General features: G+C 41.6%; 3 protein-coding genes across 4 annotated transcripts in view; all 3 read right to left on the bottom strand.

The window, feature by feature from the left end:
- On the bottom strand, window positions 6226-83772 carry C6H4orf19 (chromosome 6 C4orf19 homolog). Of its 2 annotated transcripts, none has more exons than XM_018049362.1 (4): window positions 83674-83772; window positions 27193-27248; window positions 9135-9188; window positions 6226-7975 (listed from the first exon to the last, which is right to left on the bottom strand). In XM_018049362.1, exons 3-4 carry the CDS (start codon window positions 9164-9166, stop codon window positions 7042-7044), a joined length of 966 nt encoding a protein of 321 aa, XP_017904851.1. In that variant the 5' UTR covers window positions 9167-9188; window positions 27193-27248; window positions 83674-83772; the 3' UTR covers window positions 6226-7041. The 2 variants fall into 2 exon arrangements, with proteins under 2 accessions (XP_017904851.1, XP_005681553.2); XM_005681496.3 differs by lacking the exon at window positions 83674-83772 and adding an exon at window positions 48626-48708.
- LOC102173650 (NACHT and WD repeat domain-containing protein 2) lies at window positions 91783-190864 on the bottom strand. Its single transcript, XM_018049918.1, has 5 exons — window positions 190499-190864; window positions 112786-112989; window positions 106604-106748; window positions 100747-101336; window positions 91783-95927 (listed from the first exon to the last, which is right to left on the bottom strand). The coding sequence occupies exons 1-5, from the start codon at window positions 190862-190864 to the stop codon at window positions 91995-91997; spliced, it is 5238 nt and encodes a 1745-aa protein (XP_017905407.1). The 3' UTR covers window positions 91783-91994.
- The window catches only part of LOC108636265 (NACHT and WD repeat domain-containing protein 2-like), a 123368-nt gene continuing 120913 nt past the window's right edge, over window positions 201615-204069 (bottom strand). The window contains exon 3 of the mRNA XM_018049917.1: window positions 201615-201770. Within this exon, the coding sequence (XP_017905406.1) occupies window positions 201615-201770 (156 nt within the window). The remainder of the gene's footprint in view (window positions 201771-204069) is intronic.

The raw sequence follows: 204069 nt of genomic DNA, 5'->3' as shown, positions 1-204069 counted from the left end.
GGTAAATGAACCTAGAGCCTGTTATACCGAGTTAAGTAAATCAAAAAGAAAAACAAATATCGTGTGTTAACCCGAATATACGGAATCTAGAAAAACGGTACTGATGAATCTATTTTTTAGGGCAGCAATACAGATGCAGAAATAGAGAACAGACTTGCACACAGTGGAGGAAGGGGAGGGTGGATGAATTGAGAGAGTAGCTCTGAAACATATCCATTACCATATGTAAAATAGAGAGCCAGTGGGAATTTGTTGTATGATGCGTGGAGCTCAACCCAGGGCTCTGTGACAACCTAGAGGGGTGGGATGCAGTGGGAGAGATGGGAGGAAAGTTTAAGAGGGAGGGGACATATGTATACCTATGGCTGATTCACGTTGATGTATGGCAGAAACCAGCACAACATTGTAAAGCAATTATCCTCCAGTTAAAAATACATTTAGAAAATCACCTGGTGGCTCAGTGGTAAAGAATCCTGCCATCGGAGGAGATGTGGGTTTGATCCCTGGGTCGGGAAGATCCCCTGGAGAAGGAAATGACAACTCACTTTAGTATTCTTGCCTGGGAGATCCTATGGACAGAGGACCCTGGTGGGGTACAGTCCAAGGGGTCACAAAAGAGTCAGACATGACTTAGTGACTAAACAACAACAAGAACAATAAATTAAGAAAAGAAAAAACTTAAGAAAATTGGAAAGCAAAAAACCAAAAATCATAACTTGATGGCTCTCAGAAATTCTTACTGAATAAAATTTTTGTATCAATAATTGTATGATTTGGCAAATTATTTTGAAAGTGTCTTTGCAGATACTTTTTTTGTTATAAAATTTTCACCTATAACTTTTAAATTAAATGCTGTAATAGTCTTTGGTTTGTCTCCTGCCCAATGATTGATGTCATGAAGATCTTGGAACATATGATCACATTGCTTCATAAATGGGTGATTAAAAACTTTTAATCCTGTTCTAGGGATCAACATTTAAGATAGGGAGAGTACAGTAGTTAATGAGAAGAGACCAGCAACTCTCTTTGGCCTGTAAAAATCTTCACTTGTTTATATAAGAACCAAGGTTTATATGTGCCAGTCTTGATGACTTTAGGACTATTTTGGAGAATTAAAAAGGGATAGAGTAGGACCTGGAAATGAAATTATTTTTGTGGGATTTTTTTTTAAGGTTGGTAACTGATGCCAAGAGAAAACTTCATGGTTTTGTGTTTAAAATAGCAAGATCCTCACTTAACAAATACTCTAATCAGCTTGGTCAGTCATGTGAATTGGGAATGTGTAATTCTGATAAGGCATATGAGCAAAATTCTTCGTCTATCTTCTGGTCTCTGGGTCATATTTTATCCTTGCTTTATATTAACTATTCCAAAATGGTTAAAAGCAGAAAATACAGAAGTCTTCCAAAAAAAACTAAGCTCAGAGTGGTATTGGGGTGTGCGTTCACATTTGATTGTATTCTGTTCTAAGTGTATGGTGACATGCATGTGTAGGCTATGTATCTTGTCAAAAATCTTAGTCCAGTTTTGTCTATTTAGAGTGTTTTTATACATAGTTCATTTGGGCTTCTAAATCAGGGGTTTTCAAAGTAGGTTTCACATAACCCAGGGGTGTGAGATGAATGGATTGATATTTGTTACCTTAATGTTGTTCTTGTGGTTCAGTTGCTAAGTCATGCCCGACTCATTGCAACCCCATGGACTGCAGCCTTCCAGGCTCCTCTGTCCTCCAATATCTCCCAGCTCTACAAAGTGTATGACACAGTTCAAGAGGACAGAACATTTTTTTGTAAACATACTTATATTAGGGGTAGGAGTGTGACTTTTTTTTATTGATAGCTGGTGCAAGATCAAAAAGATGAAGCAAGTCCTGCTATGGTCTCCGTGTGTCTCCAAGTGTGGCTGGAGAAATATCCGCATCTGCTGCAGATGCCGGGGCTTCACCCAAGACCTGCTGAATCCAAGTCTCTGAGAGCTGGGACCCAGAAACTTGCTTTCGTAAAACAAGCACACTCAAATTTGAGAATGTCTGCTTTCCACTGGACATGTAGTAGTGATCCCCATCTCACAGATGAGGAAACTGAGGTGCACAAAGGTTAAGAAACTTAAACCCAAGGTCATACAATGAGCAAGAGGCACAGGCTAATTCTACCCTAGGTTGATTAAAAAAGAAGTGGACGAGTGTGAGTGCCCAGCCTGGGCTGTGTGGTCAGAACCTTTGAACCCCTGGAGGTCATCACCCAAGGCTGAAGGGGTTTTAACTGTAGAGTCAACCCATTTGTGCTTTTTCTAACATGAGCCAAGAGAAAAGTGACATCAGAGTCTCGAGTCACAAACATATATCCTTTCTTTTCTTGCCCCTCCAGGATTTGAAAGATTGAATTCAAGATGACTGAAAAGTGTGGTCAGCCAAGTTTCCTACTGCTTGGCCCCAAACATTGGTTTTCTTAAGGTTTTTGTTGCAATCTGGGTGTAAGTTCCTCAGGGTAACCTGCTCTCGGGATGGAGACCAAACTTCCACTGGATACTCAGTTCCGCTCCATGCCCATCTTCCCAATGACCGCCAAGCAGCCTCCTTATTCAAATGGAGAAGGGCCATCTGAGTGAGGAAGTGAAAATGTTCGTTGCCCAGTCGTGTCTGACTCTTTGTGATCCCATGGACTATAGCCTCTGCCAGGCTCCTCCATCCATGGGATTCTCCAGGCAAGAATACTGGAGTGGGTTGCTATGCCCTCCTCCAGGGGATCTTCCCAACCCAGGGATTGAACCCAGGTCTCCTGCATTGCAGGCGGATTCTTTAAAATCTGAGCCACCAGGGAAGACCCCGAGTGAAGAGGGTGAATAATAAACATAATTTTTTTTCGTTATATTCATAGAGACAGTGCTTCCACAGCCCTGCCTTCATACCTTGATCACAACATATCCCAATCAAATAATTAGCATTCAGAATCTTAATCAGCTGCATGATGTCTCTTCCACTATATGTGAAGAGCTTTTAGTCTTTTACTCAACAAATAATGTCCTGAGTACTCACTTTGTGCCCACACTATCCTAGATCTAGGCAAAAGGTATTTACTATAGTCACTTTAGTTGGGAAAAAATGCTAATAGTCAATGCCAAGCAACTAGCTTGAACGTGTTGATAAGAATCATTCATAATGGGCATATTTAATAGATTTGCCTAAAATGTTGTTTCTTAGAGTGCTTGAGGGTATTTCAAAAGTTAGCCTGTTACATGTCTACTGTAAACTAACACATTGGGGGAACTTACAAGCTTAGTAAACAAATGAATGAGTAATTTATCTCCATAAATTAACAGAGAGTGTCTACCATCAAAAATAAATGCCAGCTTGTCTCTTTAATCATCACCAACTCTAAAATAGCAGGTTTTTAAATGGATGAGGTTTAATCTGGGAAAAAAAAAAAAAAACAAACCAGAAAGCAAGAATTCCCACATTTTCATCATATAGACTCATTGGACAAATAGGAGTCCCATTGGTGAATAAAGTTCAAGTTCAAGGCCAGGGGCCACATTCCTATGTCTGCACACAGATGACAAAACTAAGGAAATCAGATCTATACTCACGTACTTGCATTTGGTGCCTCCTTCATTCTTCCTAAGGCCTCCCACTGGGGGATACTGATGAAGAGTTAAGATGAGACGGGGTAAGGGAGAGGGCAGGCAAGATAGAAACAGGGAATTGAGCAGGACAAACTACTCTATAAAATAAGCTACAAGGACATAATGAAGAACACAGGGAATATAGCCAATCTTTTATAATAGTCATAACTATGAATGGAGTATACCCTTTAAATTTTCTAAATAACTTTGTACATCTGAAACATATATTATTGTATATCAAATATACTTCAGTTTAAAAAAGCCTGACTTTCCTGTGGTCCAGTGGTTAAGACTCTGCACTTCCATTGCAGGGGGCCCAGGATCCATCCTTGGTTGAGGAACTATGATCCCACAAACATGTGATGTAGCCAAAATAAAGAAAAAGAGATAATCTTGCCCTTAGGGTCAGGGCAGAGGAAGAGCTAAAGAGGAAAATGGTGAGTGGCTAACAGTTACTGAGTGTGGACAAATGGGTGTGTGCTAAGGACTCAAATTCTCTTCATTCCTTTCCAAGTCTGGCTTGACAACTATGACAATGTGCTACCATCTGTCTTGGAAACTGGGGGAAAACATCTAAATTCACATTTATATGATAGTTAAACTTCCCCTAGTAAAAAGTGAAATGTAACTTCTCAGCTCAAGAAAACTGCATGTAATATAGAAATAACCTTATATCAAAATCAAGATTTATCATGGTAGGTACCCACGTGATGCAGTTTCCTAGGATCCTGGGGACTGTGATGTCCATTTCTACTCACAGCCAGTGCCTGACATTCAGCGTGCATCGGTGCTGCCATGCTGTTGAGAACGTTTGAAAAGAATCAGCATCATCAGCATCACTTTTGATAAGGGGCGCCACCAGGCTGCAGAAAGATGTTACACAGAGCAGGAGTCTCAGCTGCTAGACAAGCTGGGGGTTGAAGCTAAAATCTGGGGTTTCTTCTCAACCTAAAGACTCTGGCTTTTCCTCTGACATCCTTTGGTGGAGCCTGGATGTTGGGGTAGAGGTAAAGGGGCCCAGCCTGCTTTTAAAAAAGCACTTGAAAATCTTGGTCATCTGTTAACCTTTTTGAAGCAGTTGTTCACATAAAAAGAATCTTAAAAACTTTAGTTATTAATCATGATGAACTCTGCCGCAGTCCTAAAATGTAAAATTAGGTCCACATGTAAATGTAAACACAGAAGTGTGTTTCTGTGCCCAGAAAAAAGACTTATTTGCAGAAATACCTCATCTTACCTTTTCCTTGTCAGATTTTTCTTTTTCATCCTTCTGTTTTGGAGATACCAGTGGGAAGTTGGTATGCAGCTGTCCAGTTCTCCTTTCCCCTTGGACCAAAGGTTTAGACCTTTTCCGTGTCGCACTAAATGAAAACAGTTATCTTTCAATCTCTTGCAAAGTGGCTTTTTGTGTTTTGAGGACCAGGCTTTAGTGTTTTGAGGATCTGATGTGGCAGATTGTAACCAGACAATCTCAAAACTCAATGTCCATTCTCTCCCTTCTCAGTAACTGAATCCTGAATTTATTTGGGAAAGCCATGCTCATAGCTAGAAAGGTAAGTTTTCCAGCCTCTCTGGCAGTTGAATGTGTCCAAGTAACCAGATGTTGGTCAGTGAGGTAAAAGTGGAAGGCTGAATTACACCTCTAGAAGGTCCTTACTAGAGCAGGAGTGAGATCTTCTGACTTGTTATTCTTTTTTCATGGAAAGCAAATGTAATGACTGGAACCCCGCAGTCACTGTGGACCAGGAAGTTACCTTGAGAAGGAAGCCAAATGATAGAAGGAACAGAAGTCACTGATACCATGGAGTCCTCTGCCAGGCTGGATTTCCATCTCCAGACTTCTTTTACATAAAAGATAAGTAAATCTCTGCTTTTATAAGACACTTTATCCTAAAAAGCTGGACCTAATCACAACAGATACCCTTGGGAAATTGTTGAAGGAACCACTTTGAAACATTAAGCTTTTGGTATACTAAATAGCAAACTCATCTACAATCCAATTAGCAATGCCAACAGTTTAGTCTTTAAAAGCTCGGAGTGACATTGTATGTAGACATGGCTTGTTATCAAGCAAATCCAGGGAAATGTGTCTGTTAGGCTCAGAAATCATGTTTTATGTTAAATAACATCATAATGGAGCAATGACATTATGACAATCTCAATAAATATATATTATTATTGTCGTCACTTAACCGATGGGCAAATAGAAAGGATATATTACTTGTCCCAGGTTACATGGCAAAGCTGGAAATCCAACCAAAGTGAGTCAGATTTCAGAGTCTGTGTTATGAAACACTATAATAAGGAATCCTCCATATTTATATTTTTCTAGATAGTCTTAACCATCCCCTAAATTCTCCATTGAGCCATGTCAAAATGACTGAAACCCAGGAAGGGCTATTCATCCTTAAAGTAAGAGCTGAACAGGTAGTCATGGCATCAAGAGTTCGACCTACAGGGACAGAGTTAAAGTCATTCTTGGCAAATCAATCTAGTCTCTTCTTCAGCTGTAATAGTCTAGCTCTTTAAATTGGGAGAAACATCAAGGGTCACTAACAGTCTGGGAAAATCAGAAGCACTATTGAGTTAAGACACTCAGACACATATGTTGTTATTGTTTAATCACGATCAGACATTACATGGCACAAAACACTCCATCTCTCTCTTTGCTGTTCCAAATCTCACAAACTTAAAAACCTGAATTTTAAACAAAGAAGTCTTTTGACCAAACTCCCCAATCCCAAAGGAGATGAAAAAGTAATAATGTAAAAAAGTTAAGGTCAAGGTGGCCTGATATCACAGCTAATGACTAACCATTTGTTTGCAGGCGGCTCCTGCTCCACCCTGAAAGCTGCCAAGCTCCACTCTCTGTCCAACAAGTGGTTAGTGATTGGTTCCCTGGGTGACTGTCCCTGAAGGTAAGCCATGCTCTGGGGGGTACATTAGGCACTTTAAGTGGGGGTAGTTACCTTTCCCTGACTGGGTATAATGTTTGGCTCTCAAAAGCAAGGTAAGGAATTTTACACTCCAACAGAATGTCCTGTGAATCTCTTTCCCTGGGATTCTCACTGGGATTCCAGGACGTTCTCGCAAACACCTGCACCACATGTTGCGCAGGAGTTGTGCGGGTTGGCCAGCTGGGTGTTTAAGGTCTGCATGTTCTGTGGATGCCAGCACCGCGGTCCACTCTGACTTATAGTCTCTTATCTTGAGTTTCAGCCCATCTAGACGGTGGTACTCTTCGTAGTGAACAAGCAGCATGGCACTAAAGCTCACATCCATCAGAACTGGCGCTGGGTGTCAACCTCCTGTAAGGCTGCAGCCGTATATGCTGCATTTATCAGCTCTGGGTTTTAGGAGCAAACCCAGCCCCGTGCGACCAGATCGTCACTAGCTTATTTGCCCGGAGAATCCCCTCCCCTACTCGGCCTCATCCACATCTTCCCCCGCAGTAGCTGCTTCTAAGGCCGCGAGGGCTTCAGCCACCTCCGCATCCTCATCCGCCGTCTCCCAGCTCCGGTCTCCGGGGGAGCCAGGGGCCTCCTCCCACCCGTTTCTGGAATCGACCACAGGCACGTCCTGAGCAGGATCGTCTTTGTCAAAGTAGACACTTGGGATTTCAGTTGTCACGGCCTCGTTTAATGAATCCCAGCTTCTCTTTGCAGAGAAGGGCATATTCAAACCACACTCCCCTGCCGGCGGGTGAGCACCCTCCTGGGGCTCCTTCTCAGAGTGGATCTTGAAAAGATGGTCCTTCTCTTGGTGATCAACGTGGTCAGCGTTGTCTTCAGCTGAGCCGCAAAGCGGAGGGTAGTCCGGGGTGGGTATCTGGAGGACATGGGCTGGGACGTCCCAGGCGGCAAGCCCGGCCGTGGATGGCGCGCCGGAGCCCCCGTTCCCGATGACCTGCGTCTCTCCCGAGGCCAGCTGCCTGCAGTCCAGCTCCCTGGCACTCCCTCCTTCAAGGAAGGGCTGAGTCGGGTGACCTTTGTTTGCAGCACTGGCCCAGGAGTCTCTGGCTCCCTGAGGGGGCCCCGGCTCACCACTGAGCTGCAGGACAGCATTGGGGCCGACGCCATTGACGGCCCCGCTAGTCTTCTCGGCACAGGGTCCCCCCACAGCATCCCCCAAGAGGCGTGGTCCTCGGGGCGGCCCGCAGGGCTCCTGTGGAGAGGCTGTTCCGCTCCCGCTCGCGGTCCTCTTGGCGCCCTCACTAGGAGGGTCACCCGTGTGCACCAGGATTTCGCTGCTCTGTTTGTCTTTCAGTTTAAGAGTGTCCTCTTCATCTAACTTGCAGCTGTTCACTTCGTTAACGTAACCAGGGGAGGGCACGTGAACTGGATCGAAGAGATAGCTAGGGTGAGAAGACGGAAGATCAGTCAAGTATTAACTTTATTAATTACTAACTTTCATTATTAATATTTCTACTACAGGCTCTGCTGCTGGTCTATGGTTCCTGTTAACTTAATTTCCATGATTACTCTTTTAAGCCTATATGTGTACCTAATTAAATAGATATTGGACATGAATCTGAGCAAACTCTGGAAGATAGTGAAGGACAGGGAAGCCTGGCGTCCTGCAGTCCATGGGGTCGCAAAGAGTCTGACAGGACTCAGCGACTAAACAGCAACAATTAAATAGATACAGTTGGTATAAAAGTGGTCTACCAACTGGAAACAGATCTTAAGAAGGAGTTAAAAAAAGGGCAGGAAGAAGGTAAAGAACAAAGTGGGTCATGAAATTTAAATACAAACAAAAACAAATAAAACAAATGTTCAACAATAGGAAATAAGTGGTTAAGAACTGAAGGCACAACACCTCAATGGAATATTATGTAGTCACTAACATTACTGGGGTGATTTATTTTCAGTGATGCCATTTCAGGCATAACAACTGTGAACTCTGGACTAGCATCGAAGTTATTCACAATAAATACTTTTGAATGGCACCTAACATTAAATTATAACTACAGTGGAAAAAATGATATATGTATATAGGTATGTGTATATATATATATACATAGATACAGATATGGAATAGAGCTAACATAATAAAGATAGTTTTGTTACAGAAGCAAAATGATCAGCTACTTTTCCCCCTTTATTTTATATAGAATTATATTCATGTTGCCCAAATTTTTATGAAATAGAATCTGGACAAAATTAAAAGCACATACATGACTGGGGTGATTTATTTTCAGTGATACCATTTCAGGCATCTTCTAAAACCCAAGCTTTTCTTTGCACTGAAACTCTCTGGAGAAATGTAAATTCAACCCAAACCAAATTCAGCCTCAGAGAATGACAGTGTTCCCAACATGCTCGGAGAACTGCACAAAAATTTTTTGAAAATCCAGCCCCTGTGTTCTTTTAAATAATATTCATGTGGTTCCAAACTCTTAACTTCCTGGCAATGCTAGTCATGCCCCAAGCTGGAAAATGGCAATGAATCCATGCAGGATGTTTAAAAGTGCCTTCATGGTAATCACAAATTTCCCATTTTTTCAACTTTACCTTTGTATCATTTTACAGCACCTGCACCCCATCTGGATTGCTTTTTGTTATCATCTGGGAAAAAAGAGAGAAGAGTGAATGGCATTGTATTTTTTTTTAGTAAAGATTGTTGGTTTCATTGTAGGAAGACATTGGTTTCTTTGCAGTCAGAATGAAGGAGCTGCACACTTTAATTCTATATAAATGACTGAATATATAAAGTATCAAATATAACCAGCAGTGTAACAAGAAAATAAATTGACAGAAATAATCATTCAACTACTAGCAATAATTAAGACTACCATTTGAAAGATCTATAAACAAAGAATGAGAAAATCCTGTCATAAGGTTTTGTCACACAATTGTATCCCATCCTAATTCATTACTATTTAGCTCCTTCTTCTTCAGTATTAGAGAACCTATCATAGCCTGTCAATTCACTGTGTTTATTATGTGACCATCACAGGTAAAAAATGTCTTAGATGCCAACACCTACAATAAGCTGCTTCAGTAAGACAAAAATTTTCAATGTTTATTTCATTCACCACTTTGGGATTTTCCTTTTGTATTTTAAGATGAATCAAGCTATTCCTCTTTCCTTTTTCTTCAGGAGGAATGGACAAACTGTAAGGTAGCCAAGTAGTCAAAGCACACCAAGGAAAGGCCATCATCAAAGACACTCTGAAACTGTGAGCCCGGGGAACCAGGTACTGCTCTCAGGGCTGAGAGCTGTTTAAGATATCAGGGAAGCTGAGCCTTCACAGAGGCTTCCCAGGTGGCTCAGTGGTAAAGAATCCGTCTGTCAATGCAGGAGATGGCAGTCCCAGCCCTGGGTCGGGAAGATCTGCTTTTGGACGAAATGGCAACCCCCTCTAGTATTCTGGCCTGGAGAATCCCATAGACAGAGGAGCCTGGCAGGCTATAGGGTTGCAGAGTCGACACAACTGAGCACATCTGCAGGCAGGCAGGCACCTCCACCACGCGGGCTGTGCTCTCCAGCCCCGTCCTGGCCAGAGACTTCCGCTCCTCTCTGGGTGAGGGGCCTCACCTGCACAGAGAGTGGAAGCGGCTACTGCAGGCGCTTGCAGTCTGGACTGGGCCCAGGCAGCTGAATGAGATTTCAATAGGAATTGTTTGCTTTTTCCTTCCTAGATACTCAAAATCAGTAGAGTTACAGTTTTTTTGGAAAAGGATAACATGTGAGAAGGGAGGACACTGGTTACCTGGAATACCTTCACATATCTAAAATCACCGATTCAGTATTTGCAAACATTTATTGCCACTTGTCTCTGTGCCAGACCTTTCCCTGACTCTGGGAGTTATATATGTCATCTCCATTTTGTAAATGAGGGAAAACAGCTTAACCAATGCCAGAGAGAGAAAGGTGGGATTGAAAAGGACCTGTGTGTTTTCTTCCATTGCCTTCTCCATGGGACTTGGACTTAACCAGGGTGTTAAGCCCTGGTGCAGCAGTAGGCGGTATAAGAGAGCAGAGAGGCTTCCTTGCCCAGGGGTTTCAGTACTAGAGGATGTCCTGGGCTTCCCAGGTGGCACTAGTGGTAAAGAACCAGCCTACCAATGCAGGAGATGCAAGAGATGTGGGTTTGATCCCCTGGGTCAGGGAAATCCCCTGGAGGAGGGCATGGCAACCCACTCCAGTATTCTTGCCCGGAGAATCCCATGGACAGGGGAGCCTGGTGGGCTATGGCCCATGGTGTTGCAAAGAGTAGAACAGTACTGAAGTGACTTAGCACAGCACTAGAGGACGTCAGGATAAGGCAGTGGATCCCGGTTACAGATCCATGTTCCATGTTACAGACCCATGGAGGTTACAGTGGAGTCATCATCACAAGCTTTATGTGGACTAAACTCCTGTTTTGCCTTTCCCATCACAAGGCATGGACTCCACTCTCTGGCAGCTCAGAGACACGCCCCTTCGGGCTTCCTGGTGACGGATAGATTTCCTTCTGCGTTGTTCTCATTTCCCACCTGCCTTCTGTCCCCTTCCCATTCCCAAGTTACATTTTTCAAGATTGCCCTTTGAATGAAACCTTCTCTTCATAAAAACCAACCATGCTGTTCTGGTCTTTTCTCTGAAAATCCTAGAAATTAGCCTGGAAGAATCTTTAAGTCATCCTCCATATCTAACAGTTACCAACTTGAAGAAGCCAAGCCAGTGACAGAATTAAAAGCCCCTGCCCCCGTCCCTTTGTCTCCATAATGCGTGTGCTAGAGAGAGAGAGGGATCACTTATTGTTTTTATTTTGTGGGTTTTTTTTTTTTTTTTTTTTCCCCCTCTATTTTTTGACCTTGCCGCTCAGCATGCAGGATCTTAGCTCCTTGACCAGGTATCAAACCTGTGCCCCTGCAGTAGAAGCCTGCCTGGTGTCTTCACCACCTGACTTCAGGGAAGTCTCAGGGATCACTCATTGTTGGCTGTGTGCCTGCCTTCTCTGTTCTCTCCCCTTCCTTCTTTCAATCATGAATGGATGTCCAAGGATTCTACTTCATCAGCCTTTAACCACAGAGAAAATGACCAGTACCATTTAAGATGTATAGATTAGCTGGTTGATAAATCTAGAGGGAAGTAGTTTTACACCACCTCCCTCCCCAAAGATATCCAGTATCCACCTCCTAATCTCTGAAACTTGTGACTGCTACCTCATATGAACAACAACAAAAAAAGTCTTTGCATATGTAATTACAGATTTGAGATGAGGAGATTGTCTGAATGATATGGTTCTGGCCCCAGCTCTGCCCTGTAACTCTGGGCCTCAGCTATTTCATCTATAAATGGGGATAATGATGTATCTACCACACAGCACTGTTGGGGATTATATGAGTTAACATTCGTAATAAGCATCTACTTATTACTCAGCTCTGTCTGGATACAGCATGTTTTGTTTTTTTTTTTAAAAAAAGCTTTTCACCTAAGGAAGAAGTACTCTAGTTGCCGTGACATATGCATACAAACAAGAGCGCTGACAGTACCAAGTTATACCTGTTTGCAGAATAAGGACCAAATGGTATATTTCTAACTGTGGCACCAACTGAAAGACACATACCTCAAGTGCAACAAAAGTCCCACAAGACAGAAATCACAGCAGGCTTAGCCAGCAGTATGTGTACCACCTTTTCCTTTTGCAAAGCACTCTCAATGGAATTACTCCATTTTCCAAGCCCAGGGTTTTGTTTCCAGCCTCCGCTCCCCACTTATGTCCATTTTCTGTGAATAATTCGTATGCCAGCTTGATAAATCTGTTCAAGAGCCCCATGCACCCCTCCTCCCTCCATCTTCACAACCTACTCTAAAATCCTGCCCCTTTCCACACTGGCAGTATCTTTGTTTATCTTGGAATCTGTTTTTAAAAAGTCAAGAGGATAGGAGGCAAGAAAAAGTCAAAAGAAAAAAAAAAAACAACAATGGGCTTTGAAGTGTTTGAGAAAGGGCAGACAGCGGTCATAACAATGTAACTGAAGCAACTGCGGGGTATGAATCATTGAAAAATGTCAGGTAGGTCAACTTTAGGATCATGGGTTCAAGTGTCGTAGGTGTGGAAGGTTTCCTTCTGAACAGAAGAAAGAACTAAAGAGGCTGGTCTTGAGCAACACCTTGCTTTCCCAGTGTCTCCCAGGCTGACCAAGGTTGACCTGACCCCACCCTCTGCCCCTGTGGCTTTGGCCACACTCTCAGCCATGCTGGGAACTGAGCTGACTGCTGAGATTTAACTTCTGTTTCTTAGGGAACTGACAAGTCACCTGTGCCTTTCACATTACCCGTCCCTCCCCGCCCATCTCCCTGCAAAACCACAGGATCTATATTTTTCTTCAAAGCCATGTAATTATAAAAGGTGTTTTGATGATCCTCCCCAGCCCCCTCCCCCTTTCACTGCCTCCCTTTAGGGTATACTCTTGGGTTTCCTGCAGACCTAGTCCTGTACCCGAGGGCCATGCTCTGCACCTCTCCCCAGCCCAGTGCCTCTTCCTGGTTAGAGGTCCTGCCCTCGCTCACACACCGCCATCCTGTGTTTCCTTCCCCAGTGACATTCCTTCTCTCAGTGAGACAGGCTCTAAGGTCCAAGGCTGAGTGACTGCTGACGAAAAGGGTGGGGACTGACCCAGCCCCTGCCTGCCTGTGTCTACAATGATTCTTCCATATACGATGATTCCTAACATCAAATCTGACTTATTTCTCTTTTCACGTGTCACTCCCACACCTATATCTTGCTTTTAGTGAGGTCTCGCATTTCCAGGTGCAAAAAGGAAATATTCCATGTCCATTTCCCATGGAAACGGAAAAAAAAAAAATGCTCTTTTGAAGTAAAACTAAGTTCAAAACGGGCAGTTTGTCTTCTTTCTCTTCCCCATCACTGTGACAATAGCTGGGTCAGAGGTGAGAACTCAGTTGTCCAGTGCCCTTTATTATGGAGCAGAATCAGAATTTGCTTTGTCTTTAGAGTATAAAAGAGCAACAGAGAAGCAAAGGGCAAAGCAACCGTCATCTGGTTTCCATAGGAGAAAAGCAAACACCATTAGGATGAATTAGGGTGGTGAGTCCACCCACTTCGGCGCCTGCCCCTCCTGGAGTCCTGTGTTGGAGGTTGACTCTTGTCCTGTGTTTAGGGTTGAAATTAAACAGTCCTGTATTTGAAGATGGTCATGCTAAGACCCCATCAGTTACTAGTCAAGTATTCTTGCTGGAAAATCCAGTTTCACAAGGGGGTTGGTGTGGAGGTGGGGAGAAATGAGGAGGCCAGGGGTGGGAGGGTAAGGGGCACAGAAGTTGTGCAACCAGGCAGAGAAATTAATTGAGCATTCATCAGGAAGTCAAGGAATACAGAAAAAGGCTCAACTCAGCTGGAAAGGGCTGCCTTTGAATAGTGATGATCTTAAAGAATGACACGCACAGGTCAAACTGACACAGGACCAGCTTGTAGGCATCCTACTGGCCCAATCTGGAACAACGGGAGCATCACAGTAAGCACAAACATAAAGGAGTATAATACACTGACTAAAACAAGGATCTGTGAATCCTCAGGATATAAATCTAAAAAGGGAGAGCTCCGACTTACAAGTAGAAAGCCTGCTAACAAACAGAATTATAGAAATCACCATTAGACAACCAGCACCGTAATAACCGACTCAAGCAAGAATCATCAACAGATGTTTAGACCAGTGGGTAAAAACCTGAAGAGAATGGGATATTTAATCTCAAAGTATTGGCACTGGCCAAAAAGTTTGTTTAGGTTTTTCATAACATCATACCAACGAACTCGTTTGGCCAACCCCAAGAGCTCCCCTATACATGTTTGGGGTAAAATAGTATCCTTACCGTGGAGAGACCTGGGTCACAGCACCAAAACCAAATAACCAAGGGTAATACTGCGAGTCAGAGTAATACCTTGAGACTAGTCAATAGCCTCAGAGGTGGCGCACCGGGAACTCGGCATCACTTCTGTGATTTTTTTGTCAAAGAGTATTATCTGGATTGAAGCAGGAGGCAACATCAGTCAAACACAACTTAAAGGGTATTTTGCAAAACAATTGGTCTGTACTCTTTCCAAAATGCAACTTTAGGAAAAAAAAAAACACAGACAGACTGTGGGACTATTACAGATTAAAGAAGACAAAAGAGGCATGACAGCGAAGGCAACGCACGATCTTTTGGTAGCAGGTCATTATTGCCACAACTGATGAAATCTGAATAAGGCCTGTAGATAGGTGGCAGCATTAAATCAGTGTTAATGTCCTGCTTGTGATCGTTGTACTGGGGCTCTATGAGAGCATGCCTTTTTTCTTAGGAAGTATTTCACAGTGATGTATTTAGCAGTAGAGGGACATGGTGGTATCTGTAACTTATTAAAATAATTCAGGAAAAAAATGTGTGTATATGTGTGCACAGAGAAAGAGAGAAGAATGAAGCAAATGTAGTAAAGGTTAACATCTGGGGACTCTGAGTAACGGAGGGTCCTTTGTACTTTCCTTGCAACTTTTCATTGTCTGATATGACGTCAACATCAAAAGTTAAAAGGAAAAAAAAGCACTAATCTGATGCCGGTTTCTGTTCTGCTTGTTCCTGGGCTAGGACCTAATACCAACAGAAAACCATTGCTATTAAGCTATTTCCTCTAAAGAAGCACATGGGGAAAGGTCTTGGAAAGGAGCTCATCGAAAGCCCATCAACCTTTCTGGATTTAGCTGTCATTCTGTGTATGTGCTGAAGACCTTTCCTCAATAGCCAGCCCCAGGCACTGGAACTCTGAAGGCAAAGAAGGTGTTTCCAGTCTTTGGGCTGGCCGACCTCAGAGGGGATTTGGTGTTTGTTTGTCAGCTGCCTGCCTAACCTAGGACAGCATCTACCTGCATGGAGCACGTCACATCTGTTTTTCAAATAAAGGGATGACTGGTGAGAGACAGAAGTGAGTGAATGAATGGTGAGTATGAGATTTTAGAAATTATCCCAGTAGGTGGTCTGCCGCTTTCCACAATCAAATCTCAACTCTACCCAGGGTCCAAAATCAAAAGTCAAGTGCATGGCACAAGCTAAGAGAGATAGGAGGGACAGTGGTTCCCCCTCCCAGCTTGGGAATTGCAGTTTATGTAATCCCAAGGCTTAAGGGAGTCCTGCTTTGAGGGCTCTAGTCAATGGGCTTTCATAGCAGCTGCTGGCAAAGTGGGTTGAGTTGATAGAAGTTGAAGTGCTTGGAAGAGACACAGTAAAATCAAACACTTAAATTTCAACTGTGTCGTGATAAACTAAGTTGCCAATGTTTAGAAAACAGTCCAGGATTTCATCTTAACCTGGCTAGCAGGTGAAGCTGAAAAATACTTAGTCACTTACTTCTGGGTACTGACCACTTAGACTCAAGAGGAATGGATAAAAATAACTAGCAGGCCTTGAAGAAATCACGAGGTGCCTTATAAAAGAAATTAAAAGACTGCCTGCCCAGCTTCATAGACAGTATTGAATTTATGGTGGAAAAAGGACAAGAAGATAATTCTTGACTACTAAATCAATCTGTTTTCTCAGCAGAACCATATTCTCCTTTCTGAGCAGGCTTTGCAAACTCTCTGGGACAACATTTTTTTCGTTTTTCCTTTTCTCCTAAAGAGGTTGAGCTTCAGTAATTTTGGAGAAAGACTATAAGACTTTATTATCAGCACTATCAAACAGTCCATTTGATGCACTCCTAATAGTCAGTGTGCTACCATATACGAGTCAGCATCACCTAGAACTGGGCTTGATGGGACATCTGTGCAGAGGTGTGTTCAAATGTCTGTCCCCAACTCCTGCCAAAGGGTTCCCTCAAACAGGTTTCGGAATGGGAACAGCAGAGATTAAAGATGAACACATTCACAATTATGAAAAAGAATGATTTCACCCTGTTTAACTCAGTATTTCCCAAAATTATTTGACCACAGAACTTCCCCCCCCCATAAAAGATATTAATAACAAATAGAATTTATGTTTTATGAAACTTTGGGAAAAACAATTGTCATGGCAGTCCTAATTGTCAGGAAGGGTGTTGTGCCCCAAACTAATAATGTCAGGAGGGGTTGGTGTTTGTGAACTCAACCAGGCAAAGTCCACGCTGGGTATAAGAAATCCACCTTCCAGCAGCAGCTTCATCATCAACTGTGCAGATGTGGGAAAGTGGTGTAACCTCTTGATCCCTCAGGTTCTTTATCTCCCCAGTGAGTCCCTGACATCAAAGGTCTCTTCCAAACTCAACAGTCGAGCTGGTGAATCAGTGAAGGAAGTGTCCTCAACTCATGACCTCTGACTTGGCTCACACACTGTTAGCACTGAACACCCAGACAAGGCAGGCACCGATATGACCCTTCTGTAGGCGGGAGCCCTGCTCAGTGGTTTGTGAACTACCCCATCCCTATCCTGACGGGGCTGTTTGGGTCCCAAGCCCACACTCACCTAAACCCGTGATCCTAACTGAATGTACAAAGCTTCTCTTCCTGTTTCCTCCCTTCAGGCCCCAAGTTCTCATCTCATTCCCTCAGGTCTGCAGCTCTTTGAAGAGGTCTTCTTGGCTTCTTTGCCAGAGAATAGTAAGCGACTGAGCGTACACACACACACACATAACGGATCAACGCCCTGGAGCCTTGAGACAGAGTCAGTGAGTGTAACTGCAACTTCCCTGGGAAGGGTGAGGACTCAGGTCAGGAGGACGAAGGAGCATGTGCTGGAGCTCTTCACTGGAATGGGCTGCGGAAGTGTGTAAGAGTGTGCATGTGTGTGTGTGTGTGTGTGGCAGGGCTGGGGTATGTGTGAGGCAGGATGGAATTTGTAAGCTTTTGAGAAAATCCATCGAATCAGCAATTCAGCTCTATGGTTAAATGAGTAATTTAGGGTCTGAGTTTGGGTTCCAACACTGCCTCTACCACTTATTAGCTCTGTGACCTCTACGCAAATTTCTTAGCCTCTGCAAACTCTACCTGTCTAATCAGCAAAATAGGAAAGGTAACAATTCCTGTTTATCAGGACTGTTTCAAAAATTAGTGAGATAAAAGTATGTATGGCATTTATTATGTCTGGTACCCTGCCAGTGCTTATTAATGATTATAAATAATCAACATTCTATTGTTTGATATGCACCAAGTACTGTTTTAAAAAATTTCATGTATTCATTTCAACTCCACAATAACCCTTTAAGGAAGAAGCCAGCATTTTATTTGTTTGTTTGTTTATTATTGGCTGCACCATGTGGCTTGAAGGATCTTGTTTCCTGACCAGGGAATGAATGTGGGCCATGGCAGTAAAAGCAGAGAGTCCTAATCACTGGACTGCCAGAAAAATCCCTATTATTATTTTAACTGAAGGATAGTTGATTTACAATATTATATTAGTTTCAGGTGTACAGCACAGTGATTCAGTATTTTGTAAGTTATTTAAAGTTATCACAAAATACTGGTTACATTTCCCTGTGCTATACAATATATCCTTATTGCTTATCTATTTTGTACATAATAGTTTTAATCACCTGCCACTGTCTGGCCCCTCCTCTCCTCCTTCTCCCCACTGTTAACACTACTGGCTTGTTTTCTGTGTCTGTGAGTCTGTTTCTGTTCTGCTGTATTCTTTTGTTTCATTTTTTAGACTCTACATATGCATAAAATCATTCAGTATTTGTCTTTCTCTGTCTGACTTCTTTCACTAAATGTCATACTCTAGGTCCATCCATGTTGTTGTGATGGCAGAATTTAATTTGTTTTTATGGCTGAATCATATTCCATCATATTACATATATCACACCTTTATTATCTATCCATCTGTTTATGGACATTTAGGTTGCTTCCATATCTTGGCTTCTATACACAGTGTCGCTATGAACGTTGGGGTGCCTGGATCTTTTTGTATCAGTGTTTTAGTTTTTTTGGATATATGCCTTGGAATGGAATTGCTGAGTCATATGGTGGTCTATTTTTAGTTTTCTGAAGATCTTCCATACTGGTTTCCATAGTGGTTGCATCATTACATTCCTACCAACTGTGTACAGAGGTTGGAAGCCAGGATTTTACGGATAAGTAAATGGATATATAAATTAGAGCGTGGTTCCCAGGTGGCACTAGTCATAAAGAAGCCACCTGCCAATTCAGGAGACATAAGAAACTCGGGTTCAATCCCGGGGACAAGAAGAAATCCTGGAAGAGGGCATGGCAATCCACACCAGTGTTCTTGCCTGGAGAATCCCATGGACAGAGAAGCCTGGTGGGCTACAGTCCATGGGGTCGCACAGAGCTGTACATGACTGAAGCGATTTAGCACACACAGGCACAGTGTACCTATTATTAATGCTGCTGTTACTGTTTTCATTATTAACATTTCCTGATTATACATTAACTATATAATATTTGTATATTATCACTTTCTTATTACATTAATATAATTGATTATTAATTGAGAGATATTATTACTAATATCTCTTACTAGGTTCTGTTCTTTTCTGAGTCCACAGAATTTCACAATAAGAAGCAGCTTGTGATCCAGTATGTTTTGCAAAAGGGAACTGGATCCTCTTGATTTGGGTTCTGATAGAATAGCAAGGAGAGTTAAGAAAGTCTTAAGTGAACGGTGCAAAGAAACAGAGGAAAACAACAGAATGGGGAAGACTAGAGATCTGTTCAAGAAAATTAGAGATACCCAGGAGTCATTTCATGCAAGGATGGGCACAATAAAGGGCAGAAATGGTATGGACTTAACAGAAGCAGAAAAGATTACGAAGAGGTGGTATAAATATACAGAAAAACTATACAAAAAAGGTCTTAATGATCTGAATAACCATGATGGTGTGGTTACTCACCTAGAGCTAGACATTCTGGAGTGTGAAGTCAAGTGGGTCTTAGGAAGCATTACTGCAAACAAAGCTAGTGGAGGTGATGGAACTCTAGCTGAGCTATTTCAAATCCTAAAAGATGATGGCATTAAAGTGCTACACTCATTATGTCAGCAAATTTGGAAGACTCAGCAGTGGCCACAGAATTAGAAAAGGTCAGTTTTCATTCCAATCCCAAAGGACAATGTTAAAGAATGTTCAAATTACTGTACAATTGCACTCATTTCACATGCCAGAAAGATTATGCTCACAGTTCAAGCTAGGCTTCAGCAGTACCTGAACTGAAGACTTCCAGATGTATAAGTTGGATTTAGAAAAAGCAGAAGAACCAGAGATCAAATTGCGAACATCCTCTAGATCATAGAAAAAGCAAGGGAATTCCAAAAAAAATCTCCTTCTGCTTCATTGACTATGCTAAAGCCTTTCACTGTGTGGATCACAATAAACTGGAAAATTCTTAAAGAGATGGGAATACCAGACCACCTGACCTGTCTCCTGAGAAACCTGTATGCAGAACAAGAAGTAACAATTAGAATGAGACATGGAACAATGAACTGGTTCCAAACTGGGAAAGGAGTCCATCACGGCTGTATATTGTCACCCTGCTTATTTAACTTCTATGCAGAGTACATCATGAGAAATACCAGGCTGAATGACTTACAAGCTGGACTCAAGATTGCAGGAAGAAACAACAACAACCTCACATATGCAGATGATACCACTCTAATTGCAGAGAGTGAAGAGGAACTAAAGAGCCTCTGATGAAGGTGAAAGAGGAGAGCGAAAAAATTGGCTTAAAACTCAACATTCAAAAAGTAAGATCATGGCATCCAGTCCCATCACTTCATGGCAAATAGATGGGAAAAATTGGAAACAGTTACAGATTTTATCTTCTTGGACTCCAAAATCACTGAGAACGGTGACTGCAGCCATGAAAGTAAATGACACTTGCTCCTTGGAAGAAAAGCTATGACTAATCTACACAGGGTATTAGAAAGGAAATCAACTCTGAATACTGACTGGAAGGACTGATGCTGAAGCTCCAATGCTTTCGCCAAGAGCAAATGCACTGGAAAAAGACCCTGCTGCTGGGAAAGACTGAGGGCAGGAAGAGAAGGGGAAAACAGAGGAAAAGATGGTTGGATGGCATCACCGACTCAATGGACATGAGTCTGAGCAGATTCTGGGAGATAGTGAAAGACAAGGAAGCCTGGCGTGTTGCGGTCCACGGGGGTGGCAAAGTGCCTAACACCACTTAGGGACTGAACAGTATTTCATACATGTGGTTTCATCTATTCGCCACCAGATGGCAGTATATATTGGTTATTTAATTTCAAGGGAGGGACTTAGTATGGGAAAGGCCTTAAATACAGGAGAATAAGGGCATAAACAGTGTAGGTGCTTTGCCATGTGGCGAAGTTACGGAGTAGGTGATTTCGTAAACATTCCGATAATTATTGTGTTAAGTTCTGGTAGCCACAGTACCACCTTATGGCAGAGTTTCCTCCAGCTCTGGCTGGGCATGGGATTTACTCTGTAGCCTGGCCAGACAATGGATGGGTCAAAAGACTCCTAGAATTCTATAGACACCTCTCTTCACACAAATGGGATCTGATGCCTGGATGAAAGTTTTGGGGAAGGGACTAGGGGAGGCAGGATAGGGTGTGGAGGGGTTCACTCCCTCCTCTGGGTTAGATCTGCTGCAGCTGGACCTGTCCATTTCACCGTTCCTTCCCTAGGGCCATCCTTGTGCTCGCCCCAGACCCTGTGGGCTGCCCATGGTGTGAGCTGGTCTTAGGGCCCCATCTTCTGGATGAGGGTACATAACCATATTCTAGGAGGTAAAGATAAGCTATAAACTAAATTTGGCCCAGTTCGAAGGTTTTCGGAGAAGAAGCCCATTGCTGCTGCTGCTGCTAAGTCGCTTCAGTCGTGTCCAACTCTGCGACCCCATAGACGGCAGCCCATCAGGCTCCGCTGTCCCTGGAATTCTCCAGGCAAGAACACTGGAGTGGGCTGCCATTTCCTTCTCCATTACTTTTTTAAAAAAGTTCAGAATATTGTGTTTCAAAAGGCAAATTGGGCCTCAATTATTAGAATTAAACAAAGGTATGCAGAAAATTACAAGTTCTGTTGGTAACTTGTGGTCAGCCCTCTAGACCAGGTCCTTCTTCCTGTACCCCCAGGGAGAAAGGTTATAGGGAAAAAGTTTGAGAAGCTATTCCCCTATTGTCTGGACTGTAAATTCCTGGGAGTAGGTTCCTATTTAGGTCAGGAGTGCAATTCATTACTGAACAAAGACCAAGGTGTGCAGGTGACAGGGGTGGGATCCTGGGGACATTGAAAGGCAGAGGGCACCAGGGCCACAGGCACCCTCCTGGGTCTATGTGGGGCCTGATAGCCTGCATGTCCAACAAGCTCCCAGGTGGTGCTAACACTGCTGTCTAAGGACCACACTCTGAGAACTACTGCTTTATGGTGTTAGGGAAATAAAGGCAGGCAGGATTCTTTGTTTTGCCAATGTTACTGGTTGGTCTAGGTGAGCTCTACTTAAAGGGAGCTCTAAGAACTCTGTGTCTTGGGGAATTTCTGGCAAAAGTGAGGTGGTTACCATTACCACTGGCCCCTTTCGGTGACAGATGGCATGGCCCAAACCAAGTTGGCCAAAACATAACTTTATGTTGGTCAGAAATGACTGTGGTCAGAGACTAATACTAGTAGTCATTGCTTCCAATTCCACTGCCAATGGGCGCAGCTTACAATCCTGTTAAGTTTCTAAAAATTCTGTTCTTCAGAATTTGCTTTTTAACAGTTTTTAACTTATGTTCTTCTATCCTTCTCTATGGGTGTTATAACAGGAGAAAGTGAAAATAAACCAAGTGTCCAATAATAAAGGGATCAGTTTGGACAACCTAAATGTTTACTAATTGAGGAACAGTTGAAACAAACCCAGCTGATAGTTGAAACAATGCCAGCATTGGGCCGGGCCACTGCCTGTCTGCTCTTGGATCGGTCTCTGCCTCCTTGCCCGCTCAGTTTTTCAGGGCAACCTAATGCTGAGGAACCCTTGTCTGGATGTGGGTGAGTCCCGCCAGTAGAAGGTACTGGTGGAAGAAGGAGAGGATGAGGGAAGTCAGGGTCTGGTTCCCTTCCTCTCTCTGCTTCGGACGGCATCCTGTTCATCCTGGTAGTGGCCAGCTCTCCTCCACAGCAAGAGATGTGCAAGAGCCCCACCCGCTATGGTGCCTTACCACGCTCCAGCCACTGGCTCAGCATCTGGTTCTGGGCCTCCCCTGAGGCTGGTTATGTCTTCCTGCCTTGACCATATCTGTGTTTATCTCAGCATTTGGTTTCCCAGATCTTCCAATACCCACATAACCCACTGACTATAATGTCCTTCTGTTTGAAAGGAAGAGCTCTCATTCTTGACTGGACCTTCCCTAATACAAATAATATCCTGACTAAAGGCTTCCTAGCTAGTTATTAAGTGATATACAACAAGAGTGTTGGACCCTGTATAGATGGGTAGCATCTAATGTACGTGTTTCTAATTGCTGATGTAGGACAAGTCACGGTGGTGGGGGTCAGTGGTGGTTGGGGAAGGGACTTTAGCCCCTCTGTCATCTCCGTCAATTTCTCTTGCCTTTCCCACCCCAGATCAGTCTGTTTACTGTGCAAAACAACTTCTAGACAAGTCTCCTGTTTTCCCTTCTAAGCTCTGAAACCCTTCTAGTATATAGATATTCTAACTGCCACTGGAGATAGTATAGGGAACACATGGGCCTTCACACTATTTTCAGTAATCTCATGAAAATACTCAACATCATTAACACATAGGGGTGACTGTGGTTAATCCATAAGTTTAGGTGTCTCTTATGTCTGCTGAAATATGAAGGGCGTTCTCTATTACTCATGTGGGTGCTATTAATCTATTCCCCATTATCAATGTAGTGGCAGGAAGTTTATTTTTAATACACCCCTAAATCCTTCAGGGAGTCTCTAACTCAACAGTTGAAGACAGTATCTATAACTCTTAGAGCTGGGAATGCCAGATATCACCATACGCTTATCAGTTGCTTTTGAAATATGTTTTGAGGAAGTCTTGCAAATGACCACAGACAGCTCTGAAGTGAAAGAGATGTCACAGAGAGCTCAGCTAATCACATATACGTGCGTGCATGCTCAGTTGCTCAGCTGTGTCTGATTCTTTGCAACCTCATGGACTGTAGCCCACCAGGTTCCTCTGTCCAAGGAATTTCCCAGGCAAGAGTGCTGGAGTGGGAGGTCATTTCCTACCTCAGAGGATCTTCCCGACCCAGGGGTCACATACACAATCTCACTTAACATGACAGACGACCATCAATGATATGGGATTAGGTGTTTACCCTGAATTCTGCTACTTGGGTAGAATCTTGTTCACTGATGAACTAATAGACCATGTCACTGGTAACCAAACCAAACCACATGTGTTCAGGGGTAATGTCCACAGCACAAAGACTCAGGCTCAGCTGAAGATGGGGATAGGCCATCACCTTCTGGGTGGCTTTTAGTTTCTAAGAATATGAACAAGTACACTTTGGAGACTCTTCAGATAATACAATTTGAGAAGATTTTTAAAATTTGAAGTGAAGATGATGTGTTTTCACTTAACATGTGCAGTTCTATGTCTTTTTCATGTGGGATTTGGTGGCCCCCGTCCCATCACACTCTTGACCACCCATAATCACAGTATCATCTGACATGACTCATCTCAACTCAGCTTGTTGGGCTGATCCTCTTGACTTTGACTCAAGTTATATAGGAAGCTCAGCATCACCAATCTTTAGTAGGGTATCTGCTTAAACACATCAGAGATACCCTTGCATTAAGTTCATAATTGATTTCATTTTTATAGCCACCTCCATAGAAGGACTGGTCAAAGAACATGTGTAAAAATCATATCTGGTTCTAGAAGAAGAGGACGAAGAATTTTAAGACCCAGTAGATAGAAGATAGTCTGTCTATCATAATTAAGGGAGTGGGCTCTGGAGTCAAAATCTGGATTGGCCTGTTCTAAGCTGGATGATCTTGAGTAGCTTAACCTCTCAGAGCCTAAGCTTTGCCAGCCACTAGATAGGGAAACAGTGACACCGAATTGTGAAGGGTTCCTCTGAGAACGGCTTGCGTACATGTGATGGACCTGGCAGAATGTGACTAGCAAGTAGCAGGTTCTTAATAGATGTGGGCTGCTCTCACCTTCATGGCCATCGTCTATGAGAAAATTTTTTAACTCTGGCCTAGTGACTTTTAGACACTGAGAATAGAAATGGGTTATGTTCTGACCCAATCCTCCCTGGAACCCCATAAGAATCAGGCGTGTCTCCAACACAGGGTATGTCACTAACATTGATAAGTAGCCTTATCTGGAAGGTGGGGGACGTCTGGAAGATAACTGAAGCATTTAGAAAAAAATGAAGTTCTGGAAATGCAGAAGTTGCAGAAGAGGCGATGTGGACAGAAGTTTATAAACTTCTACAGTTTACAAATGCTACAGTCTTGTAAAGCTACAAAGAATGACGACTTTAAAAGCAACACAGCTCAAGGCTAGATGCTTGGAATGGACTAGTTCTGGTTAATCCCCAGTATTCTAGATGCCAAGACTTCAGCGACTCTTAAAGAACATCCCCCTACACGATCGCTGTATTTTATAATACAGGCTTCCCACTCAAGGTGGGAAGTGTGGACTGGTCAGAGGACAAGAAAAAACAGGCTCCCGCATGTCTGTAGATGACACTGCACGTGCAGGATTTGGACGCGGACGCTCCTTTGGTTGCTGCTCAGGCACTCTTTGTGACCCCATGGGCTGCAGCACGCCAGGTTTCGCCGGCCTTCACTATCTCCCAGAGTTTGCTCAAACTCATGTCCCTTATTTCTTTGAAGTTTGCACTTGAAAAGAATAAGCATGGTTTCAAGGCCTTGAATGTCCTTGAGAATCTGAGGATAAAACACTGCTAGTGACCAGGACACAAGAGGCAGAGATCTCTGCTGTACGTTAAAGGGTTCATCACTTATTCACACATCAAATATTTCCTGAGCACCTATTTTGTGCAGGTACCAAATTCAGTTCCAGGGAGCTGAAAGGAATTCACAGTCTGGCAATGATGCATAAATACGTGACTAAGGGAGTGCTGAAAATAGGAATTTTAAACATGTGGACTCTCCTGGTGGTACAGTGGTTTCGCATCTGCCTGGCAATGCAGGGGATACAGGTTTGCTCCCTGGTTGGGAACTAAGATCCCACATGCTACAGAGCGACTAAGCCTGCTCGCTGCAAGTAGAGAGCCCATGTGCTGCAACTGCGGAAGCCCGTGCACTCTGCAGCCCGTGTGCTGTACCTACTGATACCGTGCACCACAACGGAAGAGCCTGTGTGACACAATGAAGATTTCCAGTGCCGCAACTAAGGCCCGATGCAGCCAAAGAAAGAAAGGAAGAATAAATATTAAAATAAAATAAAGTATGCATGCATTGTGTTCTATAAGGCAACAAGTGCCCAAGTAATCTTGGGAAAAGACTCGAGAAGACTTATGGCTGAAAGCGAGCAGATAAAGGGGTTGGTAGGGGTCTAGACCACATTCCGGAGGAAGGCGACCTCCGACACGCTCTGAGGCCCACTCTCATCTCTCCGTGTGCTCTACCCTGCCCCTGTCCTCAGACATTATCACTGGCTTCTTACCTGAGTTACTGCAAATCCTCTTGCCACTGCATCTCCCTGTGTCTTCTAAGACATTTGCCATACAGAAGTCATGGGATCTTTCTAGGTCACAAACCTGAATCTTATCAGTCCCCTTGCCGAAAACTTTTCATCCTAAAGGAGATCAGTCCTGAATATTCATTGGAAGGCCTGATGCTGAAGCTGAAACTCCAATACTTTGGCCACCTGATGCGAAGAGCTGACTCACTAGAAAAGACCCTGATGCTGGGAAAAATTGAAGGTGGGAGGAGAAGGGGACGACAGAGGATGAGATGGTTGGATGGCATCACCGACTCAATGGACATGAGTCTCCATCACAGGAGCTGGGAGGCCTGGGGTGCTGCAGTCCATGGGCTCGCAAAGAGTCAGACACGACTGAGCGACTGAACTGAACTGAACACTTTTCAAAGGTGTCCAAGAGCCTCAGGATTTAATAACATAGAATAACAAAGATGACAATAAAAATAGCAACCTTCCATAGAGTGTCCCATGCACCGGGTGTTCCATGCGCTTTATACGCGCAACTGCTCCTCATTATTTGTGGATTCCACAGCTGTGAATTATCGACTGTCTAAAATTAATTATAAGTCCCACATTAATACTTGCTGTGCTTTGGGGGTCATTTTTGGGCATGCACAGGGTGGCGAAATAACTGAGCTAACTGAGCTCAAACAAGGTAATACTCAGCCTTCTTGTTTCAGCCTCACATTGTACATTGTTCAATGTGAAGACTTAGATGGGTCATGTTGTATGTTACTTGTTTTAAACAAACAAACTTTGTTCTTTGTTGCCAAACAACAAAAGGAAAAAGAAAATAATAGCATTTTACTCAAACCTGAATGAATCTGAAAGAAATGGACTTTGGGGATTGCCCTGTCTACTGGCTTTAATGTTTTAGGTAATAAAAACTGCAGGGGGAGACCAAATAATAGAAAATTTAATGGAAAGTGGAAAGAACAGACCTTCTTCCCAAAACATAAGAAAGAGGAGAGCTTACCTGTTGTGGAGATTGTCCATTAGGTTTCCCTAGACATTTACTTTCTCTTCCTGTAACTGAAAAAACCAAAAAACAGTTAAAAACAGGCCTGCCAGTTGTCTCCTTTTCATAGCCAAGATGCATCTTAAAAATGACAGCAGAAAGCATTTCCCGAGAGAGACGTAGGTAGTGATGTCGGGGAAAGGATTCCTGGCCTGAACCAGTGACTCCAGGCAGACAAGGGCTTTGAAATTTACCAGGCCTGAGTTTGCAGCCCAGCTTCCGATACTGAATTAACAATCAATTAACGCCCAATTAATCATTTACCCAAATATCAGTGTTTCATCTATAAAATATGGTTGCAGTGAGATTTAAACAGCACAACAGGAAAGCTGTTGAGAAAAATTTACATAACTGAAGGAATGAGATTTTAGATAAAAGCACTCACCAAGTGACCAAAGTGATAAATAAAACTAAACCCAACATCAAGACACACCATTGTGATATTTCAGAAGTGCGGTAAAAGTAAAGCTCCTATAGGCTTCTACAAAGGAAAAGCTGACCATATACAGAGAGCTGGGGATCAGAACGGCTTTAGACTTCTTAACTACATTCATAGTGCTGGGCTGTGCTTAGTCGTGTCCGACTCTTTACGACCCCACGGACTAAAGCATGCCCGGCTGCCTTGTCCTTCACTATCTCCCAGAGTTTTCTCAAACTCATGTCCATTGAGTCGGTGATGCCATCAAACCATCTTATCCTGTCGCCCCCTTCTCCCCCTGCCCTCGATCTTTCTTTGCATCAGAGTCTTTTCCAATGGCTTGGCTCTTCACATCAGGTGGCCAAAGTTTTGGAGCTTCAGCTTCAGCATCAGTCCTTGCAAGGAATATTTAAGGTTGATTTCCTTTAGGATGGACTGGTTTGATCTCCTACACATTATTCTAAATTTGCCCAAATTACCAACGAAATGAGAAGGTACAATGAAGACATTTTCAGATAAGAAAAGTCTCAAAAGTTTTACCATCCCTTCTTGGAAACGAGTCTATTAGAAGATGTAATAAACAAATGAGGAAGTACACCAAGAGGGGAAGGCAAGGAATACAAGAAACAGGACATTAAACACAGGAGAGAGACCAAAGGAACCCCTAGGACAATCGCCATGGAGATTCCAGAATCCCAGCACTGTGCACAACCCGGAGGAAGCTCATTCCCATTGCAGAAGGTAAGAAGGCTCTGGGCAGTTTTCTTTTAAGAGAAAAAATTGACAGAATCACTGAAGTATCCTACAGAGAAAAATACACATGCTAGGGAAAGAATTTGGCGTCGAATTAGCGGTAAGGATGCAGAATACTGAACAAATGAAAAAAAATCATTTGTTACCTTCAGAGAAAAAACTGTGCAGGAAAGAAAATGTAGTTATTATTCTCTACTTGGCTTAGCTGTGAACAGCACTTATGTAGTTGTAATAAATATTAGTTATTTATCTAACGAAAACTGGAGGTGGGGTTTGATAGGGAGGGGGGACATTCCTTATTTGTGGTGGGGCAGGGGGTGGAAGTTGAACCATCTTCTTCCATAGTGGAAGATAATGTCTAAAACTGAAAAAAAAAAATCAAGAAATGGTAATAGAAACATTACTGAGCCAAATAACCAAAATAATCAGCTAAAGAAGTGATTCTCTGAGGAAAGAAAGATGTGCTCATAAGTGGGCAGTCTGGGCTTCATCTGGAAATTTGGGAACCAATCTAGTCCTAAGAGCAAAGTCAGGAGAAAATGTAAACTAGATGATATCAAGCAATAACAATGATGCTTTCAAATTAAAGCAGATTCCCATTCATTTATTTAGCCTACATTAATTATTTAATGCCTATTACTGTGGAGAGAAGAGGGTGGTAGAAGATGAGATGGTTGGATCCATCACTGATTCAATGGACGTGAGTTTGAGCAAACTCTGGGAGTTAGTGAAGGACTGGGAAGCCTGGAGTGGTGCAGTGGATGGGGTCACAAAGAGTTGGGACATGACTTGGCGACAGCTGTGGGCCAGGTCATGTGCTAATGACATGATCTAGCAAAATTAATTGCTTACAGCCTAGTGAGGTGGGCAAAACAAAAACAAGTAATTACGATCCAGTCCTATAATAGAGCTTATTGGCAAAGCATCATGAAAACATGGGGACCAGCAATCAACCTGCCAGAATATTCTAGAGCTGCACAGTCCAATCTGGTAACTACTAGCCATATGTGGCTATTTAAATTACTAAAAAATAAACACAGGAAAAGTTCAATTCCTGGGTTACACCAGCCAGCCACATTGCAACGCTTGAAAGCCACATGTGGCTGATGGCTGTCATATCAGACAGTGTGGACACAGAACATTTTTCTCTCTGCAGAAAGTTCTACTTGATGATGCTGGTCTACAGCTTCCTAAATGGTGATTTTTACAGTGTTTTCAAGTACATGGAACCCCTGAAGGGACTACATTCCATGGGTCTGTTAGTAAGTAGAGCCTTGGTGAGTTTGATATTTAACTAGTTATCTGTACATGGAGTAGAACTTTTACTCTTTTTCAATTGGAGCCACTGCTGGAAGTAGAAAGGAGTCTTTCTTACATGTCCTGATACTGTTTGGCCAAAGATGTTGAGGGCAAATACTGATGGTGACTAATAGTTTTTGAGTCTTTGGGAAAGCACTTTTGTGTAGCAAAAAGAGGGGAGCGTTCTGGGGAACTCAGAAACTCCTGAGTTGGAAACTTTGCCCCACTAATTAGCTGTGTGGCCTTAAGCAAACTTCTAAATCTCTGCACCTTTGTTTATTCGGACGTGAGGTATACAGATAATGCAAGAATCAGGATAAGCAGGTGCAGAAGAAGCACAGAAATGGCAGCTGCCATTCTTCTCACTGTTCTTAATCTACATGGGATGAGGGGCTCTCAGTACAGAAGAGGGTCTCCTCGTCTCTCATTTCTTCTCATCATCGCCCTGATTTCTGGCTTTTTCAAAAAGCTCTCTCATTGACCAGGAACTTTATTAACTGTATCAGGAATAGGAATGTAAGTTCAAGAAGGGCAAAGGGAAGAAAGAAGAGGGAAGGGCACTGGCAGCCACTCAAAGCCCAGGACATGCCAGCCTGGCCTGCCCATTGTTCTGTAAACCCTCCCAAGGTCGAGAAGCTCAAGCTGATGAGACGGTGGCTGGAGGGGGAAGAGGCTTGCAGCTGGTGGAAAAGGAAGCACGGTGACATGTAAACTCACAGGAGTCAGGTAGGGGGCGCTGTGGACGCCACGCTCAGGGCCTGACTTGATGGGATTCCCGTCATAACCAGTGGCCACATGTGGCACTCACAGTGGCCCAAGAGTAGAGGTGGCCGAGGCAACTGAACCAGCGTGTAACCTACCCAGACTGGCTTTTACTCAGCATTTATGCCATACAGCCCATCTCGGTGTACTTCTCTAACTTCCATGAGAAGAAAACCCAACTTTCTTCCCAAGTGGAGTTAAATTCTAAATATGATAAGCCTCAGTTGGCACCAACTCTGGTTGCCAGAATTAACTTTTCCTTATAATTTGTAAACGCATTCAGGCTTGTTTTGGGGTTTTCTTTTATGGGTTTGCCCCCACCCCCACCTCTAAGCAGGGCCAATATCTGAATAGAAAGAAAAGACCTCCAGCTGGGCTCCTTTCTCCCAACAAGCTTTGCAAGCTTTGCGGCATCTTCCTTGGATACGGTTCAGCTGGGGGCCTTCCCTGTATTCCAGGAGGAATTTCTGTGTGCTCACAGAGGGGCCCTTTGTTGTCTGAGGTTGTGAGAAGTTAACCACTACTTTGCACAAGGAAATATCTTTTCCCTCTGTGAAGCAATGATCAAAGAAGAATGCCATTTAAACCAAGGAAAAACAAAACTGTGATTTATCTCTAGAATCTCTATGGGAAAAAAGAAAGGCCCTAATTACTTTAGTAACACATGATCAGCTGCAGTAGAAAGTGTAAAATTCACTCATCTATTGATGGATTTTAAAGTTTAGTCCTTGGTGCAAAGTCTAAGTGCTTTTTTAAAAAGCATACAAACTTTTTTTTTCCCTTTTGCAGCTGCTCTGCTCACAAATACCTCCAATCTTTTTCAAATGCTTTAAGAATTTTTTCACTAAAAATATATTTGTATGTGTACATATTTATAAAATAGATATAATTACACAGACAGATGCACAAATACATATAAGCACACAAAGTTTAGGAAAAGTGTGGGAGGAAGCCTTAGTCAAGGAACCTAACCTGGGTTAGATGCTCAGTTTTTTCTCAGGATTTATTTTATGCCCATTTGCATATCCATTTTACACAATATATAACAGCTTCATGTATTGCTTTTTCCCCCTTTAACATTATATTTTGAGCCTTTTCCATGACAATCCATAATGTCCATAATGATTGTTTTAAATGGCTGCAAATTATTCCAATTAATTATGCCAGTTAACCATTTCTCTCTATGGCTTAACATTTCTGGAACTTTCCATTTTTGTTAAAGTCACCCTCCTTGCAGTTTCCAAGTTCCAAGTCTATGGTGCTTTATATAATTGTAACAAGTGACCTGATTTCGATTTTCTTTGCCTTTCATTTTCTTAATTTTCTTCTGACACAAAGTAAAGATCTATAGGGCCAAGCTGTTAAGAGACAGCCAGGAGGGTGTTTCTCCATTACAAACCAGGCAATGCTGCATCCACAAGGCATCACCGCCCTTCAGAGCTTTATCCAGGTGAAAGCAAAGGGAACCTGCCTGGCCATCACCCATCCAGGCAGAAATCCTCTCTTACCAAACAGTTAAAAACCCCACACAGTAGATGCCAGGGAATCAGACCTGGATCCTTATTGTTTAGTCGCTAAGTCGTATCTGACTCGTTGTGACCCCATGAACTGTAGCCTGCCAGGCACTTCTGTCCATGGGATTTCCCAGGCGAGAATACTAGCATGGGTTGTCATTTCCTTCTCCAGGGGCTCCTCCTGACCCAAGGACCCTCATCTCTTGCTTGGCAGGCAGTGGATTCTTTGCCACCAAGCCACCTGGGAAGTCTGACCTGTATTCTTAACCTCTATTAATTTTATCTTTTTTCTCTCTCTGCAGCACAAGCTCTTCCCAGGTGGAGGTCACAAGGTGTGTCCCTCTTAACAGCAGGGGCCCCAGGAGAAATGGCTGTAAACCATCCTGTAAACCTGTTTATGCCAATGCCCTTTGGATGTTACCTTTTTCTATTTATAAAGTCTGGTTCTGTCTCAGTTTTCTCACAGATGTGGCATAAGAGATGTGTCTCAGATGTACATGCTGACTCTCACACCTTCATTTACCAAGGGCAGGCGAGGGGGGATGGAACAGGAGGCAGGGCCCAGGGGCCAAGTCACCACAGTTGTAGGGCCAGCAGTTCATTTGTGAACGGGAGCTCAGGGAAATTGTGGGCACAGGACTCTTTACTAGGCCCAGGGATGGCAGTGTAATTACACTCAACAGATGTCCAAAACCCAAACTTGGGCTCCAGATTGGAGGCAAGACTGAGTGACTGTGTGTGTACGTGTGGTGATAGTGACGGTATCTGACGCTTGAACATCCAGTTCGGTGCTTGACATTCATTATTTCGTCTTCTTCCCATAACGTGGAAATACGCACTACTAGCTCCATCTCATGAATATAGAGAACGGTTTAGCAAGCTTAACTAACTCATATAAGGTTATACAACTAGCAAACGGTGGAGCTGGGCTTCAGAAAGCTTTTCATTTATATCATGGAGTCTTCCTTATGACAGGATTTCTGTCATAAAGCCTTTCATCATGGGGGCAGGTAGAAAGTATGGGATACAGGAGGTCAACTAACCCAGGCTTCCCATTCATGGAGGGCCTCAGTGTAGACTCTTAACCACTATCCCCAAATATACAGCCAGAGCTACATGGACAGGACTGCAAGAAGACAATGTTTATCACACAGCTTTGAACTTCAGCCCCGTGTTTTCATAGTAAATTTCCTGCAGTTCCCAATGAACTAATACTTTCCATATAAATAGGAAAATTTTATTACCTTTATGCATGTATGCAATATTGCAGATCTGTACATGAAAGCTTTTAAAATATTCTCTAATTTTTATTATCCCATTCTGTCATTATTTTACTACTTTAATATACCAAGAACCTTGAAGAGAACAACAAAAAAGTAATCCAGACCTCTTTCAACCTCTGAATGATTTGATCTGACATTACGGCTGTTCTAGAAAAATCAGGCTGTATATTCACCCTAAGTCAGACTTACGTGGAATTACTTCACAGGAAATTTTCAGAGCTGAAATTTTCAGCTCTCATGTATCTCTTGTAGGGACTTCACTGTTTGTGATTCTGTAAGTATCTGCATCTTAAGAACCTTAAGAGCTGTTAACCATGGATTATATACTTGGTACTGACACAGTGAAAAAGCCGGCTTAAAACTCAGTACTGAAAAAACTAAGATCACGGCATCCGATACTGTCACTTCATGGCAAATAGAAGGGGAAGAGGTCAAAGCAGTGATAGATTTCCTCTTCTTGGGCTCTATAATCACTGCGGATGGTGACCACAACCATGAAATTAGAAGATGACTTTTTCTTGGCAGGAAAGCTATGACAAACCTAGAGTGTGTTAAAAAGCAAAGACATCATTTTGCCAACAAAGGTCCATATAGTCAAGGCTATGGTCTTTCCAGCAGTCATGTATAGACGTGAGAGTTGGACAATAAAGGCAGAGCGCCAAAGAATTGATACTTTCAAACTGTGGTGCTGGAGAAGACTCTTGAGAGTCCGTTGGAAAGCAAGGAGATCAAACCAGTCAATAGTAAAGGAAACCAACCCTGAATACTCTTTGGAAGGACTGATGCTGAAGCTGAAGCTCTAATACTTTGGCCACCTGACGCGGACAGCTGACTCATTGGAAAAGACACCAATGCTTGGAAAGATTGAAGGCAGAAGGAGAAGAGAGTAAGAGAGGATGAGATAGTTGACTGGCATCACTGATTCAATGGACATGAATTTGGGCAAACTCTGGGAGATGGTGAGGGACAGGGAAGCCTGGCATGCTGCAGTCCACAGGGTCGAGAAGAGTCAGACATGACCTGGCGAATGAACAACAACATTGACATAGGTAAGCAATCAATCACCAGTAGCTGTTATAATGATGCTATTGATAAGGGCAAGGGCTCCTGGGCAGGAGCTCTGCTGCAAGAGCCCTGCTGCAAGAGCCCATCACTCTCTGCCCCAAACTGGCCAGCCATGCCATGACTAACTGAGACTCCATGTATTAGAAGAGGACTTGAACATATCAGTTAAGTTGTCCTGGGACTTCCCTGGTGGCCCAATGGTTAAGAATTCACCTTCCAATGCAGAGAACATGAGTTTGATTCCTGGTTGAGCAGATCCTCTGAAGTAGGAAATGGCAACCCACTCCAGTATCCCTGCCTGGAAAATTCCATGGACAGAGGAGCCTGGTGGGCTACAGCCTGTGGGGTCATAAAAGTCGGACACGATTGAGCATGTATGCCATCCATCCTTATGGAGAACTAAGATCCCACATGCTTCAGGTCTACTAAGCCCACGTGCTGCAACTACTGAGCCTGAGCTCCACAACTAGACAGAAGCCTCCATGCCACACCAAAGAGCCTGCATGCAGCAATGAAGATCTCATGTGCTGCAACTCAGACTCGAGGCAGCCAAATAATTACATAAATATTTAAAAAAATATTAACCGTCCCTGGCTAGTGAAAGTGAACGTTGCTCAGTCATGTTCAACTCTTTGAGACCGTCATGGATTGTCCATGGAGTTCTCCAGGACAGAATACTGGAGTGGGTAGCCTTTCCCTTCTCCAGGGGATCTTCCCAACCCAGAGATCGAACCCAGGTCTCCCAAGTTGCAGCGGATTCTTTACCAGCTGTCCCTGGGTAAGTGTCTCCCAGTTTACAGTGAGATTTGTGAAGTGTTACTGACACTCTGGTTAAGTTCTTAGACAGTAAGAACAAAGAAATGGCTATTAAACTGCTATGAATAAAGATTAAAGTTAGAATCACAGCATTTTGTGATGGGAAGCCCTGAGAAAAATTACTCTAGCCCACATGTACTATGGATTGGGACCTGCAGCCCTGAGAAGCTAAGTGATGCCCAGCAACAATTTTTCAAACCATGCTGCTGTCCTTGTAGAGGTCTAGAGTAAGGGTCAGGCTACCCGGTTTTGCTACATAAAGTTTCCTTGGAATGCAGGTATGCCCATTCATTGAGGAGTTGTCTGTGGCTGCTTTCAAGTTACACAGCAGTGTTGAGTAGTGGCGACAGACATTGTATGACCCACAAATCCTAAATTATTTACTTACTTTCTGGCCCTCTGCAAAGTGCTGACTCTAGCTCTAAAGGATGAACAAAGTATATGAGGAGGAACCAAAGCAGAATCATGTGAGTGAACCTGAAGTAGGTCTCTGGAGGCCTGCCACTGGGCACCTGAGTGAGCTTGGGAGCGGGCTCTCCAGCTCGCATGCAGCCTGGAGATGGCCCTGGCCAGGCCAGCAGCTGGACTATAACCCCAAGAGAGACCTTGAACCAGAGGTGCCCTGTTAAATGTGCTTGGGTTCCTGTGAGATAACAAATGTTTGTTGTTTTAAGCTACTAATTGGGGGGGGGGTGGATTACCATGTTACACAGCAATAGATCACTAATACAACTGTGGCACTGGTGGTAGGGAACCTGTCTGCCAATGCAGGAGACATCAGAGACACAGGTTTGATCCCTGGGTGGAGAAGACCCCCTGGAGGAGGGAATGGCAACCCACCCCAGTATTCCTGTCTGGAGATCTCATGGACAGAGGAGTCCGGTAGGTAACAGTCCAATACAGTTGCAAAGAGTTAGACATGACTAAAGTGACTTAGCATGCATACATGCATCTGGGCTCACCTTTTCAAGGTGAGTGAAATTCTGCCTCCCAGGTGAAAGGCCCACTGTGATCTGCTCTGTGGAGCTTTGTGAACTCTTGGTCCCCAACTCCTGTGGAAGTATCTGTGCCGATTCTTATGCAGACTCTACCCCTTGGTCTTGTGGTCAGTTACACAGATGTCTGTCTCTCTGGCTGGTGCTGTGGATTATTCAGTTTCGTAACCACAGACTCTAATTTACTACCTATTATTCATAACAGCATAATAATATTGTTAATGAATAATAATAATACTGATGCTTACTATGCATCATGCACTTTATGTGCATTATCTCATTTAACCCTCATAACAGCCCTCATGATATCTCCAAGAAGGAGATATTATTCTTCAGCCCACTTAATAGGGGAGAAAACAAAGGTTACGCAGCTGCCTTTTATCCTCTAATGAGCAAGCAGGAGAACCAAGATTTGAGCTCTGACTGGCCCTGAAGCTGCCACACTCTATCAGCTGAGACCCCAAATCCCAGGATATGGGGCTCCAGTGTAGGTAATGCCACATTTACCTGCCACACCTAAGAGCTGACATGCTGCAACTAAGACCCAGCACAGCCAAAGAAATAAGCACGGAAAAAAAAAAAAAAAGAAGAAAAACTACTGACTTTTAGTTCACAGCAGGTATAGAATCAAAATGAAATGACTTCCCAGTCTTTGTCCAAGCACCCATGGCAGACAGGAGGTCAGGAAAACAAGCAGAAGTGGACAGGGAAGGGCCTGAGGAAGGGGGAAAGGGACACTGGAATCTGCTCCCAACACCCCTTTCCCACTTCCTGTTCTTCCACCTCCGGCTCACGGCATCACTGTGGCTCCACACCCCCACCCCATCTGCAAAACCCCCCCCAAACAGTGGTGGGATAATGAGGAGAAATCCTCAATTCTTTCACACTTTGGGAGTTCTTACTGGACTGCCCTGAGCGCTCTCCTCCCTGGAAAGCCCTCTTCATGTTGTCCAGCTGACTACGACTTCTCACTCCATCTTGGCCTCTTCCAGAAAGGAGAGCACCCTGGATCCCCTGGGCTATGCTAGTTGTCCTGTATCTGAACTCCCACAGTACCCGCTGCACCTTTCATACGAGTCATAATTTTTCACACTTGCATCCTTGGTGTGTAGAAAAGTGCTTGACATATATTTGACTGATTTTAGATGAATAAAGGAAAGAATTTTTACGTCTTTCTAGGCTGTTCTGTGCTAGAATGTAAATTCCCTAAGAAAACTGTCTGGCGCTCAATCCAGCATCAGGCATGCAGTGGGAGCTCAATAATAGTTAACCAGCTGGCCCTAAATGTCTGGCCTTATACTACTAGATTCAGGGCAGTAGGTCTGATTAAAGGGAGCTCAGGTCACGAAACGGCTTCAGGGTTCAGAAGACACCCCAACTGTGACCACACCTGAATGGACGCCCAGGATCTTCCTGGACATGGGTTCTCATGATTTAAGTTCCTAGACTTCATGATGCCATTACATCAGTGCGTGCGCATCCTCTAGGAAAGTATTATCCTTCTGGTCTGCTCAGACTGCAGCCAAATGATTTAAATGGTATGTTTCTTGGAGCAATGGTTTTTCAAAAGTTAAAAAAAAAAAAGAGTACTTCTGTATGGGTTACCTATTACATCTTGCTTCCTTAAATGACACACACACACACACACACACCTATTTCATCTTGCTTCCTTAAATGACACACACATACACACCCACACACACCCACACCCACACCCCCCCACACACATACCCACACACACCAAAAACCAACAGAGCTTCCCTTCCAACCACTACAAAATCCCAGGAGACCAAAACTTTCTCAGGATTTCCTTTAAGTGTTATTTCTGGTGAGTTAGGTAAAATGGACACCACCTTTCCAAATAAAGAACTTGATGTATTTTTTATGTCAAAACGAGAAAAAAGAAGATGCTTGATAATCACTCAAAAAATGTGCACTATATTTCTCACCATTACTTAGCAATCCACTTACTTTTCTAAGGGAACTGAGAACTCTGCAGACATGGTCTGTCTCCATTAAGATGCCTGTCCAAACTTGAGTCAAATATATCTTGCTCAGTTATTATTTTTATCTTTTCATTTAAGCATTCCTAATCCTATGTGAGCAATTTTCCAGAAAATAATGGAAACTTCCCTGTTTTTTTTCTGCCTTCATTTCTTTCATTAACAAATATTAGATATCCATAAGACTAAGGTTAAAAGATTCTTCTTTCTTGGAAGAAAAGCTATGATAAAACTAGACAATGTATTAAAGAGCAGAGACATCACTTTGCTGTGATGTCAAAACCGACACTTTGGTTTTTCCAGTTTTTCCAGTGTCATGTACAGATGTGAAAATTGGACCATAAAGAAGGCTGAGCACTGAAGAATTGATGCTTTCGAACTGTAGCGCTGCAGAAGACTCTTGAGAGTCCCTTGGAAAGCAAGGAGATCAAACCAGTCAATCTTAAAGAAAATCAACCCTGAATATTCATTGGAAGGACTGGTGCTGAAGCTGAAGCTTCAATGCTTTGGCCACCTGATATGAAGAGCCAACTCATTGGAAAAGACCTTGATGCTGGGAAAGATTAAGGTCAGGAGGAGAAGGGGACGACAGAAGATGAGATGGTTGGATGGCATCATTCGTGACTCGATGGACATGAGTTTGAGTAAGCTTCGGGAGTTGGTGATGGACAGGGAAGCCTGGTGTGCTGCAGTACATGGGGTCGCAAAGAGTTGGACATGACTGAGCGACTGAACTGAAATGAACTGAACTGAACTGACAATGGGGATATTGCTGTTTCTAGAACGATTACGAGGTTTAGAAATAAGGCATACAAAGGCCCTAAAATACTACCTCAAACATAACTAAGTCTGAAGATGGTGGCAGAGTCACTGAAAAGACTCCTTTTCTGGACACACATGGACCCTTTAGGACACTGCTTCTTCTCTTAATAGAGATGTGCTTTGCAAATGCGACTGTAAGTGAGTCAGAGCAAGCCAGGTCACAACAAGATTTCTTAGGTATATGCAAGATGGTTACTTGGCTCCCTCAAAGCACTATTTCATCTCTTCTCAGAAAATTTAAAAAAAAAAGTGAAGGAAAACTTGTAATTGGGAGTGTTTTAGCAGACCCAAAGGGCAACTTCTATAGTAGATATTTCATGTTGAATCATGGGCCTGAGTTTTCTCCTGTGAAATCAGCATATATAATAGTCATGTGGGGAGGGTCTTCTTTAGATGAATGATAAACTCTCTTAAAGAGTATTTGAGACTTTCAAAAATATGTTGCCCTGGAACATCTACCAATACATTTGGGATTCCAAGCCTCTTTAGACCCTTTCTTTAAGTAGATATTTAAAAATTACAAATACAAAAAGGCTTATATATATATATATATATATTTTTTTTTTTAATTGTGGAATAGGAGTAATGAAAGGTGAAAAGTTAGAGTGTTAGTCGCTCAGTCATGTCAGACTTTTTGTGACTCCATGGACTGTAGCCTGCCAGCCTCCTCTGTTCATATTTCCCAGACAAGAATACTGGAGTGCTGGGTATTAGCTGCAGCATGAGAACTTTTAATTGAGGCATGTGCGATTTAGTTCCCTGACCAGGAATTGAACCTGGGCCCACTGCATTAGAAGCTTGGAGTCTTAGCCACTGGACCACTAGGGAAGGCCCCCCTCATGCCTTCTAATAGGAAGGTAAATAGGCTGAACTGATTCCATATTTCCCCTGCTAGAATATAGCATTTTCTTCTAGGAATAAAAAGAACAACCCATTTGTTATGCTTATTAATCAGGTCAAATCTAAAGGAAGTCAGGATTCCAAGACCTCACTTGTCTTTTTATTTTATATTCAGTTAGAAACCCTATTCTTTATTCTGAATTTCAGGGACACCAAGGATTAACTGTCAAGCCTCAGGCAATTTCAGCAAATGCTAAGCATTTCAAGCACAGAAGGGATAACAGAGCTACTGGGAGTTAGCTTAACTTAAGATATAAGGAAATTGTAACACAATAATACATGATCATATGGTTAAGGAGAAGATACAAAGGAAGGAATATATATGAATTTCAAAGCTAGGAATACTAAAAGAATAAAATTAATGGCTGTAATCTAAAGTACCTAGTTATATTTATGTAGCACATTACTGAAGACAATTTGATATGTGTTTCTGGGGAAATCACAGAATTTAGCCTAGAAATATTTTATGCATAAGGACTTTAGGTAATATACTGTTAAATTTAAACATCATTCAAATTCATAGATTTCAGTGAGAGCTGCTATATCATCATGCTTCATAAAATCTCAAGCTAGGTTCCTGGGTGGGAAACATTCTAAATGAGAAAAAAAAGCACAAAATATGATTAACCAAATATGACAAGCTGTCAGAATTAAAATGTCAAACTATAAGCATTGAACTGGATTACCTAAATTGAATTTTTAAGAAGAAGAATAATAAAATGTATGTGTGTGCACACACAAACTTGAGCTTGAACAAAGTGGGAAGTTTTTCTCTCCTGGTGGAGTTTACATAATGTATACTGGGCTAGAACTGTTAAGAATAGTTCCTTAAACTACAGTGTCTTTAAATTTGAGTACACACTGCTAAACCATATAATGTAAGTTTGGAAGGAATGCAAAGTAAATGTATCAGTTCAACTCAGTTCAGTCGCTCAGTCATGTCTGACTCTTTGCGACCCCATGGACTGCAGCACGCCAGGCTTCCCGGTCCATCACCAACTCCAGAAGCCTGCTCAAACTCATGTCCATCAAGTTGATGATGCCATCCAACCATCTCATCCTCTGTTGTCCCCTTCTCCTCCTGCCTTCAAACTTTCCCAGCATCACAGTCTTTTCCAATGAGTCAGTTCTTCGCATCAGGTGGCCAAAGTATTAGAGTTTTTAGCTTCAGCATCAGTCATTCCAATGAATATTCAGGATTGATTTCCTTTAGGATGGACTGGTTGGATCTCCTTGCAGTCCAAGGGACTCTCAACAGTCTTCTCCAATACCACAGTTCAAAAGCATCAATTCTTCAGTGCTCAGCTTTCTTTATAGTCCAACTCTCACATCCATACATGACTACTGGAAAAACCATAGCTTTGACTAGATGGACCTTTGTTGGCAAAGTAATGTCTCTGCTTTTTAATATGCTGTCTAGGTTTGACATAGCTTTTCTTTGAGCAAGTGTCTTTTAATTTTATGGCTGCAGTCACCATCGGCAGTGATTTTGGAGCCCCCCAAAATAAAGTTTGTCACTGTTTCCATTGTTTCCCCATCTATTTGCCATGAAGTGATGGGACCAGATGCCATGATCTTAGTTTTCTGAACGTTGAGTTTTAAGCCAACTTTTTCCCTCTCCTCTTTCACTTTCATCAAGAGGCTCTTTAGTTCTTCTTTGCTTTCTGCCATAAGGGTGGTGTCATCTGTGTATCTGAGGTTATGCTTTTCAAGTTAAATCCTTGACACCTTCCTTTCCCAGCCTGTAGGGGGCACACTTCCTGCCTAGGAGAACACTGTGGTCAATCCAAATAGGCTTCCTCTCTCTGGGCAACTGCAGAGGAACTGGGGATTTTGTGTGAAATTGTTTTTTCTGAAACATTTTTTCTTTCTTTCGTTGCTTCACCAGGGTTTTGAGCTCATCAGACCTATACCAGCACAGTTCTACTAGTTCTTTCTCTCCCTCTTCCCCAGAGAGGTGCTTTAAAAGCTTACATCTCAGGGTTAAAATCCTAGCATGTTCTTGGAACTTTACACACGTGTGCAATAGTTAAACGCCAAACAGAAAATCCAGCCTTGGGCCTTCTTGGCTGGGGTGTGGCCACAGGTTGGCTGTGTGGCTGATTGCTTTTGCTAAACAAACCCAAACTCGAAGCCCGAACTGCTGCCAAGGGGTAGTGATTACACAGTCAAGAGGAGGAGCGGTACGCCCCTCCTTGCTGACGACTCTAACGAAAGCATGAGGTTCCTTTAGTCAAAGCTCTTCAACTCCCACAGTGCTTTGCAACCATCAGTATTCAAGCAGTACCTGGAATAAAAACAAACCCAGTGCTCACTCTCCTGGAGTTGGGACTCGTTGTCATTAAATTCAGTAGAAACGGACAAACATTTAAAAAATTCTGAAGGAAGCCCAAAATCACCATTTCTATTTGTATATTATGATTCATAATTCAGGCCTAACTTCTGATGAAGCTTAACGTATGTTACAGCCAAGGCTGGGAATTGACATTGAAAAAAGAAATACTATATAAAATGCATACTATTTCCCTCACATGTTGCAAATTGCCTTGACTCATTTCAAGTGAGCTAGGCAGTTTTTTAATGTTGTTACGTCTTTAGTCTACTGAGGCACTTTAGAACTCTGATGGAAATACAAAATCCTCAGGCCCCAGTATTTCATAAAATATTGCCATGTGTGCTCACTCACTGTCATGTCAGATTCTTTGTGACCCCATGGACTGTGACCCACCAGGCTCCTCTGTCCATGGGATTCTCCAGGCAAGAATACTGGAGTGGATTGCCATTTCCTCCTCCAGGGGATCTTCCTGACTCAGGGATCGAACCCATGTCTCCTGAATCTCCTGCACTGCAGGGGGATTCTTTACTGTTGAGTCACTGGAGAAGCCAAATATTGTCATAAATTTAAACAATTAAAAAGTATGGTACATACGTAACTATATATATCTACAACTGTGCTGGGCATTGTGGAAAAATTAAAAACTATATGACTCACTCTTTCCAAGAATTTTATAATCTGATTAAGAAGCCAAATCCAGTACATGAAGCAATCTGATGGTAACTAAACATAAAACAACATGGAGTCCAGCGTGAAGTTGTTGCTGCTGCTGCTGCTGCTGCTGCTGCTAAGTCGCTTCAGTTGTGTCCGACTCTCTGCAACCCCATAGACAGCAGCCCACCAGGGTCCCCCGTCCCTGGGATTCTCCAGGCAGGAATACTAGAGTGGTTGCCATTTCCTTCTCCAATGCATGAAAGTGAAAAGTGAAAGTGAAGTTGTTCAGTCATGTCCGACTCTTAGCGACCCCATGCACTACAGCCTACCAGGCCCCTCCATCCATGGGATTTTCCAGGCAAGAGTACTGGAGTGGGGTGCCATTGCCTTCTCTGGTGAAGTTGCTGCCAGTCCTCAACTTAGCTCTGCCTGCGTCTACTCTCTGGGCTAAGAATTTACACATCCCCTTTGCTTTAGTGTCTACAACTTAATTTACTTCACCATACACAGTATGATATAAATGTTTCATTTATTAAACTTTAGGTGGTAGTGAGAAATTTACATTTCAGGGTGATCAATTAGTACCTAATCAGGAAGTCTAAACATAAAAGAAGTCATTAAATGTAAATCCACTGTCCATTTACTAAGATATGAATTGGTGAATGGCATAAACGGGTTTTCATTGGTGAAGTCACTGATATATTAACCAGGAAAATAAATGTTAGAAATAGACACTACTTGTGGGATTTAAGGGACACCGTCATGGCTTCCTTGGCCTTATGTAAACAGGGAGAAGAACCTAGAGTTTACACCCTTAGGCATGTGACCTGAAGTGGGTTCCCAGTCCTGTGATCTGCCATTGGATTACGTGGTTTCTGGCGCCTGATGCTGACTATAAGAGTAACAGAATCCTGTGTATGGAATATTGTCTGGTCCGACTCAAATCATTTTTGCAGGGTGGTGGCAGAACTTAGAAGGACAGAGGATTGGGGTTTCAAGTTTACAAAACAGATGCTACTCTGCTTTGTGTCTGCTTGCAAATAAAAATATGTATGTGAACTTGGTCTGAGACTTGCTTTCATTACATCCTAACAGGGGTGATGCTGGAGACTGGCTACTTCTCACCCACCTCAAAGTTTCCTCTGGCCGCTATTCTGTAAGCTGGATCCCATTTAGTTTGATTTTCAGATGCTTGAAAGAGCTGCTTTAAGGTCAAATGCAACTTTGGCCCTTACAGGTTATATGGCTGATTATACTGGTTCGGGCTTCCCAGGTGGCGCTAGTGGTAAAGAACCCGCCTGCCAATGCAGGAGAAATAGACTCGGGCTCAATCCCTGGGTCGGGAAGATCCCCTGGAGGAGGGAAACCACTCCAGTATTCTTGCCTGGAGAAACCCATGGACAGAGGAGCCTAGCGGGGTACAGTCCATAGGGTCACAAAGAGTCAGACACGACTGAAGCAACTTAGCACATATGCATGTATACTGGTTTACTCCCATTGAATTAGGATGGCAGCACCCACCTCTCAGGTGACACTAAATTTAAAACAATTATGTCTGGAGCCCTGTGGGGCTCATGCATTGCTAGTTCCCCTCCTCTGCACTAACGTCCCCTTGTTATTCTTTTCCCATCCCAGAGGAAACGCATGCATGTTTGTAGAACTGAAATGAGTAATCTCTTTCTCTCTGTTCTGTTTCAGTTTCTCTGGACTAACCGAATTTTGGAATTGTAAACTTGGCACCTATAATTACTCCAGCTTATATCTGGATTCCTCGAATCATCAGAGGCTAAAGTCCTTTGGCCTTTCCCTTTTTTAGCACGTGGGGCCCTACCTCACCCTCTACTGGAACCATGTGTGTGCCCATTCACCCCTCTTGGACTCTTCATGGGTGATGACTGCTTCGGCCTCTCTCCATATCACCTCAGTCATTTGCCTTAGACCACACTTCTGAAGAGGGTATCTATTTAACCTTCACTTCATTAAAAAAAAAGAAAAAGCCCCCTTCTTCACTGTAAAAGATGAGAAACTGTCAGAGAAAGGCTTTGGGTGGTGTAGCCAACCTCCTAGCTGGCTCCTGTGATCCCTGCCTCCTGCTATCAATCACATCTTCGTGAGGTCCTCTTCCCACACTGACGCAGGGCTGGCCTGTGTGTTCAATAAAACCAGGCGGAAATGATGACGAGTGATTACCAAGGTTGGGTTAGGGCAGGAAAAGCATAAGTGCTCCTGCAGTGGTCTTTCAAGTGGTTCACTCTGGGGGAAGCCAGCTGCCCTGCCGTGAGGACACTGATACAGGGGAGAGGAACCCGCTGAGCCTCCTTGGAAGTGCATCCTCCAGTGCCCGTCAAGCCTCAGTGACTGGAGCCCCAGCCAGGTGCCTGATAGCAACCTCACGGGAGACTCCACTCTGGAAAAGCACACCTGGCTGCTCGCAAATTCATGACCTCTGTTTTGCTCTCGCCATGAGAGAAATTTCCAGGCTTCTGCCGAGGTGGAGGAGGTGCTGCCACCCAGGTGCGTGCAGGAGGAAAAGGAGGGAGGGGTGTCACCTGCGTCTGAGACACAGTTCCTCCATCCTACCGTCCTGGCCTCAGAGGCCTCTCCCCCCAGCCCGAGGCCTGGAGCATCTGAGCACCTTGCCAGGCCTTCCCTGGCAGGCCAGCGGCTGAAACTCCGTGCTTCCAATTCCGGGGGCATGCGTTTGATCCTTGGTTGGGAAGTTAAGAGCCCACATGCTCTGTGGCCAAAAAAATAAGCGGGGGGCGGGGGGCGGGGGGCGGGGGTTGGGGGGGAGGGCATGAAAACTGATGGGATTCATCTGTCCCATTTCCAGCTTCTGGGTCAGCTTTCTCAGGTCCACTGAGTGCGTGGCTACTCATCCACCTACTTTCTGTTAATAGCCCCAGCAGGTGCCTTGGATCTCTGAATCAGGGAAGGTCCAGGTAATACTCGGGGTGCACACATGCATATGTGCTCAGTTGTTTCAGTCGCATCCGACTCTTTGCGACCCCATGGACTGCAGCCCGTCAGGCTTCTCTGTCCATGGAATTCTCTAGGCAAGAATACTGGAGTGGGTAGCCATGCCCTCCTCCAGGGGATCTTCTTGACCCAGGGATTGAACCTGGATCTCTTATGTCTCCTGCATTGGAAGGCGGGTTCCTTACCATTAGCACCACCTACTTTCTGGGAAGCCCAGTATTCAGGGTGGGTATCATATAAGGAGAGGAGAATGAAGTAAATGTGCATTCAGCATCCCGAGATTCCTCCAGTCTCCTTCTCACCCTCAGTCTCCCAAACAAACACTGGCAGCCAGACCCTCACCCTCAGGGCAAGAGTTTGCAGGCATTCTCTAAGGGGATCTGGCCAACACAAGAGGAAAGCCCTAAAGTGACTGACAGTGGCAGTTCCCTAACAACTAGCCCAGCCAGATCTTACAAGGAACCACCAATAAGTGCAGTCGATCTCTCACCCTCACAGTTTCATTTGGAACTTTAGTTAAACTCCCTCACTCGTATGTATAGGAACACTAATGATTATCAAATAGCTGAGGAAAACCAAAAAACAATACGGAGAGATCGGAAACTATGGAGTAAAAAGAAAATTTCAAAAAAGATTATTAAAGAATTCATGGAGATAAGAGAAATATATTGTCTCATGAAGCAAGAAAATGATACTGTTTAAAAAAAGAGAATTAAGAGAACAACAAAAAAGCCTCTTAGGAATTAAAAATACGACAGCATAAGTAAAAACTTGAAAGAATTTAAGTTAAAATTGAAGAAATTAAAGTGAAAAGACAAACAGACCACAGGAGAGCAAGAATAAGAAAAGCAGATAAATAATCCAGGAATTCCAGGAGATCTAGAGAATAAAAAGAAAGCACCCACAGGAGAAGAAAATATCAAATATTTTCCAAGAAAATTTCTCAAAACTGGAGGGTAGATTTTCTAGATTTAAAAGGCCCAGTGAGTTTCTAGCTGTTGATTAGTCACTAAGTTGTGTCCGACTCTTTTGTGACCCCACGGACGGTAGCCTGTCAGGCTTCTCTGTCCAGGGGCTTTCCCAGGCAAGAATACTGGAATGGGCTGCCATTTCCTTCTCCAGGGGATCTTCCCGACCCAGGGATCAAACCCATGTCTCCTACATTGGCAGTCAGATTCTGTACCTCTGAGCCACCACGGAAGCCCTTGAGTTTCCTGGACAATGGATTAAAAAAACAAAAACGAAAAACACAAAAACCTGCACTGAGGTGATATCACTGTGAAATTTCCCAACATATTCAACCAGCTTTCAGAGAAGAAAATACGTACACACACACACACACACACACACACACACACACACACACAACACAAAAAAAAAAAAAAAAAAAAAACAAAAAAACAAAAAAAAAAAAAAAAAAACACACACACACACACACACACACACACACACACACACACACACACACACGTGACTGGGAGCTGGAGTGGTGGCTGGAATTAGAACACTTATAGCAGCCATACCGTGAATAAGGAAACCGTAGAGCAAGGTCTTCAAAATTTGGAAGAAAAAAAAAAATCTGGGGGAAAATAATTTCCAACATTGAACTTTCTATGAAATCAGGCTATCAGTCCAGTGAGGTAGAATACAGGCCTTTTTAGACAGGCAGGTTCTTACAGAATTCTAAACTTCATATGCTTTCTGTCAGGGAACGACTGTAGGACGTAGTCCATGAAAATGAGGAACTAAAACAAGAAAAAAGAGGTGTATGAAATAGGAGCTCCAACAGAGCAGAGAAGTGAAGGGACCCTGTGGCGCTGCAATGACAGAAGATCCCAGCAATAACCAGGCGGAGGGGCAGCCGGTCCAGATGAGCCGGGGGGCAGTCTCTGGGAGAGATTTCTTCAAGAGCATGAAGTTGGCAGAACGGATACAATACCTGATATGAAGCTGATAGAATCACAGAACACCTTTGGAGGATGTTTATACAACTGGCAAATATTTCAGTACTCAGTGAATGTTTAAGTACATAAAACTCACACACACAAACCAGACAGACAAAAATAAATAAACAAATAAAAAGAAAATGATTAACTCTAGGAATAGGTTATGCTGATAAGAATAAAAATAGTATATGCTCCATTTCTGAACAGCACGGTCATAATAATGTAAACTTTGAATATTTTTCTAATCAAAACTGAGATGACACTACATTGTTAGGACAGCAACTGCGAATAGTATAGGAGAATAAAGAGCTAGATCCTCGTGTCTGTAGGGGAAAGTCAGCGTACAGTGATGTCTCTGAAAAAAGCAGGAGGTGGCGGTACTTACTTGCCATTAAGGTATATGGAGGCGGAGTGGAAAGTAGTTTCTCTGGGGAAGGGAAAAAGAGGAGCAGGAGCTTGGGACCTGTTCATTTCCTTGAGAAACCTTGTAGAACCAGCATGTCTTTTAAGCTGTACCCTGCTATATATGATTTTGATGAACATTTAAAACATAATTTAAAGTGTAATAGTATATAGACAGCTAATGTGTACTGCTTTTTCAAAATAACATCTATGTAATTCTGATAAATAATATTTTGGGTGTTTACTTTCCTTTTTCATAAATTGAAAGGGTTGGCCTAGACCTCTGCGTGTGTATGTTTTTTCTATCTCTTTGTACATGTGTCTGGACTTGTGAACATAAACACACACAAATCTGATAATCAACAGTGGAATTGCCCTGATTATTTGATCATTTAAAATTAATATGTATTATCCACATATTTACAAAGACATAATCCGATCCTACCGAATGAAGAGCAAGGTGGCGCAGCCATCTATCGATTTGTAGAGAAACCCCTGAGGCTGCATTTCTGTCTTCCTCTGTCCATGTGAGAGGGGACGCAGGAAGAGACTAAAGTTCCCTGCTGTTTAGACTCTGGCCTGTGACGCAAGTATGGCGATGTGGGCCTAAAAGTTAATATTTATCCATCTCAGGGAGTTAAACTTGGCTTGAGAACTTGGCTGGAGGTTGGGGGTAGAAGGAAAGCGCTACAAACTCTGGTAAAGTTAATGCGTTAGCATAAATTCGTGCTAAAGTCAGTGTTAATCCTGGTAGCACAGCCAAGTCACTCGCATCTTCTCTAGCATATGCCAAGGAAGTTGATGGTGAGCCCTTCAACTTTCACCTCACTTTCAACAAAAACAGCACTAAAATGGGGAGGGCCAGGTATGCAGCTCTGAATTAAAGAGAAATGTGAAGACTGTCCAGTTCAAATCTCCCATTTCTTCCTAGCTTGGTGACTGGTAATTCAGTCTCTCTAGGCCCTGAATTGTTCATCCATGAAGACCTATTTCATGTAGCTGTTAGGAGCAGTACGAGTGTTAATACCTATAGAGCACTAGAAACAGTGCCTACGTGCGTCTTCTCTAAAACATGCAAAGAACAGAGCTGATTTACTGGGGTCTTAGATTCACGGCTGGCGTGCACTTTCACGGGCTCTGGCGTGCTCTCTTTCCCTTTCTCTCTCTTTAACCTGGACTTTATTTATGTAACCTGGTCTTCAGAATAATGGAAGCTCTAAGAAGAGAGACTTTCCCATGACACATTTGGTCAAGTCAATCTCAAAAAGTCAAGGAACACATTGTTCACTGACCGTAGTAATCCTGTTTGGCAAAATCTCAGGTTACATTCATTTGCACCGACGTTTAGTATCTGACGCTAAAGCTTTCCTTTGGATGCCAGATGCATTTGGCATTCTTGGATGTGGTGGACAAACTCTGTACTAGTGCCAAGTCAAGGAGTCCAACGACTGGCTTAAGGACATGCTCTCATTCCTTTGTATTATTCCAGGTCCTCAACAATATCTGGCCTACAGAGAAGGAGATTGTTTGTTGAATTTAAAATGAAAAAAAAAAAAAATTAGTATGCTTCTCATAGTTGAAAATTATACAACCATACCTTAAAGTTACTCACAATTCTCTCATCTATGAATGCAATCTTATTTTTCTCATTTTTTGTTTATACTAAAATTTTTATAGGCTAAATCACTATATTAAATGGAATGTTACTATATCATTACAGCATGTGTAATTTACATTTAAAGAAATTCATAAAGAAGACTCATTGTAGGGAAGTAATACTGTTTAGTTGTGAACTATTTTTTTGTGTTAAAAAAATCCCCCAAAGAATATTAATTCCTTATCAGATATATGATTTCCAAATATTTTCTCTCATTTCACAGGTTGGCTTTTCACTCTACCATTTCCTTTGCTATATGCAGTTTTTTAGCTTGATGCAGTCCCACTTGTCTATTTTTGCTTTTGTTGCCTGTGGTCTTGGTCTAAGATCCTGGAAATCAATGCCAAGATCAATGTCATGAAGGTTTTCTGTCATATTTTCGGAGTTTTATAGTTTCAGGTCTTAGGTTTATATCTTCAGTCCACTGTGAGCTGATTTTTGTGTATGGTGTAAGATAAGTGTCTAATTTCCTTCTTTTGTATGTAGATATCCAGTTTTCCCAACTGTCTTTTCCTCATTGTGTATTCTTGGCATCCTTGTCAAAGATCATAAACTTATGCTACAGACTATAGGTCTGTGTGCCCGAAAGAATGGGATCGTGCATGTGTGTGTGTGCTCAGCTGCTTCAGTCGTGTCCGACTCTTTGCGACCCCATGGACTGTAGGCCCCCAGGTTCCACTGTCCATAGGATTCTCTAGGTAAAAATACTGGAGTGGGTTGCCATACCCTCCTTCAAGGGATCTACCCGACTCAGGGATTGAACCTGAGTCTCCTGTGTCTCCTGCATTGGCAGGAGGATTCTTTATCCATTGAGCTACCGGGGAAGCCCCCAAATGGGATTAGTGCTTTTATAAAAGAGACTCCAGAAAGCTCTTTTGTGCCTTATGCCACCTGAGGTTACAGCAAGAACATAGTTTTCTATGAACCAGGAAGTAAGATCTCACCAAATATTGAATCCCAACACCTTGATCTTGGATTTCCCAGCCTCCAGAACTGTGAGAAATACACTTCTGTCTTTTACAAGGCACCCATTCTATGGTATTCTGTTACAGCAGCTTCCATGTGTTTATAAACTTATTTCTGGGCTTTTTATTCTTCTCCACTAGTCTGTACATCTGTTTTCAGTATCAGACTGTTTGAGTTACTGCAGCTTTGTGATACATTTTGAAATCAGAAAGTGTGATATCTCATTCCTGTTCTTTCTCAGGTTTGCTTTGGCTTATTCTGGGTCTTTTGTGGCTCCATATGAATTTTAGAATTGTTTTTTCTTTTTCTGTAAAAACATTGAGATTTTGAGATTCTGACGGATGTTGCACTGAATCTGCAGATCACTTTGGTTAATATGGACACCTTAACAATATTAGGTCTTCCAATCCATGAACAGGAGATGTCTGTTTATTTCTGTCTTCTTTATTTCTTTTATCAATGTTTTATAGTTTGCAGTGTACAGTTCTTTCACTTCCTTGGTTAAACTTACTCCCATACAAATAAAGTATTATATTCTTTTTGATGCTACTTTAACTGGGATTGTTTTCTTAATTTTCTTTTTGGATAATCTATTTTCAGCACATAGAAATGTAGCTGGTTTTGTATGTTGATTCTGTATCCTGTGACTTTACTGAATTCCTTAATTAGTTTTAATTTGCGTTTGTGTGTGTGTGTGTGTGTAAAATCTTCAGGTTTTTCTACATGTAAAATCCTGTGGATTTTTATAATCATTTCATAAATGCTGTTAGACAACAAATTATTAGAGAAAACTTAGATCCTGAATTAAATGAGAATAAAAATATTTGCAGGGAAATACAAGTGAATATTTATCTAATTAAAGAATAAGGAAGGATTTTTTTTTTGATTACTAAAACTCTTGGAAAAACACAAATAAAAGATTAATAAGTTACATAAAGAGCAAACGTTTTTCACCTTAAAATGTGAAAAGCTGCAAAGATCAAATGAAACATTTGTGACACAGATGATAAAGGGTCCCTATCTTTAACTTTAAAATGGTACTTAATTCAGTAGGATATTTATTAACGATATCAGCAACAAAGGACATGACCAGCCAATTAAGAAGTGAAAAAATATTAAAGACAATGAACATGAAAAATTATTCAGTTAAAGAAAAGACTTAATCCTGATGAATACTGCTTAATGTAAAAAAAGCATCTATACCAATAAGTTGGTTTAGTAATAAATATGTGAGACCTCTTATTTGAAAAACAAAAAACGATCAATCAAATACATAAACAGAAGTGAGTGTGGTAATGAAGCAGGTAAAGAGTTTCAGGGAGCAAGGATTGCCCAGCAGTGTTAAATGACCCTCAAGGGTCAGGGAAGCAAAGGACTGTAATGCCTCCCAAGTTCAGCACCAAGAAGGTAACTGGTGACCTTGGCGAAGGCAGTTTTGGTGCAGGGGTGAATCTGGAAGCTAGACTGCTATGGGTTACCCAGCTTCCTCAGTAGGTGAAGAAGTGGAAACATTACCCATAAAAACTCTAGGAGGAAACCGGTTTTGAAAGGAAGGTGAGAGAGAATGAGAAAGAAGAAAGCAGGATTAAAGGAAGGTGTGCTTAAGCTGGGAGTTTTCAGGCTGTTTGGATATGCTGGTTGGAGACAGTGGCAAGAAAGGGAGGAGCTGAAGACAGAGGAAAGAGAGGATTATGGCTGGAATAAGGTCTGTTAGCAGGCGGAAGGGAATGATGGAGGATCAATCAGCCTCAGACAGGAGATGATGAGAAATGAGATGGACCTGTGCTGAGTGTCTTCATTTTATGTCTTCCTGTCCTGCAGAGGCTAGAGAGCAGAAAAGAGTTCCCAGCCTCACTCGCAGTAGGGTTCCCAGATCCACTTAGATTCAGGCAATCCTATGCAAGAAGGGGGGCTTCCCAGGTGGCACAGTGGTAAAGAATCCACCTGCATGCAGGAGACACAGGTTCAGTTCCTGGGTTGGGAAGGTTCCCTGGAGTAGAAAATGGCAACCCACTCCAGCATCCTTGCCTGGGAAATCCCAAGGATAGAGGAACCTGGTGGCTGCAGTCCATAATGCTGCAAGAGTCAGACACAACTGAGCAACTGCGCACCCGTGCATGCAAGATGAGACAGGGAGAAGGAAGGGAGGCAGAGGCTGTACTTCGGCTGCTTTGGCTTTTTCTGCCGGCAAACCCCACAGGGATGCACTGGGTTTTCCGTTAGCAGTGTCCCAGCAGCCTGGTGCTTTGTGGATGTCAAGAGGCAGAATGCGGGGCACTGGATTTTTGTCTGTGCAGACCCCTGAGTCATGGAGTACTTCTAGGGCCATCATTCACGGCAGCTCACGGGCTAACCCCAGCTAAGGCAGTGTTCCGCTGACCATTTCCAATTCCCCCTCTTTTTGGTTGTGTAAGAGGAGGCAGCTCCTTGGGAGGGTTAGTTGTATGGTGGTATTTTTGTTTTGGTGTTATTGAGCCTGCTACTCAAGCCTTTCTGGGGATATTGTAAGCATTCAATTCCTTGTATTAAATTTCCTTTTGCTTGAAATGGCTAAGTAATTTCTGTTTCTTGATTGAGAGGGACATCTCCTTCTCTATCGAGAGGGAAGGGAGAACGGATGTACGTGTAGATAAATGCGTGCATGCATGTGTGTGTGATGAAAATCTTCCCAAATGCAGGAGTTTTTAAGCTATGGTGTTACACAGCCTCAAGGAGTTCCTGGATAGGGTTCAAGGCATCAGTAAACGTAAATGAGTAAAAGTCATATCTCCTTCTTTCCGAATCTCTAACTTAAATTTAGTATTTTCTTCAGTTCTGAATGTAGGCACCACACTACAGCATTGCTGGCAGTTCCTGTGGTTCCACCCCTAACAGAAAGCAGGCATTTTCACAGTGCTTTAGAGCTGTTGTAGATCCCAAACGTTGTTTATGCTCATAACTACGGTATTTATTCGACTCCTGCTAGATCTTGTTCTGTAATACATTTATAAAGAAACACACACTGATGTTTTTCCAAAGAAGACATCAGATGACTAACAAGCACGTGCAAAGATGCTCAACAACACTAATTATTAGAGAAATGCAAGTCAAAACAACTATGAGATATCACCTTACACCTGTCAGAATGGTTATCATTAAAAAATCTACAGAAAACAAATGCTGGAGATGTGGGGAACAGGGAATCATCACACACTGTTGAGGGGAACGTAAATTGGTAGCGCACTATGGAAAAACAGTATAGAGGTTCCTCAAAAAATTGAAAATAGAATAATCATATGATCCAGCAATTCTACTCTTAGGTATGTATACAAAAACCCCCCAAAAACAAAAAACAAAGAGCAAAAAGAAAACACAAATTTGAAAAGATACGTGGCACCCCAATATTCATAGCAGCATTACTTACCATAGCCAAGATATGGAAGCAACCCAAGTGTCCATAAACAGATGAACAGAAAAAGATGTATATACATACATTCACACACACATATACACACAATGGGATATTACTCAGTCATAAAAAGAATGAAATTCCTTCATTTGCCACAATCTGGATGGACCTAGCGAATACTATACCTAGTGGAATAAGTCAGTTAGGAAATCCTATATGATACCATTTATATGTGGAATCTCAAAAATAATATAAATGGTCATATATGCAAAACAGAAACAGACTCACAGATATAGGATATGGGGATTAAGAGATACAAACTACTGTGTATAAAATAGATAAACAACAAGGATATATTGTATAGCACAGGGAATTACAGTCATTGTCTTATAGTAACTTTTAATGGAGAATATAATCTGTAAAAATTATCATTATTCTGTACACCTGAAACAAATATTATAAATCAACTGTACTTCAATTTTAAAAAAGGAATATAAAAAATAAAACACATTATAATATCACAATTTTTAATGTCTTCTGTTTTGCCTGTAGAGTTTCTAAACTTTGGCACTAGTGATATTTTAGGATGGCTAATTCTTTCTTTGGGGGGACTGGTTTTGCACTGCAGGGTGTCTGAAGGCCTCGACTATGCTAGTAGCACTCTTCCTGATCACATGACCATCAAAGACGCCGTCACCTGGGGGCAAAGGTGACCCTGGCTGGGAGCCATCACTCTGACTGGAGGAGAGAGGGCTTAAAAAAATGGATGCAACAGAGGATGGCAAACAGAAGTGACTAAGGAAACACACAATTGAGTGATGTTCGGGGACCAGATGAAATCAAATGTAGCCATCCTTTAGTATCCTTTGGGGGATCCAGGACCCCGTGGATATTAATATCCAAGGACACTCAAGTCCTTTACATAAAACGGTAGAATATTTGCATAAGCTATACGCACTCTCTCAATCATCTCTAGATTATAATATCTAATACAACATAAATACTATACAGATAATTGCAAATACAATGTAAATAGTTGCTAGTGTGTGGCAAATTCAAATTTTCCTTTTTGGAAATTTCTGGAACTTACTTTTCTCAATTTTTTTTTTTATCTGTAGCTGGTTAAGTCCATAGATGCAGAACTTGCCAATATAGAGGGCTGAATGAATAGAGGAGCATATGGGTGAGAGAAGAGGTTTTCAGGGTTTTATTTTTCCTACATGAATATTCAAATGATGGACAGTCTGCCACCAATAGCCTATGTGATATAGGTGCTGACTTACAAATGAGATGGGCTGGAATTACCTACAACGTCCAAAGCACTGTTTCTTCTGCTCATCCAAATGCTAACATGTCTTAACGTGCTGGTTGAAAAACACACTTTTTTAAGCAGAAGGATAATGGAGAACATTTAGAACCTAAAAATAACTGTTATTGCCCCTTGTTCTGCTACTGTCCAGAACAACAGCAACAAGGAGCAGGCTGGGTATATTCTGGACTTGAATGCATTTGGAGGTTGTTGCTCTAAGAAAATTGGGCCCAGCAGGCACGACTATGAAGAATATGGAGCAACCCTATTGTTTAGCAATGTGACTCCTAGGTATTTACCTAGGAGCAATGAAAATATATATCCGCATAAAATCTTGTCCAAGAGTATTGACAGCATCTTTATTCAGAGTAACCCCAAACTGGCAATAACATAAATGTCCATCAACAGTATACCTGTGGTGTGGTCATACAACGAAATACTACCAAGCAAGAAAAAAGAATGGACTGTTGATAGATGCAACATGGATGAAACTCAAAAACATGTTGAGTAAAAGCAGCCGTACACAAAAGAGGCAATACACTCATATGGACTGTGTGATTCATTTATATATAAGTTTTAAGTAGGCTACATTAATCCATGGCAATTAAAAAAATCAGAATATTGACTGGTTCCATCAGGGTGGGGACAAGAACTGGTTGCAAAGAAGCATGGGAAATTTTCCTGGGTGAGGATGTTCTCTCAATTTCTGAAGGAGGAGTTGGGTTATACAGTTGTATGCAGTCGCCCAAACTCACTAAACTGTACACTTGGATTTGTACATTTCACTACATGTAAATTACAAGAGGAGAAGGAAGAAGAGGGGGGAAAGTGAGGGAGAAGAAGAGAAAGAGAACAGTAAATAAAAACTGAACTTATAGTCAACAAAACACATACTGAAATGTTTGAAATGAAGTGAGGTCTGCAATATACTCTGAAGCATAGTCCCCCCGGCCCCACCCTGTGAAAAAAGGTTGGGGGATTGATAGATAGCCAGGTGGTTAGTATGTGAGTTTTAAAAAGACACAAAATGTGAATTGTAGATTCTAGATGGTGGGCTGTGCAATTCTTTAAACTTTTCTGTAACTTGAAAATTTTACACTAAAGAATGTGAGTGTATGGCAGAGCATCTCTTTTTGCCTTTTTGGATTATTTCTTTAACTGCTGGGCCAAAAAAGAGACTTGGAAATAAGGAAAGCGTCTCATATGGTTCTTGTTCTATTTTAATAAATGGAACCTAAAGTGTCACACACATCACCTCCGCCCTCTTAATAATAATCATCCATGAGTACATCGCCGCCACCACCACCTCTGGATCTTGGGGCTGTCCCAGCACGGCGCTAATTACCTTACACATTTCAGCCTCCCATAGAGAACTTCATGGTGTTCTTTATTGTTTAACAAAAAGCCCTAGGCTTAGCCACATCTTCAGAACTTCCAGACAGCCAGGAACTAGAACAGATGTTCTAAGAGGAAGATTCTGTCTGTGATGGTGGGTGTTTTTAGCAGAATGTATTATTCAAATATGAAGGTGTGGGAGTGTGTGTGTGTGTGTGGGTGGGAGTGTGTGTGTGTGTGTGTGTGTATCCGGGTAGTGAGCCGGAAGTAGGAAGAAGGAAAACACATTTTAGAAAAAGATACATTGTATAAATCATAAAGTAACAGTAACTTAAATCCAGTTTCTGCAGAGAGAGAAACCTTGTTCCTTTTCTCTTTTTCCTTAAGCTCCTTGTATCCAATGCCATTTGATACTGTCACCTGGCCAAAGGGTGTGACAAAGGCTGCCTGGATTCGGCACCCCCAGCTCTTTCCTAGCTTCCCTTTCTCAATAAACCTTTGACAAAGGCAGGGGTTTGAAAGGTCGGGTTTTTCCTTGTTTGATTCAAGTGTTTCTTGCTCAGTAGAATGATTAAATGTCTCTGAGTGTCAATAAATAAGTGGTTTCGGTGAAGCTTTTCGGAATCTGTTTCCCTGAAGGCTGCTTGGTGGCGTGCCTGGGATTGGTTTGGTTTTGTATGAAACTAGTAGGTAAACACTGTAATTAGCAGGCTGCCTAGTCCCTGCGGCTCCTGATACCTGTACAGCCATGCATTGAAGAAGAGGGCAGGGATAAAATATATTCACCTAAAACCAGGACTCAGGCTTTGATCTTCAACTCCGACTGACAAAATGCTAAGGTGCTAAAGAGGCAAAAGCCGGATTTGAACTAAAGGGATCTCAGGACCCCTGGCGCAGCTATGCTGGTGCTAGAAAGAATATATGAATTAGGTAAATACCTACCAGGAAAAAAATAAAAAAGACAATAAGCCAGCCTTAACAAAAACATATCAGTTTTCTGATTACCTTTACTCTGGATGGAGTCCATAATTCAAACCTGATTCATGAAACAGTGTCGGACAATTCTGGCTGTGTACAGGGGCAACATATCAGAACTGGATCAGCTACAGTAACGTACTGAACAAGTTCAGGATCTCTGGTTCATTTTGGGTGGATACCTCTGTGCTATTGTTAGGGAGAGACGGGTGGGTTCCTGTAAAGCCAGGTCAAACCATCTCTTCCTGAGAAGTAGCTGACTGATGTGCAAACCAAGCATCTTCTGCCTGTCCCAGTGGGAAAATATAGTAGACATGTTTCATACACAGACTCAGTTAGTGGTACCTAGGTTCCAGAAAGTAGCAGACAGACTTTGAAACTTAATTGGATTGAGGAGGGAAAAAAAATTCTGGCTCCTTTCCTAACATAAATTGTATACAATCAGCAAATCAGCAGGCAGTTTTCATTGAGTTGTGACTCATTTCACACTTAATTCCAATAAAGATTATGGGATGACATTTGAAAGCTTGTCTGAAATTAGAAATATAGGAAACCTGAAGGTGACTTTGGTAGAGAATATAGAATGTAAAATAGTGTGCAAAATAATAAAATATTCACTCTTTGGGTGGGTTTTATGAATTGCTGACATACAGCCATACTGTTTCAGCCTTCTGGTGGAGTGGGATGAGTGACAGCCTTACTTTTACATGCACAGAGTAGTTTTTGCTCTTTTTTTGAAAGATGGGATAATCTATCAACATAATCTTTTCAGCCATTCTCCCAGGATAAGAAACAGAGAAAAGCTGAATGGCTTGCTTTCTGAGCAGAGGGTGAAGTAAGAAGGGATAGTTAGGGAGTTTGGGATCGACATGTACACACTGCTATATTAAAAACAGATAACCAACAAGGACCTACTGCATAGCACAAGGAACTCTGCTCATTGTTATGTGGCAGCCTGGATGGGAGCCTTTGGGGGAGAATGGATACATGTATACGTATAGCTGAGCCCCTTCACTCTTCACCTGAAACTATGGGAACATTGTTGATTGGCTATACTCCAATATAAGATTAAAAAGTTAAAAATAAAATAAAGAATTTGAATTTTAGTCCCCATGTGTTGCACACACAGCTCGCTCCAACTCTGCATCTAAGAGACCTGGTCACACCAGTGCTGGGCAGTGGAACAAGGCAGACCTGGCTCAGCTCACCCAGCTCAGATGCTCTGCTGCTTCAAGCTGAAGCACTGGTCCCATCAAGTTATGAGAAAAATCGAGAAGCATTCTTCCTCCTCCACTAACATCTCATCTTCCATAACTTGGGCATGGGGTTGATCAGAGGGATACAACTGGTTGCCTTTTTCTTTTTCTTTATTGGTATTTTATAGGATTACTAATAAGAAATTTGAGTGAGTAACAGAAATCTTGCCCCAGCACTTACAGGGACTTCTCCATGGAGCGAGTTGAGGATGGAGAACCCTTCAAGACATGGGGCCTCCAGCCCTGGGATGTGGTGCAGGCTGGGAATACTCAGTGGTGGCACCAGCTCTGGCAGAAATACTTAACGCTTCTAGGGTTGATGTGGCTGATTTGTGCTCCTAACCCACAGCACCTCAGAAAGGGCCTGTGTTTAGAGAGAGGATCTTTAAAGAGGTAATTAAGGTAAAACGAGGTCATTAGGCTAGGTCCCAATCCAACCTAACTAGTGTCTTTATTAGGAGAGGAGATTAGGACACACAGGGGCTTCCCTGGTGGCTCAGAAAGTTAAGAATGCAGTGCAGGAGACCTGGGTTTGATCCCTGGGCTGGGAAGATCCCCTGGAGAAGGGAATGGTAACCCACTCCAGTATTCTTGCCTGGAGAATCCCATGGATAGAGGGTCCTGGCAGGCCCCAGTCCATGGGGTCCCAAAGAGCGGGACACGACTGAGTGACTGAGCACAAGCACTAGACGGGACCCACAGGCAACACAGACTGTTGGGAGGACCATGTGAAGAGTCCGCAAGGAGAGAGGCCTCAGGAGAAACCAAACCCGGGGACACTTGTCTCTACTGAAACTTACATGCATGTGATGTTTGGCTAACGTCTGAATCTTCCTCTTCTACACTGAAAACTCTTAGTAAAACATCTTTTGTGAATGATCCAGTTAATTTATTGATGAAGGTTTGGGGAGGTCCCCTCTAAAACACACTGTGAAGAATTTCTATGAAGACAGACAATGAACAGGGTTCAAGGAGAAAGGTTTTCAGTCCTTAGAAATAGGCAATTGTTTGCTGTAGCTTAGCATTCTTTGAAATAAATAACCCATCTGAGAAGGTGAATATGGAAAAATGTGACATTGGGACTAAGTTCTGGAAATAAATGTGGGTGTGTGATTAAAAAAAATACTTTTGGTTTTGGAAATTTTCAAACCTACTGAAGACTTGGAAGATGAGTGTATGAACAGCCACATACTTTAAGAAACCTGTGTAATGACTTGATTTTGCTCCCCAAAAGCTGTTCTTTTCTGCTTTACTGTAATCAATGTAATTGTAATAGTGCCCTCAGAAAGATATGACTATGTAATTAGATCACAAATGCTCATAGTTCAGGAGGGCTAGACATGCCTTTTGGTGAATAATTAACTGAGAAATATTTAGGGCTCAATCTTAAATAAGGCACTACAGGAAATAAAATGTTTAGAGGCCACACTTTAAAAGAAACTTACAGCCACTAGAGAAAACAAAACACAATTCAACTGCAAAAATAAACAGCAATAAAAATAACAGATAAGTGTTGGGGGCAGAGGGAAGGCAGAAACCACTGAGAATATGAAGAAGATAAAACTGTTTCTATTTATGTTTCTTCACACAAATGAATTTCTTATGGAAAGTAACACATCCTGTTATCAATTAATTTCCTGGGACTTAAAGGCCCATTTGGGAAACTAATTTTATAAGGCAAATTATAAATAAGTACATCTTTCTCTTGTGAACACACAGCAATATTTTACAATTATTTTATTCTTTACTAGAAGGACAATCCAAAGCTCAGGGAAGTATTTGTTCCTCTAAGGGTCAACCTTAGTTTGGTGGCCTTAAGCCAAGTAATTAATCCATTTTTTTCCCCTGACAAAGAATAGGCTACTATATTCACCTGACGTATTTAGTCAGCCTCACGCTAAGACCTGCCCTGGGGAGGGTGTGCCTCCCAGTGAACTGGACCCTAGGCCTAGAGATCCGGGGAGCATTTCCTTCTTAACCCATTATTTCCAGAAGTCCACATGTATGTCTAGAGAAATTGGAACCAGGCAAACAACGAATAAGACCACAACCTGGAACAAATGTGATGCAGAGGGGGAGATTACTCCTAACAGGGCAAAGTGAGTGGGGGTGTGTTTTTAAATTAATACAAGCTGTTAGTTGCATTTGGCCACTATCTAATCTGTTTGTTGCTGTTGTGTTCAGTCACTCAGTCATGTCCAGCTCTTTGCAACCTCATGAACTGCAGCAAGCCAGGCTCCCTTGTGCTTTACCATCTCCCAGAGCTTGCTCAGACTCATGTCCATTCAGTTGGTGATGCCATCCAACCATCTCATCCTCTGTCGTCCCCTTCTCCTCCTGCCTTCTATCTTCCCTAACACCAGTCTTTTCTAATGAGTCGGCTCTTCGCATCAGGTGGCCAAAGTACTGGAGCTTCAGCTTTAGCATCAGTCCTTCCAATGAATATCCAGGACAGATTTCCTTTAGGATGGACTGGTTTGATCTCCTTGCTATCCAAGGGACTCTGAACGGAGTTTTCTCCAGCACCACACTTTGAGAGCATCAGTTCTTCAGTGCTCAGCCTTCTTTATGGTCCAACTCTCACATCCATACATGACTACTAGAAAAACTATAGCTTTGACTATATAGACCTTCATCGGCAAAGTAATGCTTTTTAATATGCTGTCTAGGTTGTCATAGCCAATGCAGGAGACGCATGTTTAATCCCTGGGTTGGGAAGATCCCCTGGAGAAGGAAGCGGCAACCCAGTCCAGTATTCTTGCCTGGGAAATCCCACGGACAGAGGAGTCTGAAGGGCTACAGTCGACAGGGTTGAAAAGAATCGAACACGACTAAGTGACTTCACAGACACAATTACCCTAGGGCTATGGTGATAAATAGAACATATGCTAAGTACATTTACCTTTCAGTCTGTGCACTTAAGGGACCAAGCCCAGGTACTTTTGAGTCACTGCAGTTTCTGAATGAGGCCAGAGAGATGATTCAGTTTTGCGATTATTTTCCACCTTATGTAAAGTAGTTTTTTCCCTCTTTTTTAACTCCTTGTAGTTGAGGAAAACTGATTTTGCAGATTAGCCACAATCACAAGCCATTCCGGAAATTAAAATTCCTCAGGCTCTAGTTAAACATTGTTGGGAAAAAGTTCCTGCTCACTACCACCTAGAAATCTATTCCACGGCATGACATATATAATGATTATATCTTTATCTAGGCTCTTTACAATTTCCAAATTTATATACATGACTCAACTAAATAGAGGAGCTCAAGGAATTGATTTTCTAAATAATCAATTCACAAACACTTTTATACATTTCCTGCCAAGAAACTAGACAGAATTTCCTCCAACTTCAAGAACCTTATCCTTGGAGGGGGACATGGCAACCCACTCCAGTATTCTTGCCTGGAGAATTCCATGGACTGAGGAGCCTGGCGGGCTACAGTCCAGGGGGTTGCACAGAGCCAGACATGACTAAACAACGTTCACTTTCACATCAAAAATCTTAACCATTCCCCCAAAAAAGCACACTAGTTTTGGATGGGACAGAGTTAATTCGAAAATGAGAAATAGAGTCTAGAATGCTGTTTAAAAAATGTTTATTTTGAGCAAAGGATCCTTGTTATCTCAGTCTTTAACACGCATTTGGCAGCCTGTATTCAAATGGCTTATTCTCCAGAGGGTGAGGAGAGAGCAGGAAGAAATGTGAGAAGGATGATTTCTCAATTTTGCCTTTTAAAAGGCAGTCTCATGGCTGGATTTCCTCCTAAACCCAACACTGTGTGTCCAACTGGACTGAGACACATCCTTAGGTCTGGCAGTACATGGAAAGACCAAGAGAGAGTTTTCATTGATCAGCAGATGGTCAGGTAGCAAGGCTGGGAGAACTGCTTCTGCTGATGTATCTTCACTAAGTGACAAGGCTGACCTTTGAAATCATTAAGTGTTGGTATTTTGATCTGTCTAAAAAAGTAAAGTGAGTTCTTTCATAAGAAGTGGGAAAAAGCCAGACTAAATGATTATAAACTAATCAGTGCGGGTAGGGCAATGATGAACTCAGACTGGTCAGATGGGTTAAATGAAACGTGTCTGGGGATGTGCCAGTAGCTCTGCCCTGCAGAGCCTTTTCAGTAGATCTGTAGTTGGTGGGGAGAGCAGGCCTGGAGGGACGCATTTGAGCTCCGAGGGGTGCACAGGTGCTTACACGCTGACACTGCCAGAGGCTGGCCTGGCTTCTGAAGATCCACAGCGTGGGGAGGGAGCCTTGGCCACAACAATGCTTGGGAGTAGGAGATGGCAACAGGGCTTTCTGGGTGTCCCCTAGGAATCCATCTAAGAATGATGTAATATATTTGATTTTCTTTTTTTATTTTCAGGTTTCTGACCAGTAAACAAACACTTTCCTAGTGCTTAAGTCATTTTATAAATCTAACTCACAAATAAGGTGAATCTTCAGTTCTTAAAAGTTTCAACCTAGTATAAAACAGCAAATTATCTTAAATATTTCAACTTACAGGTCCACGGTCTGAATCAATTGCTCAGGGACATATTTTAAATTGGAGTCACAGGACTATTCATGTTAATCAACAAATTATCTGAAACATTGTGAATACTGTATTTAAAATAGTAAAGACAGACTTCCCCACAACTGTATATAAAAATCCAAATACATCGGGTTTTATTTAGTCCATCTCATTTGTACTTGACTCTAAACCTTCCCAGCATTAAAACACTACATCGTAAGGAAATAATTTGTTTTCAGATGGAACCCAAACCTGACAATGGGTGCCGTCTTCTCATCTCTGTCCCTAAGATTCTAATTACTAGCCACCTAATTCTCAAGACCTCTTTGATTCTTCCCACACAGGCTGAACTTGGCAACTGACCCAAACCAACACCTCTATTCACCATTTAACCCTGAATTCTGATTAAACTCTGAATTCTCTGTACACCCTTCCCTGACGACAATCATCACTCACAGATATAGCCTGCCAGGCTCTTCTGTCCATGAGATTCTCTGGGCAAGAATACTGGAGTGGGTTGCCATTTCCTTCTCCAGGGGATCTTCCAGACCTAGGATTCGAACCCAGGTCTCCTGCATTACAGGCAGATTCTTTACTGACTGGACTATGAGGGAAGCCCACAGGTGTGCACAGGACCTGCCGATAGACTCCGCGTCAACACCCTTCTGATGGATAATAGGTGGCAGGTGAATCGGGGCTGGTCACAGAAGTAGACCTAGAACCTGGAGAAAGAAATGCAAGGGTAGAATAGAAGTCAGAGGAAAGAGGAATCTCCTGAAGGAAGGTGCCATGAACATCAGTAGTTTGAAATGCAGCAGGGAAGTTTGTAAAGTAAAGGGATGAAACAGGACCATTAGATTAGATGGTCATATATTTAAATTTAAGATTCAGATCGCATCACTGAGATTTTCATGTCATTGTATGGGTAGAAAACAAAGAACGACATAGGAAGAGTGAGCTAGAAGTGAGAAATTTGGAATTGAATTTCAAGGCAGCAACAACTCAAGGATTAAGATCTTTTAACTTAATTTTGTATTTTAATAAGGGGTAGAGAGAGGCAGGGAAGAGGTAGATAGAGTGAGAGAGGGTGTGAAAGATACGGAGTGGTAACCAAAAAGTGGAAGAAAGAGGTTCACTGGGAAGAGATATTTATTCTATATTTTAATTTTAAAAATAGATCTGAGTGTGTCTGCTGAGGAGAGAGTTGATCCCTTCTGTGAGGGAGGGATGGAGAGCTTAGAATTTGAAGATCTGGGTTGGAGACGGGATTAACGGGTGAGGCAGTGTACCAGAGGATCTCAGCTAAAAGGTAAGGAGACCAGGTGAAAAGGTCGACCTTGAATAGGAAAAGGACCATCTTGTCCTCTAAGAATGGAGGGAATGTGGCAAGGGATCCCAAGGGAGACGGGTGTGGGTGTGGGTGTGGGTGGGCAGGAAGTGAAGTTAGCCCGGCTGAGCTGCCTGAATCTGGCTCCCTCTGGCCAGCCTGGCAGGACTCAACACACAGTTCCCGGGAACAGGAGGAATCTGGACTGGGATGATGACAGCTCCAGACATGGCCAAACGGAGTGATCAGAGGGCCTCCTGATCATGTAGTAATTCACATGGATCACAGGCCACAGGAGGAATCCAGAGCTTTCTCTTCAATTTTGATTTTTCAGGTAAAGAAAACCAGAGACATACTCAAGAGCAGTTACTGGTGACTCTCAAACTACAAACTCGGTTTCTTGGCTTCTGCCTCCCCACGCTATTATAAAAATATACACAATCAATTTTCTCTCTCTCTCTCCCTGGCTATCTTTCCCTCATTCTTCTGCTTTGAAGTACATCACTTTTTCTGAAAATTCCTCCCTGGCCTCTCCTCCCTCTTGTCAAGCAGATCCCATAAAAGCTTTGCAACGTTCCCTTTACTTTCCTTTGTTGCACCTCCTTGAACAATTTGAAATTCTAGTTTTATTTACATGATTATTTAATGTTCTTCTTTCCCAGTAGATATTATAAGCCACATGAGGACAAGGATTCTATTTGTTCACTTTTGTATACTGGTGAGCACGCAGCTCAAAGTCTAGATGGAGTTGGTGCTCAATAAACATGATGAATGAATTTATATTCCAAGCATATAGTGTAGGAGTATAGTATTCAAGAATTTTATTTGCAAATTAAATTTCTGCATTTGTGAAAAGAGTCTATTGTGGGGTGGCAAGAAGGCTGACCTATATATTCCCTGGGCATATAGGAAGTGCTCAATATATATCTGTTGAATGAATAAGTGAATTTCCACACCAGTTATTTTCATTCTCTTAAAAGGAACACCACCACACTGTGCCTCCAAGCCACTGAAAATAATTTAAAGATACTACCTAAACATGAAAACAAAAACAAAAACAAAAACTATTTAAACAATTAAGATTTTCCAGTGTGATTTAGAATAAATATTAGAGTTCATCAATACTTTGTTAATAATCAATTTATAATGAAAATACTGACTATATAATTAAGGTAGCTTCTGGGATAATTGGAAAACCTAACGTTTAATTCCTAAAGCTTTACACTTCGGAATGTCTCAGAGACACTTTCTCTCATGATACTAAGTGAACTTGAACTTACCAAGCTTTAGGACAAAAATTCATGCATGTGCAAACATTTAAAAATAAAAGTCATCCCCAGTGAATTGTCTACCACCTTTTCTAGGAAAGAAAATTCATGAACACATGCATGAAGATTAGTACCATAGTATAGGCAAATATTTTTCCATGTCCCACCTCAAAGCAAACAAATGAAAATAGAAACTTCAAGGACAATTATAAAATGTGTCCTAGCTTAAAGACACAGCATCCTCTTCTCCTTCGGTTTTCCTTTATACTCTTATCAGAAATAAATAATGCTAGCAGGAAAACATTTCTGCTCTTTTGACTGCGAGGTAATTAATTTTTGTCTTATATTTCTCTACTTTCAAAACTTTATAAAGAGACAAAAATAGAAAGCACCCAAATGTTTGTTGATTATGGATATTAAGAGACATTAGTGAATCTACCTGGCCTAGGTTATACCTACACACCCCAACATTCTAATTCTTTCATGGAACTTTTAATCCCCAAAAGAGGCTATTATTCTGGTTAATAATTAAAATGTTTCAGTGTTTAGGTATACACAATGTCGCAGTGTTGGCATAAAAATGCTTTGTCACAGTCCCTTGGGCAAGTTATGGGGAACACAGATGCTTTGTTATAGTATTTGGGGAAGTTGAGGAAAGTATGAATTCTTGAGTTTTCAGGGAAGTCTGATTTCAAATAGTCTATCGTGTTGTCCATACAAAGTGCTATGCATTTTACTAGAAGATTCGGTGCCTATATCTCACAGCAAAATTACCATCTGCCAGATAGATGATGGCTCGGACAGTTGAACAACGAGAAAGGTAACTTGTCCTAGGTATTTCTGACGGCACACACAGAGTCCAGGGCTGGCTTATGTGCTGTTAATAATCTTTCCCAGGCTCAACTGTCCTTTCATCTTGGAATTTTGACTCTTCAGATCTGAGTTCACTCACATTCCTTCCTATGCTATTTAGTGAAGGTCTATGGAAAGCTGTACATTCTCCCCTTGCCTATACATTCAGCCTCTGCACATATTCCCAGTATTCAGGAAGCTCAATTTCTGCGTTTTTAAAGATTTTTTTGACGTGGATTATTTGTAAGGTCTTATTGAATTTGTTACAACATGTCATCTGTTTAATGTTTTACTTTTCTGGCCATGAGACATGTGGGATCTTGGTTCCCTGACCACACCCCCTGCATTGGAAGGTGAAGTATTAAGTCCTGGACCACCAGGGAAGTCACAATTTCTGCATTTGTGAAAAGCAAAATGTGAGCTTCCTGAAAGGCAGACACATAGTTGACCAAGGGGAAATAACTATTTGTACTTTAAATTTATCCTTAGTTTCATTACATAAAAATACTAGCTTGCTCAATACAATTTAAAGGCATATCACGGTTTGGAAGGACTGTTGCTGAGGCTGAAGCTTCAATACTATGGCCATCTGATCTGAAGAGCTGACTTACTGGAATAGACCCTGATACTGGGAAACGTTGAGGGCAAAAGGAGAAGGAGGTGGCAGAAGATGAGATGGTTAGATAGCATCACTGATTCAGTGGACATGAATTTGAGCAAACTCTGAGAGACAGTGGAGGACAGAAGAGCCTGGCGTGCTGTGGTCCACGGGGTGGCCAAGAGTTGGACATGACTTAGCGACATAAGAACAACAACAGAGTTGTGACACTTAACTATTTTTGCTCTTTTCCCCCAATTTTAAGATAAAATGTACAAATGCATTATAAGGATACCTTAAATATTTAAAGCGCTGTAAATCCACATAAGAATAGCAACAAGATAAAGAAAAATTGCTTTGAAAGTGTTTAAAACTAAACTTTATATAAATGTGTGTGTGCAGAGTCTAAAAAAAATACACCATGGTAACTTAAAACATGGCAATGTTTAAGATATGGAAACTGTTGAGTTGAAATAAATTAATAGAACACTGCAAACAAGCTCATCAAATTTGCACAATGGGAGCAGAAGAATCTGAAAGGTAGAGGCCCATTTGGGTGATGAAAACCAGATGCCAAGGGTAGTTCATTACAAATAAAAGCATTCTGATTAGCTTCAGGGGAGAAGTAGAAAAGAACCAGGTACCAAAGGTAGGAAAGCCAAACAGCCCCTAGCAGATGGAGGCACATGACTCCCTAACTGCCCCTAGCTAACTCCTGGTTTAAGGACAAGGCAGACCTCTGTCGTCATTTCTGTCAGTGGATTGCCATCCACAAGTGTCCAGTTCTCTGGAGCACCACCACATGAGACCCGGCTCTGAGCCCACAATCAGATTGCCTTTCTCAACAGTCCCCAAAGCCCATGCTGTGAAGAGGGGCTATGAGAACGGTGGGAAGTAAGTGATGTGAAGACAGCTGCAAGGAATCATCACTGACTTCATCAAAAAATACAAGTGTCCTTCAAGAGCCATGCCATTTCCTCTAGGAAGCTCAAGATATGGGTGTGCTGTTGACCCTCACTTAAATCCAAAGTCCATTTCCCCAGCATAACCAATTAGGCAGTGTAGCCGAGAGCTGTCAACTTATTCTTACTGTGTGAAGGGGCTGGAGTGCTTGCTCTCTGTGTTGAGTGCAGCTGAGTGTGTGTCTTTCTCCTGCCCTAATCTTAATCCTGCCTCTAGGATCTTAAGTCTAACTAGTCCAACCATTGCTTTAAATGAGTGTTTTACACTCTGTTGAGCATGAAGCTAAACACTCTCTGAGCACATTGTTTATGGCAGGAAACAGGTTTATTCACTGCTGCTGCTAAGTCACGTCAATCGTGTCCGACTCTGTGAGACCCCACAGACAGCAGCCCACCAGGTTCCCCTGTCCCTGGGATTTTCCAGGCAAGAATACTGGGGTGGATTGCCATTTCCTTCTCCAGTGCATGTAAGTGAAAAGTGAAAGTGAAGTCGCTCAGTCATGTCCGACTCTTTGCGACCCCATGGACTGTAGCCTACCAGGCTCCTCCGCCCATGGGATTTCCCAGGCAAGAGTACTGGAGTGGGGTTCCATTGCCTTCTCCGGGTTTATTCACTGGACAGTTCAATAAAAGCCAAGGTACCCCCAGATGCAGTGAACGTTAGAGGAGACTTTGTTGCAGTATAAAGAATTCCAGACTCCGAGTTAGCACAAGCTGTGGGTTCTAGTTTTGGCCCTCTGAATAATTTAGGGTTATATGATTTTAGCTAGGCCATTAACCTCTCTGGGCCTGAGTTTCCTCATCTGCGTAATGGAGATGGTGAACTAAATGATGTCCAAGGCCCTTTTTGGATCCTCCATTCTGGAATAACTGTGGACTGAATGTTCAAAAGAAGGAGTAATCATGTTGGGATAGAATGATCAAGAGTTTTCAGGAAATAAATTAGGGTGGTTTGCTCATTTTCTGCAAAATCTGGTTCCTCAGTTGCAAAAAATCCAGCGGAGAGATTACAAATGGTTCTGGTAATCTCTGCCTCACAGATAACCACTGTTAGGAATTTTTTCTTCTGGATATTATACGTGTTAATTATAACTGTTACTGTTGCCATGTTAGGTGCCAAATATAATCATTACTAATTATATTAAAATGGAACATTACATACGTGTTTCTTTAACAAACTTTAAAAAATTTAAGATTATATCTTGGACATCTTTCCATGTCATCACATATACATCTCATTTTTTTTAAATCAACACAGAGTACTGCATTGTATCTGCAAGTTATAATTCATTTAACCAGCATATATTGACTACAGATACACTGTTCTTTGTGATCATAAACAATAGTGCAACCAAATTCCTTTGCATGCCCTGTCCAAATATTCACCTCCTCCCTCACTGTCCATTTCCAATCCATCACCAGGTCCTGGTGGTTTCACCTAATATCTCAGGAACCCACATACTTCTCTCCTCTGAATTCTCTCTACTTTATTCAACAATGTCTCACACAACAGCCCCTTACTTGAGGCTAGTCTCCTTTAGCCCCATGTGTTCCTTCTAGCTTCCTAACTTGCAACCAGAGATGCAAATCTTATTTCCCAGTTTACGACCTTCAGTAGCTTCTCTCTATTCCTAAGATAAAGCCCACTGCCTTGTAATGGTTTTATTGCCGATACTGTACTTTGAGGTCAGCATATAGTTTGGAATTTGTATGTGTTTTACCTGCATCCTGGGAGGTAGATTGAATTAGTATGTAGAGTAAATTAGTTACTCAGTCAGGACAACACATTTCTGAGATCGTTAGTAAGGATGTTATCAGATGCTTATAATTCAGAGGTGGTTTCTACAAGCAAGTTAGTTTCTTTATCTGCCATCAGCACAAAGGACTTGACTAGCAAATAACTGTTAGAAGTTATTTTTCCTTGGTGAAGTCAGTGTTGTACAGGATGTGTGGACAGGCCAGAAACAGTGTTGAGGTATCCCGACTCTTGCATCAAACGGTACCTGGTAGTGACTCAGCATCTGTCCTTCCCAGCGGTTCCCAGGACACGCTGGTGGATACTGCCTTGTCTAGTTCTTGCTGCTTAATTAAACCCTTCGGTTAGCTGAGCCCTGTCCCTAGAGGAGTGTTCCATTTGCCTCTAATGAACTTTCCATGAAAGATCTAATTGGAGAAACAAAAGGAACAGAAAGGGGAACTTCATCCAGATTACAAACAGGCTGCACGACTGTTTCAACTCCTGCTTACAAAGTCAGTATTACAACATGAGGCTAGATTGAGCCTGACATTTGCTCTGGGATCAGGTGTGAGGCTGTGGGGAAGAAGACTTGTACCCTCAGTCTATTACCCTCTAAATATTGAAGGTTTCAACATCCACCCCCCAAAATCCTAAACAAAATCTTAAACAAAGGTCGGATTGATTGAGGTCAGATTATAGTATGTAACCTAAAAGACCCAGCACAATACCTTCTGCCACCTCCCCTGGTCCTCCTCCTGCTCAGGAGACTTCCGGAACACTGTACCTTGGGGGATATCTGGGCCTACAGCCTGCCTTTGCACCTGAGGACCCACTTTGCCTGATCAGATTCCTCTTACCCTTCCCAGCTTGGCGGGACAGGCTTTCCTCAGAGAAGCCATTCTGGCCTCTCAGGCCAGGTCATGCCCCCACCTTCACAGAGCCCAGGGTAGCGCTCCCTGCATTCCCTAAGGTTACGCTAACTGCTCCGAGCCCTATGATACTGCCTCCAGGCCTGTGTTAATTACCTTTGTATTCCCACTGTCTGGCACAGTATGGACATTTGTTCAATAAAGAGCATTTAGATTTTAGGCCCCACAGCATCAGTATTTTTTTAAAAAGTGTTTATGGAACTAGGTTCACTAAGTGGAGTGAGCTTTCCATAATGAAAACACTTAACAGTATTAAAAAAAAAAATCCAACCAAACTCACAAAGTGAAGAGCAATGACCCTCTCTTTTAAACACTATCCACGCCAACTTAATTCTGTTGAAAACCCTTCACAGACAGGAGAGCCAGAAGAGAGCCACCCTCCTCACTCACTCTGCATATTTCATAGTTTCCTTTCCTTTCAACATTTACAGCAGGATCATTTCAGTGTGCAAACAAGTTCTGCTTTCTCAGAGAACTCCATTTTACTTTGTTTCCACACATCAAGTCCTTGGCATTCTCCCTACTTCCCACTAATACAAAATGGAATACACTTCACCCCAAACTTCTGTACATGTCGAGGTTCGGGGAGGATTTAAAACTACCCCTGGACAGCTATTTAAGGAGATTATTTTATGATACGGAGAGTTACATATCTAGTTAGAAATTCCGGGGAAATCCCGTGAGTTTCAGTTAGAAATTTCCTGTTATTTCGTGTGGCCTTTGTCCAAGGTAAAGATGAGGTGAGCTGGGAGGAGAAGTGCATTGTTTGAACACCTGCCCTACTTAGACCCTTCCTTGCATCTTGTATCCCATGGTGCTTCTCTGGTCCTAACTAACCTCTCATCTCACTTTCGAGAAAACTGTGGGCCACAGAGATTGAGAATCAGGTTGATTAAGTATTTATTAAATGCAGATAAATGCAGCTTTACAGATAAGGAAACTGAAACCCAGGGAGGTTCCAGGCAGAGTTAGGACGCAAACCTGATGGGGGTCCAGGCCTCACTCCTGTCTTTTCTGGGAGAGCCAGGCCTGACTCAAAGGGGGTCATGACCCTTGCTTCCTTGAGACTCACTTGGGAAGCATAGGTGACCCACTGGCTTAGTGAATGGAAGAAAGTACCTTGGTTTCTTTTGTTGTTAAGTCACGTCCGACTCTTTTGTGACCCCATGGACTATATATAGCCCACCAGGTTCCTCTGTCCATGGGACTGCCCAGGCAAGAATACTTCCATCTCCAGGAGATCTTTCCAACCCAGGAATCAAACCTGAGTCTCCTGCATGGCAGGTGGATTCTTTACCACTTGGGGAGCCTAACACAGTTTCTTTTGAGGGTTCCCATAAACTAAACAGACGGTAAGCACCTGCAGACAGAGTGAGTAAAGACATCGAGAGGGACTGAACACGCATACGATGCAGTCATCTGTGACTAAGAGCAGGATTCTGACTGTTTCTGAGTCTCACCCAGGCACACCTGTCATTGGAGCCCTTCAAGGTGCTGGGGCAGTGAATTCTGGAAATTTGTTTGTTTTACTTGTTTGGCTTTTTGTCTAATTAACTCTTACAGGACAACTGCCTGTCCAGGGTTGTAGTTTCAGTAACTTTTTTTCTCTGAAGCTACTTTAGCTTTAACTTTTTATTGATTTGTTTGACTAGATGCAGGTCACACTACTTTTGCCCCATTAAACCTTTGATTGCAGGTGAAAGTGAAAGTGAAGTCGCTCAGTCGTGTCCGACTCTTTGTGAGCCGTGAACTGTAGCCCACCAAGCTCCTCCGTCCGTGGGATTCTCCAGGCAAGAATACTGGAGTGGGTTGCCATTTAGGGAGTTATAAAAACAACCCTCCAACTCTCTCAGTTTGCTGTGACTTCTTCACACCCTCTTTTGTTTTCAGGCTCTCCCCCAGGTCCATAATTTTCATTTCAACCTGGGCTTCAGCACCACGAAACATTTGCCTTTTAGTAGCTCAGACAATAAAGAACCTGCCTCCAAAGCAGGAGACCCGAGATTGATCACTGGGTCAGGAAGATCCCCTGGGAAAGGCAATGACAACCCACTCCAGTATTCTTGTCTAGAGAATCCCAAGGCCAGACCACGGGGTCACAAAGAGTCACACAAGACTGAGCAACTAACACACTTTACCTTTGAAAGGAGAAAGCAAGCTCGGCATCAATAACAGAGACTGAACTCATTTTACAGAGCTGGGGGACCAGGCTTCCATGAGTGGTCTTCTGGGGCTGGACCTTGGCCTGGGTGGCGGTGACTCTCTGAAGCTTCTATCACATCCATTTCTAGAATACTTGGCTTCCTTCATCAAAACCAAATCCCAGTGAGGATCATAAAACGTGTCCCATCAAGTATAAAAGAGAATGCACAGAAATTGTATTTAGCAAGTTAAATCTTAATTCAAATCATATGAAATATAAAGCATGGTTTGTTGTTATTACAATTACCATATGGATTCAGTGAAATAAGAAAATCAGGCCAGGGAGGAAATCAGGTTTTAGGAGATATTTTCAAGTTTCCATGAAATACTTATTTGGAATCATCAGTATAAACAAGCATCTTTCAAGCATCTCTCTGAGTTTGGCACAGTATATATGGGAGGAAAAAGTAAACCCAAACTTAAAACTGGATAATTTGGATAATTTCTGCCAAAGACCAAATATAAAAGCTGCAGAGTACTTCAGTGGATAGAAGATTGGGCTTAGCATCAATAGAATGGGTTCAAACAAATAGGAAAAGGAGTACGTCAAGGCTGTATATTGTCACCCTGCTTATTTAACTTCTATGCAGAGTACATCATGAGAAATGCTGGACTGGAAGAAACACAAGCTGGAATCAAGATTGCCAGGAGAAATATCAATAACCTCAGATATGCAGATGACACCACCCTTATGGCAGAAAGTGATGAGGAACTAAAAAGCCTCTTGATGAAAGTGAAAGAGGAGAGTGAAAAAGTTGGCTTAAAGCTCAACATTCAGAAAACGAAGATCATGGCATCCAGTCCCATCACTTCATGGGAAATAGATGGGGAAACAGTGGAAACAGTGTCAGACTTTATTTTTTTGGGTCCAAAATCACTGCAGATGGTGACTGCAGCCATGAAATTAAAAGACGCTTACTTCTTGGAAGAAAAGTTATGAGCAACCTAGATAGCATATTGAAAAGCAGAGACATTACTTTGCCAACTAAGATCCGTCTAGTCAAGGCTATGGTTTTTCCAGTAGTCGTGTATGGATGTGAGAGTTGGACTGTGAAGAAGGCTGAGTGCCGAAGAATTGATGCTTTTGAACTGTGGTGTTGGAGAAGACTCTTGAGAGTCTCTTGCACTGCAAGGAGATCCAACCAGTCCATTCTGAAGGAGATCAGCCCTGGGATTTCTTTGGAAGGAATGATGCTAAAGCTGAAACTCCAGTACTTTGGCCACCTCATGCGAACAGTTGACTCATTGGAAAAGACTGATGCTGGGAGGGATTGAGGGCAGGAGGAGAAGGGGGCGACAGAGGATGAGATGGCTGGATGGCATCACTGACCCGATGGACGTGAGTCTGAGTGAACTCCGGGAGTTGGTGATGAACAGGGAGGACTGGTGTGCTGTGATTCATGGGGTCGCAAAGAGTCGGACATGACTGAACAACTGAACTGAACTGAAACATTGGCTGGGTGACAACTGTAAATCTCTCTATGAAAGTGGCATAATATTTAGGTTGGTGAAAAAGTAATTGTGGTTTCAGACCATGAATTTTAAATAATCATAACTAGGCTCAAACACACTTTTATTATTCAAAATAGGAACCATTACTATCAACCCATTTTTGCCAATGAGAAATAAGTTGATTTGTCTAGTGAACCCTTGGAAAGCATTTCTGCCTCCTGCTGATTGAGGAAGCATTTTCCCTGCAAAAAGGTGTCGAGATGCTTGAAAAAGTTGTAGTTCATGGATGACAGGTCAGGTGAATATGGCAGATGAGGCAAAACTGCATAGCCCAATTTGTTCAACTTTTGAAGCACTGGTTGTGTGACATGTGGTCAGGGGGTGTCCTGGAGAAGAACTGGGCCCTGTCTGTTGATCAATGCCAGCTGCAAGCGTTGCAGATCTCATCGATCTGCTGAGCTTACTTCTCAGATGTAATGGCTTCTCTGGGATTCAGAAAGCTGTAGTGGATCAGACAGACAGCAGGCCACACAGCGATCATGATCTTTTTTTGGTGTAAGTTAGCTTTGGGAAGTGTTTTGGAGCTTCTTCTTGGTCCAACCACTGAGCTGGTCATTGCTGGTTGTTGAATAAAATCCACTTTTCATCACATGCCACAATTCGATGGAGAAATGGTTCATTGTTGTATAGAATAGAAGACAACATTTCAAAATGACAATTTTTAAAAATTTTTGGTCAACTCATGAGGCACCCACTTATTGAGCTTTTTCACCTTTCCAATTTGCTTTGAATGCAGAATGATTGTAGAATGGTAGGCATTGAGTTCTTTAGCAACTTCTTGTGAAGCTGTAAGAGGATCCGTTTCGATGATCCTCTCAACTGGTCATGTCATCTTCCAATGGCTGGCCACTGCACTCCTCATCTTCAAGGCTCTTGTCTCCTTTGCAAAACCTCTTGAACCACCACTGCACTGTACATTCATTAGCAATTCCTTGGCCAAATGCATTGTTGAAACTGTTAGTTGTCTTTGCTGCTTTTTGCAACCCATTCTAAACCCAAATAAGAAAATCACTTGAATTTGCTTTTGATCTAACATTATTTCCCTAGTCTAAAATAAATATAAACAGCAAGTAATAAGTCATCAGCAAAAAAAAAACCCATAATAAAAGAAGAAATGTGCATTAAAATGATGTATAACATAACCAGATTTATTTAAGAATGCACCAATATCAAACAGCAAAGTTCAATAATGTAAAACCGCAATTACTTTTGCACCAGCCTAATAATTCTACCTATACAAACGTCACAGGACAGTTGGGAAGGTCTAATAAACTCAAGAACTATATAAAGAACTGCTTCATTATAACTAATTGCCTGCCAAAAAATTTATCTCATTATATATATATATATATATACACACACACACACACACACAAATATGAAATTTACATGAGCATGCTGATTTGGAACTTTAAAATTTGAATTGCCTCTTAGTAAAAGCTTAAAAACTGCTACAATTCAAAGGAATGGGGAAAGTTGCCTGAAAACAAAAACCTGAAACCATCATTACCACCAAAAAGTATCTTCTTTTTCAATAGCAAAGAATGCAAAGATAATACCTCAACCCAAAGTTTGCGATGCACAATTCAGAACCTGGCAGTCTAGAACCATCTTCACTTCCTCTCTTTCTTTCCTTAGAATCCAACTTGGCAACGAGTGTCGTGGGATAAGCTTTGCAAGGCCTCTCAGGTTGGACGGTTCTTTTATTTCTCCATCCGTGCCTCAGGCTGAGCCCTCCCCTCAGCACCCTCACAACAGGGTTCACTATTGCCAGGCTCTCTGGGCCATCCTTATAGTGCTGCCAGATCAGCCTTCCTAAAAAGCAGAATTCCTCAGGATCCACGGAGATTCTATCCGTCTCATCCTGTTTCCCTCTACCCCAAAAACATTCCCCTCCTCTAGTCTAGGAATTTCTTCACCCGTCCAGACGCCAGCCTCAGGGCCTTTTGCTCTTGCTGTTCTCTCTGCCTAGAATGTCCTTCCACCAGCCCATCTTATTACAAATCACTCTCCCACAGTCCCTTTAGAGCAGTGCTTCTCAGATTTTACCACACTTATGAATCGTCTGAACATCTTGTTCAAATGTAGGTTCTGATTCAACAGATCTCAGGTTGGGGGCAAGATTCTGCAAATTCTAATCACCTCCCAGCCAATGTTGCTGGCCCATGGACCCCACTTTGAGGAGCAAACCCATTGACTCAGTGGGGAAAAAAGGGAGGAGGGGTAGTTCTTGGAGACAAACAGACATGGATTTGAATGCAATCTTTCTCAGGCAAATATCTCCATCTGTATAGGGGGAATATTACCCATTTTATGGAAGTGATAGGAGGATCTTTCGACTATAAATAGACATCAGTCTTTTCAAATCTCTTTCACTTGGCTCCCCTAATCTTATCATCTTGTTCCTTACTATGCTTCTCTGATAATCCAGTTTATTTCTCTTTACTCTGGATCTTGTGTGTTGTGCTTAGTCGCTCAGTTGTGTCCGACTCTTTTCGACCCCCTGGACTGTAGCCCACCAGGCTCCTCTGTCCACGGAGATTCTCCAGGCAAGAATACTGAAGTGGGTTGCTATGCCCTCCTCCAGGGGATCTTCCCAACCCTGGGATAGAACCTAGGTCTCCTCTATTGCAGGCAGATTCTTTACCATCTGATCTACCAGGGAAGCCCACTCTGGATCTTACCTGACTTTATTTCTTTTAGCACATACATCAAGAAAAAGGAATTCTTAAAGTTAAGTTTTATTCTTACAAACTTTGAGCTTATGCAACTTAATACCATCCTCCCCTGCAGTTGAGCGGGGAGGGGTATATGGAAGTTCCAGTGCTGATTCTATCACTCATCAGCTGCATCCCCTGCTGAATGTGAATTAACACACCTGGGTTTCAATTACTTCCCCTGTAAAATTCGGCCTTTACCTTCCGTGTTGTTGTGAGAGTTAGGGATGTTACATAAAGTGCTCGGTCAATGCTGCAGACTGCAAAAATGGCCACACACTCTACCCCTTCCTGAATTCATGTCATTCTCCAACGACTCTGCAGTTCTTCCCATCAAAAGGTAAAGAGTCTGTTTCTTCATAAAGTAAATTGGAAAAGAAGCAATTTGTGTCCATTTCAGCCTAGGCCTCAAGGAGCCTTGCTCCCATGCTCCTGCTCTCACCCATGCTGAGCCAGTATGTCACCAAACACAGGGCAGCTTGTCATGTGACAGGAAGCAGGAGGCCCAGCTGCTCCAAAGGACTCAGCCAGCAGTCAGCGAACACCCAGGGACAGAGCCATCCTGGTGACCACAGACACATAAGGGAGACTGCACAAGACCAATAGATTCACCAGGTCCAGACTGCTAATCCACAAAGTCACAAACTAAATGAATGGTGGTTGTTTCAAGCCATTATGTTTTGGGGTGTCTGTCATGCAGCAATATATAACTTATACTGTATATATGGGGGCTTCCCTGGTGGCTCAGTGGTAAAGAATCCACCTGCTAAAGCAGGAGAGGCGAGTTCCATTCCTGGGTCAGGAAGGTCTCCTGGAGAAGGAAATGGCAACCCACTCCAGTATTCTTGCCTGGGAAATCCCATGGATGGAGGAGCCTGGTAGGGCTACAGTCCATGGGGTCACGAAAAACAGTCAGACACAACTTAGAGGCTAAACAACAACAGTATTTGGCAGAAAAAAGACACAATGTCAAAAAAATGAATTTTCCATATTGCTAAAAATTCTATTTCTGGGTCAGTATTTAGAAAGATGGCTGAGCTGGAAACTAGGGTTCATAGATTCTGATTCCAGTAGCTTTTCCAGTTGGCAGCCATATGACCTTGGAAACATCATTTAACTTATTTGAACCTCAGTTTCCTTATCTGTAAGGTAAAGTGGTTAGACCAAATGACTTTTAATTTTTTGTTTAAAAAGGACTGAGGATCCATTTTTACAAAATGTAACACTTATTTCCTTGCTAACAGATAGTTCTGAACCCAACTTTTCTTTCTTGTAGACTTAAGGATTTAATCACAGATAACCCTTCCTGTATTTCCATCACTGTTCAGCATTTGGTTGTGACTGAGTTTTACACTTATTCTAACAGTCATGCTCCAGACCTAGAAGGTGGCCCTCCTTGCTGTGGACCAGGAACCCAGATGGGCAAGCTCATTAGGAATCAAAAGATGAATAATGCCAGGTAAGTTCTAGAGAGAATCAAAGAAAATGGCTCTTAACTCTTTGGAGGTGCAGGTGGACTTCTTTTACTAACTTCTAGGTTGCAATAAGTATTTTGGAGGACTGAGTTGTGCAGTGTGATCGCCAGACAAGGAGGATACTATTTTATAGTCATAAAGTACAAATCAAATCTGCATTTATTGCATAGAAATGACCCAAGATACAAAATCAATTATGAAATAGGCGGAGAAAGACTTAACACCAAAATTTTAAGTTTTAAAATTCTCTCATGCAGCGATTACTCTGGGCTTCCCTTGTGGCTCAGCTGGTAAAGAATCTGCCTGCAATGCAGGAGACCTGGGTTCGATCCCTGAGTTGGGAAGATCCCCTGGAGAAAGAAAAGGCTACCCACTCCATTATTCTGGCCTGGAGAATTTCAGAGAGTGACTCTGGAATTAACAAGGAAACTGCAAATACATCCAAATACATGTTGTATTAAAGAGTTACGCATGTGGCAGTGACTAGGATGGTTTTTCTTTTCTCACAGGGATTCAGCACCTTTAACATACCACTAGCACATGCTCTAACACCGCCCTTAGCAAATACAATACAGTCTTCCCTGTGATATACGGCAGGCCATAAGGTGGCCAATTTATAAGGGAAAAAAAAGACTGTTACACCCACTTCCATTATGTTACACAGTCAAAAGTCAGGGTATTTTTATTTCTGGGAGGAATTAAGCTAAACTAGGAAATGTGTGTACAATAAAGGAGTAACTATTTTAATTTTGCCTTCAGATAGTTCTTTAGTTTGGAGAAGGCAATGGCACCCCACTCCAGTACTCTTGCCTGGAAAATCCCATGGACGGAGGAGCCTGGGGCTGCAGTCCATGGGGTCGCTAAGAGTAGGACACGACTGAGCGACTTCACTTTCACTTTTCACTTTCATGCATTGGAGAAGGAAAGGGCAACCCACTCCAGTGTTCTTGCCTGGAGAATCCCAGGGATGGGGGAGCCTGGTGGGCTGCCGTCGATGGGGTTGCATGGAGTTGGACACGACTGAAGTGACTTAGCAGCAGTGTCAGTTCTTTAGTTGCTAAGTTGTATCTGATTCTTTCCAATACCCTAAACTGTAGCCCACCAGGTTCCTCTGTCCATGGTATTTCACAGGCAAGAACACTGGAGTGGGTTGCCATTTTCTTCTCCAGTGGATCTTACTGAACCAGGGACCAAACCCATGTCTTCTGCATTAGCAGGCAAAGTTCTTTACCACTGAGCCACCAAGGAAGTCCCTATATGTATAGCTAAGTCTGCATAAAGACACACAAGGTTGCTGAAAGTGTGAGAAAAAATCGGCTCACTCTGTATCAAAACCTTTCTTTTGTGATAGAAATTAACTAGGTGGGGCCCCAGGGTAGCTCCATTCAATAGGTACAACATTGCAATGGCAAGTGACTTCTGCTTATATAGCTGGAACACATATATTTTGAAATGACATGTAAACTAACTTCAGAGACTTGAGTCATCTGGTATTTTTTGAGTTAATATCTTAAATATCTTTGCCCAAGTATCTTTTGAATCAATTCACCCTCTCTTCTGGTGGGATTTTCCTCAGCACCCACCTTGCTTGTATCTTCCCCATTTCATTCTCACTGCAGCGGAAGTGAACTTTCTCAAATATAGATCTGCTCTGCTTAAAATCCTCTAATGGCTTCTCTGAAGACTGGAAGACCCCTGAAGGCAAGGACTGTATTCTTAGTACCTGGTCGAGTGTCTACAAATATGCTGTCTCCAAGACCAGGTTGGGGTTTCATTCAATTTTCAAGAGCTGTTTGTACGTGGAGTTTTACTGCCCATGGGAAATGTGAGACATGATACCCTTTGACTTATGTTAATACTGTTCACTGCAGCTCAGAAAAGTCTTTTCGAAGATGCTTGATAACACTGAGTTAGTATTTGAGGTATTTAAGTCTTTGCTTGAGGATACACATTCACCTGATGGGTGTGTTGCAAACATACTTTAGGGTAGGGTCATTTTGGTGATATGTGTTCCTCTTAAAGATTCCAATCTCTGTGGGACCTTGATTTTCTCAGATTAGAAAGGGGAGAGTAGATAGAAGATTTCATTTTCATTTTATTTTCTTAAATAGCATTCAGGTAATAACCAGACTATGAAACTAACAGGATGACCCGTCTGACTGGCAGATGTGTGACAGCTCAGGTCTGCCCGAGGATGAATCTATTAATTCCTCTTTTCTAGATACCCAGTAAGTCTATCTGCCACCAATAATCAAAATGCGTGCTGTATATACGTTCTGAGTCACTTCAGTCGTGTCCAGCACTTTGCTATCCCAATGACTGTAGCCTGCCAGGCCCCATGGAATTCTCCAGGCAGGAACACTGGAGTGGGCTGCCATGCCCTTCTCCAGGGGATCTTCCCAACCCAGGGATCAAACCCGTGTCTCTTATGGCTCCTGTACTGGCAGGTGGGTTCTTTACCACTAATGCCACCTGGAAAGCCCAGTAATCAATACAATACCCCCAAAGAGAGACAGAGAGAAAAGGGCAGGAACTAGGTTCTGTTTTCTGAAGAGCCGAAAAGAGTTCAAGATTCTGAGTTACTAAAAAAAAAAGACTGTAGAACTAGGGGAATCTGACAGTTCAGGTGGAGGAAAGTCAGCTACCAAGAATTGATTGGTATTTAACTATTTGGAAATTGAAGTCCATTCCTGGAAGCACAATCAATGGCCTCCCAGGGCACCAAGGGCAGAGCAGTTCCTGAAGCAAGGAGGGTAGCCCCTGCTCTACCCTTGGGCAGATGCTGGATTCGGGCCAGAGCTTAGCTGGGTTGTTTCCAGGTTCAGACAGGGACTAGGTGGGAAGTTAGAGGGACTGTTGCATTCCTAGGCTAATGAACATATTTAGTTGATACACAAGCTACTGTTTTGTTTTAAATTCCAGATATGTAAACGCTCTTTAGAATCTAGCTAAGACTGGCCAACTTAATCTGTAGATGTCATTACACATCTAAATCTTCAGAACCTTCAAGGACCAGACCCCAGGGTCAGATGCCGTGAGATAGGTGCTTATTGCATACTTGCTGAATCAAAGAACAAGATCATGATGGGCACAGAGTGAGCCAAGAAGAAAAAGAAGCAGAACCCCGCCTCTGTCAGTGTCTGCTCCATTTCACCTCTGTGATCAAGGCAGTTTGCTATAACTAACTCTTCACACTTTAGTGAAACACAAACTACCCCAGAACTCTACTTGACCTTCAGAGCCTTGTAATTGTTTCGGTGGTCTGCCTCATGACTGTTAGGCTGTCCCAGAGACCTGAGCACTTAGCCTTAGAAGACTTTAACATTTCTCCTTAAAACAGTGTCAACTTGAGGATTCAGTGGGGGAATAACTGGCAAGTAACAGAATCTACTGTCTTTAAAAGAAGCGACAGCTTTCCACTTCTTTCTCATTCAGCTCTCAAACGTTTCTTAAATAGCCTGTTCACAACCACCCAGGAACATTCACAGGCCATGGTGAGACGTGCCATCAGTAATTCTCTCTGATATTGACAGAAAGAAAAGAAGCATCCTATTCTTCAATAATTTGAACCACCTCATGGAACACTGACTTCCTCTAAATTCACTGGGCAAACATCTATACCACAATGGAAAATAAAATGCACTAAATTACTAAAGGGAGTTATTGTTGTTTTTAAGGTTATTTGCAGTGCTTGAGGGAAAAAAAAGATTTTTGTCTTATATCATTGGAAAATTCGTTCAGTGGTGGTTTGTGAAAATCTCACCTCATCTGTACTGCCAAGGTCACTGAGACCCAAGTAACTGACCTGGGAGATATTTGCCTAATTATCAAATATTCAGCAAACCATGCGTGACCATTTAACCGTTTGCACTTGGGACCGGCCTTCAACACGCGTTGCTTCCTAGCACTGCCCTCCTCTCTTCCACCCCTACTCATCGCCACCCAGAGCGCCAGCACCCCTGAAACAGCAAAATCCTGGGACTCAAGGACATTTCAAAGAAACAGTGGCGGTCACCGTCCATTTCCGTTTTCCTTAAAAGAAAAAAACACCCAGATGCTTAAAAACGGGGGAAGAAGGGGGTTCTCAGAAACTGTGGGAAATCTTTTGCAGTTTTTCCAATCCAAGTTCTCAGGCACTCTTGAAAGTTCATTAATTAGAGATTTAAACACAAAAGTGCTTTTTGCACGCCAATTAGATGCCAAGTTTTGTAAGCTGTCTTGGTGTTCAGTTTGGGGGAGTTAGTAAAAGTCCCCCCACCTCACCCCATTCTGCATTTTGCCTCTTTCAGAGCCTTTTCTTGAATGACCTGACTTTTCCAAAGCAATCAAAGTGAGAATTGCCTCACTCCCACCCCCCACTTTTTCCCCGTGGCAAAAGGAAATAAAGACGTAAAAATCCCCGGCGAGAGAAGTGGGGGCAATTAAGCCACAAAGCCGAGCTCCGCGGAAGTCAAGCTCTGGTGCTGCTCGAGGCGAGGCAGGGAGCGCGGGGCGGGAGACGGTCCCTACCTGGGAATGCGGCGGCGGCGGCGGCGGGGTCCTGGCGCCCATGGCTTCGCCGGCCTCGGGCGGCCGCGCTGGGAAACGCCGGCGGCTCAGTGCCGCCGGGACCCGCGGCGCTCGCAGCTGCCGCCCCGGCGCCGTCATTGGGCCGGTGCGTCACGTGGCCTGGCCGGCGGGCGAGCCTCCAGGGCCCGCGTAACCCTTTACCTGCGCCGCCAGCGCCGCTCCAGAGGGCTCCCCGAGCCCGACTACCGACACCCCATACGCCCGCCCCGGAACCCAGGCTGGCCTGCGGGGCTCACCCAAGCAGAAAATCTCGGAGCTCGGCTTCTGATCGTCGACACTCAGGCTGCGTGCCAGCCGCCCGCTCGCTCGGGGAAACTTTTTGGTGCCTACTTTACCGTCATGCTGCGGGGGAGAGGGGAGCTTCCTAAGATGCGGGACGTAAGAGGGGAGATACATAAATGCACTCCCTGGCAAACTGATGTATCCCCCCTTCTTCCCGTGAACTTGTGGTTTTGTTTCCTCCCCCGTTCTGGCAAGTGCGTACCTGGCGTATGCACTGTCGCCTGCCTTTAAGGGATAAATATTCTGGGGAAGAGAGCAGACGCTACCAGGATGAGAATTCCCTGGGAAGCTGCATAGCCTCGCCGGCACCCTGGAGACTGCGGTGGGAGTTCAAAAGTCATGCTTCCCCCGTCCCCCACCTTCCCTCTCTGTTCCTGGGGTGTTGGAACCTCGGCTGCCACACTCCGTCTACCGTCCTAAGCTCCAAGCCTGAGCTTGTAGCCATCCATACACTTAAGGTGGGTTGATTTACCCTAAAATAGTACTTAACGTTGGAGATTCTTTTCACCTGTGCTTCAAAGTGCGTCGGTGTTGGCCTTAACAGGGAAATATGTTAAGCAAGGGCGCCACCTAGCTTGTCCTTTTCTCTCTTTCCCCTTCATTCGTTCATTCAGAGAGCGTCAGCTTGAAACAGTATGCTGGAGAAGCAACAGGGCAGAATACCGTTTAAAGATGTAATCTGTCCACTCCAGTGACTCCAGCGCTATTTACATGACAACGTTTGTCACACTTTAACTCCTTTTTTTTTTTTGAATCATTCCACTTATGTAGTGGCTGCATGTTTTAAAATGATAGATTATTAGGATGGGAAGATATTATGATTCAAGAGAATGAGAATGGTCTGGAATGTTTTGAAAAGAATGATCATTGTACAGCTTGTCTGACTGGAAAATACCCTGTGGAATTGGAATGGTAGCTGCCAGGGGCAGACATCATATTTCAGGACACAAAAGCTGGTGAAGATGTTGTAGTGGTTATACCTTCATTTACTGTTACTCAGTTGGTACAGTGTGAAATGCCACATGCTCGTAAGTTCTGAGATTTTTTTGTCTGAGAAGGATATCAAATTGCTATGATTTATTCAGTAATTCTGGATAAATACTTTGGTATTATGTAGGAACTTGGATGATCCTTTCAGTTTTATTCAGTACGGTTATTTTTTAGAGATCATGTACATTTCAGATCATCAGCAGTAATGTAGCAGATAGGTGAATTTCTGTTTTAGAGAGGATTGCCAGGTATTATACTCTCACAGGTTCTTAGGAAATTTTGTGGAATGTTTAAGAGTTACTGAAATTCATTTATGGAATATTTTCATGGAGAAGGAAATGGCAACCCACTCCAGTGTTCTTGCCTGGAGAATCCCAGGGTCGGGGGAGCCTGGTGGGCTGCCGTCTATGCGGTCGCACAGAGTCGGACACGACTAAAGTGACTTAGCTTATGTGCTGTTTTGGGCTTCCCAGGTGGCGCTAGTGGCGAAGAGTGTGCGTGCCAATGGCAGGAGACATAGGAGACACTGATTCTACCCTTGGATTGGGAAGTTCCCCTGGACGAGGAAGTGGCAACCCACTCCAGTATTCTCTCCTGGAGAATCCCATGGACAGAGGAGCCCGGCAAGCTACAATCCATGGGGTCGCATAAGAGTCAGACACGGCTGAGGGGACTTAGCACAGGTGCATGCTGTTTTACATTACTTCCTGATAAAACCCTTTGTCCGCGTAAAGAACCATCTTATCCAATTTCTAACCCATGCTTTAAACGTGTTCACAGGGTAATGGTAAGTTTTAGTTGGTTATTTTGACCAAAAAGACTTGGGTGTTTATTTTGGGTTTTAAAGTATGTTTCCCAGACTAGCAGAATCAGCATCATCTGGGGGAATTTAGTAAAACTGCAGATTCTTGGGCTCCATCCTAGACATATGGACGCAGAAATAATGGGGTCAGGGAGGGTGAAAAATTATGTGTTTTAACAAATGAGGCACCACTGCCCTCAGTCTGCTCAAGCTGCTGGCTAGGTTACCCTCATCTATTAAAGGCTGGGGGGATACTATAAACCACACATAGTGGTGTTAACCTCAAGTTACCAGTTTATGATGTTGATACCAGCTTGTCATGTTGATACACTAACCCAAACCCTCTGATGTGTCCGTACTATGTGTAATCTGTAGTTAATGCAGATCACATGGAATGCCAAATAGAGCTCAGAGGGGCCCCTCATAAAAACATACAGAAGAAAAACCTATGGTTTCTTCATGCATATGGGAATGAAACACCATGAATCACTTAGTTTTTAAGGTGTGCTTATGTTTTCATTGGCATATAAATTGTTCTCTGATGATAAGTCATGGAAGCTAAGAAAGCTATTGGGTTGGTCAAAAAGTTCATTCGGGCTTCCCGTAACAGCTTGCAGAACCTAAACAAACTTTTTGGCCAACCCAATAATTTGAGTGGATATGTATTTTTTTTTATTGGAGGATAATTGCTTTACAGTGTTATGATGGTTCAGTCATAATTATGCATATATTCCCTCCCTCTTGAGCCTTCCTGCCCCCCTCCTATCCCACCCTTCTGGGTTGTCACAGAGCACCAGGCTGGGTTCCTTGTGTTACATAGCAGCTTCCCACTAGTTATCTGTTTTACAAATGCCACTGTATATATGTCAGCACTACTTTCTCAATTTGTCCTTTCCTCTCCTTCCCCCACTGTGTCCACAAGTTGGTTCTCTACGTCTCTGTCTCCATTCTTTCCTGTCAAATATTTGTCAACATAGCTCTAAATGAAAGAAGAGACAAATTTTTTAAAAGGTTATGGTATTGGCTTTGGAGAAGGAAATGGCAACCCACTCCAGTATTCTTGCCTGGAAAATCCCATGGATGGAGGAACCTGGTAGGCTACAGTCCGTGGGATCTTGAAGAGCTGGACATGACTGAGCGACTTCACTTTCACGAATTGGAGAAGGAAATGGCAAACCCACTCCAGTGTTCTTGCCTGGAGAATCCCAGGGACGGGGGTGCCTGGTGGGCTGCCGTATATGGGGTAACACAGAGTTGGACGTGACTGAAGTGACTTAGCAGCAGCAGCAGCAGCAGTATTGGTTTTGGAGAAGGGAATGGCAACCCACTCCAGTATTCTTGCCTGGAGAATTTCATGGACAGAAGAACCTGAAGGGCTATAGTCCACGGGGTCAAAAAAAGTGTCCAACATGACTGAGTGACTAACACTGGTGGCTCAGTGGCAAAGAATCTGCCTGTAATGAAGGAGACTCTGGCAATGCAGGAGATGTGGGTTCAATCCTTGGGTTGGGAAGATCCCTTGGAGAAGGAAATGGCAACCTCTCCAGTATTCTTGTCTGGGAAATCCCATGGTCAGAAGAGCCTGGAGGACTACAGTCCATGGAGTCGAATAGAATCTAACCTGACTGAAGTGATTAACACAGCATAGTATTGGCTTTCGTTATAATCAAGCAAGTGCCATAGTAAGCATTTTAGACTTTTGAGAAAGAGATTACTGGTTAGATTCTATATTTTTAGCTCAGTTTTCTCCATTGGATGGATAGTGTATTTCCAATTGCCTGCATGGATGTCTTAACCTTTAAACTCTCTTGGTCCAACTTTATTATTTCCCTCATTTTCATCTCCTAACCTATTCATTTTACATTTGTAACTCTACTCTTCACTCAATTTTGGTTGGAACTGGAATTAGAATTTTCCTTCTTTTTCATCACCAACCTCTATCACTGTCTTCTCTATCAGTGATGTCCTGAAGTCACTCCTCTTAGCAAGTTCATTGCCACTGCCCTAAGATCAAGGTCTTATGCTTTCTATATCAGACCTTTGCAACAGTCTCTTTACTGGTCTCTCAGCTTATGGTCTCTTTCATCACTAATTCAGCTGACATAGTATTGCCCCAGGCATTCTAAAATACCATTTCACCCAGACTATTCCCCTTCTCAAAAACTTTTTAATGATTCCCTTTAGGTTATTATGGGCTTCCCCGGTGGCTCAGTAATAAAGAATCCACCTGCAGGAGACGCAGGAGACATAGGTTTGATTCCTGGGTGGGGAAGATCCCCTGGAGGAGGACACGGGTTCGATGCATGATACTGGATGCTTTGGGCTGGTGCACTGAGATGATCCACTCCAATATTCTTGCCTGGAGAATCCCATGGACAGAGGAGCCTCATGGGTCGCAAAAAGACACAACTGAAGTGACTTAGCACACATCTATTATCAGGTAAAGTTTAAAATCCCCACGTAGCATTTAAAGTCGTCTAAGTACTTTGGAGATATTTTGGCTCTCCCTGATTTTGCTCAGGCAGCTTCCTCCACCTCAAGTGTCATTCTGACATTCTGACAGCCAAGCGCTGCTTATCCTTGAAGCCCCTGCTCTCTGTCGCCCCCTCTTGGCCATCCTTTTTGATCCCCAGTTGGATTTATTTGTTCCTCTGCAGTGGCAACTCACTCCAGTACTCTTGCCTGGAAAACTCTATGGATGGAGGAGCCTGGTAGGCTGCAGTCCATGGGGTCACTAACAGTTGGACATGACTGAGTGACCTCACTTTCATGCATTGGAGAAGGAAATGGCAACCCACTCGTGTGCTTGCCTGGAGAATCCCAGGGGCAGGGGAGCCTGGTGGGCTGCCATCTGTGGGGTTGCACAGAGTCGGACACAACTGAAGCGACTTAGCAGCAGCAGCAGCTGCAGTATATCCTTAGCACCTGGCTTTCACGTCTAACAAAAAAAAAAATCATAGTCTGTCTTATATGTAATTTAGTTGCACCTCCCTTAGATTATAGGATTATGGCGGGCAGAGGTGTGCATGACTAATTTTTAAATCATTTTAGGCATAACATACGTTGGACATAGCAAGTACAGTGTTTGTTGTATTCTTGCTCCTAGGATGGAAGATATTTATATAAACAACAAAATTCATGTGTATTAAATGGTCTTATGCAAATAATAATGATCCACTCCTCTACATTTTCTCTGAGAGCTGAACTTCATGTACTACACATAGTACTTGCTTCCTGTTTTCCTATTAAGACTGAAATCAAAGAAGGTATAAACTATTTTACTCAAATTTGTCGTCCTGGCAAAATGCATACCCAAGTGAATATTTGCTGAGTGAATGCCTCAACTATTGTGGTTATGGTTATACGTGAAAATTCTGGGAGTTTGCAAAGACCTCCAGTAAACTTCAGAGCCTAGTCTGGTCTCTAATCTGGAAATTAGAAAATATTCTTCTAGGTTATTATTAGTAAGTGTCTGCTAGATACTCAATGCTTTATTTTTATGTGCTGTGAGAAGCTAACAAAAAGAAATTGATGATGTGCTGAAATCCTGTTCAGCGATTCCCTCTGGAGCTCTGTTTTTAGGTTTCATCTGTACCTTTGGAATGTTTCCAGTGCCTACTTCATACGGCTGTTGTGAAGATTACATGGCTTAGAACATGCAAAGCTCCAAAAAGTGTCTCGTGTACAGTAAGCACTTGGTAAGCATAAACAATTATTATTATTATTATTATTGAAGATACTGAACTGCACCTGCTAAAGTTGGGGGATAAAAACAAACACCATGCAAATCTAAGTAGTTTATCCTTTATTCATACAAACAATACATACACAAGACTATACCTTTTTTGAAGACTGCAATAATTTTCTAGTGTAACAACTCTGTAACAAAATTTAACTAAATGTAACATTTATGAAAATATAAATCTCTGATTGGGTAATTCTTCCCAACAATACAAAGTTTACATAAAAACATTCAATATGAGCTATCAGTTGCAAACAAGTTAGGAAAAATCATTCAAGTCACTTGTTAAAACTCTATTAGCTGTTACATAGAACATTCACACTACATTGAATCCATCTAGGCATTTAATTCTTAGAAAGGTGTAGCATGGAGGTCTAACTGATAATGACAGGAATAAGTATGTGTTACCTCCAAAGAGCTAAAAAAAAAAAGCATTGACTCATACAATCAACTCCAGGTAATCTGTACGTGGGCTGAAACTTCTCTGGGCTACCACCTCCCTGGTTGGTAGCTAGACCAGGAGGAACATACTGGAAAAAAATCTTTCACCGGGGTGTTTCATATCTGAACCTCATCTCTGTATGCTTATGTGTCAAACTGTTTTCCAAAGTGAAATACACCTATATTGGATTCCCTGTGGGTTAGATCATTTGTTTCTGCCATTAGCATTAACAATTAGGATGTAGCTCTCCTTTTTTCTCACATTTCTCCCCCACATCTCTGTGAGGGTAATAGAGGAGCTATCACTACCTTTATTTTTGCAGTTTAAGAAAACAATACATTTGGGACGTTAAAGATCTGTCTATAGATGAGTTCAAGGCAGAGCTGGCTGAAAGTCAGTGCCTTGCTCATTTTTCTGTCTTCTCAAGACACCATGGTCCCTTTCAAACCAAACCACTACTACTGATCACCATTGGAAAGTCATCCCAGGACATGCCATGAGGGGGATATGGAAGGAAGAAAATCATGTTACCCTACTGGGATGTAATATTTTCTTTTAAACAGGAGAAGTAGTTTTTAAAAAACATTGAATACCAATTTCATAGCTTCTGCTTTGAAATGGCTAAGACTATAAAAGACTCCAGAGAATCCTCAGGCAGAAAGGATAACGGATAAAGAATGATACATATAGTGTACAGAAGTAAGAAAGTGCTTACTTACAAACAGGACAGTAAAGAGCCTTTGGATGCCCTTAAGATTTATGCAATATTTTAGCACGAAGACAGGCATATTCAGTTTGTCCCAGAGTATTTGGTCAGCTATCTGCGTTTTACACAGGAAAGAAGAAGAATGAGAGTAAGTAAGGCAAATGTCGTCAGTATTCCACAGATGGCATGTCGAGAAAGCTTTCCTTCTAATAAGATTTACTGCAGGGGTTTAGGAAATAATCTATGTTTCCACACAACCAACTTCTATAGCACAGCCTTTTGTTGGTACAATGATAGAAATGAACAGGTGTTTGGACTGCGTTTATAATGCCCTTTCTGTAACATTTTTACACCCAGCACAAACAGGCATTTCAAAATGACACGAAAAGATTGTGGTTTCATATTAAATGTGTTCCTTTGCAGCCCAGAAAATAGTTTAAAAATTGTGTGTTCCATGATACAGAAACCCTTGCATGCAGTTGTAATGAAGACCGACTCTATGTGTGTTCAGTAGCCCTGTAATAGCGGTAGGCAGCTCTTGCCCCAGTCCAGTCTGTGGCCTCATACTAAACATCCTTTCTCTTGGGAAACTGGGAGTACCTCTGGGCACTTTTGTTACATTATTTTGCACCTTTAGACCTTCCATCTGCAGACTGGATTGACACAGTTGTCAGGATCGTAAAAGAGTAAGGGGAGATTAAGGCTGTGTTTAGTTATCCACAATCATTTGAAGTTCAACAGCAGTTTGTGTTCACAATTTCTACCTGTTGCTGTAGGACTAACTCCAGTCCAGATGGTCTGTGTGTAGCTCTAACCTCTCTCATCTGGACAACGGGATGAGTTAAGCTGCTTCTTCCAGTCCAGTTAATTTAAAAACTACTCTCAGCTGATATAGTCATGTAAATATGATTTCTGGAAATTCTGTCAAGACCGCAGTCTTGGATAAACTTTGTCAAAAAGACCGATTCTACGAATAGTTTCACATTTCTGTACATTTCATGTGTGTGTGTGAGTTGCTCTGTCGTGTTTGACTCTGTGACCTCATGGACTGTAGCCTGCCAGGCTCCTCTGTCCATGGTTTTCTCTAGGCAAGATACTGGAGTGGGTTGCCATTCCCTTCTCCAGGGGATTGTCTCAATGTATGAGAATGGCAATAATTAATACTAGAACTGCAGCATCGTTCCTTTTTTTTACCTATCTTTTAAGAAGAAATGTGTACCATTTGGGAAACAGAAGGTAGTTGTTTTTCCTTTTATGTGTGTATTATGCAGTTCTGCTAAGCAGGAAAAACATTTTGTTAGTTGTCAGGGGCATAGCTGTGGCCCCTGGATTCCAGGGCAGAGCACACCCGCTCGTAGCAGGAGTTGTGTTTCTTGGAGGGTGTTGACTCGTTCGGTTCTGAGGAGTCACTCACGGTGATGGGGCTGTCTCTTGCAAAAACCTCAGTCGACTCTCTCCATAGGCAATCCACAGACACTTTAAAACAGTAACTACTACACTTTGGCCTGGATGTCTGTGTCGCGTTGTTGAAAATTTGTCTGCTGTTTGAAGTGGCGATTTTAATTTTCAGCGCAGCATCTACACGGTCCACCACGGTGTATATCCCTATGCTGCCATCGTCAAAACCCACAATGATGTTCAGGTGACGCTGGGAAAGGGCAAGGAAAGTTGGTGTTTTATAAAGGGAACAAGCACCGATATTTTTGCCATCGGCCAGTCTCATGACAATCAAACTGGATATTGCACCATTTTCATCCTCTTCTTCCCCATTTCGGAAACAAATGTATACCAGGTAGCGCCCGTCTCGAGACAACCTCTGCCTCCAAATGACCCCAGAGGCATGCACCACCCGTAATTTGCCGCTGTGTAAATCCAGCACGTTGATATTCTCATCTCCCCTGGAAATAATGCCTAGCTTTCCATTGGGAGAGATTTCAAAATCCTCTAGGTTTTTCAGAAAGTTGTTTGGAAGTTGCACGCGGCGGCAGATCACTTCTTCTGTCAGACTCCAGATATTAACCGTCTCCGCCGACGTGATAAACACGATGATATCCGGGCAGTCGGGAATCAATTTAAAATTCACAATAGTGGTGCCATCTTCGCAGCAGAACTTCTTGGTGATGCTTCCTGTCCAAAGACTGACTGCCAGCACCTTGCTTTTGGTCATGCCCACCACGAAGGTGTTCGCAGAGGTGATGAAGGCGTTCTGCAGACTGGTCAGGATGTTGCACACCCTGTGGCCCGTGGCCAGTCTCCAAACCCTGGAGGCATTTTCCTCGCAGAGAGAGACCACAAACTGGTCATTGTGTGTAATCAGCAGCTGAGAGATTCTCTGCCCATTAATTCGAAAGAGGTTTTCACCACTGCTGGTGTGCCAGACATACTGGCTGCTCTTATCGTCTGACGTCACCATGACATCTCCGGAGGACGTCAGCACGCAGTGTTCAACCGTTCCTTCGTGCTTAAACACTGCTTCAAGGAACCCGCTGCTGAAGTTCCACTTGTGAACACAATCTGAGCCATCGAGGGAATAAATGATCTCCCCACGAGCAGGTAACACCAGACTTTGGATGGGTTTTCCAGTCTTATCTATGTTGGACATAGCTGTGATTATATCTATGTCCCAAATGGAAAGAACACCGCTGGTGGATAAGGATAGCAGCATGTTGTGGTGACTGGATTTTACCAGCTTGACTATGGTACCTGAGATTTCCTGTAAGCTCGCCATACACTGCCCCGTGTCCCGCCTCCAGAAGAACACGGCCGGGGTGTTTTCCATGGTCGCGATGATGCAGTCTCCGTTCTTGGACAGCACAGCTGATATAAAGCGTTCGTTGTGTTTTGCTCTGAACTTTTCTGCCACCTTCCACAGGCCAGTGTCTAAGAGCTCGATGCTGAGGGCCTTACAGATAAGAACTGCACTTTGGTCCTCTGAAAGTTCAATGCTGACCACCTCACTGTCTTCCCTGCGACAGTCAAAGTCATCAGTCAGCTGGGGGTTGGAGATGTCCTGTGTGTTCCAAACAGAAAGGCTGCCCTCACTGTCTACCATTACCATTTCCTGAGCTGTGTCCAAGATAAGAAGGAACTTCACAAACCCACCTGAAAATTCAGATGTCACTGTACATAACTTTTCTCCACTCCCTAGATGAAAGATGGTGGTGGTGTTCAGGTACTGTCCACAGAAGGCATACACGCCGTCTAGTGAGCACTGGACGCAGGTCACTTCGTACCAGCAGTGGAACTGGTAAAGGGGCCATCCATAGAGCAGATCGATGACAGTGACATCTTTGCTGGCTTCGAGCCAGGCCAGAGCATGTTTGACGGACAGTGTAAATCCATTGATGTAGGTGGAGCCACTTCCATGCTTGGTCCCTTTGATTTCTACTTCAGACAGGAGGCAAGAATTTACATTGTCGTAAACCAGCAGGGTGTTATTTGTTGTTGCCACCACAAGATACTTTTCATCGTTGGTGAGTTTCATGCCAAGGACGACAGACTGGGCTGTTGTGATTTGCCTGAGTAGCTGACGCGTTTCCACATCCCAAGTGCTGATGGAACCATTTTCTAAAGCCGTGAGGACCGTACTGGGGTTACAGGTGGGCAGAATCTCAGTGACATGCAGGTGACTAGATGACAAGGGAAGTCGCTCTGGGCTGTAGGTCACATCCATGGATGAGTGTAATGGCACAATGGAGCAGTATTTGGGCCCATCTTTGTCACATTCTAAGAGAAGATGTCTAAGTTTGGGCAGGGAGCTCACAACAGGCAGCAGCCTCTGCTGAAGCTCTGCAGAGAGGGAGCCGGGGAACGCAACGACCTTGGTTTTGATGCTGCGGAGGGTGCTCGCCAGGAACTTCAGCTCCTTCTCCTGCGAGCAGTTGTAAGCCAGCTCAATGTCTGCGAGCACTTTGTCGAACTGGCCGATTTTGATCATGGTGTAAAGCCAGCTGAAGTTCATGATGATGCCGTAGAGTAGGTCGTCAGTCTTCCCACACCTTGTCAGGTGGTACAGCAGCTCACACATTTTCCGATGGTTGACAAAAAAGATGTCAGGCTCCAGTGGATTGCACTGGAAGACCCAGGGCTGGTCAGGGGCCTGCCTGTCAAAGGAAGCCTGCTCAATGAAGTGTCTCTCCTCCTCCAGCAGGCTTTTGCTCTCCAAGTCAAGGCAGCCATTCAGGTAGGGGTCTTCCAGGCAGAAAGCTTTCCTCCTGCCCCCTGACCAGACTCCCAGGAAGTAATCTGCCAGTATGGTGTGCATTTCATGTAGGTCGCTCTTGTCCTGCAGATACAGCTTCTGGGCTATGAGCTGCAGGTGTCTGTTGGCCCAGACCAGCAGGGTGACATTTTTCACGTGTCTCTCGATTAGGTATCCACTGAGCCCCTCCTTGAGCTTTGCGATGTACAGATAAGGTACCCTCAGGGGATTGCTGGGCCTCACACTCTCATTGAGCTCATTCATCACACTGTTGTCCAGGGCCAGCACGTCCTCCAGCTCCATCTCACTCAAACCCATTTTGGCCATGGTGATGTAACCGAGAGCCCGGGAGACAAGTTTCTGCCCACACTTTTGCTCCAGGGACCAGAAGAGCTGCTCTATGCTTTCGTGCACAGTGACACAGAGGGAGGACTCATCGACGTCTCTGTGAGATCGCCAGTGTCTCACCTCCCTGAAGGTCAGGTTCACAAACATGGGCAGCGTGCACTTGGAGAAGGCGTTGTTCACATAAATCTGCTGGCCCGACGTGACCTTCCTTTTGACCCGCAGAAGCTGGTGTTTGAGCACCTGGCTGCACATCTTCCTGTCCCGGGGAATCAGCTCGATATAGTTGTCTTCTTCGTGGATAAGGCACCTCAGTTTCTGCAGGATCCCATGTTTGTTGGGCAGCGTGGAGAGGACGATCCGGACGAAGCGGGGAAGGTGCACGGGAAGCCACCAGAGCTTCCGGGCCTCATCGCTTTCTGAGAGCTGCTCCAGGGCATCGAATATGACCACGAGAGGTCTCTGCAATGAAGACTCATTCAAAAGGTTTATGAATAAGTCACGGAGGTCATGGATCTTCTTAGGGTAGCTCTGAACCAGGCACCGGTAGTTCACTGCCAACTGTTCACAAACACTTAGAAGGAGAGACTTAAGATCAGTACTCAAGTCTGTGGTTCCTAGAAACCTCACGACTACAACTGGGTCAGATTCTGGTCCTGTGTCTTCATGTAGCCAGCCATAAGCCTAAAACACAAAGGTGGCGTTTAGAATGGAGATACATATTCACATGGGCACATGCAACAACACTTCCTCTCTGCAGAGATCAGCCTTCTGTTAACCCCAACCAGGCAGAAAGTAACCTAGACCCAGGAGATGGAAAAGCCTGAGATGGTCAGAGAGCTGTCACAAAGCTGTGACATAGGTGAAATGCTCAGGATCACTCCACCAGAGGTAATAAAACAGTGGTAACAGTAGCAGTCAACCACAAGGCAGCATTTGGCTTGTATTCTAAAAGTTACAAAGCATTTCACCAACTGTAAATCTGAATATCTAGTATGCTTAGTTCCTCATCACTGAATTTCCATTTCTTAGCACAGTTGTTGGCACATGGGAGGTGCTTGGTAAATATTTAATGAATAGATTAAGTAATGACCTACACATTGTATGCTTAGTCTCTCAGTCGTGTCCGATTCTTTGTGACCCCATGAACCATAGCCCACCAGGCTTCTCTGTCAGTGGGGGTTCTCCAGGCAAGAATACTGGAGTGGGTTGCCATGTCCTCCTCCAGGGGATCTTCCCAACCCAGGAATCGAGCCAAGGATTGAACCCAGGTCTCCACATTGCAGGCAGATTCTTTATCGACTGAGCCACCAGGGACCTACACATTAGGTCAAGTCAATTATCTTCCTTAATTGAGGTTACATACGGCTGACCATGGTCTAGTTAACTTTTGTTGTATTTTAATCACTGAGTCGTGTCCAATTCTTTCGTGACCTTATGCACTATGTAGCCCGCCAGACTCCTCTGTCCATGGGATTTCCCAGGCAAGAATAGTGGAGTGGGTTGCCATTTCCTTCTTTAGGGGATCTCCCTGACCCCGGGATCAAACCTGTATCTTCTGCTTAGCAGGCAGATTCTTTACCACTGAGCCACCTGGGAAGACTTCTAGTTAATTAGAATGTAATAAAAATATTCAGCAATAAAATGATATTGAATATAATCTTTTATGACTCAGAGACTTTTACTCTATTGTGATGCTATAGGGTCATCATTATAATTATTTTTTATTATTATCATAAAAATCTGATAATGTGGGTTAAATGAGTTTGGCTGAATTTGTGCTTTATAACAGTTTACTATAGAAACAGGCAGTCATCAGACCTCACATTATCTCTGTAGGACACATAGGATTACATGGGACTACAGTATCATGTAACAGAAGAGGAAACTGAGGCCCAAGCCAGATAAATAGCTTGCTTGTAGTTAAATGATTACCAAGAGATGAAAATGGAATCGAAGTCATATCTGACTTTCATTCTAGTGTTCTCTCTCTCCCACTCTCTCTTTTTTAAATTGTACAGTTAAAGAGATAACATATATGAGATGGCTGCTAGGTTTAGTATTTTTCTGTCTGAAAAGGTAAGGAAAAAAAGGGATATGATCAAAGTATAAACACTCCAAAGCATATTTTTAGGGAGATAATGTTTTTCAGTAATCTGTGGAATTCACCAAGGATACTCCTTAGAAAAAGACATATATTCTAATACATTAAGAAGTAAGTTTATGAAACTTGGTTCCCCAATAGGTAGTTCAGATTAAAGTGTGAATAAGTTTAGAAGATTCATGGATGTCAGTTTCAAAACTAACTGCTAAGGAAAATAAGCAACTCGTTTTTGGTGTTTGGCCCCAACCTTTGAAGCTAATTTGGAGGAAGGTATAGTATTCTTGCCTGGAAAATCCCATGGATGAAGAGCCTAATGGGCTACAGTCCATGGGGTCACAGAGTCAGACATGGCTGAGCATGCGTACATGCACGCACACACACACACAATCCCTCCATTTTACCGCTGTCCTTCAGTGGCAAATCAGAAACAGAATACAATCTGTTTGTCCCTGTGTGGATGGCTTATGATGATTATATGCATCATCCTTCCCAATCCCGGGTTGGAGGATATGTGATGTCTATAAAGAATGGCCTTCTGATATGAGCTCATGTCCCAGGAAATGTTGGTTGCACAAGAGACGACCTGGAGACAAACGTGAGATGCCTGTCTGGATCCTTACAAGGGACACAAGGTCACGAGAGCACAAGTTGAGGTTGGTGGAGACGGGGAGGCGCTGGAGCAGATGTTCCTCAGGAGGGAGGGGAAGCAAGCAGAGTCTAGGCAGGGGACCTAGAACTGGGCAAGGCTCCTGTGAGAAGCTGGTGGTTGCACAGCATGCCCAGAGCAGCGAGCACTCAGAAGGTCATTCTTTGGCTGTCACCACACTCTGCCCATGGGGCCTGCATGTGTGTACAGGCATCACACACATCATATGACTACCGTGCTGGACACAGAGGGTTGCATCACATGTGCATTGTTCCTGCAGCAACTTTTATCCTCCCCTCTTCCACAAGGAAAAAGCCCTAGAGTGAGTGTGAAGTGCATGTTGCTGCTGCTGCTGCTGCTAAGTCGCTTCGGTCGTGTCCGACTCTATGTGATCCCATAGACGGCAGCCCACCAGGCTCCCCCGTCCCTGGGATTCTCCAGGCAAGAACACTGGAGTGGGTTGCCATTTCATCTCCAATGCAGGAAAGTGAAAAGTGAAAGTGAAGTTGCTCAGTCGTGTCCGACTCTTAGCGACCCCATGGACTGCCACCCACCAGGCTTCTCTGCCCATGGGATTTTCCAGGCAAGAGTACTGGAGTGGGGTGCCATCGCCTTCTCCAGTGAAGTGCATACACCGAGTGTTTTCTCATTTGATTTCAGTTCCCCTTGTAGCATTACTGTCTTGCTCGCTTGGAATAATTCTAAAGTTTGAAGACACACCTACAAAGAAGTGCGCAGACACAGGCAGACGGTCACACACATGCACACGCACACACCTAGTTTGAGACGACATGGCCTCTAAATATAAGCCTGCCGTTTCAGTTGAAGAAAGGGCTCATACCCTAACACAAGAAGGAAAACCAGTGGTTGGATGTGGCAGGTTGAGAAATGGTAAATGGGCCTCCCTAAGGACTTTGAATATAAGTCTGATATACCTGGTTGTCACCTGTGTGTGTCCTCACAATCCCCACATGAGGTGCAGCACAGTTGTCCCTCTTCTTGTCCTCATGTGATAGATCATGAGAATGTTCACAAAGTTAAGGACAGTTCTGCTTTTAAGACAGTAGTCACAAGAAAAGCAATACAAAGATTCTGAAGTAACACCAGGATAGTATAAACCATCAGACTTTGGTATCAAGTGTAACAGGAGGTTAAGCCTGGTACTAGTTTCACCCAGTTTAGACAATAGATACCACATTCCAGAGTGAAGCTCCAGCCCATCTTGCAAGACTTGAAAGGGAATTTCGAAAACTAGTTTTGCTACCTTTGGTGGACTACTTGCCTCCTGCCCGAAAAAGGCGCCAAGAAAAAAAAAATGGGAGAGGAGGATTTTATTGTTGTTGTTTAGTTGCTGAGTCATGTCTGACTCTTTGTGACCCCATAGACTGTAGCCTGCCAGGCCCCTCTGTTCATGGAATCTCTCAAGCAAGAATACTGGATGGCCATATCTTTCTCCAAAGGATTATCCCGACCCAGGGATCAAACTCGCGTTCCCTGTGTCTCCTGCATTAGCAGGCAGGTTCTTTACCATTGAGCCACCAGGGAAGTGGGGAGATGAGGATGCTGTGGGTTATATCTCTCACCACCCTACTCCCAAAGTAGAGGACTGATAGATGCCCACTTCTCACTTCTACCTTTGGGAAAGGGGCTGCAATGGACCACTTTCAGGATGTCCCCTAGGGCCTGAGAAACATAGCCATCTGGGTCTGATGACAGCTGAGGAATATGCAGGTTGAGTGACTGAGCCTGGCTAGCTGCTCCAGTGGAGAAGTGATAGAGAGATGCCCTTTTGGGACTGGAGTTTCTCAGGACAAAACAGTACCCACGTGTTTCCCATGTTTCAGATGTCAGCTACTGATAAGTGTGAGCGATGAGGGTTTCTGCTGGTTCTGTTTTTCCCAGTTCTTGTCTAAGGGAGCTTGCTGTGGAGAGGCTCTTGGCAGAAAGATACTAGAATATGGGTTGCTGGCTGTCTAGGAGCCATGAGGGTGACCAGATGGAAAAACAATGCGGTTCCCTGTGCCTAGGGAGCAGTAGGTGAGAGGTGCTCAGTGAGGACAGGTCGGGTAGTGTGAGAGGGAAAAGACCTTCCGGAAACCAGGAAAAGGCCTCAGAAGAAACAGGAGGAAGTGTTAAACACCTTCCAAGACCAGAGTGCAGAGCCCAGGTCAGAAGGGTACTGGTCTATAAGAATGTTCTGGCCACCTTACCTACATCCCCTAAATCACAACCTATAGAAGTCAGAGTGTGGTTGGGGTTGTGGAGGGGAAGAAGTGGTGTAAGAAAGGAGAAGCTGGTCATTTCCTACTTCCTGCAGGAGGGGCCTGGCATATGGTTGGCCTCAGTTGGGGGAAGAGATGTAGACTGAAGTATTAATTATCATCTACAACTGGACATATTAATTGCTGAACTGAGATGGATTTAGTATCCAGAAGCAATCAGAGGGCTTGTCTTTGCTGAGAGTGATGAGAAGAGTTGTGAGATCTGCCTTTGTTTCCAGCCAGATGAGAACTAGCTCCACAACATGAGTTTGAACAGTAAGAGACAAAAAAAAAAGCTGTTCTAGGATTGAACCTTGTGAGTCTTATCTCCCAGTATAATTGTTATACCAGCAAAAGAGAAACGCTAAAGTATCCATTCCAAAAGGACCCATTATAATTCATAGTAAACACAGAAAATGGAAGTGAATTGGGTGACTCGATCTTTTCCCCAAAGTTTTTTACAAATATACACGTAAAAGAATAGGTATTTACCTTCTTTGCTACTTCAGCTAGCAGAAGGGTCTTTCCAGTGCATGGTCCACCGTATATAATAAGTGGGTTGATGTGCCCGGTTTTGCTTGGAAGAATGTATTTATGCACGATGTTTAGAGATTCACATTTGTACTCGTAGAAGGAGGCATATGTTTTACATAAGGACGAATGCTGAAGGATTTCATCATAGAGCGTGTCAGTTTCTGTGTCAAAATTCTGTTGTACCGTGGCCTGAATTATGTCAATCATGTCCTCATAAAATTGTTTACCAAGTCCTTCTATGTAATGGTTTTCTATTTCTTGGGAATAGCCTAGTTTCATGTCACAATGAGTAACAGACGTGTACACTCTCAGATTAGATGAAGCAACAATGGTAGGAATAAATTCATCCCTGAGTTTTATCAGCTTCTCTTGGGCTTCAGGGTCCCGAATAATTCTTGGTTCTGTTCCAGTTATATCCATGTACTTTCCCATTTCTGGGATTTTCACGAAACGCTCAATGTTAGCAATTTTCCTAATATAGCAAACACACTTCTTCAGGAATGCTGGAGTTTGCTTTCCTAGAGCAAAGTCAAATTCATCCTCTATCGCTGAAAGAAAGTACAACAAGGAGTTTACTGTCTAGAACCAATAAGCAATGCATCCACGCTTCTAGCACGTGACTCTCAAGTCAGTAGTTGTAGTTTATTTTGCTTATAGTGTGTAGCTGAGTCATCTTTAGAATAATTTCTCAAGCCCTTAATTTCCTATTTGTCTTTTCCTAAACAGCCTGGATCCCAGAACAATGGATTCTAAATAAAATTGCTTAATTTCCTCCAAGACCTGAGGGAGAGGTTGAACATAATCATAAGAAAGCAAGCACACTAAGTTTATAGTTGCTTCTTCTAAGTTCCCACTTGTCTTTGCTCCCAGACTCCAGAGGTTCTAAGAGTGGAGAGCAGGAACTAACTGGGGCGAGGAGAGAACGAGAAAGAGGCCACATGACGTTTCTAGTCTATTTCTTCCTCGCCGGTCTTTCCTCCATTGTGGTTTCACCATTTTGTTTGAGATGCATATACCCCAGACATATATGTGTAAATATAAATGTAAAAGCGTGTTCAAAATATAATTACATGCTAATTTCATTTATCCATTATCCATGTCACTGTTAAATCCCATTACACCCATCAGAGCAGGAACAGGAAAATGACTCAGTATGTAACTTTATTTCTTTTGAGATAAACCATGTTAGGGCTTATAACACATATGCTCACATAAAAGTAAATATACTTTCTAAATCATTTGAGGCCCCATAAGAACATTTAAAATTGTATCAGTACTGATAAAAAGCAACAATTATGCACAATTTTAGGGAAAAAAATAAAATAATTAAACCGATGGACATGAATTTTAAAACAAGCAGTCTTTTAAAGCTTGTTTTCTCCCCTCTGCTTTTCTTTATCCAGTTGGTCTTAACTGAGCATCTGCTATGTACCAGGCATGCTGCTAGTTGCTTAGGATACAGTGGTGGGAGAAAACAGAATGCTGAGAGAAAAAGCTGTTAGTGAAGCTTATAGTCCAGTGGAGGATGGCAGACATGAATCACTGCTGCTGCTGCTAAGTCGCTTCAGTCGTGTCTGACTCTGTGTGACCCCCATAGACGGCAGCCCACCAGGCTCCCCCGTCCCTGGGATTCTCCAGGCAAGAACACTGGAGTGGGTTGCCATTTCCTTCTCCAATGCAAGAAAGTGAAAAGTGAAAGTGAAGTCACTGAGTCGTGTCCAACTCTCAGTGACCCCACAGACTGCAGCCCACCAGGCTCCTCCATCCATGGGATTTTCCAGGCAAGAGTACTGGAGTGGGGTGCCATTGCCTTCTCCGGATATGAATCACAGAGTCCCACAGATAAATGTATTATTTTTATGCCTGGGAAGTTGAATGACATGGTACCGTGAGAGTAAACAATTGGGAAATCTAATCCACTTGGAGAAGTCAGGGAAGATTTTCTTAAGGTGGTGACTGCTGGGCTGGGATCTGGTGGAAGCATGGGGGGTGGGGGATGGGGCTGGTTGTAACTTAGACCATCTCAATATACTGGCCACATCTGCAACATCAAGCAAAAACAAAACATAGGTATATTCTATAAAGTAACTATTAAGGGAGGTGGGAATTTTATTTAAAAATGGTACCTTTTAGCAGAACTGCTGTGATAATATTTTTTCAGTAATGATAGCAATTGATAAAGATTTGTGATTGAAGTAAAAGAGATGTATCTATATAAACCACCAGTGGTGAATAAGCTGTGCCATTCACATCAGGATAGTTTTTTTTTTTTTTGGCTGCGCTGGGTCTTCATTAGTTCACATGGGCTTTATTTAGTTGCAGTGTGTGAGCTTCTCATTGTGACGGCTTCTCTTGCTGCAGAGCCCAGGTTCTAGAGCGTGCGGGCTCCAGTACTTGTGGTGCATGGGCTCAGTAGCTATAGCACACGGGCTTAGTTGCCCTGAGGCATGTGAAATCTTCTTGAACCCATGTCCCCTGCAGTGGCATGTGGACCCTCAATCACTAGATCACCAGGAAAGTCCCAAATCAATATATTTTACCAAAGATTTTATTCAGGAAAATTGCATCAGGAGGCCAGATAAGGAAGCTTATATAACATATGTCTACTCTTCTGTTTGTAGAAGAGTACAAATTTGTTATAATATGTACAGGGGAAGATGCAAGAAATTTGGATATTCTGAACTCCTGCAGAAAGTAGCCTTTGGTCCATTTCTTGTCCAGCCACCTGTGCTCCACCAGGGAAATCCCTCTATCTGGTATTCTTATTTGAAGATTTATGAAAATATTAAAGTAATATTGTAGTGTAAACTCTGACAGTTTTTTTTTTTGCGGGGTGGGGGGCACTGTTTGTTTATAATGCAAATGTCTGACTTAAGCTTTGATTGCTGAGGCATCCACTTCAATGATACCTATCTTGAATAAACTCATTAACAGCCAAACATACAGAGCAGGCCAGCCCCCCTCACTGAGATGCCTTTGTTTAAGAGCTCTTGCTGGACTTCAGTAACTAACCTTTCCAGCTACTTGTTTTTCTCTCTCCCTGTGCTTTAAATTCCCACTTTTATGTTTAAAATTTACCAGTAAAGAGTGAGCCCAGTAAAAGCAAAGCCCTAGACATGTGTGCTCTGCCTCTCTTTCTCTCTCTGCTTCCGACCTTGCTGTGTGGCTTTAGACGTGCTCTGTAATTTCCAGGTCCTATAAGTAATGTGGATGTGTATTCAGTCATGTCAGACTTTTTGTGACCCTATGGACTGTAGCCCTCCAGGCTTCTCTGTCCATGGGATTCTCCACGCAAGAATACTGGAGTGGGTTGCCATTTCCTACTCCACTTATAAGTTATAAGCCTTTATTTTTTCAAAGTTATCTGATGGTGATTGCTGAAGAGTATCTTGCAGTCCTAACAAGAGACAGAAAGGCTGGTCTAACTACCACATTGGTTACTGATAGACTGGCACAAAACAAATATACTCAATCCATTTCAAAGAGCTGGCCCCTCTTCAGCAATTTTCACTGTGCAAACATGGTCTTAAAATGAGTTGGAATGTAAAATAAAATTTCTTGAGCATGCATATCTTTTATAGATGTAACCCCAAATAGAAAATAGTCCAGGTATAGTGTTTCATACGACCTAGTACAAAATTATTAATCTTCATATGGCTATCCATGTGGACCAAGTTCTTTATTGTGGAGAAAATTAAGAGAAAGTATTTGCCTATGAATTTTTTAAAACTTGGGCTGTCTAACGCTAAGTCAGAGGATGCTCTCCCCAACTGGTGTCTCTTATATCAAGAATAGGAGAGTGTTTGCTCTTGGTATTTTTTTTTCCTGATACAGCACTTTGTTTAGGAATAGGGTAGTTTTGCCCTTGATAAAGACAAAGAACCAGGGCTTCAAAAATGGATCAAAAAGATCCCAGAGGAATAAGGATATATGTTAACCTGTATATTCTAAAGATAGTACTTATTCCTGGTGATTTTAGCATTTTTAGGGAGAATTAAAATAAGACCCAATTTTTGACATCTTCTGGAGAATGAACTTGTTAAGATTCTTTCTCTGAGGTTAAAATACAGGCATATCCAGCGAGAATGGTATCAAGTGCTTCTTAGGTTTTCACAAACATTTTGGCACATCATTCACAAAACCCGTCTGAAAATGCAAATACTGTTGCTTTTTTCTTCAATGATTCTTTGCTATCACCTCTTAAAATAAATGCTACTTAACCAATTACTTTACCTAGGAGCGTTCATCCCCTGGAAACTATGACTGACATATTCCTTCAGATATGTTATTTCCTATGCAATTCCTAAAAATAAAACCTCTTTTCCACAGCTGAAAAAGGCCCGCAAGTGAGTCTCTGCTCAGCAGTTAGGGATATTTTTTATTTTAAGGCTAATCTAGATCCTGCCACTCCCTTACTTCCCAGCCTCTGATAGCTTCCCATCTTATACAGTGATGGAAGAAATTTTCACAGATTGAAATATGAGGGAGTCATTCTGGCTTATACCTGATTTGAGTTGAACTGTCTATTAAATAGAACAGCCTGTCTTCTGGCCCATCAAACATGCATTGTGCATCTGATTTAACCACTAAAGGAAAGAATACATCTAAAAATCAAAATGGAATATCTATGATTCAGGCATCCAAAATGCAACCAGTGGCCATTGTGTATGTGGTTTCAGACATTTTTCCTGCATTACTGAGAACTTGAATTCTCTGAACTCTATCAGATGGAAGAACACCACCAGTTTATTCTCAAAATGATATCTGCTAGCAGTTGCCTAGGTCTCAAGGTCTACCCTTGTAACTATGCGACCATTTCAGACCCCAACCAGTCCTTATTTAACATGCATCCTGACTTCTTGCCAGCTCTAATTATAATTCTTGATAAACAACTTGATACCTACTGTAACTTTGTGATTTTTGCCTCTATAAGCCTCCCTCATTTTGTAGTCAGGTAGAACACAATTCAAGTGCTTCTTGAAACTGTCTCTCAGGCTACAGTGCTCAGTTTGGCCTGAATAAAACTCTATTATATTCCTATTATAGATTGTTTATTGATTATTTCTGTTGTTATTATGGCCTGTGCCCACCTTCTAACCTCATCTCTCCTTCTCTGAGCTTGGCAACCTTTACTTGCTTCCTGCTCCTAGAACTTGCTTAGCACATTCCTGTCTCAGGAATCTTGAACCTGGCAATCCCTCTGCCTGGAATTCTCTATTTTAGATATGGCACTGCCAGCTCTGATTCATTCTGCCATTTAGCCCAGAAGTCATTTCCTTATCACCTGCCCTATCTAAATCTGGACCCCCACAGCCTTCATCAGGCCCTATTATCCTATTACTGTGTTTTATTCATAGCACTTATCCTTTCTGACACGATATTGTTCATTTATTTGATTACTTGCCTATCACTTATTTCCTCCTCACTAAACAGTAAGTTCCAGGAGAGCAGAAACCTTGCCTTCTTCATCATTGTTGTAGCCCCAGTGCCTGGCATATATATGCCCTGAATAAATGTTTGCTGAGCAAGTGAATTAATGAACAGGTCAACTGAGAAATACTGGCTGAGTCTGGTCTATTATATTCAGCCTCCTCTGACTTCTTTTAAAGTCATATTTTTGGAGAATTTCTCAAGTATGTAAAAGCTTATCTTTGAGTAAAAAGATTACTTGTCTCTCCAGGAGATAAAAACATTAAAAAAATTAAATTTCATCAGGCAATAAATACAATTAAATTTGCAGAACCATAAAAGGAAACAGTGAATACATCTATTAACGATCAATTCCTCAGTTTACTGAAGATGCATACAAAATTACCTGAGAACAGGTACCTCTTGGCTTGGCTGTGTTTCATTTTCCCCTTTTCATGTAGCAGTTTTACAGCAGTCTTAAATATCTTCTTGATCTCATCTGATATCTCTTGCCAGGTCTTCTCATTCTCGTCATTGGCAGAAGGCTGCATCTTTAGAAAGGTGAAAGTGAGATGTTAGTCTTAAATCATCAAGAAAACCCAATATTTAAGAGGAAGAGAACCATTGTTATTTGAAAGTCTACCGTGGGCCTTACCATGACAGGTGCTTAACGGATAGTATCTCATTTACTCTCCCTAGTACCCTGAAAGTGATGTGAACTCGCCCAAGGGACACAATGGTGTGAATCCAAACAGGATTTGTTAGTTTGATTTTCTCAATACATTGTGTGTTTCACTTGAGTTTTGATTCAAATGTTGTAACAAAATCATCTCTTCAATACAGTTAAAGGTCAGACTAGTCAAAAGGATGGTTTTTCCAGTAGTCACGTATGGATGTGAGAGTTGGACGATAAAGAAAGCTGAGCACCAAAGAATTAATGCTTTTGAACTGTGGTGTTGGAGAAGACTCTTGAGAGTCCCTTGGACTGCAAGGAGATCCAACCAGTCCATCCTAAAGGAGATGAGTCCTGAATATACATTGGAAGGACTGATGCTTAAGCTGAAACTTCAATACTTTGGCCACCTGATGCGAAGAGCTGACTCATTTGAAAAGACCCTGATGCTGGGAAAGATTGAAGGCAGGAGAAGAAGGGGAGGACAGAGGATGAGATGGTTGGATGGCATCACTGACTCGACAGACATGAGTTTGAGTAGGCTCTGGAGTGGTGATGGACATGGAAGCCTGGTGTGCTGCAAAGAGTCAGACACAACTGACCAGCTGAACTGACTCATATGTTACTATTTAATTGTCTTTAATTGTTTCTTCCTCATTTATTTTTTATTATCCTCTAGGAAATAAAATCAGAGAAGGCAATGGCACCTCACTCCAGTACTCTTGCCTGGAAAATCCCATGGACGAAGGAGCCTGGTGCTGCAGTCCCTGGGGTCGCTAAGAGTCAGACACTACTGAGCGGCTTCGCTTTCACTTTCACTATCATAATTGGAGAAGGAAATGGCAACCCACTCCAGTGTTCTTGCCTGGAGAATCCCAGGGACGGGGGAGCCTGGTGGGCTGCCGTCTATGGGGTCACACACAGTTGGACACGACTGAAGTGACTTAGCAGCACTTAGGAAACAAAATAGGAGTGCCTACCAAGAAAGTAACATTTATAGAGTCTTGCTGATAATCTTATTCAAACAGTCATTTACTTAACAACAATTTATGCAGAAACATGGTTCAGTCAATAATTTATATTTCCCTAGAGGCTCATACAGAGACAGCAATCGCAACCCACTCCAGTACTCTTGCCTGGAAAATCCTATCGACGGAGGAGCCTGGAAGGCTGCAGTCCATGGGGTCGCTGAGGGTCAGACAGGACTGACTGACTTCACTTTCACTTTTCACTTTCATGCATTGGAGAAGGAAATGGCAACCCACTCCAGTGTTCTTGCCTGGAGAATCCCAGGGGCAGGGGAGCCTGGTGGGCTGCCGTCTATGGGGTCGCACGGAGTCGGACACGACTGAAGCGACTTAGCAGCAGCAGAGGCTCATAGAATTAAACAAAGAAGGAACAGCTAAAGCCAATTAATACAGGTGTGAGTTCAGCTTTGTAAAACTGGTTTCTTGAGGTATCAAGTTTTTTGATATCTACTTTACCAGCTACTGTCTTTACTCCTGGCATATTTACCTGGTGAATGGTTTGGGATTTGCCCCAGTATTCTCCATATTCTTCCAGATAATAACTTCAAAAAATACATGTGAGGAAGAAGAAGAAGAATTGAGTAATCTGACATGATTTCATTTTTCATGGAGAAAATGCTTTCTGTTAAATGTCAGAATAGCCAAAACACAGGGATCTTAAATGAAGAGCTGTTGCTAACCCAGGGCTTTTCTCCTCTTGGAGCTGCTGGGTACTGCATTATCAAGGATATTTTCTTTGGAAGAGGAATGGATATCTATGCCTTCTTTTCTTTTTTAAATTTTTTTTTTTAATTTATTTGGCTGTGCAGTCTTTCTCTAGTTGTGGCAAGTGAGGGCTACTCTCTTATTTGCAATGGGTGGACCTCTCTTGTTGTGGAGCCTAGACTCTAGAATGTGGGCTCAGTAGTTGTGGTGCTTGGGCTTAGTTGCCCTGAAACATATGAAATCTTCCTGGGCCAGCAATCAAACCCATGTCCCCTGCATTGGCAGGAGGATTCTTAACCACCAGACCATCAGGGAAGTCCTGTGGCTTCTTTTCAACCTCTTTAAAAGGTCTAGGCAATAATTAGGGCCACCTGTTTTCTCCACCACCTTCATTTAGTTTCAGGGGACATATGATGGGTACATTTGGGAACAAAGTTGGAGAAGAGACGACTGTGTTTCTATCATACTCAGTTCAGTTCAGTCACTCAGTTGTGTCCAACTCTTTGTGACCCCATGAATCACAGCACGCCAGGCCTCCCTGTCCATCACCAATTCCCAGAGTTTGCCCAAACTCATGTCCATCGAGTCGGTGATGCCAACCAACCATCTCATCCTCTGTCTTCCCTTCTCCCCCTGCCCCCAATCCCTCCCAGTATCAGAGTCTTTTCCAGTGAGTCAACTCTTCGCATGAGGTGGCCAAAGTACTGGAGTTTCAGCTTTAGCATCAGTCCTTCCAATGAACACCCAGGACTGATCTCCTTTAGAATGGACTGGCTGGATCTCCTTGCAGTCCAAGGGACTCTCAAGAGTCTTCTCCAACACCACAGTTCAAAAGCATCAGTTCTTCAGTGCTCAGCTTTCTTCACAGTCCATCTCACATCCATACATGACTACTGGAAAAACCACAGCCTTGACTAGACGGACCTTTGTTGGCAAAGTAATGTCTCTGCTTTTGAATATGCTATCTAGGTTGGTCGTGACTTTCCTTCCAAGAAGTAAGCGTCTTTTAATTTCATGGCTGCAATCACCATCTGCAGTGGTTTTGGAGCCCAGAAAAATAAAGTCTGACACTGTTTCCACTGTTTCCCCATCTATTTCCCATGAAGTGATAGGACCAGATGCCATGATCTTAGTTTTCTGAATGTTGAGCTTTAAGCCAACTTTTTCATTCTCCTCTTTCACTTTTATCAAGAGGCTTTTTAGTTCCTTTTCACTCATGTATGCCACAACCTCTCTGCAAGGTTCTACATAAGACTCAAGAAAATAAATTAACAATGTATGAAATGTTAAAGAACATACTGAACTAAAAAGAAACAAACTAGAGACTATAAAAAATAACTTGTCAGATTTTTAAAATACTGCCCCCTCAAAAAAGAATCTTTTACAAATTAAAAATATAACTGTTGAACTTGAAAACTCAATGCACAGAGGAGACACAGCTGAAGAAGAAATTTGGTAAACTGGAAAAAAGATCTAAAGTGACTTTCCAGATAGTAGCACAGAAAGCTAAGGAAATTGATAACGTGAAAGACAATTAAGAGACATGGAGGATACAGATGCAAGCTATTATATATGGGATGGATAAGCAACAAGGTCCTACTGTATAGCACAGGGAACTATATTCAATACCCTGTGATAAACCAAAATGGAAAAGAATATGAAAAATAATGTACATATGTGTGTGTATATATTTGTATAGCAATCACTTTGCTGCTGCTGCTAAGCCGCTTCAGTCGTGTTAGACTCTGCGACCCCATAGACGGCAGCCCACCAGGCTCCCCCGTCCCTGGGATTCTCCAGGCAAGAACACTGGAGTGGGTTGCCATTTCCTTCTCCAATGCATGAGAGTGAAAAGTGAAAGTGAAGCCGCTCAGTCGTGTCCGACTCTTCGCGATCCCATGGACTGCAGCCCACCAGGCTCCTCTGCCCATGGGATTTTCCATGCAAGAGTACTGGAGTGGGTTGCTATTGTCTTCTCCAAATCACTTTGCTATACAGCAGAAATTAACACAACACTGTAAATCAACTATAGTTCAATAAAATTTGAAAAATAAAAGAGATATGGAGGATAGAGGGAGGCAATCTATTGTGCATGCAACTAAAGAGCTAAAAGGGAAGAAGGAACAGAGGAGAGACAGTATTTGATGAGATGATGGCTGAGAATTTTCTAAAACTGATAGAATATATGAATTCACAAATGTAGGAAGCACAACATATACCAATTGGAACATATACACATTACAGTGAGATGATAAAAATACACATATTAAATCACAGTAGGATCCTCTATGACCCACCTCCCAGAATTCTGGAAATAAAAGCAAAAGTAAACAAATGGGACCTAATTAAAATTAAATGCTTCTGTACAACAAAGGAAAATATAAGCAAGGTGAAAAGACAGCCTTCAGAATGGGAGAAAATAATAGCAAATGAAGCAACTGACAAACAACTAATCTCAAAAATATACAAGCAACTCCTGCAGCTCAATTCCAGAAAAATAAAGGACCCAATCAAAAAATGGGCCAAAGAACTAATTAGACATTTCTCCAAAGAAGACATACAGATGGCTAACAAACACATGAAAAGATGCTCAACATCACTCATTATCAGAGAAATGCAAATCAAAACCACAATGAGGTATCATTTCATGCCAGATAGAATGGCTGTGATCCAAAAGTTTACAAGCAGTAAATGCTGGAGAGGGTGTGGAGAAAAGGGAATGCAAGCTAGTACAGCCACTATGGAGAACAGTGTGGAGATTCCTTAAAAAACTGGAAATAGAACTGCCTTATGACCCAGCAATCCCACTGCTGGGCATACACACCAAGGAAACTAGAATTGAAAGAGACACATGTACCCCAATGTTCATCGCAGCACTGTTTATAATAGCCAGGACATGGAAACAACCTAGATGTCCATTGGCAGATGAATGGATAAGAAAGCTGTGGTACATATACACAGTGGAGTATTACTCAGCCATTAAAAAGAATACATTTGAATCAGTTCTAATGAGGTGGATGAACTGGAGCCTATTATAAAGAGTGAAGTAAGCCAGAAAGAAAAATACCAATACAGTATACTAACGCATATATATGGAATTTAGAAAGATGGTAATGATAACCCTGTATGCGAGACAACAAAAGAGACACAGATGTATAGAACAGTCTTTTGGACTCTGTGGGAGAAGGAGAGGGTGGGATGATTTGGGAGAATGGCACTGAAACATGTATAATATCATATGTGAAATGAATCGCCAGTCCAGGTTTGATGCAGGATACAGGATGCTTGGGGCTGGTGCACTGGGATGACCCAGAGGGATGGAATGGGGAGGGAGGAGGGAGGGGGGTTCAGGATGGGGAACACATGTACACCCGTGGTGGATTCATGTTGATGTATGGCAAAACCAATACAATATTGTAAAGTAATTAATCTCCAATTAAAATAAATAAATTTAAAAGAGAAGAAAAAGGGGGAAAAATATACTCAACTATATTGCATAGCTGAAAGTTGCTAAGAAAGTAGGTTTTAAACACTCATCACAAGGAAAAATGTTTTAAGTTTGTGTGACAGATTTTAACTAGACTTCTTGTGATTATCATTTCATAATATATACAAATATCAAATCATTATATTGTGCACCTGAAACTATTGTAATGTTATATGTCAGCTGTATCTCAATTTAAAAAGAAGAACCATTAAAAAAAATAAAGTAGGTTAGTTTAGCTTTTTTACTTTTTTCTTTTGTATATGATACAGAGAATGTTCTGATTTCATTCTTTTATATGTAGCTGTCCAGTTTTCCCAGCACCACTTATTAAAGAGAATGTCTTTTCTCCATTGTAAAAAAAAAAAAGTAAAAAGCAATAAAACATGACATTTGCATTAAAAAGAAATACACATATTTTCAGATATACAGAACTTATCACTCTTTTGGAACTTCCAAAAGATATATCTTAGGAAGAAGGAAATGACCCCAGAAGGAAAGTCTAAGATATCAAAAAAGAAAGGTGAATTTGGAAGATTTCTTAGCTTTGGATTTAGTTGTTAAAAGGAAATTTAGAATCCAGGGCAGAATAACCTTCTGTCTACTGTGCCTTTTCTGTGGAGAAAAACCACCCTTGCATGACGTAAGCAGTTTAAAAATGTAGGGAGAGACACACTCTGGAGAGAAAGATAACTTACTGCATTTTTATTGCTTTTCAGCATTTCTGATCTGGGTCTGAGGTAATATGCGGCTGGCACTGAGTTCTCATCCCGACAGTACCAGTCTTCCAGTAGCTTGGTGTCCAGCTTCGCCTCTATGGCAGCATCCAAGATCATTTCAAACTCTGAGGCTTCAACTTCTCCGGGGATTCGGATGTTCCCATATTTTTCACCTAATAGGCCCTGTGTGTCACCAAGAAAATTCAGTTTAGTGTGTCACCAAGAAAGTCGGCTTTAGTGTTCACATGATATGACCACTCAATAAATATTAAAGAATAGATAACAAGATACTTTATTCCATCAATTGCCTCTTTTAATCACAGTGGATATGTTTTCACATGGATTATTTTGTAAGTAAAATTAGACCATTTATATTGTAGTATAATAAATTCACATACTGGGATTGCATATTGGACAAATCCAAACTACAGAATTTCATAACAAAGAAATTTCCCCACAGTTTACATAATATAACAAAAGTTACCTATTTTGAGAATTTTGGTTGGTTCATGCAAAAAAAAAAATGATGTGTTGGACTCTATGAAATATCAAACATATAAACTCACAAACAAACAAAAATTGCTTTGTATAGAGTTAATAGTTTGATTCTAAGCCCCAGCTTTACACAGCTACAAATGAAAGAAGTATGAAATCACTGAGTACGACAGATCCCTCTGGTAACTGAAAAAATTAAAAATATAAACAAGATATCATTTTTTTCCTATTAAACTGGCAAAGGAAAATGTGCTCAGCGTTATGTGGACATATGAGAAAATGCCTCTGTAGAGCTGATGGGCGTGTAAATTGATCTAATATTTCTTTGAAGGGTATTCTGATAATATATATGAAATGACTTAAAATACATGAGTTTTGGCAATTTTTCTTCTGGAAATCTGTCTTTAGAAAATAAGGATGTACATAACAACTTATCAGCATATTTATGCTGAACCTGTTTGAACAGAAAAGAGTTGAACCTAAGTGTCCAGCAAGTGGGAACACTTGAATACATTTAAACATAATTTGGTATCTCTATTCAAAGGATGTGCCAAATTATGTTTCAGAACTCTATGGCTGCAGAAAGATTTTTATAATATACTATTAAGTAAAAAGTGTGTATAAGATGAATCTGATATTGTATATACATTATATATATATGAGAAAGAGATCATATATATGTACACACATAAACATAACATATACACATAGAGATTTTATAAGAATACACAGCAAGGTTACCAAGGGCTACTTTTCACCGAATGGTTTTAAATTTATTTTGGTTGTTTTATGAACTTACTGCTTTTGTATTAAAATTTTTTTTACAATGGAAATGTATTATTTTGTAGTGAGAAAAACTACAGATATTTAAATTTTTTATGCCTGATGATGCTGTGTATACTCCTCATGGAGCAACACTTTCAAAGGCTCCTCTAAGTGTTTGCTTAAGCCCATGCTTCTCAAAATGTCCTCAGACCAGTACCATCTGTGTTACCTGAGAATGTGTTAGGCATGCAAGTTCTCAAGGCCCATCTCAGACCTCCTGAATCAGAAACTCTGCTGATATGGCTGAGTTAAATCTGTGTTTTAGCAAGCCCTCCAGGTGTCTGAACCACTGGTGTAAGCTGTCAAAAATATTAGCTTATATAGCTAGTACCTGATGTTTCAGTTAATCTTTAGTGTCTTATCTGGTAGAAATAGAAGGAACATACAGAACTCTAACACAGATCGATACTATCCAAGGCGTGTTGGTCTGCTTTATAATATCCATGGGAAGATTTCTGTTTAATTTGTGGTCATCTTCATCCTTTCTTCCTGTTGACTAGCACCTTTGCCATAAGCTTCCACTGCTGGAAGTCGACCCACTAGAAGGTGAATTGTGGTTTGGCTTCCTTGGGAGCATTTTTTACTATCTCTGCAACTCAGAATGTTCTTTTCATCTCAGACAGGCAGGTGGGAGAAGAAAAGTCCTGGATAGACCTGTTTCCTACATAAATTCATGACCTAAACTGTAATATAAGATGATAAACCTCATGGGGGCAGAGACCAGAGCTTTTTATTCCTGGCACATAGAAAGTATTAAAAAGCATATTTATTGACTACTTGAACGAACCAAGACAGAGAAAGATATCCTTGGAGTTTGTTCTATTCTTATTTGAAACTTCATCTTTTGTGTAAAGATAGTATTTCAGCTCTCAGCAGGTAAAGTAACAATTTGGGAAAGTACCAGTTTTGTCAGCAACCTTCACTTCAATCCTGAACACCAATTAAGAGCACTTTTATTTGAATCTGCATTTGTTTAGGGCTATTCATGACAACAGGCTGTATGTAACAAAAATAATACCATTTAGACTTGTTTTTCACTTAACAATTCTTCTTCTAAAATCTCTTGTGTTAAACTTGTCTAAATGAGCAAGCATGACCTCTCATTCTACCAGAGATACAGGCAGAGATGATCCTTTTATGGGGAGCCAGCCTGGTGAATGGGCTACCCTGGTGGCTCAGATACCCGCCTGCAATGCTGGTTCAATCCCTGGGTTGGGAAGATCCCCTGGAGGAGGGCGTGGCAACTCACTGCAGTATTCTTGCCTGGAGAATCTCCATGGACAGAGGAGCCTGGTGGGCTGCAGGCTATGGGGTCACAAAGAGGCGGACATGACTGAGGGACTAAGGGCAGCACAGCACAGTCTGGTGAGTATCCTATTCCTCTTGGGTAATTCTGGATAAGGATAGTCAGGATCTTCAGTCAGAAATATCTGTTGTGAAGAGTGAGGTTTTTGTGCTGGGAGAATTAGCTGCAAACTTACCTGGGCAAGGGAGGGGCTAAGTGGACTTCTAAACGGTAGGGGTAGGACTTTTTGGAGGAATTCCCAAAGCAAACAATGGAGTTTGGTCATTGGATGAAAGACTTGGTAAACAGCCAGAACATTAAATATGGGGTTTAGTAACTGACAATTCTTTAGCCAGCAACCAATGAAGCCTAAGAATGTGATGGACTCAGCAACCAAGATCCAGGGAAATACCAGCTGGATTTCAGGCATGAAGTAGGAAAGAGGACATAATAGTGACTAGTGAAACAAGATCATGTCCCAGGGAAGGACCATCATCTCTATATTATCAATTTATTGTTGGTTCTTCATCTTCTCTCTGCTCTAAATAAGGCTGGTCACAGAGTCTAGGCCAGGATCAAATCTATGGATCAGTTTCTGAAATATGCGTCATGATGACAAGCACCACATCACCCAGGGTGTTTGTTAGCAGGTTACAAGATGCCTTCTCAGACCTAAGGACCACTGGGCTTGGGGAACCTAGAAATCTGGATTTTAAAATGTGGTTACAAATGAATCTATTGATTCCTCAATAGACTTTAAGGACCACTTGCTATGGGCAATGCATATGTGGTCTCATGAGTAATGGTTCGCAAGCACCAAAGGGACAAGACAGGGAACACAGCAGATCATTACAAAATAAATAGAAGGCTATTTAAAAGTAATTATTTGAGTTGAACAGCTGGCACCAAATAATAACATTATTTGATCAATATAGTAAGGTAAAATATTCCTTAGGGTGGAGATTACTAAAGAATAAAAAATATCCTTATCCCATTCAAATAGCAAATTATATTGAGCGCCTGCTATATATAAAGTGCTAACACAGAACTTCAGAAAAGTAATAACGTGAGATAGGCTTGAAGTTACTTATTGGATTGTTCTCCCCAAGTCTTTGCCTTCTCTCTATTGATTCTTCCTTTGGGTCGAATGCTCATAAATCATGCAGGAGTCCCAGATAGGATTCTGTCTTATCTCACTGTTTGAAAAATGGCAAAAAGAGAAACTGTAAGAAGGGAGCTTGCTACCACACTTTTCAGGAAGATTTTTTGGGGTTCTGTGTGGCTACAGTTACAAGGTAACACACACAGCATACCTGTATCTGCCAGGAACGGCAACGTCAATTTAGAGGAAGATACAGTGCAACTCAGTGACAAAGTCCAGCTTCCACGGTCAATGGTTCAGAGCAGGGAGAGATTCAGGGCTACGTCTAAAATGCTGACAATAAAAGTGCCAGTGGCAAGACGGAGGTCCAGTCTTGGTTTCCTAATCCGTATTCCTTAGGCCTGTAGCCAGGGAGAGCAGACATGCCGTAGGGATGACCCTGCGGCAGCTATAGAAACTATGCCCAAGAAAGCATTATTTTCTGTTCACTGTCAGTAGACTATTCACCCCCAGAAGAGAAGAAGAGTCAGATTTTCTGCATCCTTCTGACTCCGATTTTCAAGAAGGTAATTTTTAGCTTGGTTAAACCAGTCTTGAGAGAACTGAGAACTTAAATGCAAAAGGGCCCTCTACTCTTTGCGTCATCCTTGCCTTCTTATGTGCTGAAATGGATACATCTAAGCCACTGCTTAGAGGGTTTCTCTGTTCCTTTGCACAAGGAACTTGGTTAAACCAGTTTTTGGAGAAACCTGATGAAGAGTTGAGGGACTATATTTGATTTTGCATTGAGGTCCATATATATTAGTTATATCACTGCTCTGTCTGCCTGCATGACCCTGAATTAAAGAAATGCATATGGCTGAAATAATTTTCAAGTTTTCATTGAGTTGTCTGAATATTTTGTCAATATACACATGAACATAAGTCTATGGGATTTCTCCTGAGTCTGGAAATTCATAATTGCCTCTCCCATTCACCTAATCAAATGGCCCATCTTGAAACACTGAAGATGTCTAATATTAGTTAGGTAGGAAGCAACAATCCAAATGAGGGCTTAAATACAATCTGGGAGTTAAGCCCAAATGATTGCAAAGTCTAAGAAAAATTTCTAGTGTAGTTTCTGTATATAAAATTCTAGAATAAGAAATACTTCTAGAGGCTTTGGAACTAGACAGAGATGTTTGCACGATATTGTAAATGTACCAATGGCACAGAATTGTTCACTTTATAGTGGTTAATTCTATGTGATATGAATTTCACCTCAATTAAAAAAAAAGAAATAGTTTTTTAGCTATTGATTTCCTTGCAACTGAGAACTTAAGTGTAAAAGGACTCTCTATGTATCATCTTTTCCTTCCTTATGCTGATATGGATATGTCTAAGCCACTGCTTCAAAGGCTTAGGGGTAACATTTTCTTTCCCCTCAATTGATTTTTCTTTTCCTTTGCACAAGCATTGATTTCTTTTTTTGTTTGTCCTTGTCCTCTCCCATTCCCCCCTCAAGTTCTTTATGTGCGGTTAGTTCTGCCTGGGTGTGCAGTTGAGAATCTTTGAAGTCTGAGTCTGATGCCATGCAGTTTTTCTTGCAGCAAACAGAAAAGAGAGGTTGATTTATTCTCCATGGTGTTGGGAGCTCAGTATGTCTTTGCTTTTACTCTGTTGTGGGATATCAGGAAAGACTGGTGAGGATAGTCTTTCTGGGGTTATGGAAGCTAGGCTTCAAAGGCAGGTGGGCAATTGCTCCCTGGGCTGCTGTTGATGAGCCATCACTCATGGGAAAGCTGCAAGAGAAAGGCGAGATTCCATCACCTGCGTCCCCTCCCCCCATTGAGGCCATAACAAACTGAAGCACGTACTCTTCAAATGCCCCATTCCCTTCAACCCAGTCACTAATGCAAGGTAGGTGGAACTATTCCTTCCTTTCGTTAAGCTTCTCTATTCTTTCTTAAGGGGCTTTCCTGGTAGTTCAGCTGGTAAAGAATCTGCTGAAATGCAGGAGACCCTGGTTCAATTCCTGTGTCGGGAAGATCCCCTGTAGAAGGGATAAAATTCACGTTAATATATACAATTTGCTGTTGTACTTGATTTCATTTAATGTTCACGATTCTTTGAAATAGGGAGTGGCAGCAGAGGACACCAAGGCTCACAGACCTCACCTGGCTTGTCCAAACCACCTCTCTAAGAAGATGTGGAGATACTAATGCTTGAATATAGGGCTTTCAGTAATCTCATTCTTTCTACTTCATCAAGTTATACGGTGCTGTGCTCCCTCCTGAGAGTACCTGCAGATGGCTTACATCCTCGTGATGACCGTTCTAATCAGGCCATTACACATGTCTGTGCAAGCATGCTCCGCACACTTCCAGGGGCCACTGTTCACAAGGACTGCAGGATGGTCAGTGTTGTGGCCTCGGGTGTTGCATTCGATTTATCTGCCATTGGGTGGAGAGACGAAGATGATTGTGATGTAGTCCTTGGAGCTCACAGCCAACATTTATAGTCAGTACTCTGTTGCCGAATGAGACAACTAAACCATTCCAAGAATCATCTGAACCTGCTTCACACACTTTTTCTCAATGTTTTTCCAAAGTCAAGAAACACCTTCACAACTGACTTAAGATTTTCTAAATATAAACATAAGGTAATTTAGTTAGCAGTGGATTGCAACTTGATTACTCATACTTTGTGTCCTGTGTCACAGGGAATGAAAGAAGCTGGAGAAAGGGGGATATGATGCTTGGTTTTATGTATCACCTTGAGCATGGGGTGCCCAGATATTTGGCAGAACATTATTTGGGGTGTGTCTGTGAGGGTGTTTCTGGATGAGATTAGCGTTTGAATCAGCAGACTGAGTGAAGTGTTAATAGACTGCCTTCTCGAGTATGAGTGGACATCATCCAGTTCACTGAGGGCCTGAAGAGAATAAAAAGATGGAAGATGGAAAAAGTCCCTTTCTGTTCGCCTGTGTTGAGCTGGGGCATTGGTCTTTCCCAGCACTTGGACTGGGACTTCTACCACAAGCACTGGTGGGTCTCAGGTCTTTGGACTCAGGCTGGAACTACACAACTGGTTTCCTGAGGCTCTAGCTTGCAGAGGGAAGATCATGGAACCGCTTGGCCTCCATGATCATATGAGCTAATTTCTTATAATCATAAATATATATACCCCTTTATATTATAATCTCCTATTGGTTTTGTTTTTCTGGAGAACTGTGACTAATACACAGGTTGAATTGGAGATAATAATGACAAATGACTAAAACGTTATTTGTTAGGACTACATAATGTCTATACTAAGGATGATCTAGATAAGATCTTTAAGAAAGATATGTTTAGCACCAACAGACAAAAGGGTAATCAGTTCAGTTCAATTCAGTTGCTTCGTTGTGTCTGACTCTTTGCGACCCCCTGAATTGCAGCATGCCAGGCCTCCCTGTCCATCACCAATTCCCAGAGTTCACTCAGACTCACGTCCATTGAGTTGGTGATGCCATCTAGCCATCTCATCCTCTGTCATCCCCTTTTCCTCCTGCCCCCAATCCCTCCAAGCATCAGAGTCTTTTCCAGTGAGTCAACTCTTTGCATGAGGTGGCCAAAGTACTAGAGTTTCAGCTTTAGCATCAGTCCTTCCAATGAACACCCAGGACTGATCTCCTTCAGGATGGACTGGTTGGATCTCCTTGCAGTCCAAGGGACTCTCAACAGTCTTCTCCAACACCACACTTCAAAAGCATCAATTCTTTGGCGCTCAGCTTTCTTCACAGTCCAACTCTCACATCCATACATGACCACAGGAAAAACCAGAGCCTTGACTAGACGGACCTTTGTTGGCAAAATAATGTCTCTGCTTTTGAATATGCTATCTAGGTTGGTCACAACTTTTCTTCCATGGAGTAAGAGTCTTTTAATTTCATGGCTGCATTCACCACCTGCAGTGATTTTGGAGACCCCCAAAATAAAGTCTGACACTGTTTCCACTGTTTCCCCATCTATTTCCCATGAAGTCATGGGACCGGATGCCATGATTTTCGTTTTCTGAATATTGAGCTTTAAGCCAACTTTTTCACTCTCCACTTTCACTTTCATCAAGAGGCTTTTTAGTTCCTCTTCATTTTCTGCCATAAGGGTGGTGTCATCTGCATATCTGAGGTTATTGATAATTCTCCCGGCAATCTTGATTCCAGCTTGTGCTTCTTCAAGACCAGCATTTCTCATGATGTACTCTGCATGTAAGTTAAATAAGCAGGGTGACAATATATAGCCTTGACGTACTCCTTTTCCTATTTGGAACCAGTCTGTTGTTCCATGTCCAGTTCTAACTGTTGCTTCCTGACCTGCATACAGGTTTCTCAAGAGGCAGGTCAGGTGGTCTGGTATTCCCATCTCTTTCAGAATTTTCTACAGTTTATTGTGATCCACACAGTCAAAGGCTTTGGCACAGTCAACAAAGCAGCAATAGATGTTTTTCTGGACCTCTCTTGCTTTTTCGATGATCCAGTGGATGGCGATTTGATCTCTGGTTCCTCTGCCTTTTCTAACTGGTCATCTCTCAGTCATTAGAGGTACACTCTTGCATTCATGATTGCCAAGACTGGATGTGAGCAGATATGCTTAGCACATAATGTTTAGCATTCTTCATGTCATTCAATCATCCAGATACTCATGATGAAATTGTCAGTATATAATGATTATTTACATCTTGCATCTTTCTGGGCAAAAAATATCCATTCCAAAAAATATCCAGTGAGTCTGTGTTTCATGTACTACAAACAAGAGTTTCTGAAATAGGATATATAGACAGAGACATTAATGCATGCAAAAAATGTATTTTGAGGTTAGAAAAAGGCAAACTGTTAGGAGTAACCTTAGAAAGTCACTTAACCTCCTTGGGTCTCAGCTTTTACATCTGTAAGTAGAGATAAAATTTTACCTTTGGTCATATATCTGGTCTGGTTTCTTTTGAGAATCGAATAGTTACTCCAGGTAAAAGCACTCTGTAAAATGTAAATACTTGGCAATATTTAAGACACCATTACTTTAAACAGTTTATAGAGAAACATACATACTCAGTGCACTCAAACGTACATACATGTAATAGAGATATACAGCTGGATAGATTGAGAAGGGAAAGAAATGGCTCTTGATTAAAGGAAGACAGAAAGGCGGAAAAATGCGTAAATGGTTGTTTACAGGTGGCGTGAAGGTGAGACAATACATGGTGAGACAAGAACAAACTCCTCCACTCTTCAGGGTGGAGAAAAAGAGGCTTAAAAGTATGACCCTGGGTTAACTGTGTTAGTGCGTAGAACAGCAACAGATGTGTCGAATTAACTTTACAGAGAACACAGGCAATACTTCAAGGGGAGCTGACAATCCACACGCAAAATATAAATTAAAAAAAAATTGAAGACCTAACCCTCCATGTGAATGAGATAGGGTCTTTTAGGAGGTAATTAAGGTTATTTGAGGTCATAAAGGTAGAGCCTTACTCCACTCTGGTGCCCTTCTAAGACAAGGGAGTAACATGAAAACCCTTTTTTTTTTTTTTGTCAAACTAGAACACAGAGAGGAGGCAGCCATCTTCAAGCCAAGGAGAGCTTTATCATCACAGTCCCACCAATGCTGTACCTTGATCCAGACTTCCAAATTCCAGAACTCTGAGAAAGTAAGTTTCTGTTGTTTAAGCCACCCCTTCTCTGGTATTTTGTTATGGCAGTCTGAGCTAATATAGGCATAAAGATGAAAAAAATGAAGCAGTTTTTGTTAACATAATATTCGGTATCTTTGGCAATTCATCCTAAAATGTATTGAGAGGGCAAAGTTGTAGATTAAGTGATTTACCTAACAGAATAACTAAGTTAATGCTATGATTTAGTTTTTTTGAGTTTCAGCTCATATAAAATTATAATTTACCTTTTTTTCTTAGAATTTATATTCATAGTTTAACTATAGTTATCAACTTTTTACATTGAAACCCATCACTGAACTTAACTGATACAAATATTTACTTATATCCATGTAATTCTGCTACCTTTTACTTAGTACAATGTGCTTTTCTCTGTAACAAAGTTTCATTACCTGAAAAATAACTATTATTCTGTAAAAGAATTTCAGTCTAAAATGGAACTATAGAGGATATATATATCCTTAGGAAAGCAAATCTTAAGGTCTGAGAAACTGATTTCTTGTAAAAGCCTGATTTACAGAAAACTGATAATATTGGAATTTTCTTAAATTAGTCAGGGATTGTCTCATATTAACCTTGGAAAAGTAGGCTGATGGTTTCCAGAAGCATGAGCAAGAAATGACCAGGGTGGGGTTGGTCTCACAAAATAAGCTGAGTTGAGCTTTGTTTGTATGACTGGACTGGTTTTATCTGCTTGAGGAATTTTCAAGGTTGGCCTCTGTTTATTTTTGACTTTAAGAGACTCTCCCTGAACTCTCTCCTCTTTACATCTCCTGCCCATAAAGACAGCCTCCCTCAAAGGCTCATCAGACTCCATACAGTTTGCATATTTCAAACTGCAGTTCTTCCGCTACTCCTGAACAAACTCAGCTTTTTGTACTTTCAAGCTTGCCTTATTTTACCCTTTTAGTTAAGTTGACAATTCCTAAAAAACACTGGAGCAAAGGAAACAGCCAAAAGGGTAAAAAGGGTTGGGCAATAGTACCATGTTGGAGTTTGTAGTTAATTTAAATCAGTTCAAAGTTCAGGTTACAACCCTAACTGCAAACAGTTGCCTTATAAAACCAAGAAATGTGTAAAGATTACTGAGATTCTAAAATGCTAGAGAAAGAATTCATTGAGAATGTGAATACAGAAGAGCAGGGTTTTATTGTTGTTTTGCTTGCTTGTTTTTTACAGGGGGTAGTGGGTAAAGAATCTGCCTGCAATGCAGGAGACTCTGGTTCAATTCCTGGGTTGGGAAGATCTGCTGGAGAAGGGATAGGCCACCCACTCCAGTATTCTTGGGCTTCTCTTGTAGCTCAGCTGGTAAAGAATCCACTTGTAATGTGGGAGTCCTGGGTTCAGTCCCTGGATTGGAAAGATCCTCTGGAGTAAGGGAAAGGCTACCCACTCCAGTATTCTGGCCTGGAGAATCCCATGGACTGTATAGCCCATGGGGTCACAAAAAGCTGGACACGACTGAGTGACTTTCACTTCAGTGGGGATAGAGTTTGGACATATTCGATGTGAGATGCTATTATTTAAGTGGTACTGTTCATGAAGCAATTAGAAATGGATCTATAAAGTCAAAAGAGCAATTTGGCTGGAAAAGTAATCCTGGGAATCATCATGCATTCATTCAGCAAATATTTATGGGGCACTTGACTCACAGGGTGACCGATCATTTCAGTTTGCTCATGATTATCCCAGCTTGAGGAGCTTCCCTGGTGGCTCAGATGGTAAAAAAAAATCCACCTGCAATACGGGAGACCTGGATTCAATCCCTGGGTTGGGAAGATCCCCTGGAGGAGGGCACGGCAACCCACTCCAGTATTCTTGCCTGGAGAATTCCATGAACAGGGGAGCCTGGTGGGCTATGGTTCATGGGGTCACAAAGAGTCAGACTGAGCGACTAAGCACAGCACATCCCAGTTTGAGCACTGAACATCTGTGAAAAAAAGTGAAGTCGCTCAGTCGTGTCCAACTCTTTGCAACCCCATGGACTGTAGCCTACCAGGCTTCTCCGTCCATGGGGTTCTCCAGGCAAGAATACTGGAGTGGGTTACCATTTCCTTCTCCAGGGGATCTTCCCAACCCAGGGATCAAACCCGGGTCTCCCACATTGGAGTCAGACGCTTTAACCTCTGAGCCACCAGGGAACATCCCTGGAGCCCCCTTATTCCCAGGGAAGGCAGGAAGGTTGATGATACTAACAAGACCATGATGGTCTCCCACTCCTTTTGGGCTTTCCTTCTGGGAGAGCAGTCAGAGATCTGTATGCATTAAATAGTTCAGGAAGGAATTAGAAAAGAGCACAAGGTTGAAGATCACCAGCCTTTGAGTGGTAACAGAAGCAGGAGGTGGAAGAGTAGAATGGTGTGGTAAAAGAGCAGAGAGGAGAGAATGGTAACATTCAAAACTTTTGTACAGAGTTCTTATATAGCAATGGGAAAACGGACAAGCACATGAACAGGTTCTCAGAAGCAGAAGAACCAACACCAGTAAGCACAGAAGATAGTAATGATACTTTATTAATACTCAGAGGATGGCAAATGAAAACACATATGATCAGATCTTTTTGCTTATCAAACAGAAAAAAATAATACTTAGTGGTGTCCAGGCAATAAGCAAATGGGCACTCAAGACAATGAGTGCCAGTAAAAGTAGGTAGAACTTTGCTGAGAATGTAATTTGGCAGTAGGTATAAAATTCCACTTTTAGAAATCCATCTTACTATTTATATCAAGATTTGTGTACAAAGAAGTTCAGCAATTTTTAGCTTATATCTTCGCATTATTCCATAAGAGACTTAATGACATTCTAACATGTATACTATCATGTAAGAATTGAATCGCCAGTCTATGTCTGATGCAGGATACAGCATGCTTGGAGCTGGTGCATGGGGATGACCCAGAGAGATGTTATGGGGAGGGAGGTGGGAGGGGGGTTCATGTTTGGGAACGCATGTAAGAATTAAAGATTTTAAAATTTAAAAAATAAAAAAATAAATAAAATTAAAAAAAAAAGAAAAAAAAGAAAAAAAATCAGTGTTAATATAAACAAAACAGTAAAATCACTCACCATATTACTAATTTACATAATGGGAGAGACAGAATTCTGCTTAAGTTTCTATATTCTAACTCTGAGAAATTGATAAATAGAGAAACATACAAAGGATAAAATAATTGCCCCCACAGCCTGGCTTGAAAACTCAACATTTGATCATATTTTCAAGTGATATTTAGAAAATTAGCAGACTCTTTTTTAGAAGTTTTAGACTTACAGAAAACTTAAGCAGAGAGTACTGAAGTTCCCACATATCACCCTTCTCCCCAAATTTTCCCTCTTTTTAACATCTCCTATTAGTATAGTACATTTGCTATAATTATGGAACCAATATTGGCACATTTTATGAGTTAAGACACAGTTTATTCAGATTTCCTTGTTGATCAGTCGCTACGTCATGTCCGACTATTTGCGACCCCATGAACTGCAGCACACCAGGCTTTCCTGTCCTTCACTATCTCCCTGAGTTTGCTCAAACTCATATCCATTGAGTCAGTGATGCCATACAGCCATCTCATCCTCTGACACCCTCTTCTCCAACCTGCCCTCAATCTTTTCCAGCATCAGGGTCTTTTCCAACAAGTCAGCTCTGTACATCAGGGCCAAAGTGTTGGAGTTTCAGCATCAGTTCTTCAAGTGAATATTCAGAGTTGATTTTGTTTAGAATTGACTGGTTTGATCTCTTTGCAGTCCAAGGGACTCTCAAGTCTTCTCCAGTACCACAATTCAAAAGCATCAATTCTTTGGAGCCCAGACTTCTTTATGGTCCAACTCTCACTTCTCTCATCAGATTTCTTTAGTTTTTACTTAATATTTTTCTTGTTTCAGGATGTTATACTACTTTTAGCTGTCATTTCTCCTTGAAAGTGAAAGTTGCTCAGTTATGTCCAACTGTTTGTGACTCCAAGGACTGACTATACAGTCCATGGAATTCTCCAGGGCATAATACTGGAGTGGGTAGCCTTTCCCTTCTCCAGGGGATCTTCCCAACCAGTGATTTAACCCAGGTCTCCTGCACTGCAAGCAGATTCTTTACCATCTCCTTAGGCTCCTGTCGAATGTGACACTTTCTTGTTGTTGTTCAGTCACTAAGTTGTGTGTGACTCTGTGACCCAATGGACTGTAGCACGACAGGCTTCGCTGTCCTTCACCATCTTCCTGGAATTTGCTCAAACTCATGTCCATTTCCTTAGGTTTTATTCCTGATTACCTTGATTATTTAGAGGAATATTAGTCACATATTTTGCAGGATGCCCATTACTGGAATTTACTTCATGTTTTTCTCATTATTAGACTTGAATTATGGGTTCTGGGAAAAATTTTCCCCATAAAAATGGTACTTACTCTTATATGAATAGTAACCTTGGTCACCTGACTGAAGTAGTGTTAGCTGGGTTTCTCTACTGTAAAATTGCCCCCCAGGCCCAACATCATAGTGTACGCTCTGGAAGGAAGTCACTATATGTAGCCCACTCTTAAGGGGTGGGAGTTGTATTCCCCTCCTTTAGGGTGGAATATCTACATAATTTACATAATCTACATAATTTGGAATTGTGCACAGAATTCATTAATTTTTCCAATTTTAAAAGTTATTTTTGAGACGTACACACTGGTTTATTTATTTATCAGTGGCTGTGCTCGGTCATTGCTGCTACACACAGGCTTTCTCTAGCTGCAGTGACTGGGCGCTCCTCTCTAGTTGTGGTGTGCGGGCTTCTCATTGCAGTGGCTTCTCTTGTTATGGAGCACAGGCTCTCGGGTGAGCAGGCTTCAGCAGCTGCAGCACAGGGGCTCACTTGTTGTGGCCTGAGAGCCCTAGAGCGTGCAGGCTTCGGCGGTTGTACTTGGGCTCAGTAGTTGTGGTGCATGGCTTAGTTGCTCCGCAGTATATGGAATCTTCCTGGACCAGGGATTGATCCCATGTCCTCTGCGTTGGCCGGCAGATTCTTATCCACTGCACCAGCAGGGAGGTCTTCCAATTACATTTTTATGTCAGTAGGGACTTGTGGCTATTTTATATTTTGGGTTATAATCCAATGTTACTTTATTTTGTTGCTCAAATTATTCCAGCTTTGGCCATTGGAAGTTCTTTCACTTCTGGGTCCCTTTAACATACCACCAAGATTGTGGCAGTTTTTGTTTTCTAAGAACTACTTATATTCTGGCATAAGATGCTCCAGGCTTATCTTGTGTATTTCCTGCTCCAGTCTCAGAATCTCCTGTTTCTCCAAAGAGCTCCTGTTCTTTTTATTGGAGAATGGAATTAGAAAGCAAGATCTGGGTGCTACATGTGTTTGTTATTACTGCAGTTCATTTATTTTAGGCCCTCTCAGAATGATATATGTGTATACTAACCTGTATATATACACATATCAAAAAATATTTCCATAGGTAACCATCTGTGCTCCATATTGAGTTGTTAGTCATACACTTAAATTATCTTAAATGTGAGCTCTCCATCAACTTCATAACTAATTTCTCCAACTCTAACTTCTTTCACATGGATCATTCTAGGTACCTCCCCTTGCTGATCTTTACATTTTGACTCCAGCTATAAGAAATCTGGATCCCACCATTTGCCATTCATTTACTTAGTTCAGTTCCAATATACACGACAGCAGTATCAGGATTACAAGCCTCCATCCTTGTAGGAAATGGTCTTATTGATATGAGTACTGTTCTTAAGTGTAGCTCCTTTTGCTTTTAGTCTTACAGACTCCATTTCCAACAGACATTTTTAAAATAAAAGAAATAAAATATAGGAGATAAAATTGAATTTTCCCTTGATCTGCAGATCCAAGAGGATTCTCCTCTTCCTTCCCAAGGAGCACAAACTATAAGTCTTCACATATTACACATTCTTTGAGTCTATTTTTATATTTTTTATGTATAAATATAATTTATTTTTATATTTTATACATACATAATATTTATGGGCATTCTATTTTAAAACAAATTATATAGGAGGCATATTCTACTCTTTTTTATGCTTTTTTTTGTGATGACTCTATGTTGATAAATTTAGATTTAGTCCATTTCTGTGTCTAGCCAACATCCCATCATAAGAATATTAAACATTTTCTTCACCACTTTCCTGGTGATGAGTATTTCGATTCTTCTAGTTTGTTTTTTGCTTTTGTAAACAATACTGTGGTAAATATCCTATTGGTTCAGTTCAGTTGCTCAGTCGTGTCCGACTCTTTGCGACCCCATGAATCGCAGCACGCCAGGCCTCCCCATCCACCACCAACTCCCGGAGTTCACTCAGACTCGCGTCCATCGAGTCAGTGATGCCATCCAGCCATTGAGGGGATTATGTCAGGAGAAATGACATTAATTTGTGTTAACATATAAAAAGTCCCATGCTCAGATTTGCTATCTGACTCCTTACTTAAAGATATGGATTCTAGCAGTGTTTTCGCGCCTATGAAGCCTGGTGCTGACAGCCACTGTCCGGCTGGCTAGTCCTTGTCCTGGCCTGGACACATTGTCCAATGCCTGGCCCACAGCAGGCTCTCATTGCTCCTCCTGCTGCCTCGCAGGGGTCAACCCAGGTCTGTGTGTCTAAGGGTTCTTTCAGAGCTGCCTCTGTGTGTGTAGATCCTGCTGAGGCCTTTCAGTGCTGCTTTGAAAGCCTTACAAAAGAAGTTGAATTGCCCGTGCATGTACTGCTGGCCCACAGTTCCAAGCAAAGTTTCTTTTTTGAATTAAGGACAGAGCAGACGGGCCTAGGAGAAAGCCTGGCATGTGCACCATGGGCCCAAGAACGGAACAGAAGAAAGCTGGGCTCATTAAGTGTTAACTATTTGAATGACAAGAGCAGGGTTTTATTTTGTTTGTTGGTTTGTTTCTTGGCTGCACTTTGGGACTTGTAGGTTCCTAGTTCCCCAATCAGGGACCAAACTTGTGCCCTCAGCACTGAAAATGCAGAGTCCTAGCCACAGACCACCAGGGAATTCCCAAGAGCAGTGTTATTAATGCCTGGACTCATGAAGGCCTACTGTAACTTACAAGTGTCCCCCTGCAGTATATGTCTAATCTGTAACTGGAATTTCACATTTATGAGTCCTTCTAAAAACTCTAATTTGAAAAGATATATGCACCCCAGTGTTCACAGCAGCACTATTTACAATAGTCAAGACAAGAAAACAACCTGAGTATCCATCAACAACCAACTGGCTTAAGAAGATATGGTGTATGTATGTGTGTGTATATATATATATATATTTGGTCTAGATGTATATATATATATATATAAAAAATGGAATATTACTCAGCTACAAAAAAAATGAAATATTGCCATTTGCAGCTACATGGATGAACATAGAGAATATCACTTTTATGTGGAATCTTAAAAAACAATGAATCTATGCACAAAACAGAAACAGACTCACAGATATAGAAAACAAACTTAGGGTTACCAAAGGGGAAAGAGACTAATTAGGAGTATCAGATTAATGGATAAAAAGCATTACATATAAAATGAATATACAGTAAAATCCTCTGGAGAAGGGAATGGTAATGCATTCCAGTATCCTTGCCTGGAGAAGCCTATGGACAGAGAAGCCTGGTGAGTTACAGTTCGTGGGCTTGCAAAGAGTTGGACATGACTGAGCAACTAACACTTACCTCACCTCACTTCACTCTGTGAAAAAAAAAAACAAACTGAATTTCTACACTGTACACCTGAAGCTGGTGCAATATTATAAATCAACTATACTTCAATTTAAAAAGTACTTCTGATATCTTACATAATAGTTTCTCTCCTTAGATGGTAGGAAATTGACCCAGTATTTTAAAATACATTAAAATGGTTTTATTTAAAAGGAATATTGAAATATCACCCCTTTTCTGATAGAAAATATTGAGTTACACATGAAAATATTTATATCATCCATAATTTGTAGGCTCTAGCAATTGGGTAAACTAGGGCCAAAATCATGACCACAATATAGGATTTACTGACTTTGCATCTATCCTCCATGGAGCTCAGAATGCCTTGAATTCCTCCAAAAGGGTTCTGGGAGGTGTTGAGGGGATTTCAGGTGCTCTCTGGCGGCTTGTGGTCTCAGCGTTGTTGCTCTGCCATTTTACCTTTGTAAAGCTTTCTATGTCTAAGTCAGTGTCTCCAGAAGCAGTGGCCAAAAGCAGCGGCTGGGTTCAGTTTAGTTCAGTTGCTCAGTCGTGTCTGACTCTTTGCGACCCCATGAACCGCAGCACGCCAGGCCTCCCTGTCCATCACTGACTCCTGGAGTTCACCCAAACCCATGTCCTTTGAGTCAGTGATGCCATCTAACCGTCTCATCCTGTTGTCCCCTTCTCCTCCTGTTCAATCTTTCCCAGCATCAGGGTCTTTTCAAATGAGTCAGCTCTTAGCATCAGGTGGCCAAAGTACTGGAGTTTCAGCTGCAACATCAGTCCTTCCAATGAACACTCAGGACTGATCTCCTTTAGGATGGACTGGTTGGAGCTCTTCGCAGTCCGAGGGACTCTCAAGAGTCTTCTCCAATACCACAGTTCAAAAGCATCAATTCTTTGGCACTCAGCTTTCTTTACAGTCCAACTCTCACATCCATACATGATTACTGGAAAAAACAGAGCCTTGACTAGATGGACCTTTGTTGACAAAGTAATGTCTTTGCTTTTTAATATGCTGTCTAGGCTAGTCATAACCTTCCTTCCAAGAAGCAAGCATCTTTTAATTTTATGGCTGCAATCACCATCTGCAGTGATTTTGGAGCCCCCAAAATAAAGTCTGACACTGTTTCCACTGTTTCCATATTCGCCATGAAGTGATGGGACCAGATGCCATGATCTTCGTTTTCTGAATGTTGAGCTTTAAGCCAACTTTTTCACTCTCCTCTTTCACTTTCATTAAGAGGCTTTTTAGTTCTTCATTTTCTGCCATAAGGGTGGTGTCATCTGCATATCTGAGGTTATTGATATTTCTCCTGGCAATCTTGATTCCAGCTGTGCTTCTTCCAGCCCAGCGTTTCTTGTGATGTACTCTGCATAGAAGTTAAATAAGCAGAGTGACTATATACAGCCTTGAGGTACTCCTTTTCCTATTTGGAACCAGTCTGTTGTTTCATGTCCAGTTCTAACTGTTGCTTCCTGTCCTGCATACAGGTTTCTCAAGAGGCAGGTCAGGTGGTCTGGTATTCCCATCTCCTTCAGAATTTTCCAGAGTTTGTTGTGATCCACACAGTCAAAGGCTTTGGCATAGTCAATAAAGCACAAATAGATGTTTTTATGGAACTCTCTTGCTTTATCGATGACCCAGCGGATATTGGTAATTTGCTCTCTGGTTCCTCGGCCTTTCCTAAACCCAGCTTGAACATCTGGAAGTTCATGGTTCACGTATTGCTGAAGCCTGCCTTGGAGAATTTTGAGCATTACTTTACTAGCATGTGAGACGAGTGCAGTGTGCCGTAGTGTGAGCATTCTTTGGCATTGCCTTTCTTTGGGACTGGAATGAAAACTGACCTTTTCCAATCCTGTGGCCACTGCTGAGTTTTCCAAATTTGCTGACCTGTTAAGTGCAGCACTTTCACAGCATCATCTTTTAGGGTTTGAAACAGCTCAACTGGAATTCCATCACCTCCACTAGCTTTGTTTGTAGTGATGCTCCCTAAGTAAGGTCCACTTGACTTCATATTCCAGGATGTCTGGCTCTAGGTGAGTGTGAGTGATCACACCATCACGATTATCTGGGTTGTGAAGATCTGTTTTGTACAGTTCTTCTGTGTATTCTTGCCACCTCTTCTTAATATCTTCTGCTTCTGTTAGGTCCATACCATTTCTGTCCTTTATTGAGCCCATCTTTGCATGAAATGTTCCCTTGGTATCTCTAATTTTCTTGAAGAGATCTCTAGTCTTTCCCACTCTATTGTTTCCTCTATTTCTTTGCATTGATCGCTGATGAAGGCTTTCTTATCTCTCCTTGCTATTCTTTGGAACTCGCATTCAAATGGGTATATCTTTCCTTTTCTCCTTTGCTTTTCATTTCTCCTCTTTTCACAGCTATTTGTAAGGCCTCCTCAGCCAGCCATTTTGCTTTTTTGCATTTCTTTTTTTTGGGGATGGTCTTGATTCCTGTCTCCTGTACAATGTCACGAACCTCTGTCCATAGTTCATCAGGCCCTCTGTCTTGTTAAAGTCTCGAATGTGCAATAGCCACCATCAGTACCCACCATGGACCATGATGCTAGAGCCAATGCCTGATGACATTTATGCCAAGGTTCCTGGTGACTGATGACAAAGTCAGGTGTGTTGACACAGCAGGTTGTCCCTCTCTCCCACCCTCCTGCCCCCAACTCCCCAATGCTTCTCTCTCTGGTCACTATAGAGGCACCAGCTCCCATACTATTGAGGTCCCCAGGCCTTCACTGTCCACAGCTCCATTTGCCCTGAGCCCCTCCCTTTCCCATTTCCCAATCTGAGCACATCCACTCCTTTCCATGCTGGCTCATTTCCATAATGACCAAGCTCGTCTGTCTTGATTTCCCTTTCCTGGAGAGAAGACATTTCTGTGGGCTTTTCATGTACCACCTTTTGAGGAGGCCCTCTACCAGTCCTTTCATCTCTGCTAGCTTGTCTGAATTCTGGATAAGGGCAGTTTATTTAGGATCATTCTACGATGTATCTTCTAGTAATTTCACTAATTGTGTCTATTATAAAGTAACAAGTCACTTATCAAGCAGCACTATGAATTAATTATATGTGATTAGCTCTTTTGAGCCTTGTGATAGTGTTGTATATTACTGCTTCCACTCTAAAAGCTGGGAAATCTAAGGAACAGAGAGGTCAAGTAAGTTGCCTAATATCCCACAGCTAGTTAAAGATGGAGCTCAACTCTGAGCCCAGGTATCTCTAACTTCAGAGTCCATGATCTTACTACCATATCATACTTTCTTCAGAAAGACCTCCAAATAGATAGTTAATCCCTTTAGACACCTTAAAAGCTCTTTAAAGAACTTTCAGTAGAAGAAAATATCTAAGTAGTCTTTTATAATTTCATTTCACCTAGATATGTGTTAAACTTTACCCATTGTCTTGTGTTTAACTATTATTAATGAACTGGACCTAAAAGTGGTTAAAAGCACAGGTCCTCTGCTGTGTGACTTTAGGCAAGTTATCTAACCTCTCTGTGCTCAATTTCTTTATATGTCAACTGCAGATTATAGCAGTGCCAATTTCTATGGGTTGTCATTTGGATAAAAGCATTAATATAAGTAAGGGAATTAGAATGGTAACTGATAAATACATGCTCATATTTTTATTATTGATGAATTAGTTTATGCTCTATCACTGTATAATATGTTGATTCAACTCATTATATACTTCTCTTTTTTATTTATTTATTTTATTTATTTAAAAAAATTGTTTTATTTTTACTTTATTTTACTTTACAATACTGTATTGGTTTTGCCATACATTAACATGAATCCACCACGGGTGTACATGCGATCCCAAACATGAACCCCCCTCCCACCTCCCTCCCCACAACATCCCTCTGGGTCATCCCCGTGCACCAGCCCCAAGCATGCTGTATCCTGCATTGGACATAGACTGGTGATTCGATTCTTACATGATAATATATATGTTTCAATGCCATTCCCCCAAATCATCCCACCCTCTCCCTCTCCCTCTGAGTCCAAAAGTCCGCTATACACATCTGTGTCTTTTTTGCTGTCTTGCATACAGGGTCGTCATTGCCATCTTTCTAAATTCCATATATATGTGTTAGTACACTGTATTGGTGCTTTTCTTTCTGGCTTACTTCACTCTGTATAATCAGCTCCAGTTTCATCCATCTCATCAGAACTGATTCAAATGTATTCTTTTTAACAGCTGAGTAATACTCCATTGTGTATATGTACCACAGCTTTCTTATCCATTCATCTGCTGATGGGCATCTAGGTTGTTTCCATGTCCTGGCTATTACACACTGAGGAAACCAGAATTGAAAGAGACACATGTACCCCAATGTTCTCTTGCTTTTTAAAAAATTTTATATTAGAGTATAGCCAACTAACAATCTTGGGATAGTATCAGGTGGACAGCAAAGGGTCTTAGCCCTACATATACTTGTATCCATTCTCCCTCCAACTCCACCCTCACCCAGGCTGCCACATAACATTGAACAGAATTCCCTATGTTACACAGTAGGACCTTGTTGGTTATTCATTTCAAATATAACAGTGTGTACATGTTGATCCCAAACTCCCTATCTCTTCCTATCATTCTTTCCCCCCGGCAACCATAAGATCATTCTCTTAAGTCTGTGGGTCTGTTTTTTATACACTTCCTTTTGTTCTATAAATGTCAGACTATGAGCTATGACTTTTCCTGATGTCACTGTATACTTATTTTTGGCAGTCTTCTTTTACTAGATCTAATGCGGAATCAGAGACTAGACCAACCAATTCTTGTAGAACTGTATGTTAAGTCTGAATGACATCTGAAGATTTTTCATGGCTTTAGTATAGTTTCTTTACAGTGAGTTCTGGAGCATAAAAGGTAATTTATCTTTATTTCTGAGTGTTAGATTTTTATTTTTGAAGTGTTGAGGGCACTGGAAGGCTGACCTCTAGATGAGGAAAATGTAATTCTTTATAATGTGGAGAAGTTCAGTGTAAACAATGACCTTTAAAAACTCATGAAAACTTTCAAACAATGCATAGAGTGTCTAATAATACGTCCCTAGATACCTATTAAGTTTCAACAATATTTTGGTAATCTTGTTTCATCCATCCTTAGGAATCCTACCATTTTATCAAAATACAAAAGATAAAGAAATTTCAGCATATATCTTTAACTTTAAAAATGTTTTTAATCATCATGCTATTATTCTCAAAACAATTAAGTGTAACTTATTAACTTAATCTTATCTTCAGTCCATCTTTAGATTTCACCAGTTGTTCCACAATTTTTTTTGGTAGTTGCAGCTTTTTTAAAAAATCAAGATCCAGAGAAAGTCCACATAATGCACTGGATTTAAATATATTTTATTCTGTAACATCACCACTATCTCTCGTGTCACTGACTGGTTAATAGTGAGTTATTTGTCCTGTAGGCAAGTAGTTTTCAAGTGTGGACCACCAGCTTCAGCATCTCCTGGAAACAAGTAAGAAATGCAAATTTCTTTTCAAGTCCCATTCAGGCCTACTGAAACAGACATTGGGAATGCAGGCCAGCAAGTTGTGTTTTAACAAACTCTCCAGGATCCAACCTGGTACCACTGTTGTTGACTAGCCCCACAAGATAAATTTGGGTCATTGTGCCTCCTGTTGGCATTTATCTTCTCCAATAAGTCTCCATATTTCCTATAGATTCACAATTAAATTTAGAGCCTTGCAGGTTCAATCTATTTTTTTTTTTTTAAGGCAAGACTACTTCACAGATGATGCTATGCTCTCATATTGCATCAACTATGAGGCACATAAGCGCTGTCTGACCCAATGATAGTGATGCTGAGATTTCCAGTGCTTGGGTGGTGTCCACCTGGTACCTGCTGTACTGAAGGGTTTCACTAACTACTGATGATTATTGCCCAGTCTTATTATTTCCTTTGGGATCATGAGATAAAGATTTCTAATATCATCCATTCTGTATTCATTAATCATTTTCAGCATTTTTTCCTTCTTATTGCTTATTTGGGACCATGGCAACTCTCATGGAACTGTTTAGTTGCTAAGTCATGTCCAACTCTTTGAAACCCCATGAACTGCAGCACACCAGGTTCCCCTGTCCTTCAGTGTCTCCCTGAGTTTGCTCAAGCTCATGTCCATTTGAGTCAGTGATGCCATCCAACCATCTTGTCCTCTGTCGGCCCCTTCTCCTCCCACCCCCAATCTTTGCCAGTATCAGGGTCTTTTCCAATGAGTCAGCTCTTCACATCAGGTGGCCAGAGTATTGGAGCTTTAGCATCAGTCCTTCCAATGGATACTCAGTCTTGATTTCTTTTAGGATTGACTAGTTTGATCTCCTTGCAGTCCTAGGGACTCTTAAGAGTCTTCTCCAGCACCACAGTTCAAAAGCATCAATTCTTTGGCACTCAGCCTTCTTTATGGTCCAGCCCTCACATCCATACATGACTACTGGAAAAACCATAGCTTTGACTATACAGACCTTTGTCGGCAAAGTGATGTCTCTGCTTTTTAATACTCTATCTAGGTTTGTCATAGCTTTTCCTCCAAGGAGCAAGCGTCTTTTAATTTCATGACTGCACTTACTATCTGTAATCATTCTGGGGCCCAAGAAAATAAAATCTGTTACTGTTTCACTTTTTCCCCCTTCTATTTGTCATGGAGTGATGGGACCAGATGCCATGATCTATGTTTTTTGAATGTTGAGTTTTAAGCCAGCATTTTCATTCTCCTGTTTCACCTTTATCAAGACGCTCGTTAGTTCCTCTTCACTTTCTGCTATTAGAGTGGTATCATCTGCATATCTGAGGTTGTTAATATTTCTCCCAACATCTTGATTTCAGCTTCTGATTCATCCAATCTAGCATTTTGCATGATGTGCTCTGCATAGAAGTTAAATAAGCAGGGTGATAATATACAGCCTTGATGTACTCCTTTCCCAATTTTGAACCAGTCCTTTGTTCCATGTCTGGTTCTAACTGTTGCTTCTTGAGTTGCATACAGGAGTTTCTCAGGAGGCAGGTAAGGTGGTCTGGCATTCCCATCTCTTTAAGAATTTTCTACAGTTTGTTGTGATCCACACAGTCAAAATCTTTAGCATAGTCAATGAAGCAGAAGTGGATGTTTTTGGAATTTCCATGCTTTTTCTAATGTCCAACAGATGTTGGCAATTTGATCTCTGGTTTCTCTGCCTTTTCTAAATCCAGCTTGAGCATCTGGAAGTTCTTGGTTCACTTATAGTTGAAGCTTAGCTTGAAGGATTCTGAGCATTACTTTGCTAGTATGTGAAATGAGTGCAAATGTCTGGTAGTTTGAGCATTCTTTGGTGTTGCCTTTCTTTGGGACTAGAATGAAAACTGACCTTTTCTGGTCCTGTGGCCACCAGTGAGTTTTCCAAATTTGCTGACATATTGAGTGCAGCACTTTAACAGCATTATCTTTTAGGATTAGAAATAGCTCAGCTGGAATTCCATCACCTCCACTAGCTTTGTTCTTAGTAATGGTTCCTAAGGCCCACTTGACTTCACACTCCAAGATGTCTGGCTGAGTGATCACACCATTGTGGTTATTTGGGTAATTAAGGCCTTTTTTATATAGTTCTTCTGTGTATTCTTGCTATCTCTTCTTGATCTCTTCTGCTTCTCTTAGGTCCTTGCTGTTTCCATTGAATATGTGTAGTTTGAAAGCAGTATGATTAACAAGACTTTTTGTTTACAAATTAAAAACAACTTTACAGAATTTCTTTAAAGCCCTTATGATAAGCACAGACCCCGTTTTGCATTGGCTTAGAAAGCATTCATTTAAGTAGTGAAGAATTTTACAATCTAACTGGATTTGAATTTGGATTCTGATTTTGAATCAGTTACTGTCTATCTTTATGCCTGTGTTAAGCCAAAAAGGCTCCTCAACCAAGATCTGTCCCTTAGATCTATGTTTAAATGTCTTGGTCTCCTTACTCTATAATGACAGTAATATGTATTCTTATCTGCATGAAGATTTTTAACATATTCTGAGATAATGTATGTCAGAGTACTTTGGGGTAAATTATGAAAATGTGTCTCTCAGACCTGACTCTTCTATGAGATAGAGCAATGTTTCTCAAACATTGACAGTGACCTACAGAAAAATGTTTTATGCTGTGATCCTGTTCTCTCTCTCTCTCTCACACACACACAGATTTACATTTCTTAGAAGTGGAAAATCTTGGTCTCTATCTTAGACCTATGGAATCAGACATTCTGTGGGTAGGTCCATAAGGTGTTTCACCAGTAACTGTTAGCTCCACTGTCTGCAGTCTATCTTGATGCTTTTCATTTTGCTCTTTTCAGTTCTATTCCACTAAGAATGGTTCGTGGTAACCTACTGGATTAGAATGATTCCCTGATGCCCTGTTAGACGGCAGTCCACATTTTCACAAAATGGTCTTCTGCATGGTTCTAACTCACTCTCCATGAGATCGTGTCATTCTTTTTCTTTTTTCATATTCTTTTCCATTATGGTTGATTACAAGATATTGAATACAGTCCCTTGTGTTATACAATAGGATCTTGCTGTTTATCCATTCTATACATAATAGTTTGCGTCTGCTAATTCCAAACTCCTGAACTATCCCTTCCCTGTTCTTCCCTCCCTCTTGGCAACCACAAGTCTGTTCTCCATGTCTGTGAGTCTGTTTTGTAAAGTTCATTTGTATCCTGTTTCAGATTCCACATATAAAAGATGTCATGTGGTGTTTCTCTGATTTACTTCACTCAGTATGATAATCTCTAGGTCCATCCATGTTGCTGCATGGCATCATTTCATTTTTTTTTTAATGGTTTAGTAGTATTCCATTGTGTGTGTGTCTGTGTGTGTGATATGTATATATGTACAAATGGTATATTTCGGTTTGTTTAGGTTTAGGTTGTTTCCATGTCTTGCCTATTGTAAACAGTGCTGTTATGAGCATAGAGGTGTGTGCATCTTTTCAAATTATAGTTTTGTTCAGATATATACCCAGGAGTGGGATTGCTGGATCATATGGCGACTCTAGTTTTAGCTTTTTGAGGAACCTCCACACTGTTCTCTGGAGAAGGCACTGGCACCCCACTCCAGACCTCTTGCCTGGAAAATCCCATGGACGGAGGAGCCTGGTGGGCTGCGGCCCATGGGGTCGCTAAGAGTCAGACATGACTGAGCGACTTCACTTTCACTTTTCACTTTCATACACTGGAGAAGGAAATGGCAACCCACTCCAGTGTTCTTGCCTGGAGAATCCCAGGGACGGGGGAGCCTGGTGGGCTGCCATCTATGGGGTCGCACAGAGTCAGACACGACTGAAGCGACTTAGCAGCAGCAGCATACTGGTCTCCATAGTGACTGCACCAATTTACATTCCCATCAACAGTGTAGGAGGTTTTTCCCTTTTCTCCACACTCTCTCCAATATTTGTTATTTGTAGATGTTTTAATGATGACCATTCTGACTGGTGTAAGGTGGTACCTCACTGTAGTTTTGACTTGCATTTCTTTAATAATTAGCAATGTTGAACATCTCATGTGCCTGTTGGCCATCTGTTTGTCTTTGGAGAAATGTCTGTTTAGGTCTTTTGCCCATTTTTTTGATTAGGTTGTTTTGCTTGTTTGTTATTGAGTTATATAAGTAATTGTTTCATTCTTATCATTTGGTTGCCTGAATACTAGTGCCCCTGATCTCAGGCATACACAACCAATTGTAATGCAAGGTGGTGGTGTTAAAAAAGAAAAAATGAAACAGGTTCAAAGAGGTGGGTGCCTTTGATCTGAATTATAGGCTCAAGGGAGGGCTTCACATTAAGAATAAGAATTCATTTATTTATTCATTACATAAGTGAAGAGGAAGGCACAATAAATGAAGGGCAATATTCTTGCTCTTCCTGAGGTTATAGGCTAGATGGGATGGGAAAGAAGGCTGGACACAAAGGGACAAAGAGCCTGGTAATGTTAGTTGGAGCTCACAGACTTCCAGAGAAGATAAAACTAATCAGAAGTTTTACTGGATGGGGAAGGAAGCTAAACTTGAACTGGCACTTGATGGTTAAATAGGATTTAAATTAACAAATTGGGGTGAGGTTGGGAAAGGACCCTCCACATGGAGTTAGTAGCTTCCTTCTATAGTGCTTGCAATTATAAATGAAAAGGGTGCTTTTAAGAGGCAACTCTCAATAACAACAAAGGTGTAATTTTTTATCTATAATCATAGCACTTACAAGGAGAAGACAATGGCAACCCACTCTTGCCTGGAAAATCCCATGGATGGAGGAGCCTGGTGGGCTGCAGTCCATGGGGTCACTAAGAGTCGGACATGACTGATCAACTTCACTTTACTTTTCACTTTCATGCATTGGAGAAGGAAATGGCAACCCACTCCAGTATTCTTGCCTGGAGAATCCCAGGGATGGGGGAGCCTGGTGGGCTGCCGTCTATGGGGTTGCACAGAGTCGGACACGACTGAAGTGACTTAGCAGCAGCATAGCACTTACATGGAGGAAATGGCAACCCACTCCAATATTTTTGCCTGGGAAATCCCATGGACAGAGGAACCTGGCATGCTACTGTCCATAGTGTCACAAAGAGTTGGACATGACTCAGTGACTAAATAACATAGCACTTACAATGAAGTTACGATTGAGGTACTATTGTTCCCAAGGCTGAGAATGCAAGCTTATGGGAGAACAAAGATCCAAGCTTGGGTCTACAGAACTTCAAATTCACTGTGCTATCCATTATGTTCCAGAGAATGACTGGGACAGAGGTCACCTTAATAGTTTGCTGGCAACGGTACACAATGGTATTGAAGGACGGTTGACTCAAGTGCAGACTGACTGGGGAACAGGGACCTAATTCTGCAGACTGATTACTATGACTCAATCTGCCACTAGATGTCACATGTTACTGAAAAGGAATTACTAAAGTTGGTGAATGAAAAATTATTAGGGCTATTAACAGTAACATTCTCTTTTTAATTGAAATCAGTTGACTTAAACATTAGTTTCAGGGGTACAATATAGTGATTCAATATTTCTGTACCTTACACATCATTCAAAGTTGTTACAGTATTATTTGACTATATTCCTCTTAATGCCCTTTGCCTATTTTGCCCATTCCCCCAACTTCCTCCCCTCTGGCAACCACTAGTTCTAACAGTGGCATTCTTACTTACTTTGTTTTTGATGTATGTTTCTGAATGGGACTAAAAGGGGCAGAGTTCCACAAGTTGCTCATGACCCAGATCTATCTTATTGTGTCACAGGCCATAAAAATCCTGGGTCTGCCCATAGTAGTGTTCTACAAATATGAGCCCCATCTTATGGGTTTATAGGAAAAACAAGTGTGAGTAGCTGCTATAGAATGTGAAAGATGATCAATGCACTTGAGCTTGCCTTAGAGAGATTTTGAACTTTGAATTGGGTCTCAACTTTGAAGTCATCTCTATAGGAGACAATGGATAACTTCTTGTTTCCTCTTGGCATAGGCCCACTAAAATCCTCACTAACAGTTGGGTAGCTTTCCTAGTGTTTCTAGATTTTTCAGGTATGACTGATCCAGTCATTCTAAATTCAACCATCAGCTCAGATGTCACCTCCTCAACTAGACTTTTAAGCTAAATTAGCCACTGAAGTACCTATTGTCATATTGTTTCTAATTGTATCTTATTGCCAACTAAAATTACCTTTTAAAAATTAATTTATTTCCACCAACAGGACAAGAGGGTTCCCTTTTCTCCACCTCTGCTCCAGCATTTACTACTTGTAGACTTTTTGATGATGGCCATTTTGACTGGTGTGAGGTGACACCTCACTGTAGTTCTGATCTGCATTTCTCTAATAATTAGTGATGCTGAGCATCTTTCATGTGCTTCTTGGCTATCTGTATGTCTTTGGAGAAATGTCTTTATTTAGTCTTCTGCCTGTTTTTTAATGTTTTTTTTTTTTCTTATATTGAGCTGCATGGACTATATATTTTGTAGCTTAATTCCATGTCAACTGCTTTGTTTGCAAATATTTTCCTCTTACGTGTAAAAAAGATAGTAGCTAGTGGGAACCTGCTGTGTAGCTCAAGGAGCTCAGCTCAGTGCTGTGGTGACCTAGATGGGTAGGGGGCTGGGGTAGGAGGGAGGTCCAAGAGGGAGGGGATATGTGTATACATATAACTGATTCACTTCATTGCACAGCAGAAACTAACACAACATTGTAAACAACTATACCCCTATACAGAGTGAAGTAAGCCAGAAAGAAAAACACCAATACAGTATACTAACACATATATATGGAATTTAGGAAGATGGCAATGACGACCCTGTATGCAAGACAGGAAAAAAGACACAGATGTGTATAACGGACTTTTGGACTCAGAGGGAGAGGGAGAGGGTGGGATGATTTGGGAGAATGGGAATTCTAACTTGTATACTGTCATGTAAGAATTGAATTGCCAGTCCATGTCTGACGTAGGGTGCAGCTTGCTTGGGGCAGGTGCATGGGGATGACCCAGAGAGATGTTGTGGGGAGGGAGGTGGGAGGGGGGTTCATGTTTGGGAAAGCATGTAAGAATTAAAGATTTTAAAATTTAAAAAAAAATAAAAAAATTAAAATTGAAAAAAAAAAAAAAAAAAAAGAAAGTCATTATTTTCTTGTTCATTATCTTTCCCCTCTACTATAAGCTGCAAGAAAGCAAGGTCTTTGTCCTGTTTATCATCATATTTTCATGCCTAGACAGTGTTTGGCTCATAACAGGTTCAGTAGATACTGTTGGATGAATAGATGGCAGCTCATGTGAGTGGCGTGCTGTGGGTTTAGCACTCTTCCCGATACTTTTTCTTCCAGTGAGCTTTGTTCTTGGTTATTCCATGGAAAGACTGGAAAGAAGCCTCATCTTCTCTCTCAGGGGGTTAATTACTTGACTGAGATTGGATTGAGACCTTTCAGCCATCAAGAAAACCTTATAACATTTAACATATAATTAACCTATGGTAGGAAAAATGGTTCATCAGACTGAACAACTTGTAGATTTTATATAGCAAAAGGTAATAAACGATGGTGATGGCTAAAAGGATAAAATCTAGACATGATAGACACCTTGGGGAGAATATAGTACCAACTTTTCATTCTACCTATGAGGAAACTGTCTTCACCAAAGATTAAACAACATGCCTGAACTCATGCAGCTAGGTTAGTGGAGAAAGCCCTAGGAGGCGCTAGTGGTGAAGAACCTGCCTGCCAGTTCAGGAGACACAACAGACACAGGTTTGATTCCTGGGATGGGAAGATTACCCCGGAGGAGGGCATGGCAACCCACTCCAGTATTCTTGCCTGGAGAATCCCATGGACAGAGGAGCCTGGCAGGCTATAGTCCATAGGGTCACAAAGAGTTGGACATGACGGTAGTGACTTAGCATGCATGAACCCATGCAGCTAGGTTAGTGGAGACAGCCAGGGCTAGGACTTTGAATTTCTATTCGCAGCCTTATCTTTCTACTTTAAACAAGGGCTTCCATTATGCTTTCTTCAAATGAAAATTTAACTGTGTGTCAACAGAACATATTCTAGACATTTTTAAAGCAACATTATAGAAGAAAATGATAAAAGTGAGTTAACATTCTTTGCTTCCCTGTAATACCTCTGTGATTAACCACTTGGTTAACAGCACACAATCTAATTCAGTGCCTAAACATCTAATTTCGGTAAATTAACATATTTGTCATTGCAAAAGATAAAAAAACGAAAAGGCCATTGTTCCTGTTCTCAGGCACAAACAACTGGCTATAATGGAAGGCAGTGTTGTGATAAATGTGTAAAATGGGGGCACAGAAGTAGGTGCCACTGATTGGAACTGAAACACACTGAGGACGAGCATTTCAACAAGCAGCGAGATAAGACACTGTAGAAGGGAAAATTGGCAAGAGGTCTGAAGGTGGGCAGTGATGCTCAGAGAACAGCAGGCAGCTTTATGAGCGGGAAATAGAAGTATAAAGAAGACAGTTATTCTGAAAAGGAAGGCAGAGGGTCTTGAGGTGGGTTGTGGAGGACCTCGAGATTCAAACTCAATAATGTTTCTAATTCTTTTTAGATAATACTGAGTTTTTGAGTAGGGGACCAACATAGTAATATGTCTTATAACAAGGTAATTCTTACCTTGTAAACAGGTGTAAAGTGTTGAGAAGAAAAAGGCTGCAGTTGGAGGGACTAGTTAAGAGTGCAGGTGAGAGAAAATGAGGGTCTGCTTGGTGTTCCGAGGGGAGAGACTCTGACTTTGCAATAACACCTGAGGCAGCTGAGGCTGAGCAGTATCTTTGGACAGCAGTCTTTCCTGCTGAGATACTTTACAGACTGGGTCAGAGGGAGGTGAGGAGACATTCTGAGATGGAGACGAGCAGGGGTGATCAAGGGTTTTTGGTGGATGTCCTCTGTTCCTCAGTAAAGAGGAAAAGGTAATCTTTTGTCAAGGAAGAGAGAGAGCGGACAGATTTTGTGACTGGCTCAGTGAAAAAGAGAGGCTACACAAAATTCACATCATGGGCTCTTTGAGAAGACGTGGTCCCTAATTTGAAGAGTAATTTACTGATCCATTGTCTTCCCCATCTATTTGCTATGAAGTGATGGGATCAGATGCCATGATCTTCATTTTTTTTTTGAACATTGAGTTTTAAGCCAGCTTTTTCACTCTCCTCTTTCACCTTCATCAATGAAGTTGCTAAGCCATGTCTGACTCTTTGCAACCCCATGGACTATAGCTTGCAAGTCTCCTCTGTCCATGGGATTTTCCAGGCAAGGATACTGGAGTGGGTTGCCATTTCCTTCTCCAGGGTATCTTCCCAACCCAGGGAAGATTTATTGATAGTTATCTATATATATATTAAAATGAATGTTGTTCTCACTTGCTCTGCTTGGCAATATCAGTGCCTTGGACAAAAGGACTATATAACATCAATGAATGATAACACAGGTTTCTGAATCCTAAATATTCCTTCTTACCAAATTTTGTTGTTGTTTAGTTGCTAAGTCCTGTCTGACTATTTTGTGACCCCATGGACTGTAGCCAGCCAGGCTCCTCTGTACATGGATTTTCCAGGCAAGAATACTGGAGTGGATTGCCATTTCCTTCTCCAGGGAATCTTCCCAATCCAGGTATCAAACCCGTGTCTCCTATTTTGGCAAGCAAATTCTTAACCACTGAGCCACCAGGGAAGCTCTCTTGTCAATTTAATCCTGTTTAAGTTAACTTCTAAGTATAGCTGCCGGAACCATAACTATATATATAAATATTTATATACAGTAATATGCAAAAAACTACATATATATATTATAGACGTTGTTTTTGGGAAAAGGTAGGGAAAGGTTATCTGGCTTTTCCAAGCCTCATTTCAAGAAATGCAAATTCACTGACATTAAAATTTGCACAAATTTAAAATTTAAAATGACATTAAAATTGCACACAATGCACTTTGCATTCTGTTTATAATGCGCTAGGAGCCACAATAAAGCAGACACCCCATCATGACTTTCATAAAATGCCCGTTTGTCAGTCAGCTGTCAAGAGCAGTATACAACACAATTAGTCACAAAGTTAAAGTGAAGTCTCTGAGAATTTTTGGTCTGCTTTCTAAAACTTGGCAAGACTGAGGACTATTTTTATTTTGAGAATGGCCCTTCTAAGTGCATTGATGGTGACTAGGAACGCTGTCTCAGGAGAAGGAATATACATGCCATCACTCCAATTTTCTGACTAAGGCTGGACAACTTTTTACTGAGGTTTGGTTAACAGCCAGAGGCAAATGAAAAATACATGCTGAAGAGCAAGCCTTAAGCTCCAAAACACAATTCAGGAAGGTAATTTCTCTTTATTTGCCCACTGGAAAGACTGTCAAGGGAAACTGACCTGTAAACTCGGTGCTTCTTCATTACCTAAGATCTGTAGGACAGATGAGAACATTTGGACACTAACAGCAGGAATCTTAGAGTGGATGGAAAACCGAACTGATGAGAAGGGATTTAAAAGAAGCGATTTACCTAGGTCTGTCTGTTTAGATTTGGCTGGCTTCCAAGGCTATTGAAACTCCCAAGTTTTAAGATGGGAATGAGGTCTACAGTCTAGCTTAGCTCCGGTTACCTGCTGCTTACTGATCAGGGAAAACAAAAAGCTTGAGAAAGGAAAGGCTGGTGCATTGGTGCTCAATTTAAGCAAGTGTCAGAATCACCTGGCGGTTTGTTCAAACACAATATGCGGAACCCCACCCCAGTGTTTCTGATTCTGTAGGTCTAGGGTAGGGTCAGGTGGCGCTAGTGGGAAACTGCCTGCCAATGCAAGAGACATAAAAGATGCGTGTTTAATCTCTGGGTCAGGAAGATCCCCTGGAGGAGGGCATGGCAATCTACTCCAGGATTCTTGCCTGGAGAATCCCATGGGCACAGGAGCCTAGTTGGTTACAGTCCACAGAATCACAGAGTCAGACACCACTGAAGTGACTTCACACACACCACAGGGTAGGGCCAGAGGACCATTTCTAGGCAGCTCCCGGGTGATACAGTTGCTGCTGGTATGGGACTATAATTGAAGAATAAGTTGCAATCCTGAGTGGAGACTGGACTTTAGTGAAAGAATAAGGAACCGATTTTATTCTGGACAAAGAGGATGAAGAAGCAAACTATCTTACTCACAGGAAGGACTGAGTCAGAAATTCATTTGAAATCAATAACCTGCAGAATTGGAGAAAGTGGCCTTAAGTGGCAAGGAGAGCTATTGTAAGGTTAGATATAAGGGAAATATTTAGCCAGCAAAGTTAAAGGCTGGATTCTTCAAATGAGTGATTTAAAAGGGAAATCTTTCATCATTTTAGTTCCAAAGTATTAACTTTAAGACTTACAGCTCATAAAAGAAGTACATTCGAAATGAGCAAAAAATAGAAACTTATTTGAAATATTTTAAACTAAGGCTTCTGGAATTAAAAAAAAAAAGAATCTGGCTTAAGGAGTTTATGTTGGCTGAATTCCGGTCTTTTCCTACTGTATTCCTGGAGCCAGGTGACAGTCAGAGAGGCTCAAACAAGTAAGTCCCAGGGCCTGAGCTACTCATTTAATGAAAATATGATTGGCCCTGCCTGTAAGAAAAACTTGATCTGAATTTTTCTTGAGGGGACTGGGTGGGAAAACTGCAAAGACATAAATTTCTCATTGACCTTTATATGTGGACATCTGCTTTGTCTTGAAAATGTAGTTGGAAGATCCAACAGCCATTAAAAAAAACAAAACCAAAGACAGGGTAAGTTCCCTTCACAATTCAGTATGAAAAAATTGGCTTTCTCCATTAACTGACTTTTTTAAAAAATTAAAATTAATTATTATTTATTTTTGTCTGCCCTGCGTCTTTGCTATGTGGGCTTTCCTCTAGTTGCAGGGGGTAGGGGCGACTCTCTAGCTGTTGTGCTCAGGCTTCTCAGCAACATGGCTTCTCCAGTTTCAGGGCACGGGCTACAGGGTTCGTGAGTTTAAGGAGTTGCCACACGTGTGCTCAGTAGTTGTGGCTTCTGGGCTCTAGCGCACTAGCTCAGTCATGGAGGGGCATGAGTTTAGTTGCTCTGAGGCATGTGGAATCTTACCAGACCAGGGATTGAACCCATGCATCTTGCATTGGCGGGTGGATTCTTTACCACTGAACCACCAGAGAAGCCCCATAAACTGTCTTGATTTCTTTTTATCACGTGATGAAAGACATTAAATTTATTCTGTTCCTGTTTTGCTCACGACAGCCAGGAATCCAAGAGCTAAGTTTTCTGTTCAAGTCTGGCAGCTTCCTTTGAAATGCTTTTCTGATAGTTGTCTCTCCCTTGTCCCCGGAGGGCTTCTCCAGTTGACACCAGTGTCCATCTGCCAATGCAGGAGACACAAGAGATGAGGGTTTGATTCTTGGGTTGGGGAGATCCCCTGTAGGTGGAAACAGCAACCCACTCCAGTACTCTTGCCTGGAAAAGTCCACGGACAGAGGAGCCTGGTGGGCTACAGTCCACGGGGGTTGCAAAGAGTCAGACATAACTGAGCACACACACAGAGAACAGAGCCCATTATTTCTTAGACTTTTTTTTTGGTCTCATGTAAATGTTCTTCCTATCAAAAGTTCTTCTGGTGTAGACACTGTCACATATAATCAATTTTACAAATTATATACAGAATCCTATTTTGTTGTTGCTTAGTTGCTAGGTCTTGTCTGACTCTTTTGTGACCACTGTGGACTGTAGCCACCAGGCTCTTCTGTCTATGGGATTTCCAAGGCAAAAATACTCAAGTGGGTTGCCATTTCCTTCTCCAGGGGATCTTCCCGACCCAGGGATTGAACCCATGTCTCCTGTACTGGCAGGCTGATTCTTTACCACTTAGCCATCAGGGAAGCCCTAAATACATAAATGTCTCTCTGTCTATAAAGATAAGGCTGACCCTCAGGCAGGATATTCTTTCTGGGGACCATAACATTTTAGTAAAGAACATGGGCTTTGAAGCCCATTCCTGCCCCACTGGCTGTGTGGATTCTTTATTTAACCTCTGTGGACCTCAGTAAAATGGCCTAATTACAATGCAAGCTTCAAAGATGCTTGGGAGGACTAATTAGTGCTTTGAATAAAGTGCTTTGAATGGTGCCTGGACCACAGGAAATATTTAGTAAATGTTAGCTCTGTCGGTTAGAAACAGTGGTGATGGGATTTTGTGACCCACTCAGCTGTGGAGTTAAGCAGTACCATTTCAACCACAGGATCACATTTCTGGGTGATGGGAGCTCTGGTTTTAATTTGGACTTAATTTGCAAGAATGAGTGCTCATGATGAGAAGCTTCTATGGCCATGGTGTGGCCAATACAGAACCCCGGGGCAGCAGACAGAGAGCAGCAGAAAAATGCAGCACTGCAGGGAGGGGGAGAGCCCGTTCCCAGGGAAACAGGTTGCTAGGGGCAAGCATTTGGCAGAGGGAGCCAGAGAAATACAATTTCCCTGAACTACATCTAATGAAAGTGCTTACACTGAACTTTAAGCAAGTGTGACTTGAACCTGAGCATGTTGATGAATTAGAAATAAGGCATCTGAAATTACCCTCACTGCAGCATGGGCTGCTTTATGGCAAGAACAATATGGTCACACAAGACTAGACAGTAAGCGTGTGCAAGTGAAAGTCGCTCAGTCCTGTCCGACTCTGCGACCCCATGGACTATACAGTCCATGGAATTCTCCAGGCCAGAATACTGGAGTGGGTAGCCTTTCCCTTCTCCAGCAGATCTTCCCAACCCAGGGATCGAACCCAGGTCTTCCGCATTGCAGGCAGATTCTTTACCAGGTGAGCCACAAGGAAGCCCAAGACAATGAGTGTGGGTGACACAAAGTTTGGAGTTGATCATGATAGATTTAATTAATATTTTGGGGAAAACAATTTGGAAACAAAAGTCACAGTCAGATGGATAGTTCCTGTGTAAAGTTATATGCCAGACAGTTATAAACTGTTCTTATCTCATCATACGTGTTGTATTTCTTGGTGATGATTTTTTTGTAAAGTTCTGAGTTGAAGAACTATTCCAGATACTGACAGACGTTTACGATAGAAAGTATTAGTTGCTCAGTCATGTCTGACTCTTTGCAATCCCATGGACTGTAGCCCGCCACGCTCCTCTTTCCATGGAATGCTGCAGGCAAGAATACTGGAGTGGGTAACCATTTTCTTCTCCAGGGGATCTTCCTAATGCAGGGATCAAACCCGAGTCTTTCTTGTATTGCAGGCAGATTCTTTACCATATGGCTACCAGGGTGTGCTGAAGTCCATGGGGTCGCAAAGAGTCAGATATAACTTAGCGACTGAACAGCAATGGATAGAATCCACTGACTTCTGACAATGAGATCATGGTGTCCAGAGTGAGCAAAACAAGTTATGAGTCTTAGTAGAACTGAGACTAACTGTAAAATGTTAAAGGGGGCTGTATTACTTAAGAGTTCTCCAGAGAAGCTTCCAGAACCAACAGAGAGTGTGTGTGTGTCTATCTCTATATATACTTTTAGAAGTTGGCTTACACGGTTGTGGAGGGCTGCAAAGTTTGAAATTGGCAGGGTATGCTAGTAGGCTGGAGACCCAGGGAAGGGTTGATGTTACAGCTTGAGTCTGAAGGTGTCTGCAGGCAGTATTCCTCCTCCTTTCTTGGAGGACCAATGTTTTTCTTTAAAAGCCTTCAATTGGTTGAAGCCCACTCACATTATGGAGAGTAATCTGCTTTACTCAGCTGATTTAAATGTTAATCTCATCTAAAAATACCCTCACTGTGACATCTTGATTGGTATTTGGCCAAATATCTGGGTAGTCTAGTCAGTTTGACATATAAAATTACCCATCACTAGGACTCTTCCTGAAATCCCAGAATTTTCACTGGAACCAGAGCCATAGGCTACTGCAACACTGTAAAGAGGAGTTGCTAGACATACCTGCTGGGCTGACTGAAGAGTGATCACTTCATTCCTGTGACCCTTGTCTCCATCACTCACCTCTAGTCTATGAAACAGAACGGAAAACTAGGAAGAGAGTCACTGAAGGAAACTGGAGGGGAGTCCGCTTTGCTTTTGCCTCTCCTTGGGGTGGGCACCGCTTCCCCCACCTCCACCCCTACCCCAACCACCCCCTTCCTCATTTTCGGCTTGCAGGCAGAAGCAGCATTTTGAGGACCACACGGCTGGGTGTGGGATGTGAAGGAATAATCAGGAAAGACGGTGCAGAACTGCCCAGGCCGCTCCAGTGTCTATTCCAGGCCTGAGAGTGTGAACCAAGGGGAGGCTGACACTTCAAGGCTGGGTGTGAAGTTGATTCTTTGGTTTAGATTCACCTGGGCTTTTTAATACTTGAAAGTGAGTCTTGAAAGTGTCTGGATGAGAGAGCTTCTGGGGTGGGGAAGGAATCTAGCAAAGCGTGTTTGAAGGCAGTGACGCAAGAAAACTTCTCTTTCCTTGTGTCCTCCATTGAGTTCAGCGCTCTCAGTACACTGGTTACACAAATTTAAAAAGACTCAATCCTGTCTGAGTTCACGTGTGTCACTGCCCTGATTATCACACTGCCCTATTTGCGATGCTTTGTGGCCCTTCACATGTCTGGCACTGTACCTCTGTCACCTGAGGGTCAGGTGGTCAGGAGGACGGGGCCAAGAGTTGAGGCAAATGTGTCTAGCAGTGTAACAGGCCAATGCGTACAGTGTGCCAACTGAAGCAGCCTGGCAGCGGCAGGTAAAGTGCCCACTGCAAACACTCATTTATAATCTTGCTGTTTCTCTAGGGTTAGAGTAGCATGCACATAACTGAAATAAAAGAGTTAGTGATGTCTGCAGGACACAGTGCTATGGCTTATTATATGTAGCCCCTTTTTAAATTAAGTGGAGAGAGTCAGCCCCGAAGTTATGGGTATTATCAATAAATACTTAAATGCCTATTTCCGGATACCCCTTTCACTTGCTGTGCTAGACATTATTACAAAGCAACGGGTTGATTTTTTTCTTCAGCTTGTATGAATAATTTATTTATGTCTAGCTTCTGTTCTGGGGCATTATGGTGTGAACTAATTTTACTGTTTGAAAAGGCTTGGTCTCCCTTTCCCACTCCTGTTGAGACTTCTTGTTTAATCAAGTGAAACAATACAGATGAATACATAATACTGACAATGAAAGATCTCAGGATGAAAACTGATGCTAAACAGGTTAACAGTGAGGTGAGATGATGCATTTACTTCAGTGCTTAGTGTGATTATGTTAAGGGATGGCAAATATTAGGCAGATGAGAGCTGCGGAGCCTTCCGTATTCACCTCAAAGGTTTCTCCTCCCCTATTTCATCTTTCTTCTTTCTCAGAAGATGTCTGAAAAGAATAATACACATGTTTGGAGGAACATTTTTTTTTTTTTGCAATTCTTCACCAAAGTAAAAGATTCTCTTTCAAAGGTTAACCTTGTACTCCCAGCCTGAGGACTAAGGGAATCACGCTAACTCAAGTGGCTGACTCATGGTTTTGAGCCTTAAGGAGAAGAAAAGTCTGACAGGAGACAGAGGTGCTGGCTAACAGGAAAACCACAGAAGGAGCAGGAACTGAAGTCCATGTGATATCAGGAGCTATAAAGCGTAGGCAGAAGGGAAGTTAGGAAGCCAGTAACCCCAAATTTAAGCCAGCAGAGTGCTAGCTGCTGTACAGAGCTCAGTTTCCTAAACATTTTGGGGGAAAAAAAAAAGACTAAAAGAATGGGCCTTACTAACAGTCACTAGGATCCATTGAGGTGTCTGTGGTGGTGGTATTTGCATCTTAAAAAATATGCCTGAACTATGTTCTCTGGAAATTTTCAAGTTGTATTGGATAATTATGAATTTTCTCCACTCTTTATGATGATCAGGCATTTCTTAAGAAAACACACTGCCCAGGAAATAATGGTGTTTATTAAAAAAATAATAACTAATGAAATCCTTCTAGAATCTCTTCCAAAAATTTGCTTTGAGGGTTAATTGCTTCTCTTACAAATTAGGTAATAGAGATGGTTTTGAAAGAGAAACGATATGCTAAAAAGTCTAGCACAATGACAATTATTCATAGCATGAAAGATAGTTTTCTCTCAATCCCATCCGTTATTTGATTATAATCAAGGTCAGAGGTTTTTTTCCGGATATTTCTTGCGAGCCTAAAGTGGATCCTTTGTTTTCTAAGAAAAAGGCCCAACATTCATGGCTGGGCCTCCCTGCCCGCTGCTTCCCACTTCCTGAGGCTCCATGGGTCAGAGCCAATGCTTTGGACAGGGAAGCTGAAACACAGCCTGCTCCAGGGCTGCTGGCCACCGGAGTGTGGCTGGGGACAGGCTGAGACTGGGGTCAGGAGAATTCTGAAGAGGCCATAACATTCACAGACATCCCAGTGTGAACACGGGAACTCCTTAGTACTTGGAAATTCTCTGAGAGGGAGACCAAAAAGAGACTCTCGATGGGTCAGGCAACTCGAGCTGGCAGAGGTGATGCTGAGGGGAATAAACTGCCAGCTGCAGGGTCCATCTCTACTCCTGGAGGCTTTGACTGAGTGCCCCTCCAGCTCTGCTGGAGCCGTTATCCAGAACTGAGTTTGAGCCATACAAACTGAGATGCAGGAGGTACAGCTCCCTGGCCACTTCTTACCTCAAATCCTAGACCAACTAGCTGTAAACACCAGAAAGTGGAAGTGTTAGTTGCTCAGTTGTGTTTGACTCTTTGCGACCCCACAGACTGTAACCCACCAGGCTCCTCTGTCCGTGGGATTTTCCAGGCAAGAATATTGGAGTGGATAGCCATTCCCTTCTCCAGGGGATCTTCCCGACCCAGGGATCAAACCTGTGTCTCCTGAATTGCTGGTAGATTCTTTACTGTCTGAGCCACCAGGGAAGCCCCAGACATCCTTATATTAATATAATCTACATCCATGGTTCTCAGTGCAGGGGGAGGGGAAAGGAAGGAGGGAGCAGGGAGGGAGGGGAGAGGACTTCTGCCCCCTGAAGACATTTTCAGTTGTCATAACCTGGGGGTGGTGGTGAAAGGGTTGCTACTGGTATTTGATGGGTAGAGACCAGGAATGCTGCCAAACATTCTACAGTGCACACAATAAACCCTCAACCTAAAATGTCCATAGAGCTGAGGTTCAGAAAACCCTGAACTAAATGTCTGGTTTCAGCTGTTTAATGATCATGTTTTATTATCTGTGTTCTAGTCTTTAGTTTTAATGGCAGTTTATTATGCTCAAACCTTTGTAATACACTCATAAGTATGTTAAAAACAGAACAATAGGCCCTAAATGGAGTTACTTATGCTAAGCCCCACGTCATCAAACTGAGACTTAACTGAATTACAGTTTTGGCTCTCCTAGAGATGGAATCTTAAACCAGTTGATCAGGAATTGCCTGATAGGCACAGTTAGGGGAACCACTGCCTCCCTGTAAAGGAAAGTGACCTTGAAATATACAGCTAGCTTTTTTTTTGGTTTAGTATAACTTCCTCGTTCCTGTTCCCTTCTGCCTATAGAAGTCTCTCATTTTGTATGGCCCCTCCTTTATATCTGCTGACGATGTTGTTGAGTCGCCCGGTCGTGTCCGACTCTTTGCAACCCTATGCACTGCAGCATGCCAGGCCTCCCTGTCCCTCACCATCTCCTGGAGTTTGGTCACGTTATATCTGCTAGATTAGATGTTTCCCAACTCGAATTGTTTTTTGGTCAAATTCCTAAAATTTTTAGTATGCCTCAGTTTCTTTGGTGGCTTCTCTAGTGGCTCAGATGCTAAAGAATCTGCCTACAATGCGGGAGATCCAGGTTCGATCCCTGGTTTGGAAAGAATCTCCTGGAGGAGGCCATGGCAACTCACTCCAGTATTCTTGCTTGGAGAATCCCCACGGACAGAGGGGTCTGGTGGTCGAAAAAGGTAGGACAAGACTAAGCGACTAACACACACTAGAGTTTCTCTGAGCAGGTATATGGCTTAAGAAATTGTTTGTACCTCTGTGTATTCCTATTCTAATTTATCAAATGAATATTTTTAAGCTGATGAAGACATACAGAATATATCGAATCTTAATTACCTCTCAAATTCAGGGAGGTGAGGCCACCTGCTCCAGCTGAGGAAGCAGGAGGGAAGATGTGGGGTGATGGTGCCACCTTGTCGAGGTCTCCATGTCTCAGCTTCCTCCCCTGGATGATGCGGAAGATGGGCTTTACCTGGGTTCTTCTAGGGGCTCTAACTTCCTACCACTGAAAACGCCTCACAGTGGAAGTCCTACACCCATTTCACCTTTTCCTCTGTCTTTATCAGGTATTTCTCTTTTCTCCTCTCTCAGCGACCAAACCACCTTCCCCAATTTCTCCTTTTCTATATAAAAAGCTTTTTACTCTAACTTAAAATGATTATTAGCTTTATTTCGACCCTTTATGTACCTCTAAATCCCTCCTTTTCCCCACTCAAAAATCATCTCCTCAAAGCCTCCTCTGACCCCAAATACACCTACTGCACCAGTACATACATATTATCCTATCAGTTGGCTGAGGGCGCTTTGACATATAACAGATATCCTCATGTTATATTCTAATGCTTTATGTGCCCCTTTAACCCTGAAATCCAGGTGTGCGTCTTCTCTCTCTGTAGACCATAGAGTTCTGAAATATGAGCACCTCTGCGTTTAATCATCATACAGGATGGATGGTCACAAGTGCCTTCCTAGCTATTAGTAGGAGATGAAGCATCAGCAACACAAACATAGTTTGTGAGAAAATAACAAGCAAGTGAAACTATCTTATTATATTCAGGGATATATATGGAAAATGCCCTCAAATTGGATATTGTGAAAACAAAAAAATCACTGATGTAGTTAAATCACTGATGTATTTATAAATTTATAAATCAAATTTATAAATTTGATTCTATAAATTAGACACACAGAATCTAATTTGAATTAATTCTGTCAGTGAAAAATTAACAGATAAAATCTACAAATCTATTGAAATATAAAGTCAGTTTATAACTTGTCAAACAGACAGACATTGTATATTCTCCACTTTATCTCTCTTTCCCTTTTAAAAGCATTTCAAAGAATGAAATGAAACATTTCCTGAATTTCTAACAAATATCCATCAAGGTAATCTAAGGAATTTGATTTAAGTCATACCTGAATGGTCTAGTGGTTTTCCCTACTTTCTTCAATTTAAGTCTGAATTTGGTAATAAGGAGTTCATGATCTGAGCCACAGTCAGCTCCTGGTCTTGTTTTTGTTGACTGTATAGAGCTTCTCCATCTTTGGCTGCATAGAATATAATTAATCTGATTTCGGTGATGTCCATGTGTAGAGTCTTCTCTTGTGTTGTTGGAAGAGGGTGTTTGCTATGACCAGTGCATTTTCTTGGCAAAACTCTATTAGTCTTTGCCCTGCTTCATTCCGCATTCATTCCAAGGCCAAATTTGCCTGTTACTCCAGGTGTTTCTTGACTTCCTACTTTTGCATTCCAGTCCCCTATCATGAAAAGGACATCGATTTCGGGTGTTAGTTCTAAAAGGTCTTGTAGGTCTTCATAGAACCGTTCAACTTCAGCTCCTTCAGCATTACTGGTTGGGGCACAGACTTGGATAACTGTGATATTGAATGGTTTGCCTTGGAGACAAACAGAGATCATTCTGTCATTTTGAGATCGCAACCAAGTACTGCATTTCGGACTCTTTTGTTGACCATGATGGCTACTCCATTTCTTCTGAGGGATTCCTGCCCGCAGTAGTAGATATAATGGTCATCTGAGTTAAATTCACCCATTCCAGTCCATTTTAGTTCACTGATTCCTAGAATGTCAACGTTCACCCTTGCCATCTCGTTTGACCACTTCCAATTTGCCTTGATTCATGGACCTGACATTCCAGGTTCCTATGCAATATTGCTCTTTACAGCATCGGATCTTGCTTCTATCACCAGTTACATCCACAACTGGGTATTGTTTTGGCTTTGGCTCAGCAGTGGCCACAGGACTGGAAAAGGTCAGTTTTCATTCCAATTCCAAAGAAAGGCAATGCCAAAGAATGTTCAAACTACCGCACAATTGCATCCATCTCACATGCTAGGAAAGTAATGCTCAAAATTCTCCAAGCCAGGCTTCAGCAATACGTGAACCGTGAACTCCCAGATGTTTAAGCTGGTTTTAGAAAAGGCAGAGGAACCAGAGATCAAATTGCCAACATCCGCTGGATCATGGGAAAACCAAGAGAGTTCCAGAAAAACATCTATTTCTGCTTTCTTGGCTATGCCAAAGCCTTTGACTGTGTGGATCACAATAAACTGTGGAAAATTCTGAAAGAGATGGGAATACCAGACCACCTGACCTGCCTCTTGAGAAATCTGTATGCAGGTCAGGAAGCAACAGTTAGAAATGGACATGGAACAACAGACTGGTTCCAAATAGGAAAAGGAGACGTCAAGGCTGTATATTGTCACCCTGCTTATTTAACTTCTATGCAGAGTACATCATGAGAAACACTGGGCTGGAGGAAACACAAGCTGGAATCAAGATTGCTGGGAGAAATATCAATAACCTCAGATATGCAGATGACACCACCCTTATGGCAGAAAGTGAAGAGGAACTAAAAAGCCTCTTGATGAAAGTGAAAGAAGAGAGTGAAAAAGTTGGCCTAATGCTCAACATTTAGAAAACGAAGATCATGGCATCCGGTCCCATCACTTCATGGGAAATAGATGGGGAAACAGTGGAAACAGTGTCAGACTTTATTTTGGGGGGCTCCAGAATCACTGCAGATGGTGACTGCAGCCATGAAATTAAAAGACGCTTACTCCTTGGAAGAAAAGTTATGACCAACCTAGATAGCATATTAAAAAGCAGAGACATTACTTTGCCAACAAAGGTCCGTCTAGTCAAGGTTATGGTTTTTCCTGTGGTCATGTATGGATGGGAGAGTTGGACTATGAAGAAGGCTGAGCGCCGAAGAATTGATGCTTTTGAACTGTGGTGTTGGAGAAGACTGTTGAGAGTCCCTTGGACTGCAAGGAGATCCAACCAGTCCATCCTGAAGGAGATCAGTCCTGGGTGTTCATTGGAAGGATTGATGCTAAAGCTGAAACTCCAGTACTTTGGCCACCTGATGCAAAAAGTTGACTCATTGGAAAAGACTCTGATGCTGGGAGGGATAGGGGGCAGGAGGAGAAGGGGACGACCGAGGATGAGATGGCTGGATGGCATCCTGGACTCGATGGATGTGAGTCTGAGTGAACTCCAGGAGTTGGTGATGGACAGGGAGGCCTGGCGTGCTGCGATTCACGGGGTTGCAAAGAGTCCGTCACGACTGAGTGACTGAACTGAACTGAACTGATCCATCAAGGTCTTTCATGAAAATTTTCTAGTAATTACCAGTGTGACTTCTGGTAAGTCATTTAAACATTCTGGGTCATAGTTCTCTCACAACAAAACTAATTTTTGATGGACTTAAGATGATAAGTTCCAATTTTCGCTACACAGGGAATTGCTTGAGTACCTTTAAAAAAAATCCTAATGTCTAGGTGACATTCTAGATCAAATAAATCAGAATTTCTGGAGTTGGTACAAAACAATGGTATTTTTTAAGCTCTCCCACTAATTCCAATATTCAGCCCATGTTAAGCCCAATGTTCATCCCTAACTTAAACCAGTGACTTGCTGAATGTTTTTAAAACAGCCTCTATCAGAAAAAGTAGTTCATATTGTGCCTAAGTACACAAACGGGTATGTCTTAATATTTCAATAAAATAATTTTGTGGACTATCTGTTAAATTTACAAAAAACTGTTATCACTCTGATACTATATAATCAATTTTATTCCATCAAAAACAATGTTTTCCCCCAAGACTCATAGGTTGAAAAACACTATATACAGTTTGGCCACTAGACGGTGCCCTTGTGTTTAATAACTGGAAAACACCTCCTAGTTAAGCACTCCACAGAGCAAAGGAAAAATAAACGTGTATGATTTAATATTAATTTTACATCTGGCCAAGAAATTATATTATAAGAAAAGGAGCATAGCTATTGAAAAAATAAGTTATATTAACAGTAACTAACATCAAAGGAAAGGTAAGACCCTGTGCTAATGCACCAGCTGGTAAGGTCTGTATTCTGGCCCTTTCCCAGTTAAGGAAACTGAGTACCAGAAAGATGAAGTGACATGACTTGCCCTTAAAAAAAGGCAGCCCCCATCACTGTGGGCAGAGAAAGGTTTGAAATCTAGACACAAAGGCACAAAGAGACAGAAGCAGAATTATAAGTCCAAATGTGTTCACCTTTTGTTCCTATGACAAACTGTAAGAAATTTAAGGTTTGTAACCCAAGTGGCTCAGTGGTAAAGAATCTGCCTGCCAATGAAGGAGACTCAGGAGACATGGGTTCAATCCCCTGGAGGAGGAACTGGCAACCCACTCCAGTATTCTTGCCTGGGAAATCCCGTAGATAGAGGACCTTGGTGGGCTACTACAATCCATGGCGTCACAAATAGGACACAATTTAGCAATAAACACACACACAACATTAATACACAGGTTAAATCTGTGTAAAACAGAAGCACACTGGAGTTTCTTCTTTTCTCTATATCTAGACTTCAAAGCACATACTTTAAAGAAAAGGGGAATAAAAAGCACCATAGGGAGAAGCAGAAGGGCCTGAGGCAGAGGCTCTGATGAGAGGCTTCCTACAACGAGGAACAAATTTTGGTTTTATTTGAAATGCCAGGTTGGCGGGTAGGGGTCCCACTGAAGGGTTTTTGACAAGGGAAGGATCTGGGACTTTTGCACAGCCTACCCCTTCACTTCATTCCTCTCTTTGGGCAACACTTTTTTCTCAGAGGCCTGTCTTGATCATTGATGAGAACATTCCTGTCCTCTATCTCTCTGTGAGGTTTTCTTTTTTCATCAGGATTTACCATTAACAGATATGATGTTAAATATCTTTTTATTTAATCTGTCTTTAAAGAAGACAGATGTGGACTCCATAATGGAAGCTGCACATTCGTAAATCACAGTGAAGGCTGGGGGAGGGGGAAAACGAGGAGCTATTGTTTAATGTGTACAGAGGGTCATTTGGGAGGGTGAAAAAGTTTTGGAAATAGCTAATGGTGACGGTTGAACAATGGTGTAAATGTAGTTAATGCCACAGAATTGTACAGTGGTTAAAATGGCAAATTTTATATACATTTTCTCATAAAAAATCAAAATTATTAAAATCAGTAACCAAAACCAAAATTATTTAAAAATTTTATTTATTTGGCTGTACCATGTCTTTATGGCAAATTTTATACATATTTTCTCATAAAAAATCAAAATTATTAAAAAAATCAGCAAATTTTATATATATTTTCTCATAGAAAATAAAAATTATTAAAAAAAACAGTAACCAAAATTTGATTTGCAGAATCACTTGGAAAATATTACTATCACTTATGAAGTGCTTCCTATGTACCAAGCATGTAGTTTATATCCATTAACTAACTGGATCCTTATAGTAACCCAATAAGGTAGACACTATTATTGTTCCCATTTTACAGATGAGGAAACTAAGGTACAGACTGGTTTAGCAATTTACTCAAGGTTACTCAGCTAATAAGTAGAGGTAGGATTTGTACCTGGATAAGCTGCTCTTAACCCACTATCGCCATCTATAACACCTAACATAGAGCCTAGCATATAATCATCTAATATTTGTTACAAGCGTAACTACTTTCAAATGGTTACTTTGCTGCTGGGTAGAGAACAGACTGGAGGGGTGAGAGGAGCATGGGGATCAGCAGGAAGGCTTCTGTAGGAAGTGAAATATGGGACTGTCCTGGAGGTACAGAGAAGCGGATGGTTTATATATATCGAAAGGTAGAGACAAGTACCCATTAGCAGGATATGCTAGTGGGTCTAACTGGAGGAATGAAAGATGAAGTTCGATCTAAGACTGTACTGTCCAGTATGGTAGTCACTAGTCACATGTAGCTACTGAGCACTTGAGGCTAGTAAGACATGAGACGTACTATTGGGTATAAAATGCATTCTGGATTCCAAAGGCTGAGCACAAAACAGCAAACTACCTTACAAATAATTTTTATATTGATATAGAAATAGCAATATTTTTGACATATTGGATTAAACACAATAGATTATTAATAACTACAATATACAGGCATACCTCGAAGATCTGGTTCAGTTTCAGACCACCAAAATAAAGCAATATCACAATAAAGCAAGTCACATCAATTTTTTGGTTTATGCACTGGAAAACCAAATAAAATGCACTTGGAAACTAAAGAAATTTATGTTTATACTATACTGTAGTCTATTGTATGCAATAGCATTATGTCTAAGCTAGGTGCATACCTGAACTAAAAAATACTCTGTTAAAAAAATGTTAACCATTATCTGGTGATGTAGTGTTGCCATAAACCTTCAATGTGTAAAACAAAATAAACGCAGTATTTGCAGTGAAATAAAGCAAAGCACAGAAGAAGGTGTGCCTGTAATATTAAATGTGTTTTTAAATGTGACTGCTAGAAAAATGTAAAGTGACACGTGGTTCACATGGTATTTCTATTGAAGGTGCTGATCTAGGGTAAGGTCCTGGTTTCTTGCTTGAACAATGCAAGTAATGGTACATTCACTGAACTGGAAAAGGAGAGAGGGAGATTTAAAGATGAAAATTTAAAAATTATGTTCTGGAATATATTAATAGGTTTGCAATGTATGTGAGACATGCAGGTGGAGATGGGGAGCATGGAGCTTGAAGCGGAGGTCAGGGTTGGCACTGGACCTGCAGGTGCCATCAACCTGCAGATGACACTAAAGACCCTTTCTGGACAATCTATTTGTCGGAAGAAGTCAGGCAGCATCCAGGAACAAGACCCGAGGCACCAACAGTTACGGGCTGGCTAGAAATAAACAGCAGATATGGGCTTCCCTGGTGGCTCAGATAGTGAAGAGTCTGCCTGCCATGCAGGAGACCTGGGTTTGATCCCTGGGTCAGGAACATCCCCTAGAGAAGGAAATGGCAACCCACTCCAGTATTCTTGCCTGGAGAACCTCATGGACAGAGGAACCTGGTGGCTACAGTCCATAGGGTCGCAAAGAGTCTGATTCAACTGAGTGACCAACACTCATTGCAGAAATGATGCTGCATTCAATTTTCTAGCTAAGACAATACCTATAAATTCATTATGGTTTCATATCAATGTACTTTTGTTTGGAATTAATATTTTTTTGTGAATTACAGTTGATTTCAATATAGACTTTGCTGTTGCTGTTTAGTTGCAAGTCAGGTCCAACTCTTTGCGACCCCGTGGACTGAACAACTCCAGGCTTCCCTGTCCTTCACTATCTCCTGGACTTTGCTCGAATTCAGGTGCACTGAGTCAGTGGTGCCATCTAACCATTTTATCCTCTGCCGCCCTTTCTCCTCCCACTTTAAGTCTTTGCCAGTATCAGAGTTTTTTCCAATGAGTCAGCTCTTCACATCAGGTGGCCAAAGTACTGGAGGTTCAGCATCAATCCTTCCAGTGAATATGCAGGATTGATTTTCTTTAGAATTAACTAGTTTGATGATCTTGCTGTCTTTTCAAGAGTCCTCTCCAACACCGCAGTTTGAAAGCATCAATTCTTTGGTGCTCAGCCTTCTTTATGGTCCAACTCTCACATCCATACATGACTAATGGAAAAACCACAGCTTTGACTATATGGATCTTTGTCTTAACCTCAAGTGTATACTGAGGTTATCAATGTCAGTAAGCTCAATATATGCTTAGGATTGCTCTTATTCTTTAGACTATGTTTGTGGAGGTTAGCAGCAGAAATCCCTGGAAAGCTTCCTTTGTGTAGAAATAACAAAATTCAATATGATTAAAAAACAAAGTACTGTAGATGAATCCCACAAAATCCCTAAATATCCAACATCAAGGGAAGAAAAAAATGCCCCTTGAGCTCTCAAGTGACAGCTTCTTAATGGAAACTGCCCTGGTAGGGTGATGTGCTCTCTGAGAGAAGGACACATTTTTAGAGACTTTAGAAAATTTTATTTAATCCTCCAATTAAATATTTCTTCAGAGAACTCAGTTTCAGATAACAATGAATGGCCACATAGTTTAAGAGCTCAAAGTTGTGGTCAGGTACAGGTGGCGCTAGTGATAAAGAACCTGCCTGCCAATGCAGGAGGCATAAGAGATGTCGGTTCGATCCCTGGGTCAGGAAGATCCCTTGGAGGAGGAAATGGTAGCCCATTACAGTATTGGAGAAATAGTAGCCTGGAGAATCCCATAGACAGAGGAGCCTGGCAGACAGCAGTCTGTGGACTTGCAAAGAGTCGGACACGACTGAAGTGACTTAGCATGCACATACACAAGTTAATAAATGCATTTAGTGTAGTTCCTGGCCTGTGGTGAACACTTGGTAAGTACTACTGTTGTTCTTAACAGTATCTGATAAACCACATGAGATACTCAACACTTCAGTGTAAGATAAGCTTTGTGTTAGATGATTTTTGCTCAGCTATCGGTTAACTGTTCTGAGCACGTTAAGGAGGCCTGGGCTAAACTACAATGTTTGCTAGGTTAGGTGTATTAAATGCAGTTTTGACTTACAATATTTTCAACTTAAAATGGGTTTATTGGGATGTAGCCCCAATGTAAGTATACACACACATACACACATGTATATACTGTATGTGATCACATCCTGTAACAGCATGTCAACTCAGCTGGTGTTTCCCATCCTGTTCTGAGAATTCAGCACATGCCTTCCTTCTGGATGTGTTCTTTGACTTGGCTTTAAGGTGTAACTTTGTGCTCCTGGTGTTATCATGTGGAGGGACACCTCCCCCCCTGTTAAAGTAGCACTTTCCATTCCCACTCTCCATCAGTCTGTTTTGTACCCTATGACTAGTTTTTACCATTGGCTTTTAACCAGAGAGGCTGAGCAAAACGCTTCAGGCTTTGGCAAGTGTGGGTATTGTGGGATTCCAGCTATAGCTTAGGATGGCTTTATTTACAGGTGAATGGCTGTTTCTCAACTGGTAAGAAGATATTGGGTTGGCTGAAAAAGTTTATTTGGGTTTTTCTGTAACAGCATATAGAAAAACCTGAACAAAGTTTTTGGCCAACCCAATATTTATATCCTGGCAGGACTGTTGCTGCCAGCCTTGGAAAGCAGTCATATTGGAGGCCAAGATGGGGAAAGTGTTTGTTGGGTATGGGCCTTCTATAAAATCAGGAGCTGAGTGACTTTTTGCTGCTTGACTCAAAAGAGCAAATATAGCTGAGTTCCATGTGCAATGCTGACATTGAAAGGTTCTAGCTTTAAATTATTATTAGTGCTATTATTACTTTTAATTTTATTGAAGTAAACAGTTGGTTTAGGTATTCCCCAGTGACTCAGAGGTAAAGAATCATCCTGCAATGCAGGCGGCTAGAAGGAGACAGGGGTTCAGTGCCTGGGTAGGGAAGATCCTTTGGAGAAGGAAATGGCAACTCACTCCTGTATTCTTGCCTGGAAAATTCCATGGATGGAGGAGCCTGGCAGACTGCAATTCATAGGACTGCAAAAGAGTCAGACATGACTTAGTTACTGAGCAACAGCAACATAAGTATACATATGTTGCAAAAAGTCCGACACAACTGAGTGACTAAACAACAATAACAAACTGTTGATTTACAATGTTGTATTAATTTCTTCTGAACAGCAAAGTGACTCAGTTATACATATATATTCTTTTTCATATTCTTTTCTTTTATGGTTTGTCACAGGATATTGAATATAGTTCCCTGTGCTATATAGCATGATCTTGTTTATTCATCCTATATATAATAGTCTGCTAATGTCAAGCTCCCAGCTCCTCTCCCCACCTTGACAACCACAATTTTGTTATCTATATCTGTGAGTCCATTTCTGTTTATGCTTGCGTTGGTTTGCATCATATTTTATATTCCACATATAAGTGATATCATATGATATTTATCTTCCTCTTTTTGACTTAATTCTTAGCTTTAAATTATTAGCATTCAGCCCAGGGAGGTAGCATTACTCTGGATGCCTCAAAATACATGAACATTCAGGGCCAAAAGAGGGAATTAATATGGTTAACCTCTTGTAAGTATGTGCTGGCCAAAGGCTCTCAAGAGTCACCTGTGAAAGGTATATTCAGAATAAATAGATAGCATATGCCGTCTTCTTGGGTTGAAGTAGAAAACAGCTCAGTGCAATGATCACAAATCCAAAGGCCCATCACTAAGAACGACGGAAAAGGGGAAGGACTCAAGTGCTTTGAAAAGGGTGCTTCAGTGCGACAATCATATCAAAAGCAGCGGAAGACTGAAAACAAAATAAACAAGCTGATCAAAAGTTGAAGCAAAGACAGATTTCCTTGAGGGAGAGGCTGATATCTTAGAAGACATGCTAAATAAATATGATACCTTTGACATCTGAAAAGACAGCTATGAAACATAAGGAGGTATGCCTAAGCCTGTCTGTTCCTATAAGGAGAGACCTTTAGGTTGATATTAGATGGGAAAGAGTGATTTGAGCCCAAGGAAACCCAACAGTGGACCAAAAACACCTGAAATTACTCGTCCAGAAGGTGCTAAAGCCCAGGAAATGTTTGCAAACACTACTGCAGAATCTCCAGGAAGAGCCATGGAGGACCCATATCCTGCTGATTGTGTGGTATTGCTGCTGCTGCTGCTGCTGCTAAGTTGCTTCAGTCGTGTCTGACTCTGTGTGACCCCATAGACAGCAGCCCACCAGGCTCCCCCGTCCCTGGGATTCTCCAGGCAAGAACACTGGAGTGTGGGTTGCCATTGCCTTCTCCAATGCATGAAAGTGAAAAGTGATATAGAAGGTAGTTATCTATGTAGACAAACTGGTTATGGAAACACTTGGGAAGGCAGCAAAGACTTCCTGGGTGGGTTTTCAGGTGATAGAGACATTGCAGGAGGTGTGCAGGTGTTTCCCATGATCTGAGGGACTTGCTCAAGAAATTGATGAGATGAGAACTTGAAGACAAAAAGTGAGACATACTACATGCGAACAGGCAGGATAATAATGGAGTGAGTTCAGGTCTTGGTTCCATGCGGAACCAACCATCTGATCTTCTGGAAGGGTGTGGGGGGGTGCAGAGAGGTATGATTTCTTTTTTTTGAACAGTAGAGTTCTTGGGCTCATAATTTCTTATCTCTCACCCTAGGAGACCCACAGGATAAGATCTAAAGCGGTATCTTAGAAAGTCAGTTGCTTTGTCTATAAATCAAAGGGGAAAGAAGGCCCACAAATTCAGTAAACAGGGCTAGTCTCAAGTGTATTAGAAAAGGGAAGAGACCAAGCTAAGGATTAAACTATCAGAAGTCTCCTTGAGATGGCCTAAAAGGCTAGATGATGCCACTGTAGAGAAATACTACACAGAGAAATGTTTCCCTAGATTCCAGTGGTCAAAACCTGAAGGAAGCCAGTGTTTGAAGAGGAATGGGACAGAGGGAATGGTCCTCGGCAGGCTCCCGAGACACCAACAGCACTTCCAGCTCGGGAATCTTAGAGCAGTCCTCCAGTTTGAACCATTTGTGGATTCTGTGAAAATCCAGCTGATGAACCATATTTCATAGATATAAGTGATGCCACAGCAAGAGATGGGAACAGACATTTGTCATCAGAGTTTCACAGAAGCCTGTGGTCATGTCACTAAGGTCTGTACCCTCAGTGTAGATTGGGGTTCCAGAAACATGAGCTGAAAGGGGAAACGGAGCGGGAGAGACGTGGAGCAACACCGTTTTCCAACACTCGTATTTCCACTGGAAATGGCAGGCAACTATCAAAGCTTGATACCTGGGTTTGCCACCATTCCAAATAGTTCAGTTCGCAAGGCAGGAAAGTCTCAATGTTACATCCTGTTAGGGGAGACACTACATGCAAGGAGAAATGTCCTCCTGAATTCATAAATGCCAAAATTAATCTCTTGATGGGAATTTTCTCCCAGATGAATCTAGGTCATAGTCGCTGGAGTGCACACACAGACCAGCTGGCAAGGTGGAAACCAGGACTCTCTGCTGACTCTTTCACTTTCTACCACTGAATCTCTGCTATGGTTTTTGGCAGCATGAAGTATGGGCTTGTGGAATGTTAAGGGTGCCAGGGTTACTTTCTGTAGGGCCTGGGGTTGGCTTGATTTTTGCATTTCATGGGTGTGGGATCAGCACCACAGTGGCTAGCCATATTTTATTATCATTTGGAAGCACAAAATAATAGCTCATTTCTGAAATGCTGAAGTCATAACACCCATCCACGGAGGACAGCCCATGCTCATCCTAGGTGAATGAGACTGAACAGAATAAGGTATTCTGGATCAATTCTAAGCTTAAACTTAAAATATTTTCCCCAAAAAAGCAAGAGAATTTTCAATTAATTTTGAAATCTGACTTTACTTTCTACTCCTTTGGATGTTAATCTTTAATTTCTCCCTGTGTAATTAGTAAAGGGATGATTTATATTCAGTAGAACTATTTTACGAGCATTTCATTATTAGAATAGCTATACGCTGTCTTTTAATCTCATTACAGAACCTCTGAAGGGCTATTTTGAACAATGTGGCTGTATGTAATTTGGGATGGGAAATAGAATGCACACTGAATTTCAGATTTAGGTACAGAGTAGCTTTCATATAACTTAATAACTGTATTTCTGACCTATTTTGGTGTTTTCTGGGGACAGAACTGGATGCTGCCTAGCCATGGTCCAGGGAGGAAGGCCAGAGTAGGAGTAGTTCGTCTGGAAGAATTCATGGTCTGGCTTCATGAATTTGAGAGCTGCTCTGACACCTATCAGTCTCACTGAGGGGGTGGTCGCACAACCAGATGACCCACAGTCTTAAAGGTTGAGCCCAGAGAAGTTGAGAGACCACAACCCGGGAGTATGAAATGGAATCCTACACCCCAAGCAGGGTGTTTATATTAGAGTAACACTGCTGGCCTTTCTCTACTGTCACTCACTCATCCATCCAGGTGAGGAGGTGTCACTTATTTGATTGATGTGGGAGAGAGCATGGAAGCCAAATGAATTGGCCCTTCTGTCTGGGATCTGCTCTGCTGAAACCTCACTCAGCTCTGATCCACCAGGGCAGGCTTTGTGGGATGGGGGTGGGAGCTGAAGTGCCAGGCTGGCCCATGGGTGGGTAATTCTGCCTCACAAAATACTTAATGATTTTGCTTGGTATCAATTCTAAGCCATGCTGTTCAACAGCTTTGTCATGAAAAAGGTAACATTTTAATCTCTACCTATCTGATTCCTGCAACCACCGCTCTGTGTGTGCTAAGTTGCCTCAGCTGCGTCCGACTCTGTGCAACCCTATGGACTATAGCCTGCCAGGCTCCTCTGTCCAGGGGATTCTCCAGGCAAGAATACTGGAGCTGGTTGCCCGCCAGGGGATCTTTCCAATCCAGGGACTGAACCTGCATTTCCTTATGTCTTCTGCATTGATAGACAAGTTCTTTACCGCTAGTGCCACCTGGGAAGCCCCTCCACTGGTTCTGAATTTAATCAAGGAAAAGAAGTACAATCTCCTAATATACTGAATCCCTGACACTTGTACTCCTCAGCAGTGGGGAAAGTATGCCTTAACTGGCTTGTCGGAATTGATGCAGAGTGACGCGGAGGACTCAGAAGCCCACCTACCTGGGCTCACATTCAGCGCCATCACTTCCTGGCTATGAACATATGGACATCTGGGAATAATGTGGCACCACTTCATAAAAGTTTTGGTGCAAACAAAATGAGATAACGTAGGCTATTTGTAAGATCCAGTTTTTTGGATCTCCTGACCCAGGTTCCTTGGCATAGAGTTCTTAGTAATAATCAGGATTTATTTAACACACGCAATGAATAAGGGTCAGTACTAAGTAACACAGGATATCATTTGACTGTCACAAAACTGTGTATAGGTACTAGTATTATTTCAATTTTATAAACAAGGTAACCGAAGCCTAGATTAAAAATATTTGTCTGTGATTACACATTATATGAATAGTAAAGCAGATATCTGAACTCTGAATTCAGAGTCAAGACTCTTAAATAATATGCTATCTCCCCAAAATAACATTGACCATTTACTGGCTGCCTACTCTGTACCTAGCACATGTTAGGGGCTTTGTCTCATAATTTTCCCCTATCCTATCCAGGTTTAAGGGTATAGACTTTATAGTCAGACACATGTGATGATGAATTCCAACTCTGCCATTTTCTAACCTAGTACCCTTGGGGAGATTAGCTCATCTCTCTGTCTGTTTTTCATCTGTAAATTATAGACAACAATACCTATACAGCACAGATTTGCTGTAAGCATTAAATGGAAAAATGCTTAGTAACTTGGCCCACTAGGAGCAATCAATAAGAGGCATCAACTTTCATTCCCATTTCACGATGAACAGCAGGCTATAAAGTTCACAAATGTCAGGTTCAAATCCTGACTTACCCAACTAAAACCCTGCTTTTTACTCTCTGCTTTTCCTAAGAATTTTTGGCCTCTTCTTGTTAATTTCCCATCGCCACTCAGTCCTTCCAGGGGAGAACAAATCCATTCTGAACCTTCGGAAAGGTTCCCAGTTGTGCTCCATGGAGCCACCTTAGGGGCCTTGTGGGTGGAATGGGAACAGGTAGGGTAGGAGGGGTGTGGAAGTGCCCTGTCCACTCTGCTTCAACTGGGCTACTTCAGACTTCATTTGTCTGCTTAAGAGAGCTTGTTTTCATTTAATCCTCTTGACAGAACAAAAACAAACCTACCTGAGAGACAGGCACACGAGATGGGAGCAGGAGGCTTGCCGGGGCCTGGGACCGAGATGATGTCGCCACTCCCGAATGCAGGGCCCTGGGCCCCTCTGCCTCAGCTTCTCCGTCTCAGTTTACTCACGTGAACAAACTATAATACAACTTTAATGTGTCCTGGGGATATACGCTGAAATGTGCTTTGTGACACACAAAAGCACGGCACCAGAGTGCACGTATCCTGAAGCTAGCCCCGTCACACCTGAATTCTGGCTCCCTCTCCCACTGCGTGACTCTGGGCCAGCCATTCACCCTCTCAGTACCTCAGCTGTGAAGTGGACGGAGCAACAGCATCTTCAACAGCTGTTGGAAGGCCTAACTGGATGAAAGTGTGGAAACACTGTCCCATAAGTGTTTTGCTACATTTATTCTTACTCTCAGGTTTGAAAGACTGTGTTGGCTTTGTCCATCACAGTTCTTCCTGTGAAAACCTCTGCAAAACAGACCAGAAAACACAGCCTTTTTCTGCAGGTTAAATACAACAAAAGACTGGGCAAATTCATGGATTGTCGTGTGGTTTTCCACCGAACTGCCACAACCACCAGAGTAAAAAAAGGTTTTGGGTGGCTGGTAGGGGATATGCGGAGCCCAGGTTATCAAGCATTTGCTAAGCTCTAGCTTTCCTTTATACAGTTAGTCTGAAAGTTGAGTGAAAAAATGTGAATTGAAATTGTAGCCAGTTTTATAACTTCTACAGAATCAGACCAAACTATTCCATTAGTTTTATACTCTACAATTGTAAATCCATAAAAACAAATGCTGGTTCCCTCAGTAGCTTTAAAGCAACAAATAAGTTCTTATGAATTTCAGCAAAATGCCCAGTTCTTTAAACATCTCCATTTTTAAAGAAATCAGTTGTTGAGCCCAGCATTACAGAAAAAAAATGATTTATAAAATTCTACTTAAGACACATGGAGCGCATATTGAAAGAAACACTTTTATAACAGTCACCAAATTATAAGTCCCTGTGACTTAAAGGTCACTCAAAAAAAAAAAATGCTTAGGGAAATAAGGCAAAACACAAGAGCCAGCAGAAAGGCATTACATAACAGGTCAAGGAACTGTCCTAAGATCCATGCAAAATTAGGTTAGAATCTGGCTGGCATCAGCTATCGCTACAAGGAGAAATTGGAGTTCCCTCCTACCTCTCTTCAAATTATGGACCCAAGATAAAAGACAACTAAATGAACGAAATGACACTCTGATACGCTATTACATGGCTCACATTCTTACTCTAGAGCCTTATCATTATAATTAGGCTTATGATTATTATTTGACCTGGGTTTCACTTTTCTCTTTGAGAAAGCTTAGATAATAAAACTGAACCTAAACCTGTCTAGAAAGATGACTGTTATATATGCCTTTTATTTCAATTCAGGCCTCAGTAATAGAAGAAGATAATAACAGAACATTTAAAATTCTCCAAATCAGTCACTGCAGTTGGCATTTTGTGAAGTGATTCTGAATAGGGATGTGGAGCAGACTCCGGCTCAGAAGTTGGGAAGGGTGGGCTGAGGTTGGATAAAGGGCATAGAGAGCCATACAAAATTTACTTTCCTAATTATCATAGACAAAAGCAGGCTTACAACTTTATATTTTTATTATAAAAAATGTTCCAACCTAAAATATCTAAAAGTCGTTTTTGCCTTGAGCTTTTGTAACAACTTCGGTCTGATAGTTAAAATAGTTTCAAAAACCATGCTGATTTCTATAAAATTTTGTAGGTTTTTGTAAATCATATCAGTGAGTTTCATTTTTTTGTGTTTCACTTCACCAAACACTAGGAAATACTTTTGAAAACATTTATTTTCCAAGGAAAGGGAAGGCAGGGGTGAGCACGCCTCCTTCACCAATGTCCATACCAGCTGCTCTGTCTCCGGTTATCACATCCATCGTCATCGGGCTGTCACTACTCTTGCACTTTCCTTGAGTTTGGTCCTCTTATTGCACTGGCTTATGCGTCTGTCCTAGATGAAGTGGTTAGTAAACAGTTCAAGCTCTAAATCCTGCCTTTCAGAACTTAAATACCAGGATTTCTTTTTCTAATTCTGCGACAGGAAAATGAGAACATGTTTTAGAGGCTAGCTAGATGGAATCTTGACATCTAATCACAAAATGTCCTTTGGAGGCAGAGTAATTTTACATTCAGCGCAACATGGTGGGTATGTATTCCTAATACATATCAGGCTTTTTGCTAGGTACTGGAGCACTTGGGACAGAAAAAGAAATAAAATTCCTCCTGAGAATTCTGTCCGTTGATAAGTACATACAAAACTCTAAGTCTCAATAGAGCTCCAAAGAAGTGACATAAAAGCATGGAACAGTATTTTTTTTTTAAGTTACAATTTGAAGGCTGCTATTTGTGCATTAAACACTTTCACATAGTGTCTTGTTTAATATGGACAATAAATCAATGAGTAGTATTATCATTATTCTTACTTTAAAGATGAAGGAAACAGGTTTAGTGAGATTAAGGTTTGTGGGATCAAGATTAGTTTTTAGGACTAATGGGACAACTTTCCATGTTAGCCTTTGCGTGAGAATAATATAGCACGCACGCATGCATGCTAAATCACTTCAGTAATGCCCAACTCTTTGCGACCCTATGGACTGTAGCCCACCAGGCTCCTTGGTAGTGATATTCTGTTTCTTAAAAGTTCAGAACTGCAGAGCTTCTGACAAAGTTACTGTTCTTAATTGTTAGTTATGCTGCTTTCTCAGAGGTAGGAATTAACAGGCAACTCACAAAACCGTAGTCCAATGGCTAACAAACATATGAAAAGGTTTTTAAATGTTGCTGCTGCTAAGTCGCTTCAGTTGTGTCCGACTCTGTGTGACCCCATAGACGGCAGCCCACCAGGCTCCCCTGTCCCTGGGATTCTCCAGGCAAGAACACTGGAATGGGTTGCCATTTCCTTCTCCAATGCATGAAAGTGAAAAGTGAAAGTGAAGACGCTCAGTCATGTCCGACTCTTAGCAACCCCATGGACTGCAGCCTACTAGGCTCCTCTGTCCATGGGATTTTCCAGGCAAGAGTTACTAGCGGCCAAAGATGTGAAATAGGATACTCTTTTTCACCTAGCAAATTTAGAAAAGTTTTAAATTAGGAGTACTATTCAGAGCTGATGAGGTTGCTATGAAATGGGCATTCTCATCTTCTGTGTGTAGAAATACAAATTGTAAAATCTTTCCAGAAAACAAGTAGAAAATCTGGATGGCTCAAAAATATTCACGATTTTTGACTTAGTAATTCTGCATCTTGGAGTTTATCTTCAAAGAAAAAACTTAGGCCATTTGAATTTACATAAAAATGTTAAATGCATTAATATTTATAATAATCAGAAATGGCCTACATATATAAAAAGGGCAATATTTAAATACATAATGGTTCATCTGTATGCTAGAGTATGATAAATTATTAAAAATAATTTAAAAGCATTATATTTGGGGAAATGCTTATGAAAAAATATTAGAAAATAGTTCTTGAAAGAGAGGATTTAACACATTATTTAAGGGAATTCTACAGGAATGCTGCTTGAATTTATATCTTGCCTATGTGACTGCTTGGTCAGCAACTTTGGGCAAACTACTTTACCTTTTAGTGTTTCATACACACTTACCCTTTTTGTGTGTCAGTCCCCCCATCAGGAAAATGAGAATTACAACAATAATACCTATGGCAGAATATTCTTAACAAAGTTCAGTTCAGTTGACCCTTAAAATAGGTTTGAACTGCATGGATTCACTTATGTGCAGATTTTTTAAAAAAAAATAGTAAATCCTACAGTTGTTGGTTGAATCCACGGACGTAGAACTATGGATATGGAAGAATGGTGTAAATGAGGGCAGATTACACATGTGGGTTTTCAACCGTGTCGAGTTAGTGCTCCTAACTCCTACTGTTCAAAGGTCAGCTGTAAAAAATGTGCAGAGAAACACTTAGCATAGGGCCTGGCATACATTTAAGGTATTAATTAAAATTTTTAATGAGTATTAGTTAAATGAGAATCTCTGGATGGTGAGATTATGGGTTAATTTTGTATTTTATTTTATAGTCATCTGCAAATTCCAGTTAGTAAGCATTAATTTTACAATTATGACATAGGTCATGGGCATGCTTACAGTAATCACAAAGTTGGTTATTACCCATGTGGTAGATATTCTTGAAAGGAAGAGATCTGTAGGTTGGTTTACAGAATTTACTGCTTGGTAGGAAAGAGTCATGATTTTGATTAAATTCCTTTTCTGACATCAGTTGGAATTAATATATTTTTAGCATTGATTTACTTATCAATGGCCTTTCTAATAATTATCTTTGTTATCTTTCTAGGGTAAACTCTTTTAAGTAAATACTTTTATTTTTTTAAATTTATTTTATTTTTTAATATAAATTTATTTATTGTAATTGGAGGTTAATTACTTTACAATATTGTAAATACTTTTAAAAACCTACTTTGAAATTTGGTTAAGTAATTATTCTATAAAGGATTTTCCAATCTATATTAAAATTGTCAAGTTCAGTTCAGTTCAGTCACTCAGTTGTGTCCAACTCTTTGCGACCCCATGAATCACAGCATGCCAGGCCTCCCTGTCCATCACCAGCTCCCGGAGTTCACCCAGACTCACGTCCATCGAGTTAGTGATGCCATCCAGCCATCTCATCCTCTGTCGTCCCCTTCTCCTTCTGCCCCTAATCCCTCCCAGAATCAGAGTCTTTTCCAATGAATCAACTCTTCGCATGAAGTGGCCAAAGTACTGGAGTTTCAGCTTTAGCATCATTCCTTCCAAAGAAATCCCAGGGCTGATCTCCTTCAGAATGGACTGGTTGGATCTCCTTGCAGTGCAAGGGACTCTCAAGAGTCTTCTCCAACACCACAGTTCAAAAGCATCAATTCTTCGGCGCTTAGCCTTCTTCACAGTCCAACTCTCACATCCATACATGACCACAGGAAAAACCATAGGCTTGACTAGACGGACATTAGTGGATATTAATTTTTATATTCCATCAGGTTTGAGGTCAAGATTATGCTAGCTTAAAAAGTGAACAGTGTGGCTTTACACCTTTTTCTATCTTTGCAGTGGAATAACTTATTTAGCATGGGAATATGTTCCTTGAAAGTATAGAAGAGTATACAGGTAGACCCACTTAAAAAAATTTTTTTTTGAAAGCAAAAGGAAACTTATTTTTGGAAGTTGTTCTCTGATGAACTTTCAATTTCTTTCACACCTACCAGTTTATCCAAATCATTGAATCAATTTTGGTAATTGATACTTAGAAAAGTATTCATATATTCAGCTTTGAAACTTTCTCAGCATTGAGTTTTACATAGTATTTTTTCAATTCAAAAGTTGTCTTAATTGTGCTGAAAATGTTTAAAATTGTATACATGTAACTCTTAGATTAAAGGCACCTAGTCAGTTCTACACAGTGTTATTGCTGGCTATTATTTCTATGTGTTCATGCTTATGTGCCAAGTGGATTTAGTCGGGTCCCACTCTTTGTGACCCCCATGGACTACAGCCCACCAGGGTCCTCTGTCCATGGGATTTTCCAGCCAAGAATACTGGAGTGGGTTGCCATTTCTCCCCTAGGGAATCTTCCCAACCCAGGGATCAAACCCATGTCTCTTCTGACTCCTGCACTGGCAAGCAGGTTCTTTACCACTAGCCCCACCTGGGAAGGCCTATTATTCTATGAAGTGGAGTGAAGTGAAGTCGCTCAGTTGTGTCCGACTGTTTGCAACCCCGTGGACTGTAGCCCACTAGGCTCCCCTGTCTATGGGATTCTCTGAGCAAGAATACTGGAGTGGGTTGCCGTTTCCTTCTCCAGGGATCTTCCCGGCCCAGGGATCGAACCCAGGTCTCCCGCATTGCATGCAGACGCTTTAACCTCTGAGCCACCGATACCTATGGCTAAATCACTCTTTATTCTTAAGTTTACTTCTATGTATTTTCCTGATTTCATTACATTTGTCAAAGATCTATGTCTTTATTGCTAGTAAAAGTTATTTGTCCAGATTTTCTTTCTTCAATATTGTTTCTGATGATTGCTTCTGATTCTAGTGTTTTCCTTCTTGGAAATACCTGTAATTTTAGGGTTGGATTCCTTTCTCTGCCCTTGATTGCTCTCTCTTTTTCTTAATTTTTCATCTTTTTCTTCTGAATACTGAGAAACCATCTCATGTTTATTCTGTCACTGAACTGACTTGACTTTTAATGTGTGAATTCTAGTCTTTGTTTTCCTTGCAAGACACCCATCCCTACCATTTAGCTGTTTTTTTCAAGTTAGTCTGTTCTCACCACGATTTTTCAGTCTCAAATGCTACTAAGGTACTGACGTGTTTGCTAAAGTCTTGTTTTTTGTGGAAAATAATTTTCAGATAGATTGCCTTCTTCTTCGTCCATCTTTCTTATATATAAAATGCTTTTCAAAAGCTCTTTTCCCTAATCCTGAGGTTGGTGAATATCCAAGATGTCTGACTTGCTCTTTGGTCCTGATCTCTGTCCATCTGGGTGGTGGTCAACTCTCCTCCATCTGTTACTGGAGAACAAATGGATGCCCATTCTAATTTAGAACCAGTGTCTAATAGGCATTTAGTAGCTTGAGCTGGATCTTCTATCCACAACTGTTGCTAATTCTCTGTGTTTTCAGTAAAAGGCTATACAGATACTCAGAATTCTCAGAGTACAGTGCTATTAAGGTGTTCCCAACCAGCAGCTAGTTTATTGGGCATATCCATGCCAAATTACAATAAGCTACCAAACCTATCATGCTCCTTGTTTGTGGTCATTTGTAGCCCCTTAATTTTTACTGATTGATCTTGAACAACCCTTTTGGAAAGCTGTACATGCACAGCCATGGGCAGTCGGCTAGCGTACTGCATGTAACTGACCTGATTTCAAGGGAAAGAGTAGGTACTATGGTCAAAATGAAGCATCTCCTATCAACTGGTGTGTGTGTGTGTGTGTGTGTGTGTGTGTGTATGTGTTAGTTGCTCAGTCGTGTCCGACTCTTTGCAACCCCATGGACTGTAGCCCACCAGGCTCCTTCATCCATGGGATCCTCCAGGTAAGAATACTGGAGTGGGTTGCCATTTCGGTTCTTAAAGTGGTTAAGACCATGAGCCTCAGAGTCAGTCTGTCTGGCTTCAAATCCCAACTCTGTGCACTTGTTTCCTTATCTGAAACATGGGGGAAATAACAGTACTCACACCTTATTACTATTGTTATGAGGTTACACAGACTATTGCATGTACAATGCAGAACAGTGCCTCACACATAAATAATGCCAAGTAAATGTTGCTCTTAACCTACTTTATGTCTTGAGTTTGTGAGTCTTAATTTTTTTATATAAATTTATTTATTTTAATTGGAGGTTAATTACTTTATAGTATTGTATTGGTTTTGCCAAATTTAACTCTACACATCTTATAACCAGTTGAATTTCTTCCTTGATTTGATTTTGGTTTTAGTATTATAAATTTTTTTTTTTTAGAGAATACTTTATTAGTTTCTGTAATCAAACCCATGTAGATAAGACCTTACATATTTAATACAGTGTGTTACCCCTGTACAAATGGAAAAAATTATGTTTAACCTTTCTAGTTTTAATATTGTAAATTTTTATCTTTGCCTATATCTTCACAGTTCAGTGTAAAGCTGGGACACTCAGAGGGTATTTATAATGTAAATCTGTATTCTTTCATTCACTTTCTCCCCAAGGATGGATTCTATGGGAGATAAAGAAGCATGAACTAATCATTCCTAAAAATGAAGAGTCTTCTGTGATGTAGCATGAGTGAGCCCCAAAGATGAATGAAAAAGATGGACTGAAATTAGGGGAAGGGTGGAAGTCAGGAATGCTATCCTTTGACCTTGCCATATCTGAGCTGAAGACACACTAAAAAACATGTGGTACTAAGATGCCTGTGTTCCAAGGGGAATTCAAGACCTATTGATTAAAAGGACTCTGCACATTGAAATGAACACATCTTAATTCAGAGAAAACAAAAGCTGAGGGAAGACAAGGGAATGGTTTGAACACGCGAATCCTGGTACCAGATGACCCAGGCTCAGGTCTTGTATTGCTCCTACCATCAGTACATCCTGGCAAGAGTCAGGAATCCTCTTTTCTCCTCAGTTACCTCGTTTGTACAATGGTTATAACAACAGTAATTTACAAAACTATTGGGAACAGTGAATGAATCATCCATATAAAGGACTCATAGTACAGTCTATATGTACCACTAATGTTTTATATGTTTATGTAGAACCATAAATCTCTAAATATAAGATGCTGGACACTTTTTAAAATGAAGAATATAATGCAAAGAAACATTTTTAATTTTAATATAGTTTTGAGGTAGAGATAATAAAGGTAGTGAAAAAATGAGATACAAATAAAGGTATTCAAATGTACAATTATTATTTAGATAAAATTCTTATTTTAATTTTGTTGTTTTTGTTCACTCACTAAGTCGTGTCTGACTCTTTGCGACCCCATGACTTGTAGCCTGCCAGGCTCCCCTGTCCTTGGAATTCTCTAGGCAAGAATACTGGAATAAGTTGCCATTCCCTTTCCATGGGATCTTCTGGACCCTCGAGTCAAAAACCTGGGTCTCCTGCATTGCACGCAGATTCTTTACCCCCTGAGCCATGAGGGAAGACCCATTTTAATTTTGCATAACAATGATTTGAAAGAACTCTTAGTAGCATATTTTCCACATACTATATATAAGTATGATACTATTAATTACCTTAAATACATGATACTTCAAAAAATAGAAATGACTTTCTGATCCCCTAAAATGTATTACATTCATTTTTCACACTTTATGAATGTGATTACCATGAATACAAGCCTGCTTCAATTGAGGACAGTGTTTAAAACAGTTTTTCTTTGTAATTATTCATTTATTTGCATTAGAAAAATGTATAAGAAAGGAAAAATTATTCTGTACTAAAGAGCAAAATTATCTAGGAGTATATATTTTAACATTTTCTCCAGGGAATAAAAAGGTAGAACACAAATTCAGTTGGCTGGTTTGTAATGTCAAAAAAGAATATTGTGTGAGACACTTGGAACCCTCCAGTAAATGTGAGCCAGTTCATGTTAACCATAATTATTGGTTATATTTGATAAAATTAGAAAAGGGAGGCCTCTTGCCTCCTTAATTTCCTGAGAAAATTCAACAGACTGAATTAGAACAAAAGCAGAAATGATTATGACATCATTTATAAAAACAGAAACAGCTTTCCATCCTGAACTTTATTAAAGATGCTGTTTAAGAGTCTATTTTGGCCACCTATTAAGAAGAAATTAGGAAAGAAAACATAGCAATTATGATTACTAAGAAAGTAAAGGCAACGGTGATGGTCCATGTGAGAGTCCCAAGACTCTTGGCTTATACTATAAAGGGTCCTACAGGAAGACTAACCAAAAAAAATACCACTTCCATTTAATCTGTAGGTCTGCTCGTGCCAGATTACATAGTTAGCAAAATAGTAGAAACTAAGGTAGGCTGAACATTTTATACTAAAACTTTAGTTTCATTATTCTTCCTGTCTTGAAGAAACGAGGTATAGAGACCGATATATTGACTAGATTCTTTTTACACTGACAGCCACATTTTGGGAAAAGTTGAGTCCAGTACTTCACTAAGACTACTATAGGCAATTAAAGACATCAATTTCTCTAGTATTGGTTAATCTCAGTCACCTCTGCATTTATAATGTATTTAAGTTGGAGACTAATTCCATTTTCACAGGGACAAAATTTAGAGCACCTTCCAAATGCTTATTCAGCTGTTTCTACCAAGGCTGGGTAAATATCCCCAAGCCTGCTCCCATTTAGGATAAGAAAAAATTTTATAGTTAAGAGAAAGCATCATCATGAATCCATTTGCATGATAATATACATTTTAAATTATGCATAATATCACTGGTGGTAAATGAATATTTGATTCTAGTCCAAAAACACTAATTTTACTGGTGGATTTGGAAAACTTGGAGCATTTATTAATAACAGTAATTGTTTTGTATAGTAGACAAAGTATAAATGCTGAGCTAAGTAAAAATAAGCAGATTCCTTTTCTCCAAGTTAAAAACTAAATAATTAAAACTATTTGTTGGTATTCAGTCACTCAGTCATGTCTGACTCTTTGAGACCCCATAGACCTCAGTATACCAGGTTTCACTGTCTTTTACTATCTCCTGGAGTTTGCTCAAACTCATCTTTGAGTTGATGATGCCATCCAACCATCTTATCCTCTGTTGCCCTGTTCTCCTGCCCTCAATCTTTCCCAGCATCAGGATCTTTTCCAGTGAGTCAGCTCTTTGAATCAGGTGGTCAGAATACTGTAGCTTCACCTTCAATTAAACAATTAAAATTATTACCTTTTCCATATATCATGTGTATATAAGTAAAAATGCTACAATGTTTAAATTGTAAACCTAAACCATTCAATTTAGGTTTGTAGAATGGGAAAATGGTTTTGCAACTTGTCACAAGAAAGCAGGAAAGGGGTCAGGAGCAATGATAACTCCACAATTAGATCTGTACATCCTCTATCATCTCAGATGCTAAGGAAGAGAAAAAACAGGAAAAGCAGCACCTCCTGGTACCTGCCCAGGTGGTGTTAGTGATAAAAGAACATCCCTGCCAAAGCAGGAGACCAAAGAGATGCAGCTTTGATCCCTGGGTTGGGAAGATCCCCTGGAGGAGGGCATGGCAACCTGCTCCAGTACTCTTATCTGGAGAAACCCATGGACAGAAGAGCTTGGTGGGCCACAGTCCATAGGGTCACAAAGAGTCAGACATGATTGAAGTGTAGGCTGCAGTCCAGGGGGTCACGAAGAGTCGGACACGACTGAGTGACTTCACTTTCCCTTTTCACTTTCATGCACTGGAGAAGGAAATGGCAACCCACTCCAGTGTTCTTGCCTGGAGAATCCCAGGGACGGCGAAGCCTGGTGGGCTGCCGTCTATGAGGTCGCACAGAGTCGGACACGACGGAAGCGATTTAGTAGCAGCAGCAGCAGCAGAAACACACTCATTAGCACCCACCTGGTACCTGCACGGCTGCTATGGAGAGCTGGGAATACAGAAAGGGAAAGGGAAAGGGAAGTCGCTCAGTCGTGTCCGACTCTTCGTGACCCCATGGACTGCAGCCTACCAGGCTCCTCTGTCCGTGGGATTTTCCGGCAAGAGTGCTAGAGTGGGGTGCCATCACCTTCTCCATATACAGATGGGGCTATAAAACAGAAGACCCACATGGCTGTCCTATATTGGTGCACATTTCTGGTTGGGACACCAGCTTTGACCTCCACTTCTCAGAGTTTTCTTTGCCTTGGAACCATGACAGATGTTTACAGATTAGCTCTGTGCCTGATACTTTATAAAGAAGTAAAAAGAACATAAGTATTCATAGAATCATTTTTTCATAGATGAAATCTCACATTTAATTCTGATCAAGTTTAACGTGACATCTACATAAATGAACATGCTTCTGAGTGAAAATATAAGAGCTGCTAGCCCATTTTTCTTAAACAATGTTTTCTAAACAATCCACCAGGCCATCAATAACCAAACTGTGATTCAACTTCCTCCTTACTCACTCTTGGTTACCATTTTCACTCGCTTCTTATATTAAGACAGAAAAGAATCAGAAAACACGGTTTTTAAGTAATGAGGAATATGATACGTTCTTGCTGGTCTGTACAGATTTTATTTTCAGCATATAATCATCTTTTATAAACATGGATTGTAGGTTACTCTAAAATGTGATTTGTGTGTATACTTAGGCATCTATGATGATGGAAGAGCCAACACCCTGGGTACTGGCATAATCAGCTTTGACTCATTCTTCTCCTTTAGTCCCCAGATTTAAATAGCCAACATCAATCCTGTATCTTAAGAGTCTCTGATCTATAACCTCCTTACTCCTTTACCTCTCACTACATTAAATTATCTGGATCATGACAGTGGTTGGGCTCCTAATCGTCCTACCTCCACCCTCTTCACAACACTACCTCCAGAGTAACACACTGGAAAATAAATCCCTCTCACTGCTGAAACTGTAAGCTGAAACTTAAAACATCTGACCTCAAACTACAATTCTTGGCTCGTGTTCCCCAATGCCCTATAATTAAACCTACATTCTAACTACATTCAGGAACTCCTTGTCTCTACACATTCAAGGCACCTCATATCCTGTAAAGATGGAAAGCACTTAGTCCTTCTAGCTTCACTGCAAACATTATTTCCTCTGGAGGTCTTTTCTGACCCACAGAATCAGAACAACTTTCTCCATTTGGCTCTCGCAGCACTTAATACCATATTTGCAAATTTGCCAAACTGAAAAATACTGAACTGCATGGAAATTTCTTTCTCTTTCCCTCTTCTCTGTTTAGGAGGGTAGTTAAGAGTGTAGAGGTAGTATGTTACTTTTATATCTCTTAGCATCAAGTCTTACAGGAGAAGGTAATGGCAACCCACTCCAGTACTCTTGCCTGGAAAATCCCATGGATGGAGGAGCCTGGTAGGCTGCAGTCCATGGGGTCATGAAGAGTCAGACATGACTGAGCGACTTCACTTTCCCTTTTCACTTTCATGCATTGGAGAAAACGGCATTATTTTTCCATTTTTTGCACTTTTGTAGTGGAAGTAAAAATAGACCGGGAAATATGGACTTTGGTTCTACACCTTACTATGGCTTTTCTTGCCTGGAGAATCCCAGGGACGGGAGAGACTGGTGGGCTGTCTATGGGGTTGCACAGAGTCGGACACTACTGAAGCGACTTAGCAGCAGCAGCAGCATCAAGTCTCATGCATGATAGATATTACATAGATTTCTTGGTTGTTTTATTGAACAACATTGTGATAAGCACATATCTTTGGAATCACATGGAGACTTTAGGTTGGTTTGGTATGAAAGACATAGACCTTGTTTGTATTATGAGATATGGGTAAGTGTGAGAAAAAAAAAAAAAACTAAGATCTTTTTGCTGTTTTCACAATTTGCATGTATGACATTTCCAAGTACAGATTTTGGCAGCTTCAAGTTGCTCTCCAGGGAAATTAGATTTAAAAAGTTGAAGTTTATTACAGAATTTAATGGTTGGCTTAAACAATCTTAATAAAGCCTTGGGCAACGAAGCTTTATTCCTCACTGGAGAAAAGTACACTGCCTACTAGATCAGTGATAATTTTATCTGATCCATTCAACTGTGTATTGAACAATTCCATAAAACAGGGCATTATTTTTCCATTTTTTGCACTTTTGTAGTGGAAGTAAAAATAGACCGGGAAATATGGACTTTGGTTCTACACCTTACTATGGCTTTTAATTATGCCATTTAGGGTCTTGTTGTAGGAAGAATATGGGTTTTAGAATTAAAGAGACCTAGGTTGGAACCCTGGCTCCATATCTTAACAGTTGTAGGGCTTTAGGCCAATTTCAGAGACTACTTAAGTTCAGGATCCTCACTAATAGAGTTGGAAGAATAGTGGCCTAGTTAATCATCTCATGTCTCTTTCCAGCCCTAGAGTCCTATCTTCCTTTTGTCCTTGCTCAGTCACTTCAGTTGTGTCTGACTCTCTGTGAACCCATGGACCATGGCCTGCCAGGCTCCTCTGTCCATGGGATTCTCCAGGCAAGAACACTGGAGTGGGTTGCCATTTCCTTCTCCAATGATAAGGTATGAAGTGAGTGAAGGGAGTGAAGTGAAGTGGCTCAGTCGTGTCCTACTCTTTGCGACCCCATGGACTGTAGCCTACCAGGCCCCCCCATTCACGGGATTTTCCAGGCAACAGTACTGGAGTGGGTTGCCATTTCCTTTTATGCTTAGAGGTATACAAATGGTACTGAGAATCTTTTGAAAATGTTTTAAAAGCTTTTGCATTCTAATGACTGTGCCTTTTTCTTCGAATCTCTTTAGGTTTAATCTCTTTTTCTAGCCTCTTGACAGTTTCACCTCTTGCCTTCCAATCTGGATACTGTTTATTTCTTGTGTGATTGCTGTGGCTAGGACTTCCAATACTATGCTGAGTAAAACTAGAAAGACTGGGTATCCTTGTCTTGTTTCTGCCCTTAGTGGAAATGCCTTTATCTTTTCACTGCTGAGTATGATGTCAGCTGTGGGCTTATCCTGTTGTTGTTTAGTCACTAAGTCGCTTTTTACCCTTTGTGATGCCATGGACGGTAGCCCACCAGGCTCCTCTGTCCATAGAATTTCCCAGGCAGGAATACTGGAGTGGGTTGTCATTTTCTTCTCCAGAGGAATCTTCCTGACCCAGTGATCAAACCTGCGTATCTTGCATTGCAGGCAGATTTTTTACCACTGAGCCACAAAGGAAGTCCGGGCTTATCATATATCATATATATGATCATATATCTCTCATTATGTTGAGATATGTTCCATTTATACCCACTTTGTGGAGAATTTTTTTTTATAAATGGGATGTTGAATTTTGTCAAAACACCTTGTCTACAGCTATTAAGTTCATATGATTTTTATTATTTAAGGTTTCTCTCATTGATTGATTTCTGTATATTGAACCTTCCTTGTATCCCTGGTATAAATCCCACTTGATCATGGTGTACAATCCTTTTATGGTATCATTTTGCTAATATTTTATTGAGTATTTTTGCATCTGTGTTCATCAGTGATCCTGGCCTGTATCTTCCTTTTTTTGTGTGATATCTTTGGATACTGGCTTCACAGAATGTGTTCAGAAGCTTTCCTTGCTTTGCAATGTTTTGGAATAGTTTGAGAACTAACTCAAACTATTGGCGTTAACTCTTCTTTAAATGTTTAGTAGAATTCATCTGTGAAGCCAATGGATCCCAGATCTTTGCTTGTTGGGAGTTTGTTTCACTCCTGATTCTGTTTCATTACCGACAAATGATCTGCTCATATTTTCTGTTTCTTCCTGGTTCAGTTTTGGGAGATTGTACATTTCTAGGAATTTGTCCATTTCTTCTAGGTTGTCTATTTTATTGGAGTATAGTTGTTCATAGTAATTGATTATGATCTTTTGTTTTTATGTGGTGCCAGTTGTAATTTCTCCTTTTTAATTCCTGGTTTTATTGGGCCCTCTCTTTTTCTTAATAAGTCTGGCTAAAGGTTTGTCAACTTTATCTTTTCAAAGAACCAGCTCTTTATTTCCTTTATCTTTTCTAAATTTATCTTTTAGTATCCATTTCATTTATTTCTGTTCTATTCTTTAGGATTTCTTTCTACTAACTTTGGGAAAAAGTGTAAACAGTGACAGATTTTATTTTCGTGCGTTCCAGTATCATTGTGGATAGTGACTGCAGCCACAATTTTAAGACACTTGCTCCTTGGAAGGAAAGCTACAACAAACCTAGATAGTGTATTAAAAAGCAGAGACATCACTTCACTGACAAAGGTCCATCTAGTCAAAGCTATGGTTTTTCCAGTAGTCACATACAAATGTAAAAGCTGGACCATAAAGGAGGCTGGCATCAAAGAATTGATGCTTTTGAATTATGGTGCTGGAGAAGACTCTTCACAGTCCCTTGGACTGAAAAGAGTTCAAACCAGTCAATCCTAGAGGAAATCAACCCTTGAATATTCATTGGAAGGACTTATCCTGAAGCTCCAATCCTTTGGCCACCTGTTGGGAAGGGCCAATTCACTGGAAAACACCCTGGGAAAGATTGTGGGCAGGAGAAGAAGAGGGCAACAGAGGATGAGATGGTTGGGTGGCATCACTGACTCAGTAGACATGAGTTTGAGCCAACTCTGGGAGACAGTGAAGGACAAGGAAGCCTGGCATGCTGCAGTTCATGAGGTCATGGAGAGTCTGACATGACTTAGTGACTGAACAACAATTACAATGTGTCTTGGTTTGGCCCCTTTGTGCTGATCCTGTCTGGAATGTCTCCTTTCCCAAGTTAGGGAAGTTTTCAGGTATTATGTCTTCAAATATGTTCTGCCCCTTTCTCTCTCACTTCTCCTTTGGGGACCCTATAATGCAAATGTTAGTACAACTGGTATTGTCCCAGAGATCACTGAACCTGTTCTCATTTATTTTCTTTTTCTGTTCAGTGGCTCCATTACTCTATTTTTAAGCTCGCTGACCCATTGCTTTGTATCATTTAGTCTACTGTTGATCCCTTTTAGTGTATTTTTAAATTTCAATTATTATATTCTTTGGTTCCTCTCTTTATTTTTTAATTCTTTGTTAAATACATCTGACTTCTCATTCTGTTCATCCATTCTTCTCCTGAGTTTTTTGATCATCGTTATAATCATTATCTTCAACTCTTTACTGAGTAGATTGCCCATCTCGACTTAGTTCTTCTTCTGGGATATTTATCCTTAATATGAACATGGTCCTCTGTCATCTTGTTTTGCTTAATTTGCTATTTGTCTTTATATGCATCTGATAGGTTATGGTTCCTGACTATGTTTCCCAGCAGCACATTCCTCTCTGGTCACCAGAACTATACACTCTATACTATATACTCTAGGGGTAGCCCTAAGAGGCTATATGGTTTCTTCTGTTGTGGCGGGCTGATTACTGTGGGAGGTCTGGTAGCTGTGACTGGCCCCTGGTTTGGTTGATTGCCAGGCCCTACCTTGTTCAGATGCTGCCAGCCACTGGTTGGCTGGACTGGATTGTGACCCTGGGGGCAGGGTCCCTGGGCTATTTGTGACTCACTGTTGGGTGGAGTCATGTTTTGGGGTGGGTGGTTACAAAGCAGGGGTTTCCAGATCTAGTATTGGGCTGCTTGTGGGTGGGGCTGGTTCCTGACATATCTGGCTGAAGGTTTCAGTATTCTTAAAGCTTGTGCTGGTTGGCTGGTGTAACTGGATCCCAGGGTGGTGGACTGTGATGAATCCATGGTAACTCAGTGCTGGTGTTGACCTGCTGGTAGTCAGGACCAGAGACTGGGGCAGGGGTTCCCAGGGCTACTGCTGGCTCACTGGCTGGTGGGCCTGGGTCATGGGGTTTCTGGCTGCAGAGCCCTGGGGTTCTTAAAGCTGGTGTTAGCTTCTATGGTGAGTGTGGCTGGATCCTGAGGACACTTACTGAGGGGCCCAAGATGTCTCAGTGCTGGAACTGGCCTGCTTATGGTCAGTCAGAGCCATGGGGGCTCCCTGGGAGAGTGCCAGCTTGCTGGTATGTGTTTTGATTCTTGACAAGTCAGGCTGTGGGGCTGTCATGGTCCTGGTGATGGTGACCAACCACTGGTGGGAAGGACTGGGACCAGGAAATCCCACTGCTTTACCTGTCCACTGGTGAATGAAACTGGGACTTACTGCTAGTGCCAGCCCACCAGCAGGCAGAGCTGGGGCCTGGGGTCTCTGGCTGCAGGGCCCAGGGGTCCCAGAGCTGGTGTTAAACTACTTGTGTGGGTAGTCTTTCTCATCATTAGCTGTAATTCTGGTATTTCTGTCAGAGGCGGTGAGCTCAGTGGTATCCTGCTCCTCCATCTTCCCCATCCATTCTTTATTCTTCTTTTCCATTTTTCTTTTAAAGGAATTATTGTTATTTTGTTGGATCTCTGCCATGAATTTTTATTTACATCTTTTTGTATCTCTTTTAGTGTGTCTCCTATATATATATAGGGATATTATAGCACTCATTCTTAGTACAGTTCAGTCTAAACTTGTAATTTTTATCCTTTCCCAAATAACATAAGACTATCTTTAAAAGAGGTGAACTGCCAAATATCTTACTTCCTTATATGTTATAATCTCTACAAAGCATTATTTCTATAGTTTATAAGTCAATATTCTTTCATATTACCCTTCTCAGCACTCTTAATTCCTTCTTAGGAATTTGAGCTTCTATCTATGGTCATTATCACAAAGGCAGAAAATAATCTTTTAGCTTTTATTTAAATGTGGGTAGCTGAAGACAAACTTTTTGTCTGTAAATATCTTAGTTTTGTCTTCACTTCTGCAGGATACTTTGAATAGGTATAGGAATCTAGTTTGTATTTTTCTTTAGCTCTTTAAATCTGACATTCCATTATTTTTAAACATTTTAAAGTATCTTTTTGGGAAAGCATGTACACCCATGGTGGATTCAAGTCAATGTATGGCAAAACCAATACAGTATTGTAAAGTAAAATAAATAAATAAATAAATAAATATATATATAAAGTAAAGTATCTTTTTACTTTTTTTTAAAAAATTGAAGTATAGATGATTTATGATATCATGTTAGTTTCAGGTGTATAGCACAGCAATTCTAATAACCTTCCCTTAAAGGTTATTAGGAAATATTGGGTACAGTTCCCTGTGCCATGTAGTAGGTCTTTGTTGGTTATCTATTTAATATACAGCAGCATGTATATGTTAATCCCAACCTCCCAGTTATCCCTTCCCCATCCTCCTTTTCCCTTTGGTAACCACGTTTGTTTTTTATGTCCGTGAATCTCTTCCTATTTTGGAAATAAGTTCATTTGTATCTTTTTTCCCCAATATTCCACATGTAAGTGATATCATGATATTTGTCTGATTTACTTCACTTAGTATGATAATCTCTAGGCTCATATATGTCGCTGCAAATGTCATTATTTCATTCTTTTTTAAACTGAGTATATTCCATTGTACTACAATATTCTTTATCCATTCATCTGCTGATGGACATTTAGATTGTAAACAGTGCTGCAACGAACACTGGGGTGCATGTACCTATTGGACCCTGTTTTTCTCCAGATGTATACTCAGGAGTGGGATTGCAGGTTCATACAGTGGCTCTATTTTTAGTTTTTTAAGGATCCTCCATACTGTTCTCCATAGTGGCCGCACCAGTTTACAGTCCCACTAACCGTGCATGAGGATTCCTTTGTCTCCACATCCTCTCCAGCATTTATTATTTGTAGGTTTTTTGATGATGTCTGACTGATATGAGGTGATACCTCACTGTAGTTTTGATTTGCATTTCTCTAGTAATTAGTGACATCAAGCATCTTTTCATGTGCCTTTTGTATGCTTTCTTTGGAGAAATGTCTATTTAGATCTTCAGCCCTTTTTTGATTGTTTTTTTTTTTCTGATATTGAGGCATATCAGTTATTTGTATATTTTGAATATGAATCCCTTGTTAGCTGCATCATTTGCAAATATCTTCTCCCAATTCTGTAGATTTTTTCATTTTGTTTATCGTTTTTTTTGTTGTTGTTGTTGTGCAAAAATCTTAAAGTTCAATTAGGTCCCACTTGTTTATACTGTAGTGTGTGTGTGCGTTCATTGCTTAGTCATGCCTGACTCTTTGTGACCCCACGGGCTGCAGCCCACCAGGCTCCTCCATCCATGGAATTTTCCAGGCAAGAGTACTGGAGTGGTTTGCTATTTCCTTCTCCACATTACTGTAGGAAATGGATCAAAAAAGATATTGCTGCAATTTATGTGAAAGAGTGTCTTGCCTGCGTTTTCCTCTTGGGGTTTTATAGTATCTGGTCTTACATTTAGGTTTTTAATCTATTTTGAATTTATTTTTGTGTATGGTGTTAGAGAATGCTCTAATTTCATTCTTTTACATGCAGCTGTCCAGTTTGACCAGCACCACTAATTAAAGACACTGGTTTTTCTCCATTGTATATTCCTGCCTCCTTTGTCACAGACTATGACCATAACTGCATGGGTTTATTTCTGGGCTTTCTATCTTGTTCCATTGATTTCCCCCTCTGTTTTTGTACCAGTAATGTACTGTCTTGATGATTGTAGCTTTGTAGTGTAGTCTGAAGTCAGGGAGGTTGAGCCCTCCAGCTGTTTTTCTTTCTCAAGATTACTTTGGCCATTTGGAGACTTTTACATTTCCACACAAATTTAAAAAGTTTTTCTAGTTCTGTGAAAAATGCTATTGGTAATTTGATAGGATTTGCATTAAATTATAGATTGCCTTGGGTAGTATAGTCATTTTGACAATATGGATTCTTCCAATTCAAGAACACAGTATATCTTTCAATCAATTTGTGTCATCTTCAATTTCTTTCATCAGCATCTTATAGTTTTTGAAGTATAGGTCTTTGCCTCCTTAGGTTTTATTCCTAGGTATTTTCTTCTATTTAATGCAATTGTAAATTGGATTGTTTCCTTTATTTCTTCTTCTGATCTTTTATTGTTAATGTTTAGAAATGCAACAGATTTCTGTGTTTTGATTTTGTATCCTGCAACTTTACTGAATTCATTGACAAGCTCTAGTAATTTTTTGGTAGTGTCTTTAGGATTTTCTATGTGTAGTATGTCATCTGCAAAGAGTGTCAGTTTCACTTCTTTTCCAATTTAGATCCTTTTATTTCTTTTTCTTTTCTGATTGCTATGGCTAAAACTTCCAAAACTATGTGGAATGAAAGTGGAGAGGGTAGACATCCTAATCTTGTTACTGATCTTGAAGGAAATACTTGTAGCTTTTCACTGATGAGTATGATGTTAGCTGTGGGTTTGTCATATATGGCCCTTATTTTGTTGAGGTGTTGTTATCACGAAGTCATGTCTGATTCTTTGTGACCCAATGAACAGCAGCACACCAGGCGCCTCTGTCCTCTACTATCTCCCAGTTTGCTCAAATTTATCTCCATTGAGTTGGTGATGCTATCTAACTTCATCCTCTGCTGACCCCTTCTCCTTTTACCTTTGATCTCTTCCAGTAACAGGATCTTTTCCAATAAGTCGGCTCTTCACATCAGGTGGCCAAAGGACTGGAGCTTCAGCTTCAGCATCAGTCCTTTCAGTGAATATTCAGAGTTGATTTTCTTTAGGATTGACTGGTTTGATCTCTAAGGGACTCTCAAGAGTCTTCTCCAACACCACAATTTGAAAGCATCAATTCTTCACCGCTCAGCCTTCCTTATGGTCCAACTTTATGTTAAGGTAGACTCTCTCTATGGCCACTTTATAGAGAGTTTTTATCAGAAATATTCAGTAAGTCCCCTACATATAAACCTTCAAGTCGTGACCTTTCAAAGATGCAAATGTGTATTTGCAAGTCCAATCACGTAAATCAGTTCACATCCGGTGTACACTGTTACATGTGTGACCCACTCCAAGTGGTTGTGTTTTGTGTCCTCTACTGTACAGCACGGAGAAGTAGAGTATCTTTATTTCAAGCCCAGGATGTCCAGAAGCAAGCGTCAAAGTGGCAGTGATGAAGCTGGTACTGCTGAAGAACTGAGGAGATTCATGATGCAGGGAGTGGCATGGGCATGGGAATTGTCTTTATTTGAGGAGTCACTTAGTTTGGAGGCACAGGACCCATTATACAGAACAGTACCCAAAGGTTGTAGCAGCCGTTCTGAATACAACCCAAGGCTACCATGTCATCTAGGACAAGAAAAAGAGGTACTACCAAGCCGTCACTGGACTGTTTATTCAAGAGGGTAGATAGAAGTAAATCCAGCAAGAAACCAGAACCTGTGCCCTCAGCATCAGGCGTGAATGAAACTGTAGCTTGCCCTGCACTTCCTATTGCTGACAGTCCTTCAGCACTACCATCTCCTATCTCCTCTACTCCATTCAGCAGCTCTTCTTGCCTGCTCACTCGATGCCAGCTCCTATATGCCAGCCGTTGTACTGTATTACTGTCCTTGTCAAGGTACTGTGCTGTAAGCTTAAAATGGGTTTTACTTCTCCTTTTCATGTACTATTTGTGTGAAAAGTATTATAAACTTACTAAGTATAGTACTATATAGCTGATTTGTATTAGCTGGGTACTGCAGTTGCTCACTTTGTTGTACTTATGAACAAAATGGACTCACAAACATGCTCTGAAATGGAACTCATCTATATCTAGGGGACTTACTGTGTGTGTTGAATTTTATCAAAAGGTTTTTCTACATCTATTGTGTCATATACGTTCCATTTAATTTGTTAAAGTGGTGCATCAGACTGATTGATTTGTAGATATTGAAAAATCCTTGCATCCCTGGGATAAATCCCTCTTGATCATGATGTATTATCCTTAAATGTATTGTTGGATTTGGTTTACTAGTATTTTGTTGAGGATTTCTGTGTCTACATTCATCAGTTATGTTGGCCTGTAATTTCCTTTTTTGTGGTATTTCTGGGTTTTGGTATCAGGCTGACAGTATTCTCACAGAATCAATTTGAAATTCCTTCTTATGCAATTTTTGGAATAATTTCAGAAGAACAGATGTTCAGTTCAGTTGCTCAATTGTGTCCGACCCTTTGCGACCCCATGGACTGCAGCATGCCAGGCTTCCCTGTCCATCACCAACTCCTGGAGTTCACTCAAACTCATGTCCATGGGGTCGGTGATGCCATCCAACATCTCATCCTCTGTCGTCCCCTTCTCCTCCTGCCCTCAATCTTTTCCAGCATCAGGATCTTTTCAAATGAGTCAGTTCTTCACATCAGGTGGCCAAAGTATTGGAGTTTCAGCTTCAGCATCATCCTTTCAATGAATATTCAGGACTGATTTCCTTTAGGATGGACTGGTTGGATCTCCTTGCAGTCCAAGGGATCCTCAAGAGTCTTCTCCAACACTGCAGTTCAAAAGCATCAATTATTTGATGCTCAGCTTTCTTTATAGTCCAACTCTCACATCCATACATGACTACTGGAAAAACCATAGCTTTGACTAGATGGACCTTTGATGGCCAAGTAACGTCTCTGCTTTTTAATATGCTGTCTAGGTCGGTCATAACTTTTCTTCCAAGGAGTAAGTGTCTTTTAATTTCATGGCTGCAGTAACCATCTGCAGTGATTTTGGAGGCCCCCAAGATAAAGTCTGTCCTTGTTTCCATTGCTTACCCATCTATTTGCCATGAAGTGATGGAACCAGATGCCATGATCTTCGTTTTCTGAATGTTGAGCTTTAAGCCAACTTTTTCACTCTCCTCTTTCACTTTCATCAAGAGGCTCTTGAATTCTTCGTTTTCTGCCATAAGGGTGGTGTCATCTGCATATCTGAGGTTACTGATATTTCTCCCGGCAATCTTGATTCCAGCTTGTGCTTCCTCCAGCCCAGTGTTTCTCATGATGTACTCTGCATATAAGTTGAATAAGCAGGGTGACAATATACAGCCCTGATGTACTCCTTTTCCTATTTGGAACCAGTCTGTGGTTCCATGTCCAGTTCTAACTGTTGCTTCCTGACCTGCATACAGATTCCTCAGGAGGCAGGTCAGGTGATCTGGTATTCCCATCTCTTTCAGAATTTTCTATAGTTTATTGTGATCCACACAGTCAAAGGCTTTGGCATAGTCAATAAAGCAGAAATACATGTTTTTCTGGAACTCTCTTGCTTTTTTGATGATCCAGCGGATGTTGGTAATTTGATCTCTGGTTCCTCAGCCTTTTCTAAATCCAGGTAGGACATCTGGAAGTTCATAGTTCACATACTGTTGAAGCCTGGCTTAGAGAATTTTGAGCATTACTTTGCTAGCATGTGAGATGAGTGCAATTTTGTGGTAGTTTGAGCATTCTTCTGCATTGCCTTTCTTTGGGATTGGAATGAAAACTGAGCTTTTCCAGTCCTGTGGCCACTGCTGAGTTTTTCAAATTTGGTGGCATATTGAGCACAGCACTTTCACAGCATTATCTTTTAGGATTTGAAATAGTTCAACTGGAATTCCATCACCTCCACTAGCTTTGTTCGTAGTGATGCTTCCTAAGGCCCACTTGATTTTGCATTCCAGTATGTCTGGCTCTAGGTGAGTGATCACACCATTGTGATTATCTGGGTCGTGAAGATCTTTTTTGTACAGTTCTTCTGTGTGTTCTTGCCACCTCTTCTTAATATCTTCTGCTTCTGTTAGGTCCATACCATTTCTGTCCTTTATTGTGCCCATCTTTGCATGAAAAATTCCCTTGGTATCTCTAGTTTTCTTGAAGAGATCTCTAGTCTTTCCCATTCTATTGTTTTCCTCTATTTCTTTGCACTGATCTCTGAGGAAGGGTTTCTTATCTCTCCTTGCTATTCTTTAGAACTCTGCATTCAAATGGTATACCTTTCCTTTTCTCCTTTGCCTTCAGCTTTTCTTAGGTCCAGAGACCAGCCAGTCCCAGGGTAGGTTCTGACTTGTGTTTGTGGACTCAGGTCTGTAGGCCTGTAGTTTTCTTGTTTCTGATGTCTGCCCCCAGTTGGATGAGGCTGTTCTAGAGGCTTGTGAAGGTTTTCTGGTGGGTGGTGGTGGGTCTTGGCCTTCTGGTGAGCAGGGGTGTGTCTAGAGTTGGTTGTGGGCTCAAGAAGTCTTTAGGCTGCCTGTCTGCTGATAGGTAAGGCTATGTTCCTGCTCTATTGGTTCCAGCTCTATTGGCTGAGGCATCCCAGCATTGGAGGTTACAGGCTGTTGGGTAGGGCCAGGTCTTGGTGCCCAGAATCCAAAATGTCTTCCTCTAGTTAGAGTTTACTTAGGTTCCCCACTATTTCTGCCACCAGCTTTTTTGACCCCTGAGAGAGCCATAGCTCCATGCCACCCTTCCCCATGTCCCCCCAGTCTGCCTTCCCTAGAGCCTCTCCAAGACCAGCAGGCAGGTCTAGCCTAGGCTCCTGTGGTTACTGCTTCTGCCCTGGGTCCTGGTGCATGTGAGATCTTGTGTGCACTAAGAATGGAGTCTGTTTCCCCCTGTCCTGTGGTGCTCCTGCGATGAAGACCTGCTAGCTCTGAAAGCTGAACACTTTGGGGGCTCCTCCTCTGGAAGCTAGACCTGTAGGCTGGGGAGCCTGGCTGGTGCTCACTGTTCTCTCATGGGAGAACTTGTGGCTATACTTATTCTCTAGTTTGTGGGCTGCTCCCTTGGGTGGTGTGGGATGTGATTATATTGCAAGTGTGCCCCTCCTACCAGCTAGTGGTTTCTCCTTTGTCTTTGGATGCAGAGTGTTTTGTTGTTGTTGTTTTTAACAGATCCCAGTCTTTTTTACTGATAGTTGTTCTCAGTCAGTGATTTTGGTGTGCTTATGAGAGGAGAGCCTTCTACTCTGCCATCTTGTCTCCAACATTTGGGGCTTTCTATTGTCTTTTGATTTCTAAAACTTCCATATTAAAAATCAGCTGAAAATCTGTTGTTGTTGTGCAGGCAATGTTTTTCTTCCTTTTGATAGCTTTTAATTTTTTTCCTTTATTTTTTGTTTTCAGCATTTACTATAATGTGTATGCTCATGCACTCGGTCGTGTTCAACTCTTTGAGATCCCATGGACTGTAGACTGCCAGGCTCCTCTGTCCAAACTCAGATGCAATTTTTTTGCTTACAGTTTACTGAGCTTTTTGAATCTATATGGGTTGATGTCTTTAAACATTTTTGGAAAAATTCTCACTTTCCCCATTCTCTTTTTCTGGGACTCCAGTTACTCTTATGTGAAACTGACCGTGGCTCACATGTCTCCTCTGCTTTGTTCTGCTTTTACTATTTTTAAAAATCTGTATTTCAGTTTGAATATTTTCTATTGACTTTTCTCTGAGTTCATTAATTCAGTCTTATGTTCAATCTTCTGTTAAATCCCATCAAATATATTTTTAATTTTAGATCTTATGTCTGTTCTAAAATATCAGTTTTTTAGATTTCATTTCTTTGTTGGAATTAATCTCATTAATTTACCTGTCTTCAATTTTCATTGATGTATTTTTAACAGTTTTTGATTGCCCATTCCATCATCTTGCTCACCTTGGGACTGACTTCTATTGTATACTTTTTAAAACTTTTTATGCATGTTTTCTTGATTCTTTGCACATTCTGTAATTTTCATTGTATTCTGGGCATTGATTTAAAAGAACTTTTATTGAGGGGTTTATTTTCCTATGTTAGACTGATCAGGTGAGAATCTAATCATGTCAGTCCATTCAATATTTGAACTGGGTGCAACTGGGTTATAGTTTGATTCAGTTTGCTCTGAACTAAAGTGTTTCAGTGCTAAGAGTCTTGAATTTTCTGTTAAGATCTAGTGGACTGTGTCTCCTAAATACCAAGAGTTTGTAGAAGACCTTACTTTTGCTTTTCCACCCCGGCTTTCTATCACCCATGTTGCCCAATGGTCAGCATACGACTCATGACAACTGCTGATGCTTTTGGAACACGTCGATCTGTAAAGCCAGCTCACCAAGGAAGAACCCTTTTTCTCTGAAAATTTTAATCATTTTTGTCTCCACAGCTCCACTAAGCTCTTTAAGTTGTTGCAGTCCTTGTTTTAAGTGAAATTTTTTTTTTTACCAATTAAGTTATAAGGAGGCTAACTGCTCTCCAGTTGACTTTCTTTGTAATTCTTTTAACCATATAAAATGTGCTACTTTACATAAGCTGTGAAATAGTGAGTTAAACTGTGAAAGTAGCTTATGTATTAGTATTAAAAATTTATTGTGGAAACATTTTACATATTAGCAACAATTAACCAAATGGTGCTACTTTGGCTTCTGTGAGATAACTAGCTTTTCTTTTTTTTAAACAATATTTTTTAATGTCTGCCCATTCTAACTTTTTTTGGTGGTGCTCGTTATTTATTAATGGAACCTATCTTAGAACTATAATATCTGGATGATTTCAGCTGGAAAAGTTTAATTTTGGCTTTTTTTTTTTTTTAATTTGGCTGCCCCAGGTCTTGGTTGCAACATGTGGACTCTTAGTTATGGCATAAACCACTGGACCATTAGTGATTAAGGGAAGTCCTTGGACAAGCTTAATTTTATATGTAAAGAATTCTTGATTGTGCAAGCAAAACATACCTAGAAAATCTGAGGTTTTAGATTAATTTTTATTAAAAAATTTTTTTTAAAACTTAAAAATTGTCTAGATTGCTTCATTTTGATGACTTAACAGTTCAAATCTGTGTCCCCATTTTAGTACTTTTTAAAATAATAAATCTATACTTACAAATTTGAAAACTAAGTCATAAAAAATAAACTGTACATTTTGTTAAAGTACAAAGATTAAGCACTTATTTTAATTTTTCATTGTTTTTTTGGGGGGGTACCTAAAATGGCAAGTCAACCAAAGTTGAAATGTGGATAAAATGAACTATTTTCCAAAGCAAAACTGTTATAAAAACAATGATTCTTTCTTTAAATTGAATGACTTAACTCTCACTGTATGATTTTCTTAAAAATTAAAGTAAGAAACTAAAACTGTCAAGGGGGTATAATTTAACTCTGAAGGAGACTGGTGACACAGGTGATGATGAACTGATCTAAATGCTATAGGTTTAAGTCACTCGGTAATGTACAAATATGGGATGGTTTAATTTTTATCAATAACAGCTGTGGCTTTGTCTTGTCTTTACTCTTCTGGCTAGTGGAAAAACTTAAACTTGCTAAGTAATAGATTTCTCAGTCTAATTCCTCAAGTTTTCATGTTTCTGCTGAGCCTTCTTCTGCTTCCTTGGTGCATACTGGTTTTAAAAGTGGCTGCCTGGAGCTGTCTACGGTAGGCAAGACCATGGCCTTTCTTTCTGAGCAGTGTGAGCAGTGTGAGCAGTGTGTGTGAATGCTGGGGGGCATTCACACTGAGCAGTCCTTTGCCACTGAGCAGTGTGTGTGAGTGCTGGGGGGCAGGTGAGGAGGCTGCTTCAGCATCTGCTTACACTCAGGTAAGAATGAAGGCAACAGTCTCATTCCTTTGGTCTTGCCTATTTCTCTCTTCGCTAACATGTTGCTGGTTCAGTCACTAAGTCGCGTCTGACTCTGAGCCCCCATGAACTGCGGCACACCGTGCTTCCCTGTCCTTCACTGTCTCCCAGAGTTTGATCAAACTCATGTCCACTGAGTTGGTGATTCCATCCAATCATCTCATCCCTTGTTACCCCCTTTTCCTCTTGCCCTTAATCTCTCCCAGCATCAGGATCTTTTCCAATGACTTGGCTCTTCGCATCAGGTGGCCAAACAACTGGAGCTTCAGCTCCAGCATCAGTCCCTCCAGTGAACACTCAGGCTTGCTTTCCTTTAGGATTGACTGGTTTGATCTCCTTGCTAACGTATTTGTGCAATCTGGTAGCCCCAGTGAGAATTCTACATGTGCTTTGGCTTGCTGAGACTCCTGAGAATTAACAAAACAATACTGCAGGTGGCATATTCTCCTTGTATTCTCCTTGTCCTGACTCTAAGATTTGGGGAACTCCCCTCTGAATGTTAAGTCATGGGATCTCTGTCTCTAACTGGTGCTCTTTTTTGGGGGGGCGTGCAGAGGCCAGGCATGGCTCTCCTAGGGGAACCTGCCAATACCTTTCCCAGTAGATTTCTACATCATCCACACCGTGGATTGAGGGAATGCAGAGAGATACTGTCTGCACCCCACAGAGCAGAGCATGCACCCACATACCTGGGTGCAGCATCTCTAAAGTTATCTAAGCTTTTCAAACTCCAGTTTAAGTTAGCAGATTACTTAAGGTTTTATCAACTTCTGCTATGAGATGGGACTTTATTCAAGATTCAGAGTCAATGCCCAAACCCCACAACCAATTCTCTGGGGCTGCTCTGAGCCTGGAGGGATGACAAGAAGAAAACTCTCTCTCCCCATAAACACATCTTGTGGAGAGGAATGGGGCTGGGATAGGCAGCATGTATATGGACTCTGCTCTCTCCAAGAGGCGATATTTTTCTCCCCTTCATAAGGACTTTTCCTGAATTAAGTGGGTGGAACAGGCTGGTGGGGAAAGATTCTGCTGAACTTTCCATACTTTGTGAAGGCTGAGGCAATTCTCTGCACTTAAAAGGAGAAACAGATAGTGACTCTGGACCCGGCTGTGAGCTGCCCCCATGTTAACTGCAGTCCTGATCAGAATCCCTTCTTGGGAGCAGGTAAAGGTCTTAGTAAGTAAATTTCAGCAAACTAATATATACTCTCTACATTTTATAATGTTAAGAATGAACTCAAAAACCCTTTAATATCTGACTGTCTGAATCAGGTATTAACACTTTCTACACTGAGACTATCCTCCACATTTTCAAAGGGAAAATTTTCCAGTATCACATAAACACCCAGTATTAATAAAAACATTTTATTCTCATTGGAAAATAACTAAAATCACCACTGAATAATGACTAATACTTGGGTAGCCCTTTATAGTTTACAAAGAGCTCTCACATACACCATCACATTTGGTTTCTACAACAAACCTTTTATACTTGTTTTACTTTCAGTTTACTGTTATTTTTCCCCCATTTTATGGATGTGATAATTAAAGCAGGTCAGTGACCTGCCCTGTCAGAATTAGGGCTCTAACTCCAGTTGTGAAATAAAAATTCTAGGTTTCCCTCACTGTCTGAGCCTTCTTCTAATCCACGTCTACAAAAGCTGTTCTTTCTTAGTAGAGATGATGTATTTCAGTGTGGTATGTCTCCCAAGATAATCCTGAGAGCGAAACTGGACACTTGTCTAGGTACCTTACTCCATCACTCTGTCCTCCATGTGACTAAAAGCAAGTGTACAAAGAACTTCCTGGGATTAGCAGGCATAGCCTTCCTGTCTCTAGGACCCCAGGCCCCATCTCAAAGGACAACTTTTAGGAAAGGAAGTTGAAAAGAACCATCTGCATACAACATTTAAGTCCAAGTTCCCTTTGGACTTCAATTCCCGAGGTACTAAAAAATGAAAGCTTTGTCTGGTACTGAATTTGTAACTAACATAAGGACTAGTATCTATGAAGGCTTTGAAGATAAAAACACATTTTTTTTTTTTTTCATTCAGTAATAGTGAATTTTCTTGCCAAAGACTTCAGCATTAGGGGAAGTAATATGCCATGCTTTGCATCCCGGGGGGGTCGTCATGACTTCTCGAAATATCACAAGGGAGCAGTGGGCAAGGAAACTGGAGCTCAGAAGCGACACACAGAGCCCACTGTTACCATAGTTACAACAGGAGAGGCCATAAGAGACGTACTTTTTCCTATAAGCAGTGAAATAGGCCTTGCATGATTTAGGATCACTGGGGTGAATAATCCTGGCTCTGTCCACAGGGTTTTATTATGGCTGCCTTGAGCTTCAATGTGTAATAGGGAACAGAAGGAGGGATAAATGATTTGCTTCTGTTCAGTGAAGTTGTTACCGGTATTCTATCAGTTAACCTTTACTCTCAGAACCTGCATGAACTTACGAAGTCTTTATTCATCCCCCTGCCAGCAACTTCTAGGGATTAATGGCCATGACTAATTTTAGTTACTTTGGGTATGATACTCTACAGGAAGATAAAAGGAGAATGTCTCTCTTATCCCTGAATTTCTGAGGCTGGATTGGTCTAAAGCTGTGAAGATCACAGCAGTGGAGATGCCCCAGGGCATACACACACACAGCTCTTTGTCTTCTAAATCTGGCTTTCTAAGCATGGTGGAATTTGGTCTAACTTGTCTTCTAGTGTTTGGACCTCTCCTACAGCATCTCTGTCAGAGTGATCTGTGTTCTCTAGTTTGATGACTCTATGAAGAGTGCATCACCAACAATTCAGGCAGTTTTGAGAGATAATGATTACAACAAAAAGTAACACTTTCTGTGGGTTACTATTTGTCAGACACTGTAAAAAGTGTCTTGTAATTTAATTTCATCCTCAGAAAGACACCAGGAGGCAGGTAACTATTATTTCCAGTTTACAGATAAGGAAGCCAAAGCTTAGAATAGTAAAGAAGTTTCTCCCATGTTCCACAGCTGTGAAATGTCAGTGAGACCCAGGGATCTCTGACTCCTAAATCTGAGAGAAAGCTAAAGCCTCTAACAGCTTCACCTGGAGCCAAAATCTGTCTCCCTGTATTTCAGCCCACTGCTCTAGTTCTATCCTCTGAAGACTCGTGTGGAAAAAGTCTTAATTCCTCTTCCTCTACTAGCTCTTCGGGTATCTATAGGCTTTTTTAGGATTTTCTGCATTCTGTTCAGACCACATGCACTGTTTTCAGATGTCCATTCTCTACCCCCAGCCATGTTTTCACTCTGCCCTCTGTCCTACCCCTGGCAGCCACGGCAGGCTTTAGCATGAGTCGGATCTTCTCAGCTCTCTGCTCCACGTACTCCAGCTTCTCATGTCCGAGGACAGTGAAGTCTTTCTAGTCAGTTTCAAGGTGACACGGCCCCACGCGGTGACCTCCACTCCCACACCCTCATGCTGCTTTAGGCACCCACCCGCCGCCTCTCTCCTGAGCATGCCACGCATGTTCCCCAGCTCCTCTCCTGGAAAGCTGCGCATGCAACATCCACTTGGTTCTTCCCTGTCCCTCGTCCTGCCGCCTCCTCCACAATCACCTTACTGATGAGGCTTTCTCCACCTTTCTACTCAAAATAACAAGTCTCTTCCCTCACTTCTCTTCCCTCTCTTCCTTCCTTTTTGTACTTTTCTCCATAGCTCTGGTTACCATCTGACTTGTTGTTAAATAAGCTGCTTTGATATTTATCTGCCCTCTCTTGTTAGCCCCACATAAAAATGACGCAAGTCCCACATAAGAATAATCCTCCATGAGGAAACAAAGTCTTACCTCCTCAGTTCAACTCTAACATTAGTCATAAGAAACTGACCTACAAAACGATCATTTCATATAAATCTACTTGCCCCAACACTAAGAGCATTCACTAGGAACAGCATTCATTAAGTAGCTGGTGAATAAATAGAATAATTTATTCATTTATTTATCCTTTATGTACTTTACCCCTTATGTGGAGTTTGAATATAAATGGACATGCAAATACATACTAAAAGCTTTTACTGATACACTGAACCTAGCTTTTAATTGTATACTATGACATTTTCCCCACTAGTAATTCACAAACATCCATCAACCTCAGAACATCCTGCGTGGAAAGGGCCAACTTCCCTATCGGCTGGTAGGAGTGTTTGGGTTCAGGATAAGGTCTTTCTTCAGCTAAATTAAGGCCATGATTTTGTGCATCACCTGCCAAAGAGTGACCTGCTTCTCTTACCACCACTGTGTTTACACAGAAGACTGGATTTGGATATCCCTTTAGAAAATAATGACAAATTAACGATAATGTTCCACTTGAGCATCTATGGCTGAAAATCACCATAAAAACAATTTTTTCCACATGATATCAATTCCTATTGGTGGATCTGACACAGTGTATTTAGTTGAACAATGTTTCAGCCACAGTGTTTAAAAAAATATCCCAGAAATTCTAATGCTGAGAAACAGATTCTAGGATGGAATACCACAAAATAAAATGTAAGGAAAATGAGGATACTTATTGGAGGACTGACAGTAATACTGGCGATCACAAGGTGCTCTGGAGATTGTTGTCAACCCCAAGCCCTCCCTCTGATTACCACTTCAAATTATTTACCGTTAATCTGCAGTGCTGTTTCATGGCAAGTGGAGGATTTTGTCCTCACACACTGAGGACAAGGAGGCAGTTTAAGAATTTTAAATAGATATAGAAAAGCAAGTATTTCACCCCCCCCAATTCTAAAAGCCTTTTAAGAATCACAAATCAAGAATTCTCACATTCATCTACAATTTAATATAAAGCATTAGTGTTTCTATACCCACAACAAAACATGGACCTGCAGAAGTTTTCAAACAATCCTCCAGCAGCTTCATGCGGGTCTTCTGGAGCTCAGGGCTGTCCCATTCATCTTCATCAATTCCCCAGTACAGATCTATGACCTGGGGACCAACAGAGGACGCAGTATTAATTCACCTATAGGAAAACTCAACTGACACGTAGGCTTTATTCTTATTCACAATATTAAGCTAATACGACTTCTAACTTTTCTCTTGGCAGCATGGTTTGCCTTTGAGAGGGAAAATGATTTTTAAGATCAATCTAAGGAGGTATTTTTTTTTTTTAATCCCATGATGGTTTGGGGATGAACACCATAATTTCTTTTTTTGTCCCTGATTATACTGTTGACATGGGCCCAGAGAAAATGAAATGTTAAATGTCAGAGGCTTTTCAGTGCAGGCTTTCATTATATTGACATGGCAACAGGATTTCAGAAGTCTGAAAGCAGCTGGGATGTAGTTACTACATTATCTGAGATAAGGAACAGTGTGTTATTTTACACTGTGTCTCAATATGAGAAGGGAAAACCACAATGGGCATTCGCATATACTGACCCAAAGTTAAATAACTACATTTCTTTAAAAAAATAAAAAAAGAAACCTGTTATCCCATGGGGACATTTTGCTTATATCTATTATCTCTAAGCCCCTAAGCAGCTCAGCTTTCATCAATACATACCTGAAAAAACGTAGAAGACAATGAAAGGGATACCTTACAGAGAAGTGAGGATAATGGGATCCTCTGTCTCCTACTTCAAAGACTACAAGGAAAGATTCTGAGAATCTGTAAGAACTTGTACAATTACACTCTTTGAAAAACTTGCTATGGAGAGCAGTATGAGTTTCATTCCCTTTACTCAACTGCTATCTGCATAAGGTAAACGTTTCTAATCGTAGCTTTGAAGAATTCTTCTTTTCCTTATTTCCTATCAGCAGAAAAAAGAACCCTCTCCTTACTGTTTGCAAGGCATCCAGTGAGATGGAGACCCAGGGCATGGATCCTCCAGTGTGCCCCAAGTACTGTGTACTTCCCTTCTCTTGGCCAATGCCCCACATAAGTGTCTGTACCAAAATCTTTGTCTATCTGCACTTGAATTTTTAGGTGGCTGATGGAGATATAATAGATTCTTTAAAAAATATTCCTATGGCCCAGGAAATGAGTTCTATAACATATGAAACTATGAGCACTTATTTTAGGGTTCTTGCTTTAATGCCAAGAAAGGGGAACATCTGAGATATAACTTCACTGTCCAATATGAGAGCCATTAGCTGTGGTTATCTAAAAGTTAATATAAACTAAAAAGTCAGTTCAAATGCATATTAGTTACATGCAGTTACTGACTTTCATGTTAGAAAGTGCAGATATATTTATATATACTTCACTATCACAAAGTTTAAATGGACACAACTGTAAATTACTGAACTACATATACTGAAATTACTAAACAAGACATTTTTGACCATCTGCCAATAAACTGTCAAAATAAACACACGAACCTGCCATGTGAATGATAACTCAATTGTACCAAACACAAACAACCACACACAGAACCTGGTCCCCATCCTTTTGGCTGACACTGTTGAGGATCTGAGGAAAGCTATTATTTAGAATAAATGAGATACAGAAATGGTAAAAATGAAAAGTTAATGTAACAAAAGCTATAAATATATACCTGCTATTCCAGTCAAACCTTTAAGTGACATAAAATTATATAAAGTAATAATGATGTCATTGTAACGCATTAGATGTTGCATATATAATAACAATAGCACAAAAAGGGAGAAAAGGGAATAGAGCTATAAGGGGGTAGTCTTTCTATTTCTGAGTCACTTAAGTCATGTCTGACTCTGTGTGACCTCATGGACTGTAACCCGCCAGGCTCCTCTGTCCATGGGATTTCCCAGGCAAGAATACTGGCAAGGTTGCCATTTCCTTCTCCAGGGATCTTTCTGATACAGAGATTGAACCCAAGTCTCATGTTTTACAGGCAGATTCTTTACTACTGAGCCACCTAGATCACTGAAATTAACTTATTAGAATCTGCTTATGATTTATACCAACAAGATGTATATGCCTTAAAATAACTACAAAGAAAAATTACTCAAAAATAGTGAAAAAATCATTAAAGGAATTAAAATGTTAAATAAAAAATAGTCATACATTGCAAAGCAAAGAGAAATAGAGGAAAACAAATGACAAATACAGAGAATAAAAGTAAAATGACAGAAGTACATCTCATTATGTTAATAATACCATATGTCAATATATTAAGTGCTGACTGACTTAAACAATACAAAGCAGAGACTGATACTGGATAAAAGCAAGACTTGACAATATGCTTCTATAGGAGATATACATTGGGCAGATCAGTTAAAACGGTGGAAAAGATTTATCACGCCA

This window comes from Capra hircus, chromosome 6 (genome assembly GCF_001704415.2).
Source record: "Capra hircus breed San Clemente chromosome 6, ASM170441v1, whole genome shotgun sequence".
In the NCBI taxonomy this organism is placed as follows: domain Eukaryota; kingdom Metazoa; phylum Chordata; class Mammalia; order Artiodactyla; family Bovidae; genus Capra; species Capra hircus.
The sequence above is the reverse complement of the archived record's forward strand: the minus strand, read 5'-3'. Positions and strand labels throughout refer to the sequence as shown.

Coding starts and splice junctions, on each gene's coding strand:
- C6H4orf19 (XM_018049362.1), bottom strand. CDS start 9,166: ATGGGGTGCAGGTGCTGTAAAATGATACAAAG. Junction 7,976..9,134: donor TGCTGTAAAATGATACAAAG/GTAAAGTTGAAA, acceptor TTCTCACCCTAG/CTATCTCTTCGATCCAGTTC.
- LOC102173650 (XM_018049918.1), bottom strand. CDS start 190,864: ATGAAAAGGAGAAGTAAAACCCATTTTAAGCTTACAGCACAGTACCTT. Junction 112,990..190,498: donor ACGGCTGCTACAACCTTTGG/GTACTGTTCTGT, acceptor GGTGACACACAG/GGCCTATTAGGTGAAAAATA. Junction 106,749..112,785: donor TGAAAAGCAATAAAAATGCA/GTAAGTTATCTT, acceptor ACCTTTCTAAAG/ATGCAGCCTTCTGCCAATGA.